The sequence below is a fragment of the Astatotilapia calliptera genome, chromosome 18 (genome assembly GCF_964374335.1).
Source record: "Astatotilapia calliptera chromosome 18, fAstCal68.1, whole genome shotgun sequence".
Classification (NCBI taxonomy): domain Eukaryota; kingdom Metazoa; phylum Chordata; class Actinopteri; order Cichliformes; family Cichlidae; genus Astatotilapia; species Astatotilapia calliptera.
The window spans coordinates 9,489,519-9,742,461 of record NC_137439.1 but is presented as its reverse complement, the minus strand read 5'-3'; the positions used below and the strand labels follow the sequence as shown (position 1 = coordinate 9,742,461).

Below are 252,943 nucleotides of genomic sequence, written 5' to 3'. Positions count from 1 at the left end.
TGGTTGTGCTTACTGACCTCGAACCGATTTCTGCGTGCAGAAATCTGTTAAAAAATGTTTTAGTACAACGTTGGTAATCCGCACTGCTTGATGGATTGTCAGAGCATTACGGCTGCCGTAGTGAGGAGCTTCACGGAGTAATCTGGGTCCAAAACTCCGTTCATATCAGGTCCCAAAGTCAAACGAACACTAAGAGTTAAAAACGGTCTAAATTCTTTCATCTTTAATTAAATCACCTGCGTTGCTGATTTATCAGGTGTTACAATTAAGTTTAACATCCATGAAAACAGAATTTATTAAATTTAACAGAGTTAGAAGTTAACAGGAAGTTAGCTCGCTAGTTTACACCTAAACATTTCATACCATGTTCTGACAGAGACTTTCATCCAGAGGCTTCCTCATTGAGATCAGATTTACGGTTTTCTCACAAATGCCATCAAAGCGCAGCCTCCTCCCTCTCTGTCCCCCATAGATAACCATTCTAAAACTGCTCTCAATTTTCAGCTCAAATTTAACATCGAAGGGTGTCTTTACACTGTCACCACATCAGTATAATACACTCTACAGGCATGAAAATTTAATATGTTGTAGTCTGGAAGTTCCTGCCACTCACAGTTTTCTCTTGGGAAGCATTTGTTTCAGAGCCTAATTCCTGTTTGCCTTTCTCTGTGTCTGACCCCAACTGTGGTGTGTGTGCGTCCCATCCCCTCCTGCCACTCACAGAAGTTACTATAGCAACCAGCCCTGTCAGCTGAGTACTGATGACTCTCTAATTAAACCTAAAAAAAAACCCCAAAAAAAACAAACATCCCCATTCTGTCATGTGACAATCTGATTGATCTGATTGGCTTACGGAGTGATGATGTCACAAGCACATCTTTAATGTGCTTGTGACATCATCACTTTTGAAGTTCTGAAGTCCATAAATAGGGAACAGCAGCAATTCTAAAGCAGTTTGTTCGCAGCCTTCAAACGTTCGACAACAGATACATTTGGAAATATTTCTAAGCCTTTTCAGAGTCACTGTGCACAGGCTCCAATATGCGTCCACGAAAACGCAGACAAAGAAAAAAAGATAATGCTGCCTCTCCTTCGTGGTCTGGCCAGCCAATCTCTCCAGGAGAAATGACCATGGATGCTGTCTTATCAGTCCAAAGGGCATTACAGGAAAGTCAGAAGGAAAACTCTGACCTCCATTACAAAGTTAAACAAATTGAAGAAGAGAAGCTTCAACTAGAGGAGAAGTGCAGACAATTGGAAGCACGAAATAAAGACCTGGAAGGAAAACAGCAACGCCAGCCTGATATAAAAATGATAAATGAGGGCTGGGGAATGAAGTTTGCTCAAGGACGAAAGAAGTTTTTCTCCCGTTTTCTTTCGTCGGGACAGAGTGCTGAATTAAAAGAAACATCTGCCCAGCTTCAAGGAAAGAAAGCTACTATTGAGGAGATACAATGGGATCTCCAAAACATGGAGCAAAAGAATCAGGTGCTTCAAGGAAAACTCAATGAAGCTGAGAAAACAATTGAAAAAATCCGCCAACAGGAAGAAGAAAAACGTATTCTCCAGGACTTAGAGAGAAGGAATCTAGAACTGCGAGAACTTTGTAATGAAATGAAGGACAAAAAATCTGAACTGGAAAGAGAAAAGGAAATACAAATGCAGCACAAACTCAAAGCCATGAGGGAAATGTACGTAGATCTGACAGTGAGGTTTGATGAAACAGAGTGCAAAAATAAAGAGCTTCTTGAAGAAAAAAAGCAACAGGAAGAAGAAAAACGTATTCTCCGGAAGTTTGAGAGAAGGCATCTAAAACTGCAAGAATTTTGTAATGAAATGAAGGACAAAACACCTGAACTGGAAAGAGAAAAAGAAACACCAATGGAGCACAAACTCAAAGCCATGAGGGAAATGTATGTAGATCTGAAAGTCAGGTTTGATGAAACAGAGTGCAAAAATAAAGAGCTTCTTGAAGAAAAAAAGCAACAGGAAGAGGAAAAACGTATTCTCCAGGACTTTGAGAAAAGGAATCTAGAACTACGAGAATTTTGTAATGAAATGAAGGACAAAACACCTGAACTGGAAAGAGAAAAGGAAATACTGGAAAAGCAATGTTCAGAGATGCAGTGTACGATCGATGGAATAAGGAAAAAACACTCAGAGCTCATGAATGTGATGTTGTTGAGGGTCACTGACTTGAGGAGCCAAATAACTGAAATGGAGGCACAAAAGCAACAACAAGAGAAAAAATGGGAACACCTGCTGCGTATGCATGAAGAATTCAAGAGAAAAATTGACCTGAAAGAAGAGATGTACAACAAAAAACAAGAGAGAAATACAGACATGCGCAAGGCAAATCGAATGGAGAAGGCAACATACAAAGACCCGAAAGAAAAGCCTAGAAAAGAACAAGCAGGATTAAAAGAAATGGAGCAAAGATGCAAGCAACTCGAGAAGCAAAATGCAGAAACAAACGATCAGTTGAGAACCCTTATCCTGGAGAAAAAAGCGCTCATGGAAAAATACCTGGAAACGAAGAAAAGAGGCTTCTGCTGGTTATTCAGATGATTTAGCCTCGTCTTCCTCCACCTGTGAGCCATCTTAATTGTCACCTCTCCTGTCCCCCCTCTCCCTTTCTCTCCTAACACCTATTCCCTACCTTCTTAATCTTTTTTCTTTTTTTCACCCTCACCCCCCAACCAGTCCCAGCAGTTGACTGCCCCCTCCTGAGCCTGGTTCTGCTGGAGGTTTCTGCCCGTTAAAAGGCAGTTTTTCCTCCCCACTGTCGCCTAGTGCTTGCTCAGAGGGGATTGTTGGGGTTTTCTCTCCTCCCCCCCCCCCCCATTTACTTATTTGATTGTTTAAATTTTCTTTTGTTGTTTCTGTAGTTACTTGTTTTACTTTTTTCAACTTATGTAATAAAATAATAAACCAATTGAATTTATCCTTTGAGTATTTTTCATCTAATCTTTACAGAATTAAGCTCTGTCTTTTATTTGCTTCTTAAAACTCCATAAATGGTGAAGTAAAAACCCTGGGATATGGTTTAAAACATTGAAATAGACTAACCAACTAGTCTAAAACTAAGAAACACTTAAATATTACGTTAAATTGAAAACAGTTAAAAAGAAATATCCCTGTTCAAAAATGTCATGTGATAATCTCATTGGCTTATGGAGTGACTCCTGGAGGGGAAAAGGTGCACAAATGTGGCAGGCAGACGAAGAAAAAACAGCATAATGATACTTTTACGTTTTGAAATCTACAAAGGTTTGCACTGTGAGAATCAACTTGTGAGAACTGTGACTAATCTTCATGTGTGTGTTTAAAAAAAAAAAATTAAAAAATAAAGTGTATAAAGTGTGTGGCGAGGGGCTAGTTATTCTGAGAAACCCTGCTGCAATAAATGAGGGACCACTGTATATACTTTCTCTTTGAGTCTCCAGGTGAAGGCACATCCATGAAGTCGTCCACTAGACAGTCCCAGATGGCCGTCGCTACCTGGGGGATGATCTGGCTCACCGTGGACACCCCGACTCTGTAACTGAACACGATGGTCCTGAAGGAGTCCCTGGTGGCAAGGAACCTGGACAAAATTGTTCAAAATTAGTATTATGTGTACTGCAGTTACAAAATACATTATTCAACCTCCAAAATACTTTTGTGATGTCAGATTTAAATTACAAAACATAAATCTTACTTAAAACATTTTGTAATTATAAGGATAATTACATAATATATATTAGATATAATATAAAACAGTCAGTTGTGTTTTGTTTTAACTTTACCATATCATAATTTGATTGGTAGCAACTTTTACCACTACAGTGAGCCAATCACTCATAATTCCTAAACATGTCAATCAGGTAGGAATGAAGTAAGACATTAATAGAAATAAAGAGTTGTACGTAGCCCTTTCTTTGCATAAATCATTGCTAATATTTTTGAAAAATTAACCTGTGATAAGACAGCATATCAAGATAGAATATGCTGGATAGAACCATATAACTAAAGATGAACCAAACTGTTCACAGTTTTATCTAACTCTCAGTTTTAAGAAAGGCTGGTGACCCCTGTTATAGAGTCTGACAGCTGCAGGGATTATATACAAATATTCAACTATACCAGAATTAAACTAGGTCTAAAGAAAAAAAAAAGGAGTGAGTATCACTACAAAGATTAACCCACAGTGGTCCTCATACCACAGTTTGATATCAGCAAACACCGAGAGCATACACTGATATGACACCACAGCCATGCTATCAATGCAAACACTGATAACATAGCGTAAATCGAATTAAATCGGAACTTGATGAGACCTTTTGAGTAGGGCTGGGCGATATGGCCTAAAATCCATATCGCGATATAATTTGAAGCATGTGCAGTAACGATATATATCACGATATATATTCTTTTCCTCTGTATAACGTATTTCCACACAAAAAATCCTTTAATTTTCTCCAAAATCGAGAGTGTGCCGTATGTATGAATTCTGGTTGTGCTTACTGACCTCGAACCGATTTCTGCGTGCAGAAATCTGTTAAAAAATGTTTTAGTACAATGTTGGTAATCCGCACTGCTTGATGGATTGTCAGAGCATTACGGCTGCCGTAGTGAGGAGCTTCACGGAGTAATCTGGGTCCAAAACTCCGTTCATATCAGGTCCCAAAGTCAAACGAACACTAAGAGTTAAAAACGGTCTAAATTCTTTCATCTTTAATTAAATCACCTGCGTTGCTGATTTATCAGGTGTTACAATTAAGTTTAACATCCATGAAAACAGAATTTATTAAATTTAACAGAGTTAGAAGTTAACAGGAAGTTAGCTCGCTAGTTTACACCTAAACATTTCATACCATGTTCTGACAGAGACTTTCATCCAGTGGCTTCCTCATTGAGATCAGATTTACGGTTTTCTCACAAATGCCATCAAAGCGCAGCCTCCTCCCTCTCTGTCCCCCATAGATAACCATTCTAAAACTGCTCTCAATTTTCAGCTCAAATTTAACATCGAAGGGTGTCTTTACACTGTCACCACATCAGTATAATACACTCTACAGGCATGAAAATTTAATATGTTGTAGTCTGGAAGTTCCTGCCACTCACAGTTTTCTCTTGGGAAGCATTTGTTTTTTGGCATCTAACTCCTTCAAAACCGTTCAGCTTAGAAAAACCATTCAAACACCGTTAGATTCCTCTTCTTTTGGACATGACTGCTTCTACTTTTCTCATTTTTAACATTTATATTTTTAAAATTATTCAACTTTTTTCAACAAAAATTTCCCATGTATTTCAATGGGGAGACCCTTCAAATTCTCATTCAACTTCCTCCTCTTTAAACTGTATCTACTTCCACATACATTGTCATAGAGCCACCATTCAAACTTTAAAACGAAGACAAGACATTCAACTATTCAACTTGTATTTATCTTTTCAATATCTATTATACTTTTTCTTCAGTTCCAGTTTAAGTTTCATGATGTTTTTTCACCCGTTTCAGAGTTTATAATGGGTGTGTATGGGACGGAATGTTGGGGCTAGAGTGAGACAGCTCAACTGCTAGAGTGAGAGGAGCAAAAAAATTAATCTTAAAATCTTTTTTAAAACTGCTGCTGTGTCCGCAGCGTTTGCTCTACAGGTATGATTTTACCCTCAAAACGTAGCCATGGCTGTCCTCTTTCATCCAATGTGTTTACAATTGTACTAGGTGTTATGGTTCTTTCATAAATGTCACCAATGCACAGCCTCCTCCCTCCAACTCTTCCATAGACTCTAATGTTAAAATCGCTCAGAAGGTTGGTTTGAAAATCAGAAGAGCATGGTGTCTTTCCACTGTCACCACGTCCATATAATAAACTCCACAGGCATGAAAACTGAGAATTCAGTAGACTAGAAGCTGCTGTCGCTCACGGTGAAAGAATTTCGTCAATACGACTTTTACTTTTCATTTGGGAACGATTTGTTTCGGCCTGACTTTTCTGTTCATTTTAAGGAGCAAAAGTGAGGTGCATGTCTGTGTCGTGTGTATGGAGCCACTGGGTGCAGTCACTATAGCAACCAGGCTCACACCTGCCTGCTTAACGAGCTCTCTCTCTCACTCTGCCAAGATTCATCTTAAACACTTCTCTTTCAACTGCTGCTGTGTCCACAGTGTTACAGCCATCATTTTACCCTCAAAACGTCGCCATCGTTGTTCTCTTTCCAACACCGTGTCTTTCAAAGCTCAGACTTTTAAATTTTTTAAACTGTGTGGATCCAAGCGGAGGGATCACATTTTAGTCATTCAGTGATTCAAAGAATATTAACTTTTAATATTTTTTCAGATGTTTTCTTACTAAATTTTATTTGCTCATTTCTTAGGTTTTTCTAATTTACATTTAAAACATTTTCAGCTATTTTCAAACTTCCTCTCTGTGAATGTCAGCTTTTAGCACTTCAGCACTTTGGTTTTCAGGTGAAAATTTCTGTATTTTTCATCTCGTTCAACATTTTTAACTTAAATTCAGCAATTAATTCATTTCAGTGCATACATTCAGATTCAAGCATTCACACTGCAGTTTCTTCAGAAAATGCACTTTCTAGTTCCTGTTTGCCTTTCTCTGTGTCTGACCCCAACTGTGGTGTGTGTGCGTCCCATCCCCTCCTGCCACTCACAGGAGTTACTATAGCAACCAGCCCTGTCAGCTGAGTACTGATGACTCTCTAATTAAACCTAAAAAAAACCCCCAAAAAAAACAAACATCCCCATTCTGTCATGTGACAATCTGATTGATCTGATTGGCTTACGGAGTGATGATGTCACAAGCACATCTTTAATGTGCTTGTGACATCATCACTTTTGAAGTTCTGAAGTCCATAAATAGGGAACAGCAGCAATTCTAAAGCAGTTTGTTCGCAGCCTTCAAACGTTCGACAACAGATACATTTGGAAATATTTCTAAGCCTTTTCAGAGTCACTGTGCACAGGCTCCAATATGCGTCCACGAAAACGCAGACAAAGAAAAAAAGATAATGCTGCCTCTCCTTCGTGGTCTGGCCAGCCAATCTCTCCAGGAGAAATGACCATGGATGCTGTCTTATCAGTCCAAAGGGCATTACAGGAAAGTCAGAAGGAAAACTCTGACCTCCATTACAAAGTTAAACAAATTGAAGAAGAGAAGCTTCAACTAGAGGAGAAGTGCAGACAATTGGAAGCACGAAATAAAGACCTGGAAGGAAAACAGCAACGCCAGCCTGATATAAAAATGATAAATGAGGGCTGGGGAATGAAGTTTGGTCAAGGACGAAAGAAGTTTTTCTCCCGTTTTCTTTCGTCGGGACAGAGTGCTGAATTAAAAGAAACATCTGCCCAGCTTCAAGGAAAGAAAGCTACTATTGAGGAGATACAATGGGATCTCCAAAACATGGAGCAAAAGAATCAGGTGCTTCAAGGAAAACTCAATGAAGCTGAGAAAACAATTGAAAAAATCCGCCAACAGGAAGAAGAAAAACGTATTCTCCAGGACTTAGAGAGAAGGAATCTAGAACTGCGAGAACTTTGTAATGAAATGAAGGACAAAAAATCTGAACTGGAAAGAGAAAAGGAAATACAAATGCAGCACAAACTCAAAGCCATGAGGGAAATGTACGTAGATCTGACAGTGAGGTTTGATGAAACAGAGTGCAAAAATAAAGAGCTTCTTGAAGAAAAAAAGCAACAGGAAGAAGAAAAACGTATTCTCCGGAAGTTTGAGAGAAGGCATCTAAAACTGCAAGAATTTTGTAATGAAATGAAGGACAAAACACCTGAACTGGAAAGAGAAAAAGAAACACCAATGGAGCACAAACTCAAAGCCATGAGGGAAATGTACGTAGATCTGAAAGTCAGGTTTGATGAAACAGAGTGCAAAAATAAAGAGCTTCTTGAAGAAAAAAAGCAACAGGAAGAGGAAAAACGTATTCTCCAGGACTTTGAGAAAAGGAATCTAGAACTACGAGAATTTTGTAATGAAATGAAGGACAAAACACCTGAACTGGAAAGAGAAAAGGAAATACTGGAAAAGCAATGTTCAGAGATGCAGTGTACGATCGATGGAATAAGGAAAAAACACTCAGAGCTCATGAATGTGATGTTGTTGAGGGTCACTGACTTGAGGAGCCAAATAACTGAAATGGAGGCACAAAAGCAACAACAAGAGAAAAAATGGGAACACCTGCTGCGTATGCATGAAGAATTCAAGAGAAAAATTGACCTGAAAGAAGAGATGTACAACAAAAAACAAGAGAGAAATACAGACATGCGCAAGGCAAATCGAATGGAGAAGGCAACATACAAAGACCCGAAAGAAAAGCCTAGAAAAGAACAAGCAGGATTAAAAGAAATGGAGCAAAGATGCAAGCAACTCGAGAAGCAAAATGCAGAAACAAACGATCAGTTGAGAACCCTTATCCTGGAGAAAAAAGCGCTCATGGAAAAATACCTGGAAACGAAGAAAAGAGGCTTCTGCTGGTTATTCAGATGATTTAGCCTCGTCTTCCTCCACCTGTGAGCCATCTTAATTGTCACCTCTCCTGTCCCCCCTCTCCCTTTCTCTCCTAACACCTATTCCCTACCTTCTTAATCTTTTTTCTTTTTTTCACCCTCACCCCCCAACCAGTCCCAGCAGTTGACTGCCCCCTCCTGAGCCTGGTTCTGCTGGAGGTTTCTGCCCGTTAAAAGGCAGTTTTTCCTCCCCACTGTCGCCTAGTGCTTGCTCAGAGGGGATTGTTGGGGTTTTCTCTCCTCCTCCCTTCCCCCCCCCCCCTTTCATTTACTTATTTGATTGTTTAAATTTTCTTTTGTTGTTTCTGTAGTTACTTGTTTTACTTTTTTCAACTTGTGTAATAAAATAATAAACCAATTGAATTTATCCTTTGAGTATTTTTCATCTAATCTTTACAGAATTAAGCTCTGTCTTTTATTTGCTTCTTAAAACTCCATAAATGGTGAAGTAAAAACCCTGGGATATGGTTTAAAACATTGAAATAGACTAACCAACTAGTCTAAAACTAAGAAACACTTAAATATTACGTTAAATTGAAAACAGTTAAAAAGAAATATCCCTGTTCAAAAATGTCATGTGATAATCTCATTGGCTTATGGAGTGACTCCTGGAGGGGAAAAGGCGCACAAATGTGGCAGGCAGACGAAGAAAAAACAGCATAATGATACTTTTACGTTTTGAAATCTACAAAGGTTTGCACTGTGAGAATCAACTTGTGAGAACTGTGACTAATCTTCATGTGTGTGTTTAAAAAAAAAAAATTAAAAAATAAAGTGTATAAAGTGTGTGGCGAGGGGCTAGTTATTCTGAGAAACCCTGCTGCAATAAATGAGGGACCACTGTATATACTTTCTCTTTGAGTCTCCAGGTGAAGGCACATCCATGAAGTCGTCCACTAGACAGTCCCAGATGGCCGTCGCTACCTGGGGGATGATCTGGCTCACCGTGGACACCCCGACTCTGTAACTGAACACGATGGTCCTGAAGGAGTCCCTGGTGGCAAGGAACCTGGACAAAATTGTTCAAAATTAGTATTATGTGTACTGCAGTTACAAAATACATTATTCAACCTCCAAAATACTTTTGTGATGTCAGATTTAAATTACAAAACATAAATCTTACTTAAAACATTTTGTAATTATAAGGATAATTACATAATATATATTAGATATAATATAAAACAGTCAGTTGTGTTTTGTTTTAACTTTACCATATCATAATTTGATTGGTAGCAACTTTTACCACTACAGTGAGCCAATCACTCATAATTCCTAAACATGTCAATCAGGTAGGAATGAAGTAAGACATTAATAGAAATAAAGAGTTGTACGTAGCCCTTTCTTTGCATAAATCATTGCTAATATTTTTGAAAAATTAACCTGTGATAAGACAGCATATCAAGATAGAATATGCTGGATAGAACCATATAACTAAAGATGAACCAAACTGTTCACAGTTTTATCTAACTCTCAGTTTTAAGAAAGGCTGGTGACCCCTGTTATAGAGTCTGACAGCTGCAGGGATTATATACAAATATTCAACTATACCAGAATTAAACTAGGTCTAAAGAAAAAAAAAAGGAGTGAGTATCACTACAAAGATTAACCCACAGTGGTCCTCATACCACAGTTTGATATCAGCAAACACCGAGAGCATACACTGATATGACACCACAGCCATGCTATCAATGCAAACACTGATAACATAGCGTAAATTGAATTAAATCGGAACTTGATGAGACCTTTTGAGTAGGGCTGGGCGATATGGCCTAAAATCCATATCGCGATATAATTTGAAGCATGTGCAGTAACGATATATATCACGATATATATTCTTTTCCTCTGTATAACGTATTTCCACACAAAAAATCCTTTAATTTTCTCCAAAATCAAGAGTGTGCCGTATGTATGAATTCTGGTTGTGCTTACTGACCTCGAACCGATTTCTGCGTGCAGAAATCTGTTAAAAAATGTTTTAGTACAACGTTGGTAATCCGCACTGCTTGATGGATTGTCAGAGCATTACGGCTGCCGTAGTGAGGAGCTTCACGGAGTAATCTGGGTCCAAAACTCCGTTCATATCAGGTCCCAAAGTCAAACGAACACTAAGAGTTAAAAACGGTCTAAATTCTTTCATCTTTAATTAAATCACCTGCGTTGCTGATTTATCAGGTGTTACAATTAAGTTTAACATCCATGAAAACAGAATTTATTAAATTTAACAGAGTTAGAAGTTAACAGGAAGTTAGCTCGCTAGTTTACACCTAAACATTTCATACCATGTTCTGACAGAGACTTTCATCCAGTGGCTTCCTCATTGAAATCAGATTTACGGTTTTCTCACAAATGCCATCAAAGCGCAGCCTCCTCCCTCTCTGTCCCCCATAGATAACCATTCTAAAACTGCTCTCAATTTTCAGCTCAAATTTAACATCGAAGGGTGTCTTTACACTGTCACCACATCAGTATAATACACTCTACAGGCATGAAAATTTAATATGTTGTAGTCTGGAAGTTCCTGCCACTCACAGTTTTCTCTTGGGAAGCATTTGTTTTTTGGCATCTAACTCCTTCAAAACCGTTCAACTTAGAAAAACCATTCAAACACCGTTAGATTCCTCTTCTTTTGGACATGACTGCTTCTACTTTTCTCATTTTTAACATTTATATTTTTAAAATTATTCAACTTTTTTCAACAAAAATTTCCCATGTATTTCAATGGGGAGACCCTTCAAATTCTCATTCAACTTCCTCCTCTTTAAACTGTATCTACTTCCACATACATTGTCATAGAGCCACCATTCAAACTTTAAAACGAAGACAAGACATTCAACTATTCAACTTGTATTTATCTTTTCAATATCTATTATACTTTTTCTTCAGTTCCAGTTTAAGTTTCATGATGTTTTTTCACCCGTTTCAGAGTTTATAATGGGTGTGTATGGGACGGAATGTTGGGGCTAGAGTGAGACAGCTCAACTGCTAGAGTGAGAGGAGCAAAAAAATTAATCTTAAAATCTTTTTTAAAACTGCTGCTGTGTCCGCAGCGTTTGCTCTACAGGTATGATTTTACCCTCAAAACGTAGCCATCGCTGTCCTCTTTCATCCAATGTGTTTACTATTGTACTAGGTGTTATGGTTCTTTCATAAATGTCACCAATGCACAGCCTCCTCCCTCCAACTCTTCCATAGACTCTAATGTTAAAATCGCTCAGAAGGTTGGTTTGAAAATCAGAAGAGCATGGTGTCTTTCCACTGTCACCACGTCCATATAATAAACTCCACAGGCATGAAAACTGAGAATTCAGTAGACTAGAAGCTGCTGTCGCTCACGGTGAAAGAATTTCGTCAATACGACTTTTACTTTTCATTTGGGAACGATTTGTTTCGGCCTGACTTTTCTGTTCATTTTAAGGAGCAAAAGTGAGGTGCATGTCTGTGTCGTGTGTATGGAGCCACTGGGTGCAGTCACTATAGCAACCAGGCTCACACCTGCCTGCTTAACGAGCTCTCTCTCTCACTCTGCCAAGATTCATCTTAAACACTTCTCTTTCAACTGCTGCTGTGTCCACAGTGTTACAGCCATCATTTTACCCTCAAAACGTCGCCATCGTTGTTCTCTTTCCAACACCGTGTCTTTCAAAGCTCAGACTTTTAAATTTTTTAAACTGTGTGGATCCAAGCGGAGGGATCACATTTTAGTCATTCAGTGATTCAAAGAATATTAACTTTTAATATTTTTTCAGATGTTTTCTTACTAAATTTTATTTGCTCATTTCTTAGGTTTTTCTAATTTACATTTAAAACATTTTCAGCTATTTTCAAACTTCCTCTCTGTGAATGTCAGCTTTTAGCACTTCAGCACTTTGGTTTTCAGGTGAAAATTTCTGTATTTTTCATCTCGTTCAACATTTTTAACTTAAATTCAGCAATTAATTCATTTCAGTGCATACATTCAGATTCAAGCATTCACACTGCAGTTTCTTCAGAAAATGCACTTTCTAGTTCCTGTTTGCCTTTCTCTGTGTCTGACCCCAACTGTGGTGTGTGTGCGTTCCATCCCCTCCTGCCACTCACAGGAGTTACTATAGCAACCAGCCCTGTCAGCTGAGTACTGATGACTCTCTAATTAAACCTAAAAAAAACCCCCAAAAAAAACAAACATCCCCATTCTGTCATGTGACAATCTGATTGATCTGATTGGCTTACGGAGTGATGATGTCACAAGCACATCTTTAATGTGCTTGTGACATCATCACTTTTGAAGTTCTGAAGTCCATAAATAGGGAACAGCAGCAATTCTAAAGCAGTTTGTTCGCAGCCTTCAAACGTTCGACAACAGATACATTTGGAAATATTTCTAAGCCTTTTCAGAGTCACTGTGCACAGGCTCCAATATGCGTCCACGAAAACGCAGACAAAGAAAAAAAGATAATGCTGCCTCTCCTTCGTGGTCTGGCCAGCCAATCTCTCCAGGAGAAATGACCATGGATGCTGTCTTATCAGTCCAAAGGGCATTACAGGAAAGTCAGAAGGAAAACTCTGACCTCCATTACAAAGTTAAACAAATTGAAGAAGAGAAGCTTCAACTAGAGGAGAAGTGCAGACAATTGGAAGCACGAAATAAAGACCTGGAAGGAAAACAGCAACGCCAGCCTGATATAAAAATGATAAATGAGGGCTGGGGAATGAAGTTTGGTCAAGGACGAAAGAAGTTTTTCTCCCGTTTTCTTTCGTCGGGACAGAGTGCTGAATTAAAAGAAACATCTGCCCAGCTTCAAGGAAAGAAAGCTACTATTGAGGAGATACAATGGGATCTCCAAAACATGGAGCAAAAGAATCAGGTGCTTCAAGGAAAACTCAATGAAGCTGAGAAAACAATTGAAAAAATCCGCCAACAGGAAGAAGAAAAACGTATTCTCCAGGACTTAGAGAGAAGGAATCTAGAACTGCGAGAACTTTGTAATGAAATGAAGGACAAAAAATCTGAACTGGAAAGAGAAAAGGAAATACAAATGCAGCACAAACTCAAAGCCATGAGGGAAATGTACGTAGATCTGACAGTGAGGTTTGATGAAACAGAGTGCAAAAATAAAGAGCTTCTTGAAGAAAAAAAGCAACAGGAAGAAGAAAAACGTATTCTCCGGAAGTTTGAGAGAAGGCATCTAAAACTGCAAGAATTTTGTAATGAAATGAAGGACAAAACACCTGAACTGGAAAGAGAAAAAGAAACACCAATGGAGCACAAACTCAAAGCCATGAGGGAAATGTACGTAGATCTGAAAGTCAGGTTTGATGAAACAGAGTGCAAAAATAAAGAGCTTCTTGAAGAAAAAAAGCAACAGGAAGAGGAAAAACGTATTCTCCAGGACTTTGAGAAAAGGAATCTAGAACTACGAGAATTTTGTAATGAAATGAAGGACAAAACACCTGAACTGGAAAGAGAAAAGGAAATACTGGAAAAGCAATGTTCAGAGATGCAGTGTACGATCGATGGAATAAGGAAAAAACACTCAGAGCTCATGAATGTGATGTTGTTGAGGGTCACTGACTTGAGGAGCCAAATAACTGAAATGGAGGCACAAAAGCAACAACAAGAGAAAAAATGGGAACACCTGCTGCGTATGCATGAAGAATTCAAGAGAAAAATTGACCTGAAAGAAGAGATGTACAACAAAAAACAAGAGAGAAATACAGACATGCGCAAGGCAAATCGAATGGAGAAGGCAACATACAAAGACCCGAAAGAAAAGCCTAGAAAAGAACAAGCAGGATTAAAAGAAATGGAGCAAAGATGCAAGCAACTCGAGAAGCAAAATGCAGAAACAAACGATCAGTTGAGAACCCTTATCCTGGAGAAAAAAGCGCTCATGGAAAAATACCTGGAAACGAAGAAAAGAGGCTTCTGCTGGTTATTCAGATGATTTAGCCTCGTCTTCCTCCACCTGTGAGCCATCTTAATTGTCACCTCTCCTGTCCCCCCTCTCCCTTTCTCTCCTAACACCTATTCCCTACCTTCTTAATCTTTTTTCTTTTTTTCACCCTCACCCCCCAACCAGTCCCAGCAGTTGACTGCCCCCTCCTGAGCCTGGTTCTGCTGGAGGTTTCTGCCCGTTAAAAGGCAGTTTTTCCTCCCCACTGTCGCCTAGTGCTTGCTCAGAGGGGATTGTTGGGGTTTTCTCTCCTCCTCCCTTCCCCCCCCCCCCCCCCCTTTCATTTACTTATTTGATTGTTTAAATTTTCTTTTGTTGTTTCTGTAGTTACTTGTTTTACTTTTTTCAACTTGTGTAATAAAATAATAAACCAATTGAATTTATCCTTTGAGTATTTTTCATCTAATCTTTACAGAATTAAGCTCTGTCTTTTATTTGCTTCTTAAAACTCCATAAATGGTGAAGTAAAAACCCTGGGATATGGTTTAAAACATTGAAATAGACTAACCAACTAGTCTAAAACTAAGAAACACTTAAATATTACGTTAAATTGAAAACAGTTAAAAAGAAATATCCCTGTTCAAAAATGTCATGTGATAATCTCATTGGCTTATGGAGTGACTCCTGGAGGGGAAAAGGCGCACAAATGTGGCAGGCAGACGAAGAAAAAACAGCATAATGATACTTTTACGTTTTGAAATCTACAAAGGTTTGCACTGTGAGAATCAACTTGTGAGAACTGTGACTAATCTTCATGTGTGTGTTTAAAAAAAAAAAATTAAAAAATAAAGTGTATAAAGTGTGTGGCGAGGGGCTAGTTATTCTGAGAAACCCTGCTGCAATAAATGAGGGACCACTGTATATACTTTCTCTTTGAGTCTCCAGGTGAAGGCACATCCATGAAGTCGTCCACTAGACAGTCCCAGATGGCCGTCGCTACCTGGGGGATGATCTGGCTCACCGTGGACACCCCGACTCTGTAACTGAACACGATGGTCCTGAAGGAGTCCCTGGTGGCAAGGAACCTGGACAAAATTGTTCAAAATTAGTATTATGTGTACTGCAGTTACAAAATACATTATTCAACCTCCAAAATACTTTTGTGATGTCAGATTTAAATTACAAAACATAAATCTTACTTAAAACATTTTGTAATTATAAGGATAATTACATAATATATATTAGATATAATATAAAACAGTCAGTTGTGTTTTGTTTTAACTTTACCATATCATAATTTGATTGGTAGCAACTTTTACCACTACAGTGAGCCAATCACTCATAATTCCTAAACATGTCAATCAGGTAGGAATGAAGTAAGACATTAATAGAAATAAAGAGTTGTACGTAGCCCTTTCTTTGCATAAATCATTGCTAATATTTTTGAAAAATTAACCTGTGATAAGACAGCATATCAAGATAGAATATGCTGGATAGAACCATATAACTAAAGATGAACCAAACTGTTCACAGTTTTATCTAACTCTCAGTTTTAATTACCCTTGTGTTGCCACATTAGGAAGCTAAGTTATAAAGTAAGTAAAATGGAAATTTTTAACCTATATCATCTAATTTGACAATTTCTTCAGTTCAGGGGTCAGACCACCAAAAGTTTTGTTTTCAAGATGAAATCTTCTGTAATATTATTAGCATGAGCAACAAGCATTTTATTTACAAAGTGATACAGATTCCTTGTGTGCTATTTGAGAATTTTTAATGTTTGCAAACACCCAAAATGTGTTAACCTGTGTAGTTATCTACCACTGGTATCTATAACCTCAACATTTTCTAAAACCATATAAGTTATATGTGTAAGTGGAAAGCCTCTTCTTTATTTTTGCTTCTTAATCTTCTCCATAATGTGGACACTGATCACAGCAATCACCATGATGATCAGACCAACAGAAAACACGACTGTCTTCACCACACAGATGGAGATACCTGCAGACATGAGCAGAAATAATGAAACACACTAAATAAATTGGAAGTACAGTTTCTTTTATCTGACTCAAGAAATCTTTTACATTTCAGAAATACAGTTAATTTATTTCTGAATGTATCCCAACTGTATTCAGCATTCCAGAGGAAAAAGCAAGTGACTATTGTGATTATTTGACTAAATTAGATTTAGGGATTGAGGGAGGACTGAGGTTTATATACAGTTAGGTCCATATATATTTGGACACTTTATTGAAACATATTCTAATTACAGTTATATAATGGACATGGAACTTAATGTGTCCCACAGTCTTTTTAAAGGGGCCAAACATAATTGGACAATTGACTCGAAGGTCATTTCATGGGCAGGTGTGAGCAATTCCTTTGTATGTTTTTATCAATTAAGCAGATAAAAGGCCTGGAGCTGATCTAAGGTGTGGTGCTTGTGTTTGGAACATTTTGCTGTCAACAGACAACATGCAGTCAAAGGAGCTCTCCATGCAGGTGAAACAACATCCTTAAGCTGCAAAAACAGAAAAATCCCATTTGAGAAACGGCTTTAAGATTAGGAGTGGCAAAATCTACAATTTCGTACATCCTGAGAAAGAAAGAAAGCACTGATGAACTCAGCAATAAAGAGAAGACGGGCCCACAAACAAACAGCAACTGAAAGCCTCTGTAGTAAAGACCTGGCAGAGCATAAAAAAGGAGAAAACCCAAAATCTGATGATGTCCATGAGTTCAAGACTTCATGGTGTCATTTCCAGCAAAGTATTAGAAATTAACATTTTATTTTCAGTTATTCAACTTTTCCAATTAATCTTGAGCTCCTGAAATGAATTCATTGTAAGGAGCTAAAGAATTTTCGTTCCTCACATTTTATACAGTCTTTTTGTTCAACCGGCTGAATTAAAGCTTAAAGTCTGCACTTCAACTACATCTGAGTTGTTTCTAATTTAATTGTGACCTGGTTGCTATAGTTACAAATGACTTATTTATTTAATAAATAGGCACAAATAAAAGCATTAGAGATTGTGATGGGCAGCTTTTGTTGTCATCCTTAAAAATCTAATGCTGTGGAGTGAAGGGTCAGACAACACAGGAGGTTTAGCCTTTTCCTCCAACTTTATTGACCACCAAACATGAACTGAACACATTGCGCGCAAAACCCAGCAAAACCCCTCACCTGGGTGTGACCCCTCTGGTGGGGGTTTTTGCCATCGACCTTACACTCTAGTATTCAGAATATTTTAGATTTTCTCATCAAAAGAAAGATAATAACTGTCAAATTTGGTGATATACATATGGAATACTTCTCATGCCAACTATTGTTAACCAGAATTATTCTTCAAGCAGTCAACTACTACTAAAGGTATTTAACACAGGTTTTGAGATTTTAACTGAAATTGTGTTCCAGATCAATAGAAGCAGACACAAGCTTGAAAATTTCTGGTAACTTCTGAGTGGATGTGCTCATTATAGGACAGCTGATTGGTTACAACTGCCCCAACAAAGGGTCAAGACATGATTTTGCAGAATGTACAAATGAATGTGATGTCTTTGAATCTTACCTGGTTTTTCCTTGCAATAACGTTTAATGTCCTTCTTAGTCTGTTCCACGCTCACTTGGTTGTGGTGATTACAGACGATTAAGTCTTGCTGCAAATTGACAGTGAGATTGGAAGAATAGGTTTGGGCTTTAAAGCTTCCTTTGTCTACCAGAGAGCAGTTTTGGGCATCACATGTGAAAATGCTGCTGATTTGAGAATCCACTGTGCTGCAGGTCACAGTGAGGTTACAGGACTCTGAACTGCCAGACACAGAGTCCACTGTCAGGTCAACTGGAGAAACTGCATCTGAAGAGTAACAGGCATAAAGAGATTTAAAACAGGTCTATGTTGTATCACCATTTCAAAAAGATAATGAAAACAGAAACCTACCTTGGACTATGATCTTGTATTCAGCTACCTTTTGGTCTTCATAGCCAACCATGAATGCAGTATAATCTCCACTGTCACTGTGTTGCACATTCTTTAATAACAACCCATAATTTTGCCTGAAGAGCTCAGCCCTTTCTTCATATTTGTCAAACACAACTGGATCATTATTAAAACCACATTTAGCTACATTGTTAGTTTTATTAAATTTCCAGATCAATTCAGTTTTTTTGTCTAGTACAACAGATTTCTTTATATCCAGGTGTAAGTCCTTTCCACGGAGGAGAAACACATGTTGGAGCCCTAAAAGAAAAGAAAAACAACAAACCTGATATCAGAATCATCTTATTAACATGCAACTGGAAGTCTCTCAAATTAAATACAGTATTTTTTTTAGTATTTTTATTATTGTTTTGTCAACATTTTTATATAATCTGTTTATATGTTGATAAATAAACACATTTATTAGTGCAAATATCTTTAATTGTTATTCAGCTGTAATAAAAACCCTTACACCAATCAGACATCTCTAAACTTAATATAGATTTGTGTGTAACTTGCCCCACATCGTCCTTCAGTTACTGTTTGTTGAGATAATTTCCAACAATAAAATGTGGACTTCACAGATAAACCTTCTCGTGAAAATCAGTTCCTATTAGAAGTTATGACTTCCACACAACTTTGGATGGTGCACCTCTAATATCTAGAGTTGCCCAAATTCATTAAACTATCTCTGCTTCCCTCCATGACAGAAATAGGGAAGCTACAACCCCAAACCTTACAGAATGGGTCTGCTCCCAGACCACGTCAAAGAACCAAACCACAAATCGGCCATGAAGGATTCAACAATGAAAAATGAAATGAAGACTGAGATAAAGTTATAAAACATTTGAAATCCTTACTCTTAGTATTTCAGACCCTAACTGTCTGCTTGAACATTACACAGTATTTCCTGTTTATCTTTTTTTTTAGGTTAAAAGCAAAGACAAATTTTGTCTAAATAACTCAGACTGTCCTTCACATGTGTCAAACATGATTGCATCTTTATAATAATAGTTACCAACATTGTTAGTGGTAGTAAATTAAGTTTATTTTTGTCTACTACAACAGGTTTCTTTATGTCCACATGTAAGTTCTATTAAGTACAAACATGTTCTCAGACCCTATAAAGACATAAAAATCATGTATTCACACGTTGTTTGATTTATTATATTTATATTGTTTTTTTATTATCATTGGAAATTATTGGACAATTAGTTGTTTTACAATAAATTATTAGGCAGCTCTAATAGCTTTCATAGCAGGGTAAGATTTTACAGTTTTTCTCATGTGGTGTTGAATGGTCAAAGTATGAAAAGATGGCAGCAGTTACTCCTCATCTGTGTCTGAAATCATCCTGGAACTGCAGTGTTCAATGCTTCTAAAGTTCTGTATTGAAAGCTTTGGTTGTGCTGGTTTTATTTTCTCTCAGAACCAGGAAACCTTCTAGCACACAAACCGAGTCACTGCGAGAAAGAGGAAGTGACTATTTTAGATGGACTAACTTGTCAAAGCTTATTCCGCCTGTCAAAGACACAGCTCCGATTAAACTGTGATGTACTTTGAGACATTAATCAAGTCTTTCATCCGCTGCAATAAAATAACAGATATCTTTTGTAGTGAACACTAATAAAAGAAAACATTTGCACTTTCCATCTTTGTTAGTTCTGTCCCTGTTGAATTAAGGAAGCGGTTGCAATATACTTCTACTATATGTGTGCTAATATCTAGACATTTTTTTCCTGCCTTCAGCCTCAGTGCAGGACAGCAACACAAGAATCACAAAGAAAAACATTCTAGAGTCTCGAGGTTTCTCTGAAACGCAACAACATGGAAGTGTTTTATACCACTGACAGCAAAACAGGGTCAGCCCCTCATACCCTTCTAACGATTGCGTTGTTCCTCTAGACTTGACACAGACCAACAGTGCACAAGTGAACTATCTTTGAGCTGTGCCAGTTGTCGATCTGACATAGCCATGGTTTCACAGCACACTGCCTTTGACTCCATGGCTACTAATGCTCAATTTTTACCAGAGTCAGTGGAGTAGTCAGCTGGGAGAGAGCAGTGGTTAGAACACCCATCAGGCTCTAACTAGTAAAGCGCTATATAAATACAGGCCATTTACCATTTACCATTTACCATCTAAGCTTTGCATTGTCTACTGGGTAAGACCCATCAGGGATAAGTGACTTTTAAAGCAGAGGGCCCATCCAGACTACCTGTATTGGGGTACTGGTCCCACAAAACCGACAAACATTAAAATAGCACAAAAACACTATTAATCTGTATATTTTCTGCTCGGCAATGTAGCCTACCTCCAAAGTCATCCACTACCCTATGTGGGTGATATCAAAGAAGTCCATATTCCAAAGTCAAAAACCTGCTTAGCCTCCCAAATACTTTTTCCCCGACATAAAAGCCTCAACAACATTTTTAACACCAGCAAAAAGCATTTTTATTCACAAATTAGGCATTTGGTGGAATTTGTTAATGGGTAATAAAAATGAAAATGTATTATTGTTATTGGTCAGTGTCTTAACTTTCCCCATGAACTACAGAAAGGACAACAATATAAACATGATGATTGAAATTGTTTCAGGGTATCTGATTTTTTACGTTTAATATTGAAGTTTAATCTACTTTAATCAGCTGGAAAACTGCATTCGAGTGTGAGTTAATAAAGATGCTAAAAAGCATTGAAGTGTGGTCAGGTCCGCCATTTGTGCTACAAGCTGCATTTGCAGTGATACCAAATTCCTCTTTAGGCTGTAACATCCTTTAGGTTTTGCATGTTAAGCAAAAATGCTTGCACAAAAAAACAAAACAAAAAAAAAAACAGACGTCTAATACAAGAAAAAGGAAGTTGCATCTTTTCACAGATTGAGAACAAGAAAGAGAAATAAAAGTAGCAGAACAAGAGAGAAGTTTGCTTTTGCCATACTTCAGTTTGCACCCCAGTCTCGTAACATATTCCAGTAGATCTGAATTTCAGCTGAATTCAGCTGTTAAAACAAAATTTACATGGTTTTGTGTTTTTTTCCCATATTTTTATTACAAAATAATGTTAAAAATATGACTGTATTTCAACAAAAGCACTTGCAAAATTATTCTCTTAAAAGAATCTTTATGATATAATGACTGTAGTTCAATATACAGACAGTATATAATAAAAATATAGTTTTAGTTCGTAGGTGTTTTCAGTCATAGAATAGGATACAATTAAAGGTTTGCTCTTTGCATGTTTGCGATTTTTGTCTTAGTGTTCAGTTTGAGATAAACTGAACTGACAAAAAGAAGCATCAATAATTTCTATAGGTTTTAACAGTTAATCATTCATCATTTCATCTAAAAGAAAAATGTTGAAGCCATGAAGTGTTTTTCACAGAGCTACAGGGCCACGCTCCGTCTCAAAGCTGTGTTGTTTAAGAACTTTGAAACTTGACAACAATTTTGTATGTGAATTTAAACATGAGACATGATTTTTTGGGACACTTGAAAAATTGTCAGCATATTGAATATGTAACTTGCTGCATTTGGAAAGATACCCAATTTTCATCTCAGATATATTTTTGAACCCTTTTTTCATTCTTAGGTTACTTTGAATGTTAAATGATGGTGTCAGTGTCTCATTAACATTTAGAATAATACAAAGAAGACACCAATCAAAGCAGAATCGGTAACTTCTAAAATATCAGAGATTGATAGGTTGGTCTTTGATGATTTTAAATGAGCTTTGAAGCTGAAATCATTTCTTTTTTTATTCTTGGGTTTACAACTTAGTAGTAGTTATCAGTTGATTCCCTCACACTGAAGAAACATCTTAATGCTGCTTTCTGGAATAGGAATCAGAAATGCTTCTTTTGTGTTTGCTATCATTATAAAATCTCAGAAAACAGCTTTATAAGGATCAACAAGTATTTTATTCACAAAATGATGCAGTCTTGAGTTTTGACTATTTCATCAAAAATAATTGGTAACGCTATCATAGATGGTTTGAGGAGTTCTTTTCAAGCAAGTTTGCATTGACATCTATGTGCAGTGGGTAAGCACAGCAAAATTTATTTTTCTTTCTTAAATTTCTCTGCAGTGATGACAGTGATTTAACATGTTTGCCATGCATGTCTTGTGGAGCGTTTGTTATGTTTACATTCAACATTCAGAAAATTAACGGAATTAAATGTGCAAATGTCTATACTTACAAAACATTTGCAATGCCTAATTTTGTGCTATATAACAAAAAACGGTATCTGCATAAAAATTAGCAAACCCCCAAAATGTGTTAACCTGTGTAGTTATCTACCACTGGTATCTATAACTTCAACATTTTCTAAAAGTGTATTAGCTATGTGTGTACGTGGAAAGCCTCTTCTTTATTTTCACTTCTTAATCTTCTTCATAATGTGGACACTGATCACAGCAATCACCATGATGATCAGACCAACAGAGAACACGACTGTCTTCACCACACAGATGGAGATACCTGCAGACATGAGCAGAAATAATGAAACACACTAAGTAAATTCAAAGTACAGTTTCTTTTGTCTGACTCAAGAAATCTTTTACATTTCAGAAATACAGTTAATTTATTTCTGAATGTATCCCAACTGTATTTAGCATTCCAGAGTGTAAATGACCACGGCAGACCCAGGTGCACGTTCATGCTTTGCAGCATACTTTATTAATACTTTCATGGTTGCTGTACATTCGCACCCAGAGCTGCAGCTCTCCCGCTGCCAGCTCAACATAGCAACAAAAACCCCAACCACAGGACCCAGTATAATATTTAAGTCGGCGGGGCGTGATTGCAGATGCCGTGCAGGTGCGTCCGCCTTCCCTGCATGGCACCGCAGGCCACGCCCCGCCACACAGAGAAAAAGCGAGCCTTTATTGTGACTAAATTAGATTCCAAAAAATATTCAAAACCAAAAGGCAGCATCACTAGGACATTCACAGGACTGACAGCAAACAACACGGAGTGCAGCAAGTGACACCATGACAGAGGACACATTGAGGACTGAAGTGTATCTACAGTTAGGTCCATATATATTTGGACACTGACACATTTTTTTTTACATGTTTACTGAAACATATTCCAATTGTAGTTACATGATGGACATGGACATAATATGTAGACTCAGCTTGCATGAAGGGTTTAGGAGTTTTAGCTCCTTAACATGTCCCACACTCTTTTTAAAGAGACCAAACATAATTGGACAATTGACTCGAAGGCTATTTCATGGACAGGTGTGAGCAATTCCTTCGTATATCAATTAAGCAGATAAAAGGCCTGGAGCTGATCTAAGGTGTGGTGCTTGTGTTTGGAACATTTTGCTGTCAACAGACAACATGCAGTCAAAGGAGCTCTCCATGCAGGTGAAACAACATCCTTAAGCTGCAAAAACAGAAAAATCCCATTTGAGAAAATACTACAATATTAGGAGGAGTGGCAAAATCAACAATTTGGTTCATCCTGAGAAATAACGAAAGAAAGCACTAGTCAACTCAGCAATACAAAACAACCTGGATGTCCACGGAAGACAACAGTGGTGGCTAATCACAGAATCGTTTTTACAGCCAACAAAGTGAACAACAAACTCCAGGAGGTAGAAGTATCTAGGTCTACCATAAAGAGAAGAAAGGCCCACAAACAAACAGCAACTGAAAGCCTCTGCAGTAAAAACCTGGCAGAGCAACAAAAGGAGAAAACCCAGCATCTGGTGATGTCCATGAGTTGAAGACTTCATGGTGTCACTGCCAGCAAAGTATTAGAAATTAACATTTTCTTTTCAGTTATTTTTCAATTCATTGTGAGGAACTAAAAAAAATTTAGTTCCTCACAATGAATTTCTATTGTTACAACGCCGTTACCGTTACGAACAAGAAAATGCGGTCACGTTACTATTTTTCAACAAACAGACGGTTGAAGCTTCATTCATCTTACCGCACGTAATATCAGTTGCATGGAAGTAGCTGACTACATAAGTAATCTGGGCGCTACAGCTTTAAGCAGCTGCGCGTGCTCCCGCGGACGGCAATCACTTTCTGCCCAACGATCAATTTTTGCCACAACACCTGGAGCTAGGGGGCAAAACAATCGCATGATTGCTGCTGTTTGACTGAGGAAGAATAAAGTAGTCGTGGTAAGCCAATCACATGACCACTTTAAGATGACAAAGCAACAAGGTGATATTTGCCAGTTTTTAAATTGTGTTGATAGGCCACGTAAAACCAGAGTCATGATAAACAATATATACACGTGTTTTTTCCTGAATAGTTTCGTCACGTTTACTGTCTAAGGACAGCGCTAGCGAGCATTCTCTGCTTATGAGCAAAAAATAAAAAAACTAAAAACAGCCCTTTCGTGTTGGTGGAAAAATGTACAATGTTGACCAATGAAAAAGTGCTATGGCAACATGACATTTGGTTGTTTAGAAAGAGGAGGAAGTTTTAGGAGTGATGGAGAGAGAGAGAGTTTGGAGATGTGAGAGATTTTAGTTTAGCGTGTTTGGAGTGTGTAGTTAAAATGCTGTTTTGTGTAGTTAGAGTGTTGTGTTGTGGATAGTTTGGTGTTGTGTGTCAGAACAATGAGGTGACAATTCAAGTATTTGGACTGGATTGTGGGTGCTTTCTATCACAATCCAAAGATATGTAATTAGACATGGGGACAACATGCAAACATCACACAGCAAGTCCTTTAAAAATCTGGTTATTTCAGTTTTTCATTCATTATTATGAACTTTATTCTCACCTGTCTCTGTTTCACAGTAAGATTTGAGCACCTTCATGGTCTGATTCCAGCTCACTTGGTTGCTGTGATTACAGTAAATGGTGTCTTGCTGCAGGTAAACACTTAAAGAGGAAAATTCTTTTGTGGCTTTCAAATCCTTTTCTTCTGCATGAGAGCAGATTTTACCATCACATCTAAAACTACTGCTGATGTTAAAGTCCACTGTGCTGCAGGTCACAGTCAGGTTACAGGAGTCTGAGCTTTTGGACACTGACTCTACTGTCAGTTTGGCAGCAGTCACTGGATCTGGGGAACAAGAGGTGTGAAAGTATTAAAAATAGGCCTATGATTTGTGAACATTTCAAAGTAATAATGAAAATAGAAACCTACCTTGAACTATGACCTTGTATTCAGCTACCCTTTGCTCTTGTTCGCTGACCACAACTGCTTTATAATCTCCACTGTCACTGTGTTGAACATTCTTTAATTTCAAAGAGTAATTTTGTCCAAACACCTCAACCTTTCCTGCATATTTGATATACACGACTGGATCTTTATTAAAAACACATTTAGCTATATTGTTATTGGAATTAAATCTCCAGAACAAATCTGTCTGTTCCTCAAGTTTAAAAGGTTTCTCTGTATCCAAGTGTAAGTCGTTTCCATGCAGCACAAACACATGTTGGAGACCTAAAAGAAAAGGAAAAACAAAAAATATCAGTCACGAACATCCAGCTGCAATTATGTTAAATCAAAATCAAACACAAATGCAACACAAAAAGGACCTGACACAGCGTTGCAGTGTTGTGAAGATTTTGGTTCTTTTGTTATATTTTTTTCACCGCAGCTTTTCACCTGCCTTCTGCTGCTCTGCACACCTTTGGTCAGGTCCTGGTAGCCTACTCACACAGGGGGAGGGATGAGTTTGTGATGGACACCATCTTTGTTGGTCAACCTCCCCTGACACCACCTGCTGCTCTTCCCTATTGTTTGATTATTTTCATTATTGTTTAGTCACAGCTAACTGCTTGGGTTTTTAGCATCCACCAAACAATAATCAGTTTCACATTTCAGATAAAGCTGTTGTGGAAAACCTGAACTTGTTATGAGATACAGCTTCCATCTCACTTCGGACAGCCCACCTCTCATATCTTGAGATATGACCAAATATATCAAGTCTTATTACCAGTTTTGGGTAAGTTACTTTAAATTAGTAACTTAGTTACATTACTAGTTACTTCTATCAAAAGTAACTCAGTTATTTCAAGTTACTCGTTACTTTCAAAGTAACTAGTTACTAGGGAAGGTAATTTTGGTTATTCTCAGAATTCTCTTGTTAATGTGTTGCTTCCGTAACTGGATACCCAGCAAGACTGCCAGTCTTCTAGCTTGCTTACTTGCCACAAGTGCACTGTGCCACCTACCAATAGAAAGGAAAAAATAATGTGCTTATTTCCACGAGAGAAATCCCATGCCTGGACCATCGCCATGATTCTAGCCTACGTCACAGCATCATGTGCGCTTTTTACATCCAACACGAAAACTGCAGTCGTGGTGCTTTCGATTGTACTCAGAACTTGGAAATTCTGCCTTCCAAATAGAAAGATGTAAGCAACACTAGACTGAAGGTGAGCTGCATACAGGGCTGGACTGGGACAAAAAATTGGCCTGGGCATTTTGACTAGAGACCAGCCCACCATTATAGGAAAAATCATACAGTCTTTGAATGAAAACAAACGCTGTTGTGACAGTGATGTACACTGTTTTGATTGTATATATGCATCAATCTATCAATCGTTTCTTGTAAGATTCAGATAATTATTTAATAAAAGCTAGATATTTTAAATGAGAATAAGAAAGAAAAGTATTTCTTTGTTCCCTGTTAATGCCCTACCTGCCCCCCTGGCAAAACTGGGGGTTTACAAGTACAAGTAACGCGTTACTGCCCATCTCTGGTCCCTACACTGCTTATTACTAAATTAACAGCTGTGAAAGAGTTCCAGCAATCTTTCATTCTAGTTTATACGTCAACCAAAGGTCAGGACAGTTAGGATTACTTTGAAAGTTGCATTCTTGGCCTCCCACACATTTAAAAAAACATATTTGTCATTTTTTTGTCCACCCCCACCTTTCAACTTTCTGATTCTCTGATTTAGTGCTCAGTGAGATAAAATTATTATAGTGGGTAACTGTTTTTTTCATTAGTGTTGATGTTGTAAGTGTTGTCACCAAATTTAACCAAAAATCATCAATGAAGGAATCAACCATGAAAAATTAAAAGAAGACTGAGATAAAGTTATACAACATTTGAAAGCCTTAATGTTAGACCCAAACTGTCTGTTTCCAGTCTGCAACTCCTCCTATCCTTCACCACTGTCAAACACTATTGCATCTTGATAATAACTGTTTTTTGGTAGTAAATTAAGTTTCTATTTCACTACTACAACAGATGGCGGATGAAGTCTGTTCCATGAAGTACAAGCACATTTTCAGACCCTATAAAGACCTAAAGAGACACGTAAGACGTAAAGTCTTCTACTCACACCTGATTTGTTTTAATTATTTTTATAGTGTTTGTTTTTATCATGATTGGAAATTAATGGGGAATTTGTTGCTTTACAATGAATTATTAAACAGCTCTAATACCTCTTTTATAGCAGGGTAAGATTTTACACAGTTCAGTGTTTTTAAGAGGTCAAAATATGAAAAGTTGTTAGCAGTTGCTCCTCATCTGTGCCTGAAATCAGCCTTAAACTGCGATGTTGTTTTGAACTTTTCAGATAAATGTATCTTATACTCTTTGCTTGAAATAGCAAACATATAACTCATATAACAGGACAGTGCTTAATAATTCTCAAAATTCTCCATTTAAACTACTTCTCTTTTATCAATTCAATAGCACATCTTCACCCAGGACAGAGAACTATTTTGAAAAACATTATCTGAGACACAGTGACATTTCTTCCATAATGTTTTCTTCCTCCCCTCTCACCTAAAACAAAATTGGCCTGTTAGGACACACTGGTTTACCAGGGTACATAAGCTCATTGGATGTCCTTTCGATGTGTTGGTTTTATTTTCTTTCAGAACCAGGAAGCAGAGTGACTGCAAGAAAGAGGAAGTGACTATTTTTAGATGGACTAACTTGTCAGAGCTTATTCAGCCTGTCAAAGACACAGCTCTGATTAAACTCTTGACTAATGTAGTTTGAGACATTAATCAAGTCTTTTACCTTCTGCAATAAATTGAAAGATACGTTTTGTAGTGAACACGTTCATCGTTGTCAGTTCTGTCCCTGTTGAATTAAAGAAGCAGTTGTTATATACTGCTACTATATGTGTGCTAATATTTAGACATTTTTTTCCTACCTTCAGCCTCAGTGCAGGACAGCAACACAAGAATCACAAAGAAAAACATTCTAGAGTCTCGAGGTTTCTCTGAAATGTAACAACGTGGAAGTGTTTTACACCACTGACAGCAGAACAGGGTCAGCCCCTTCTCACAGCTGCATTCTTCCTCTATACAGACCAACAGTGCAAAAGTGAACTATCTGTGAGCTGTGCTAGTTTTAGCTAGCCATGAGATAGCCATGGTTTCACAGTAACACTACCTTTGAGCAGAAAGAGACAACAAAACAGAAGCCATGACTCAGTCTGACCCGTATCAGCCTGCACGAACAAACTTTTATTATTCTTCCTGCAGATTTTTGGGGTAATGTGTGAGAGTTGGTGAGCTAAGGTGCGAGTCCCGTGCACTGCAAGTCACGATGAGATTACAGGAGTTTTAAAGACAGAGTCCAATCAGGCCGATCAAAGCAGAAGAGGTAATATGATGATCTGAATGCATTTAAGCTGCAGGAATTGACTTCATGAAATATCAGATATCTGTGGGTTTTTGATTGATAATGTAAAATTCTGGATTGAGTTCTTGCTGGAATTGTCCTATACAGTAGTTATGAATGTCACCAAAATCCCCCCAACCAAACATAAATGAGAAACGTTTATATGAGTGCTGAGTATTTGTATATGTGTGCATGAGGGTGGGAATGCCTGTTTGTCTGTGTTTATATGTCAGGTCGGGTCTTACACTCCACCTCTCTGGGAACTCCCAGGCCCTCCAAAGGCCTATCTCCCCTCACCACACTCCCTGCCGGTGACTGATGCCCTCAGGGGTCGGTGCGTTGGTGGTTCTTGGTGTCCGGGGCTGGGCGCTCAGGTATGTACTAGCTCACTCCCGGTGACTACTTGCCTGGTGCCCGTTGCTCGGTCAGGCCTCTTCCGGGGCAAAGGGGGCCCTCGGGCCTCCGGCCTCTGGGCCTGCGGCTCGCTTCACTCTGGCACGCCACTGCAACCCCCTCAGGCTTCTGCTTCATGGCAACTGGGTGACCCCTCATCTGGGGCTCTCCTCAGCTCTTCCCAGGAGGGTGGCACGGATGCCCCTCCGGTGGTCCTCCTTGGGCTCTCGCACTCTGGGGCCTCTGGATGTCTGGAGCCTGGATCTCCTCCATGCGTGCTTCATGCCCTGGGGGATGGGGCTATGGCTCTCTACATCCTCTAGCAGACCATTACATGGGGAAACCTTTTGAATACAAGCGCGCTGATCCACACAGGTGTGCACACGGGTGTTCACTGTTCATAGACATAAACTACACCTCTATTGACTGCTATTTCCAAGCACATTGTGGGCTGTCGGTCCTGCTTGCTACACAATAATATTCAATATTTAGTATTTACTGCTGTGTACACTTAGCTACAGTGGGGCAAAAAAGTATTTAGTCAGCCACCGATTGTGCAAGTTCCCCCACTTAAAATGATGACAGAGGTCAGTAATTTGCACCAGAGGTACACTTCAACTGTGAGAGACAGAATGTGAAAAAAAAATCCATGAATCCACATGGTAGGATTTGTAAAGAATTTATTCGTAAATTAGGGTGGAAAATAAGTATTTGGTCACCTCAAACATGGAAAATCTCTGGCTCTCACAGACCTGTAACGTCTTCTGTAAGAAGCTTTTCTGTCCCCCACTCGTTACCTGTATGAATGGCACCTGTTTGAACTCATCATCTGTATAAAAGACACCTGTCCACAGCCTCAAACAGTCAGACTCCAAACTCCGCCATGGCCAAGACCAAAGAGCTTTCGAAGGACACCAGGAAAAGTATTGTAGACCTGCACCAGACTGGGAAGAGTGAATCTACAATAGGCAAGCAGCTTGGTGTGAAAAAATCAACTGTGGGAGCAATCATCAGAAAATGGAAGACATACAAGACCACTGATAATCTCCCTCGATCTGGGGCTCCACGCAAGATCTCATCCCGTGGGGTCAAAATGATCATGAGAACGGTGAGCAAAGATCCCAGAACCACACGGGGGGACCTGGTGAATGACCTGCAGAGAGCTGGGACCAAAGTAACAAAGGTCACCATCAGTAACACACTACAACGGCAGGGAATCAAATCCCGCAGTGCCAGACGTGTTCCGCTGCTGAAGCCAGTGCATGTCCAGGCCCGTCTGAAGTTTGCCAGAGAGCACATGGATGATACAGCAGAGGATTGGGAGAATGTCATGTGGTCAGATGAAACCAAAGTAGAACTTTTTGGTATAAACTCAACTCGTCGTGTTTGGAGGACGAAGAATACTGAGTTGCATCCCAAGAACACCATACCTACTGTGAAGCATGGGGGTGGAAACATCATGCTATGGGGCTGTTTTTCTGCCAAGGAGACAGGACGACTGATCCGTGTTAAGGACAGAATGAATGGGGCCATGTATCGTGAGATTTTGAGCCAAAACCTCCTTCCATCAGTGAGAACTTTGAAGATGAAACGAGGCTGGGTCTTCCAACATGACAATGATCCAAAACACACCGCCCGGGCAACAAAGGAGTGGCTCCGTAAGAAGCATTTGAAAGTCCTGGAGTGGCCTAGCCAGTCTCCAGACCTCAACCCCATAGAAAATCTGTGGCGGGAGTTGAAAGTCCGTGTTGCTCGGCGACAGCCCCAAAACATCACTGCTCTCGAGAAGATCTGCATGGAGGAATGGGCCAAAATACCAGCTACTGTGTGTGCAAACCTGGTAAAGACCTATAGTAAACGTTTGACCTCTGTTATTGCCAACAAAGGTTATGTTACAAAGTATTGAGTTGTATTTTTGTTATTGACCAAATACTTATTTTCCACCCTGATTTACGAATCAATTCTTTACAAATCCTACCATGTGGATTCATGGATTTTTTTTTCACATTCTGTCTCTCACAGTTGAAATGTACCTCTGGTGCAAATTACTGACCTCTGTCATCATTTTAGGTGGGGGAACTTGCACAATCGGTGGCTGACTAAATACTTTTTTGCCCCACTGTAGATTAACATGATGGTGTTGTGTTTAGTATGTTGCTCTGTTGGTTTTTTTTTGCTTGTTTTCTCTTCTTTTTCTCTCAACAGGTGATCCAGGAGATTTTTTTTTCTCTTCTTTCTCTTTTTAAGCACCCTTTCTCACTGTCCCTCTTCCCTTCTGTTTTTCTTTTCCTCCATCTTTCTTTCTCCCTTTCCTATCCCTCAGTCATGTCTGTCCCGTCTGTAACAACTGAAAATAAAATAAAATAAATAATAACAACAAAGGTTGATCAAATGGACCAATACGGCAAGGCCGTGATGATCCATTTCATAAAGTAAATCCATTGGGTATCCTTGTTGGTCTTCAGACAACAATTCTGACAGCTAAAGAACCAAATGGGACAGACAAAAAAAAAAAGAGAGAAACGTTTATATATTAACAGCTGAAAATAAAATTTCTAAACTTATGATCTCCCTGCAGCCCACATCACAAGTCACTCGCTGCCCTCTTCTGGTTACATTGAAGAAAGTTCAGGGTTTGGCAAATCTGATCACGCCGCCATCTTCCTCATGCCAAAATACAAACAAAGGCTGAAACAGGAAGTTCCGGTTCAGAGGAAGGTCGCGCGCTGGACGGATCAATCGGTGGCCGCGTTACAGGACGCACTCGATGACGCAGACTGGGGCATGTTCAGAAACAGCTCCGACGATGACGTCAACGTGTTTACGGAAGCGGTTGTGGGATTCATCGGGAAACTAGCGGATGATACCGTGGAGACAAAGACTATCACAACGTTTCCCAACCAGAAGCCGTGGGTGGATAAAACCATCCGCGACGCTCTGAGATCCCGCACCGCTGCCTACAACACGGGACTCATGACGGGGGACATGGACCCGTACAAAGCCGCGTCATATAATGTGCGGAGGGCGGTGAAAGAGGCGAAGCAGCGCTACGGGAGGAAACTAGAGTCACAACTCCAACAGAGTGACTCTAGGAGCCTGTGGCAGGGACTAAGGACAATAACGGACTATAAAGCACCAACAACCGGTATGACGAACGCGGCCGTGACTCTGGCAGACGAGCTGAACACTTTCTATGCTCGCTTCGAGGCTGCAGCTAAGGTCTCCAACAATGCTAGTGTTAGCGGCGCTAACGGCTGCAGACAGGAAGATACTGCCAGCACCGGAAACGTGCTCGTCATCTCCGAGCATGAAGTAAGGAGAGCCTTCAAAAGAGTGAACACCAGGAAAGCAGCAGGACCAGACGGCATCCCAGGTCGTATCCTAAGAGACTGCGCATACCAGCTAGCTCCTGTGTTCACTGAGATATTCAACATCTCTTTATCTCAGTCGGTGATCCCCACATGCTTCAAAGAGTCCATCATTGTTCCTGTCCCGAAGAAACCCCATCCTGCTTCTCTCAATGACTATCGCCCTGTAGCCCTCACCTCAGTAGTGATGAAGTGCTTTGAACGCCTGGTCAGAGACTTCATCATTTCTTCACTACCAGACACACTGGACCCACTACAGTTCGCTTACCGTCCAAATCGTTCCACAGACGATGCCATCTCTCATCTCCTCCACACATCGCTCACTCACTTGGACACTAGAAGGGGGAATTATGTTAAAATGCTCTTCATAGACTACAGCTCTGCATTTAACACCATAATTCCCTCCACACTCACCACCAAGCTGGAGCATCTAGGACTCAGCTCATCTATGTGTCAGTGGATCTCCAACTTCCTAACTGGCAGACCACAGGCAGTAAGGATGGGCGGACATGTCTCAACTTTGGATGGTGCACCTCTAATATCTAGAGTTGCCCAAATTCATTAAACTATCTCTGCTTCCCTCCATGACAGAAATAGGGAAGCTACAACCCCAAACCTTACAGAATGGGTCTGCTCCCAGACCACGTCAAAGAACCAAACCACAAATCGGCCATGAAGGAGTCAACAATGAAAAATGAAATGAAGACTGAGATAAAGTTATAAAACATTTGAAATCCTTACTCTTAGTATTTCAGACCCTAACTGTCTGCTTGAACATTACACAGTATTTCCTGTTTATCTTTTTTTTTAAGTTAAAAGCAAAGACTAATTTTGTCTAAATAACTCAGACTGTCCTTCACATGTGTCAAACATGATTGCATCTTTATAATAATAGTTACCAACATTGTTAGTGGTAGTAAATTAAGTTTATTTTTGTCTACTACAACAGGTTTCTTTATGTCCACATGTAAGTTCTATTAAGTACAAACATGTTCTCAGACCCTATAAAGACATAAAAATCATGTATTCACACGTTGTTTGATTTATTATATTTATATTGTTTTTTTATTATCATTGGAAATTATTGGACAATTAGTTGTTTTACAATAAATTATTAGGCAGCTCTAATAGCTTTCATAGCAGGGTAAGATTTTACAGTTTTTCTCATGTGGTGTTGAATGGTCAAAGTATGAAAAGATGGCAGCAGTTACTCCTCATCTGTGTCTGAAATCATCCTGGAACTGCAGTGTTCAATGCTTCTAAAGTTCTGTATTGAAAGCTTTGGTTGTGCTGGTTTTATTTTCTCTCAGAACCAGGAAACCTTCTAGCACACAAACCGAGTCACTGCGAGAAAGAGGAAGTGACTATTTTAGATGGACTAACTTGTCAAAGCTTATTCCGCCTGTCAAAGACACAGCTCCGATTAAACTGTGATGTACTTTGAGACATTAATCAAGTCTTTCATCCGCTGCAATAAAATAACAGATATCTTTTGTAGTGAACACTACTATAAAAGAAAACATTTGCACTTTCCATCTTTGTTAGTTCTGTCCCTGTTGAATTAAGGAAGCGGTTGCAATATACTTCTACTATATGTGTGCTAATATCTAGACATTTTTTTCCTACCTTCAGCCTCAGTGCAGGACAGCAACACAAGAATCACAAAGAAAAACATTCTAGAGTCTCGAGGTTTCTCTGAAACGCAACAACATGGAAGTGTTTTATACCACTGACAGCAAAACAGGGTCAGCCCCTCATACCCTTCTAACGATTGCGTTGTTCCTCTAGACTTGACACAGACCAACAGTGCACAAGTGAACTATCTTTGAGCTGTGCCAGTTGTCGATCTGACATAGCCATGGTTTCACAGCACACTGCCTTTGACTCCATGGCTACTAATGCTCAATTTTTACCAGAGTCAGTGGAGTAGTCAGCTGGGAGAGAGCGGTGGTTAGAACACCCATCAGGCTCTATCTAAGCCTTGCATTGTCTACTGGATAAGTGACTTTTTAAGCAGAGGGCCCATCCAGACTACTTGTATTGGGGTACTGGTCCCACAAAACCGACAAACATTAAAATAGCACAAAAACACTATTAATCTGTATATTTTCTGCTCGGCAATCAAATTCAAAATTCAAATTTTATTTGTCACATACACAGTCATACATAGTACGATATGTAGTGAAATGCTTGGACAACTGCTCGTGACCTAAAGAAAACAAAAAGGAAAAGGCTATGAATAAGATAGGAAATAAATATGAAAAATTAAAAAGGGTAAATTTAACTAGGAAGGAATAAAATATAAATTAAGGTTAAAAATGAAATAACTGTACTAGAGATGGCACGATACCACTTTTTTATGTCCGATACCGATACCGATATCATAAATTTGGATATCTGCCGATACCGATATGAATCCGATATAGTGTTTTTTAATCAACAAAACTGTTTTTTAAAATATCTTGCTGCATTTTGCAAGTCTGCAAGTTCATACTCAAGTTTAAAACAACAACTACACTAAAGCTATTCTGTTATACCTGTATACAAAAAAAATATTTCATAGTTCAGCAATACTGATCAATCTAATAAACTTAGACCTACACCATCCTCCCTATTCTGGTATTTTAAAGAGTACTTAGCGTAAATATTAAGCAACCTAACTAATAGGGTTCCAACTCCCAGCAACAACAAAAATAAATAAATAAAAAATAGGGAACCACCCCTCACGCGCCACCTCATGATGCTTAATCGATGTAATCAACCTTAATTTGATGCAGTGTGAAAAAAAAATGCACAGAAATCAATTATTTTTCAAGAAATATTAAATAGATTCAACATCTTTCTTCAACAAAATTGCAGACTGCACAGATGGTACCTTCCCAAAGGAAAAAGTACTATAGCTTACTAGGGTATATATATTAGACTTAATAGTCACTATATACAGTAATTGACTTCTATTCATTTTACATCAAATTAAAACTTTGTGTGTCAGATAATTATTTATTAAAAGCTAGACATTTTAAATGAGAATAAGAAAGAAAAGTATGTCTTTGTGCCCCCTTTTCCCTGTTCATGCCCTATCGGCCCCCCTGGCTAAACTTTGCTAGATCCGCCCCTGCACAGTTACCAGCGTCAGCTACGTAGAAAAAGATCCTCGAGTAGAAAGTAATATTAAATACATTCTAACAACAGCTGATCAAGCTTAAACGTGCTGCTGTTGTTCAGCCGCTGGTTTCCTCTTTCTGGTGCAAAGTGGGCCAAAAACAAAGACGGACTCGCGACAGAAAAGCCGATCAGCTGATCATTTAAGCAGTTTCACGATTGAAGTAGCAGCCGGAGAGCGAGAGGCAGTCGCTCGTTAAGCTTAACGCAGGAATGCTTTACAAACATTCAGAGGTGGACTTACACACTTGCTTTACTTCTCTCGGGGATAACTTTGTCGGAGATGAAATGCCAGGTTACTAGCGAAGCTCCAAATGCTATCCAGACCACCGACAGGTCCCGCATGCCACAGCCGCTCTATCACGTGATGCATACTGCTCCGACTGCTAACGTTCTGAGGTGAGTTACGCGTGTTGCAAGTTTTGTGAGATGCTTTCGTGATATTTAATGGATCGGATTACATTTTTTATTTTTCTCCGATATCCGATCCAGTCATTTAGGTCAGTATCGGACCGATACCGATACGTAATATCGGATCGGTCCATCTCTAAACTGTACAACACACTGGGAAAGAATAAGATAAAATATATAAATTAAATTGAAAATAAAATAACTGTACAACAAAATACACAATATAGAACTATATAAGAATGTATGAACAAAATACCCAAGAAGTATAAATAAATATATACACAATAACAGCAGCAGTGATTTAAGTGATGAAGTGAAAACAATGTCCAGAATGTCCAGTGTGTGTGTAAGAACTATATGTGTGGGTCAGTACTGTGTGGTGGTGTGATTGAGAGACCGTATCGCCTGCGGGAAGAAGCTCCTCCTCAGTCTCTCTGTGTTGGTCTTCAGGGAGCGGAATCGCTTTCCTGACCTCAGCAGAGAGAACAGTCTGTTGTTGGGATGGCTGAGGTCCTTCACGATCTTCCTGGCCTTGGTCCAGCACCGCCTGCTGTAGATTGAGTGCAGGTCAGGGAGCTCGGAGCGGATGGTGCGCTCAGCTGATCGCACAACCCTCTGTAGAGCTCGTCTGTCCTGCATGGTGCTGTTCCCGAACCAGGTTAAGATGTTTCCCGCCAGGATGCTCTCTATGGTGCACGAGTAAAAGTTCCTGAGCACCTTGGAGGGCAGTTGGAAGTCTCTCAAGCGTCTGAGGTGGTAGAGACGCTGACAGGCCTTTTTCACCACGGTGTTGATGTGACAGGACCATGACAGGTCCTGCGTGATGTGAACTCCGAGGTATTTGAAGCTGTCCACTCTCTCCACTGGGCACTCGTTGATGACAGGGGTCTGGTTTTTCCTCTCCTGCTTAGTGCTGAAGTCCACTATCAGCTCCTTTGTCTTACTGACGTTTAGAAGGAGGTTGTTCCTGCCTTTGTAGCCTGCCTCCAAAGTCACCCTCTACCCTATGTGGGTGATATCAAAGAAGTCCATATTCCAAAGTCAAAAACCTGCTTAGCCTCCCAAATACTTTTTCCCTGAGATAAAAGCCTCAACAACATTTTTAACACCAGCAAAAAGCATTTTTACTCACAAATTAGGCATTTGGCGGAATTTGTTAATGGGTAATAAAAATGAAAATGTATTATTGTTATTGGTCAGTGTCTTAACTTTCCCCATGAACTACAGAAAGGACAACAATATAAACATGATGATTGAAATTGTTTCAGGGTATCTGATTTTTTACGTTTAATATTGTCTTTTTAGACAATTTTAGACACAAACCCATCCACACTAATATCACAATTATCACAGTTTTTACTTACAGTGATATTTTTAAAAGCAGTTTAGGATTTTTTTTTAAAAAAATCCTAAACTTATTTCTGGTTATTTAGACGTAACATTTCTTACCTGGTGTCTCGGTGCAGAACAACAGTGTCAGTATGATAAAGGAGGGCAACGTAAACTCTCTGGCTTTCATAGCTCCAATGTACAACATGAAATGTTTTACACCAACAACAGCAGCACATTGTTAAACCTGGAACACTGTCACGTTTGTCCTATTGAAACCGCACATTCTTTCATTGCCAAAGTGAACACATGAATGTACTTCATTGCCCTTTTTACACTTATTTAAATATGTTGATAAAGTCTGATAATAAAGTTCAACCTTTTCCCAAAAAAAAGGTTTTGAATGCATATGTACATGAAAAATTATTAAACAAAACAAATTTCATTTTTTTGAGCTTTTTGAATGCCATTTTTAGCTCACTTTAATTTCAGCAAAAACAAATTACTTTCTTTTAGTTCTGTGTCCAGCCTTTTAGATTTCTCTGAATGTTGCTCGTGATTTGCCCCTTTTGAAAGTGTGGAATGTGGACAAAAAATGTGGACATTCCCTTCCAGTAAACGTAGAAACAGTAAAGGTAGAAATCTGAGTATTAATCCATTTTATTGTAAATAGCTCTAATAGGTTAGGTCTTATAGGGCTTACTGTTTAGGCCACTAAACTAAACCCAGTCATATGACAAATGCACTAATCTAGAGAGGGGCCAGTTGAAACTGGGCGAGTCTTTGCATTGCTTACTAGGTAAGACCCATAGGAACAGAGATTAAGATTTTTTAAACACAGAGCCGATCCGGCCTTCCTGTATGGTCCCACAAGATTAACAAACATTAAAATAACACAAAAATACAGGTCATCCACTGCCCTCTGCTGGTGATATCAAAGACACATGTAGAATAGAATAGAATAGAATAGCGCTTTATTGTCATTGTACACATACAACTAAATTAAGGGGCTGTGCTGGAATAAAATAGAAATAGTAGACAGCAGGAATAAATAGCAAACAGGAGAAATGTCTGCAATCAAAAGTGATATATACCAAACATTCAAAAGTCAAAAACCTGCTTAGCCTCCCAGACACTTTTTCCTCAGATTAAATCCTAAAAAACACATCAGCAAGTTCTATTTATAAATTAAGCATTTGGTGGACTTCATTCACAGCTAATAATACATGCCCTGTGAAGTTCTTGTAAAGGTACATGAACAGTTTCATGGGTAGATGTGCGTCCCTTTTTTTTCTTTAGTTTTGCTTCTGAAGTTTCTCTATGAGGTGAACAGTGATGACAGCAAAGACCATGATGATCAGACCAACAGAGAACACGGCTGTCTTCACCATACAGAAGGAGACACCGTCAGAGAAACTCTCAGAACCTGAAACACAGAGCAAAACCAGACTTTGCCTTTACAGCACATTAGGAAAGGATAAAACCAGTAATACCTCTCACTGGATGTGGAGATCATTTGATTCACAATGTAATTTTTGATGTATGTATTTTAGAGCCTGTAATAAAACAACATATGTTGAAAGTACTAAAGCTGTACCAAAAAAACAGGTTACCATTCACTAAATATTCAGTTATAATGATATTGATTAATTACTTACTAGTTCTTTTGTTTGTTTTTCACACATGCAGACAATAACATAATGCATGTTTGCATGTTATCCAAATGTTTTTAGGCTTACAGTGAATTTCCAGGCTGGAAAATGTTATCAGAAAAAAAAAATCTGCTTATCTGACTTACCGACATTTCGAGGACAAAACTGTCCAATCTCTATCATATCCTTGGTCCAGTTTACTTCATTGCTGTAGTTACATATGATGGATCCATCTGACATGTAGACATGAAGAGCAATGTTGGCCCACCACCAGGTCTCTCTTTGCTCTCCTCCCTCTTGATGGCAAGTTTTGTTATTACATTTAAAAATGCTGTTGATGTCAAAGTTATATGTACTGCAGGTCACAGTAAGGTTGCAGGAGTATGAGCTGTTGAACATGGAGTCCACTATCAGGTTAACTGGAGACAATGGATCTGGAGGCAGATATACGACATCCAAAATTTTAGTAATATAGCAGCAGCCCAGCACTGGTTTTGATTGTTAACATACCTACAATAAAATAATTCATCCACTTCCATGGGAATGTCTTCTTCCATGTCCTCTTCATACTCGTAATCATAATAAGGACAAAGGACTCCACTAGGCAAGTCTTTCACTTCCATTAAGTCTAATTCAGTCCAGTTACTAATATCAAAGTCAGATTCCACAACATCATGAGTTATATTATCCTCCTCTCCAAACACAGGATGTGACCCTTTAAAACATTAAATGTGACAGTACCAAACAAATCAAACACAATAGGTATATAGTCAATGAATCTTCTAAAATTTCTTAACTTCAGAATTCATACAAAGAATTTAACAGTATTTTAAGAACTTCCATCTTCATTGTCATGTAGTTTAGGAAAACAACACATTGCTTTTAAATTTCTTTATTTAAGACTCCATTTATAACAAATTTGGTAAATGTACTGACTAGTTATTGAATAGATCTTGTCAGTGTTTATGGCCCACTTACAGTACTTGAGTGAACTTTCATGTTAGATTTACAACCTGAGTTATTAAATCAGATTTTAGTCAACATCGTGTATCTTGACAAATCTTCTTTTAGACTTCAAACAATGAAGTAAACAATTATAAAAACAATATATCTTCTTCCATACTACTTTGATCAAATTGCACATTCATATAGGTTAACCATATGTATACTCAGTTCTACTCCAAGTCTGTATTAAATGATCAAGTCATAAATCACACATGATATTTACATTTAATTAGAAAGTTTCCTACCGAGTATCTCAGAACAGAACAGCAGTGCCACCATCACAACAAAAGACATGGTTGAATCTCTAACTTCTTTGACTCCAAAATGTGGAACTGTGAACAAATGAAACTGAACTGAACTGTCTCACTTTTTTTCTTTTTCACAACTACTGGCTGCAGTCTTATAGGGCAAAAGTAAGCACAAACCCTGTTTTATTACTTGATTTTGTGCATTCATTTACCTAACTTCATTAAAGAATGCACATGAATTAACATTTTGCTTTAATGCACAAACAATGCATTAATTAAAGCTTCAACATTTGAGGCATTTTTGTTGAAAATCACAATCAAAGATATCAGGCACATCTTGTAATGAGTAAAAAACTAAAAACAAACAAAAACATCTCCCAGATCCACTCACAGGTTTAGCCACAAAGTTTCCTTTGTCACAGTTAAAAGGAACAGGTCCCCATTTTATCTGAAGGGCCAAACATATGATGAAAGACATTAGAATTTATTCTTAGTTAACTATTAGTAAAACATTTAGAATTCAATAGAATGAAAATGTAATGCATTTTAACTTTCCCCATGAACTATAGAAATGAAAAAGATATAAACATTATGGTTGAAATTGTTTCAGACTATCTGCTTTTTAACATATAATATTGAAGTTTAGTCCTCACAGGTGATGTAAGAGTGCATTCACTGTTAAATAGCTTCATTTGCAGTGACTTCTTTGGGATTTTTAGAATGTAACACCCTTTACATTTTACACGTTAAGCAAAAATACTTGCACGAAAAAACAGAAATGTAATACAAGTAAAAGGAAGTGGCATCTTTTCACAGATCGAGAACAAGAACGAGAAATAAAATGAGCAGAACAGCAGACAAGCTTGCTTTTGCCATACTTCAGTTTGCACCCCCGAACCTCACTACACACTCAAATAGATGTGTTTTTTCCATAATTTTCTCACAAAATAATGTCAAAACATATGACTGTCTTTCAACAAAAGCAAAATTATTCTTTCTTAAAGGATTCTTTATGATACAATGATTGTAGTTCAATATACAGATAGTACGTAATAACACATTTTTAGTATATATGTGTTTCCAGTCATAGAATAAGATACAATGAAGGTTTGCTCTTTCCATGTTTGTGAGTTTTGCCTTAATGTTCAGTTTGAGAAAAACTGAACTGACAAAAAAGAAGCACCAATTATTTCTATAAGTGTTAACATTTACTCATTTATCATTCATCATTTAATCAAAAAGAAAAATGATGTTGAGTCTCAAGCTTTCTATATTCAAGAAGTGAAACCATGAAGTGTTTCCAGAGAGACACAGGACCAGGCCCATCTCACAGCTGTGCTATTTATGAACTTCCCGTCAATGCCTTGTTTCACTGCTTCAGTTCTGTCAGTAGCTACTAAAACACTTTATTGACAAAACAGTTTTGTATCTGAATTTCAATGAGACATTATTTTTAGGACACTACAAAAATTGGTAGCATATTATATTGACTATTCTTTTACATGTTTTTGTCAGGGTCCTGGGACTGGGCGACCCAGGATCCCTGGGCAGTCATGGACCTGTGTATTATTATTATGTATTTTTGGTGTCGTTTCTCTTTCTCTGTGCGTGTACATATGTGTGTTTCTCTGTGCTGTGCTAGTCTGTGTCCCACTCATATGTTTAGGCGAGGTATGGGTGTGTATGTCTGCGGGTGTGCCTGGAGGATGGAGCTCGGCCACCTGCAGGCCTGAGGGGTGTGGCCCTGCGGAGGGACTGGCCACACCCGAAGCCACACACCTGCCGCTGATCAGGGCTCGTCGGGGGAGCTACTTAGGAGAGTCTTGGAGCTCCCACCGACGCGGGATCATTGAGTTATCTTACCAAGTCAGTGTGTGTTAGCGTAGGTCTGTGCTGTGCGTATATGCCCGCCGAGGGTTAGTGTTGACGGCTGCGTCTCTGGTTTCCCTACAGGAGGAGGAGTGGTCCGGAGAGGCAGCACGCACGGGGGTGCGGAAACACAACAGCGGGGAGCACGAGCACAGATATCGGAGGGAAGCACGCACACGGGGTTCGAGGGAGCAACGGGGAGTTATTGTTTTTACAGCCTTTTCACTGTAAATAAAGAGCACTGTTTGCATCGCAGAGTCTGCGTTTTGGGTCCTCCTTTCCCCACATCCCCACGGTCTGCCAGCCAGACCGTGACAGTTTTATATATTTGGTTACTTTTTAATTCACCCAAACTTTATCAGCTTGCTGCATTTGGAAAGATAACCAATTCTCATTTGAGGTATATATTTCTGTACTCTTTCCCCATTCTTAGGTTACTTTGAATGTTAAATGAACTTAACCCCTGATATCCAGAAATCCTACCAGTGGCTGGACAAAGCTGGACTGAAAGACAGCACAGAGGCACTAATCATGGCAGCACAAGAACAAGCCCGCAGGGGCGTGCTGGGTGTTTTTATATTTATAAAAAACACCCAGCACGCCCCTGCGGGCGGTTTATCCTTCAAGCTCGGGTCCTCTACCAGAGGCCTGGGAGCTTGAGGGTCCTGCGCAGTATCTTAGCTGTTCCCAGGACTGCGCTCTTCTGGACAGAGATCTCCGATGTTATTCCCGGGATCTGCTGGAGCCACTCGCCTAGCTTGGGAGTCACCGCACCTAGTGCTCCGATTACCACGGGGACCACCGTTACCTTCACCCTCCACATCCTCTCGAGCTCTTCTCTGAGCCCTTGGTATTTCTCCAGCTTCTCGTGTTCCTTCTTCCTGATATTGCTGTCATTCGGAACCGCTACATCGATCACTACGGCCGTCTTCTTCTGTTTGTCTACCACCACTATGTCCGGTTGGTTAGCCACCACCATTTTGTCTGTCTGTATCTGGAAGTCCCACAGGATCTTAGCTCGGTCATTCTCCACCACCCTTGGGGGCATCTCCCATTTTGACCTTGGAACTTCCAGGCCATATTCGGCACAGATGTTTCTGTATACTATAACGGCCACTTGGTTATGGCGTTCCATGTATGTCTTGCCTGCTAGCATCTTGCACCCTGCTGTTATGTGCTGGATTGTCTCTGGGGCATCTTTACACAGCCTGCACCTGGGGTTTTGCCTGGTGTGATAGACCCCAGCCTCTATGGATCTTGTACTCAGAGCTTGTTCTTGTGCTGCCATGATTAGTGCCTCTGTGCTGTCTTTCAGTCCAGCTTTGTCCAGCCACTGGTAGGATTTCTGGATATCAGCCACCTCCTCTATCTGCCGGTGGTACATACCGTGCAGGGGCCTGTCCTTCCATGATGGTTCCTCGTCTCCCTCCTCTTTCTTGGGTTTCTGCTGCCTGAGGTATTCACTGAGCACTCGGTCAGTTGGGGCCATCTTCCCAATGTATTCTTGGATGTTCCTTGTCTCATCCTGGACTGTGGTGCTGACACTCACCAGTCCCCGGCCCCCTTCCTTCCGCTTAGCGTACAGCCTCAGGGTGCTGGACTTGGGGTGAAACCCTCCATGCATGGTCAGGAGCTTTCTTGTCTTTATGTCAGTGGCTTCTATCTCCTCCTTTGGCCAGCCTATTACCCCAGCAGGGTACCTGATCACGGGCAGGGCGTATGTGTTGATGGCCCGGATCTTGTTCTTACCATTCAGCTGACTCCTCAGGACTTGCCTGACCCTCTGCAGGTACTTGGTGGTTGCAGCCTTTCTAGCGGCCTCTTCATGGTTCCCATTTGCCTGCGGGATCCCCAGGTACTTGTAACTGTCCTCTATGTCTGCAATGTTGCCTTCTGGTAGTTCAATCCCCTCAGTTCTGACTACCTTCCCTCTCTTTGTTACCATCCGACTACACTTCTCCAGTCCGAACGACATTCCAATGTCATTGCTGTATAGCCTGGTAGTGTGGATCAGTGAATCGATGTCTCGTTCACTCTTGGCATACAGCTTGATGTCATCCATGTACAGGAGGTGGCTGACAACTGCTCCGTTCCGTAGTCGGTATCCGTAGCCAGTCTTGTTAATGATCTCACTGAGGGGGTTCAGGCCTATGCAGAACAGCAGTGGGGACAGAGCATCTCCTTGGTAGATCCCGCACTTGATGGTAACTTGTGCTATGGGCTTGGAGTTGGCCTCTAGTGTTGTACGCCACATCCCCATTGAGTTCCTGATGAAGGCTCTTAGGGTCCCATTGATCTTGTACAATTCTAGGCATTCCAGTATCCAGCTGTGGGGCATTGAGTCATAGGCCTTCTTGTAATCAATCCAGGCAGTGCACAGGTTGGTCAGTCTGGTCTTGCAGTCTCGGCTGATTGTTCTGTCTACCAGTAGCTGGTGTTTTGCACCTCTGGTATTCTTGCCAATTCCTTTCTGTGTCCCGCTCATGTATTGACCCATGTGCCTGTTCATCTTAGCCGATATGATGCCTGACAGGAGCTTCCATGTAGTACTGAGGCAGGTTATTGGTCGGTAGTTGGAGGGGACCGGTCCCTTCTTGGGGTCCTTGGGGATCAGGACCGTCCGGCCTTCAGTTAGCCATTCCGGGTGTCTCTCGTTAACTAGCAGCTGGTTCATTTGTGCTGCCAGACGCTCGTGGAGTGCAGTCAGCTTCTTCAGCCAGTAGGCGTGAACCATGTCGGGCCCTGGTGCTGTCCAACTCTTCATACTGGAGACCCTTTCTTGGATATCTGCCACTGTGATGGTTACTGGACCCTGTTCAGGGAGGTCGCTGTGGTCTGCCCTCAGATCCACTAGCCACTGAGCATTGCCGTTATGGGTTGCATCCTTCTCCCATATGCTCTTCCAGTATTGCTCCGTCTCCAGCCTTGGTGGTGCTGTTCTCTTATTGTTCCCTTGCCACTGAGAGTACACCTTTGCTGGTTCTGTGGAGAACAGCTGGTTTATTCTCCTGCCTTCTATCTCTCTGGTGTACCTCCTCAAGCGGCTGGCCAAGGCTGTGAGTCTTTGCTTGGCAGTTTCCAAGGCCTCAGGTATGGACAGCTTGCTGTATTTCTTAGGCACCTTATTTGTCACACCTTTCTGCAACTCTGTTAGTTGGCTAACCTCCCTCCGTGCTACTTTGATCTTGCCCTCTAGCCTCCTTCTCCATGGAGGGTACTGCCCCTTGTGGCTGTTCAACTTGTAGCCAAGCATCTCACTGATCACTGCTGCCGTATTGTAGATCAGCTTGTTAGTGTCGGTAATCGTGGTTGTAGGTATTGCCCGTAGTGCTGCATTAACATCATCTAGCAGACCTTCTGAGGGTACTTCACGTAATCTTGGTAACCGGCTACGGGGGATCCAGGTTTCAAGCTTGGCCATGATCCTATTTTTCAGGTCAGTTCCTCTCGCACTCAACGATCCTTCTCCTATCGCACTTGGGGCTATGTACCCAATCTCGGGTGGGGGTGATGATATCTCCCCCCTGACCTGGCGTCCTGACTCCTCCTTGCCGTAGCATTTGTGTTGTACCTCGTCAATCTCTAGCTGTGAGAGCAGTCCCTTCTTTCGAATGTTGGAACACTGAGCTACTAGTTGTTTCGCCGTCATTGTGGATGTTGGGTATCGAAGAATCCATAGGTCCCTCATCCTATTCATGTAGCCCCTTCCGCCGGGGTTACTTGCGTAGTAGCATTCCAACAACGCCCTGTTTTCGTCCCTTGCCCACCGATGCCTTCTTGTTCCAGTAGCCCACTTTTCGTCAGGGTGCCCTGGTTCCTCAACACCTGACGCGGACCTTGTTGATCCGGGCGACGTCCGAGCCGGCATGCCTTCATATTTATCTGTCTCGCTCATGTCTGCGGTAGGCTTGCTTAGCATAGGGGGTCTAGCCTTAGGACCCTTACTGGATACAGACGCCCCAGGCAGGAATCGAACTTGCGATCCTCTGTTCCAAAGGCGTGTAGTTTAACCACTACGCTATCCAGCTGTTTTATATATATATATATATATATATATATATTAGGGGTGCAACGATATTCATATTGATATTGAACCGTTCGATACAGTGCTTCCGGTTCGGTATGCATATGTATCGAACAATACAAAATTTGTAATTTATTTTATCAACTTTCCTTCTGACGATGCTGTCTGTGTTGAGTGTTCAGTGAATCTGCGTTCGACTACTCCGCCTAGGCTGCACTGTCGAGCGCAGATCCGCTGAGCGCTCAACACAGACAGCATCATCAGAAGGAAGAGCGGAGTGCAAGCTAGCGAGACAGAAGTTAAGCTCTCCTTGCAACATGGCAAATTGAACCTCCCCGACCCTCATTCAGATCTGGCGTTTGGAATTATTTTGGTTTTCATGTGACGTATGACCCTGAAGGTAAGCGCGTCATGGACTAAAGTAAAACAGTATGTTGGATGTGCCATGCAATGCTCAATTACATGGGTGGGAGCTAGTGTGTTAGCGCAGTTAGCTTGTTAACGTGTTGGCCGTCCAGCCCCATGCACGGGGCGCTCGTTAACGGAGATTTGCCGTGTTGTGGCGTTAACGTCATTTCAACGAGATTTACGCTGACAGCACTAGTGGGAACACAACGAATATGACTGCACATTTACGCCGACATCATCCTAGTGCAAAGACAAGTGGAAGCAGACAATAACAACAAGCATGCATGCTACAAACTTTACCCGAGTCATTTAGACAGCCGTTAGCACATGATTCTCCTTATGGGGACCTGACATGTTTAATATGCTGCTGAGAATATAGCCCAGAAGAAGCGTATAGTATAGCTTTTATTTTGGAAAGAGTCATTTCTCTGTAATAAACTCTCTTTTCCAAAGATGAGTGATTCCTCAATCAGATACAGGGCTCGCAAAATCGCTAGCCCCAGTCGGGCTACCAAAATCTATCTCTGCCCTGCCTGTCGGGCTATCGTAGGAAGGAAAAATATATGTCAATGCTTTTGCATTCTTTCGGAAATGTAGCTGGGTAATTATGTCATTGGCATCGGTGAGCCACTGTCAATATGTGACATATTGAAATCGCGTTTGAATTTGCGCTTGTTTTTTGCTTTCACTTTGCAATTGCGCGAACTGTGTATAGAGAGCGACAGCACTGATTGGTGAGTGATGATAATTTGCACACCAATTCGTCTGACACCGTCTTATCAATCGTTAGCTTACTATGCAAACATGACAAGTGAAATCTCCCGCAGCAAGCTTAAACATGTGAGAGGTTGATCGCTGAGCGTTATGTGAGTGCGCGTGTAAAAGCAACAGGATATATATTTTAGTTCTGCTGAGCCAAATAAGACAGGTCAGGGTAGGGCTGCTCGATTATGGCAAAAATGATAATCACGATTATTTTCACTGAAATTGAGATCACGATTATTTGACGATATTTATTTAACCCTTTAAGACCTACTATAGAACCAAGTCCACCAGAGCTTATATTATTTTTTTTACATGCTGTAGTGCCATTTGTGGGAGCATTTCAAGTTGCTATACATCAATACAACTGTTATAGCCCATATTTTAATAATATGTATGCATTAAGTCCATAGTAATTACATAAATTGCAAAAAAGTGCAATAAACTACAAAAAAAATTGAAAATCGCTTTTGTTTTGTTTACATATATTTCTACTTGGAGAAATTTAAGAGGTTTATCCCTCAAAACTTTAAATACAATAAAGTTGCAAAAAAATAGTTTCCCACCACAGGAAATTTATTTTGAGTGTCTTCATAGTTTTATTTTGGAGATACAGCAATTTTTATATACTGCAGGAAAAACAAAAAACAATCCTATGATGCAAATTTGCAAAGAAAACAGCATGTGCATCATTTCACTGTGGGAAGTGTTATGAACAGCTGATAGGAACGGCAAAGCGTGTTTCTGGAATATTATGTTTTTGTTCCTGCAAGCGCTTTTTATGCAATTTTTGCAAAGCTATATGTGGAACGAAACCATGACCGAGGACAAGCTGATGGCATCAGATGTAAGTACAACTCCTCCGGTTTCATATGCAAAACAAATTATTGCGCTAGCTTACACGGTTCAGGTTCTACAGTGATTTAAAAATAGTTACGCAAAACGGAGCGTGCTGCTCTGACCGGCTTTAAAGGGTTAACAATGACTTTAAAAAAATAATATAAAATAGTGTGCAACACCACTGAAGTTTTTTTTTTTTAAACTCTCTTTTCAACCAACGGCAGTCACTCTCCAAATAACTTCTGCTTAGCTTTCCGAGCTTCCCTCGGGTCCTCTTAATCAGCGGTCTCCAACCTTTTTTGCGCCACGGACGGTTTATGCCCGACAATATTTTCACGGACCGGCCTTTAAGGTGTCGCGGATAAATTAGGGAGGGGCTAATAATCGGCTCAGTCATTTTTAATGATCGTTGAAAGCCCAGATCGTAATCGTGATTAAAATTCGATTAATTGAGCAGCCCTAGGTCAGGGTGAAGAAGTGACAGCCAAAGAAAAGCTTACCACAAAACGGAAAAGTTATGACAAATCAGACTATAAGGCAAAAAGAAAAAGTGCAGCTTTATGGTTTCATGGACAAAAGAATTTCTGTGGCTGCAATATGACGAGCTATAACCAGGGCTGCACATAAGTGGTCCGCAGGTGTGCATTCGCTGTCAAAATAAAAAAGATAAACAAGATAAGAAGTTGCAACGCGTGTTTGCATACATATGATTTTCAGGAGGAGGACAGACATTTGTTTAGAACTCTTAAAGATGTCGAAGAAGCAAGCTCCTTTAAGCAATTACTTTGGTGTTCCTCCACCTCCAAAGAAATGTCAGAAGGAGTCCGAACCACAAAAGAAGCACATATTCTCAGAAAAGTAGTTGCAGGAGGTGAGCTGGCTTCAAACAAATGATGAACGCACAGAGATGTGGTGCGGAATGTGCCGTGAAAATTTAATAAATGACAAATTAAAAAGGCATGAACATTTTTTTTGTATCGAAAAAATATCGAACCGTGACACCAAAGTATCGAACCAAACCGAACCGTGAATTTTGTGTATCGTTGCACCCCTAATATATATATATATAATTTTTCTATGGTGATACAATTATACAGGCTACGAATAAGCTTAAAGGTCTGCTGTGCACCGGCCCTAAAAGCACAGACAGCAGCTTCATTACTGACCCTGGATTGCCACAGCAGATCTTAATGCAAACAGCCCCTCCACTACTCTCCCTGTGCCTATTCACTTGTACAGCAGAGTTTAATGTAAAAGAACTGAAAAGCTAAGAGAAAAAACTAAACTAGAAGTAGATTCAGCAAAATGTGTCAAATTAATCAACATGTTAACTGTTAGAGCTGCTGCAGCAGTAAACAGTGGTACTAGCAACAGCTACTAAAAAACCCTGGCACACAACTGTTGCTAGCACTAGCTATGGAGGAGTCAGCACAGCAGGTCAGTTTGCTAAAGTATAACTTTTAATTGTCTCATGCTTCACTGCTGTGCAACTCAGATCTCCTAACTTAACAAAAACTATACCAACCTGATTAGAAAGAAAAACTCTTTCATTATCGATTCTCTAACAAAGTGAAATATATGTGTGTGTGTGTGTGTGTGCATATATTATTTATATGTTTCAGTTTGTATAAAATATATTAATTCTTTTGCATGTACCTTTTTGTCCAGGCCAGACCTGTGCAGAGGCGCAAGGACCCTCTCATCACTGTTGGTGATATAATCCCATTCAGAACTTATTTACTTTCACATATAAAGTTTTGCATGCTATAGAAATTTAGTTCTACAGTGTATTTCCAAGCTGGGGGGATGGTGTCAGTAAATTGCTTATCTGTCAGACTTACTGTCATTCTGAGAGACAAAATGTCCAATCTGTCAGATCCAGCTGACATGACTGACCAGACTTATTGTACGAAAGCACAAGACACTTTCTTGTCACGTTTCTGAACCCTGTTTTACTGCTTGGTGTTGTGCATCAACTAGGATTCATTTATGTAAAACTTCAAAGAATGTACATGAATTAAAATTATGTTTTAACAATATGGGACAATACTGAACAATAGAATAATACAGCTAAGGTATCTGAGTCATTGTTGGAAATAAAAATTAAATTAAGCACATCTAGGTATATGAAGCAAGTTTAAAAAAACAAAAAACAAAACAAAAAACAAACTCCCAGTTCTTTTATTGTCCTTGAGAAAACAACCGGTGCCGCTGTTAAGGACAAAAAAATAAAATAATACAGTGGAACTGTTGCAGGGGTTTTCTTCTGCTCACAGTTTTAGGCACCTGCAAGCTTACTTTGTCATCCGTCACAGTTTGAAAGGAACAGGACACCATTTTATCCTAGTTATTTATTAGTACAACAACTGGAATTTAACAGAATGCAAATTTAGTGCATCCACTGTTCTTTTTTTTTTTTTTTAACCCCTTCGCATGACATACAGACATGACAATGGCATGTACTGTATATATGTATACATAAATGGTTGTTGCTCATTATGCATGTTTTTGAGCACGCTACTTCCTACTTTTCCTTTCTAAATAGACAACAGTTATATACAAAGGAATAGACCAGCTCCTCTTTAATGGTTTAATATTCTATATGCTGAGTAATTTACTTGTTTATTTTCTTTGGTCACACAATTTCGGAAAGAGTTATTTAAATTTAAAGGAGATTAGAAATGAATGACACAACAACAATAACTTTATTTTATGGTAATATCAGTTTTAATCATTTTATTCATTGGATTTTGAGTTGCTCCACCAGGTACCCAAATACATTATTCTAAAACTATAAATATGATCCTATCCCCCTAAAATGGAAAAGTATGATGCACATAAGTATTACACTACTTCATTATAATTCTAACAACAATCATTACACTAATACTACTACTATTAATAATACTAAATAGCCTAAACTTAAATGCAAACTTTTAATTTTAAGACAGAGAATGTATCTGTGTGTACATACATACGTAATTTTGTTTTTGTTTCTTGTTGCTAATATCTGTACAAAGATGTGGCTTCCCTTTTCTTGTGCCTGTTTTTAAGTGCAACCATTTGGTATTTGGTAAGGAAGAATTTGGTGTCATTAGATAGTTGTGTTTAAGTGAATGTAATCCTAAGGCTAATACATAAACTGCGTAGTCATCTCATTTATAAATGACAAACTCAACATGAAAAATTGAAACAACCATGGTCTTTTGTCATGACTGATGAGCTCATTACGTACAGTGGGGCAAAAAAGTATTTAGTCAGCCACCGATTGTGCAAGTTCCCCCACTTAAAATGATGACAGAGGTCAGTAATTTGCACCAGAGGTACACGTCAACTGTGAGAGACAGAATGTGAAAAAAAATCCATGAATTCACATGGTAGGATTTGTAAAGAATTTATTCGTAAATCAGGGTGGAAAACAAGTATTTGGTCACCTCAAACATGGAAAATCTCTGGCTCTCACAGACCTGTAACGTCTTCTGTAAGAAGCTTTTCTGTCCCCCACTTGTTACCTGTATGAATGGCACCTGTTTGAACTCATCATCTGTATAAAAGACACCTGTCCACAGCCTCAAACAGTCAGACTCCAAACGCCGCCATGGCCAAGACCAAAGAGCTCTCGAAGGACACCAGGAAAAGTATTGTAGACCTGCACCAGACTGGGAAGAGTGAATCTACAATAGGCAAGCAGCTTGGTGTGAAGAAATCAACTGTGGGAGCAATCATCAGAAAATGGAAGACATACAAGACCACTGATAATCTCCCTCGATCTGGGGCTCCACGCAAGATCTCATCCCGTGGGGTCAAAATGATCATGAGAACGGTGAGCAAAGATCCCAGAACCACACGGGGGGACCTGGTGAATGACCTGCAGAGAGCTGGGACCAAAGTAACAAAGGTCCCCATCAGTAACACACTACAACGGCAGGGAATCAAATCCCGCAGTGCCAGACGTGTTCCGCTGCTGAAGCCAGTGCATGTCCAGGCCCGTCTGAAGTTTGCCAGAGAGCACATGGATGATACAGCAGAGGATTGGGAGAATGTCATGTGGTCAGATGAAACCAAAGTAGAACTTTTTGGTATAAACTCAACTCGTCGTGTTTGGAGGAAGAAGAATACTGAGTTGCATCCCAAGAACACCATACCTACTGTGAAGCATGGGGGTGGAAACATCATGCTATGGGGCTGTTTTTCTGCCAAGGGGACAGGACGACTGATCCGTGTTAAGGACAGAATGAATGGGGCCATGTATCGTGAGATTTTGAGCCAAAACCTCCTTCCATCAGTGAGAACTTTGAAGATGAAACGAGGCTGGGTCTTCCAACATGACAATGATCCAAAACACACCGCCCGGGCAACAAAGGAGTGGCTCCGTAAGAAGCATTTGAAAGTCCTGGAGTGGCCTAGCCAGTCTCCAGACCTCAACCCCATAGAAAATCTGTGGCGGGAGTTGAAAGTCCGTGTTGCTCGGCGACAGCCCCAAAACATCACTGCTCTCGAGAAGATCTGCATGGAGGAATGGGCCAAAATACCAGCTACTGTGTGTGCAAACCTGGTAAAGACCTATAGTAAACGTTTGACCTCTGTTATTGCCAACAAAGGTTATGTTACAAAGTATTGAGTTGTATTTTTGTTATTGACCAAATACTTATTTTCCACCCTGATTTACGAATAAATTCTTTACAAATCCTACCATGTGGATTCATGGATTTTTTTTCACATTCTGTCTCTCACAGTTGAAGTGTACCTCTGGTGCAAATTACTGACCTCTGTCATCATTTTAAGTGGGGGAACTTGCACAATCAGTGGCTGACTAAATACTTTTTTGCCCCACTGTAAATAAGAAATTGACAGGAATCCTGCTGTTTAAGTCTCATTTTTAGTTCTCATGTAACACAATCATGTAACATCGACCTGGCAATCATCACACCTCTGTTTTAAGTGACACCTTCCTCCTCCTCAAAGTAAATTCTACACTGTCATTAGTAGAGTAATCCTCAGCCACTTCTATGAAAACAATTTACTCAAGAATTCAGCTTTTTTAAAACAATATTTAAGTAGTTTTAAGCCCCGTTCTATATTATAATTCCATAATATTTCTCTAAATTCATGTGAAGCAGATTAAAAAGCTGCCTTGGTTTAATGTTAGCTCTGGTTTCTCATTTTATGTACTTTCGGATATCATAGCATCTGACAGTGTTTACAGTGCATAAAGGCTTTCCTTTGAGAACTCCACTGTGAATCTCTTTGCTCTGATTAACAATGAGAACTGACTGAAAAGAAACCAGTGCTATCAAACAAACAATCACAGCTTTTGTTGTGATGCATCATCTGCATTTTGATGACTTACGAGCCAGTCATAATTTTTCCCAATCCTCAATCCACAGACCTCATACCCACGAAGCCTAAGAACAAATCTCTTGATTCATCATTGCAGGTAGCAATGCCAGCATGAAGCTTTCCATCGAAAAGAAGAGCAGTGTTTGGATCTGCCGAGTTTAAATGTTTTACACGTGTAAAGTGGTTTTCTGTCTTTTCATATGATTTTTAAGGAAGTAGTTCAGATAAAGGCCTAATAAAACTGAAATCAATGGAAAATCAAATCCAGGCTTTGGCGTAGTGGTCAGTTTATAGCTTGATTCGATGCATCTCTGCATTTTTAAATGCTCTGTGAAAGAGGAGGCTTTAGCATAATTTGCAGAGAGGAAGGAGAGACTGCCATCAGTTTTCACTAATGAGCCAGGGATTGTTAGACCAAGACTGAAATAATCCATATTCAAACAGGGAGACGATGCAGCTTGGATCATTATCTAAATCCTGATAAATTATGTTGTTATGTTATGTACAGTATATATCTGCTTCTGCAACACAACAGCGATTTATATGAAGATACAAGTCTTCATTTTGATCCACTTAATATATTTGTGTCTGATTTACTCCATATTTTAATTATTTGATATTGTATTTCACCTTGTAATGCTAATAATATTCTTCACTGAGAGGGAGCATCAGCTAAATGCAGTGATTGAAGATCCTTTTTTTATGTGTGCTTGTCCTGCTCTTTTTTACTTACCTTTTTTCTTACTTTTCTTGCTAATTCTTACTTTATTTTACTTGAGATTAGGTGGTAAACAACCTGTGGAGAGTAATTTTATTCCAAAAAGGATTATCTTTTTTTAACTCAGAAAAGAAATCGATATAAATTTGTTCCACCTCTGCATTATGTAGATGGTAGCAAAACAGCATACATAAAAATTTAAACAAGGTCATTGGAGTGAAATAAAATTGCCTGAGCTTCACCCACTGCTCTTTGCATGCATCGTGCACCTTCATCCACGCGTTAATAATTCAGAGCCAGGTGACAAAACTCAGGATTTACTGCTTAATGAGTAAAAGCTGGTGCAGAACAGTTTTGACATAACACGGGACGGATGCAGTGTTGGGATTACGTCAAGGCTGAATTAACAAAGGAGCAAATTGGGCAACAGCCCTTAGCTGTCCAATGCTCCAGGCTTACTGACTGTGGAGCAGATTTTATTTATTTATTTATTTATCTATTTTGTGTTAAATTAATGAACCATTTGCATTTATTTGGGAATATTCACAAATGAACCACTATACCAGCTTGTAAAGCCAAGGGCAACGAGGTGAGTCCTTGATCTTAAAACTTTGTCTCGAGCCCAGTTTAAAATCTTTTAACCTGAAGCAAAATTCTGAAAAATAGAACAAAGCCATCAGATTAAGCATCCCTTTACTCTTTATTCTAACATGTTGCATGTTGTTTAATGAACCTTTTAAATCAAATTACCACAAAATACGTTTAAATTTGGGAAATGTTTCACCAAAGGGGAAAAAAAAAGAATACAGGCTGAAAGAATGAAATTTGAAGCCTTGATATTTTCGTCATTCTGGCCCTTCAGTGGTTCCTTGAAACCAAATATGACAATGGATAGATATGCTGGGGATATATAAGACACTCCGTGCTCACACAGTAAGGATTTATCAGTCACATAAGTAGCCACAAATGTAAGCATAGCCTTCTTTAATGTTTAATTTACTCTAAATGGGACCATAATTTACAAAATGAACATAATGCTCTCTTACATAGAACTCAGCCCAGTAAACTCATTAGGAACGTTTTAACTGAGACTATAAATCAAGGTTGCGTTAGGGTCAGTTTCTCATAGACTTCTTTATGTAGTGGGAAATGCTATGTATACATTGTTTTGGTTTAAATTGAAAACCAAATATATTTTTTATATATGGAAATGAATTTAAAACATCTTGATTATTGGACTAACATGTGTGTCATTGGCAGGAGGCTCCAAAACCAGTCGGTCAAACTCTAATTTGTAATCAACTCACATCCAAAGTGTCTGTCTCTTCCCTTCTGTCCCTGGCCCAACAGACCACATTAGTACAGTCACACCAAGGACATCCATTATGAGTCACATTATCCTCTGCTTCAGTAATAAATAATTGCCCACATCCTAATTTACTCCCCATGCCTTCCTCTTCACTCACCACCGCAATCGGCTCTAGTGCCACTAGATGGCGACAGCACCAAGCGAAAACCCAGAGTGCACTTGACAACTTCTCTGCCTCCAGACACAAAGCCCGTGACATCATCTGCGAAGGGACAGAGGGTGTGCGAAGGACAAATGTCTTGAAATGCATTACATCATTCGCCACTAATATGATAATATATCTCAAGCAGTGAGTGCGGTGCCAAGCATGAGAGGGGCCATAATCCATACAACGGTCGCTTCGAATGGGAACAAGAGGATAAAATGGAAGTGCTGGTGAGGGAGGAGTGAAGGGGGGTCCACACTGGAGTCGGGAGTGCAATGCTGAAGGTTATTCCAGACATTATTCCTCAATGAAAACGGTAGAGGAGAGCAGGCAATAATCATAGTACATACTAAGCAAAGGAGAGCTTTAATGCTCTGTCTGTCTCCTGTCCTTGTCTGCCTTTACCCTGACAGAGCTTTGCTTTTTTTCTCTGCCAACACTTCACTCATTTTTCTTGTCATTAGTGGAAAAAATAGTGAAGATGCCGCTGAAGAGAAAAAATGAGACATAGGTGGATGAGAAAGGAGATTTGAAGAAGGACTGATAAGTATAAGACGAGATGTAAGAGTTGAAAAACTGATAAAGACTAGACTTGTGAGACTTAGAGGAAAATTAAGAAGTAATTAAGAGAGATGGCAGATAAGGATAAAGAGGATAAAACAGCAGTTATGAAAGGAGAACTGAAGCTATAGCAACATCTGAAAAAGAGGCAGGGCGATGGCATAGTGGTAGGATGAAAATGAAAGAGGACAGGTGAAAGAGCAGGAGATCAAAGGATGCTAGAGAGATGAGAAAGGGACAAGATGGTTTGAGGAGAGAGAAAGAGGAGAGCAGAGGAGGACTAATGTCAGGTGAAAGGAAAGGTGTTGAGAGAAAATTAGAAGAATATTATCTGTGAGAAGGAGTGACAAGTCGAAGCAAATGGAGAGAAAAACAGACACTGAAAGGAATGGAGGGAGATCTAAACTGCAAGAGGGAGAGAGAAGATTTAAAACGATAATGAGAATCAGGGAGAGGAGATACACAGAATGACAAAATGAAGCAAGGGAAGAGGAAGGGAAGACTCATTTCAGGAGACACCCCGAAATGAGTTTTAAATGAGAGGAGTGACTAAGACTCAGCAGATGTTTGTTTTGGCTTTGTGCACTGTGCTCCACTGTCTCCCTCGCACTCAGGTAAACACTATCACTCTTGCTTGTGTGCTATACATAGACACACTTACTTACTTTTCACTCCAGTCTGCTTGACATGAGAAACTGTCAAAACAACTGTTTGAGTGCTGTATACTGCCAGTGTGAGTATGACCTAAATAAACAACAGCACACAAGGTGCACAAACTACATTTAAAGTATTTTTAGCCCCATCCCGGAGTCTCATTTACAAAATGAACAAAATATAATTTTATAAAATAAGCTCTCTGAAAATTGGGTTTTGGTAGCATAAATAAAAGGAGCTTTTACCAATGTTCTTATGAAACCGTGTCTTCTTTTATTTATTTTTTTTAATACTGTGAAAAAATAATTACATAGAATTTGAAAGAAAAACTGAAATAAACAAAAACCATGAAAATAAAAGAACATTTCAATAATATCTTGTATGTTTTGCTTACATGTTTACAGTTTCTTTTTCTTGACAAAAGGATAAACAAAGAACCCAACAAGAACATAATACACATGTGAACAATATATAGGGATATTTAAAAAAACAAAAAAGAGGATTATGGAGAATATATGCTTACTTAAGCACACAGGCTGTCCCTCTTTTGTCGCGGTGTACACCTTCATTTCACTGTACCGATCATTGTCATCATATGCTTTAAGATATCAAGCAGAACATCAGTTAATCTTGTTCGCTCGTGCAGCTGTTTCGGAGAACAGACAAGCTCAGCAGCTGGATGAGGGACAAGTGGACCAGTTCAGCTTCTTCCTCGTTTCCATAGGCTATATGCCACGTCTCCTTCAATCTGTTTTACCAGCTGTTCAGCTTTTCACTAGGGTTTGACTGATATATTGTTTGAAAGGTCACAAAGAGCACTGTTCATTTTTCCCAAAGTGCCACATATACATTGTTTACATGGAACTTTGTAAGTATTAAGAAGATCAAAATACACATTTTGAAGCGTTTTAGAATACTTAAAAATTTAGCACCAATCGAAGCGCCTGAAAATGAACCCTTCCTATTCTAACAGGGCACATTATGTAACGTTAAATGATGATGTTGTTCGCTCAAGGCCACTCAGAATTCTCGGCCATTCAATTCAGTTACAGGAGTTTACACTTTTTAAAATTTAATGTAAGCAACCAAATGTAACAAAGTTGTGTGCCTTTCTGTTTTGACTTAACAATACTTTGAAAGTGTGTTGCAATAATAGGATTTCCTGTTTCAAATCGTTATTTGGCCAATCAACATCCATTAACAGAGTTTTATTTGTGTTTCACGTTAATTCTGAATGATACTGTGTGAGTGAACACTAGAATAAAATGTGGTCTTTTTTTGTCCAGAAGCAGATGTTGACAATTATTTTTGCTGATGAGCTCCATTCACTGCTCTTCATTAAATATTGCATATGGGAAATGGTTTTATCAACTGTGACTTGCTTTGACAGCTTTGAGTGTTTTCTCAGTCAACTTCTTGGGGTCCCGACGTCATGAGCAGAAGTGAATCTGGCAGCAAAATCAAAGGATGCTGCAGCTTGAAAGTCAGGAAGGCCTGCCTTAGAAAACATACTCTACTCTGAGACCATAACTTATAAAGTGAACATCATGTTGTGTTAGTAAGAGTTGGAATGATTGACAGAGCCGATAAAGTCATCAGCAAAGTGTTAATTGAAGTCATAGATAATGTGTTGGGGCTATTTCTCCATAGACTTCTACACAAACTGACTTCTTCCTTCACCCAAAGTTATTTGCTGTGTACTGTACTGCTCTGTGTCCCTTTGTGTCATTGGCATTTAACACAGAAGGTTTATTTCTCATAGGATTAGCTTTCATTTGAACTTTGCGCATGGACTGAAAATTTTTAATCTGCCATCGGTGATTAAATTATGACACTATTACGGGTTAATGAAACAATTAAAGCACATCACCTTGGAATACCAGTACCATTTTGATCTCAGATGAGGTTGGATGTAAACTAGATTACAGAGTATACACAGTAATATGCAGTAGTAAGGTTGCAAAAAATATTTTCAAATATTCATTTAACTGTTAAATATTACATTTTCTTTGTGTAGCCTAGCTGTGGTCAGGAGTGATCTCCATCATGCCAGCAGGTGACAACACAACTGTTTGATCGCTATTATATTTGCTGAAAATATCAGTCAAACCCTAATTTTTAAAGCTCAGTGGTTCCCACATATTTCAGATGATATGAAAACACACTTGGGTTACATGTAGCCAAAACACACGCACTCCCACAAACACTCACAATCACATATGAGCTTAAATAAACACAATAAACACAAATGGCTGTTGCATTTGTTTTTCTGCTCAGTTCATTTTTTGCACAGTCTTCTGGCACTCACTGGAAACTCCAAAAGGTAAAAATGGACACCGAGCCACTTCAGTCACTGTTGGCCGGGCCTGTCACAGCACAGCACAGCATGGAACGGAGCAGTTAGCTGTTGGTCTGGCCTGAATATAGCCTGCGTTGGCCTAGTTGAGGCAGAATTTTGGCTATTTGTGGCCTGGCTGGGCAGTCGTTTTGGCCACGGATGCACAAAACCCTTCTCACTTTTCACTGGGTTGATTAATTAGAACCCGTCTATCTGATGGATACAACATAAAATAAAGTACTGTCTTTAAAAGTTAAATCACACGCTTTCAACTACAGTGGTGATGAATCACTATAAAGTAATAGAAAAAAATAAAATACTGATTTTCTTGAAAAGAAACATGATTATGGAATAATTTAACAATGGATGAATGTCATGAGCTCATGAAGCTATATAGTCTCTAAAAAAGACACCCGACATACAAACATTTATGCAAGCAAGATAGATATATCGACCCCATATGTTGTAATCTTGGAAGAAAGCTATGCTGCGATGATTTTTTTTTTTTCCATGAAAAGGCAGGTTCATCCTCTAAATTTGGAAGCTTGTAGGTGGCAATTAATATGACATGGGGGAGAGAGTAGAGTACTCCTTCTACATAAGAGCATCAGTACACATTGCAGTGACAGGTACATATGGAAAAGGGGGGAAAAGGACATAAAATAACAACCCAGTGGGGTAAACACCTCTTCTCTTCCAAATCACACATCTTTTCGTTGCTGAACCAAATCTAAACACATGGTCTGCATTTTTGGCATCTGTGGTGTCTTTTACATATTCATATGTCCCCACTGTCAACAAACCGTAAACAGTAAAGAGGTAAAAACTAAGTACCTGGATGGCCTGGCCATGTATTTGTTGGCCTCAGTACCTCCTCTGTGTCAAATGTACTCCTTCTACACAAGGTCATAACGACATTGTATGTCAGATGCAAAATACTGCGCAGCTACAACTCTGTAAAAGGGTTGTAAAGAGGTAATAGTATGCAATACCAAGGCTGTGATAACCATATAAATTTAAAAGGCTGCTCCACCTGCCATTCTTTTCTCTGAAAAGGTTTATATAGTGACCTTGGAGCTACAAGGTTCAATCTGATGTTCTAATCAGAAACGGTGTGTCTGTGGTTTCATTTCTCTGTGTTTATTCAAAACAGAGGCAATAAATACATTTTTTACAGCCCCTTAGCACACAATTACCATAATATACCGAGAGGGGTTGATAGGGCGGCTGATACACTCAATGATTACCTCTGGAGGTGCTGAGATTTCAGGCTTCCCTTTGCAGCCTGGGGTCTTATTTTAAAACACCACTATTATCTGTTCTCAGATTTTAACTGCTGTAGAATAAAGGTACAAGTGGGTGAAACTTTATTGCTTCTGCTCTCTCGTAACTGTGTCTGTCCAGTAAAGTATACACAGTACAGTATGTGCTCTTAGGAAAAGGTACAATTCCCAAGAGTTGCTAAAAATGTGAACTGTCTTAATCTTTTGTGAGCAATAAAACTGGAGATCAGCTGATGAACCTTATAAGCTAAAGGTCAGTATATAGTGAAGACTGATGCTGCTGCATCTAATCAACAAACACGTCACCAGAAGGTGAAGTTTTGAAGTTATACGGTGAAGCAATCCAACCAAATCTCAGTAACAAAGTGTGCAAATTGTAACAACATTAGTGTGATAATCATTGCAAATGGCCAAACAGCTATTCAGTGACATTACTTTAGAGGAGCAACGTTTTAAATGCTGATCATAGGGGTTAAAGGTCAATCACATGCATCAAAAGCTGACACAACATAATGGGAAAAATCTCGGACATAACATACCACCAAATTCCTGCTGCAGTGAGGAAACCAGCATACTTACACATACTTCAAAATGTACAAAGTACCATATGAGCTAGATAGAATCCTCTGTACTTTCACTTTGATATGTTTGAACCTTCTCTTTGCTTGCAAAGTTTACAGCACAGCTCAACCTGAGCAGCTGCTGCTTCTCCATCCATTTCAATTGAATGTCGTCAACATTTGAAAAAGGCAGTCCAGTCAGAAGACTGGAAGTCAAAGAAAGAGCTTCACACCAAACAGAGATATCCATTAAAGACATTTGCCTTTGCTGGATATTCATCATTCTGAAGTGAAGCTCTTCATGTTTTTTCTAATTTAAGTCTACAGCATCCACTTTAAAAACACCATCCATCTCTTTGTAAAGGAACGTTTCCAATACGATGCCACATACGCATTAAAAAGTGAGTGTCACCCAAAACGCTGAACCTTTGGTCCACAACTCCTTATAAAAATACTATAAAATGTTTCTGAATGCCGTTTTTTTTTGTTTTTTTTCAATACCGTTCCGTATAAATATGGAAAAAAAATCTATTCTACTGTGCAAGTGATAGAAACACATACGTTTTTGACACTGAGGACAGGGGAGGTATCTTTTTGTACAAATTGCAGAAATTCATTTAATGAAAAAGCACTCCCACCTCGTTTCACAAAAACCATTTATAGCATTGACCTTGAGTGAAATGTATAGAAATGCATCATGATGATAAAAATGAAAGATGGGGTGAAGGAGCATAGAAACGCTTGCTACCGCTCCGGTCATCTTAGATGTGGCATGTACAAAATCTCATCATCCAGAGCACCTCATTGTCCACGCTTTACAAAAAGAAGACACGTCTTAATAGTTCGTATGTGTTGGCACATAAGCACTGGCACTCTGGTCACTCACCTTAAGAAGCTTTGTCCCATTTAAATCAAGGTAGATCTTGTAAGGAATGGCAATTGGGTGAGTTTTAGTGAGGAAAGGGGAGTCAAAAAGTGCCACATATACTATTAGTCCAAGCTGCCCCATTGATGCAATACATAGAAACAAATAGGCTTGTAGAGATCTGTGTGTGTGTGTCTGCACATGTGTGTTCTGCAATTTGTTAGAGTCACTAAATGTAAAACGTGTGACTAGCAGAGGGGTTTGCTGTAGGTCAATGTACTGCATCACAATGTATAGTTTTGTACAAGGAAACATCTTTAAAATGACCCTAATCTCCATGTGTGGTTATTTACAGAGATGGGGTGGCAGGACCATGTGATAGAAGAAAACGGTCCAAGAGCAAGATGAGAATTGCTGGAAGAGAAAGGATCACTCGGCATCCCCTAAGCTCCTCTTCTTCATCGTGTCTTCAAAGTGCTCTTCTTGTCTTTTTGTCTGTTTTCTCTTGATTGTGGCTCTCGCTGTTGTTTTTATTGGAGCATAAACATTGCAGACAGAAGATCTTCTTAGATGTGTATGAATATCGCTGTGCATGTGTTGCATGTATTGCTGTGAACCGTACAATATGCGATGCTGCTAACTGCTGGGTGTTTTATCAACTCAGAAAATTAGCCGAATACCATGCAGTGGTTAGGATGAAAACAGAAAACAGATTCTTAGGTGTTTATGTATAGATATGAGGGCATTTTTTGAAAATTTCAAAGATTTTTTTTATGTTTCTGTGTAATAAGTACTGCTCCTGTAAAAAGCAAATCCAAAAAGCTTGTATACCACTTTCTCACACATGAGTCTGCATTCGTTGTGTGTGTCTCTGCGAATAGTCAGAAGGTGGAGATGAGTATGAGAAGCGAGTGGAGCTTCCATACTTTCCCAGCCCTGTTTCAGGACTTTGTGGTCCTGGTCCTGGTCCAGGTCCTGGTCCTGGTCCTGGTCCTGGCCCCGGTCCTGGACCTGGCCCTGTCCCTTGTCCCGTTGGGTACATCTCATAGGCTGGCCCTTCCTCTATGGGTGGAGCAAAGCCCATGCGGTAGCTGGGATACTGGGAAGGGTATCCGTAGTTGTCATAAGCCAGTTGGGTGGTGCTGTCCAGCAGGCCACAGTCTCCAGGGTATTCTCCGGGTGACTGAAGAGCTGGATTAGCAGGGGCTTGCTGGCTTTGTGCTGCCCTGGAGAATGTGTTGAATTGGGCATAAGTAGAATGGGACATCCTGGATGGTGGACGGGGGTCGTAGCAGCCAGCTCTTGAGCCCGGCACCGCACTGGGGGGAACTGCACCGCTGGCAGACGCAGAGGGTCCGCTGGAAGTCGCTCCTGCTGGTCCGCTGCTTGGGTTTGGAGAGCGAAACTCTCCCTGGTAGTGGACGACCCGGGACTGGGGGCGCGCCTCGTCATGGGTTGTAGCACGGACATTGTAGTAGCCATTGGTTGGATCCTGTGATCAGAAAAAGAATATAGATTTTTCAGTAAATCCTAATATTTCTCTCTCTTCATATACGATCTGTTCTGTGCTTGTGTTAGCTTAGTTTACACTTTGTTTCTATTACAAAAACTGTCTCTTTTGTATAGAGTGTATAAAAAAGCCAGCTTAGATTTTTCTTTGAATCCATTGGAGTCGCCCTACCCCCAACCCCCACCCCTCATCTGCTGGCCAATGGTATATAATCCAGGTTTAAGACATGTATGCGTCTTTTAAATATAATCTATTCTTAGTAAGGCATTAATGTTTTTTATAGACTACTAAAGGGTTAGTATGCCAAGCAAGTGGTGAATATTTTTACCACTTGTTTGGGATAGGCCTATGTATTTTATATTACACTGTTGCTACAAAACAAATCAAAAGAAAAAAAGTATAATAATCTAAAAATAAAAGTTATATTAGAGTTCTACAAATCTTGCATTATGTTGTCTTATATTGCTGAAATTGTAGAATGTCACAAGATATGCATGGTGATAATGGTGGTGTGCTGTTGTTTCATGCATACACACAAAATGTAATGATATGAGTAATGCAGCACTGTGTATGTGTAATAGAAATTCATTATTAAATACCAAAATATTACCAAAGACAGATATGTACTCTAATTACATTTACATATAAAGGGTTACGTCCAAATATTTAATATTTTTTATTTCTTGACAAAACTGCTGGGAAAGACCAAAACCACCAAGGCCAGGACTATTTACAAAGAGTTGTTTCTACACAGGCTCTTTGCATTTGGTAGTATGGACTAAAATTCAAAGCAGTGTTTTTGACTTTGACTCTTCTTTGAACTTGCACCTCCTCATCTAGGATTGAAATCAATATGAATTCCTCCAAGCAACCACTGTCTGCCATGCCCACAACAAGCCGAATATGCCAAAAAAGGCTCTAACTTACAGTACGGTGTAAAGATTGTATAGAAACAATGAAAAACTCTGCTAACACTGAAACGCTCGATATCAAACCTGAAACTTCAGCATCCTGTGGGGTTTCTATGCCAGGACACTCACACTCAAAAAAAAGGCACTACAGAAAAAGTTGCTTTAACTGTGATGTAAAGCCAGGACCTGAAGAACATGATCACAAATCTCATGCACCACGCCAAATGTCCAGCGATGCTCTAGATAAGTGTTTTTTTATTTATTTTAATCCAGCGCGAGCATGCCAACATATCTTCGCTGACTCATCTCACCTTGAGCTCGTACTCCTCCCGGGTGTCACTCTCGCTTCTGACGTCCTGCTTCAGGTCCATGTCATCTTTGAATGGCTGAGTGGAGGGAGAGAGGGAAACAGAGGGCAGAAACTAAACCATCAAACAACGAAACACACACACGGAAAGAGGGAGGGTGAAAAAGGAAAGGAGGAAGAAGAGAGGGAGGGGAGAGGAAAACAGAGTTTCAGGTTTTGAATCCCAAGAGACCGGAAGACGAGAAACGGTTAGTTGTTGGAGAAAAAGGTGTTTTTGCCCGAGCTTTAAAACCGCGTCAGAGGAGCTGCGTCGATTAGATTCTCCAGGACTTCCGGGGTTGAATTCTCCTCTAAAAGGAACAAAATGTTAAAATGAGTGTGTGTCTGTATATTTGTTTATTATTTCTGTGTTTTTTGTGTGCACAAATATGTGTGCATTGAGGAAAAACGGTGTATTTTTCCCCCAGTTAGTTTTTCTCCTGTATCTATGCGTGAATGTCTTGTCCTTGTTTCTCCTCATATGTGTGTGTACACATGCTTCATTGTGCTTTATTGATTTTGAGTCGAGTGTGCGCGCGCATATATTTTGACATCTTTTTTATGGATTTGTGTTTTTAGTGTGTCTTTAGTGAGGCCTTGTGCGTGTGTCTTTGTTCCCATTGTGTGATTGTGAGAATGTCTGTGTGTGCCTCTCCTGCCAAGTCGCCTTTAGTGTCAGTGTATCTGTACATTTAAGGCCATTGACCCATACGCCTCCTCTCCACGGCCCCCGGTGACTCAGATGGGAGTTTACTCACAGAGTACATAGCCTTGACCATCCGGGTTGCTGTGGAGACGTTGGCCGCCTCCTCCTCCAGGCTGTGGGTTTCTTTGTTCACCGTTTCTACCTTGATGTCTGGTTTACCGAGGGTGACACCCCTTCGACCTGGAAGAAAAACACAACCGCCGGTTATAATGTGTGGTAATGTTAAGATAAATGATTGACTTCTTTTTCAGTCTAGCTAGAAAAGTAGCAAGAAAAGAAAACTTCAGCATTATTTTTTGTTTTAAATTTGTTCAGCTTGCCTGGTTCATTATTTGCCTTGGCATGCTGACAGCCTTAAAAGAAATGAAAAATATCACAACATGAACTCTAAAGATATGACAGTGAAAGAATATGCTAAAATATCTCCACTCTACTTGGGCAATAATTTCTTTATCAGGGGTTGTTTTGATTAAAATTTATAAGAAAGATAAATATCGTTTCAGCAGATGTCTCTGTCTGCAAATCCAAGGATGATTCATTATTTGCTTTGTTGTCTTTTATAGACAAACTTCTCAGTTTTAACCACCTTTGTCCTTTCCTTGTAGGTGCGATATTAGTTTTTTCTTATTTGTTTATGTGGTTATCATTTTGTATTCTGTGTCTATATGTATTCTTTCATAGTTTGTGTATCTTGGTATACTGTCGTTTTTAATACATCTGCTTGGCTGGACTTTGTATTTTGGGTCGGCTACTGTTTTGTACGGTGGCCCTGAGAGGCCAAACGGACTGCAACTTAAGAAAACACCAGCAATAAGAAAAACGCTGCAAAAGCACACAAAACACAACGGAAATAGGACAAACGACGACGGGAATAGGAAAAAAACTGATTTCCAAAATCACAAGGGAAGTGTTTCTGGGGAGACAATAACCTGATGGACCAGTTGCAGGAACCCAAAACGATTCATATAATACTTATGACGGATTTTTAGGCTAATAGTTAGGCTAACACACTTACCTCTCATCTTTTCTTTCCTCACAAAACCGATAGATCGTCCACTTCTTTTAAGTGTCTCCCAGCGCAATTAGCATATTTTGGCTCCTGCAACTGGTCCGTCGGGTTATTGTCTCCCCAGAAACACTTCCCTTGAGCTTTTGGAAATCTGTTTTTTCCTATTTCCGTTTTGTTTTGTGTGCTTTTGCAGTGTTTTTCTTATTGCTGGTGTTTTCTTAAGTTGCAGTCCGTTTGGCCTCTCAGGGCCACCGTAGTTTCGTGTTTCTGACTTCAGCAGCTTAGTTTTCTAAAAGTAGACGCTGTGGAAGTGTCTGCAATTTTTATTTTAAAAAAGCCTTCAGAACAAATAGCATACCATGTGAAAGAATCTAATTTTTTTTAGCCAGTTTTCTCAAAAACAAGCAGCTCCACAAGTGGATTTGAAATAAAAACAAAATGATGACGTCCTTTACCTGTAGACTTTCAGCTTCACTGTAGGAATGACAGTCATTTATTAAATATTTTTCCATTTATATGGCTCAAAAGTAATTGGACAAACTGTCATAATTTTAAATGTTGGGAAAGTTTTTAATACTTGGATGAGATTCTTTTGCAGTCAATGAATGCCTGAAGTCTCAGCCCTGAGTTATGTTTCCTTCCTGCAGCCGTTTCAGTCTCAGTTGCTGCTCATTTTTGGGTCATTCTGCATTCCTTTTTTACAGTTTTAATAAATGAGAAGCTGCTCTGTTGAGTTGAGATCAGGTGACTGTCTTGGCCACTCCACAATATCAATTTTTTTTACTTTGAGAAACTCTTTTGCAGCATGCTTTGGCTCAGTATCCATTTGCACAGGCCCGTGCTATAACATTACTATAATATTATTATAACATCCGTGTGCTCTTTCTCTCCTCCATACGTTTCTATTAAACCCTTCAAATTAAAGCTGGAAAACCTAAACCCCACCTTTCCAACACATTTTGTGAATTTAAACTTGGTAAAAGTCAACCTAAAATGTTGATATTAAATATACTTACTGTGTGCAAATGGCTTTATTGAGCTAGGATAAGGCAGTCTTGTCTATAACTGCAAACATGTAAATATTAGGGCAATAAAAGAAGTGTATTTCTATACTGTCTCGTGCAACTTAAAATGCTCAACTCAACATGCTTCAGTCGCAAAGCAGTCAACATTTGTCAGCACAAACAACTCACTTCCACAGCCAGAAACCTTAAAAGTAGAGATTTAAATCTGTGAAGTGTCGCGCTGCATCGTAGACGACAAATGAAAGACTGTTTATCTGGAGCCACAAAGATGTTTGTTTGAGTTTCTATTTCCAAACGGTGTCTTTTCTGTAGAGGTGTTATCAGCTCTGAACCAGAAAAAAATACACTCTTATCCACAGAAAATCCCTCTGGGGACTCTGCCAGTCACCTTCACTGTCTTTCCCACTTCTTTATTTGAGATGGAGCAGCTCAAAATTAAACAACTAAGAGACGCCGCTTGTTTTCAGCTCCCCGTTTAACAGAAGCGTGATTTGTGTTCATAAATACTAATTGGATTGCTGCAGGCTGTAGAAATAACATATAGGAATTCATAATTTAAATACTATTCACCTCTGAATGCTCTTGTTTTCTGCTCTGTTGTTTATGTACTTTATCTAGCATAGAAGCAGCTTATAAATATAAGTCAAAAGAATTAAAAGGGAAATGTACAGTAGGCGTTTTAAGGCAGTTTGCCATATTATATGAATATTCATTAATATCGCTTGCTATATGGCTGGCAAGTGTCCCTTTTTTCCAGGAAAAGCAGAATGACAGTTGTAGAGAGTGGATAAAAGAAAGACTGATAGACACACACACACACAATATAAGTGTGGGCATGCCCCTACACAAACACATTAGAGAGCGACTGTGTGCACTCACTGCCTTTGCGTTGGCGGTACAGGAAGAAGGCGAGCGCCAGTAGAAAAATAAGCAGCAGAAACGAGGAGCCCACCGTGCCACCAGCGATAATTCCCACTGGAACAATATCTGAAACAAACACATGCAGAAAAAGGGTATGGGGTTGAGGGACAGCTGCTGCCTCATTGTTACAGAAACCTGCGCGGATGCAGCGTCGTTTAAGCACAAATCCACTGGTGTTCTAGCTTAATATTGAATCTCTGAGGGCTGCTTCTGTTGATAAGGCGCAGAAGCAGCACCAGTCAGACAAGGAATGAAATGCTTTAAGTGAACATGTGAGGGGAAAATCCAGGCTCCGTCTCTTTTTCTCGCTTTCAAAGATGTTTGGGAGATTTTCTGAAGCCGGCGAAATCTGACAGTTGAAACAATAACAGTTTGACAGAGCATGGAGAAGCCATTTTCTCAATGTAATGTGGCATACCAAGCTCTGGCAATAAAATATGTAACCATCCAGAATGGACTAACAACACTATCTATCTGTTCTCTGGCTGAGGCCACAGCTTAATAATCTTGTTCAAGGGCATTTGAGCTTGTAAGGAAGAGAAGAACATCTTGTTCGGGGACATTAAGTTCCCCGTCTGATTTTTTTTTTCTGTAAACAAATTCAGCGCTTAAAAACTCAGCTGTTTGCCTTCATCACAAAACAAACGACAAAGCACACAACCAACCGTCATCAAATTTGGAATTAAGTTTCTTAATTCTTATGATGAAGATTACGTGATATTGCCTTTCTTCAGTTGAGCCACACACATAGATGAGTGAGGAGCATCTAGAAATGAAGAGATATAGAGATTTTTAATATGAAACATCCAGTTGATATTTCATTCTTTATATTAATATTTTGTTGATGTAAATTCCTGTTGCGCATCACAAAAAGCTCACCCAGAAAAAAATTTTCTTCATGGTATTTAAAGCCCAACAAATTAATTTAACACCTTCCTAATAAATTATTTCCAAAGCCAATTTTTTTGAAAAATTGGAAAGCTGGAGTATTTCTCACAAAGTTTGCCACATCCGAATGATTTATACAGAAACGCCACACCTGGAACCCAACAATGAGAACTTTGCAACTCATAAATTTAACTACAGTTAAAGCGTTTTGCATTCACAAAAGGCTTCCCTCAGAAAAGTCCAGTGTAATGTTAACATCCATGGTTGCTACATATAATCTTTGTCTTCTTCTATGCTTTTGCTTTATGTATGTAAACTTCCACAATGCAGTAGCCAAACAGAAAACATAATTCTAGCATTAAACTAGGAAGGCAAGAGGGGTTTTGTGCTTCTGCCAGTGGAGTAGTTGTGTATCTATGTGTTTGAAAAGGCAAGAACAGCAGCTCATGAAAATTAGATACACATTTATGATATATTTGATAAATATTTTAATTCTGTTTACTAACATATTTACTACTACTTACTGCAATCTGCATTGATCACGCTCAAAATTGATCAAGCTTCATCTGTGCTTTAAAGTTGAACAAGTTATAAAAAAAACAACCTACAACCCTAACTTCAACACAGTCTCTCCATAATGATGCATTATAATTCCATTATGCTAATATTTGAATTGATAATAGCAAGTAAAGATGACTGTAGTTTATTTTCTGTAATGTGTACATGTGAGGAGTACTCAGCATGACCACCATGTTCAACATATGTTTCCCTTCCCCCCCCTTCATACCCTTCTCCTCCAGTGTGATAATCATGGTGCCAGGTCCGAAGGAGTTCCAGGCAGTGCAGTTGTACGGGGAGTGGAAGTCTGACTCCATGACATTGTTGATGGTCAGGGTGGAGAGAACAGCCCCGCCTTGAGATGGAGGTTTACTCTGCTCCACTGTGTACCTCTCCATTAGTGTGCCTTTCTCTTTTTCCCAGACGTTTTCCTTCCACGCCCAAACCTGTAACAAAGATACCAAAGGCCTGACTTCTAAACCTGACAGAGAAGAGGCCAAGGCTATCACACACAGCTGGTAAAATAAATTTTAAGATGTCAGTAAAACATTTTGTAGTTTGCATTTGTTCTGTTTCTTCAAAGCCTCTAAAAAAGCTGCCCAAGTGTACTTCAGTTTTAGATTAAGTTAAGAATAAAGACTTGATATATCTGTAAATATATAAATATGTGCCTAATCAACACATCTCCTCCAAGCTGTATTAATGTGATGCTGATCTAATCGCCAGCATCTGTAATTTGTTTGATTTTTATCTAAACTCCAACATTTTCTGCTGCAATCATCCACTTTAACCTCAGGGATCAATAATGCTGATTTCACTTTTTCACGATAGCCTCACATCAAGGGACGCACACACACACACACACACACACACACACACACACACACACACACACACACACACACACACACACACACACGCACACACACGAGCAACAGATGGGCTGTTGTTAAGACGTGTTAAAAGAGACAAAAGCGAGGAAATACATTTTAAGATCGAAAGATTATATTTTCACACCTTGGTAACTGGTACACTATTCCCCAATTAAAATGTGTGCGCAGAGTTTTCTGAGTGGGTGAGAAAACAGTTCTGCTTAAAAAGAAGAGACACACACAGTGCAGCAAGTGTACACGAGAGGTAAAAACTCGAGCAGGTTTTTCTACTTAAAATCTGCTGAGGTGGAATTCCCAGGGTATTAAATATAGAGCATGACAATATCAAATATACATACACCCAAATGTTGGGCTAATGTACCTCTTAACCTGGCTTGAAAAAATAAAAAGGCGAATGTCTTTAAAGACTCAACCAGGGACGTTTTTTGCAGAACGCTTCGTTTTCTTCACTCTCTCTCTTTAATCGCACTTCCTCACAATAATTATGTTGCACCACCTTTGTCTGCATCTCTGTCCCTCTTTCTCCGTACACACACACACTGCCCACACTTTTTCATACACACACACACACACACACACACACACACACACACACACACACACACACACACAGAGCATCATACTTCATATTTTATGAGTCCCTGTGTCTCTGCATTAAGCCTAGACTATAATGTCATATCACATTATACGCTCTGAGCTCTCTGCCAATGCAGCAGGGGGCTGAAGCTTTCTAAAAGCTCTGATTTCTGTCATGTCGGCGCTGCACAATTGGATAATTGACGCTGAAAGGTACAAAATTTTACTCTCCCTCCATCTCTCTCCTTCTCATTTCGATCTACTTCACCCCCACTCTCTCTGACTCATTCTAGCCTTCAAACTCAAATGGTGTAAGTGGCTTTATTTCAGTTCTTTTTGCTTCTTTTTGTGATATGAGTGCATACTGGTCATCGTATTCTTTTTGAAATTTTATATAAAATGCCAAACCACTTATATTTTAACTTATATAAACCTCACTTTAAATTAAATTTGAGTTTGGTCAGGCATTGCTCTCAGTTACCTTAGGAGAAAAACAGCACACACAGCTGGTATGGCAAATTCAGGCAGATACTCAATTATAGTTTTCTGGAAAGGCAATCTGAGAGAAAGCTTTCTTTAAAAGAAATGATGGTGCTTACTTTGAAAAGGACTTAACTGAGCTTCGGGTGCACAGCCTGATTCTGGATGCTGATTGTCTTTATGTGAGGGTTTGAAATTTATGTGATTATGGTATTTCTAAGTCATACTGATGGTATTTCGTAAGAAAACTGAGTCAGTCTTTAGGAAAAATAGCCTGAAAGTGTTCATTTCACGAATCGCAGTCCTACATCTTTACAAAGTCACACCTGAGCTCAAAGGAAGACCTTTAACCCACACACAGCACTGGAGGAGGTGTGGGTTGTGTAATGCCTTACTCAAGGGTAACTGTATAAAAGCTGATACAAGATTCAAATCTTTCAGCAACACATTTCTGTAACCTTCCAATCAGGTGATAACCAGCTCTGAGTAATGATACATATGAGGGGGTCACAATATAATATCTGCATAATGTAGAATCTGTAGGAAAGGAGCACAGCATATGGTGACAGGTGGTGACTGGTTTCTATCTGTAGTCCACTTGAAGTACATGTGTTATTAACCAGTCATGTTTACGTTTAAATAAATGCACCATTTTATTTATATATTTACAATTTTGCTCTGAATTCACAAATAATGAATATCTCGATAGCTGTTATCAGGTTACTAGAGCCATCGGTCGGATATCCTGAAAACACTCACAGGCTCAAACTTTTAGCTGGTTAAGGCTAAGTAGGTAAACTACCATATGAATACTTCAAGGTGAATATATCATAAATAAATTAAATTTTTGCCAAAAGAAATCTATACCTACTTTTGTTTTTTTTTCCCTTAATTGCAGATCACTTTTTACTCCTGTGTTGAAAAATGAGTCTTACATCATAAGAAGAGGAAGGGATGATCAATACTTTGATTGATCCTGATATAACTAAACTACACCAAAGGTTGTAGACAGTGAAATAAATCTGAAACCAACACTTGGCTGTCTTTGTAATGTGATTGATTCCATCACTGTGAAACTTGTCATGTTTACAGTCGATTCCCAAAATAGAGGTACAAGCATCACTGCATCCCTGAAAGATGGTGGAGGATTCGGAGGAGATGATTCATTTAAAGACACTTCAACATTTCTTTTATAATTTCATTTTTTTTCTCCACATATTTGACTTTAAGAGAGCAGTAAACATGCATGTATGGTAGATATTGCAGGATTACACATTGATGTGAGCTTGGTCTTTTATTTGTAACAGCTAAAGACTTCCTGAAAGTTGACATATACACGTGCATCCACTGACTGAATGTATTTTTTCACTGGTGAAATAGTGGTAATTTGAGTGTCCTACAAAACCCGTGTGGTGACATTTAAAGGCTTGTAGAAACAGCTTTGTCAATAATAGAAAAATATGTCGTAGCTATTTTGTGATGGTGTGAGAGTTACAGCCAATTTCATACCTGCCTGTCATACACCAGTTTGTTGTAAATTGTAAAAACTGCAGGCACGTTTAGCTGTGATTTATTACTTGGATCGTTTAATATGTTTTTGAACATTAAAGTCACAGTGATTTCCACTTTTTAATCACTTTTACTTTTCAATAAAAAGACTTAAAATGTGCAACTCACCGCAAGCCATTCAAACACAAAACCTTTACAAATACTTTAGTAACATGTAACGTGTGGCGTCAATCGAAGCTGAATCTAATCTACTGCACTCCAACATCTCACTGGATCACGCTGCACAGTTTAGTGTGTGTGTGTCCTCTTTCTTTTCAGCCAAACACTACAGCAGCTGTTTTTGATGAGTCACACCTTCCACCACAGAGGAGGAACAGATTGTTCTCCCGTAATCATTGGAGAACAGTCGCTTATGTCGGTCTGTGTGACACAGGCTGGTGAGAGAAAGTAAAAATCATTTTGTTTTCGGGGTGGACGAGGCGTTGCGATCACGATTCTGTGTGAGGCAGATGCAATCTGAAAAGGTCAAGCACCTCTGCAGAAGATTACAACTTCCAAGGATGGACTTACAATCTTATCAGGTGGAGGGGTGCTGGCGATGTAACATTTGATCTCCCCTCTCTCCCCTCTGACAGCGTACTGAACCGGATCACTGGAGATGATAGGGGGGCCTGAACGGGTGAGATAGCACAAGGCAGAGAGAGAGAGGGATACATGCACAGAGAGGAGGATTACTACAATGAAGAAAAACTGTCATTCATTAAAAAAAAATCATATTCATTTGTAGAATTAAGAGAGAACCCCAAAAAGCAAATGAGAATTTTTTTTTCTTATATAGTGTCTGCTATTAGAGGACATTGTTTGGCACAAATAATTGCTTTATTAAGGAAAGAAGAGGTGTATTCTCTAGTATTAATACATCCCATAGACAGTTCTTCAACCTCTATAACTCTATATTTCAGACTGCATTGATAATAGTGTTTCCTAACTCTGGCTATGTGCTCGAAGATTGTACACAAAGAGTTTTAAAAAAGGCCAAGAAAAGCTGAAAGATGCATTCAGAGCTTGGTCATGCAGAAAATCTGTGAAATGTCTGTTGCAGGTGGGTAATTTTAATGGTAACAACAACTCTGAGCAAGTTGCAGAAAGATTTTGCTGTTATCTACTGCTTTTCACAAAAACACTCTGAGCAAAGTCACTGAAAACCTGCTCGCTGCAATACTGTCACTCTCTATCACAGTGAATGAAAGACTGTTAACACAGCAACCGCACTGCAGTGCTCTCCTTTTCAGTAATGAAACCGGGCTAATAAAAGTAACACGCATGTAACGGCGCTTGCATAGCCCACCATCACTCTGTATGAGAAATAAAAATAAATCAGAGTGGAAAATAAAGTTAATGTGAGGAAAATATTTAAAGCTGCTTTTAGCACTGACCTCTGTATTGATTCACAAGTTGAAAATAACATCCAGTCATCTTATTTTCAATTGTCATGCATGGATTTAATTACTGTGTTTCTGGACTTGACTGCAGTGGTTTTAATCATCAGTTCGAGCTCTCGCAACTGAATCCAGCCGAGAAAAAATCTCTGCTGATCTGGTATTTAAAAAAATGATCACATTACTCCAGTGCTGGCAAATTTGCGCTGACTGCCTGTTAAATTCTCTATTGATTTTAAAATTTTATTAATTTCTTTAAAGAATTAAACGGCCTTGCTCTGAAGTATATCAAAGACCTATTAACACCATATATGTCTCTAAATTTCTGTAGATTGGAGAAAGAGGCTCTGCTGTTTTGTAAAAGGAGCGTTTGCCATTCGAGCTGCCCGTGGATGATAACTTTTTAGTGTCTTTCATCTCTCTCTGTTCTTTGTTATTTCTCTTTTCTGCCATTTTGTTGCTATTTTGAACTCATTTAGGTTATTTTTATGTAAATATTATATTTGTATTATAAAGCATATTTAAGTTGATTAAATGTATGACACATGCAATCGTCAGATAAAGTGTGATGCTGAACTATGAAACCAAAGCTGGTGTGCTATACAGTAACCGTGCTCTGCAGAAGTATAAATAGCTCCACTAAAACAATGCATCATGCTTTGCAGTGAGTCATGGGAACGAGGTGGATGGTACAAATACTTTACTGTGTTCACACTAAGTGTCTGATTAGTGAATGAGTGCCAAAATAATCACCAGATCATTAATAAAATGAAAAAAGCTTTTAGCTTTTCATTTGCAAGGACATGCCAGTGATTTTCTTTGCTTGTTTGATCAGGAACTTGGCTATTTAGTGAAGATTTAAGGGGCATTTGTGAACTCTCTTTTTATCACTGTGTTCTTGGTGAATCAGTTTTGATTTATTAAGTACCTGCTGGCCGCTCTGTGAGATTTTGAAATATTGGGTTTTGGCCTGTTCATGACTGAAAAATTAGCTGATTAGATCATTTGGGTCAGGCCGGAATAAATCAGGTCGGGTCGACAGGCCCATACAGTACTGTGCTCCATTCACTCAGTCTCTTCAGCTGTCAGAGCGATTCAGATAGATGCATGCTTACATTTAACACTAGATCAAATAAACACATCCTGCAGGTCTGTGTGGTTTCATTATGCCTTGTTTATTAAGAATTAGGGCTTTGCTTTGTGTAGGGAGATCTCTTTACAAATGTTGAGAGTTTTGCTAATATCGACACTTTAATTGATAATGCAGAGTAAGTGAAGATTAACTGACCGTTGACAGTGAGCGTAACCTCGGTCTCTCCCACGCCAATTCGGGGCACGATGGCCTTGCAGACATACTGGCCTGCATCAGCCTGGCTCACTGACTTCAGATGCAGTTGGTTGTTGTTGCTTAGCACCTGGACGTACACACACAGGTAGGGAAAAAAAACAGGCTGATGAAGAGGAAAAGAACAGAGATAAGCAGACTGGAGAGATGTTAAAAAAGGAGGTTGGAGGGAGGATTATCTATTTTTAATTCATATAGCATGTTGATTTACTTGGAGGGCACCATTAGTTTTTTTTCCCCTCAAGCTCTTTTTAACTTGTTAGCTAAAAATTAAAAATTTAAGATATGAAGATGGCTTTACAACTGAGCAAACATTAACAAAATCTAGGTCCTTAATATAGATGTGCTTATATATTATATGATTAGGACTACAATTACATTAGCTGTTCTCACTTTATAGTCTATATATTTCAGTAATTAATAAGTATTTATAGAAATAATACTTTAATCCATCATGAATGGGTGATCTTAGATTTAAGTTCAAAGGTAACAATGTCTTTTTACCATGCTGGAACCCTTTTTAGTCCAGGTGAGAGTGAGAGGAGGGTTTCCAGACCACTTGCAGTTCAGAGTGACGTCTGCGTCCACATCCACTGTAACCGGCCTGGGCTCCACTACCAGTATGGGGCCAACTGAAAGAAAATAGCAATCCGATCACCAAATGAGCAACAAAAGGGTTCCTACCAAAGTCAAAGTCAAATTTATTTACCGGTATATAGCTCCTTTCATACAAAGCAATTCAATGTGCTTTACAAAGACAAAAAGCAAAAAGCATTAGGGCAAAACAAAAATACAATAATTACACTTATATTTTATGTAAAAGGTACAAAAACAAAATAGTTTTTAATCCGAATTTCAAAAAACTAATAGATTCTGCACACCGAAGACCAGAAAAGCACTTTAAAGCCTATTTACACTGCTTTGGTAGTTTTTGCACAAATTTTAAAATTCCCTTTTTAGTCTTTAAGGTTTACAAGTCTACATGCCCTTGCATCAGACGGCCTCTGAAAATGCTATTGTTTTATGAACTGGGAATGCCCCGCAGAGTCTCCGGTTCTTCTCTTTTATCTGTTCCTCAAAGCAAAACAACAAACATGTAGTGATGCTTTCAGCCATTACACTTCAAGCCACAGCATTACAGGAAGGGCAGAAGGAGCCCATTAGTACTATTATTAATGGCAGTAGTAAAATTAGTAGTAGGAGGAGGAGTATTCACTTTTGCTGTTTTAATAGAATAAAGATTTTTATGTAAATGTATCGAAAATTTTAATTATTACATTTTTTTTGTCAAACTTATTATTTTAGCTATTTTTATGATTTTCAGCAGTCGTCTACACTTTATATTGTATAGAACACATTATATACAATATACAGTACTACAACAATATAAAGTTTATTATTGTGTTTCTCTTTATCATAAAGCATCTTGAGGTGGCTGTTGAGTTGATCTGGTGCTACATAAATAAAATTGAGTTGATTTTCATTTGATTCGTTTAAAAAAAACATGCGATTACAAAGAAGTTTTATTACAGCAGAATTCAGAATTCTGTTCATTTCACTATCATAAAGGAAGACATTTTTGTGCAACATTTTTCTCTTTTTCTCCTTTTTCACTGCAATCTTTTTATGAATATGTCCTTAACTATGAAGAACACATTGCTTCTTTCATATTTTGATTATTTACCTAATTCATTTAACTGTCTTGTTAAACTCAGTTTAAACCGAGAGAAAACGCAATAACAGCCTATTGGGAATTTACTCATTGCGCAATACACGAATGGTGTATGGTAACAATATAAATGCAGCATGTTTTTTTAGACAAATAAAGAGCACAAAGCGCATTCATGTCATCAGAATCCCACTCAGCTAAGAAGTGTTTGCACTCTACTCACAGTGCACGTCCACAAGGATGCTGACGTTAGTGCTTCCCACGGCATTAAACACCTGACAGGACACGGGCTCGGTGAAGAATGAGTGATCTGCGGTGGTGACAAACACGCTTTCTCTGGCTCCCTCCAGCAGCACGCCACCTTTAGCCCACCTGACAGTGAGACACACAGCACAACACACAGTTCAACATGTTTCTAAGCGTTGTAAATCATTGTTATGTAGACCTCCCAGCGGGATATTTCAAAAGCATAATGGGTTTTTGAGGTTATCTAAATGTTAGATTTTCACCATAAGACAATGATTCTTTTTGTATTATCAATTAAGCTAACATTTACACGACTTTAATACGAAAACCTGAGGGAACGATTGCAAGAAATTTCTCTTCATTTCTGTTATCCGTGCTGTATCTTGCCAGATACCTGACTCAAAATCAAATAACCATATTGCACATCGTCCATTAGATGACATTTAATGTTCACTCAGTAGGCCTAGTGCCTAAGTACCTGGCAGTGTTCCCACACAGGGACCCTCTGTTGGAGTCTCAAACCTCAAATTACAACCATCGTGTTAAACTCCAGCATTTTGCAGTTTTAGTGCTTCAGTGCTGTCACTTACGATAAAAGTCAGCGTTTAGCTGTACAAATGTTCAGTACTTTTATCAATTCTGTTCTCTAAGCAGAAATTGCTATTCAGGAGCAACAGCAGGGAGAGGGTATGAGCGCACTCACACAGATGAAAGAAAACATATTGGCTTTAAACATCTTATCTGCACTGCAGGACGAGCATCAAAAAGTTTCTCATAGCCTGAAGTGAACAAAAACCTATAAACACATATTAAAAAAAAACCCATCCAGACCTGTAGCCCATGATAGGAGGGTTGGCAGTGGCCTGGCAGGTAAAGGTAACCCTCTCTCCCTCAAGGACAGAGCGAGGCTCGATGGACAGGGTCACGGTGGGAGGGTCTACACAGGGAGAGATACACGTTTGATATATATTCTAAATGAACTTAACAATAATGTGAACATAAATTGTATTTATAAAATATGCATATAGCAGATGGCAATCCAGAAGTACCTTGAACCTTCATTCTTTTAAATGTTCAACGAGGGACACCTCCTATGGTTGCAAAAGGAACTCTGGTAGTAAAGAAAACTCTGGGTTCCCTTATTCCGAAACCTCAGTGAACACGTTCTGATGAGTTTTTTGTTCTCATTTGAAAGTTTCGGTCCTTAGTGAATATAAAAGCGTGTTCATTTTATATATTACAGTCCCCATTAATATCCAGAAGAACAATAAAGCAGATTATGACTTAGGGTGGGCCTAGCATGTGAAAGACAAGCAGCTACTGAAAGAGCAAGTTTCCCAGATCTGCCCTCTGCTTGAAATTTCTAAAATGCTGATGGAGAAAATGCTTAAAAAGCCAAAGCTTAAAAACACTGGACTCTGCAAATCAGAATTCACAGCGGTGCCTTTATCTTTTATATAGAGATCATGAGTGTGAATAATATAATGACTGCATACTATATGAACAAAAGTACTGGGCCACCTACATATTACAGCCTTGGAAATCTATGCTGTGAAGCGCACGGTGCACAGTTTTTGTGCTGATGTTGCATGAATGCCAGAGGAGGTTTGGAAACCTGCAGTTATTAAGTCAGCAGAGTTTTGGGAATGTGTCTGAGTTTCTATAGTTTCTAAATGCTTTGGAATAACTCATCTCACAGCTGATTTTGGAATATTTAGGACGAACAGTGGCATCCTATTACAGTGCTACACTTAATCTCAGTGAGCTCTTTAGAACAATCCATTCCTTCACAAATGTTTGTGAAAGGCAGGCTGCATGCCTAGGTGTTTGATTTTATACATCTGTGGATATGGGACTTTGATTCATATAACGTCGTTCAAGGAGAAACTTTGGTTACCTATAGACTTCTGCACTGATCCTATATCTTAAGTAAAACAGTTATTAAAGCTGCTTTTTCCTTCTTGACAATAACTCCTATGTTCATCACCATAAAAACTTTCTGGCTCACCGGGTGATAAAGTACAGTAGATTCCTGAACTGCTTCGGGCCTCCAAATATGTGCTAAAACAACACAAATCAAGCTAAATCCATTTGGAAGACATCCAGATTTGAGAATGTATTGAACATTACTGACATGTATATTATTTTTTGCTGGTAATTACTTCAAGTTGGTGAGTGCTGGCACAGCTAATTAAAAATATTTACTGATTTTGCAGTCTGTCTGCAAAAAATACTCTCTGCTTCATCACCAGAGCATCTATGTGTGTTTAAAAGTCTTGCAGACAGGAAGAGTAACATACGGTGAACATTGAGGGTTAGGGTGGTTCGTTTCCCCATAGGTACAGCTGGATTGCTGGCCACACAGGTGAAATTGCTGCCACTGTCTGTGTCGACTGGTGTGATGGGCAGGTAGCTCCTGGTCGTAACCCTTTTCCTGTCTGGCAGCACTTCCTGTTTGACAAAGAAAAAGGCAGAGACAGGGCAAGCATTAGCAGGGGAGACGACAGGATAAGAGGAATTTAGGGAGAAGAGCCCACAGAGTAAGATCAAAGAAAAGATACACAGAGGAGAGGAAGGATGAAAAAAGGAGAAATAAAGGTAGAAAGTCAGGTGGGGGAAGGAAAGAGACACTGGTGAGTTACTAATGGAGCCATGAGAGATGAGAAATAATTGAACATAAATAGAAATCCATGGACAAAAATAGAAAAAAAAATATTAAGTATGTGAAGTTAAGAAGGAAAAGAAAGATGTAGGAGAAAAGAATTGATAGATGAATCAATAATGTAAACAGTCCTTAGTGGCAGTCATAAAAGAGACTCCATAAATCTTCTTCTGGCAAACATGAACATAAAATCCAGCTTTCTTGGAATGAGGAGGTGGCATTTTTTAAAACGCAGCCACCAAATCTGTCAAGAAACTGTGTACAGCTTTCAATGTAGTTTAAATGCGTGGTCAGTAACAGGGTAATATAAGAGCAGCATGTAATATGTATGAGCATGTGTGGGGGGCATAAAGCTGGCTGTGATGAGATGTAAAAACATCTGTGTTTGAGTGCGTGAGTCAGTGTTTGCTGCTGCATCTCTGTGCATATAAAAGCGCAAGTGTGCATATGCGAGCGAGTGTCTATGCGTGCGTGCACTTGCAGACCTGCTTTCATGTGTACAGGAGAATATGCGGGATGGCGAGGAATCTGAACATGGAAGAAATGTAACACTGCGACTGTGTGCAAGGTGTCACCAAATACATTTCCTGCCTGTATGTGTGTACAAAAGAAAATCTCTGGCAGTGGGTTAATAAAACATGTCTTGGATCTTTGTGTCTTTTAAGTTGTGTCACGACTGAAAAGCGAGGAATGCAAGAGATGTCTGGAAAGCATGTGTTCTGCTTCCGGGTAGAAGGCATGGCTGACACTCGCAATATAAAGTCTACTGAAGTAAGAGTGTAATTAAACACATGTGTTGAGTAGGTGTGCAAGTGCGACAGTATTTTTTTTTCTAATACAAAAATTACGAAATACCACAAGTACATCTACTTAACCACTAATTTTAATTAGCTGCCCCTGCAGACTCGCTTTAGTGCATCAACTGAATTGTTAAAACACATAAAAATAGAGTCTGTGATATTTTCTAAGACTCACTATGGATGAATGAAGCAATGCATAGCAGCCCAAAGAGGGAAATGCGATGTGCTCTTAGTTTGTTTGTTCTAGTATTAGTTGTTTTTTTACCAATTAACAATTTCATCTGCTCAGCAGCAACATGCTGTGTTAACACTGCACATTTTGATGTCTCTCTACAGCTGACAAAGAGCAGGAAATTTAAGACTGAAAGTTTGTCGTGTCCTCTTTTAGCGAGTTTCATGGTTTAATTTTCATTTCAAAATGTAAGAACTTTGCTCTAACTGTGGCTTTCTCAGTGTGAGGGGAAACAGACTTACTGAAATGTCTTTGATTTAGCAAAGACATTTCAGTAATGTTTCTGCACCTTTATTGCTGCTACTATAGCCAAAAAAGCCCATTGAAAGTTTCTGTCTGTTGATTTGTAGGTTAAAATCCGTAACCATTAATCATTTCTTAATAAATATGGTGAGTGTATTGTTGACTAAATAGTAAGGAGCGCTTTGTGTGAAATACTAATGATCGGCACACTATTTCTTGACTGGAGGACTTCTGGGAAGCCGCCTGGCCCGAGGTGTGCATACTGTATTTACCCGTCATAACAAGCCTCCAGCAAAAAAAAAAAGCATAAAAACAAATAAACAGACAGAGTGGATTATATTACAAAGATTGCATTGTTCTACAGTTTGTATTACATAGTCTTACAGCGACAAGTGAACTCATGATCATCAAAATCATCATTATGTGAGCTTTACAAACTCCCCTTGGAAAAAAACACACACACACACACACGTGTGGCTGCTATTATCTGCATGTGTGCATGGGTGTGTATGAGTCACCGTGGAGTGGTAGGCCCCCTCCGCAGGAAGGCCATTCTTGGTCCACTGGATGTGTGCCGCAGGCTTGGCCCCACGAGTCACACAGGTCAGGTTGTGTGAAGTACCAGCCATCAGCAAGAGCTCAGGGGATCCCTCGACCACTGGGTCCTCAGGTGGGACTGAAGGGGTGATATGCAAATTCATATTTTAAAATGACACATTTATGTAAGTGTGAACACATAAATAAAGAAAAAAACTTTACATATACATATAGTAAACCATAAAAACACATAATACTGTAAAAAAAACTTTCATACATATCAAAAGACTAGAGGCATGATTTTCATGTGTTTCTTTTTTAGGTATTAATGTCCTATTTAACACAATTAGCTTCTTGGTTAAGCTAACCGTTTAAAGGAGTTGTTCACCCTCAACTAAATGTACATATTTTCCTCATGCATTTCCTCTCCTGTTTAATCTACTGCTTTTTTATGGTTTGAGTTGCCCAGTTCTGGAGATACTAGCTTCACCCAAGTGCCAAAAACAAGCAAACAAACTAAAAATCAGCAGCGATGTCTCTCTCCAGAAAGCATGACCCAGTTACTCATAAAAAAATTCCACAATTTTGTTGTGAGCTGTTTCATAGGAGCTATTTTCTTACCTCTGTCTGCATCCGCCCACCAAAGGAAGGATGCAGCTAGCTAGCTCAGCTAAGGAGGTCGTCTTTAATGTTTACACCCTGTCACACTGTCACTAGAATGAGTTTCTCATCACGAGTAGATGCACGCTACCTTCTGCACAGAGGTATGGTCATTGCATGTAGTTTGGTAGAATAAAATTAGACCTGCATAAAACTTCTAACTGGTTTGTCGCCTTGCTTGGTTATATTTAAGGGAAAGCAACTTCTAGCCAATATCTCTAAAAACGGGCAATTTACCCCAAAACTATCTAAATGGACTAACAGCACAGCACAATGTGAAAATACATACACATTGGGTGAAGTATTTGGCAAAGGTTAAGATGTCCCAGGTTATCAATCAGATTGGCAGCACTATGTGATTGTAAGTAACACCTATTTTCTTAATTATTTACTTTATCATTTACCAAACCTTCTAAATCTTGGTAAGCAAAAAATAGAAATGCTGGTTGCCTAACCTGCAAGTATACAGCTGCAAAAGTCTTTCTTAGTTTGAATTCTTGTGCGTTTATAAAACCAGCACACTGCAGGGACATTTTGAAGCTAATAGGTGAGACCTATGCGTTGGTTAATTTGTTTTCATGCAATATTTTGTGTATTAGTGCAAGCTGAACTGAGAATTTTTTTCTGTCAGACATCTTCCTGAAAGGGTTTGGGTAGTGGCAGCTCAGTTGTTTTTAAAGCTACAAAATCTCAAACAGCACATTTGGGATTATAACAAAAGCAAGCTGGCACAGAGGCTTTGTAGAAAGAACAATTTCTGCAATTTCCACTTAAATGTTAAGGATGTGGGAGATTTATATCCTTATGACAAGGTTGGTTTAATGAAAGCAAAAAGGAAACCCAGTACTGAGAGGATTCAATGCATAATTACTTAACTAGTTTGAGGAAAATCAGAAAAATGCACCAGGAGAAGACCCCTGTATCAGTAGCAGCAGGGTACTTACTGAGTACATTGAGCTTAGCCCTCCTGGAGCGCAAGGCGGCCTCTGTGGCCTGACACTCATAGAGAGAGTCATCAGAAAGCTCGGCGTTGGAGATCTCCAAGTTGTACTGGCCGATGTCGAGAGAACGCAGGATACGATACCTGGGCCACGCTGTTGAACAAACCAAGAAAACTTTCAGTTAGAGAGCATATAACTCACACTGTGACTCATTTACTTCGGTCTGTTTTTATTACAGTCACATACTTTTTCATACATAGTGAGCCAACTTCAAGGGAAGACTGATTGTTCTGAAATGATTGTTGGAGTGCAGGAAGAGACATTAAACGCTTCAATTACAGACATGAGTCATCACAGCAATACTGGATTCACTGAATGATGTGTATCTGCTGTTTCTGAGGAGGAAAGTATATATATTTTTAGAAATACTCTGTGATGATTTCCTGTTGTGAAATATTTTGTTTCCACGTCACTTAGAAGAAAACAAGCTGGTATTCGTCACATTTACCCTTTCTTGTGAAATTGTATGTTAAAAGTTGTTGTTAAGCTATCCAAAATCTGAAATTACTAAAAAAGTTTAGTCTGTGCTACAAGTAATAAAATAATAAAAAGAAATGTTGCTAATTTAAAGGTGGCATTCATCTGAATTCAGTAATATTCCTAGATAGATAGTAGGCCTTTCTATCTAGTCTCTTATTTTCTGAAAAGACATGTCACTCTTGAATTTTTTAGGTGATGTTTTGTAGACTGTAGACAAATGTCATTCACCTGTTTTGTCGGGGGGTTGCAGTCAAAAGCTTAAACGTTATGACTATAAATTAAAACTCTGTGTGTGTCTGTAACAGAACATGTGTCACAAAAAACACAGTTTCTCAGTAATATTGGTGAATTAACCATTTAAACTGTAGTTCCTTGAGGTACTTGTCATGCCTTTTATATAAAGACCAGAAACGAAAACCCAAAAACCTCTTCTCCATCTTCTCTCATTCAGTTTTTAATATTATTTCTGTCCTTTGTGTAACTGTGCAACAGAGGACTCAGACCTGATTTGTTCACAGGATAAAGCAAATGTAAAAGCTCTTTTGAAATGGATAAATGCTGAACCCCGATTGTTTTACATCCATCACAGGCAGAGAACAGAGAGCAAGGCGACACGTATTTATGGGAAAGTGTCAAAGCTTTTTATCATAATACACAGATGACATGATTTATTGAAGACCTTTTTTCATTAACCACAGCATCTGGAAATCACAATGATATGATATGCCCTCTACACAAACAACACAAGGGGGGTAATGAATGCACGAGGACACACGCATAACGGCAGTATAGTAACACAGTTAGCGATAAACAGCTAAATGGTTTTTGTACTAACACTGATCAAACGTGGCCACATATTCAATAACGCCACATCAATTCCTGCAGAATTACGGACTGAGCTGTTCCAATTACAGCACCCTCTTTTTCTCTCTTTGAACCCTCAACTCGCAGACAAAGACATAATTGAGCGTGACATCCCACTAGGGGGCACTCATTGATCCTCCGTGCCCAATCCTAACATGACATCATGGATTCAGATGGCAAAGGCAGGCAAGCAGGCAGGCAGTTGGGGTGCAAGGAGGAAGAAGGAGGTTGGGTGGAGGGGGACAAAAGTATTAGTGGAGATTACATCATCCACTCCAGCACCTCGCAGCATAGCAACCACAGAGGTGAAAGCACCCTGGGGAGAAGGAGAAGAAGGAGGAGGAGGAGGAGAGGAGGAGGAGGTCTAGGATGAACAATAAACTGCCACCACTTATGCCTGCAGGTAGTGAGAAGATGCATGTGTGTTTTGGGTATTTACGTAAACATGATCCACACATGTAGGTGGCTTTACACTGATCATATATTAACTGGATTTAAATTTTATTTATCTGACATTTTACAGGCGCAGCCAGGTGATGTCTAGAAGCTGTTTTGGTCTGTGAATGAACGCAGATCTCCTGCGTATGTGTGGGTGAGCTAACTGCAGGTGAGAATTGCACTGCACAATCTGTACGCCTACACTGTCATCCACAGCTGTATGTAATCATACAGGGCGCATAATAACAACCACTTATACATCATACAGCCAACATCTGCACCTTAATGGATCACCAATGAATTAATAATCTTTGTTGGTGCAAGTGTTTGCAACTTGCAGACTTCATGACATGGCTTCAAGTTCAGGTTATGAGATGAGCAAAAGGCTGAGTGACCGTATGTCATGGCGGGAAGAATGGCAGCCGACGACTAAGCATAAAAGATGGACAGAAGGCGATGATAGATGGTTGAGAAGCAGGAAAAGAGACAAAGAGGACAACATGTTTATCAAATGTGTTTGTCAGCAGGTCCACGCTGTAAAAGGCTACGAGGACAAAGGGAGCATTACCAACAACAAAATGAGAGCGGGAGGAGGAAGGGACGGCGATGGGACCGACAGAGAGGAGAGTGAAGAAATAAAAAGCAATAGAGGGGATCTGGGAAGCCAGCAAGTGATGGTGAAGCTGTAGTTTTAAAGATGAAGGAGCAGGAAATAAAAACAGTGTGAGGGAGAAAGAGAGAGCGAGAGGAGGCGAGAGAGAAGTGCAGACCTTTACTGAACCTGTGAATTAAATTGAGTTGAACACAAGATTCGCATCACATGTCAGATTATCACTTGTGTGACTGTGTGTATGTGTGTGTTTTGTGTCAGTGTGTGTGGGCGGTGTGTGCGTGTCTGTGTGGGTGGATGGGTATGTGGTGTTTTTTGCGTGCTATACAGCATGTAGCGTTCTTTGTAGATGAATTTACAGTGTTATGAGAAATGTGATGGGTGGTTTAGAGCTGAAAGTCTGTGAGTGCTAATGTGATATTTGTAAGTGCTAATACAGAAGTTTTTCTCTTACATTTTGTGAGAAGATGAAATTGCACATTACAGCCAAAAAAAGGCAACATTTTCATGTATAAATAAAAGCTTTCCTAACTATTTATCAATAAATTGTTTAAAATAGCTTGAATGGCAGAATGAATGAAAGCTGTGTAGTTAGTTTTTCTTCCATCTATCCTTTTTCTGTGGATTATGCAGAGTTGGATCAAGGTGGTTGTAGGCTTAGCAGGTAAATTCTAATGTTTCTCTCCTTAAAAACATTTTTCAACCCCTACTGAAGGATTCGGATGTGTCCACAGGTCAGATGAGTTGTATCTTCTGTCTTGGGTCTACCCTTTGTATCACAGGGTCACATACCAGATGGAAAATCAGCTGTGAAAGCATCAGCTGTGAAAGCATCCAGTCAGAGTTGCTAGAATGGTATTAAAATCCTGGGACCGGCTCAACTCGATCCCTTCGCAAAGGAGAACCAAGTCCTCTCAGAGACCCCTCGGTATTTTCAAATATTTCACATTGCATCTAAGAACCTCAGCAGCCTATATTCTTTCAGTCACTACCCAAAACTTGACCCTAGGTGAGGAGACTGACTGGTTAATAGAAAGCTTCACCTTCCAGTTCAACCCCCTTTCCACCAAAGTGCTCTGGTACCATTTTTGTGAAATACTGATCCCTTGATACTTCAGTTGACACATGTATAAAACACATGTAAACTGGAAGAACAATTTTTCCATCACACCTCAGTAACTCTTCCAGCATGAAGAGTTAGTCTAATGTGGTATGGCAGGAGTGAAGCAGGATTAATCCTTAGTCCAGAGTTCAACAGCCAATCAGAACCTCCCTTTGAGCACCATATATGAGCTTAGCCATGGGATGCTGAGCAATTACCTTACAAATTATAGCAGACTCCCTTATTCTGGTATCCTGTTGTACAGACGCTGTCCCCGAGCTCCACACGACATGAAAATGCATCTTCGCCTAGACGGTTTAACAAAGTCCGGAGCTTTCAGACTCTTGTGGAGAATTTAAGAGCTCCTTCACTACTTCTGAAGTTTTGCCTCCTCCACAGAGGATGTGTTAGTGGGATTCAAGAGTTTCTGAAAGTGCTCTTTCCACAGCAAAACAATATCCTCAGCGTGGATTACTGCTAAGCATAGCCTGGGCTAAGACTTGCTTTCCTTTTGCTGAGTAGTCTGAAGGTTTGTCAGAACTTCCCTGGATCAGCTGAAAGTTCTTCTCCACAGACTCCTTCACTCGTCCTGCATTTAAATTTTGGATACACAATCACCACAGCTACAGCACTTTAGACCTGCTGGTATGGTCTGATACATCTTCCAGGCTAACTAGTAGAAATCAGTAATACTACAGACTGCTTAGACCTTATATTTTACACTGCAAGGGTATATTTGCAATACTCCCAAAAGTCTATTCATTTAACATAACATGTGAGTTTGAGAAACTCAAAAATCATAATCACAGAATATTTTTTTTAAACTTATGAAAGTGTCAAAGGTATTTCTTAATTTTTGACACTTGAAAGTTGTCTTACTGCTGAAGCTAACGCATTTCAGTAGGTGCAACTTTACCTTGAAGACACCTTTCGCAATTTCATTATGGCTAAGTGAGCAGTTGGCGAGGTTTCGCAGTCAGCGTTTTCCATAAAAAACTATCTGTGATCACAGCAATCTGCTATAGCGGCAAAAGCAACAAGGATTTTTGTGCAGCACCAAACACGTGTTTATCAGGTATGTTTTTCCATCGACAGCAAAACAACTTTCCACAACGACCAGCTGATTGGGAATACACGTTTTTCCGAAGCTGCCTGTGTTTACCAAGGAGTCTCTGATTGGTCTGTAGTCTGGGGACTGGGGATTTTAGTGATCAATTTCACCGTAACTGCTAGCAAATGACCAGGGAAAAATCATTTTTCACGAGTAGCTAGTGATTTCAAGCCAGTTACCAATTGGTTTGTAGGGATGTATAACTGCAGCCTTAAACAATAAACAATTGATTTCCAATAACTTGAATTGGGTAAGCAGTTAAGAATATGGGTGGATGGAGAAGAGCTTTCATGGACTGTTAGTTAGAATGGAGGTTTTTTAGAAATCATCAGTTTCTTTTTTCTACATGCTGTTTTTTTTCTATACTTCTCAAAAAAGTAATCATCTTATTTGCATTTTTATTTATGTGTTTGTATATTATGTATAATTGTATAGTTCTCTTTCTTTCCAACACTTTCATTTGTATAAATCAATAATGCACAGCCGATGAAGGTGAAAAGATATGGTAGTTACCTGATTATTGTGTTATATGGATGTTAAATCTGAATACTTGATATGCTGCGCATTCTTAATTCTATTTCAGTGAGCCTATCAGCTCATTTTCTTCCCTTTTATTTTACCTGAAAGTTATCCTGGACAGAGGTCTATAAGCAGCCTTATTCATAAGCAATGCGAGCATTCAGTAAGCCACAGTGGTCAAAAGCTTGTTTGCATATTTTGAAGAAAATCAAGATGAGGTTAGCTGAGAATGACATTTTTTGCTTTTCTTATTCTTCTCCTGGCCTCTCATTCTTTGATTTTGCATTTCTGAGTTTCGTCTGATTATTCCACGTATACAGAAAAAAAAACTGGGTGTCTGTTGTGGCTTTGACCCTTTGACTCTCACTTTTCACTGCTTGTGATGTTTCCTCATCTTTAAAATGAAGTATATTCTACTGTTGCACTCATAGTAAGTCATTCTGGATGTGTGTGTCGGCTTAAAATGTAAATGTGAATGTGCGTCTGCTTTTGTCAGCAGTGTGAGGGATTTTCTCTAATTCAGCATGATATACAGGACTCCTTTTTGCCCAGATTGTCACTCACACACTCTTAACTCTCTCTCGCATGGTACAGTGTTCATTTCCTTAATGTTAAAAAACCCCTACACTTTTCAACCATAATAGCTTTTGTCAGGGTTCTTACACTCCAAACTGAACCAAAACCGTAGCTGAGTTATTCCCCTTCTTCACTTCACTTTGATCTCTGCAGCTGGGTGAAGCTGCATTTTTTTTTACCTCGAAGACCCTCTCCAATGCCGAGTGCCAGGCCGTCCTTGGTCCACTGGACGATGCCGCTGTAGTTGAAGACGACACAGGACAGCACCACCCGTTCTCCCAGCACCACCGACTGGTCCGCAGGCTCTTGGGAGAAACGAACGCACCACACTGCAACAGAAGGACAGAGAGGGGGATCAATTTTTTAGTTCCTTTCACTGTGACCTGGCCATGAGCTGGCATTTTTATTGCACTGTATCGAGCTACACAGTCCCTCTCTGGTCTTATTGACTTCTGTTTGTCCATATGGAGGTTGCTGGGTAATTTGTTGTGTGCTTTTATTGAATATAGGGTGTTTTTATTGTTTCTTTTATTATGTGTTTTTACTATGAGTGTATTTTAATATGAACCCGGTTTGAGTGAAATTTCTCTTACAGGAATAAACATGAACTCCATGCATATATAGTGTTCATTATTATTATTGTCTTTTTAGCTGGTCAAGAGTCCATTGCTTGAATTCTGTATATTTTTCATTCCTCCGTGTCTTTTCTCTCTGTTTTGTCTCTTTGCCTCCTTTTTAAGGTTTTCCCTGGTCTGAACTGAGGCTTCTGTGCAAAAGTGTGTGTGTACATGCATGGATGTGTAAGCGAACACTTGTGTAGCAAGAACATCATTGCAAGCTGTTATACAGCCTGCTCTTTTTCATCACACACAGTACAAAGGATTTTGCTTACACACACACACATTTCCTGCAGCAAAATAAGCCTTTTGGCTATCGCAGTGCCACTAAAATACACAGATAGAAAACTACAAGTGTAGCGCAGGCATACATTAACGCACTCGCTTAAAGAGAGAGTGTCAGGTGAGGAGGCGAGGCACTCACCCGGCGCTATTTTCAGCCGTTTGCATCATCAGGTAAAATTGTTTCATATTCTGGAGAAAGTCTTGCAAGAAGGCACGTTAATTAAGGCAGAGAGAGAGAGGGAGACTGCGCTGCCTTAGATGACACATGCACACGAACGTGCACGAGCACACATATACAAACACACTGAAACTTACAGAGACAGAAGCTTTTTCACACATGCAACAACCAATTTATGCAGTTGTGCACAAACGCACTATATCACTAACACAAATGCAGTTGCATACTCAGTCTGTGGAAGTGTGTATATGTGTGCACTTGCACACATATACACACTTCCACAGAGTTTGCGTCTGTCTTCCCGTGGGCTATTCTGTTCTTGGATCATGGTTAAAACAATCCTATTAGCTAATTAAGGCAAAACTGGTTAATAAAGCGAGCCCTGGCTCTGAGGGACACATCTCAGTGGGATTCAACCACAAAGGTGCAAACAACAGGGCGATTTACTGATTTGTCAGGAGGATTACATGACTTGTCATGTTATTTGTGTGGAAGGCTTGTCTAATGAAGGCAGGACATTTTAAAACTTCACAAGAAGAGCTTTGATGTTTCGTCAACTTTCCTTTTGAATGCTGATTCAAGAAGACAACTGTGGCGACTGTGAGCTGATAGCTGTGTAATTTATTTTGAAGTTTAAGGGAAAAACTGCCTTAACACACTTCACCGTTCTTAGTGGCTGTTGCTTGGTTGTGCTTTTTGTTGAGATATTATTTCCAGAAGGGACAGTTTTTCCACTTAGTTCAAATGTTTAAACAACCTGTTAGGTTTTGTGTTCACTCTTATTTTGCTTCAAGTTATAGAAACCCCAAGGGAGGTCAGGTTATTAATTTTCATCAGAGTTTAAAATCTCATCCTCAGACTTTTTAATTCTCCTTTAAGCTTTTGGCTCTTATGACATGTTTAAATAGCAAACATTTAACAGCGTGTATCACCTTTTTAGTTTGTTTTGTCTCTTTTTTCCTGTATACTGTATTTCTTCTTAATTAATGTAAAACATTTTGTAATCATAGTTGTAGAGTGCTGCGAGTCATGTACTTCTGTATTCAGTAGTTTCAAATAAAGGCAAACTGTTCATAAAACGCTGGCATTTTTAGGCAGAATGTGGAAAAAAAACCTTTAATTAGTTCAGTCATTAGTTAAAATCCAAGCAGCTTTCGACTTTCAGCCCCTAAAATTCTCATTAATCTACTGGGGAAGATACAATGACGCCCTTAGATTTCTGCACAATCAATCAAAATGCAACACACAGAATATGGAAGCTGTGCTGCATTTTCAGTGCATGGTACAACTCGACCACTCTCTTGTTATCACTCACTGTGCACACATGGATCACTCAGAGTTCAACACAAGTTCAGCACATCTTGTAAGGTTGCCAAAAGGGATAGTAAAAAAGAACATACAGGAAAGCAGTCGCTCCAGCACAAAGAAAAGAAAAAATATATATGTGTGTGCGTGCAAGGAGTCATGCAGTATCACATACACTACATAATAGAAGATTAAGAGTTTGTTTAAAAGTTTGTTTACTTTTACTGCATATTATTAGAACGGTGAGATAAAACAATATTTTAGCACACGGGTCAATAAAATAATTAAATCATATCTACTTTTATATACAGTATGATTTATTACATTAATATAGAATGTTAATGGATTTTATTTCTTCTGATATGTTAAACAACCCTGGCACAGAGGCAAAAATATCCATTCTAATGTTAGTTCTTGCAAGCCATATGTAAATATTCTTAAACAACTGCTGCAAGCCACCCAGAGACCCACCTTGACTCCATCTCCTAATTTTCATGTTATAGCTAATCTAATCCATGTTGCTCTTGCCTTTTTCTGTACTTGGGGTCTTATCGCTGCTCTCTCTCTGTCTTTTTCCTTTTTCCTTGTGTGAAGATGTATTCCACCAAGTAAAAATGAATGAAAAGGAAAACAGCAATCTTCTTTGTCTATAGTTCTCCTGATTGAAACACATTTTTTCACACCTGGTCTTTGAAAAACAGGTGATAATGTTCCCCGGCTGTAAAAATGTGCATTCTTAGGTCTTTAATCTTAAAAAGTGAAAGTCAAACAGAATACCTTAAAATAAAACTACGAACGTGGGAGCTGCTTCTCTTTCTGAGTGGAAAAAGAAGGAGCTGCTGGGTTGTGCCTGCTAACTTGAGTGATTTACATGTGGGTCATGTTATGCATGATTTATGCAAAATTAACAGCTATTATGAGCAAAGGCCCTCATCTTCGTGTATAACTCTGTACAGAACAACACATGTTCTCACGGGACTGGCTGTGATGTGTTTAATCTGTGTGTAACTGTGTAGGAGAGCGAAAGAGAGAAGTAGTGACAAAGATATGAAGGAGGAGACAAACATTTCTGTTTGTGTGCTGTGAAATGCATGAATGTGTGGGTATGACTGCGTGGGTATACACTGATCAGCCACAACATTAAAACCACCTGTATGATGTTGTGCAGTCTGTTACCAGCACAGTTCTGATCAGTCAGGGCAATAACTTAAGACCTCAAGGACTGTCAGTGTCTATAGCGGAAAGTTAGCAGTGGATCCTGCAGCGTTTGAATTGCAGTGTGCATTTGTGGTTTTTGTTTTGGAGGCTTGGTTAATACCTTTAATATCTGTGCTCCAGAGCAGCATTTGCATTGAGGCTGGGCACAACGTTGTGTTGGAAGAGGCCAGAACCACTGGCCAGTGCAATCACAGGAAGGGTTTTTGCTCGCAACAATGCCAGTGGTAGGTAACACATGTCAGTATTTTATCCAATTGTATTCAAGGAATCTCACAGTTTAATGCCGAACATTAGATTTTAACTTCACCCGTCAGTGGGTTTAAAGTTGTGGCTGCCTGGAGTAGATTTGTGTGCATATTTGGGATTGAATACGTGTGTCTGCAGTTTGTCAGCTTGAAGCAGGGATTCAGATCAGAGAAGTGAGAGCTGTACAGACAGAGAACAGAGATGTAATTAACCCTACGGGATACCCCACCAACCCGCTGCCTCCACCAGCATACACACACCTCTGTCTCTCTCCCCTTTAACATTTTCTCCATTTTCAAACTCCCCGTGTATTCCTTTTCACATGTGGTCAGTTTCTCTACATTTATATTTGCTTTGTGTGTTGCTCTTTTTTTTAGCCTCTCTACATTTTCCTCAAATCACTTTTTCTTTTTTCTTGTTAGGGTTTCCAAGTTCATCCTGTTTAACTTTGACTAGCCCACCTCTTTTAATACAGTCTGACTCTTTCCGTCCTCGTTTCCTCTCCTTCTTTGTGTATTTTTTTCAATGCAGCAATGCACAATTTTTATAGCTTCTTCAATCCCGCTCTCTTTTGTTCTTTGGACCCAGCTCGTTGTTTCTCCACCTCCCTCCATCTTCTCTCTTTCCTCTCCCGCTTCACTTCACTACCCCTCTAGTACTCCAGTATTTCCCTCATTATCTCTCTGTATCTATGAACATTTTTTCCATGTTTTTTATATATTTCTCACTTTTCTTCGCCCTCTCTCCTATCCACTGTTTTCTGCTGCAATTGTCTCTTTCTGTCTCAGCCTCCTCCTCACTCTCCTTCTCATCTTTACATCCCTGCATCATTACCCTTGGGGATAATCTTGGGCATATCTTCTCTTCCTCTTTTTTATTCTCATTGCATAATGACCCAGCTTCACAATAAAAGCCACAGTGCCCTTGCATATTATCCGTAATACCTTTAATATATTTTATTCACTTTGGTCTTTTTTTCCCTTCAGGCTGAGCTTTGTTAAACATCAATACAAGCACTATCTAACTAGCCCTATCAATTTCTACTTGAAGCGTACAAGTCTTTCTGTATTATAAAGAAATTCTACATTTTGCATTAATGCTGAAGTATTAACATTCAGTGGCTGACTTGGAATAGAGGAGCTGCACTAGAATCTCACACAGAAGTGTAGGCTGAAGGGGGAAGCTGAGCAGCAAGGACGATTTTTGCCAGTGAATTTGTACTGTAAAATAATTCATAGACTTTCATAATGAGTAACCTAGGACATCGGTTCATGTGAACATTTATGCAGGTGATTAACCATATAAGAAATGTTTGCCTTCACTTGACACTTGACTTGATAAGTAGTTGTATGCCATCCATACATACATACATTCATACATCCATAACTGCTAGTTCAGGCTCACAGTGGTATGGAGGCTGTCCCAGGTATGGTAGGGAAAAATGGTCTATACCTTGGTGTCTATTGTGACTGCTCCCACAAAGCTGATGTATGTTTCAGAGCATATTTAATGTTGTATTGTGGTCTGCATCAGCCCTTTCACAGCTGTCATTGTATAACACTGAATTCATTGTCTTTTTCACTTCAAAACTCATCTTTTCTCCAAATGAAAAGCCACTTGCAAAGAAACAACACAATACGAATACACATGGCTCTTGTTTTGTCAGGGGTGCCGGGTACAGGAAAGACTTAGCACCTTGCTTACTGCAACCAAAGACTTTAACAAAGGATTAGAAAGAAGTTTAAAAAGTGTGCTGTTTGGGTTGAAATGACCACTTCCAAAAGGTTAGGGAATGATTACTTTAGCGGTTAAAAAAGGTTTAAGAAATGGACAGTAGTCTCCTTTGTGAAAGTCATAAATTTCGTCCGCCCATTGATTTACTTTAGGAAGGAGTGCGGCCAAAAGTTTGCTCTGCACAGACAATCACAGTCGTAATCTACACAACCACCAAACGATGAATGCAGTGTTCCTTAGAAAAAGACGTTTACTATTAAAAAAAAAATCAAGAAACCGTAGTACCTGTAATAAAACTGCAACTCTTCTGCAGTTTTGACAGCTGGCAGTGAAATAAGTAACCTGACTTGGTGTCAGCGCTGCTGCACAGTACAGGTGTGTGTCCCCATATAATATTTGCCACTATCCCTTTTTGCTCAGTTGTCTTTGCTGTGATAAGCACAAATGAATCTATCACATAACTTCTTATTCCGAGTGCAGTTCACAGGTTTTTGATTAGCTCAAGGATAAAAAAAGAAATAGGCTGAGTGCAGCTGACAAGAATGTATAAAACTGGAATTTCAGGCAGCAATCAACTTTTCAGCGCTCTCTCTTCTCCTGTGAGCTAAACAATAACACTGCTCACTCATATCAAATCATAACTTTCATGCAGCGCTCTTCTTTTTGGAATTTGAGTTAATATGAAAAAGAAGGAAGTCTTTGTAACAAGAAGAAATCGGCTGACATTTTAACTGCCTTGACTTTAAAGTGGGATGTCTTGTCATCTTATTAGACATGGTCACAGTACTCCCTGAGGAATGCAGCTGCTGATTCCAAACAGCGAAGACCTCCAAGGTGGCCATCAGAGGCCAAATGCAATTTCCTACAAGCAAATGTAGAAATGAAAAGGCAGTTTGTGAGGTTTGTAACCCTAAACTGCACATCTCCACACCCTGAAGCATTCATGCTTCTAACCCCCACCCCAAAAACTGCCACGCTGACCCTTTCCTTGTATTCATGGCCCAGCTCTGCCTCTGGGCTATGGCTCGCTCCCATTTCAACTACCACACACCACTCTCACTCAGGAGAGAGAGCACGCTGTGTCTACGTGTGTATGCGAAAGCATTGTTCGTGTTTACACGCATGCCTGCATGCGTAGCTGTCATTGTTGTGTTGTGTACACCGCACGCATATATTTGCCATTTCCGAAAAAGGCAGCAAAGGGCAAAGTGTGGCTGGAAGAGTCAAAAAAAGGTGTTCACCTCAAAGAGAGAAAAGGAAAAAGAAAGTGTTTGTGTGCATGTGTGCGAAGTAACAAAAAGAAATTAAACAGCATATAGATGGCTAACATCCAGTACTCGGAGAAAAATTATGACTCGTAATATACTCTCCAGGCATTTATGTGATATTAGTAGCTTATAAGACTAATATATAAAATCATAACACTGAGAGAAGAAGAAAACGTGTAATAATTTTCTGAGTAGTTACTGGGGTAGGTGCTCTGCCTCTGTCATCTATGACAGTGAGACATCACATAAGCGTATTTAAGCTATCATGACAGTTAGTAAGTTAGTTGGTGCATTACACTTTTTAAATGGTCTAAAAGACATCATTGTCATGTCTGAAATACATTTTTTATGCTTCCATAGTTTTAGAAATAATTCATCTACACTGCCGTATATTTTAATTTACCACTCAAAATGCTTTTGGGCCTTAACAAGCAAAGTGCTGTATTACTTTGCCAAATATTTGATGTCTGACAAAATTATGGCTCTATTATTGACCTGTAGAGTCCAGAAATTCACAACCTTCAAGCTACAGGCTGAAACCTAGAATAACTTCCTTTCATGTGAACATTTGAATGTTTCAGTTATCAAAACTAATCAAATACCTACAACACAGACGTGGTAATTGAACTATTACCTGAAAAATTCCTCTGATAATGTATGAGAGAGATATTACACAGCCACAGTTAGAGACGAATCTCTGTTTTAGCTATAGTTATATTCTTTATAGAAATGCTGTGCATCTATAGTACATTTAGCCTGCAGTATATAGGAAGGCTTGGCACACAAAGCAACTACAGAAAAGATTTTTCTGTCACATTACAAAGCCATGTCTCCCTCCAGTCATTTACAAACAAAGGTCATGAATACAGCGACCTGTTTGTTTCTGATTGGCCGTGAGGGGCGACTGCATCATTCCTGTGGGTTGATATGCTTACTGCATCCTTGTTTATTTGATGTTTTGGAAATATAATTTATGTAACATTTATGCCCCCAAAGCACACAGCATTTAACTGACAGAGACGTACACGAGAGCGGACAGAGAGAGACAGAAAAGGACTTGGCGAGACAGACACAGCGGGACAGACACGGAGATCATAACTTTGCCGCTGTGTGTCTCGGTTTTTGCTGTGTGTTTGCTGTAAACAGTAGCTCCGTGATTTCCCAGTGCCCCCCACCACCAAATGCTGCTTTTATTTCTCCTCACAAACACCTCCAGCAGAACAGAGAAGCAGCGTGAAACCAACCGTAGAGGTGATGCTGAGCAAACCCAGCAGTTATTGGAAATCACACGCGCACTCACAGGGGCAGTTACCGATGCGTAGATATAGAAACGCACACTCTAACACACACAAGGGCACTCCAAAAAAGTAATGCGCGCAAGATTCATGAGCACATGAGCGTACTTACAAAAGCACAGGCACCAATCACACGCACACAAATATACACAATTACACTGCCAAAAACACTTGCACATGCACATACGCACACAGACACACGCATCTTTCTTCCCCAGTTATTGGCTTACATTCATAAAACAATTGACTTATCTGTTTACTTGAAAATCACTTTAAGGATCTTTCTTGAGCTTCTAGATTTTAGGGATCACCCAATAACATGATCCTCCTCTGGCTCCCGCTCCCTTTAAATTCCATTGTTTGTTTTTCTTTTCATTTTTGGCACCGTACTAGTCTACATTTACGCTGCCAAAGAATATACAGACAGAACATCTGAATGAATAAAGGGATAGGAACATTACAGGGGAACTGTTTATCATAGCACAATGTGGTTGTTTCAAGAATAGTTTTAAAAGGCAATTGAATCTATTAGAATTCTGGTCTATCATTTGTAGTTTGGCTATGATTTATGATTGCTTATAATAAGAAACTCAGTGTTAATAAGCTTGAAGAGGATTCTAAAACCACTGATAGAAACTGCATACTTACAACTACAACAGGTCATGAGCCTTCTCAACAGAGCAGTTTCTGGGCATTTTTTGCTCTTTTTACATTTTCATTCACTTTGTTTGTTCTTAAAGAAATCTGAGTGCGAATGGTCGTCTGTCTCTCTGGGTTAGCTCTGTGTCAGGCTGGCGATCTGTCCAGGGTGTCCCCACCTCTCGCCCTGTGGTAGCTGGGATAGGGGTCTAGTACCCACATGACCCTGACAAGGATAAGTAGAATATAGTGGATGGATGAATAGATAGAAACAGCACATCACACCAATCAGCCTACTCAAGTTGCACTTTCCATCCATGTCTGTCTAGACTGGTATGACACGCGTAGTGAACACTCTGAAGGAACAGGGAGACACTAAAGATGAGTGTCACTATCCAATCAAATGTCAAATTACAGTTGAGTTTGCAGGTCTTTCCTGTGACTCTGTGGGTTCACTCCAGGTGCTCTGGCTTCATCACACAGCTCAGAGCCATGGATGTTAGGTTAAGTGGTGATTCTACAGTCAATTTGACCATAGGTGTGAATGTGAGCATGAATAGTTGTTTTTCTCTGTGTTAGTCCTGTAACAAGCTGGCAACCTGTTTTATTACACACCTTACACCAATGGTAAGCATGCATGTCCACACCCATGATTTGTTGCTCATTTCTGATGCTTGGTCACCACAGTCACATGTTCAAATACATCATTCAACTACAGCTGATGACTAAATGTTACACTGGCATCATGGAAAAGATCAGAAAATCATCTGACTCATCATCATGGGGCGATCGTGGCTCAAGACTTGGCAGTTCGTCTTGTAATCGGAAGGTTGCCGGTTCAAGCCCTGGCTCGGACAGTCTCGGTCGTGGTGTCCTTGGGCAAGACACTTCACCCGTTGCCTACTGATGGTGGTCAGAGGGCCCGGTGACGCCAGTGTCCGGCAGCCTTGCCTCTGTCAGTGCGCCCCAGGGTGGCTGTGGCTACAACGTAGCTTGCCATCACTAGTGTGTGTGAATGTGTGTGTGGATGACTGAACGTGTAAAGCGCTTTGGAGTCCTTAGGGACTATGTAAAGCACTATACAAATGCAGGCCATTTACCATCATGAACTCTTTCTTTCTGACCAACTTTATCAACCAATACAGAATTCTCGCTGTTGTCCATAGATATGTTTATGTGTGTGTTTTTCTTAGTAGGTCGGTTACTTTTCCCTACTTTTCCTTACTGTACTTTTTCTCTGGTAAATGCCCAACGCCTATCAACTATAAAAATCAGTTTCGGTTTTCATTTCGTGCAAATGTTTCAGAATAAAACTTTTTAAGGAAATGAAGTGTTTGTATTTACTGAAATCCTGCTGTAGATGACTTTAAATCTGAATACAGCATACAGAAAATGTTAAATTTGTATAAACCGCAAAATGCAGTTACAGAGTTATCATAAAGTACTAAAATGGAACCAGTTATACTCCAAACAGAATAAATAAGAAAAGGCCCATTATCTTCAGCAGTCGGGATAAATAAAGATCAGAAACTGCATGGTTTAAAAACAATATTCATTTGATTAGATGATTCACTACTCTTAGTATTAGTTAATGGTAGCCCTTTTTAGTTGTTCCAACAATAAATTGACATTTTCCTTTTTGATATTTTTTTATTTTAACTAGTTTAGTACAGAGAAGAGAAAAATATTGCATTTGCAGTGCCCTTGAAAGTAACTGACAGCTACCAGCAGCTTTTATGGCGGAACATTTTCATGCGTATTTGTCATTACTGGTCTCATATAAGGGCTCATATATGGCGTTTACAGTGCTAACTCCACTATCAACTCCACTACCTGACCTTTCTGTGTGCACTTTACATGTTCTTCCTTCCTCACATAGTTCAAAGACATGAAATTAGTGAGGTTAGGTTAACTGGTTGTCTGTCTCTATGTGTAAACCCTGGTGACCTGTCCAAGATGTACCCTGCCTCTCGCCGCGTGACAGCTGAAATAGCCTCCAGGCCCCTGCGATCCTGATAAGTGGAGAATGGATGGAGTCATATAACACACCTTTGGCCTTAATTAATTTATGACTTATTGCATACTGGCCAAGAATGTGTTTTGTGAGGTCATTGTGACCTTGACCTGGCATAGAATGTCATGGCATAGATGCAACAAAGTGCTGGGAAAGAATTTGTTCCATATTGACATGATAGTATCACGCAGTTCCTGCAGATTTGCAAAAACTCGCAGATGCAAATTTGCCATTCCACCATATCTGAAAGGTGCTCTATTGAATTGAGATCTGGTGACTGTGGAGGCCATTTGAATAGAGTGAACTCATGTTCAAGAAAACAGGTTGAGATTATTTAACCTTTGTGACAACCAATGACAGCCCAGAAATGAGACCTTCTATTTCTACATATTTTCTACTATCAAATTTTGGTGAACTGCAGGCTCAGTTTACTGTTCTTAGCTGACAGAAGTGGCACACAGTGTGGTCTTCTCCTGCTCGAGCCCATTTACTTTAAGGTTCAAAGTGTTGGTGTTCAGAGATGCTCTTCTGCATACCTTGGTTGTAATCAGTGGTATTTGAGTAACTGTTGCCTTCCTATCAGCTCAAAACAGACTGGCCATTCTCCTCTGACCTCTGACATCAACAAGAATATTCATCCAGAGAAATGCTACTGACTGCATGCTTTCTTTTTTTTATAGATGATTCTCTAGAGCTGATTGTGTGGGAAAATCCCAGAAGCTCAGCAGATTCTTAAATACTCAGACCAGCCTATGTCTGTCTGTGTGACAGTTATGCCATGGTCAAAGTCACTTAAATCAGTTGGAATTTTGCTCATTCTGATGTTCGGTTTGAACTTCAAATGGTTACCTTGACCATGACTACATGACTAAATGCATAGAGTCGCTACCATGTGATTGGCTGATTAGATATTTCTACTAACAGGCAGTTAATACAAATATTTTTAACTAACAAATGTGCACCACTGTGTATCTTTACCCTTTTTTCTTTTAAAATATGAACATTTTATGTATTTATAGTCAACTAGTACAAATATAGTCAGATAAAAACATTTAACCTCACTACTCAAATGAAATGCAATCTAAAACTATTTCAGTTTATTGTTTTTCAGGTAAAAGTTTTTTAGCTTTTAATTCATTTACCTTCAATCAGACAACTGTAGAGAACACCACAGGAGACAAAGCTTAGCTGCTCAGTACATGCTGGTTTCTTCTCATCACAGATGTGTCAAGATTTTAAAAGAAACAAATACTTCTTCCTCCCCTCTCTTCAGTTTAATAAAAGAGAATTCAAATTCATCTGCAATTTCTTTGAACGATAACCATTTGAGAAATGTGACTGCAGCAGCATTTATGATCTGTGTCTCAGCAGTGTTGACAAATCTCTTTTGGTAAACTGGCGCCGGGTTCACAGGTTGTTCTCTCACTCTCGTGCACGTAAAATGACCTACACACATACATAGAAGCACATGTAGCATGCACAGTGGTGACAGAGTTTTACTGAAATTTAGCTTAGTCAAAAAAGTACTAGGCTAATCATGACTGTACTGCAACCAGCTTGGTTAAGCTGCTGTTGACTTCAAACAACTGTGTTGTATTAGTCTGACTCTTTTGCAGAAAGCAGGCTGCAAACCCACACTTACATGCACACACACAAGTACACACATATATAAAAACACTTGTACATATGCAAAAGTACATACACACACACTGGCAGCAATCCCTCCCCTGTCTTCCTATCTGCCTCTCCCCGCAGCTCTCTCTCAGTCTCTATAATTGACTTCTGCTTTCTTACATTTCATTTCATCTCTTGTTTCAGTTTTATTTCCCACTTTTTTATGATCCCCTGTCTTCAATTATTCATCCCTCTCTCTTTCTCTCTCTGATTTCTTTCCATCTGGTCTTGGTGATGTTTAATTCACCTCTTCATTTGGAGGAGGGGGGTGTCTGCTGCTGTGCGCCGTTAATTGGTTTTTAAGAGAGGTAAGTACACACAAACGTACACACACTGACATACGCACATGCTCGAACACACACAAGCGGACACACACACCCTCCCCTCCCTCTGCTGTTAGAGCACACTGTACATGTCTGCTAGCATTAACATCACCAAATGAGCACGGAGTGAAAAAGCATGTGAGAAGAGGAGGGCAATTGTGTGTGTGTGTGTGTGTGTGTGTGTGTGTGTGTGTGTGTGTGTGTGAGTGAGTCAGTGTATGAGTGGAGGGGGAAATTATATTTGTGTGTATGTGTCTGTGAGTGTGAGTGCATTTGAGTGAGCAGGTCAATGCTGTGAATGTTGCATTCGATACAAATTAGACCGAGCGCATGGATGAATATGAGCGTGTGTGTGTGTGTGTGTGTGTGTGTGTGTGTGTGTGTGTGTGTGTGTGTGTGTGTGTGTGTGTGTGTGTGTGTGTGCGCGCGCGCTCTGGCACTTCTAGAGTTGTGAGGACCCACTGGAGACTTTATGATTTAGGACATTTTTTGAAAGTGAGAACATTTTAGTCATTCTTCACCTTTTTTGAAAGGCTGTGTGAGGGTTAAGACTTTATGTTGGGGTTCAGAGTAACAGCATGAGGACTGAGTAAACCATAATCATCTTGTGAGGTTTTAGGTCCTTATAGGTATACAAAGACAAACAGGAGTGTATTCTCCAGCCTGACTGTTCAACCAAATCTGATTGGTCAGAGAATCATCCAGTGTTAATTTGTGAGGAATGTGCAACATGAGTGGACTTTCCGGTTTTGGTTTATTATTTTTGCCACAGGAAGGTAAAGCACTTCCTGTGCATTTTCACTTGACCACTTGAAACGGCGACTAACAGATCTAAAGCTTGTCCATGAAATTTCTGTGAGGCCTTTTATTGAAGAAATTTAAATCATGTCATTGAGGTTGTTGGTCAGGTTGGATTTTATCATATCACAGTACAAGAATGAACATGGCAAAGCATGTAAAAATAGTAAACTACCTCTGAATTAAGATGATTTTAAACTTGAGGCTTTCAGTGTGAAGCTAAGCTTTTTGTAGCTGCTACTAATTGAGCCTTCAGAGACTAAGCTGGATGTGAAGCGCTCTCTATCTTCAAAACAGAAAAAGGAATTGTCAAATTTATTGTTCAAGTCATGAGCCCTGTTAGCTTTGTTCATGAGTAGTTCTTTGGCTGTGGTTACTAGTTGATCTAATTCTGGTTTTCATAGGGGAAAATGGAATAACCAATAACTACTTTGAGCTCACAATAGTATAAATGTTAGTTTTTAGGTTTATTCGAGGTTCATTTAAGCTACTAAAGTTAGCAGGTAGAGTGCACAGTGTATTGTCTCTAACATGTGGTCCGCCTAGTCCCTCTGTCAATTCAGATGGTTGGAGTTCTCAAAAGCAAATGAACAAACTTGGAAATGAATAATACTCTACTGCAACTTTAAACAAAGTTGAGAAAGTCTGGAATCACACCAAATCAGTCTAAAATTCAAAATTCTAAGCTATATGTGTGTAAAAAGATCTGCAGACTTATAGAGTTGAGAAAAACAAATTCTGAGGGTTCATTAATGGAAGCAACTTCCACATTATATGTCATTCGTGTCAGTATGTTTAAGGCTAATGCTGTCTTTAGTATTGCCACAGCCATAAAAATAGTTTACTTAAAGCACTGAAGCACTTGAAAATAATGTGACATTGCGAGATAATGGGTTTTTACTGAGTTTCTTTATGGGAGGAATTGCATGGGAAAAATGTTTATGGGCCTAATGCCAAATAAGTGTGTCAGTGCATGACATTAAAGAGAAGTCATTCACATAAGTGCTTACTGTACGAAGGCTAGTCAGTGACTGCAAAACTGTGTGTATTCCCAGACAACACTGCCGCCACATCATTAGCCACATCCTCTGACTCCAACCTGGACGTCGGATCAGAGGAATGGAATTAAGTCGGGGCCAGATTAGTCATTATCCAAATAACAAGCTCGCTCAGCAACGGCTGTGTGATTTACCCTTCAATAAGAATTGGTAAAGTGAACTCCACTGAGGCAGAGGAGATGAGGTTCTGCTGTGAAGTGTAACGGCTAGGAAAGAAATAACCTCGTTGTAGCCCTGAGAACAAGACGACAAAAAGCTCAGCTGCAAACAAGGACAGAGAATACTTTCATTTTAATGATGATGAAAAATGGTTGGAGGAAAAATTGGAGCTACCTTTGCCAAACAGAGAAGATGTTCACGCAGTTTCTATTCTAATTGTCAGTAAGTACAGTTTCATGGCGTTCCTGCAATAATGCAGAAAGAACAAGAACCGCGCTGCCTTCTAAGCACTTCTTGGAAAAGCCCAAAGTAAATGTCAACTTTTATGCTCACTGGAGGTAAAAAAAGAAAGTTCTGCAGGTTAAGAAAATCTCTGTGAGATGTTCTGAGTAAACCGTGACCTCTCAGTGAAAAAGAAACATATATGCTGTCTCTTCCATGTATAATGCTTCAGAGGAGCTTGCAGTATGCAAAATGCATTCCTTGGTTTGCATGTTGAAAATAAAAGCATGAAATACAGCTCACTCACGCTGGCACAAAAGCACAATGCCATTCTTGCAAAAAGAACTCACTTCTTTAAAGTCTGTTTGTGAATTCAATTTATTTATTTTTTTAGCGCGGCTGATAGAAAGACGTGTAATTAGAATTTTGATCCCCTGCATTTCAAAAATTCCTTTTCCCACGGCGACTGCCTGACATTTTACTTGCAGTTCCTTCATTTCTTAATGCAAAGATATAATAGAGCTGCATAGCGAGAGTCTGAAAGCTTGCCATTGCTGTTGCGTTGGAGGCCCTTTTTTGTCAGAACTTCACAGCCCAGCAGCATTCAACATTCATCATTTTTTTTCTCTGATGTAAGTGCAAGATACCTCTGCTACTACAGACTTTGAAGATCTGATCTCGGTATTGCAAAGAATGTAAAATATGAAAAGGCTCTTTCAGGTCTGTGGGTGCTAATTTCGACTGTGTCACTATATGTTTTATATCTGAAATGTGGAGTTAGAGTTGACTGAATCTCTGCTTTCACTGTCTAATGCTTTATTTAGGAACAATGTTGAGGCAGTATTGAGAATTTGGGTTCAGTAATCGATTTTCTTTTTTTGATAGCCTGCATCACTATCAGGCTATCATTGCCACTGTCAGGCAAAGAGATGTAATTATAAATAAGAACATTAAACTTTAATGTTTCTGTATTTTTTGAATATTTAGTGAGATCAACGCTTCTGACAACTTGGTACTCCTCCATTACTGGGCTACGTTTCTCAGGGATCATCTGTCAGTCAAACAGTGATGCGGTAAAGTGACCAGGCAGCTCAACTCCATCAGGGGACTCCCGATTTTCAAGAATTTGTCTCGAGGGCACCGGGAAGCTCATGGCCTTAATAATAAGGCTGAATGAGGTTTGTCTTTGGAAAGATACATTTTTAAAAGTGATCTTTGTGAAATTTGCTGCCAGGGCAGAATTAAGGTAATAGGATTTTACCACTGCTCTAGCTGGTCTTGCTCTCTCTCACTATCACAGCATTAGCGAAGGACAAGCACAGCTGTAGCCTCTCAGAGCAAAGACGGTGACAGAATCGCAGAGCTCAGACTGCTGCACAGCTTTCCTGTAGATGGAGTTTTATTTTCTGCTGATGAAACTTGAGAGGAACTTTTGTTTTGAGGTTTTTTTCTGCAAAACCGATGAGCCTGATATCAGACTTGCTGGCAATTTTCAGTGTACAAAAAATGTAGAAATACCATTACTGCCATCATCTTGCTAGTTTTAGGGGCCGGAACAGTTCAGGTATCACCTTCAGACTGACAGTCTGTATGTCTGACAATAATTCTGTGTATGTCTGTCATATTGTATTTAGAAATATTTTAAAAAGTATACCTAATTTTACTACATCTAGTTGATTCTGCTGTGTTTATACAAGGTGTTTTGGGGTATAGTTTATGGTGCATTTACTGTAGGGACTGTACATAGTCCAAAGCACTCTTAATCCCTGTCATTTGGATTTGATTTCATAGGTGACAAAGACACTGGTCCAAATTGAAAATAACTGAATTAAAAATTCAGAAGCAGGACCGAACTTCATCCTTCCTTCTCATACACCTAAAAATTGTCTAATTGGCCAATGCAACAATGTGTTCTGGTTTCCATGCCACCAGTTGTCCTCCTTTGTTCACTTTTGCTGTCTATCATCCTTTTCATAGGTACCAGGGGATCTCTCGATAGCTGGGAGCTTATCCTCAGCTGAGTCAACTGGTCTTCATTTATCCGTTATCATAGCCATCTTCACTATGAATAAACATTGTATTTGCATGTTTGATTTCTGCGTTCCTTCCTCATGAACCCCACATAAAAACAAGCATGTGAAATTGGGCAGACCTTGGTGACTTCTCAGGACATTATCAGTGAAGAAATGCTGACTTTGAAGGATGTGCCCCTGAAATCTGCAGCAGAAATTAGGCAATTTTCCGTTTTTCATTTTAAAGCATTTCTACTTTGGCTCATGAGACCGGGGTGGCTGCCTCTTGCGTTCTCCCACATATTCAGAAACAAATAAACAGAAAATTGTTCATTTCTTGTGCTCCAGATGATTTCCCTGAAAAAGGCATTACCCAACACTGAAAGTTTTATAACAGCAAATGTGGCAGCTCTCGTGAAATGGGCTTTCACATGAATCATTGCTGTTGAGGCACACTGTAGGCAAAACTGACACTACAGTTACCATCCAAATGTTTCAGGTCATTACTTAAACCAAACCAGTTGGTCACAACACGTTTAACCGAGCAGCCGAGGACGCGAACGGACAAACAGAGCCAGTGATTGTCGCTCGGTCCATCTGTCTGTCTTTCTTTTTGTTTGTCTCTTCGCTGTCTGCTTCAATTTGTATCTGGCTGTGGATCACTGCGTCTCTCTCTGTCTTTCCCTTTCCCTCTGTCACTCTCTTTCCGCTCATCCTTTTTTCAGTCTGTAGGCGTGTCTGTCGGTCTCTGTCAATCAATCGGCACTGCTGTTGTGTGTGCGTGGGGGTGTGTGTGCACATCTGTGAGCAAGTATGATTTTTCTAAACTCATCTCCCACTGTCTTCTTCTCTCTAACTCTGTGCCCTCTCCTCTCTCTTATCTTTCCCCATCTTGCTGTCAGTCTGTCTATTTCAATCCATCTGTTTATCTGTTTATCTTGATCTGTTTTGGCTCATTTTTTTTTCCCCCTCTTTGAGCTTGTGTTGCTGTGTTTGACACGCACATAAACATCAACACACACGAACACACATACATCATCCTGCTTTCCTTCTCTGAGCTCCATGGGGACATGTATGTGGGACAAGGGGGGAGAGAACAAACATATCAAACTTCAATCTAGGCTTTTCACTCTTTCCTCCTCCTTCTACAAACCCCAACCCCTGAACACACGCACTCACACATGTGCGCTCGCCTCCTCCTCATTCTCCTCCCCTCCTTCTTCCTCTCCTCCTCTTCCTCAAGACACGCTCTCCCCTTTGCCCAGACCCGGCAGGCTGTTTAGCAGGGCAGATACACAACAACCGGTGCACATGTGCCTCCACAGACACACACCCACACCCACAGACACGCACACATATAAATATATGGGGAAATACTTGAAAAACATACAAACAAGCACACGCAGCCATAGAGACACATTAAAAAGTGCAAACACACACATACACACACTTCCTTTTTAAACTGCTAATTGGCTTGTTGACAGTGAAATATTTAAAATGAACCATGAATAATATAAAGAGACATCGATTGTATATTTGCTGTGTGAATAAAACATGAATGCCCCGTGTTTTTTCTCTCTCTCCCCGCTCTCACCCCACTTCTCGTATCTAAATTAAATTCAGTTCAATAAAGCTTTACCGGCATTAGGTTTGTTTGAACAAAACATAAAGTAAAGTGAATACAACAAACTATGGAGACGCTCTCAAAAAACTTTCAAAATTCACAGCAATCTACTTTGTTTTCTCGCTCACTTCCCACCTCTACTCCACCCATCCAGGTGGCTCAGTCTGTTCGCACTCCTCTCTCTCCACCTCTCTCTTTCTTTCTACAATCTGCTGTACGGTGCTGAAAAATAAAGGTGACGAAGAAGCGTCAAAGTAAGTAAAGTCAGTAAATCCCCATTTTTTAATGCAGCACATTACAACGTAATGCATTTCTGTATTCAGGTTGCTTTTTTAAAGATAAATAACTACTACACTAAACTCACTAATCCCATTAGAGTTAAAATCATGTCACATGCTTGCATTGTAAACGTTCTTCAAGCATCTGTACAATAGGCTGATAGTAAGAGAGAAAAAAACATAAAACCTGTTTTTCCTGTTGCACTTGTGCTACAATCAGCTGATTTCAGATAAGCAGAAAAAAATGATGGAGCAGTCTACAACTTTTGAGGAGTAGAGAAATGGAGATTAGCAAGAGCCGGATGGTAAAGTGCAAACTGCTGCTGCTGGTGCTTAAACAATAAGCATCTGCATAAACAACATGCTAACACAAAGCTAGTGGAAAAACCCAGAGTGATGTTAAAAATCAGTTTATACCGACTCCAGCCAGCAGTCACAACAGTATAGCAGAATCACTGTGGTGATCACTTTGAGCTGGTTTTCCCATTTGCTTTGTGATGTTGGCTTAGGATAAGGTTTTGTGTCAGTGTGTGGGACTGTAGCCTAAAGTTTATATTGTTGTAATTGTAACTGTAATTATGTGACAATACATTTCAGGCCATGTTACGGAGTAATGCAATAGTCAAAAGAAGTGAAATGGGAAGAAGAACAAATTACTTTCCCCAGGGAGTAATTAAGTAGCGTAATGCATTTCTTTGTTTTTTTGTTTTTTTAAAGTAACGTAATTCTTTTTTGAGTAACAATGTGTATTTTGAGCAGAAATATGCATGCTTATAAAGTTGTAAGGTTAACCAAGTAGCCTTTGGTACCTAAACTTTACCACATAGCTTTTGCTGGCTAAAACTAATTAAGCAGCTACTAGTTAGAAAAAGTGAGTGGAAACAAAACCAATTATTGAATGAAAAGAGAGTAAAACACAAAGCTCCCAAATGAGCTACAAAGTGAATCTCTTTGCTGACAAACTTGTGACTTCATACCAAATAGAGGACTGTTATCACTGCCTTACTGCAACTAGCGTGACAGCCAGTGCACCAGTGTCAAAGCACACTTTGTGCACATCTTCTGACAGAATGACTACATTTGACATCCTGTGGCATTTACACCAACCAAGTCATATTTCTGTGTCTAATTTCAACAATACTGTTTAATGTTTCTATAAATTAACAAACAAATTATTCATCTGTGAGTCAAATTAGTGTGTCAGAGTTTATGTAGCACAGAATCACAAGTTTTGTCTCAAAGGTTTTTCCATAAACCACACAACAACCTCTCTTCTTCCTCAAGTCAGAACTCCACCAAAAACTGAAAAAAAACCTCAGAAAGCCCTCTCTCCCTCTCCCTCCTGGTCTTTTTCCTCTCATCTCTTCCTCCTTCTTCCCCGTGTCTCGTTCTTTTCAATCTCTTTTCTAACTACTCCTCTTTCTCTGTGTTTTCCTTCTCTCCTCTCTTTTTTTCTCTCCCTCCCTTATTTCTCTGGAACAGTTTTAATTAGCTGGTAGCCTGAGGTCAACCTCTGCTCCTCCGCATTAGCACACACACATGCACACACACACACATGCACGCGCATTCACTTTTTATATATGTGTTAGTATCTATGTGAGTGTGGGTTATGACAAGCCAAATTGATTTCCGTCACTTTACTTTAACAGCAGATAAATGTACTGCTTCCTGCTTTCATGTTCAGAGTAGAAGAGCCGGAACTCCCATGATGCTGAGCAGGAATATGACAGAAAGGGTGCACATGCACGAGTGTGTGTGTGTGTGCAATACGAGTGGGCATGTGTAGCGTGTATCCGTTAGTGTGTACTACATGTATAATAATATGTGAGTATGTCTAGTCTTGTATGATGTTTATGAATGCATGTTGGTGTGTGTGTGTGTGTGTGTGTGTGTGTGTGTGTGTGTGTGTGTGTGTGTGTGTGTGTGTGTGTGTGTGTGTGTGTGTGTATAGACTGCAGCCCTCTGGAGGTTCTTGCAACATGCGACATTAGCAGTGACACAGAAAAGGTGCATTACTCCCATTTCATGTTGCACACACTAATATACACACACACACACACACACACACACACACACACACACACACACACACACACACACACACACCTTCCTCTTCGATAAAAAAAAAGAAAGGAAAAGAAAAAAATCGTGGACTTCTCTTCCAATTTGATGAATTTTTCATTTGGGGTTTTTTACTCTAAAATCATCAGTGAGAAAAATCGTGTTTTTGTGACCGACTGCTGCAGGGAGAAGGGAAATGAAATCTCTGTGGAGATGGACCAGAGGACTGGCTTTTTAAAGACGTCTCTTTGCTCCCAGACGTGGAGTCGTGGGACTAGTGTGTGTATGTGCACTTTATGCAAGTATATGTTTTTTGTTAGCAGGATTTCTGAGCGTCTTATCCATGTGTGTTCATGTGCTTTGTGTGTGTGGGTGTGTGTGCACCAAGAGCTTGTGTCTGCAAATATATCTCTGTCAATGTGGGTGCAGGGTTCTGTGTGTTTACATGATTATGTGTCTGTGTGTGTGTGTGTGTGTGTGTGTGTGTGTGTGTGTGTGTGTGTGTGTGTGTGTGTGTGTGTGTGTGTGTGTGTGTGTAAGGGAGACAGGGACACACAAAGCAGAAGGTTTTTCATTAGACAAAGTATGAAGGAGGTCAAGGAAGATGCGAAGGAGGCTGGCAAGGAGCAGAGCCGAGTCACAGGACTATCAGCAGGGAAACTGAACTTCAGACATACATACACACAGATACACTATACTCTATATTCAGTATACGCACTCAGTAAGCTGATGAAAAAACTGAAGGGCTTGAAGAGGAGCTCTGCAGCAGTACGCAGGTCCATGTGAGCCAACAAAAACAAGTAAAAATGTCCCTAATTACGAACAGATTACTGTTTGTGTGTAACGAGTTAAAGCGCTTCCTTTAGTTCAATTTTCAAATGAGCAACTTATCATAGTTAATTTTTTACTGTTGCTCCTTTTAACCTTTTATTGTCAAGAAAAGAGAAAAACCTGACACATACATTTCTATTTCTCTCCCTCTACATGTCCAGTAGCTGAACAGGCTGCTATCATAGCCCACGTGCAACTTACATTTACGTTTAGGAATTATTTGCATTATTTTGAATGCACGTTTTTGAGGAAAAAACAATAACAACAGCCATAAAGCCCTGAAAGCTAGTAGGTCCAAGTAACTTGAGCTGGACTGCATCAAAATCACATCAAAAACTGACATGTTAGTGCTGCAGCTGCCCTCAACCCCTCCACCAACCCAGCATCCACCTGCAGGCTCTGGGAGGATATTTATTTATCACTCCCCACTTTTCCATGTAACACGTTTAGAGCCTAGCTACCGAACTCTAATTATATTCTGCTGGTGAAATAAATGAGTCGCATGTAAGTCGACTGACTGAAATGCAAATCGTTCCTGGGTGATAAGTGTCTGTTGGAGCTCTACTTCAAATCTGAAGAAGCACCTCTTCACTGGTGGCTCATTGAGAAGGATAATAATGCAAGTGCAACAGCTCCTCAGCACCAACACCAGCTAGTTTTTAATTTAGCGAAAGCTGTCACTGCAAGGCAAATTAATGAGCTTGTTGATGGTTATGTGATAACAAAAAAAAGGTACAACCAATATCAACTCAATCTGAAACGAGTTAAAGGTAAATTGAAATGAGGATAAACCTACTTTAGACAATACAACTAGCGTGGTTTGCAGAGGAGTTGCATCTTGAGCACAACCTTATAATATAAAAAGATTCTTGTCTTTGTCTCTTTTTATTTTGTTCCTCAATACTACTTATAAACTCTTGTCTGTGCTTAAGTGCAGTTTACCTCAACTTTCTGCTCTGTTTTCAACAAATAAACTGCCCCATCCACTGCAGAGACAACAATATGCTATCATTTAGTTTTATAGCACCTCTATCCATTTTGTTCACGTCTACCGGCTGGTGCTAAGTAACAGGGTTAGCTGCATATTTCAAACCGTACTTTTCTAAAGCTTTTTAACTCTGCCTGGAGGTGGATTTAAGAACATTAAACATTTTAATGCTCGACATTAGCCATAACTTTCTTCAAATTATGAAAGTACGCTCTCCACACTGTGGATTTATTATATGTATGTTTGGTCTGATGCTCTGTGTTGTTCATACTGAGAGAAATGTTAAAAGTCAAGCTGTTTATTCACAATATTTTTATGGCGGCACGGTTACATCAGATGCACAAATTTTTGCTGCCTTGTGCATCCTCTTATATATGTTTCTACCAAATTTAAGCTGACACATTTGGTAGTCTTGGAAACTTTGAGAGCTTCACTAGAATTTAAAGTAATTATGGGTCTACATACTGTGCATGTAAAGGCAGTAAACATGTGTCCACAAGGGAAATTTAACTGTAAGAAGACTGAATCAAAATTAAATAAAAAGACAGCAAAAAAGGCGGTTAGAGCTTCTGAACTTTTAAAAACTAGACAATGTACAAAATACAGCATGGCAATATGTAATAATAATTTTGGCTTTGACCAGATATTTATGAATGTAAAAATCTGTTACTACCAGGTTCACTGTGCATCCATGGCATTTGTTCAAAGCTTACCCAAGCCTCAAACTGACTCATCTTGGCCTGAATCCTACTAGGAAATTGTTACTGGGCTAGAGCGGTGAAAAAAACATCCACTTTCTCCTGTCTTCCTCAGCAGGAACAACTCTAATATCAATGCAGCTACAAGGGAATGGAATGGGTTTGCTGAAAAACTGCATTTTGATTCAAGGTTATAACACTGGCTGACAAAGGTAAGTGTATGAGAAAGTACAGTATTTTCAGTCTGAAAAGGTGAAAGAGAAAAGAACTAAAACTAGCTACCGAACTAGAGTCAAAGTTATCTCAAACACAGGACCACTGACTTAGGAAAAAGATACTTATTTACTTGCCTGATGCAGTAAATGATCCACTGTGTCGATTCCTTTCGTTGAACAAAGGTGTTTTCACTTTGCGCAATCAGTCATTAGCAAGAATCTATTGTTTGGTGTAAAGGGGAAATTTAATTTCGCAAGCAAACTCTTAAATCTAAATGCATTATGGCTACAGCATTTTGGGATCATTTAGACCAGGGGTGGGCAACTCGAGGGCCGGTGTCCCTGCAGGTTTTAGATGTGTCCTCGAACCAACACAGCTGATTTAAATGGCTAAATTAGCTCCTCAACATGTCCTGCAGTTCTCCAGAGGTCTGGTAACGAACTAATCATGTGATTCAAGGTGAGATCTAAAACCTGCAGGACACCGGCCCTCGAGGCCTGGAATTGCCCACCCCTGATTTAGACTGATTCAGAGTGTACAGAAAACATGTCAATGGCCTGTGGTCTGAATGGTGAAGCTACGTGTAGGTGCCTTATGTAAAGTAACATAGATGATAAAGCAGCTTCAGGGCGTGGGTATAGTTGACTGTCTGTTCACAGTGGCTACATCCACTTCTTCTACAGACTACGTTAGGAATGCACACTTCTAATCTGTTTCATTGTTGTCAGCGCTAACAATGACCTGATGTAGCAGAATGGGTACGCGTAATTACTCCATAGTTTCATGCTGATCATTTGAAGCACTGAGTTTCAACGCTAATAGCCAGCACTGATCCTTTGATTTCTACTTGTTCAGGTTTGGTGCCTTTTGTGGGTTACAATAACAGAAACACAAGGTTATACAAAAATGAGTTAAAAGAAATCACCATTTGCCAACAGTAGGAGATCCTCCTTTATACTCAGATTTTCATTTTTGAAGATCATTTGAGAGACAGCTTTGGTCTCCTAAACATTTGGTAACAAGGTAATAAAATTAAGTCATTTCTGAGATTATGTACCTGATTATTTGTATTTGTATTTTTTATATTGTTTGTTTGTAAAATTGTGCAATTTGTTGCTCGAATGTGTCTGGAACCTCAGGAAAACGCTCTGTTAAAGGCTTATACTTGTGAGGTCTGTGTTGCTCTTCTCTAACACATAGAGTAAGGGGTTAGGGCTGAAGTCGGGTTCACTGTGATCATGGATTGGGAGCATGTTTAGATAGGAACTTAAAACTTGGTACACAATATAAAGTTAGATTGAAGACATTAAAGACACACAGTCGTGAACTTGTGTCTTGTAGCAAGGTTTAAAACTCACAAAAGTTGGAAATAGTCTGTAATTTCTTTATATAAAAGGAAACCCATTAAAAGTCTGGGACCCCGCTTTGCCCTACTCTCCTCCTCTGCCATACCCCGCATGGCACTGAGAAATAAATCTGCTATAATGGTCCACAAAAAAATGTGGGGGAAAAACAGAATGATTTCTTTAAACACTCCCTCACCCGCTTTGAATGTACTCTAACAGGAGTGAATAGTAAAATTTGCAGGGACTATTTTCAACTGTGGATCAATACACATTTGGTGCTCTAGTGGAATTGATTCAAAATAAACTACAGCAGCCATCATGGTAATAAAGGAACATGTCATTCAGTTTAATGTGTTTTCAATAGTTTTAGAACTACTGCAAAGGTCTGAGGCATGGAGGAATGAGCTTCATCAGAGCCCGACTATATTCAGAAGAATCAATTTAGTGTAAGTTTTCGGGATTTCTTAACAATTAGAAACATTTGGATGATTGCTAACCGTAAGAATGCAAAACAATGCTGAGTCAACTTGTCATCACAAAGCAAGCAAGAGGTAAAGCCTGGCAATTTTGAGATCAACAAATCTGAGGCGCCGCCTTGACAACTTCAGAACAAACATGGAGGCTACCAGAATGTTAAGTGCTGCCTTGTCTAACATTAAACTCCATTTTCAAAGGTCAGGACCGCAGTTGAGGCGGTGATGAATCAAGCACTTCATTCCTTTGCTTATAAACCTCCCCTTTCTGTTGCTATCTGTCTAATCCCTGTACCCCCACCCCCAACCCCCCTTGTACTTCTTCTCCTCCTCCCCCTCCACTGTTTCCTGTATTTCTCTCTCATTTCTGCCATTTCCTCCCCTCCCCTCTTTCTGAGGTTTTCTCTGGCCACTTAATGGAATGCATGGCATTTCCTCCTTTTCTCCCTCCCCCTGGTTCTTCTTCTCCTTCTGTCCTCCTCTTTTTCCCATCTCTCTCCAGCCCCCGCTTTCTGTAATGAAATGTAAACTTTGACATTTGTCAACTTAGTCCTCCTATCAACAATTTGCAGTGTCCGGAGGTTGTGGGTTTATTGGAGCAGCTAAAGCACCACATGCGGCGAGCCCTGACCCCTCACCCCGTTCCTTCACTCGTTTGTTTATTTGATTTTTCCTCTAATCTCATCATGTTTCTCCTCTCCCTCCTGTTTTCTTTGTGCCTGTTCTTTCTTTCCTTTAGTTTTGTTGTACTTTGTCTCTTTCATTCCCCTTCTGTGTTGCTTCATAATCTCCTTTTCTTTCTTCACCCACTCTCTCCTTCTGTCTCACTTTAATTCAATTCTCTGCTGACTGATAATCTGTTTTTCCTTCTTTTCCCCCTCTCCGCTGAGCACTCTCATTCTCTTATACTCTCTCTTTCATTCTCCAAGTTCATTGATAAGGTCTTTTGCCCTTTTTCTTCCCCCCTTGTGTTTCATATTCCAGTCCTCACAGCTTGAATCAATAGCAGTTTCGCAGCTAATTCCACAGCTCTGCATCAATACCCAAAGGCTCCAGTCTCCTCCATCACCCCCTGCCTTCCTACTATGAATATTCAAATGCGTGTTATAATAAAGTGGTTTTTCTAAATGCATTAGCACGCAGAAGGGAGAGGAGGGGTCCGTCCAAAATGAGGTTTTCACCATTTTGAGAGAAGTGAGTAGAGGGAAGCCCATTTGCAACATGACTTACAGAAACCAAGAAGAGGATGCTTTATAAGAGATGATAGGTTACTTCTGCTCCATTTAGAGTCTCTAGATCTTCTCGCCTTGTTTATGATGATGTTTTTCAACAGTTTTTTTTGTTAAATCTGCAGAACGGGCAGAAGAAGGAAAGGCCAGAGAGTACCACTGAGAGCTTAATGAAGTGGTTTTTCACACACATTACCGAGCAAAGATTTAACTGGTACAAACAAAATGATTGACAGAGCAGCGCTGTAACAAGTGATGCTGGTTCGGAGCCAGAAAATTCCACTTTGATAACACTTACATCCAGTGTTACCAACCTTTCAGTGTTTTTCCTATCTGTATTCTGAAGGTTTTTACTAAAGAATGTGTTCATGCATAATTCAGGAACTAATTAGAACATAATATTCCTAAAAACATGGTGATTTTTTCTTTTTGGCTGTGAATAGTATTTAGTGATAGCATAGTATTGTTTTAAAGAAAGAATTCTAAAATCCCCCCCAGGGGAAAAGTGTGAAAAATACAAACTTGATGAAGAATCAGTTTGTAGATTTTCTCATACAGTTTTTGTTTTTCATACACAGTGTTGGGGCCAATACTCAGAAAAGTAATGTATTACACATTACTTATTAATTTAAAAAAATAATGCAGTACATTACTTTATTACTCCCTGGAAACAGAAATTTTTTACACTAGTCATTAGATTATTTGCGCATTACTTTGTACACACTGACACATATCCCTATCCTAATGTTGACAAACATACAATCACATACAAGCATTTCTTTCTCTTGCTTTCATGCTATTAAAATAAAAGTAATGTCCATATTGCAATGCCTCAAAAGTTTTAGATGCACTAATATTTCCTTTCTCCCCTGCAGAACAACTGAAACAGGTGATTATAGCAAAAAATGGTATGGGGGTTTGTTCTAGATGCCCTTTGGGCAGACAGCTGAGAATCTTTGCAAAGAAACCAATTGTTACAGTAACGTGATTACTGAATTTAATTGCACTTGGGGTTACTGTGTCATTGCAACGTGTTAGACCCAGCACTACTCACCCCTAGCACACAGCAGGTAACGGTCCACTTCAGGACCATTCACACCACTAGAAATAGAGTTTAAGGGCTGGGCTAATTGTGGACGCAGCAAGTAGCACACACGATGCTCGCTAATGATGAACATATGGATAGTTATCTGCGCAACGTCAGTGCACTATTACAGATTTTGTTGTAGTTAGCAGATTAAACTCTGGATAATGTCTTAGCCAGCTGTGTCAGACATCATTATGTCATTCTCTATTAATTAAAATCTACAAAAGTTCAGGGCTTCACAGTCGAAATAACAAAAACGAAACAAGTGTTTCAGATTTGTTCTCTGCAAAAGCCTGGCTTGCATATTTAAACATTTTCCAAACACAGTTAAACATGTGATTTTGTATTGATTTTCAGAAAGTTTCATGGTAATATAATTGTAGCCTAGTCACATGTTGTGTTTCAACCTTGCGGAGTTTAGAGTTTCTTCTCAGGTAATGCTTCTTCCCTCTTTGTCCTTATTTTGCTTTTAAACTTACCCTGTTTAAAAGGACCAACCACAGCCAGCATGTGCTACCATAGCCAAAGACTTCCTTTCTGTTTCTTTCTTTATTTCTCTCTTTCTTTCACCTCCTCATTTTCTTTCATCACACATTTTCTCTCCCTCCTTCCATCCCTCTATTCATCTCTCCCCAGCAAATCCAAAAGTTGTGTCGCCATAGCAACAGCTGCCGTCTGCGAAAATTACCTAAATCCCTCCCTTTTTTCTCTCTCTCTCGCTCTCTTTTTTATACTGTGTGTTCCCAGTGACATTCAATGGATACTGTTTTGATGTGGGAACAAACAAATGAGTTGGGGGTGAAAAGGAGAGGGGAGAGAGGTTGATGTTAGGGGGAACGTTGGAGCAGAGCAGCAGAGCAGAAAGAGGAGAGGAGGGATTAGAGGTGGAAAAGCCTGGTGGCCAGACAGGCAGCCAGTGAGCCGGAGAGAAAAAGAGAAAAAAGAATGAGACAGAAAGCAAACACAGGCAGGGACAGACACAGAAAAACAGCCAGTCAGACGGTCGTGCAGATACATAAAACAGAAAACAAATAAACAAAGAGCAAGCAAAGAAAGGCAAGCCAAGGGCACACAGACAAACAGAGAATGAGACAGACAGACACACAGAGAGACTGACCCAGTGAAACAGGGCAGCACGTGAAACAGGTAACACAAGAGAGGAGACAGACATGTGTCGCCATGGTAACACTGAAACCAGGAAAGGGGAGAGAGAGAGAAAGAGGTAGTGGTGTTGGTGATGGTTGGTGGTGGCTGTGAGGAGGGTGAGTGGGGGTTCAGAGGGGGAGATATAGGAAGCATGCCGTCCCCATGGTAACACAAACGGAGGGATCCTGAAAGAGGGGAAGCGAGGCCGGCACATGCTCACACACAAACATCACAAAAGAGACAAAAGACACATGATTCCACATTCATTTAATTCTCATTATGCAACACAGTGAAATTTGAGCTGCAGTCCCTTTATGCTACCAACAAAAAATATGAACGAATAATAAATCATTTCGTCATAAAAAATAATCATGAACAAAGCTAATTTTTTTGGTGAAATGAGTAGGAACTGTATGTGTCTGTAATTTCTGAGAAACTTTAACTTGCTGATGCTCAATAGATGAGTGCCGGTGATGTTCTGGGAGGGCTTTATTCACTTTATGATTTTTTTTAGGATCCTTTAGTCTTTTCATGGTTCCTTAAGAAGCACAGATGTTTCTAGCTTTCTTCACCAGGGTACAGATGTGTGATGACTATGACAGGTACGCTCGATGCTGTTCACCTGCTCCGCTTCAGCCCCACTGAAGTAAACAGGGGTGTCTCTTTGGCTCAGTGTCTCTAAAATCAACACTTATCTTCTTAGTGTTGTTGATGTTCAGTAGTGGGTTGTTCTCTGTGCACCAAAATGAAAGATCAGCGATTCTCTCCTGATATGAACTCTCGTCACTGTTTGTAATCTGGCTGATGTTCATGATGTCGTTCACAATTTCACAATAATTCTCCCTGTGTCTGGGAATCCAGTCATGGATATACAGCATGAACAGGAGGGGGGTGAGCACACAGCCCTTAGGAGAGTTCCTTTGCTTAGCACTACAGTGCAGATTGTGTGACTCCCCCATCTGAAGTGTCTGTGGTCTGTTTGTGAAGAAGTCCTAAGCGAGAAACCTTATTCTTCATATTTCAGCATCCTTCCTGTCATCCCTGAGCAGAGTTTCAGCTTGATTTGCATCGCTGTCTTTATGTTGTATGATATGTTTGTGCAAAAGCTGAAAGCGCTTCTCTGAATGTGGCCAATTAGTGTCTCCAACATGCCACTTCGTGATTCTCAGAGTTTGCCAGTGAGAAGCAGTTTTATCTCTGTGATGAAGAATGCATGTAGTTGTGAAGAAACCCTGATGGATGGTGTAAATCATTACAGCTTGCGGCATTATTCTTGGTTGGACAGCATACAAGGCAATCTGTTGTCTTATCATGTCTGTGAGACAAGGCCAGTTTCCAGGATCATGGCTGAGCCAATTCTGCAAAGACAATCACATTCAATTGAGATAAAGTCTCAGTGGAAATCATGTAGTTGGGAAACTTCCCCAGAACGCTTATCAGACGCTAGTAATTACTCTTCAGCAAACACGCCAGCACATTTGCAACTATTGTAGCACTTAATCAGAGCATTGTGAAGGCAAAAAGGCTTGTGGCAGAATGTGACGAAATGAGTCAAGTTGCTTGACCTGAATGCACTGCTGACTACAGCAACTGTCATTGCCAGGAAAAGACTCACCAAACACAGCCTGAGGATTTACACAGAGAGCTAGTAGCAGCAGCAGGGTCTCAATGAGCCCACTGTCACTGAACAGAACTGAGCCCAACATGCGAAACACCACAGAGAGCAGAAGCTAACAGCTAACAAGCTACTTCTGTTGGCGCCTTCTGTTTTTAAAGCTTGTCAGGAGCTGCAACAGCTGAGCTCACACGATCTAAAAGTAACTTTGTGTGCATATTTGCTTTTGGACAATACTGTTAAAAGTGTCAGAAAAGCTGTTTAAAAAACACACACATAGATACACACACATCCTGACAAACCATCAGTATTCACACTGCCTCCACGCTCTTCACAGCATAGAGTGTTACTGCAGGTATCGTTGAAATTTCCCCCTTTCCAAGGCATATTTACCATTGTGTCGGGTCATTAATGCACTCTCAACTCATAATTACTATATTTCCAACAGCATTTTAAGGCAGCATAATTGCAGCGTGCCGCAGATGGCTGTTGGTTAACTGGCTTGCAGTTACGCCTAATGGCTATTTGCTATCGGTGTAAAACAGGCTAATGGTTCACTGGCCAGCAGCTATAGCTTAAAATAGACAGCTGTCCTGTGTAGGCAAAGCCAGAATTGAAAAGACTATGTACTCCTCATTATCTGCTTCTGTGAATTTGCCACACAACAATGGACCACAAAAGCAAAAGAAGAAAATGATCTTTTTCCCCCCTTTTTTCCTGTTCGATGTCTGAGTGCACTGAGGCTCAATCCAAAAAGCTTCATTCATGCAACAAAACTGGACTGTGTTTATGTTTAATTATAATGGCCATGCCTCCTGAAACAAATAATTATCCTTGTGCAGCTCTCTATAACAAATGTAAATTGATAAAGACAAAGCGGAACTGTTGTTCAAAGCCAAAACTGTGTGGATGTTTATATGCAGTGAGCTCCATGAAATAACATTTGTGCTGTTTTTGAGCAATTTTATCTTCCAACTCAACAGGGAAAAAGATGGAGACAGAGAATGTATATTCCCTTTCAAACAAGGAGACTAATTACAAGGGATTAAGTAACTGCGTGGGGAATAGTCAGGAAATCTTGCTCAAAAACCTTTTGTTCCAAACCCCATTAATTTCATCCTGCTCGGTCTAGTGTATAATGGGTCAAATCTGCAAGATATTTTCTGTGCTGTTAAGAATAACATCCGTTTATGAAGGCAGAAGCATAGAAAGCCTCAGTGTGAAAGGCTCAGGTTGAGTGAGGCTGAAAAGTCGTGCACCCACACTCTAACTTTGCAGAGGAAGGATTTCATGTTAGAGAAAGTTTGATAAAAGTAGACTACCTTTTTAATAATTCAAAACGAAATAATTCTTAGGCTGCTAGTGTGCTTTGCAAAAAAAAAAGTATAAAAAGTGTGAGCTTGTATCACTTTTTAAAAGACAGAATCTTGTCTTGAGGTTTGGAAAATATAGTGAAGATTGTCTCTGTTTCAGAGACAAGTTATGCAGTGTACTGACTGCATCCTTACTACATTTGAAGTAGAAAATGACACATATGAAAACTGAAACAATACTGACTGTTTGCACAACTTTAAACCTGATGTACAAATATCTCTGTTTCCTGATGTTTTTGGAAACCTTTGTTTTGATCAATTAAACAAAGCTCCTGGTGCACAGATCAGTGATGTGAGTGAGGACTTAAGTGACTTTTGTGTTGATAAAGCCCATTTAGGATTGTTCGAGCACGGACCTTCGTTCCAACCAGATGGAGGTGGTTGTTTTACAGTTGATTCTTTTACTGAACTCATCATAAGCGACCTCTCTTTCAGTACCCTTCAGCATCCCATTAAAATACACTAGCCATCTTTAAGGGCCTTTTTAACATGCAGTGTGAAGAGACAGTGACCAGGCTTCAAAAGTGTAAGAGGTGAGTAAAAATGATTGTTAAAAGTAGGTAATAAGATCAAATGGAAAGCTCACAAGCACAGCACGATCCTTCATGATCCACAAACTTCATTTTTGCCACCTCTGCCCCTCTTGCCTTCTCTGTCATTTATTTGGTTCCAACACTACCACAGCTAGTACATCATGTGCCTATCTCTTTGTGACACCAGCAACTTCTGGCACTACAATAGTATTTGTCACCTTGGGATAAAAACACCCATAAATAAGTGCATTAGAGGATAATGAATACCATCTATGACTCATGGATGACATGTAGCAGCGAAAGTAGTCGAAAGTACAGTCGACCCCCGGTATAGGCGGGGGTTAGGGACCACAACGGCACACGATTAGCTGAGACCACCTCTAAAAACACTTATAAATGCCTATTATACTATTTCAACACCAAATATACCTTAAACTATCATCCTAAAACACTTCAATATCATTTCAAAGCCATCTGGCTCAGAACATTTTACTGACACTTCCGTGTCTGTCGATGCTATCTCCCCATGTAGAGAAACACAACTTTTTTTAAATCATGAAAAATGTATTTAGACATGAAAATGACATGTAAATAATTAATAAATATTTTAGATATGCTCGACGAAAAAAATCAGCAAATAGGCGAATTTTCCACAAATAACTTTAAAATCCACAAATCCGCAAATACTGAATTGCAAATAGGCAGGGGTCGACTGTACATGACCCCTGCCTATTTGTAGCAGAAGCACACCTGCTGTTGCTTTTCAACACCCACATCATCATTGTGTCATGGTCATAGGCCTTTGACCAGAGAGTTTTTTCGTGATTGGTGATGGTTTGATGACTGCAGTGAATTCAGTTGACTCGTCTATGGACTTTCGTGTTTTGGTGTTTATGCTATATATAATAAAAATAAAACATTTGCATTGTGTTGCTTCCTCCTGATTTTGCAGGACCTGCATTTGTTGCCATGATGCCATATAAATGCATAGAGCTCATAGTTTTCAACACTGATGGTGCACTGGCACTGTATGTGCAACAAGCATCGAATAGCACTATCCTAATGCACCCCATGTCACTTTACTTCCCTTTTGATCACCATTGTGCCCAAAACAATATTCTTGATTGCCACACATTATCCATGCCCAAACCATAAGGTCATTCATAGTGCTAAATGAAAATCGTTCTTGTCACAAAACCATTAAATTAGTCTTCTTTCTGTTCGCTTGTTTAGGCAATTAGCTTTAAATTCTTATATGTTTCGTATATTAAATTTGCCACTTATATTGACAGCACTAAAGTTTCCAGCAGGATAATGAATTCTGACCCTCTCTCCCCACACGACCCTTGTCGGTTCCTATTTTGGATCACCATGTAGCTTCGGCGCTTTCAGGGAAACAGTTCGAGGCCTCTGTGGTCAGAGCTGTCTGAACTCTGGGACTCCCAATCAATCCTCTCCCCCTCTCTCTGTCTCCCTGTCTGTGTTTCTCTCTGCTCACTCACACAATGATGGAGGTCATGTGTGGTCAAGAGTTGAGAATGGACAATCAGGCAGCAGCCATATACCCACTGTTATCACTACAGCTCATATCACTGTCTCCCTCTCTCTATACAGTGCAGTCATACCACTCTACTTACTATTTTTTTATTTCACTTTTATAGTTTTGAGCAGTAAGGCAACAAAACCTTTTTTACTTTTACACGTCTCAGTCAACTGATTTGATACTGTTGAGAATAAAATAAGAAATTGTTTGTCCAGCCTTGAACATGACTTTTGGAGGCTACGAACACTCATCGGAATTGTTTGCTGACTGCTTGTTTTGCCCTTTTTAAATATGAAGAATGTCCCATGGTTGTAGAGGATTTGGACAGAAGGACTGGAAGCTGCTCTTATCCATCCATCCATTTTCTTGACTCCTTATGTGAAACCTATCGCAGCTCTGATAGGATGAGAGGCAGGTTTCATACTGGGCTAACATCAAGACAGACAACCATTTAGAATGACCAGTTAAGCTAACATACACGTCTTTGGACTGTGGAAAGATGTTGGAGAACCTGACAAAACCCATGTACAGGTAGAACATGCAAACTTCCACAAAGAAAGTGGAAGTTTGTTTCAAAAATAGTGTCCTGAAAAAACACATTTATAAATTTATTTTAATTTCTTTCTGATGAATTTCATTTTAAAACAATTTGTATCATATTAAAAATTATTAAAGCGGAACAAAACTTACCAGACTCATGTTTAAAAAAATACATTTTTTAAAACAGCTACTCATAATAATTTTATTATGATCAGCTAGATTTTGCAGCAAGGCTGATGTGTCGCAAACCTGCATTCTTTCTGATGGCCAGCAGGGGGAGACTCCACTTGGTCCCAAAAAGAAGTCTGGCTGTCGAGAAGTCAAGATCTCTGTCTAAATAAATAAATAAATCTGGGTAAATTCCCAGATGATTAAACATGCAACTATTTTGCTGGTAATAACTGAAATGAGTAAAGAAAATCAACAGCCTATTTATGCAAGATAATTCATAATTTTATTAGGGGGGTTACATTGGTTGGGTTTGATTATTGCGGGGGTCATAACCCCCCTAAACCCCCTTGGAAATTACGCCCCTGGGTGCATGCTCACTCAGTTTCATTTGTCACATCTAGTTTTAGAAATGCTAAGACAGAAGTGGCAATTCACTACCACTGGATAACGTCACTTAATTTTTGTTTTTTGTACACTTCACAGTCTTCAGTATTTCGACAAATATCCTGGTTGGACGTGATTAATTGCTACAGAAGTGTTGGCATGGTGGCCAATTGCAAGTTAAGCAGGAAGTCCTGAACCCACTTCATTTAAACTAACTCCTATTTCCATAAGTAAAGTGATATATCCCCCTTTTCACAGAGTAATTCATTGCCTTTTTAATTAATTTACCCAGCACTATCTGCTGTAAATTCACTCTTCCTTTGCATATCTCTCCTTCTACCTTTTCTCCCAACATGTTTTTTTAAAGTTTCTTCAAGTTCTTTTTCTCCCTCTTCCTCCGTTGCTATGGTAACTCTCTCTCTCTTTCTATCCTTCCCTCTATCTCTCCGGTGCACCCCCTCTTCCCCCACCCCCCTCTCTCTCTCTCTCTCTCTCTCGCTCTCCCTCCTTTTCGCTCTCCCTCTTGCTCTCTCTCCAGTGGCTGGTTGGATGGTTGCTATAGAAACAGACTTATTTAAAAGAAGAGCTAAGAAATTATCATTTTCTCTAGCTCTCCCCAACACGCTCACTTTTGCTCCCTCACTTCCTCTCTCTTTCACCCACCTCCCTCCCCCTCTCTCCCTCTCTCATTTCCTTGCTTTGCCTCAATCACAAGCGAGCAGACCTACTCTTTTATTCCCATTTGGCCCTCTCTGTATGATGTTGGTTTTCATTTTCGCACAAGAACATACACATAAACCAACAACTTGCAATCTCTTTCTTTCTTCACCTTCCCCCCACCTCCACCTGCCGCATCCACCCTATACACGCACGCACACACAGCCGCTTTCAACGGTCCTACTGTTGCACACACACGCACACTTAATATGAATATACAAAATCTGTCCTGAAAGTGCCTTTTCTTAATGAACATGCATAATACAAACTTCTCTTTCAGCGTGACAAAACTGCCTTCTGTCTTTTGCGCTGGAGACATTATGAAAGAGAAACGGGGCACTCAAACAACCCAGAACTGAATCCATCAGAATCTAATTCTGCAAAAAGCAAACACAGTGGTAGACGTAAAACATCCACAATAATAAAAAGAAAAGAAAAAGAAAGAAAGGCTAAGAGCTTTTGATTTGAGATTTGACAGTGATTGTGTGCACAGTGGTTTTATGTTCAAGTCACCACTGAAATTAAAGGTAATGGTTAACATAATGTTTAACATACAGAAGTTTAACTTAATGCTTCAAAATAACTGTTCAGAGGCATTTCATGTTGGGTCCTGAATAAAGAGGCTTCAAGAACAACATTGTTTTCTCACTAGTATAAAAACGGTAACTCTAAATTTAACTGTTTACCTTTGGAAAATCTGATTTTAGTCCACAAAAAGGGACTTAGGTCCCTAAAATGTTTATTTAAGCACTTTAATAGTGTGTCTCAGTTTAGTTACTTTTGTGTAGTAGGCCTAGACTATACAGACTAATATTATCTCAAATCAAACATGATTCATTGGGCACTTACCAGAAATTATGTTTGCACTCTTACACTGGCTATTGCCTACATTTGCAACTTGTTGTGCATCTGACAGCACATCATAAAAAATTCTTGTACAGTGAAGCCAGTTTTACACAAAAATACTTAAAAGTGCTGATAATGCAAGGTTTACCTGTAATGCCTGAAAAGCTTCATCAAAGCTGGCGTTGTATCCTCCCTGATGGCTGAAAACTGTTGGTGGTGGTCTCCCACCTTGTCACTGTATAGCCAAAGTGGCAACCACTGAGGGCAAGGAGTGTACAGCATTCCATCTGAACTTTATGACCATCATTAGTACACCATCTTTGTACTCATAGAGCACTTCATGTAGCTGCACTTGGTAGTGTGAGCACATTTATGCTCCCAGAATAGAGAGCACAAGTACAGGAGGACACAATCTGAGACAGAGCATAAAGTGTTTTTCATAAAATACATTATGACATTTCACAGAAGGAAAAGCACAGGTATAAATAATGAAATTCACAGTGACTGGATTTAATTCAATTCAATTAGCTACCTTGGTTGCAGGCACCTTCACAGCTGAATGATTATATTGTATCATGAGTAACACCTGTTTACTTTTCCTGCAAGTTTCCTGCAAAAACACCCAGTTACAAACAAACATCACGACAACCAGTGCAAACGTGCAGCTCTTCCAAAAGTATAAAGTCACAACGATTCAGTCAAATTTCCTTTCCTGAACAATAGCAAATCTTCCACTGACATAATCTCCACCTGTGACGCCATCACTTCTTCCAGCGCCACAGGGAACAAGAGACAAGCAGCGTGACGTCACCGTCCCCCTTCGCTGCCACCGCTGAGAGCTGCTCGCTTATCTCTCCTGCACTGGAGCGTATCAGGCTTCACCGAGGGGAGATAGTGTCACCACCCTCCCCACCCACACCAACACCTCAGCCAACCCGGCTCTCGCCTTCTCCTCGCTCTCTTTGCCTCATCTAGCCTTGCCAAGTGAAGTGGAGCCCGGGGTGTTATCAGTTCCTGATGGCTATCGACTTACATTAAAACATAAGAGGGGAGAGAGGAGGAACACGCAGATAGACAGACATAGGCTGGATGGAAACACACACAGAGTGGGTGGTGATGGATACCGGCTTTCATCATCTGTAATCATGTTGTCCATCTCCATCTTTAAATTGCTGCTGCTTCTTTTATCACCATTTAAAATCCACCAAAGGAAAAGAAATAAAAGAGATACTTTGAGCCATCAAAAAAAAAAAATGTCTTGGTGGTGGTGCCTACGCAATAAAATCATTTGGTTACACAAGTTCTGATAAGGGAAATAAGTTTGAAAAAGTCTCAGTGGAAAAGATTGGAAGGCGCTAAATTTTAAATTAAGTGAAAATGGTGCCAGTGGATACTCGGTCTGTAGGGTGTGAAAAATTGGAATTATGTTCACTACACACTGGATATGTGAAAAAGAAATTATTAAAAATGGCAAACTTTTCCTTTGGCAAATGCTTTAGTTTAAGTACGATATGTGGTCTTCGTAGACTTTAGTAACTTAGTCAAGAAATAACTTGAAATGCAAAGACCTGGTGTTATATATTCAGTGTATGTAGTTGGTGTAGTGTAGAACTTGTTGCACTGAGGAGCATTTCTACAACGGCAATAAAGAGTTGGCTCTACTGCCGTCCATCCATCTTTTCAGCCGCTCATCTAATTCAGAGAGACGAAGCCTGTTCCTGCTACGACCATGCAAAAAGAGGTACATCACTGCATCATTGTACCACCTGCTTTTCATAGATCCAATGTATGCTGAATTACATATTGAAACACACAGTCAGACCTTTTGCAATAACTGAACATGAGATTTGTTTCTGTTTTTCTTTTTATTCATAGCTTTCTGGTTGGATCGAGATCAAGTAGCTAAGACAACAAAAATCTCAGGAATGACAGTTGATTTGAAGGTTTCCTTTTCGACTGGAAGGAAATATTATCTCAACTGTTTCTGTTGTGGTTGGGATTCAGTAAGGTGTGTAAAACCGATATTGGCAAAGTCCTTTTAAGAGCAAGTCTTGTCACTCAGCAGTCTTCTTAGAAACAGCAGCTACTTCAGTCTAGTCCAAGCATTGAATTAGTGGTATGAGAACCACAACTTTTACTTCAGTCATCACTGGGATGTAAAAATAAACACTGCATCTATAGATAGAATCACTGCTCAGTGAGTAGATATACCCACAATTGAAACATCTGTGCATCCGTCCAGCAACATGATTGGTTCACATTTCCCTTTTTGGCTTTTTGAGAACAGAGACAAGACAAATATTCTCATTGATTTCAGGATCCATGTCTCTACCTGATAATGTTTCTGATAAGGGTAAGGGTTAGGAAATTCACAACTGGAAAGTTTTATTTTTCTTTGAAATAGATATGTAATCCTGAGACAATTTAAAGTTTAAACCATGATAAACTCTTACCACTTACATACCATTCAGCGCAAAAAAGATTTTGCTACTTTTTAAAAATTTTATTCCACAGTTTTTGCATGATTTTCTGTTTTCGGAGACCCTTTGGCCACCTTTTAGTCAAAGCATTAAGCCTAATACCCAGCAAGCATAGTCAATTATCAAAAATGTAAATGTGACAAGTCAATAATCCTTTTGCTACGACCTCGTTTAATTGAGTAATTGTTTCATTGATTACGAGGAATGCTGTAATACGGTGTTGCATAAGGTACAAACACACACATTTATCCAGCAGCATGCATAATCCAGGGCAAAGACAAAAGGGAAAACCTTGTGATAGTGATCTTGTAATGGATCAGATTGATTTAATTCACTGCGCCGGACAATTTCTCATTCTTATTCCTCAAGATGTCTCTGAATGGATTTTATGTGGGAGGCCCATTCAATTGTTCTCTCTCACCTCCACACGAGTCTCTCAGACAGCCAGCGAGCGAGAGAAAACACAGGCAGACAAAGAAACGGAGGGGGAGAGAGAGAGAGGCAGAAACATAAACTACCTCCACACTGAGCTTATTTGATCTCACAGCCCTTTTTCGTTGACATTCTTCCTCATATAAAAGGAAGCACTTTTATGCTTTTGGTGCTTTTATGCTTGATGTCTGCATTTCTTTGAAAGCCTCTCCTTGGAGAGGGTGGCCAGTTTGGTTTCTCACTTTTCCATCCAAAAAAGCTAAGAAGGGTTACTTCCAGCCTTTTATCACTTTTATTGAATACTCATGCAGAGAAAGGAGACCCACTTTATTTATCCTTGGAGGGCTGAGGACTGTGGTCGAAGGCGGCGCTTTGTGCATTGCAGCGTGCTGCTTGGAACAGCGGTGAAATATGCTGGAAATGCCTGGAAAACTCCAGGCCCTGCTCTCCCAGGAGAGCCCCATCTATAATAGGCCTGGCTGTTTCCCTGTGCTCCCGAGCAGCAACCCTCTCCACACATAAATCTCTGCTCCCCAAACCTGCTCTCCCCCTCTTTCACTCCCGTTAACTCCCACTCCTCCTCTGCATTTCATTCCTGCCTTCATCAACACTACTGCATCTTCCTTCTTCCTCCGTTTTTTCTTCTTCTTCTATTAGTGCCCTTTTTTAGGTTCCACATCCTTTCTCTCTCCTTCGTTGCAAATTTCTCTCCAGTCTCACCCACTTTTCTTCTCATGCCTGATGTACTTCTCCATTTTCTTGCTCCTTTGCTCCAATCCATATATTGCATTGGCCTCTCCAACCCTGCTGCCTTTTCTCTTTCTGCCATCTTTTTAGAATTTCCTTCATCCTCCTCTTAGTCTTTCCTACCAAAATGTATATCCTTCCCTAATCTATAATCCTGCTGTCCTCTTATGTCCAAACTCCCCTCTTAATGCTTCTTTCTCCCTCTATTCAGCATTTTCTCCGTCTCTCTGCTTCCTTTAACTATTCATCTCCTGTTTGTCGCCCCCTATACTACTAATCTACCCACTCCTTCTCTTCTGTTCTGCGCCTCTATTTTATCGTCTTCCTCATTTCTTCCCCTCCATTGCTCCAACAGCCCTTCTCTTCTCCTCTTTCACCCTTAATCTCCACTTCCCCTTTATAGTCTCCTACTCTGCTATATTCAGTCAGTCTTTTTTACTCTTCTAAGCCAAATTCACCTCATACTACGCATCTCGGCTACACTTCAGAATCTCATTTCTTCCTTTTCCTTGTGCTCTCCTTCTGTTCATGTTTCTTTCATATATCTTCCTGCCTCCTCTAATCATAGATAGAAGACTGTTGCTCTTCTGTCTTCCAGATTTATGTCTCGCAATCATCCATTCCTCCTCTATTTTCTTCTCCTCTATCTCCACACAAATGGCTCACATCATTTCTATGGCTCTTTCACCTTTCTACCCTGGTTCTCCCACCAAAAATCCTTTCCTATTTTGCCCTCATATAGTTCATTTTCCTCCTCTTCATTTTTTCATTCCCGCAAAGCTTCCTTTCCTTTCCTTTCCTTTCCTTTCTTTATTTTACCAGTTTCCTTCACTCCTTATCTGTCCTCTTCCTCCAATTCTATCTCTCTAACCCAGATCCCCTTCTCTTGTTCTCGTGTTCTCTCATCTTATCCCACCACTTTCCCCCTCTGATCTCTCAATCCAGCTCACACTACTCTTTTTCCAGTTTGAATTACTCTCCTGCCATCATCCTCTTTTCTTCTCTCTTCTCCTTCTCATCTCTTGTCCCTTATTTTATCTTCTCATGTATATGTATTCTTCTCTTCATTCCCCTTTCTCTCTCAGTTTATGACCCCTTCCTCATCTAGGATGACATATCTATAGACAGATTGATGGGTGTCAGCCCTAATACCAGCAGAAGCCCTCTGTTAGCCTCTGCAGACTCTTTCCGTCTTTCACTCCAACAAACACATCAGCCTGTGCAGAGGAGGGAAGGGGGAATTTGCCGCCATCATTTTAGATCACTGGATTATTGGGGCATCGTAGTGAATTAAGCGGCAACTAATTGTGGCGGTTATTTTATTTATTTATTTTAATTGCTGCTCCTTGTCACCTCAGATTATGCTTCTCCAACCATAAGGATATCAGATCTGTCAGGTACTGCAGGGCTTTGGGAAGAGGCCCACACACACACACATATACAGAGAAGCTCCACTTGCCATCATGTTGTCTGAACCTCTGCTCTTAAACAAGGTTTCTCATGCTATTTTTAATTATTTTCATTGGCAAGTACAGAGTTTTCTTCAGTGATGTGTTTTTTTTACAACCCAATTAGAACAACAGAGTCAGCCAACCTTGTATACTTGTTTTTATGGTACGATCAGTACACTATGGCACTAATGGCCAAGGTTGATTCATCCTGAAGCCGCTCATGCAAGAAACGCTCATCAGTTGTGCTTTAGATGATAAAAGTCATTAAAGTGAAGTGCATGTGCAGTAGCTGTGTATAGTGAATAGAAGCACCGGTGCAAATAAATATTGCTCGCGCATGTATCTAATATCTGTTCAGAAGTTTTGATATTTACAACGGTGCACAAGAAGCCATTTGTTTGGATTTGGTGCTGACAAAAGCTCTTTTGTAATCTGTTGTAAAGTGAGGTGCTGCTCTGAGGCCCCAGACCTTTGAAGGCTGAAATTCAAAGTGTGCTTTGTTTTTGTAATTTCATTGTAGACTGTAGATTTGTTTGTATAAAAGTACTGGGTCTAAAAACAAAAAACACAAGGCGATGCAGTGGTAGGAACAAGTTGAGGCAATCAAATATAATTGATGTCATGATTAACTAATTTCAAACGCTTATCATGCCATGCAGATATGTGACTTGCATTTAACAGGATAAGGTAAGCAGGCTCAACTTCTTTGCAGATGACCTTGACTTATTAATTTATTAATTTTGCACAGTGGCATCCCAAATGCAATAACAAGAGTTCTGAATGTCTGTGAAGGTTCTCAGTCATCCAGGTCATCATAGTCTAAGGAGCTTGGAAAGAAAGATGTTTTACCTCTCATCCAAGAAAGAACTGTAAATGAAAAATGAACTGAAGAGGCTTCTCGGATAAGAGGTGAAATGTCTTCAAGCAACTTAACAAAGTCCAGACGCTTTTCTTTCCAAGCTCCTTAGAAGAGTTCTGAATGAATTCTACTGATATAAATAGGGGAACTACTTATTTCAGTAGTGATAATATGAAACCTCAATTTTTATTTAAAACACTGTTTAACGCTCAGGTTTATTGTGTCATGTAAAAATGAGTATCCCATCCATACAATAAGGAAAAGTTTGGCCAAAAATACTAAAACAAAATTAGGTCAAATCAGCCTAAAATTTCTTTTTTTGTTGTTTTAGTTTTTTAGTTTTGGTATTTTGCCTTTGTAATGACAGTGAGAATTGAGGGAAAATTGAAATATAGGGAAAGAGAAGAGGGAAACAACGAGCATCAAAGGTCCAGCCCGCCTTGGCTGCCATGTTACACCCATCAACATGACCCTCTTCACTCATACTGATGTCAGAACTTTCCGGACACACCTACTTGAAACACTGTAATAAAATCACAGATCGAGTGTAACAGTTGTTACTGTTAGGTAGTAGTGGTAGAAGAAATCCATTAGTATTTATCTTTGAGACGTGAAACTTAATTTTTAAATAGATAGTTTCATTACATATAAATGTTCCCGTTAACTACACGGGCTATAACTGTGTTGTTGTGCAGTTTTCCAAATCTTTACATGCTGTAAATGCCAAAAAAGATTTATGTCTTCACCCATAAACCCCCATCAGAGAGTATTTTTGTTATCTTGATGATTCAGAGAGGAATTATACAACTGTTTGAGGGCGTTACAGTAGAGAGCTTGAAACTAATCATTTGCCTCACAGAGTCTATTACTGTACGAAGTCATAGCGAGTCAAATCAACAATTCGAGGGATTGTAAAGATTTGCCGTTATCCAGGTCATCTTAAAGTTTACATTTTTTGAAGATGATTTGAATGAAAGTGTTTTCGGTTGAAGGTAAAAAGGAAGTCCGGTTGCTTTTGACTGAACATTTCTAAATACATCTTGAGAAGCCTTTCTGAGGATCCTTGGGTGCCCCTGGAGCCCAGTTTGGGTGTAAATCTTTGCTGATGTAAACCATCAAACATTGATGGTCCAGCTGGGTTGCTGTGGAAGCAGAGACTGAAGCCAGTAGGGCTCTTTTCTCTTTCTCTCCCTCTCTGCTTCCTGAGCACTCCTGCTCTGCCTCTGTTTATCCTCAAGCATCCCCTCTTGTCAACAGATTAGGACTGAACCCCGCTGTCTCTTCCTTTCGTCGTCTCTCTCTGCCTCCATCTCTCTGTCTTTTGGCCTGTCTCTTTACATCTGCGCTTCTGCTCTATTCTTGTGATGAGCGAAAAGAGTGGAAGGAAGAGGAGGGGGAGATATAGGAGAAAAAGAAAGTGTATATATGTGTGTCTATGCGTGTGTGTGTGTGTGTGTGTGTGTGTGTGAAAGAGAGAGACGAGAGATGGGACAGGTGCTTGCAGTGCAAGAATTGCTTTCCTTGCCTTGCTTGCATGATCAGGCTGCAAAAATGTTCAACTCAAGCAAAAAGGTCTGTTCAAGAATCGACTCTGAGAATCAGGATTCCTCGCCTGTGGCCAGACCAGCGCTGGCAGCGCAGCAGCAGTTCACGGTGGCAACACGCTACATCAGACCCACACACACATACAGAGCCCAATCGTAATTGCAGGGGCCCACAGATGCGCGGTCAACCACACAGAGATGTAGCTGGTCTGTGTTAGGAAGCCAGACACGCCACTGAACTGAACAGTAAATCAGGCTGAGAGACCGTCTGAGGTGTCAGCGGCAGAGTCCAGGCAGCAGACACCTGGAAGAGTCCAAACAGGCTAAACACACATTAAGCTGCAGATGCTGCATGTAGGGGACGGATTCCCTCTGATCACATTTACAGGCTTACACCAGCTCAGCAGGAAACACTGATCTGCTTCTCTGCTCCGTTCTCGTCTGTTCGCTGCTGTTCTCTTTATGTTTTTGTTCTGCTCTGTTCTCTGCTCTCAGGTTCTGTGCCTGTGTTGTCAAAATCACCTTGGTTCATCGGCCACAAGCGTCCCAGTGGGCCAGACCAGTAGAATCTCCTAAAAAGTCTACAAAATGTTCTCTTTCTTTTAGCATAAAGAAATACAAGTGAGCTTTTCTAAAAGTTCACATGTAATAAACCATGAATTTCCAGGCAGTTCATTTTGTAAACAGATGGTGATGACTTAAGAAAGATATGTCTAAATTTTCCTTCTAAGTCATTCTAGTGTCATGACAAAGAAATGCTTCTGTCATCAACAACATGTTTAGGATTGACTCCTTCACTTAACAACTTTGCTTTGACGTAGTATGGTAATGTTTTTGCCACGAAGAAGGTGACTTGCAGCACAGCATTTCAAAATACAGCAAAAAGCCCAAAAACCTTGCAAAGACATCCACTGCACTGGATTATGGTGATTTTGGCCAGCAGGTATCATGTCTGAAACCCCTGATGTACACTTTTTCTAACCTCCTCTGCTGGTTCTGTTGTTTTGTTCGTCCTTTCTCTCATTTCTTCTGTTCTGCTCCTTCTTATATTCTTTTCTAATTTGTCGTGATCCATTTTGCTTCTGTTCTATCCCGTGTTTTTACTTCATTATGTTTCTTCTTGTTCTCCTCCATCTGACATAACTCAGTTCTGGTCACCTTTCCTCTGAGCTGAGAGCTTCTCTGCTGTTTTGCTGTTCTGTTATTTTCTTTGGTGACCCTGCTCTGTTTGGTTTGCTTTATTCTCTCTTTATTCTACAAAAAAACAAACTTTAATATACTTCACCCATGTCTCTCCTTCTCTTCAATTAAGCTTATTACCAGTGCTCCTTGTAGCCATGACACCAGTTAATCAGATCTCTTTTCTAATCTTCAATTTCAGATATTCTGACTTTGACATATTATTCTGTAACATCTTTAACCTTCTTGCGTGAAGCACGAATGTCCTGCTCTGTTATAATCCTATGGGGTGGTCGGCTCAGCTCCATTCTGGGAGCTCCTCTGACTGTCTAGGTAGATCATTGTCTGTGGTTCATCACACCCTCGGCCTGCAGCACCAGGGACCCAGGTGCTGAAGCAGGTACACACACACACTCTCTCACACACGGTTGAACTGTTCACATCAGGCCACCTCAATTAATCACCTCTGTCTTTGGAGCAGTGACTGCCCTCAAACACAAACGCACACTCATCTGCTCATTCACTGAGGTGTGTGTGTGTGTGTGTGTGTCGCTGTGTGTGTGAGAGAGGGCAATCTATCAAGGTGATCGATAAATAGGAACATTAATATTAGTAATGGGACTCTCTTTCAGTCCACTGAATATGTCTCCGTCTTTAAGGTAAAATATGAATTTTTCTTGGCACCTGAACGTTTGCAGCAGGACCGCGCACACGGACACGAGCACGCAAGACTCTACCTGCATGCTAAGAAGGAGTACTAACACACACAGAGAGACAGACACACACGCACGCACGCACACATCGACTTTCTCTCTCGAGGGACAGTTGTCTGCGCTGGTCTTTACACTACTCTCACTGCACACAGGCTCGATACAGAGACTGAGGGCACGATCGCGCCAAGCGCGTGCATGCTGCATGTGTGTGCGCGCGTACGTGTTGGAAATTGATTCAGTGTGACTTATGTTAAAACCCAGCGACCAGACTGTGCATTGGATCCTCGCCTCATCAATCATCCCCCGGCTGGCAGGTTATGCGCAATGTGTGTTTGCATGGGCAAGCGCGCATGTGTGACCCACACTGCGTTTTCGTATGTGTCAACCAATTCTATCCATGCGTTTTAAAGGTCACGTCAACGAAATGTCGTTTGCAGATGCTCCACATCTCTCCCACAAACGTGTAACTGAAGAAAAATGAATGCAGCCACTCTGGGCCGTTTGTGTCTGCACTCTAAAATCTAATTTTCCCCAACAGGGCAAAGACCCCGAAAACCCCACGACTCTTTCCCTTCAGCTTCTGCGGGCTGAGGGGCTGATGATGATGTCCAGGGCGGCACAAATCTGTAACAACACGCGCACAGAGAACCATGCGCACGGACTCATCGCCAGACATAAATCCAAAATATACAAGCACTGCCAGCGCAGACCGAAAGAGACCCACAAAGCTCACAGACGCCCGCACAAACAGTGGGAACAATAAAAGGGTGGAAAATCGGGTATTTATCAGAAACTTTCAGTTTCTCGTGTCTTAGTCAGGTCAAACTGAGCGTCTTTAAACATCACTCACCTTGGTTTAAAGTGATCGCCAAAGTTATGATCCACAAAGCTGGCATGGTTCAGCCGAGCGCATTCAGATTCCTCCCCTCGGCTCTGCCTCCCCAACAAGACACCATCAATTCCTCCCGATCGGGTGAATTTAACCGGAATCCTCTTTGAGTCATGAGAGTGCAAAAACACACATTTAGAAAAAAAAAATCCAATGCTTCTTTAATTCTATTGCCCTTGTCTTTCTTAAACTATGTCTCAGTTTTTTCCGTGCGTAAATTAAACCTGACTCCACTTTTTTTTGTTTCTCACTCTTGGTCCCTTTTCCTCTGTGCGCTTTTGATTCCCATTTAAATAGGACTGAATTCCTCTCTCCCTCTCTTCTCTTACTCTCTCTCTCTCTCTTCCTATGTGCCCCCCCCCCCTTTCATACAATCAGTAGCACACACCCCCTCCCTCCTTCACTACCACCACCTCCACCTCTTCCACCCCTCCCGCTCCAAATCTCGGTTTTAGAGAGAACAGAGAGGAGGGCGCTGCTGCGGCCACAACAAGAACTGCGTTTAAAACATAAAAAGAAACCCAAAAGTCAGGTGTTAAACTTTACAAATGAATGCTGCTTTAAGGATGAAAACACAGATTATGCAGATTATGGATGTGAATAGTTTGTAACCTTTAAATTAAAGTAGCAAAGCAGTGTAGATAGTGTAGATAGTTAAATGTTTAAGTCAGATATTCTGGACATTAATTCGATTCACATAAAAAACGATCAGAAATTTGCATTGTTCAAAGCTTTAGGCGTCTTGATCATTTCATACCAGATTGTGTATATCTGGCTATGGATGACAGGACTACAGATTTTCATGTGCCGATCATAGTTTTAAAATACTAGAGTAAATTCTTTGCTCATCAAATCACAGCAAAAGAGTTTTTGAATAGCTTTTGAGAGCTAAACCATAAAAAATCATGAATGTTGAATATTTATACATGTTGCTATTACTGTTACTATTAGGACTAGTGCAATAACAGTGGCCCGATCGTATCCAGTGTGCTAATGGGAATATCTGCTTATAGAGGGAATTCGTATTCATTTGTATTTATTTATTTTTAAAGCGTAAAAGCCACCAGAACACCTGTTTAATTGCAGCTAAGAAGTTTCATTGCCTGCAAATACAGCAACATGTAAATTGCGTTAAAATTGCATAATTCACCACCCAAATGAGGTCAGCTTTGGCAGTGCACGCATTTGTTGGCACCTACATCAATGCATTTTTGTTCAGTTTGAGCGGGATCACATTTCTGAGGGTGAAAACTAATTAATTTATTATAACGGCATTCTGTTTATTCATCCCAACTGCGCTTTTATATGTAGAACAACTTCCGCAAAAAAATAGTTCTTTATCTTTAAATGAATGGAGAGCACGCATCATCCATCTGTTTTGATGCGACTACATACTGTGCAATTAACCAGTAGCATGTGCACAATATAAGGCTGATTATTAACCTCCAGTACCAACATGTGCTAACAATTTTCCCCAAACCGCAGAGCAAACTAAATGAGAGGACGCAAGGGAAAGATAAGAGCAATGAAAGGAAACCACACAGAAGAAAGAAAGACTTAATAATCGGTTTCAGACATAATAAGATGAATTTTGTTGCCAGTGTCCAATGTAAGTTAATAGAATTAAGTGAGAACATCAGTCAGTAGCTTTCTTAGTTTTATAACCAAAGATCATTTCTGTTTAAACAAGAGTGTTCAGTTTACTATGTTGCACTGCCATCTGTTGGACCTTCTTTTTAGCTGCGTGCTAGAAACAAAATATGCAGTGTGGCTCATCTGGACCTGTTGATAACTTCATTCTGTGGCTTTTAGATTTATGAGCCATTTTATCACATCAATTACTTTCTGGGGGGGAAAGTGTTTTTCAAGCACAGAGACTGATGAAAAGTAAGATGTTTAATCACTGGAAAGAAAGAAAAAAAAACAGGAAAAAAAAAAACCAGAATCCGCTGACAAAGAAAAGAAAGCTCATAAATCTCATAAGCCTGTTTAAAGTCCTAATCAAATCACTACAGATCTAGCATATAATATTCTTTTAAATATATATATATGTATATATTTCTTATATTTTAGCTGAAGAGTATTTCCATAGGCGCAATGCTTCGATTCAAATTGAGTCTAGAATCAGAAACTGTCCAGTCCATCTAGTTCAGAGAGAGATAGGAAGCTATTCTCAACAAATATTTCTCTGATATGATGAATATGAAGGCATTTAAAATCTTAAATAACAGAGAGCGCCTTAGAGGTCTTTGATCTTGAAAAGTCTCAGTTTTTTAAGAAAATGTTGCATTTTTCAATGATGCAGTAAACTGCCGGGACCACAAAATTTTACAGCGTGAAACAGTAAACACAGGTACTAATAACATTAAAGACGAGTCTGTGCTGAGTTATTAAATGTGATTAGCAAAATATGCGTTTAACCACACTTTCATATTAAAAAAAAGTTTCATAAGAAAGCTCTAATGGGCATTTCAGACCTGGAATTTTTACTGTTTCCCAGCATAAAGAACAAATGATAAGACACGTGAAATTAACCCAAATGCATGTTTATTGAAGTCAACAACTGAACTGTTATTTTAACAAAAGTAACCCCGAAAAACAAATACTTTATGAACGTAACAGCCAACAGATGCAAAACCCACCACTGCATGCGGTTGGGCCTCACCTTGATGACATCATCAGCCATAGTACAAATTAACATACATGACAGCACTACTCCCATGTGATATGGATATTTATTCAAAAGGAAGACTTGTCATTCAAAATAATAATGATAAGAACAAAGACATTGTCTGAGTTACTGAAATAAGAACATTTTTGTGAATGCAACACACATGAGAGTAAATCTGAAGTTTGTCTGGGTCAATTATTACACGCTTCACACTCATACACAAACACACACACACACACACACACACACACACATATGTACAAATACACCATAGTAACAGACATCAAGCCTGCTGTGCATATCCAAATGTGTGTGTGGATGTGTTTGTATCCAAAGTGTATGTGCAAAGTATGTAGCTCGTAAGAGTATCTGGTAAAAGGCAACACTATATACATGAAATTAATTAAAAATCGTTGTTGAAACAATAACATATGCAAAAAACTAAATGTCTAACCTTCAAGTTTTGGAACATCTAAATTCAAGGAAAGAAAAAAAGATATCAATTGAAATGAAAACAATGAGATTATGCACAACTTTAATGAAACATAATTTAAAAATTAATTGGCTTATTCTACAAAATGAAAAGAGATGGGCGGCAGCTAGTGTGCGGCTGCCTGAAGAGGAGGTGGCGCGTCTGGTGGAAGGGCAGGACAGCTCGTACCGACCGAGGAGGGAGAAGAAAAGCTGTTGTTTGCTGGCATCTGGTGACAGTCAATCATTACTGCACTGATGCACTGAAATGCAATTAGACGTGAGTGCAAATCTCAGTCCAACACTATACCCCTACGTGGTTTTGATAAGGGCATAACGAGTCCTTTGCCAGTTGCTTCACTGCTTTTCTGCTGTGTTGAGGCGGTGCAGACGGATTTCACTGGGACATGTTTGCAGATCAGAGAAAAGCAGGGAGGTCAGCCGGTTAGGCCGCCGCTTCTCGTCTCAGGAGACGAACTTGTCATCGCTGCTCATCTGCAACACTATCTACACTTTCCAACCATTTCTCATGCAAGCTACATGCTAGCAGACTAACTAAGACAAAGGACAGGACAATAAATTACAGGCAAATACAGGTCCATTAGTTTTTAAAAGACACTACACTTTGGTGAGTATGAGTCAGATATTCCTTTCTCCATTCACAGAGCAGAACTAGACTGAGGTTAAATACAAATCAATGGTAACATCTTCAAAGTGGACAACAATCTCTGTGAGACAGAGCCAATCCTCTGATCTGCAGGCATGATAGCAGTGAAATGATAGCAGAAGAGTGTTGTAGAGCAAACATCAGATAAACAGTGCAAGCTCAAACACACAGAATCCAAGCACTGTTTAACCCGGGTTCGCTACTACATCACCAGTCACTAAATAGTCTCACCAAGAGCTCTCGGCAGAAAAAAAGAACAACAGCTGACCCTGCTTCAGGTCGCATTACCCTTTGTAGAATAGCTAGCTTATAGACATACTACTTGCTCACAAAGAAGAAAGCTAGGTAGCGGTTAACAACAACACGGGGAAAGGAATGCAAAATCACATTCCCTGAACATTCCCATAAAATGTGTACAAAAACTATCAAAGACATAACTGTCTATAGGTAGACTGACAACAACAGCAAGCGGATTCCTCTCCAAACACTCCCAAACAGTGCTTCGAAGAGCCATCAGCACACGCCAGCAAAGCTATAGACGCTACTTCTACTGTACGTCTATGTGAACTCGTGGATGAGAGACCAGGAAAGAGAATCAGACATCAATCAGAGATGGAGTGGGGGAGACGAGTGATGAGAGGAGGGGACATGGGGTGAAGGTGGATCAGGACGCAGACGGGATGATTGATTAAAGAATGCAAGAAATGGACGGGCAGAGCAGAGGGGGAAAAAAAGAGAAGAGGACATTTAAGTTACTAAATGACTTTCTTCAGGGTTAGTGCCGCCCAGACTCGGCACCCTGCCCACCAAACCAAAGCTTGGCATGTGTACAGTCTAGAGCCCAGAGCCTCTTAGTTAGATTGCAATCAATTTCAATGACCGGGCCAAGTGGAGCTTTCAGTGCTAAGGCGAACTTCCAACCTTAATAAAACACTGTGCATTTATGGGAACCTTTTGCTAAGCTGGTAAATGATTCCTGCTTGCAATAACACACATACACACACACACACACACACACACACACACAAAAAAAACAAACAGTAACAGAAAGGTTTTTTGCCAGGAAGTTTGTCATAATGCATGTAGCCTGTAGTGGAAAAGCAAGCAAGCATTTTCACCTCTGAAAGCAGCAAATGTGCCAACCTCTTAGAGGAAGTCATGATGTCACTACTCAATGAATTTAGCGCCAGGTGGCCTCGCCAAGACAAGCAGTCTGCTGCAGAGAGAAAAACGGCGAAGGTGAACCGTGGGATCAGCGGGGCCAGCTGGAAGGAAAGCCACAGTGGTCCACAAGTACAAACACTGGGCAGCAGAATTCAAGATAAACTCCACCACCAACTTGTCGCCGTTCAAAGCTCTCGACCGAAGGTGTGCTGCTGATTAGCATTTAGGAGCAGAGAGCCGACAAAGCAGGGAGAAACTCCATTCATCAGCGAAAAAAGGAACTAAGTACATAAACATTGTTGAAAACCTGAACATCAAAATCAAAATACAAGTTAGGAATTCGATTCATGGACTCCTGGGCTGACAGACTGACAAACACTGTAAAAATGTTAACACTGACAGTAACATACTGAGACACTGACGAGAGAAAATCCCTCACGAGTCCCCAAGAGATCAAAGAAAAAAAGAAAAAAAGATCAAAGAAAATCAGAATATACAAATATTTGCAGTTAATGTTAGTCTTCATCGCAACATCATTGTTGTTATGTTTCTATTTTTTACCCAGATATTGATATTTCGACTCTGCATTTCCACGCATGTAATAAAAACAGGCAGGCTTTTTTTTGAGTATATAAGTTACTGTAATGCAGTAACAGACTGTATGAGTTACAGGAGAGGGGGGGTGGAGAGAGAAAGAGAAGGGGGATAGAAGGAGAGACAGAAGGCAGAAACAGGACAGAGAGAGTGTATTTACAGCACACCAAACATTTTCTGTCAAGTAAAAAGAATGCTATATAATTCTATATATATATATATTTATATATGTATACTGGAGCCCCTGGGCTTTGTAGCACAAGGTGGGAATGCTGTTTTTGCATGGGTGTTGCATGTTTTTGTGGCGTTGCATTGTGGAAAACTCGATGGCTCGTACCGGGGTTTGCGAGGACGTAGGAAGAGGTTTGATGGCATAAAAAGATTAAACCGTGAGAGAGGGAGATTATGTTTGTCAGTAATAATTTGCTTTAGATGGATTTCTCTGTCACGAGGAGGCTTATAGAGGGATTCTGCCTTGTTAGATGTAGAGAATGAGGAGAAAAAAAAAGTGAATAGACAGACCTGGTTTGGATTAAATGTTGAGAAGACAGGTTTGAGAAGTGGAATATCAGCTCGACATGTTGGAATGTGACTTACAATTTTGATTTTTCACGGCGCTGACAGTTCAAAATAGGCTACGATGCTTGTGTGACAATGTGTTAATGTGTCAGAATTCGGATGCGTGTTAGTAGGAGGCTCCCGTTTGTTATTCTGAGCATCTATGAGCATTCACGTCTGTGTGAAAACAGATTCACCCCTTAACTGACACAAGTATGTTGCATGTTCGTGTGTGTGTTTGAGTGTAACATTAGTTCATCCATATGTCAGTGCAAAATCTCACTTCCCTGTATCAATGCAAAGAGGGTAGTACCAGCTGAAGCTCAACTCAGCCCAGAGTCCTTTCCCCCCATTCCCATCCCAATCATCCCTCCAACAGAGTGAAGAACTGAAGCATCGTGAAAAAAAATCGAAGTTTCCTTTCCTTCACTCTTCCCCTCTCCTCCAATCCACGTCCTCCAACTTTTTCTCCGCCTCCTCCCGCTTCTTTCCTCCACCACTCTGTTCTCTATCTAGATAAAGTACTCTTTCTTGTCCTCTGCTCCGGAGTGACCTCCTTCTGCGTTGATGATGGCTGTGTCGGCATCCGGGGCATCATCTGAGCCCTTGGCCTCGTGGGTCAGATACGTTCCTGTGGCAGGAGAGAGAAAAATTTGGAGAAGTAAGATTAAATAAGGCAGCGAAAGTGCAACATTGTAACTGTAAAAATTAACCAGACAAAGACCAGCAGAAAATAAACCATTGCAGTTTGCTACACAGTGTGTTGCTAGCTAAAGGTCCAGCTGCTTTATTTAAACCTTACATGCAAGTTCTCGTGTTTTTAAATCATCCATCCATCCATCCATCCATTCACTTCCGCTTATCCTTTTCAGGGTCGCGGGGGGCGCTGGAGCCTATCCCAGCTGTCATAGGGCGAGAGGCGGGGTACACCCTGGACAGGTCGCCAGTCTGTCGCAGGGCCAACACACAGAGACAGACAACCATTCGCACTCACTTTCACATTCACACCTAGTGGCAATTTGGATTATCCAATTAACCTATCCCCACAAGTTGCATGTCTTTGGACAGTGGGAGGAAGCCGGAGTACCAGGAGGGAACCCACGCAAACACGGGGAGAACATGCAAACTCCACACAGAAAGACCCCGGCCTGATGGTGGAATTGAACTCAGGACCTTCTTGCTGTGTGGCAACAGTGCTAACCACCGTGCCACCGTGCTGCCGTTTTTAAATCAGATCATGAAATTATGTTTTTTCATATTGTGAAATGGGCTGCTAAACAAACTGAGGCAGACTAACTGTGCTATTATAAGGCTGCATGAAAATACTCTGCAGGTTAGTGCAGGATAAACAGGTGAGCTTGCTGTACTGTGATGGATTAAAGTAAAGTGTGTGACTGGTGCACAGTGGCTGTGGTTTCATGGCCAGAGTTAGGTTACATCAAGTGTAGCAGAGATTAATATGGATTTTTGCTGATGATGCTGAGATCCATTGACTGAACTCTATCTTCATACCAACTTTATACCATCTAGAAAAAAGAGTGTACTGACAGTGTAGATGGAAATCAGCCAGAACAACTCATGAAACATCTGCTGACACCTGGTTCAATTCAGGTGTGCAAATGACAAAGAGCAGCAGGTCAGCTGATCACAGCCTGCACACTAAGAAAATCTACGAGAGCTCTCGATAGAAATTATTGTGAGTTATATTCTTTTCCCCACAGTGAGCCATTGCAACCAATTTTAGGTTTCCCCACCTGCTGAATTCCACTTTAACCCCTGACTGTACACATTTTTCTGTTTAGAGGCAGACACCCTCTGCAATGTAGGCAACAGAAAATAGATATGTATTTTTTTTATCTTCCTTCTTTTTCTTCAGATTCAAGCTGAGTATAATTAGAATAACAAAAAGTATGCATTCCCATCTAGCCATTCATTTTATCATTATGTTAATATAGCACAAGGTTCAGTTAACTTTGCACAAAAATAGAAACATCCTTGTTACTTTCTTACTTTGAGTACATTTCAGAGCCTGCTATTTTGCTTTTACATTAGTAAAGAAGTTAAATCAGTACTTCAACTTTTACTGGAGTAATTATTAACAGCAGTATTTCTACTTAAGTACAGAACGTCTTCATGCCAAATATCTCTAGGGAAGAGACAAACCCCAAGTTGCTCTCTGATGCCTCCATCGCAGCATGAATGTGTATAAATGTTAGCTAGAAAGCAGAGAAAAAGTGATTGTGTGAATGGGTAAGAATGGGTGAATGCTCAGGTAGAGCAGAGAAGCGCTATTTAAGAACCAGTTTATTACTATTACCGTTTTAATATGATGTTGGTGCCTGTTTTAAAATAATGTTAGGTCATCATAAGTCTGTTGAATCAAAGGTAGTTAGGTAAATAACCCCATCACCTATAAGGCTTTTACTTCTTACACAAATTTAAATGTAAAGGTCTGAGTGTTATTAGCTTTTTATTGCATGTACTGGTAGTTTACGTCTAATGAATAGCATAACTAGCATTGTGCCCACTATACTCATCACAAATTAGAAACCATATCCATTTGCTGACAAACAATTGCCTGAAACAGTCAGAGGTAATTGGTAGTGAAGGGAAACGGACATCATTCCTAGTAGATCTGGCACTTGTAAACAACAGCCAGCAGGCAGTCGCTTTCAATATTCTACCAGCTTGAAGCACCTAAGTCAGGGATTGAATCTGGTTGAGTGGTGGTGGAGTTTGTTTTAATCAACCACCCCACCTGGGTACTGAAACAGGTCTTTATTGCCTCTGAACTTTGCATTACAGTATTTACTGTTTCCGTCCTAAAATTGGACTGAACGCATTATTTTAAATTCCAAATAAAAGTTGGTGATGTAACGAAAAGAAAAGGCTGGTGACACATCGCCGATGACAGGCAGTCTAATTTAAAAAGGGGGGTTATGTGAACCAAAATGTTTTAAAAAGAAATAAACATTCTCTTTGTGTGAGTCATTCATCTTCTTATTCTGATTTGAGCATAAATAAATTCATTAATTCCAAGTTTTAAGCTTATAACTCACATATACTGTAGGTGTAACTGCATTTGCATTTCTTTGTGTTCCTTCATTTGTATGCATATTTGCAGGTGCGAGATCCAGTCTTGGAGCTCATGTATCCATATTTATGCAAGTGTATCTCTGTGTATACTCGTGCACGCATGAATGAGTGTGCGTCCGTGTGTTCATGAGTCCGTGTTTGTGGGAGGCAGTGACCTTTGTGTCTGATGAGGTATCTGCCGAGGACGATGAGGAGGCAAAGCAAGATAAAGACGATGACAGCCACTACCCCTCCGATCACGGCGTGGTCCACCCCCGAAGTCGTCGACATGGCTGTGGGGTCTTAAGAAAAGGTCGAGCAGTGTGGAAGAAAGAAGAAGAAAGGGGGGAAGGGGAAAAAAAGAGAAGGCATGATAAAGAAAAAGAGAAAAAAAAGCAAGAGAAAATGAGGTAGAAGCAGCGAGAAATAAGGGGAGAGCATGACAGAGAGACAGAGATTGAGAACAGAGGGGGAGACGAGGGGGTGGAGGAATATTGGTGGAAACGGATGATGAAAGGCGGTAGAAATAAAGAGAGTGAGAGAGAGAATAATGGGGAGAGTGACAGAGAGAATACAGAGCGAAATGACAAGAACAGGGGAGCAGAGAAGACTTGTCAATATATAAAACCCACTGAGGCAAAGTTTCAGAAGACAAAGACAGGGATGTGAAAAAGCCAGGCGAAAGAAAGAAGGCCACTGAGTCACCTTAAAAATTGTTTGCAGTCTACAAACCAAGTACCAATCACTTCGTGGGAACCTTGCGGGAACACACACAGACTCTTGATGTTGGCTGAAATCCTGACCCCTTCAGCCGTGGTGATTTCACTGTGACTGATTGATTTTATGCTCCTCTTTGAATTAAAATGTTCGGTCTTGAGAAATCCAAGGCAATGCACCAAACTGTACCAGAGTCCCAAACCTCCAGGGGCTCCCAACGCCCCAGATTCTGCTTTTAGGATGATTTGATTAAGTATACATTTATCTAGCAGATTCATTCAATCACGGAGGATTTAGAATGAATATGTTTCATATACTCTAGCACATTTCAGAACTTCTTGTTGTTAATTTTAAATCATTGACATTCCATCAAACAAGTAATGAGTAAGAGTTCTTCATAACTTACTACAGTTTAAAATGATTGTCATGTATTGCAGGATAGTAACACTTAGCTTTTTAATGATTTAAAAGCTGTATTATGAATATATGTTTAAAAAAATATATACAAGTTGAAATTGCAGTGCAACCAGAAAATGCAGCAGATAATTTATTTGTTGCATCTTTTGAAGTTTATGATTCTTCAGTTTAGTTTTAATCCAGTACTTTGTGCAGTATTTGCCTCTGTATTTCCTTTTTTTCCCTCCTGTGTCAAGTTTATTCTTATGTCTGTGTTTCCCTGTTTAGTTGTTTTTACCCATTTAGTGTTTTGCTCTGCTAGCTAGTTGTGTCTTGTATTTAGTTTTATTCCCTCCGTGAGTGTTTTATATTGTCTGCACCCGCGTCTTGTTTCTGTCCAGCTGTGTCTAATCCCCATCAGCCCTCATTGTGAGCTAATATAATCCTATCATTCCTTTGTCCAGTGTCACAGAGTCCGTTTACCCTCCCAGTCTGTTTTCTGCCAGTCTGTTATTCCTGCTTCCTTCTGGATTTCTGTTACTTTGATCATGAACTTTATTGCTGGACTGCGTATTTTCATTTTACTTTTTCTGTGTCTACATATCGGTATCTGAATCCTGAGTTTCCTTCTCTCCACAGGAGTTTGCAAGCTCTGCAGACTCATTACACATAAATAGATTTCCCTAACCATTATGTGTAGTTATCTATGAGTCCTTACTAAGATAATATGACACAACAGTTTAAAAATAATCTTGTTTTTTATTGATTGCTTATGCTCTACACGACTCTGCTTGGATCAGCTTGTTGTTGTGTTTGTGGTGTTCCAAACAAATGCTGCCACCAGGGAAGTTGCAGGCCACCTTCAGATAGACAAACTATGCAACATCAACACCTAGAGATGAAGGCTGCTTCTCACGTCTCTTCTTTATTTTGTTAATCTTCATTTATTGGCCGTTATAACAGCTGACACCATCAAATCAGCAAATAGCTCAGCCAAGTCACGCTGTACATGACATAAAAGAAGTGTCATAAAAATACAGGAAAGACCTAACGGTAGCACTTTAGGATAATGTCACACTATTAAGCATTTGCAAGATATTATAAAGGTATTAGCAAGTGCTTAATTCATCATTCATATAACATTACTCCTCGTTAGTATGCCATTTATAAACACAAATATGTTTGTCCATCTGTTACACCAGTAACACCTATCATTGCTACTACATAACAGCTAGTAACAATGATAATCATGATCATAGTCATAAGTATTTATCTGTATTTTTTAAACGTCAAACTAAGGAGGAGTAATGCTATATAAATGATGGATTAAGCGCGTGCTAACGCCATAATAATGTTCATAATTATAAAAGTGCTAACAACTTAACAAAAATTTCATTTATGTAGCGTCTACACTTCAACACAATTATTTCAGAACAGTTTTTCATTTTTCTTTTTTTCTTGACTTGGGTAAGTTTCTGAATAATGTTCAGTTGACTTTAAGAGAAGACATCCTTTTCTCTTCTTTAAAGTGTTTTTTTTTCTGTTTGTTTGTTTGTTATGTTTTGAAGAGATGAAGGTTTTTCAGCCAACAACAGAAAATTTTGAGTTCCTCTTGTTGCCTCAAATCAGCCACTTAATCAACTTACTCTTCAGAAGAGAAAGCGATCTAAGTGGAAATAACACAATACATCAATCATTTCGCCTGGCTTTTTAGAACTGATCAGACACTGGGTGTTCATTATTTGAAAGTCACTTAGGCAGGAACAACTGAAATGCAGCGTGTTTTATACCAAAAAACACAAAAAACACACCTTAAAAAGATATTAGAGGAATAAAAAGGAACGATTTTGGAGAGGCTGTTTTTTTACCTGGCAATCAGCAAGTTAAAACAATGTGGAGGACAAGCTATTTTTCTTTACACTCAATTGGATTGCAGAACAGAGACACTAAAGCACAGCAATAGCTACTGTCAACCAGAAATAAAACTGAAAGTGAACATGGAAGAAAAGAACATTTTACAACCAGCTGGGTCACCAAAGGATGTAGTGAAGGGCCTTTTTGTAGGAGAAATATATTTCAGCCAATTGGAGACGTGAAGGGCCTGACAGTGGTGAACCAGAGGCCAGCTCTAGACAAGAGAATGGGAGAAAAGAGGAAAAGGGGAAAGCGGAGGGTAGGACTCTGTACGTCGATCAGAATAACACACAAACACAGAGAGTCGGGCACACACTCTGGTTGGCCAGCGTGGAGGTGAGAGAGGGGCATGCTGACGAGGCGAGACTGAGAATGAGCCCATAAATCCTGCTGTCAGCATCAAAGGAAAGCAGACAAGACCCAAGAACACCTCGAAGCCTGACCCCCCTCCCTCCTTGGTACGCGCACATACACACACACACAGAGAGAAACACACACAGAGGAAGTGGAACACTGTGTAAATGACTTGTACCACTTAAGGGGTCATGCTAGTCTGTGTGTCTTTGGGAGATAGAAGTGAGTGTGGATGTGAGTGTGTGCAGCACGTGGGAATGGTGGGTACTTGTGTCTGGAGCCAGTCTGTGTATGTATGGGCAACAACAAAGCATTATGTGGGCAGAGTATAAAATATTCATCCCTCTACTCACAAGTTCAAAGTGTCGCCAGACTACTTTTTCCCCCCAGAATCACAGACAGTCAAAAACAAAACTACAAAGAGTCAGGCGGACAGACAGGTGGACGAAAAGTTGGAACGACAGAAAACAAAAAGACCACAGGTGACTGGTGGAAAAGTTATACCTGTAATGTTGCGTGCTTCATCTTCAGAAGTGGATGGGTGGATGGATTGTTGAATGTATGGATGGAGGGAGGGATGGTTGGTGGTTAGGTAAGTGGAGGAATGTTTGTTAAGGAAGAGATTTGGGGTTCAGGATAATCAACGGGAGGAAAGAGGAAGACAAGAAAAAAATGTGAAACAGCTGTGACACAGCCAAACAAATGCCATTTTTTCCTTTATGGAGTGCTCCGTCATTTCCTTTGTTGCCACGCTTTTTTCTGTGTTTGCGTGTGTGCGCGCATGTAACACAAGGTCAGAATATTTTTGACTGCTACACAATTCAAGATCAATTTTTGGTACAGCGGGAAAACATAAGAAAGCTTCAAACGTTTTGGATTTTCTCGGTTATATTAAGATTCTCGCATCTCTTTGCTTACAGGTGTGTGTGCGTAAGTGTGTAACTGGTTTTACCTGTGAAAGTGTTAACTCCATTCAGCTGGACTGAAACTGGGGGCGTAAGGGAGGAGGCAGGGGATGAGTAGGCGGGAGTGGCAGTGATGCTAGAAGAGCTGGTGGAAGGAGGAGTTGGGGATGAAGTGGGGTGGGGGGAAGAGGAGTCTGGAGAGAATGGCAGGTTGGGGAAGAGAGCGTTGGAGAGGGTCATGGTGGAGGATTCAGAGATGGTGGTTGACACATCAGTTGATGAAGGGGAGGAGTTTGAGGAAGAGGAGGTGGTGAAGGGGTCAGTAGTGGAAAAGGGGTCAGAGTAAATGGAATCAGAGCCAGAGCCGAAGAAGCTGTCGGTAGGAGAGGAAGATGGGAGGGAGGAAGAGGGGGTGAAAGATGAAGAACCAAGTGAGGGAACTGTGACTTTTGGGGAGTCTGGGTCCATGGGATCTTTGAGGAGGTCGAGAAAAAAAATGAAGCGCAGCAGGAGAAAAAAACGGGTGAGCAAAGCGCAAAAACGACCACGAATTGAATGAACGGGTCACATAAAAGCAAAGGGAGAGAAGCGCAAGAAATGAACGAAAGCGGTTGGATGGTTGTGGTCAGGCGCGGTTGGATGAGAAAAAAACAAAAAGAAAAAACAAAGAGAGGAGGAAAGAAACAAAAGAAAATCAGAAGAGAAAAAAGATGGAAGTACAAGCAAAGCCACAACAAACAAAAGAAGGAATAAAAAAACGTGATGAAGAAAGAAAACATCCCAGAGTCCCTCTCCTTCCTCTTTCTGTCACCACACATCCCTTTTTTCCCTCTTTTTGCTTTTTCTCCTTACCTTGCACCAAGAGTGTGTACTCCCCCTCGCTGCTTCCAATGCCGTTGTCAGCGTGGCACACGTAGACGCCATTATCTGATTTGTTGAGCATCGAGAAATGCAGGACAGCACCATCAGGTTTGGCCTGTAAGGGGAGCCCTCCATCTTTCTTGTCCCATGTGTAGATAGTGGGCCTGGCAGACAGAGAGAATGAGAGACCTCAGCTGAAACATATACAGTCTGAACAATCAAAAGATTCTACAGTGATGAGAGAGGGGAGCTGTGACAAGTGCTTCAGGAGAAAGAAAAAAAGGTTGAGCGAGACAGGCGAAAAGAAGGAAGGGTCAAAGGAGCGGGGAAACTGGGAGGAATAAAGACAGAAAAAGAAAAGATAAAAGCAGGAGAGCAGAGCAGAGGAGACACGAGGAGAAACAGGAGGAGAAAAAAGGAGGGATAGGGAAGTTGTTGCAGGAGACAGCAAAGTAGATGAATAAAAAAGAAAGATGGAAAAAATAATGGCACGGCTTGAAGAAGAAAGGCGCTTAAAAGCGACAGAAAGAGAAGAAGACAACAGAGTGAAGATCAGCATTTCAAATCAGGCTGCGCTAAAAAATCCATTCTGCATAACAGATTGTGAACGAGAGAGATAGCGAGACGAGCTTTGATAAAAGAATCAATTATGTAAATGTGCAAGTCCTTAAGCACTGTACAGTAATTAGGATGACGGGGAGTCTGAATCGGGCACAGACCTGAATATACTGGACTGATTAATCACTCTTGGAAATGTGAAAAAACTCCTAGCGACACCTAAAGGTGCGATCCGTAACTTCACGGCTTTGGCCAGGTTGGCATTCGTACGCTAACTGTAAATGGCAGGAATAATGAGCCTCTTTGAATAAGCTACTTCAAACCAGTATTTAAAACCTAGCTGGATGAGTCGCAGCTGTAAAGGAGTAACTCTGTTGGTCTTTGCTGCTGGGTAAAATTCTCCAAATGGCTGAAAGCTAATGAAAAACACAATCTGCTCCCTTGACACTTCCTGCGGAGATAACGCTTGGAAAGACCAAGTGTCAAAGTTTCGAGTATGCTTCATTTTAGGCAAAGAAATCCTAACAACCCTGAAGGGAAAGCCTTTCAGTGCCCCGAGGCAAATAAAAGATGATTATTCAACCATAAAATGTTTAAAAATCAGCATGTCGTTTCAGTGCATTGTGTGGTTACCTGCAATAAAATGTAATCTTCTGTTGTTTTACACCGCTTCCAAATGCTTGATAATGTGCAATTAACCGAACAATTAACTCCACATTTACAGGCTGTGACTCGTGTAGTAATATTAAACATAATGCTCGATATACGTTTACGTACAGCGGGGCAGCTTAAGTGGAGAAAGCGGATTGGTGAGATCACGATAATGATCTGATAATTCCCAGCATGCAGGTCTAAACTCTGCGCTTTATTCTTGGCTGTGAGCCCCGCTTAGGTGGAAAGTTTTCAATTAGCACACATGCATTAGTAAACACTGTACAAAAGTCATGATACGCTTGAAGACATTCCTTATTGCAATTATGGGTACTTTGGAGCTGCATACGCCTCCCTCTCCCAGTTGTAATCATTATCACTGAGAAGAATGAGCTTTTGGGTATTTCTGCTAAATTATTAATATAAGATTTGTTAAATTAAGCTAATTTATAAAATCTTTGTAATTCAAGAGTTATTTCAACCGAACATATCATGTCAACAGATAATGGTATTTTTACAATTAGAGATTATAAATGGATAAGCCTTGTGATTTTTTTTATGTTGTTTTTATTTTTGATTAAATCCCAGAGACTACACTGTTACTCTCGCTCTTTCCAACCCACTCTGTGGCGCTCAGTCCCAAGGTCACTGTTTCCTGCAGAATATAGACAGCCTTGAAGCTGCTCTAATTACCTTTTTTGTATTAACAATGGGTGAAATGATTATGCTACTAATTTTTTTTTTCTGTTTTCATCAGACAGACAAATTCAGCAGTTGAAGCTTGCAAAGATTTGGAGGATTTAGATGCTAAAGAGCCACAGCCGACCCTTTGGGAGTTTTTAGAGACTAAATCAGCAAAGGTAAAAGAACATCGCTCAGCAGACGGGGCATACAGACTCAACTTACAAATGAATGGCAATGTTGCTCTGTGTGTGCATGTGTATAAATAAACTTCTGTTTGACAACCTGTTTGCTGTAGAAACACAACAGCGGTATTTAACTTACAGCCAGTGGGCCAAACTGGGCCCACCACAGGCTGCCGGCTGGTGCACTTATTCATTAAATCAAATTTACTAAAGAGGCTCCAGCTACGTTTAATGTTGTTTGAACTCCTTCAGTTGTAACCAAAGCATTTGTAACTAATTCAGATAATAAATAAAGTAAAATATGTGCTTTATCCGTATCCACAGGCATCATATCTATGCTTCCATGAAATTAATGCAGTTTAAAAGTCACTAAATCTGAAAATAAAATTGATGACTTGGAGGCCTTTTAATCATTATTCACTCTTTATTTATTTAGTGCTGTTAGGATAATTAACTGGACCCTGATTTCCTGTCATTTAAAAAAAATTACCCCCAGGCAAAGAAGTGTATGGAAAGGTCCTCAAGGCTGAGTATACCTGCCAGCAATGTGGCTGTATGTTAGTGACAAACAGTGCGCTGCAAATGCTACACCTCATGTCTTTATACTTTCCTTCCAAGCAGACTTTCTTGTATTTTTTAAAGTGGTCTTAGGCAATAGCTCTCGAGGCATTTTGATCTTTTACGGTTTTTCTGCTTTTTCTACTCACTCTCAACTCAGTTGTTGTACCTGATCTTTTTCAGAGGAATTTTGGGAATTACAAATCTGTTAATGTAGAATTTCCAGATTATCTGTACTTTACTTGAGTATTTTTTTTTACGTTTACTAAATTTTTTAAACAAATATCGGTACTTTCTACTCTTTAGATTTTCAAAACAGACTTGTTACTTTCGGTTTAACACATTTGAAGGGAGTTTTTATTTCATGTCACTGCGGGCCTTCAAACATTAAACACATAAAAGACAATCCTAATAGCATATCAATCACCAGGGGTTATTGCATTAAAAAAAAGATGAAAGAGGCAAAACCATACAAGCTATGCATAATTTATATTGCCAGTCAAGGTGGGCCGGCGTTTGTTTTTTTCTTTGAACAAGTGGAGATGTTTTTAAGTTGTGTTCGCAGTACTTCAGTACTTCTAGCTAACCCTACAGAAGAAGAGCAAGTACAAAGGCAGTAACATTTTTTGAGTGGCAGGTAATTTCAAATGTAACGTTATTATCAGCTCAACAAATATCAGCAAGCGCACAAAGTGTGCAGTTTGTCGCACAGTGTGTCTGCCTGCTAAGGGTCCAGCTGCTGTTCTTCACAGGGAGAGAAAAGAGTGCAAAATAACTTCACTCAAACAAACAGAGTTATACTAACTGTGTGTTATTGGCAGGTTGCATAGTGGATGTGGTGTTCCTGGTTATAGTTAGGTTACATGAAGGATAGCAGAGATTAATATGAATTTTAGCTGATGACACTTAATTCACTGAATTCCACCTTCATACCAACTTTATACTGGTATAAAGACAGAATAAACAATGTCGGTGTAGAGGATAGGACTGCTTGCATCTTTTTGAATACAGTTGTGTAACTCCACAAAGGTCAGCAGGAGCACAGATCAGCTCATCACAGCCTATATACTAAAAGAATCTACTGGAGCCCACAATATAAATTATTGTAAGCTATTATTCTTTTCCCCACTGTGAGCCACTACACCTGAATAAAATTTAGACTAAAGTAAAGTTTATATTCCTGTTTGCTAACATTATTTTATTACATTAATATAGCACAAGGTTCAGTTGCACAAAAATAGCTGATAGAGAGGTCCTAAAAATGACTTTTTACTTTCTTGCTCTGAGTACATTTCAGAGCCTGTACTTTTTCACCTTTACTTGAGTAAATAATTTAAATCAGTATAGAATATCTGTACTTTTGCCACTTCTGATGAACCGGTGTCTACGCATAGCAAACAACAAAAGAAACTATTTTCAATCTTCATGCATTTAACTACTAGCAGCCTGTTGCACAAACAGCAGGCTGCCTCATTTAATATAAAATAAAATGCCAATGATAACACATTGTGATTACCATGAAATAGTACTTTTGCAACAGTAAGGTGATTTTCAAAGAGTTCCATCCATCCATCCATCCATCCATTCGCTTGCACTTATCCTTTTCAGGGTCGCGGGGGGCGCTGGAGCCTATCCCAGCTGTCATAGGGCGAAAGGCGGGGTACACCCTGGACAGGTCGCCAGTCTGTCGCAGGGCTAACACACAGGGACAGACAACCATTCACACTCACATTCACTCGCACATTCACACCTAGTGACAATTTGGATTAATCAATTAACCTATCCCCACAAGCTGCATGTCTTTGGACGGTGGGAGGAAGCCGGAGTACCCGGAGGGAACCCACGCAAACACGGGGAGAACATGCAAACTCCACACAGAAAGACCCCGGCCTGATGGAGGAATTGAACTCAGGACCTTCTTGCTGTGCGGCAACAGTGCTTAACTTAAAACCTGGCACATCTCTGCAGCGTGTCCTTTAAAAATTTTGAGAAACTGCACAAGTATAGGACAAATGAAGAGGTCGCAGTGCAAAAAGATACCTGCAGCAGATGAACATTATGTAAAAGTCACATCTTTAAAAAATAGGAAAAAATCCAGCGAAGACCTGACACAGGACCAGAAAGATGCATCTAGTCCTTAAGCTGATTCCTGTTTGCCGAAGCCACGTCAAAAATGTTCTCGAAATGATATTGGCAAATGAATGTGCTAAGTTACACAAAAAACTGGACTGAAAATCTGTGAAAAACATGCCTGGATTTGGATCCAAATGAGAAATTTTTAGTTGAAATTTTTGTCATGATGCACAGTCATGAAATGTCAGGAAAGAGGTACAACAGTGAGTCCCCACAGCCATCTGTAAAAAACACTGTCGTAGTTTGGAGCTGCACTTCAGACTGTGGTGTTGGGGATCTTGTCAAAATTGATGGAATTATGAAAGCAGAAAAGATTTTGATCCACCATGCAATACCATCTGGAAAGCATCTGATTGGCAACAACCTCATTTTTCAGCATGACAATGATCCCAAACACACTGCCAACATAGTAAAAGCAAACCTGGATAAAAACAAACAAACAATGGAACAGTATCAGTCATGGATTGAGTCTCCCAAGGGCTCAGCATTATTGAAGCAGTGTGGGATCATCTTGACAGAGTATCGAACAAAACACAGCCAACATCCAAATAAGAGCTCTGAATGTCCTTCCAGAAGCCTGGAGAAACTATTTCTTGAGACTACTTGAATAAATTACAAGAAAGTGTGCCTGAGAGAGTCTATGTAGAAGAATAGAGGTGGTCATACCAAATATTGACTTTCAAGCTGATTAGAATTATAGTATGAGCTTTGTTTTTGCCTTGCTTACTGCATTTCCATCTATGTTTGCATGTCTAAATAAACTGCTGCACCTATTTCCCATTTTCCTAGCAACATATAAAGAAATAAGATGTGGATCAAGACTTTTGCACAGTACTGTAAGCTATATTACGCTTTGGCTACAAATATTTGGTCTTTTTAAGAAAACTGAACTACAGGACATGGACGGCCTTGTCCGTTAACAAGCCACAGGTTAGTAATCTTGTAACGTGTCACCTGCTGTTTTCTAAACATAGCCACAACCTTGCAGACTTAAGGAAGCTTGCAAGCATTAGGTCAAGGTTATGTCAGGCTTTTAAGCTGTAAACATGTTAAGTGAAAAGTCTGGGGAGAGATTAACTCAGTTATGTGACTTGAAGAATAGAAATGTAAAGCGATTGTGAGCACTACCCCGTGTTCCTGATCAAATAAATGGGAACTATAATAGAATGTAGCGCACAAATCCTTTTCTCTTCTATTAGAAAGTTCTTGCCGCTGGGCGTCAAGGAAACACAGTATAGAATTTGATACGCTGTTATTCTTTTGAACCTGACAGGATGTGACCACAGAGAGAAAAGTGTGTATCCTGGAATAGAGTGTGACATTCATTGAGTTTGATTGGGGCGGGCGGTTAAAAAGGAGGACAGGGAGCTGAGTGGCTGGGTGTGTCGGAGGAAAGGTGTTGTTGCAGTGATTGGGTTTTGACTGACAGCTGCAGGGGCAACCTGTATCTGACTCGATTGGACACTAGCTCATCCACAAGCAGCGGTGCACATAACTGAGCACACTCCCCTCTCTCTCCCTCACACACACACACTCTTGTTTGCGCTCCCCCTTTCTGTCTTAGTCATTCTCTGCTTGTCACCATATCTTTCTGTCTCCCCTCTGCCCACGCTTTTCTCCGCTTACCTCTCCCCTCCTGTCAGTTTGTTTTCCTTTCCTCTCTACCTTTATTTTCTTTGCCTCTTTTTTTCTCTCTTCACTTCTTCTGTGTGTGTTTTTTCCACTGCCACTCAGCAGTCATTCTTATCTAAAGCCTCTCCATGTACTCCATGTAAATTTTTACAGTGGGTGATCCCAATAGGAGCACCCTGAACATTTGCCCTGTCAAAGCCATTTCAAAGTAGACACTGCAGATCCATTTATTATAACAGAACAAGACTGTTCCTTATGCAGAACAAACATGATTCAGTGGACGGTTGAAATGTTTCCCAAACAAATGGATTTCTAGCATTGGTGGTCCCCAGACTGTGGCACACTCTCCATGCCTTGCTTCCATGCTGCCTATAATTTATCCACAACCATGCTGCCTGTTACAGCACGTACATGCAATGACAGTCACCTCCTCCTCCCCCGCCCCCTGTGCATTCCACCTGCCAATCAAACTTACCAGCTAGTCTTCTTCCTAGCCACTCCTGTGATGAGCTGACAGGGAAAGAGAATGAGTAGGGAAGGGATGACAGCAGAGTAGAGCGGGAGGGAGAGTGAGGAGGGGAGGGATGGGGGGTTTAGAGGGAAAAGGTGTGAGGAGAGATAGATGAGAGTTATAGGAAAGGACGAAGTTAGGAGGAGGAGGTGGAGGAGGAGGAGGAGACCAAAGGGTGGAGGCATGACAAGGCGGAGAGGCGCGAACGAGCTATGAGTGACAAGGCGGCAGAGAGATACGTGATGATGGAAGGATGGAAGGAGGAAGAAGAGGGAGAAGAACTACAGATCGATGGAGAGTCATCTATAATGCAGAAAGGCCAGGGGAAAGTGCATTTGTGTGGGCAGGATTTAAGACGCGGCTTGCAGTTTGTTTCTGTGTGCATGCGGGTATCAGAAAAAACATGTACACGCTGTATCAGTGAACACACCAGAGCTTGTTTGAGCAGATTTTTGTTTTTGTCCGTGTGTGCTCGCACACAAGTCCTGTTTGAACAAGAGACCATTTGCACAAGAAGGCATCAGAAACCGAACATGTTAATTTTTGATTGCTTACAAGTGTTTCTGTGTGTGTGTGTACTTACTGTGACTGCTGTTACCCGCATAATTAGTGTGAGTGTGCGTGTGCTTTTTTTATTATACGATTGTGTACCTATGCTGTGTGACCTGACACCTTTACAGTGAGAAAATGTGACAGTATTTACACGCGTGTCTGTTTCATTGTATGTTGCTCTAAAATGCCTCAAAATTCGATTGAGGTCCTCCACACAACCAGGGTGAGAGCTTCGATTACAGTAAAGCCAGCCTGAACTGTTCATTACAGGCAGGGCTCCCATCCATATATCTTACAGTAAAACAGGCCAAAGTGCTATATAAGAGGCAGCATTTATCTGAATGTGGTCATGAACTCGGGTTTACTAGACAGGAATCATGTCAAGCAATTGCACTTACTTCAGAAAAGCTACAGGCACTCCACAAAAGGCATATAAACCCTGAATTAACTGTCAAGAAAAAAAAATGGTAGCACATGTTGAAATTTTAGAAAATATTTCTGCTTTAATGATCATTGCAAGCAGGAAGAGGTGCAAGGAATGCGACTTAAAAAGTATTTTTTGACATCAAATACAATGACATCTCGCACCAAGAGTAAAAGCTGATGTCTCTTAACCATGACCACTAATGATTCTATAACCAATCGTAGCACTGTTACGTCTTTATTTAGTCCATTTTAGCCTGCCTTTTTTATTAATCCTTTATTTATCCAGGCAAAAAAATCTCATTGAGATTAAAAATCTCATTTCCAAGAGAGACCTGGCATCATGGCAACAGAGACCTGGCATCATGGCTTTTAAAGCCCACAAAGTAGAGATCAGAGTAACACTTACGCAACTTTAATACCAGGGTGGAAGTGTGAAGCTAAGTGGTTGCAACACCTTTAACTTTGGGTTTTTGTTTGTCAGCGACTGATCATATTAGTTTTAAAAGCTTTTCGGTAACTACAACAATAGGTGAATCCATTAGTGTCGACATTCAGCGGTGATCCTGCTGTCTTCAGTTCAGTAAGAGTGAATTCAGCCTGTTGCTCGGTCTAACCTGTCAGGATCAGTTGAGCACAAAACTAGCAATTATTAGCGTTGCATAGAGAGATGGTAGTTCAGCATCCTGTTATGTTGAACTGAATTATTAGTTACTGATAGTTAAACCTTGAAAAAAAAAGGTGCAACTTGATTGCTTTACCGCTCATTCAGCGGGATTCTTCGGTTCTAAAAGAGTCACTGTGATTGTCGTTTTTGTGATGTTTTTGTGTCTTTCACAATCATTTTTTTCTTTGTTCTGTGACACACTGTGAATCACAGCTCAGCATACAAGAGCGCCATCAGTCACAAGTGGGAGGAGCTTTACTGCCAATTCAGTCAATGACAAGGTTCACTCACTCCAGTCATTTAAAAATATTTCAGCTGTGAATCATTGAGTTTGGGCAAAGAGGAGAGCCTTGGTTTTCTCGCAAGCTGCTGGAAAATGCTGAAACATGACCATGACATTATGTGCTACATAGTTAAACCAGATATAGGATATTGTTTGGGATAGTATCTTTTTTATTCACTTTTTAAAATATTGTTGTTCTGACTAATAATTGTGCCTCGAACGGGGTACGTGTGACTGGGTGCAAGTGGTGTCTAGACTCCGGCTAAATCAGAGAGCACTGTATGTGTTTAAGCACTGAGGAATCTGTTTGTCTTACTCGGGGTTGCCGTTGCCGACACACCGAAGAGAAAACTTCTCCCCCTCTCTAGGCAGAGTGCTCTCAGGGTGTATCATCACGTTCGGGGAATCTGTAAGTGTACGACAGACACACCCACAAATATACACAGAGACACAAATTAAAGTTATATAACAGAAGACTTGTAACCGTGCGAATATGCACAATCCCATTCATCCCCATCTCCATCTCCTCCCATCTGCATCCTGTAGGCGTCACCATCTCTCTGCCTCCCACTATGACATAACCCCTTACACAACATCACTTTCCACCGGCGATGCAGTACTGTCATATTTCCCACAGGGTGGCAGCAGTGACACAGACTCCATAACTCCAATTATAGTTTCATTTTAGATGATAACCCTCTCTCCTTATTCACTGTGACTCAACTCTGGCTAAGTGCACCAGCAGAGGAAGGTGAATTTCCTGTGTGGTCATGATTACAGGCAGCTAATGTGGAATTATTGGAGCAAAGATCAAACCGAAAAAGGGGAAAATGGGCTTATACTGCCCAATAAAAGAAAAGGTCAGGATAGAAATAAAGAAACAGAGCAGTCTGAGGTTTTCCACTGCTTCTCACCCATCCCCGAGTAGCTTCTGTACCTGCCTTCCTTCCCCCCAATTTCCCAGTTGACTTACACAACACCCGCAGAGCCTGCTCGCTCCTCTTGTCCCCCGGAGAAAGAGAGGGGTGGTTGACGGCGCAGGTGATGAGCGTGTTGTCATCGCTGGCGCTCACCTCCAGGGTGAGCTCGCTGCTCACGTTGTACGTGGGGTTGCCATCAACAGTCTCCACCACCTGTGGACCGCCTGAGGTGAAGAGAACAAGAAGAATACGGTTAGGAGGAGAGCGCCTGCATCTCAACCTGGCACTGGTACAGTAGTCTTGAACAAAAAATTCACACAACTCACAAGCTATGACACAGAAAAGGACTTTGCACTGTAATTAGGATGTGGCGGTTTCATGTGCAGAACGACAATGACCCCCATTTGTTCCCATTAAATGAAAAATGCTTTTGCAGTTACCTTGTGCCCTCGGGTGTTTTGTTCTGCGATGTATCATTTTGTTCCGCATACACTGTATGTCTGACAATCCATTTCAAACCATATTTTAGCAATGTGAGAAAATATCATTGTTTTCTCTCGTCATCATCATTTCTTTTCCCTGCTGACTCATTCAGCAATGCATAAATCATTCTGTCCAATAAGACTTCACATCACAGAGAATCTTTGTGTTCAAAATAATTAGCTTATGGTACCTTAACCAGAGCAGGCATTAGTGAGTCGACAGAAAATTACTCAACAACACTTATAATTGATCCATATTTTAAGTGATTAATCAAGCCAAATCATTGCACATGTTCTTCTTTGTCAATAATAGGATGTCAATCGAAGACATCTTCTTTCCACTGTTTGAAAATAGTCTTATAATTGTTAACTGCAGCACCACATTTGTTCCAGTTTGCAATCAACTACTGTGGTTGTGGTTGAATTCTCATCCATTGACAGTTGAACACATGGAAACTGTTTCTTCTGGCAACACTTCCTTTAAATTCTCATGTAATCAAAACACATCTCAAAGCTTTGTATCTATCTTCACATGTGTTTTCTGTAAGGGTAAAACTTGCACAATGGCAGCTCCAAATTTCAGCTCTCTTCAGCACCCACAGCCACTGCAATGTAACATCAGTAAACTGCACACAGCACTCTCATGTTTACTAACCAGGCCAGTCTGTGATGTTTCATGCTGAAGGACACCAAAGGGACAAGAGAGGCTAAAGATCTAATGCTGCTAAGTCCAGCTTTCTTTGGACTCGCTTGCTCGCTGTTGCTTAGGAGACGGATTGCATTGCATATGATTTGATCCATCACTGTAGACAGACAAGCAACTGTACTGAAGCAAAGAATTTATCCTGGCAAATAAAGAGCATCTGCAACATCTTCCACACAATCTGTTGAAGCTCTATTTCTCAATTTAAAATGATGAAACAGGTCAAATATTATAGAAAAACTTTTAAGTAACAATATGCTCCGATTTGCATATACTGTAGAAACATTTCAAAAGCTGTTATACTTCTTTCCTTTAAATTCATGGAAGCTGCCACGAAAAACTGTGCTGAAGAAGAACTGGGCAGACGTGCCTGCGCCTGAGCGAGCAACAGCAGCATCGCTGCAGTCATAGTATGAAAGCATAAACACAGTTGAGTTGTTGTCAGCCAGAAATCGCATTCTATTGTAAGAAGAGATATCAAACTGGGTGGTCAGACCGTGAAAGTGGTTGGTGAATCTGGGAAAGTGGACCAGAACCTTATCATTTACTCCTGCATGGGTTGACGCACACACTCACACATGCACGCACAAGCATGGGCACATGTAGGTCAAGCTCATGAATAACATATACACAGCGGAGACAGATAGTGGCAGGAAAGAGGATTGAAAAACACACACCTGTTTTTTTTTTGTTTTGTTTTTTTCCCCCACTGTCTCACACTTTCTCTCAAAACCTCAGATATTATAGACACCTCCCTCTCTTCTCCTTCCTCCCCCAGAGAACTCTTCAAATACCACTGAATCTAATGACATCTCTCTTTTTATTACCATGACCAGTCCTCTGACCCACAGAGAAAATTAGTTTACTTTCCAGGTGCATTTCAATAATCGTATGCCACTCTAAGGAGTCACTTTCTGTCTCTCTCACTATCTTCTCTCTCTCTCAATCCACACACAAATACAGGCAGTATATTGCCTTTATTAAAGACCACAGATCTCCAAAACCAGACTTGGGAATGGTGAAGCCCTATTTGTTTACTCCTTGACTCTTGTGTACAGTATTTTTGAATTTGTGCAATTGAGTTTTAATACGGTTTTTGTGCCCAAGGGGTCATGGTACCGATTCAACATATTCATTAAGGAAAAAACAAGATGCAGTCAGTTTAAGTGCTTTTTCCCTAGACAGCTGTGATGCACATTTGCCCATAATTCACATTTCCTCAGTTCATTATTAGATAATCAGTGCAGATTTGCATGTCAGCTGCTGCAAGCAGAGCAATAACCAAATCAGACTGGAAAATAGCAAAATATTTTGCTACATTGGATTATGCATCAGCTAGCATATTCTAAAGGGTCAGTTTACCAAAAACCTGAAAATGGCTATAATTATTTAATAGTTAAAACACTTTGTTCATCCCTTTGAATTCAAGTCTTGGTTGTTTTATTTCAGAGTGATTGTAGCAACATACAGAGACACTCTGAAGTCTTTTTAACTGTAACACATAAGCATATCCATGCAGATCAATTTGTTTTGTCCCCTTGGTCTGTGATATTCATCTTGAGGACTCCTGTCTCCATCCATATAATGTGAACTTTAATAGAATCTGGTGCACACAGCATTAGAGAGCGAATCTAAAAAGAACAAAAAATTCTCCGCAGAAACAAGGTCCTCGTTACTGTTTCTCCAATTAAAGTGGTTCATACTGGAATAACTAGGATGTTATTTCTGGAAACATAGGTCATTGTTAAATTTTTTAAATATTTTACTTCTGACTGCTGTGGGCATGAAACTCTATTCATCATCACCGAACTGAAGATGAGACAGAAATCTTCAGACAAACTCAAAACCTGAACAAGATAATGGATATAATATGTACTGAAAGCTGCTATAATGAGTACTTTTTCTATTAACAATGGCCTACATGACTCTGTGATTGGGGTGGATTCTAGCAGGGAAGTCTCTCCCACAATCTGGGAAGCATTCAAAGCTTATCTGGGGTGGGGTGCCTGTAACTCAGGCTGTAGCCAAATATCATCAGGAAACGTACCCAACTCCAAGTTGCACTCCAATGTATTCACTGGAGTGTGAATGTTAGATAGAAAGCACTTAAGCATAGAAAAAAAAAGTAGTTGTATGAATGGGTGTGAATGGATGAATGACGCAAGTTGTAGAAAGTAGAGTAGAAAAGCACTGTATAAGAACCAGTCCATCTATCTTGGAGAGCAACTGGTCAACATGGGAGAGTAATCTGTTGCTATAGTTTACCTGAGCATTATGGCTATTGTGAGTACCAGTGTTGGTCAAGTTACCTGAAAAAAGTAATCAGTAACTAATTACTGATTACTTCCCCAAAAAAGTAATCCGGTTACTTTACTGATTACTTATTTTCAAAAGTAATTAATTACTTAGTTACTTGGTTACTTTTTAAACACACGATTTACAACCAGAATAGATACTAAAGCGATAGCTCTATCAGCCCAATTCTACTTTTTCTGCATAATCCATCATACAAAATGTAATCAAATGGAAAAGTCTCTTTTTTTTAAACTTGTTTTATCAGTTTTAATCTTTTAACTTTATGCATCAAGCAAAAATTTAATTATATGCACCATTCTCTGACTTGAAGAAATTAGTTTAACATTTAAACCTATTTTCTGCACATTCCAGCACATAAAATAAAATATTTTTTGTGTTTACACTCAGTCTTTCAAATAGATGCAAGTAAAACACAGCAGAAAATAAATAAAATCAAAGACTAGCGGTCCTGTTGCTCTATTTTCACCTGTAAAGCAGGAGTGGGGTAGGCGGAGATGTGCTCTGGTGCAGGTGTGCCGCAGCGGTAGGGATGGGTATCGTTTAGGTTTTATCCGATACCGGTGCCAAACCGGTACTTTTGAAACAGTGCCGGTGCTTAAACAGTGCTCGAACCGGTACTTAAACAATGGAAAACACAAACTTTGTCCTGAAACCTCTCATGTTTAGCTGTTTTTTTGTAAAAAGATAACAATGTTAGTCTTCTTTGCAGCTATAGGGCATATATAGTATCACTCTTGGCTGGAAGCAGTGCTTAAACAATGGACAAACACAAACTTTGTCCAAAAACCTCTCATGTTTACCTCTTTTCCACTTTTCCTTTGGTCATTTTAGCCTTTTTTGGCCAGGGTGAAGGGAGTATCTGCGCATTTCTCGGCTTTTAACAAAATGCTATATGTCGCCAGGTGTTTCATCAGATTCGAGGTGTTACCTCGTGTTACCTCCTTTGCACAGCATCACAGTATCAGCTTAAAGCACTTGTTGCAGGCTGCTGAGTTTGCATCTTTTCCTGTGAAGTACAGCCAGACTTTGACCGCTTCGCCTTGGCACCAGAAACCGGTACCCATTCCTACGCAGCGGTCAGTTGAAGAATCCGCAAGTTTCTCTGTGAATTTCCCATTACGTCGTTGCGCACTCGGAGCATGTTTAGGGTTTTTTTTTTCGGTGTAAAAAGAAGTTTTCTTCCCACGCACAACGGACACTAATGTTTTTGTCACTTTTTATGGAATCAAACTCAAAGTAAGGTCAGTACTTCCACGCTTTAAACGCTGCATGCTCATACTCTCTCCCGCACTCGATATATGATCCATTGTTGATCTGCACACAGCTGTTGTCACAAACTGTTAGTTGTAGGCCTGAGAGTGTGTGTAATTGTTTAGAGAGAAAGGAATTTATGGACACTGGGGGTCTGCCTGCCATAGAAGGCGACAGGAAGCTACAGTTGGGGGTTGCTGATGCTGATGCTTGTACCTTTAATAAAACTCATAATTGTTATAAACTTAGAAGTAGGTTTGTAGGAGACTCTCCACCTTATCTGTAAATGTAAGACAACAAGAGGCCAATGGCCCAGTGGATGCAGAGTGGGAGTCTCAGTGTTTGTAATATGTTAACTCTGTTTTCTATGTTGTGTAGAGGAATTTGGTGTAGCTTGGGTGAGGAGATTACATTTATGACCGGCAGGAAGTCACGTACACAGAGACACACACACAGTGCTTTGACTGTTATGACGCACCCACACCCACATGCACACTCACTCACGTGCACTCACATAGACATACGGGTACGCGCACACACAGGCACTCACGTGCTCGTGCATACACACAGAGACACAGAGTTTGGAGCACACCGTGGGGGTTTTATGACGGGGTCGCGTCTATAAAGCTGACTGTAACAAACAAAGGAGTGGAAGATTTGCAGAGGGACACCGGCCTTGCACATCTCCCCTTCTAGAAGATGCATGCTTAAATGAAGATGAATGAAGATGAATAAAGGTTTTGTGAAAAAGGACTACTGAGTTCCGGTGCCGTCCCGGAATAAAAGAACCGGGGTGAAACTGATTTCGTAACACTATGAAAGCGAATCCAGGTTTGCTATTTCTTTTGGCTCCATCAACCAACATCAACTTTCTTCAGAGTTCGTTCTTCTTTTCCCCTCACTGTTATGGTGGTTTCAGACAGTGTTCTCAATCTTTGGGTTTGTATAACATCAATGAGAGGAGATGTCCTTAATATGGTCACACCAAGCACAGCAAATCTGCTGTTAATGATGGGCGACCAATGAGCAGACATTTGGCTTAATGAAAGTGGCAAAGAGAGCTAAAACAGCTTGGTTCAGACAGAAAGGCAGCACAAGTGTCTGGTATACAGTAAGAGCTAGCTCTAATTTCTTTATATTTTGCCAGGAAAGTGATAAATAAGAGCAGCAATTCATTAAAACATGTGCAAACTTAAGTGGAAATACATTATATAAGGCAAAAATAGAGTACGTATAATCTCAACAAGCCTGAAAGTAAATATTTGGTATAACCACCATCATTCTTTAACACTGCCTGAACTCTATTAAGCAAGCTTTCTTGCAATTTCTTTAAGTAGCCTTCATAATAATGAAGTAAATGATGAAGCTCTTGCCAATTAGGTGCTTTCCAGATGGCATTGCATGGTGGATCAAAATCTTTTCTGGCTTCATAATTCAATCAGTTTTGGCACGATCCCAAACACGACTGGCTGAAAAGCAGCTCCAAACCATGAACTTGACAGTGCTTTACGCTCACTTTTGCATCTCTCTCCTGACCAATACTGATGAACATTAAGACAAAACAACTTCAAATTTGGATTAATTACATCATTAGAACTGTTGCCACTGATTTAGAGTTCAGTTCTTGAGTAATTTGACCTACCTCAGCCTGTTCTCCACATTCCCTTCCATGAGAATGGCATCCTGTGAGTCACCCTGCTGCTAGCATTTATGCCCGTTATATATTACATGATTCATTATAATTAACAACAGTTTAAAAGTTAATGTCACAAAATACTTCACAAAAACACAAAATAATTACAAAAACATCTCATACGATCAAAGTAATGCCTTTAATGACTGCTAAATCTTTAAACTAAATCTTAATATTCAGTGTTAGGAAAAGTGTGTGCAGCATTCTGCTTCATTAATATTTAAGCTCAACGATACTCCAGCACCTGCTAAAAATTTCATGGGATACCGACACTTTTCTATAGAACTCGTATTCCTCGATTAAAAAAAAGGTGGCCAATCGGCACATCCTTGAAACTAACTTCCCCCAAGGTGGTGATGCCATGCAGATGAGGTGGTGGAGCTGCTGATGCATCAACCCTCAAGCGTCCAATCTGCTATAAAATAATCATATTATGAAAATCAAACAACTGGATGCAGCAATTACTGTGACCAGCGTGTTTGGGACTTCATGGCTAAAGAAGCGTGTTTGTGACCAGAAGGTCCAGATTAGAGCGGAAAAAATTATTAAATGAATCCATTAGTTCATGGACCAAATGTCCCAAAATCGCTGCTTTCGTAATCAAAGAAATTAAGCTGCCAGTGAGATTAAATTGTTTTGTTTGTGCTAAAGACAGACTCGACTGTGTGGTGTCCTTTAATTATTGCGCTGGGAAAATGTGATATTATCAAATCAAACTGTGACTTTTTTTGTTTGAAAAAAAATTCCACTGATAATAAATAAACTGATAATTTAACATTTGAAAACATTAACGGAGGAAAAACGATCATCATTTTGCCAGTGCTTTCACTTTTAAACCTAATTTTTTACAATATGACTTTACAATATCTTAATGCGTATCTTGAATCATAAGGATGATATTTTATTTTCAATATGCTACGAGTATTTAGTGACTCTTTTTAGACAAAGGTGCGAGCAAAATTAATCCATTACTAAAAAAAGAAGAAAAACAGCTCAGTTCAGTGTGGGGAGCTAAATGAAATTAGTGAATAAGTTCTCTTTAAAATTCACTATTATGCCAGCTGGTACTTTACCCCCCACCACGACCAGTTGAGCTGATTATAAGACTCCAGTTTCTCAAAGGTGTGAAAATACATGACTATGAATAGGAAGAAACAAATGCTCAGCAAAAAGCCTTCCTGTGAAAGAGTAGAAGGTTTTAAAATAATCGAAACAGTCATCAGATTTAATCTTTAAGTGGATTAGGTCCAGAGAAAGCACTGAAGTCTGATTTAAGTGTTCATATGAGGTCATCTAATTTGGAAAGAAAGTTAATTAGTCTTGTTACTGAATTACTGAGTGAAGCTGATGGGATGCATCTGTCTTGCTGTGTCCATGTGTGTCCATATTCAGTGGTTCAGATGACAAAGTGCTATACTCAGGTTTAAGATATAGTATTTCCATTTTCTTCCACTTACTAGTTTAACTTCACTTCAATTAAGTTTTTACTCAGAACCACTACATTGAAAAGGACACTATTTTTTCCCATCTGCAGTAATTTACAGGGAGTGCAGAATTATTAGGTAAATGAGTATTTTGTCCACATCATCCTCTTCATGCATGTTGTCTTACTCCAAGCTGTATAGGCTCGAAAGCCTACTACCAATTAAGCATATTAGGTCATGTGCATCTCTGTAATGAGAAGGGGTGTGGTCTAATGACATCAACACCCTATATCAGGTGTGCATAATTATTAGGCAACTTCCTTTCCTTTGGCAAAATGGGTCAAAAGAAGGACTTGACAGGCTCAGAAAAGTCAAAAATAGTGAGATATCTTGCAGAGGGATGCAGCAGTCTCAAAATTGCAAAGCTTCTGAAGCGTGATCATCGAACAATCAAGCGTTTCATTCAAAATAGTCAACAGGGTCGCAAGAAGCGTGTGGAAAAACCAAGGCGCAAAATAACTGCCCATGAACTGAGAAAAGTCAAGCGTGCAGCTGCCAAGATGCCACTTGCCACCAGTTTGGCCATATTTCAGAGCTGCAACATCACTGGAGTGCCCAAAAGCACAAGGTGTGCAATACTCAGAGACATGGCCAAGGTAAGAAAGGCTGAAAGACGACCACCACTGAACAAGACACACAAGCTGAAACGTCAAGACTGGGCCAAGAAATATCTCATCTGCATCCTTCAAGAAAAACATGATTTTCATGCAGGACAATGCTCCATCACACGCGTCCAAGTACTCCACAGCGTGGCTGGCAAGAAAGGGTATAAAAGAAGAAAAACTAATGACATGGCCTCCTTGTTCACCTGATCTGAACCCCATTGAGAACCTGTGGTCCATCATCAAATGTGAGATTTACAAGGAGGGAAAACAGTACACCTCTCTGAACAGTGTCTGGGAGGCTGTGGTTGCTGCTGCACGCAATGTTGATGGTGAACAGATCAAAACACTGACAGAATCCATGGATGGCAGGCTTTTGAGTGTCCTTGCAAAGAAAGGTGGCTATATTGGTCGCTGATTTGTTTTTGTTTTGTTTTTGAATGTCAGAAATGTATATTTGTGAATGTGGAGATGTTATATTGGTTTCACCGGTAAAAATAAATAATTGAAATGGGTATATATTTGTTTTTTGTTAAGTTGCCTAATAATTATGCACAGTAATAGTCACCTGCACACACAGATATCCCCCTAAAATAGCTAAAACTAGAAACAAACTAAAAACTACTTCCAAAAACATTCAGCTTTGATATTAATGAGTTTTTTGGGTTCATTGAGAACATGGTTGTTGTTCAATAATAAAATTATTCCTCAAAAATACAACTTGCCTAATAATTCTGCACTCCCTGTATATTTGCAGTTCGGGCTCTTTTCTAAGACCTCTCAGACTTAAACATGTATTTAGTTTTGGACAGTGACACGATTTTTGTGATTTTGCTTCTCTACATTATCGCAGTTGATTTTAAATCAAACAAAGTAGTTGAAGTTCAGACCATCAACTTTAATTCACAGGTTTAATTCAACAAGTTTCACATGAACTGTTTGGGAATTAGAGCCATTTTGATGCATAGTTTTCTGAGGCTTAAAAGTAGTTTCATGACCAGGCAAACTCTGCTCATTAATGATCATTATTAATCATTACCTACAGTCCACTTTTCTCCAAGTGCTGTGATTTTTACACTTTAAGAAACTGAAAAACTTTTTCCATCACTGTTTCTCTACCTTTCCTTTCTCGTCCATTATGTTGCTACACACAGACACACGCCCATGTACCCTTCACCATCCGCCCTACGTTCTGCATTATGACAATTTAGGTTGGAATTCAACCGGTATGGCATTAAGTGCCGCCATAAATCCCCATTATCCCCAATCCAATACATCGATGTCACTAAATGATCCATAGCCCTTTCACACAGTACAACTAATACAGTCTTCAAAGCTCTTAGACTTTCATTCTTCTCAATTACCACTCCCTTACCCGCATTCTCTCTTGCTCTCTCGACTCACTGCTAAATCCTCTTTCTGGATTTCTCTCTCCATTTCGTCAGCCTTCCCTTCTTTTCTACTTCCCTCTCCTGTTGCGCTCCCTAGTCCCCTCTTCTTTAAAACTGGTCCCCCTTTGCTTCATCCTTGCCCCCCCCCAATCTACTCCCACTCAGACATAAAGCTGCCTCACTTCTTCTGCAGTTTTCTTAATTCCCCTTCAGCTCTCTCTTCTTCCTTCTGTCTCTCTCAACATCGGCTTTTGCAGCTTCCATCACTCTCTCAGAATACTTGCAGTCACTCTGTCTATTTTTATGCACGCACACGCACGTGCTCCCGTTCATTCATTCACCTCTCTCTCTGTTCACTGTTTTCTCAGCAGCCCCTCGCTGTCACTTACTTGATACAAAGAGTCTTTCTCGTCTTTCTCACACACACTTTACTGTGCTGCCCTCATTCCCTTCTCTTCATCTCTCTCCATCTTTCCTTTTACTGTCAGTGAAGCTGTCACAGACATTGGTGAGAAACAGTCTATTGGCTCATCTTTCCAACATCCACACGCTTGGACTCGCACACAAACAAACACCGCAGCTGCATGAATGAGAACCTGTAATAATAGCACACTGACCCGTGGTGCTCTTCTGTGATATAGCCGGAGATGAGCACTTTGTGTGTGTATGATTATTATCTGTCCATTACTAATGTTTGTGTATTGAACCGAATGGGTTTGTGTTTCTGTGTGTGTGTGTGGGTTTGTCTTTGTGTTTGTGACAGAGTGTGTGTCATTCCAGCAATGACTGATTGGTGTTGCGCAGTGTCAGGATGGCTGAGCGAGGCCTCAAACACAACATCATTCATATGGAGTTGATCTCCTTCAAATCTCTCTTGGTGTGTCTCTATTACTCTCTGTGCTCACTCCATTTCAAAAGCTGGGTTCATCCAAATTCTACAAAATAAACTATGTCTGTATACTTTACATGCAACCCTTTCACCAAGCCAGATCAGTGATTCAGCAAAACCTCGAGGAACACTTAATGTTTTACAAATTCATTAATTTTTGCGATATCTGTACAAGGCAGGGGCACGGACCCGGTAATTTTGTACATGGTGTTTAATATCCTAATTATGACAAGGTGAATGATGTCATCTGGGCTATTTCAGTGGGAGGAAATGAAGCTGCTAAATGAAGAGGGCAAAGTTCAAAAGAAAAGGACTGGAGTCAAAAAGTCAAAAAATTTACCGCCTATGTGTTTTTACTCATGAGTTTTCCTTGACCTTAGTGGGAAACGTGATGAAGGTTGAGAGATAAGGAGTTTGACAAAGATAAATTTACATCCTGGCTGCTTGCTGACATGAATCTGTTATGTTAAAACTACAACATCCTGAAAATGAACTGTAATTACACCTCATGCTTTTTTACTATGTTGGTTTACAAAATATCAGCAACAACGGTGAAATTAAATGGTTGTGTTAGGAAATGCTGCTCACCCGCTGTCCACTCCTATTTTGTTCTCCTGCTGAAGACATTATCTACATTGAAAATTGCCTTTTTAAGGCTTCTGGCATCTCTGAAGTAAAATTAATTATCGATTATCCTAAAAGCTGGCAAAACAGCAAATTACGGCACGAGGGAGACAGCAGTAAATTATATGATGATCTCTAGCTTGTCAATTATGTTGATTGTTTCTGTTCCTGCGCCGTCTGATAGTGTGTCACTTTGAATTCTAGGACAGCATTATCTGCTCACCTTTTATAAAGGATGGCCCAGTATCCAGTGCTACAGGAGATAACAGAGGCTCAAAAACACCTTACCATAACATCAGGAGAATGTTATGGAACATGTTATTCTGTCTGACACTTCTGGGTCACTCAGCTGAGAACCTTCCTAAGAAAATTTGACTATTTAACCACAACCATGTGGCTTTAGCAGGAATAAGAAAGTCTGAACAACACCTTTATATTGCATTATGGGAACTATAGGATGAAGTATTTCAGAATTTAGCCCATAAATGGAACAAATTGTGAATGCATCAGTTTTGAGTCACGTAACATTCTGTTTTTCCACTAGAAGTCTGCTAGAGTGGCCATTTAAGATGTGCATATAGCTAAGACACACACACACAAGAATTGGGAAAGGTTCTGATGACAGTGAAATGAGCAAATCACAGAATACAAACTTTCTTTCTATCAAGTCTCAGAACTTCCACACCTTTAATTTCCGTCTTGCTGTGTAAAAGCCTCCCTACTCTGTGGAATGACATTAAACACTATGTATGTAAATCATGCAGTGTGGCTATGTGCAATGCAAATACATAACTCCCGGGGATACGACTGTTTCTTTAGCATATGAAATCGCCACCATGTCTGTGGAAAGACATGCTGCTGTTGAATTTCTAAATGAAACATATACGCTAGGGCTGGGCTATATCATACCGTTCACGGTAATACCGGTGTAATTCCGGGCAACGATAGGAAAATGAAATCGCGATAGAATATGGGTAAAACGCGCATGCGAAGTGCCTTTGTTTACATACGCACATGGCGGTGACGCAGAATGAGAAGAGCAAAAGTGGATCGTTGAATGAAACGGATGAACCAGAATTGGTTTGTAAAAATGCTGCAACTTCAGTGGTGTGGAACTGGTTTAGCTTTCGTCCATCAGATACACAACAAAGTACTATTTTTGGTAGAGCATGCTAGCGGGCCGTCGTTATTACTGTGTTGTTTGGAAAATACGACACACTTAAAATCAATCCTTTGATTTTTCTGAAAATCGACAGTGCCCCTTATAATCCCGTGTGCCTTATGTATGAGTTCTGGTTGTGTTTACTGACCTCAAAACGATTTCATGTACACGACGCTTGAAAATCTGTCAAATGTTTTAGTACGACTTTGCTAAGCTACGAACCCGCACCGCTTGATGGATTGTCGGAGCATTACGGCTATCGTAGGCAGGAGCCTCGCGGAGTGATACATACTGTGCTTCAACATAATATTACCATGTTGTGTGTGTATAACCTCTTTTTAAGTTTTGTGGATATTATACATGGTTATGCTGAGGATATGTCGGCCAGTTTCCACTGGAAATGCCTTTTGGTTAAACTGTCAGCGAGGAATTTGCACTGTTATATTTTTATATAACTTTAATGCACATAAAAAACAGCTGCTTGTTTAAGTGAAAATACACTGATGGGGTTTTTGCACTAATAAAGTTGTGGAGTTGTAAAGTATTTTGTCTAGTGTCAATTATATCGTCAGTTATATCGTTATCGCAAATTTTCAAATGTATATCGTGATAAATATTTTTGGTCATATCACCCTGCTCTAATATACGCAATAGAGCGCTACAAACAAAATAACATTCACTTACAGTGTTTATCTCAAAAACTGGGCAAATAAGACCAAAATTATTGGTGTAGCTAGCCTGTTCTCATTGCCGTTGCATTTAAAAGCAATGGATAAGCATCATTAGATGATATGCAGGACTTATGTTGAGAAAGGGACATATTTAAACCTTACCGCAACCTTTTATTTAAGAAAAAAAAAAGGCAAAGATTTATTACTAATGATAATTATGAAGTAAAAGCAAAATTAAAATGCAAGAGGAAGACAATCCAATAAGCAATTGACATTAAAGTTAAAAATAAAGTCCCAAGCCTGGCCGGCAAACTTGTGACCACCACTCCAGCCTCTAAATGGAAATGTTGCCACTTTGCAAAAAAGGAGTGCTATCTCTCTGTATACAATGGCACTAGTGACAAGGACAATATTGTGTGTATCTCTGTGATGGCAGTGGCATCAAACAGAACGGCAGTATTTGGGCTGTGAATGCTTTGAAGTGGCATTACAGGTACATACAGGAAAAAAGCATCTATTTGTATTTTGGGTGAAGTGAGCCTTTAAACAGAAATCCAGTTTCTAAAAAGCAACAATCTCCTTCCTTTCTGTCTCCTGCTTTTAGTTCAGCTGTAACAAAAGGACCAGATAATCTGTCCTCAGGCGGGCAGCTCTCCCATTACTCCTTCACTTTGTAGCTTTAGTCCATTCTTTTGAGTCCTTTCAATCCATAATTATAGCAAACACTAACACAGTGCCAAAGCATCAGGGCAAATGATGGGCATTTTTGCATTACAAAGCCTGAGCGTCCATTTTTACATCAATAAATCTTTATCTTATTATATTAATGTAATTACTGGAAAAAAGTCTCCTAAAGACGATTCACCAGTGTAAACACTGCAGCGTACTGTATATAAAGTAGGATTTGCGGCATCTGTTGGAGAGCTGTGACGACAGACAGAGAGCGCTGTTCTTCCAGGACAATGAGAGCTTAAAGCTTACAGAGTTTTTTTTTTTTTTTCGTGTGAGGGCAGATGGTGGAAGGAGCGAAAGGGCGACAGAAACAACACTTCAAACATGTTTGTTCTGCTCGGTAAAGCAAAACAGAAAACCTCTGACTGATTTAGAAACAAGAAGCAGGGGGGGTTATGGGAAAGATGGTTGCAATTTGGAGAAACGAAAGCACGGCCAATACCACTGTGAGTCAGAAGCTGCCAATCGTCTCCTTGATTTTCAGCTTATCTGTTTGGAAGAAGCCAGTTAATTTGTCCTCTCATGACATCCTCTCTGTCTTTGCTGTGCCTCTTCCTCTTTCTTCCCTTCTCATTTCTCCCGTTTATCTGTAACAAAAGACTAGTCAGCCTGACCTCATGCAAAGCTCTCCCTACCTCAGTTTCTCTGTTCAACCTCATCCCTTCATCCTCTCCTCCGCCCTGCCTTTTATTGCTGGATTCTTTCGTTATCCCTAGCTAGATCCGACCCACGCTATCTCTTGCTCTCTGTTGTGTCACTCCCAGTTGCAGATATGCTGCGGCTCAACATACACGTGCACTTGTGCAAATAAGCTATGGAACAACACACACAAAATATAATAAAAGCCACCACATGTGTGAACGAATGATGGGAAAGAAGGGCACACACGCAGCACGTTTCTGGACTCGGGCTCACAAGCAGCTTGCTCTCGCACATGCACACACACATATGCACACACAGGTTCAGGGCACACAGAGAGACAGCAGGCAATATGGCAAGGACGCAATACACACGCAGCATGATCTTGCAAATGCTCAAACGTGAGGCATATGCGCACCAATGTCGCATACGCGCTTGCAAATACCCATACACAGCGTACAATCAAGGATGACAGTCACCCATAAACACTTGTGACCACAGAAACCTCACACAAACACACCACAAGTAAAAAACACATCCTTGCATTCCTTCAGAGTATCCTTCCAGCTGCATAATGACACACAAGCTTTCCTAAACAAACACACAGCCACACCCATACAATCCTCACCAGGAGTACAAGCTAGAGTACAAAAACTAACATGTGCAACACACATTTTTCTTGACCTCACAACATCCTCGTGCACATAACACAAAATTATAAAGAGAGACACAAAGCATTGCACGCACTGTCCGTATCTCTCACCTTTCAGCAGCTGGTCTCCTTTGTACCAGTGCAACGTGGCGGGGGGTTTGCTGCCAGTGCTGGTGCAGGTCAGGGTGACTTTTTCCCCCTCCTTCACTGCATGCTCAAAGCCTGAGATCTGAGGCTTGCCGGGCACACCTAAAGAGTAAAGAGTTTTAGAGTTAGAAAGAGAGAAGGAGAAGACTTTTATGCAGCAGGGCTAACCTTGTAAAATTAAGGCCAGTTGCTGAGTTTCTAACAAGTACTGCATGTGTCTGCAAAGTTGTGGCCTATCAGCAAAATGTGCAGCAGCATCCACAATATCGCAGACAAGCTTGAATCTATTTGGGCAACTTGGAAAGCTCTGATAGAATCCAGCTGGGAGAAAAATAATGATGCAGGCTTGCTATGATTTGCACCCAATATGGTTCGTAACCATTTCACAGCAGCTCTGACCTTCCAGAAGAATCAGAACATGCTGTCTCTATTATAAGTATCTGCCATGACTGGTGCACTAGACATTTTTTCCCCCCAGTTTTGCTAACAGGCGGCCAATTAGGATGTGCAGATAATGACTGTTTCAGTCTCAGAAGGAAGTGACTTGCTTCTGTTAGCTAAACACAGCACAGTTACAACTCTTTGGGCTGAATGGGCATCCGAGTTTAATGTTTGCAGCCCAGAGGCAAAACACTCCCCCAGTTCCAGCTTCCCAGAGCAAATATCTCAGTTTTTTGTTTTGTCTTTTAAAATAAAATGAGAAAACAAGAAATCTGCATGCCTGTCTGAAAAGCAGTAAGATGGCATAACTTGCAGAAGCATTTAAGCTCAGTTGGTGAACTGCTGTGACTAAACAGCTCATTCTCATTACTAGGCTGTCAAATACTGACGTTTTCGTCAAAGCTGCTGGTGTCTCACATCTTTCACTCCCAACCCGTCACTTAGGGATGCTTGTGTCATATTTAAATGACCAGTGTAATTGTTCAACTTGCAGGGTTGATGTTGTGAAGGGGTATACTTTAACACAATCCATCCATCCATTCTCTTGCGCTTATCCGGGGCAGAGTCGCAGAGGCAGCAGCCTAGCCATGTACTTTAACACATGTTACAATATTTTCCTGAACCCAACTGAACCAAGGCCAGCAGTTTTAAGTATCTAAACTAGTGGATATGAGTCAGATGATAACAAATCGGTGAGGGAAAATAAAGGAAAAAATGCAAAGCACAGCATTCCAAATGGGACACAAACTGCAGTCTCCTGGCTAAGAAACCTGCGAAAACCTCCAACTTTGCAGCTTCCTAAAGCAGACATTATCACTTTTTAAAACATGGCCGTGATCCATCAGTGTCCAATATCGCCGAGAGGGACACGATCAGCATCTGACAGAAGGCCAGTATTTGATGCAGTGAGGGGAAAATACTTCGGATGAAATAGATGTTGGTGTTAGCACAAACAATACATTTTAGAACATTCGGAAAGAAACTCGTCTCTATAAAACTGCCAAAGGACCCACCTCATGCATGGGGCTGTAAGGAAATTTATAGCAATGCCTTTTATTGCAAAAAAGTGTACAGTAAATCAATTACAAGAACAAAAGTGTTTTGTTTTTTAAATTTATGTTTGAATTAACTGCAAAACACATTTCACTGGGTAATTACACAAAAAACATACAACAAACCCTTAACTCTGTCTAATTTTTCTCTTTATCCACAAAAAAAGGTCATATTCTCCTGCGCATTTCACAGTCTCATGAAAAATTTGAAACGCTCACCACATTTTTAACAAGACTTCAAAACACGACGGTAGCTTACAGAAACCAAATATAGAAGAAAATATTCCCAAAGGAAAACGATTAAATCCTTCATTAACTTAACATTACAACAGTACTTGTGGCACACATATTAAGTATTCCAACAGTCGCAGTGAAGCCCCAAATGGCACGACGGCTGTCTACTGATGATCATGGAAAAGCAATTAATTCAGTGAGAATAATAATAACGCATTATCCCTTCAAAATCAGCAGCAAGGGTTCTGCATGTATGTATTTCTACAGTTTCAGTCAGCATTGCATTCATTCTCAGGTCAGCTCATAATGTCAAGTAGATCATATTTTGCATACAATATTAATTGCAACTTCCAGGATTCATTATCTAAAAGACAAGGTGAACGCAATTTGTGCAAGAATACTGGTGGCCTGGATGACCATTTACAGGAGTGAAAGAGAGGGACAGAAACACAGCATGAGCCAAAGGTCAGGTGAAAAAAAAAAAAAAAACTTTAGCCAAGTGAAACACCAGATGCCCTGCTGCCAAACCAAAATTTCATGCTACTCTCCCAGAGGGTGTTCTTCCAGATTCTGGCACAGTTGGTTAAACACATTTTTTGCTTAACTGCTATTTTAACTTGGAGCACAAGTGAAAACAATGCAAGCAGAAAAAAGACTAAACATCCATTCTGCCAAATATTTCAGTATCCACTTTTCTTCACCACCATGGCTGAAGGTAAGAGGAGAAAAATTTCTAAACTTGCAATACACCATCTGCAGCTTTTGCGAGCGGCACATTTCTCTAAATGTTGGCGGCGCTTACTGTCATTCTGCTTTTGCAAATAATAAACATTCGGTTTGACTGCAAACTGCCTTCTTATGCATTAAGGCAGGAAAGACAGAGTTGCTTATATAGCAGGAGAGAAAGCGGAGATGGTTAAGCCAACAGTTTAGATGGATTTAGGACCAGGCCATAAAGGAAAGAAAGAAAATTTATATTTTATTACTTTTTGTTCCAAAATATTTATAAAATTCAGGAAACAGCAAATGACAGAAAACAGATTAACAGAATGTATTTATAGTATTTTGTCCAAACCACTGCAAAAAGACGAACAGAAGTGTCAAAAAAAGTGCTGTGAACTAGCCATGGTATACATTAAAAAAAAATGTGGTCAATTTTTAATGTAGCGGTATTTGATGTAGTGCACTGTGTGCAGAAGCTCTCTGGCAGTAAAGTAGCATTGAATATTAATAAGGGAATAATACTGGATATATAGAATTGGCTGGAGAAGTCCTGTTGAGACCCTTTCCTCTACAAGTAGAATAAAAGAGAATAAAGCCATTATAAATTATTCTATGGTTAGCTCAAGAGCGGAGGCATGCCACACGTTTCCTTCTCACAGACACATGCAAACTGGCCACGCTCACCAGTTATGTGCTGATGTGTGATTGTGCACGATGGTCAGAACAAGTCAAAACAAGGATGAAACATGCACACACAAATGCTGCTCTGCCAAAACTCGATATCTTTGCTTGATTTTCCCATAGGGGGTCCATGCGTTTTTTTAGACATTTTACCATACATTTTTAATGGGTTTGCTCCCTCTCAGGAGCCATGAAATATTTATTGAACGCAGAATACAGTGTCACAGCCGTCAATTACAGAGAATAAAAGATGCTTGAAACACAATTACTGCAAAATTTAAGTAAATACTGAGAAATGATTCTCGTGTTAATTTGGCTCTTAAGAGCTCAAGTGGACCCGCCCTCATGCTTGCTTCAAAGTATACCTCCCCCCCCCCCCAATATGAATTTAAAAAAATCATTATTGAGCACACTGCTTATGTTGTCCAGGGGAACTAGGTTTTATTATTTTCAATATTGTAGCACTGACAAAACATTTGGGATACGTTTCAACAATAGTGATTGAATCCATCATTTTGGTGTTGTTGATTGACTAATTTCAAATATGGGGGAAAAGCCTTTGCCCGCTGAGCCACAGAACAATCACAGAGCAATCATGCCCCACCCTAAATGTAAATCTCTTGTTTCCACTAAGTGCATTCTCCAAGAGAATTAGGCCGAAACCCTCTGCAGCTTGGTTTTTCAGCCAGGAATTTGCTGGCAAATTATAAAGTGCTGAATCAAAAGCGAGAGGAAATTGCATCTCATCAATATCACAAATTAACTTACAGTAAATATTAATTCTATCTCCATGTTAGAAGGAAATGCAAAATGAAATAATGGAAGTCCACTTTATTGAATACATACTAATGTGAGAGTTTTCAGCACAAATAATGAATTAAATTCATTACACACCAATTTAGAAGTGGCACTAGATGCCCTTAAGTGTTGGCTGTGAATTTGTCCATCATTGCCTCCCAGAAATATCCCGCCAGTTGCTTTTTCCATGTATAAAATAATTATCTTTTGTTTATGCGTTGGTGCATTCCACTATTGCCAAGCATGCAAAGTAAAATCATTAAATATAGACAGAATAAGCTGACACAGAGAGCCAGTAAAAACTCAGCTAATAAAAGTCAATACCTGAAAGAGCGTCCAAAGCCAATTACGCCAATATCCAATCAATAAAACAGCCTACTCTCCACTGACGGGATGATGGCAATTTATTCAAGGCTGCAGGCATTCATTACACTTGCATTACCCTTCAGATTGCACCAATGTATTTTTATTTTGACTTTTTTTTGGGGGGGGGGGGGCTAATATGTGCAGTTTAATTCCAATGTAAAAATACCAAAATGTAGAAAAGTAAGGTAAAGAAGTTTTAAAAGCTCAATTTCCGATTAAACACACTTCTTTCACTGATTACAAACCTATTCATCTAATGCTTTGTAGCTGTGGAACTAAATTAACAGTTCTTATAGATGCCCCAGCTTACTTACCTAAACCTGTGTCCATATGAGGGCAATGTTGAAAGAAACTGTTATGACACCCACTGGTGTATTTTTAGTACTGTATACTGCTGTCCAAATGGTGGGAAAAAGGCAGCGGAAGACACATTGGTTTATCCGGGGCTCATTCTACAACAAGGTAATGACCCAAAACATTAGGAGAAAAGAACTAGATGGTAGTCTTTAAATGATGGAAGACCAGACTTAAAAGTCATTGAGCTGGTTTGAGATGAAGTGGACAGAAGCAAAAACAAAGCAGCAAACACTGGGACACCTGTAGGAACTGGAAGATAACACATTTATCATTGTGCAAACTGTTCTGTTAAACTTGCATAACTTTTCACTTTTTGGTGACCTAAACTTTATTTCAATTTTGGAAAATCTGGATGTTTTTAATTCTTTGATTTATTGGCAATAATATCTCTCAATAATATCTCCACAACCTTATGCACAGATTTAAGCAACAGTATGAAACCATTACATGGAAGACTATTGAGTACTAGCATTCAGATGTTCTGTTAAATATTTAAACATGTTTTCTTGTTTTATTTAGTGGCACAGAAGATTGGCAGAGTAGACCTTTTGATTTGAAGTTGGGTAGCTTAATGGGAAATGGTTGTTTTAGGTGCTTTTCCAACTTCATCTATACTCTGAACTAAAGGTGGGGATCTCTCTGTCTTTTACTGCACAAATTAAACACATTCTATTTGATTCAATCATTCACCAAACTTTGTGAAGATTCAGCATTAAAATGCTAGCGTACCAGTGCAAGCAAGTTTGACATTAACAAAGGAAAATTTCATTTAGCATGGGGGTAAACTCTGCGAGTAGGTCGCACTAGCAAAATACCATGGCGATGTATCAAGATGAATTGAAGCCAGTTGTTTACAGCTCGACAAGTCAAGTTGGACTTTTCTGCAATTTAAAACACCTGCGTTTACTTTCTGAATGTGCACTCTGAATGCAGCTTGGAATAATTGTAGTAGTATTTCCCATGAAAGTGGGAATAAACAACTTGAAAACTGAGTGGGGTGATAATAGCATATGTCAGAAGCTTTGAATAATCCATTTTAATTTGTCACAAATTAAGACAGACTGCAGTCAAGCTGATTTGTACAAATGTCAATCAGCCTCAAAAGAGGCAAGCTGAGGGTGAACAATGGAGACAAGAATGCCATTGTGGACCATTAGCCCTGAGTGTGAACAAAGAGATATTTTAGAAAAGCCTACAAGAGACAGAGAAATATGAAAAATATGAAAACCTAGGGATCCTTCAAGGACATACAGGAGACAGGAAGGTTAGACTTATAGCAAATAAGGTTTTATTGAAATCAAAAAATGAGCAAAGCGTCTTTCTTTTATACTTTTGTCCTTTTATCTCTTTACCAAGTTAAGACATGAAAAATCCACAGGTTTCTTTCTGGATAAGTTCATATAAAAATATGTTTGACAGTATCAAAGGTAAAGCAGTTTCTATACAAAATGACAGATTTCTCCCACAATATGAAGAGTGACTGACAGTGTGTGCTTTATACATATTTTTGTGACCCACCTAGCACTGTGACGGTGGCGCGGGCGGTGCGGACTGGCATGGTGAAGATGGAGCAGGTGTACTCTCCCTCGTCAGACAGCTGCACCTCCGAGATGGTGATGGAAAGCTCGGTGGATGTCGAGCGATACAGCTGGATGCGGTTGTCTCTCAGCGCTGAGGAAGAGAATATCAATTATTAGAAATGTACTTTATGAAGTGTTTGAGGAGATTTAGCTTGTATTAGCTGTGTTTGTTTGATTTATCAGTTATTTTTGCCTTTAAACTTTAGTTAGAGAGCGAAATAGTGTTTTTTTTTTCCAATGACTGCTATATATGGGTTTCTTTTTTTAATGAAATAAAAGAGAAAGAAATTTTTTTTAAAAAAGAAAGAAGACAGAAGAGAGTGGAGCATGATCAAACACAGCAGAGAAAAGGAAAGAGGCAAGAATGGAAAGGAAAAAGGATGCGATAAAAGAAATTATGAAAAAAGGAGGGAGGTGACAGAGGTATGGGAAGAAAGAATACCGTCACAGACAGTTAAAAAAAATAAAGTGAAGCAGGGAGGATGGTGATAGAGAGGAGGGTGTGCAAGAGGTGAGACAGTAGGGAGAAAGACTGAAAGAACAAGAAAATGGGAGTTAGAAGGAGGGGAATGAGTTAGAAAGGAAGGTACATAGGGAGAGAAGAGAAATGAATAGTTAAGAAGGTAATGGTGAAGATGAAGGAAAGAAAAGGCTGATAAATGTTTGTAAGGAATATATGAGGGGGAACAGCAAATGCACAAGTTCGAAAAAAGTACGAAAAGAAACAATAATGAAAGGGGTGGTGGAGCTGAAGTGAGGAAAACAGGAGGTGGGAAGAGAGAAAGAAAGTGCGCTAAGGAGGATGAGCAAGGAGGGGAAGGGCAGAGTGAGAAGCAAAGAGGAAAGTAAGAAAGATGATCCGCAGAATTTAAATCATGGGAAAGAGAAAGGTAAAATGAGAAGAAGGAGGAGGGAGGGGGAGAGGTGTTTAGAGAAAGAAAAAATGATGTAAGGCGGAGAGGAGAAGGACGAGTGACGAAGATGAGGTGCGAGAGGAGTAAAAAATAGAGATGCAAGTGCAAACGAGGCAAAGGAAGACAAAGAGCAAAGAGAGAATGGAAAGGAGACGCAAATTGAGAATGAGAGACGAGGAAAAGTGCAAGAGGGAAAAAAAAGCTGAAAAATAAAACAGAGGAAGCATAAATAGCGAGGAGAGTTAGAGAGAGACCAGGAGGAACAGAAGGGAGAGGAAAGGGAATGGGGGGGATAAAGAGGAGGGAGGCGAGAAGGGGGAATAAGAGAGACATAAATGGCTTTGTCATCAATGAGAAATCCAGCCATGAAAGAGGGAGAGAGCGCAAGCGACCGAGATAGATGATGATGATGAAATGCTACGAAATAACCGCTCGTTTCCGTGATAGCATTGACCTCTGCAGTGTTTGTGCTCTGTGATTGCTGCCGGTCTCCCTGCCTTCCTATCTGTCTGTCTATCTAGATGTATATCTGTCTATCTCTCTGTCTCAAGAAAAACTTTTCAGCTTTGTTCTCTGTGCAGAGCTGGCTCTCTGCAAATAATGGCTAAACGCAAAACAAGCAGGCTGTGATAAAGCAGACACCTGGAAAAAGCCATCATGCTTAAGTACAGTGAATAGTCAGATTTGTTTTCACATTCAAAGTTTTTGTTTTTTTAGCAAGTTCTTCTTTGTGTTTTCTCCCAGTTTCAAACTAGGACAGCTATGTTAGCTTAACTACAATAAAATGGAAAGTCAGTGCAGACAGAATAATTATAAGAGAGGAGGAGCGCGAGATAAGGATCTCAATCCTTAGAAGGATCCATCCATTCTTCCAACCATCATATACTGCTTCTACGAGTTCTAGCTGTGAGGGCCTCAGTCTACCCTCTTCCCAGTCACCTCCTTCAGCTCTTCTGGTGAGACACTGAGCTATCTAAGCTATTCTATCCATTTGTCCTGGGTCTACCCCAGAGCCTACTCCAGGCTAGCCATGCCCAAAACGTCCCACTTTGAAGTCAACTGGTGGTTGAAGTGGTTTGGGAATGAATGACTGAGATTTTGGTCACTAACCACAACTAGTTGCCTTAGATGAAGATGGAAATGTAAATCAGCTCAGCTTTCACGCTCAGCTGTTTCGTCATCGCAAAAGACCAATCCAGCACCATTATGTCTACCAGTACCACACGCCCTCCTTCGCTCTCTTGTGAATGAGAGATACTACTCCACTTGGGCAGCAACTCAATTCCAACGCAAAGTCGGAGCTGAGAACCAGACTAGGAGGTTGTTACGGCCCTAGCTGGGCCTCCTGAAACCGCCCTTCTGTGGGTGTGGTGTTTTCTCTCCGCCTCTTCCTCTCTTGCTCCACCCCTCTGTCTCTCTCTTGCTCTTCTCTCTTCCCAGGACACAGCGTCTGCTCATTGGCCTCATTTACCACCTGGGCCCAGTTAGCAAACACCTCTCTGAGGTCATAGAAACTGGGGATGAACTGGATGTGAGAGGGTGGTTTTTCTCTGGTGTTCCCACATTGTGTGTCGAAGGTGATCCTATAGTGTGGAGTTTTGGAAGCAGTGTAGCTGCTTCACGTGAGTAGTGTGGCTGTTATGTTCTTTGTTGCTGCGACCTTTTTCTTTTTCTAGTGTTATTGGTAAAACGGCATTGCCGGCTCTTTATGTTAAGTTTATCTATAATAAAAACTATTTTATTTACTAAACACCTCTGTCTGTTTTCCTTTCATTCTGTACCAATTTGTTACCAGTCCCCACACACACCCCTGGACCTTCATTGTGGGGACGTAACAATGTGGGGGCTCGTCCGGGATATGAATGGAAGGAAGAGCAATTGAGTATTAGTGAGTTGTTTGCCAGTGGCTTATTTGGTTGTATTGTATCTGCTGCGCTCTCTCTCCGGTTAGCACAGTGTCTAGCTGAGCGTCAGCTCCTCCTTCAGGCACTCATTTTTTATTTTGCCTTTTTCATTTTTGGAGTAATCGCGGGTGATGTTTAGTTCCCTGTCGGGGGTAGGCTTGTCGATGCTTTGTGCACTTGATGCTTAGCCTTTAAAGTTGCCTCGAGCCTGGTACACTCCAGAAGCTAACTAGGCTAAGATTTTAGTAGGTAGGTCTGGGGAGAGGGTCGGTGGTATTTTTATTTATTGGTTAACCTGTGGCCACACATATTTCCCACCTGTTTTTGATTTGCGTGTTGGAGATGGTTCTTCTTTGTTGTTATTGTTAGCCTCAGGTAGTTTTTTGTTGTGGTTTTGAATGGCTACCTACCTTTTTACAGGCGTCCAGCTGGACGCCTGTAAGAAGAGGGATTTGCATGAGGTGGCAGCATTTTATGGCATTTGTGTCTCCACAGCTCTGCGTAAGGCTGAGCTGAAAGCTGCTCTTGTGTCTGGATTGGTGGAGAAAGGAATAGTGGCCTTGCCAGTGTCTGCCAGTCCACCTGAGCATGGTGTATCGTCTCAGCCTGTTCCGCAGGTGCTACTTCACGCTCGGCCGGAAACTGCCCTGTATGAGGTCATTTGATGAGGGTAACAAGCACCTTGAGGCAACAGTTGTTGTGATTTGGTGCTACATGAATAAAATGGAATTGAACAGAACCACATCATCTGCAAAAGCAGAGATGACATTCTGAGACCAAGGCAGCTAACACCCTCCACAGCTCCATCTATAAATTCTGGTCATGAAAAAATCATGAATAGAATCAGTGACAATGGGCTACCCTGGCTGAGTCCAAGATCCAGCAATAGAAAGAGTAGTGGATGTGTGCTTTCACATGAAAAGACATTCAATAAAATACAAATTTGGACAGCAGAGGTTCAACAGCCTCAAATGGGTGTCGAGAGAGATATCTACTTGTTATCATAGTAAAGATGTAAGTGTGCCTAATTAGTATTTTCTCTTGATTTTCTCTACCCAAAATGAATCTTTAAATCTCATTTTGAGACAAACTTTTTAAGCAGTGTTTACTATTACTGCTAATTATGTGCGAGTTTTTAATATTCTAGAGACCATTAAAATTCATGTTACTGCACCCACCCCACTCATTTATAAAGCGTAGTCAAAATAACTGACCATATAATCACACTGCTCTCCGACCAAGATGTTTGCTAAGAGTCAAGGCTTGCTTTGGAGGGACCTCCTGGCAGGTCACACGACTGCCTGCAGAAGAACTTTTCGTGGCTGATTCAGGTCAAAAATTCAAGTTAGCTAGCTTTAGCTTAAGTTATTATAATTTTATAAAGTGTTTTAATTGCTTCAGATTATTCACCTGTAACTTAAAAAAATATATATATTTGAGCTGTCGTGGAAGAGTCATGGAAGAATCCAAAAACAGTTTACCCACTCTGCTAAAATGTGTTCTTTGAGAAAGAATAATTGAATTTAAATGGTCAAGCTAAAGTTCAAAATGAAAAACTTGTGGACAGGAGGTAGGTACACGTACAGCTTATTTACACATCTGTCTGGCTCTTTGGTTGACCACCTTATTTTAAAAAATATAGTTCTCCTCTCCTCAAATACCAGCCCAAGTAGAATACTTTTGTCACTATAACTTGTTCACAAAAGAGCAAAGGTATTGAAAGTCACAATCTAGGAAGAAAACAGCTAACTTGGCAACACTCTTCACCTCTTCCTGTTGATCTTGCACCTCTAACAAATCACACTTATCAGTGATTTCAGTGTATTAGGTGAAACCCTGCAGAAACTACAAGTGGTCAGCAAAAACAAGAGTTCCAGGGGGTAAGAAGCTATTTGATCTTGGAAATCTTGAAGAGAGAGCATTAGGTAGGTCAGTCCAAACATATGTGTCATGTTTCATATTGTCTTGCCTCTGTTTTCTTTTCTTATTGTTTATCTGGCGTTCTCGGTATTGAGCCACATCTGTGGCTGCTTGTCTCATCACCCTTTTGTCATTCTTTCTGTCTCACTATTGTCACCCTTTCTCTTCATCACTCCATCTGTCTATTCTCCCATCTTTGTCTTGCACACTCCCACAAACATGCACACATGCGCACACACAGACACACACACACCTTTGTTTCTCTTGGCATTTTTTTCCCGTTATTTCATCCAACACTACTTTATCTCCATGCCTTATCACTAAGCAAGGTCACTACATTTGTCTTCATGAGCTACCCTCTCTGTGTGGGTGTGTGTGTGTAGGTGTGTGTGAGGCATACGGTCACTCACTCTCGCACACACAGACACACACAAACACTTATCCATGCCCCCTGGACCTTGTGCTCAACTATCAGTCTCCTTAATTCTCTTCCCCCTCATCTCTACTCATCCCCCCCACCCCCACATCTTGTTCTTCGTCTTTCTCTCTTACATCTCACCCATTTCTAATCATTCCAGGCTCTTACTCTCTCTCTCTCTCTTTTGGGGGGTTATTTCTTCTTTCATTATAAACGATGTATATTTCTTGCCAGTACAGGTGTGATGGATTTTCGAAAACGATATGATATCTAGTTACGGGGACGTATCGATCCAGAAGCACCTGAAAATTGTACATGTGCTGTGCCTTGCTGATGTGGGCAACATAAATAGTCTGTCAATAGGTCACACACTGATGTTTGGTTTTTGTTCCTTCGATATAATGAATTTCTTAGTTTTGAGATAAACTGGATTGGCGCAAACGTTATATATGAGTGTGGCTGCTTTATGGTAGAGGAATATAGCTCAGAAGTGAAGGCCTGCTCATTTTCTCACAGAACTTGTTAGGTGGCTGACATTTGGAACACATCCAAAGCTTGGACAGACATGAAACTCTGAACATCTAAGATTAGACTTCACAACTTTAAACACACACAGACATTTTTCAAACTTTCTGAACCAAAGGAAGGCAGTGCTCTAGTCTCCTCTGCTGAATCCGAATGTTTAGAAAGCAGAATATCCAAAACTCTGCACTATTTGCAAAGATTAAGATGTTAACGTTCTCAGTGGTATGGATATATGACAGAAACATAGCCTGGCATTAGCAGCCTGTCAGGAGGCCAAAAGGGCAAAAAAAAAATACACTGCATATCAATGATGGACGTAGCCTCTCGGTCTGAAAAATGAAGCTAATTTAGAAGTGCCTCAAACCTACATTCTGATAAATGGTCAGAAGGTGGCAAATCCACTGCCTGCAAAAAATGCTTAATTCTATTTTAAAAAAGGCCATCACTTGATTTAGGGCCACAGTAAAAGCTTCCCTTATCAGTTTATGAAGTCAATCATTAGCCTTATTGAAAACACCAGCTTCATTTTAAAAACGTATTGTTCAATTTGAAGTAAAACAGATGATAAAACAGTGTTTGATTTAGGAAGAAGCTTCTTTGTGATGGGCAAGCCACTACCATGTTAGGGTCCTCGGTTTCTCACTCACACGTTGCGTCAGGATTTTAAAAATGCAAAAGAGGGACAGTCAAGCTAAGGCTTCAAAACAGGGTTTCATAAACCAATAGGTCCTGGAAGCAATGTCCATCTTTCTATATAGTCTATTGTAAAATAAAATAATCAACAAGCCCAGCTGGTATTTCTTTTGTGCATCTTTGGCTTCAGTTGCCACCAAATGAATAAAGTATTCCCTTTATTATCTATGTCTCCCAGGAGCATGCAGTCTTCAAGCTTAACATTTTGCTGCATGCACCAGTATTCGGAAGCTAAAGTTAAAGATGCATTTTTAGAAGTGACGGAATATACAGCTGTTGATTTCCCTTTTAATTCTGGTTGAATTCAGAGACTGTTGCGCAGTATTTTGTTCCAATTTGTAACAAAGGCTCCTTTTGAATTTGTTACAGTTGCTTTTTGTGCCTCTGACTGGGTTCTTCAGCATAGCAGCTTCAGCTGCAGCTCACAGGTTTCACAGCACAGAGAGCCATCTGCTAACCAGACAATAACCATGAATTCTCAGTAATAAAGCTGAAATAATTAAGTGTTTCAGAAGGAGAACATGCTACCATGTAGAAGTCTGTTCTTGCCAGCCTCTTTTCCATTCCTGGGTAGAATCATTTAACATTTTTGTATTAAAATCTCATATTGAAAACATGACAGCACGTAACATTTATGATTAATACACAGTATATTCTGATCCTGTGCAGATGCACTTTACTTGTTTAACACTGCATACTGTGTCACTTTTTGTTCTGCGCTCCATCAGGTATTTCACCTTTCATTCTAAAGCTTCACAAATCTCAGGGAGGAAACACAATATGATAAACAGGAACAAAAATCAATAACCAAAGTGCATAATTAAATCTTAATTCTGTATCAGTTACTAACAGCTACAGACAATTACAAGCATTCACAAAGGGATTTCATGCTTTAGCCACACTTTGTCCAGAGGTGCAATGGAAACACACACACATTGGCACTAAAGAGTAAGAAATTTCCACATTAATCACAGTGCAGGACTCACACCAAGTATTATTACAGTAGAACTACCGCCATCTCTAATAAAAGCACTTCAGCGATTAAAATCTAGCAAGCAAGTATCATATTATCTGCTTTTTAGTTGCAACTATATTGTTGTTTTAGTTTTTCTACTGCAAACTCCATAAACAGTTTACTACCGGAAAGTATCGTTTGTGTCCTTGCCAAGGTGTCACTGTGAACAACGGTGACACGATATCAGCTCTGTCCCAATTACCCTGCTCCTTGCACCATACAGTTATAGTAATGCTCTTGAATGAAACGGCGGCCTGATGGGATTTATCACTAAATCGCTCGCAGTAATAGTGACTAATCAACAATGTTTAAAGCCTAAATGCAATCAGTAGCAATCAATTCTAGATTATTCACTTGAATTTAAAAATTTCTGTCTGTTTGATTCTTTAGTCAAAGAAAAGAGAGGCTGCATACTGTAAAAGTATGTTGTTCTACTTTTTCCTCACATGTGTCTGTAGCATTCGTAGTATTTGACTGTATTCACAAGGAAATGCACATTACTGTGTAAAACTTCCTCACAATTTATTACTGAATAGCTATATACAGGATCAAGAAACCCTTGTGCTACCAGCCTAAACAAGTGGTTGGGAAGTGTAAGTGGTTTCTAAATGGTATCGGGCGGATAGATTTAGCCTTTGTGCGCTCTTACATACCAACTACAAGATGTGTTTATCAGTGTACACATATTTTTTACATCCGTGCTGATGGTGTCTTTTCATCTTGTGCTTATGTGTGTGTGTTTGTAGTTCTTTGGCCAGACGTTGGTTCTTGTCTGCCGCTCAAACTCGAGAGTTGATACTCCCCAAAGGTCTAACTGTTGATCTGGTCACAGTAGCTATTTTCGCCTACTCATCTTCCTCCTGCACCTCCTCCTCTTCCTCCTCCCTCAATCTTCCTCATGCTCTTTCAACTTCAAACATTCAGGTGGGGTGGGCTGGTAGTGGGGTTTCTCTCGCAACACATACCGAGTGCAAATCCATGTATTTTTTTTTTCTTCATCTGCCTCTTTATGCCTTTCCAGCCAAGTTTCCACTATGCTGAGAACTCTTTCATATTCAAATTTGCTTTATTGGCACAACAGGAGAGAAACCCGTGTTGTTGAAAAAAAGTATGTAAGTTACAGACTAATATTTTTTTTCATATATAGTTTTTATATGTCTGCGTCTGTCTTCCACCCGGCTTCTCCGTGTCCTTATCCTCCTCTTCGGTTCAAACCGAATCAGCATTTCACCCCTCCCTCCTACGTCTGTCACAATTGTTCTTGTCATCAATCCATTCTTTCTCCAACCCTGCCTTGTTCTTCTCTTTCCACTTCTCCTGTCCATCCCCCATCTTCCTCTCCATCACTCTCTCATTTTCCCATTTTGTTTTACATTTCAGGCATTTAGCTCACACTCTCATCCAAAGAGACAGCCTCCATTCTTTCTTCTCTCTCTGTCTTTCTCCCACACGTCTCACCCATCCTACCATCTGTTTCTGAATATTCTTTCCAGCTCCCTAATTATCCATCCTAACAACAGCTGATCTGGGTTCAGTGACCACAGGCTTCCCTTGATCAAGCCGTCCCCACTGATCTGAGAGCGTCAATTGATCCTGGATCAGTGCGCCAACTACGAAACGCTTGATAAACGCACACCCCTGTCTGTTTTATCTACTTTTCCATCCTTCCCACTGCCTTTTGCTGCCTCTAAATTCACTTGTCCTTCTCACCCTACTTTCAGATTTCAAAAATAGTAATTTAGAGGCAGCGGCATGAATGTATGCAAAATCAATGGAAAGAAGCAAGCTGAGGCAGATGAACTAAACTTTGCCCAAGGTGGTGCAAACTGAAGCAAGGAGGCATTAGTTCCAGTTGAAACTTGAGAGAGAAATGTTCCCAACGGTGTAGCAGCTTCAAGCAACATGCCAACGAAATCCTCCCATGTAGTTTTTACAGAAGTGAAAAATGTCCACTGGGGATTTCTTGCAAATAACACTGACCGATGACACATCCTAAGACCCTAGCGAAGCCATGGCTTCAGCTGGGAGCCCGGTCCAAAAGGATTAAAAAGGAAGCACATCAGAATGAAGTATAACAATAAAGCACAGAATATTTTCTCAACTTTCTTCACCTTTATAGAAAAAAAAAAGTCAAGACGATCATTATCATAATAGCTGTCACTGTCAGCCTGCTGCTTTTGAATGTCTGCATGCTATCATTAACTTGCTCAATTTTCTAAGTCAAAAGATCAGATTCATGCAAAGTAAAGTGAGATTATTTTCCCCTGATGTCCATTTATGTCCCACAGTGTTTTGACTGGACAGCTAGTTGATACAGTTTTTTCTTTTTATCTTCTTTTTATAAGGGTGAGAATTCCTCACATGGTTTGTTATTACTAAGGAAAAGGTTTTGGATACAGGCTTTTTTGCATGCCTTCAAAAACATCAATACCATAGATTTACCCTTGACGAGGTTTCCTGTGAAGTGAAGTTGTCAAAGTCTATGGGGAAACCAACTGTAATGCTCACGTGTTCTCTGACCTCAGTAAACTCTTTCCTGCAGGGATTAAGGTTTCATTTGCTATATTCACAACCAACTACAACAACAACGCACCATGTTAATTTGTAAATAATGGTCCCAAACTAATGTCTCACTGATGTATTTGAATCTGCAGCCTGTAAAGAGACAACATTTCACCACTGGACAAACCTGTTACAAGTTTTGTCCAAAGATGAACAATGCTACAGTCACACTAGGGAAAACAGAGTTTGCAGATCGTGAAACAACTAAAATTACTACAACTGTGCACAATGAACTTGCAGTCTCATTGATTTTGAAAAGTGTTGCTTCAAAAATGGGTGACCATGTCAGCGACAACTTGCACTCTGTTGACGTCCTCAAAGTCACTTTGGTGCATTAAGTGATAAAATGGCAACTAGATGGAGTCTGTCAGTCTGCTGTAATTCATAAAAATGTATATTCGAAGAAGAAATTCTGAAATTCCTGCACAAATAATAACATCAACGCTGCAGAAAAGCAATCTAACTGCAAAATACAGAACTGCTCAGCAGCCCTGCCTTTACAAAAGACTATAACCAGAATAAAGCCTGTTGGCAAACACTTAGATCTACAAGAGAAGTTGTGCTGATTGGTGCAGACTCAAATTGACTGCAACATCTTGGCAATGTGTCTGCATTTATAAATTAGTTTGCAGTTATTTGCAAACCCTCGGCAATCTGTCTGCGAGCGATGACGGTCAGTCTGGGTGAGACCACGGCTGCTTGGATACAGGCTGCTCGACCCGTGCAATCACCTTGTGATTAAAAGTTGTTGCCTAGAGGCAGACGATGCTGCACGCTCAACCTCTGGGCAACCAGGCAGTCACTACAGCTACTTGCAAGAAAAGTTCAATATAATTACCAGACAGCCAACACTTTTTCCGAGTTATAAGGTTCTATTTTTACTCTGGTATGACTAAGACAATGACTTCAGAGTGATTTTGAGAATGACAAGAACATAATATAAAACAATTTTTATATGAGGTTTTAGAGGCATTATTTCTTTTACTTTGAGCAAAGCAAAGTCTGAAGTGATTGTCTTTTTTCTACGCTACAATAACCAGCTGCTGGCTTCATTTTTAGTATTCTAGAACAGATCCTCTAATCATCAAATAAGTGAGGACCCTATTTACATAAATGCCAAACAATTCCTTAAAGGGGGGCTCTGCTCTTTTATAGTGAAGGTAGGCATTAAACTGTAGAAGAACAAAAGGAAAAACACACTTGCACTAATGATGTGTTGGTGAAATATTACATTATAAAGATGAGATGTTCACAGTCACAACTCTCAGTTTCAGCTTTTTATTTATAATTCTATGAATCAGGGTTCAGTGCAAGCTGAGGAAGGTCGTAAGTGGCAAAATGTCACTTTATTGATTTAAAAATAAGGGAGAAAAAAAATAATCCAAGGAAAAGAAAAGATAAAAAATAAACAAATACAGTAGCAGCATATGTATGCCTGCACTGCTTTATGTGTGATTTATTCAACTTAATTTTATTTCTGAGGGTGAGTGGCAAAAGGCCAATTTTCGAATCACACAGTGAATTTCTTCATATATTTACTTCATTAACCTGAAAAATATGACTGTATATTTGACTTTGAATTCCCTGTGTGCCTTTCTCTTTCTTCTCCTCGTGCTTATCTGCCAGTATAGCTGATTATTTTAAGGACACGCGGAAAAATAAGAGTTCAAATAATACAGAGAGAAACTGTATAAAAAGCCATCTTTCAAGTGCTGGATTTCAAAAGCATCTCCTGCAGTCTTTCGGTCCTGTGATGGTTGTTGTTAATACATTCTCGAGAGAGCCTTCCAAGACACCAGGAAAACTCTGACTGATGTGATGTGGATCAATAGTTTTTCAGAAAATGTCAAAAAAACATCTCATGCGCTGCATTTGGAGTACCGCCTCGCGCTGTGTTGTGAGCACTCATTGTCAGTTTGTCTCCATCTGTGAGAGGCTGAGTGGGGAGCTCATGCAATCAATTTCAATAATTCTGTGCTCGTTTCACTTAAGATTGCTTAACACTGTAAACTTTAAAAGTGCTTAGTATGCGTTTATAATTAAATGATGTACAAGTTACAGTCAAATTCACCACAGTTAAAGTCTTCCTACTACACACCCTCCCAAAAGGCACAAGCCCTTCCTGTCCACTATGGTTTGTAAATCACCAGAGAGCCATTACCTTGTTAAATTGCACCGAGGCAGATGATAGCTGTCTGATGTCTGCTCATATGCTTTTATGGAAAGGAAGGAAGGAAGCCACATCACAAATAAATAAATTTATAGATGGACTGAGAGCGTATACACAACTTTCAGGTAAGGAAATGTGCCTGCAAAATCTTAAACTGAGTATTTATGCTGCAGGCCTCTTTTTATTATTCTACGCTGTAAAGCATATGAGGGCTAACTACGCTGCAAACATGGTGCCGTAAAGCTGAATGGAATAAAGACATCTTAAAATATCATAGCCATCCTCTCTATTTTAAAAATAGAGCAAGTAGTAAGTGTGCGATGCGGTGGAGACGCGGCTGGAAAGACCTGACCTAGTTCCACATACCTGTTAGTCTACGCAGTTTTAACACTTTTGTCAATCATACAACACAGTTTAGTATGACTCGGCTGTTTTTTCTCCTTACAGAGTTTATTTTTTTAATCGCAACCAACCAAACAAACTACCCCTATTAATCCTTCTTTCATAGGCTGAAGGTTAATCATTGTGTAGCACGTAAATATAAAGTGTCTAATTTGTTCTGTTGTCATATAATCCTTTCAAGATGGAGGGAACCAATCTTCATATTTTTGGAGACGTCACGCAATATGCATTTCAGAGTTTGTGCTTAATGTTTGAAGTCGTTCTGAGATGCTATTTAATTTTACTTCTGTGGGAATGTACTGCTCTGTCCTACTGCTATTTAGTCTGTTAAGACATTTCTGAAGCACAATGTGTATAACACTGTTTTTTTTGTTACAAGAGAAAGTCATGGGCAAATGTAGAAATGCATTAAGATCATTTCACATTTTAAGCTTGTGCTTAATATAACTGTCTAGCTAGTTAAACGCTAATTGGCGCATAACATAATTGAATTTCTCTCATAAAAATACAACTTATGGTGAAACAAAGTGGAAAAGTGCCTCAAGTGAAATGTAGAAGCAGCACATTCCCGTTTCTGTTTTTCTCTGCTTGACAGTATAGACAGTGAAAATTGTTGCTTTTGGACTGCAGTTTAAATAAAGCAATGAATGAAAAGATGTTTATGTGATTAAATCCGTGTCATGATAATTCAATGAAATCCCACAAGAACTGAACAAAAAGAAATAAATTAAAAGTCAATCTAAAAAAAAAAAAAGTGAATGGCAAGATGAGCTCAAAGGCAGAGCGTTCAATCACATTATGCAAGAGTGATGTTTGATTACGCTCTTGCCTGCTTTTAATGAGGGGATTTCTTCATGTGGGCACTTTCTTCTGTTTCGCTGGATCATTTCTGCAGTTTCAGTTCCAACACTGATTAATACAGCACTACATTCCCACTGGACTATGGAGGTCAATGGGTCAGCAGTGCAACAAGTTATAATGCTTAATGCCTTTTCCTTCGCAACTTCTTCCATAGCTTGGAACTGGATATCATATCACATTTTATTTTATTAGCAGTAATGTTAGGGTCCTTCTAACCTAAGACAAATAAGGAAGAAGAGTCTGTTCTTATATTATGACTGCTAGTTACAAAACCTAGGGGGAAATGCAAAATAAATTTGACTCCTTTATATTGCATTTCCTGTCTATTAAACTGTCTATCCTATTGCATTGGGGCAACTGAGACATAGACTTGTCACACCTGCTCCTGTTAGGTGTTTGCATCAGAAGTAAAACTGGAAGAAAAAATGAACCAAAACCACAAAACTGAGCCGACAAACCGGAGAAAGTCACCGCAGGAGAGAAGTCTGTATCAGGGGAAACAAGGAGGCAATATTATAATCAAACTCTCACTCTTGTATAATTTTATTGAAAGTTCTGCCTCTGAGCTCATTTTTATTCACTTTAAAATTATTTTTTTCTGAATTTGGGGGGATTTTGCTCATTTACTGCAACATTTATTTAATCCCAAGGATGTCACAGTGTACTGTGGGAAAACGATGCCAGGTCCCCCAGAGGTTAGGGTTTCACAATAAAGTATGAAAAATTATTATCAGGATGCTCACAGGTTTGTCTCTTTTCTGACAGAATACACAAGTCACTCAGCCTCATCTTGCCTTCCGGTGGTCTTGCTAACTATATTGTAGCAAGCTCACCCACAGCTGGGAGTTCAGACAACCAAACAACTATGTCAAGCACGCTAAAACAAAGTTTCACAACTATTTTTTTTAAACTTAGTGACTCTATCTAAAGCTACTGTAAGAAATGACTAAGAGACCTTTCACAGATGTACTGAAATGATTCTACTTAAGGGTTGTTTTTGATAAAATAACAAACTGAAAGTTCTCATACAGAAGCAACTTTCTGTGAATATTTAACTCCCTCATGTCCATCATTTGGTCTCAGTATCTCTGCCCCCCTCCTTTCCCCTGGCTTGTCTCCTGACAGTTCAGCATTAATGTATGAACCCATCTGTTTTCATGCCTTCCTAGCTGGCTAATCTCTTCTATTAGCAGCAAAAGGTCTTTTTTTCACTCATCCATCCATCCATTCACTTGCACATGTTCCTTAAAAGGGTCTTAAAATAAATGATCTCAAATTAAAGCCTTAAATGTATCAAAATATCCTGTGTTGGCTACAGTTATCAGATCATTTATTTATGCCATGCAGTGACAGGCTCCTTTGCACTAAATGTGCACGCTTGGATTAATGCAGGACAGGATTAGCTGTAAAAAGCATTTTTTTTGTAATTGTATCTGCTTTAATAAACACAACTGGGCTTTATGTCCCTCAACAATTAATTTCCTGTTTTGCTTCATCTTTATCTGGTCTGTTATAGCTGCAGAACTCTCATTAGCTCTGCTCCACTGGAACCAGACTGGTTTCCTCAGTTTTGTTCTTTTACTCTATTTTTTAACGTGTTCTCTTTCAATTCACTTCCATGAAGCTTTAAAAAGGATTTGTATTTCTTTTTTTTTTTAAATGTGCCCCTTTTCTCTGTTCCCTTCTCTGTGTCACTGCCTCTCTGTATCACCTCTCATCTGTGAAAGCAGGATCAAATTTAACTGATATCAATGGTTTTGGCTAAGTGATTAATGATAAAAGTCAGCTTGAGCTTTCAATCTACCATGGAGAATTGGATTGAATTGATGTGACCCTGTGATAATGCCAACAACGTCAACATTTCATATATCACAGCATGGGCTTAGATGTTTCATTTTTCATATTACTTGTGAATAAAAATGTATTTATAAATTGAATTCCAGGTCTCTTTCCAAGTTACTTTCCCTGTATCATTTTTATAAACCCAATTCTGCTCTCTCTATAGTGTCACATCTACCACTCTGCCCTCATACCCTCCGTTCATTTTTGCATCACATCTCTCTTTATCTCCTCCCCTCCTGTTCTTCTCCTTGCTTTAATGATGGTGAAACTGTCATGTATGCATCAACGGCAAGGTTTTCATTTTAATAGGGATACCTGTTTAAAGAAAAACAAGCATCTGTCATTCCATCTTTGATTATTCCCTTTTCTCCTTTGCCATCTCAGATTTTTGTCACAGAACAGTTTCGTCAGTTCCACAGTCTGCTGTGTGGTGGCTATCTCTGTAAGGAGTTGTCACTCATCATTTGCTTCGTCCTTTCTTGTGCGTCTTCTTTTATCGCTCACCATGCTGTTCGCTCATCCCTCACTCCCTCCCGCTACAAAGCCTGCTGCATGCTGTGCTATGTTGAAACATGATGGTGAGAAGTTCTGATTCCTCTCATTCCCCGTTCTCGTCTCCTTTTCTTTTCTCCCCCTCTGATTTTTTTTTCAATCGTATCTCTAATTTTTTCCGCTTTTTTATTCCTGTTCTGATATGCCCTTCTTTTTTCTCCTCACTCTCATCCATCTATGTCTTGCTGTCTCAGTTCTGAAGTGCACTGCCTGCGCTTTACTGTCTGGGCCAACCGCAGAGATGACTTGCTGCCTCATTTCTATCTATCATGTCCAAACTGGACAACTGAGGAATTTTAAGTCACTCTTTTCCCGCTCTCATACTGCACTTTTTTAGAGCCAAGCATCCTTTCATTTAACCTTTTTAATCTGACTTTGACTTTTTTCTTTCTTGGCTCGACAATTACAGTGAACTACCAAGACAATTTGGGGTGGGAATGGTAATGTGTGGAGGGCGTTAACTGAAAGAGGAAGAACATTTTCACAAATTACTGTTATAACTAAACACTGAAAGCTTTTGACACTTTTTTTGAAATATATATGGTTCTGTACAAAAGTGTTGAGCAAGGCTTTCTTGTCATTTTGGAGGAATGGGACTAGGAATGAGTATAATCAGAGGGCAGCTCAGGTTAGTGGCTGTCAAGGAGTCGTTGATAAGGAAGAGGAGCAGGGAGAAAATGCTGCGGTATGCTCAGTTACACAAAAACTGGCCTGAAAATGATTTCTATTATTCTATTATTCAGTGATGAATCCCAATTTGAAATTTCTGGTTTGAATCATACTATGGAAGAGGGCAGATGCTCATTGTTTTTATTTTCCACTATACTACATCACTGTTTCACTTAAATCTCATAAGCTTTGTTTCCAGCTGTTTCCAGTAAAAGCTTTACTGCTACCTGCTTAAAACTAATGACAGAAAACGGCAGGTGATACCACATAAAACAGTGCAAGCATTTATCCTAAGCATACTAAAATGGCGTTATAAGAAATTCAAATGACTAGACATGGGAGGTGAAATCATACATTTCAACAACTACCGAAAAAAAAAAAGTCTCCTCTCATTTGAATTCTTGCAATCCGTCCTTCAAGGCCATTTCCTTGTGCATCTTGGACATGCTTTTCTGCTTTTCAATGCTTCCATCACAGTAATAGCATCTGCTTAAAGTCAAAATGCTCTCTCATCTTCTTTCTCTTTCCTCTTAGACAACCGTTGTCTTCTATTTACTATCCAGTCTCCCTTCAGCCTCGTCATTATCGTCATTATCTGTAATCTTACTCTGTCAATACCTCCGTAGCTTTATCTTTTTATATCATTACTGTAAAAAAGACAAGAACCTGACGTTACCTTCCTTCTTCCCCCCATCTGCTTCACTTTAAAGAAAAGACATGGTCGAAGATTTCTCAACTCCCGTCACACCTTCCACCCCTCCAGCACCACCATTCACCCAGATCTGGTTCTTAACTCAGCTTTTTAACCCACTACAATGGGTTGCTTCTCCCCTTCCACCACCACCTCCTTCTCCAATACTCGTCTCAATTCCCTACCAAGTAGGGGTTCGATCTGTAAGTGTTGTATCACTGCAGAGAAGAGCCTCACTTTCTGTCTTCAATCTCTACACTGTGGTTGAAGCTCCGTCTGTAGTAAAGACTCGCTGCGCTCTCAATTTGCCCTTCCCCACCTCTGTTCCCCATTCTCTCGCGCCTCTCTCTGTTTTCCAAATTGTTTGTTTCAAAAAGTCTGGCCCTTTGCAGTGAAAACTTCTCAGCCTGTAGCCATCTATACTCTCGCAATTCTCAACTCCATCTCTCAATTACTTGACTTCCACTGTTAAGCGTGTATTACTGCATATGGGAGGCTTTCTAGCACTCTCGTCTGGCTCGTTTGTAATTCCCCAACTATCCTATCACTCCTTCCATCTGTACCACTCTCTCCTTTTTTCACTCCCAAGTGCCAAGCCTGCTCTGTGATGCTGGACTACAGAAAATGGACAAACTACAAGAAAGTTTCAGAGATTTTTTTTTTTAATGTATTTGTCTTTAACCACCACTTTGGCAGTATTTTTTGTCATAATGTCAAATAAAGAAAAAGCAATTTTTTTTCTCACAATCATAGCCTATTAATGTCACTCCAACTAGCTGCTGGGCATGCTCCTTTTCACTCCTCATGATGTTTTGAGCCATGGGTTTGAGCACAGTCAACAGGCATGATTAGAGCCAAAAATCCATATTTAATGTCAGTCCTTATTTACAGTGTCATTTTTTTAACCCCACCAGCAGCACCTCTTTTTTTTTTCCCTTTTCAAATGTGAGGTCTGTTGTGTGATATTTTTTTTTTGACCACTGTATCATTGAGTGGGAAGTCTCTCTTTTCAAAATGTCAATAAAAGCCAGCCTGGCACAAAAGCTAGTTCGCCCATCAAGTTGCACAAAATGGGTTATTAAAAAACTGTGACAGATTTTCTTAAAAACAGTTTGAATTTTTCGCTAAGATGCACTTTAGCCCCCCAGAAGTTTGTTTATGTCGTCAGTTTTCATTTGTTGCACTAACTGAGCGCTTTTGGCACTGTGCAATATTAGAAAAATATGTTGCTTGCCATCTCGGTCTCCTAATGTCGTTGAGGCTTTTCTCAAACAAAGCACTTGACCCTGTTTATATGAAGTAATTATGGTGCCTCATTCAACAACATTGCAGCAGGAGACATCTTTATTGCACACCCATCCTCCAAAAATTCCATTCAAACAGAATTAATATTCTTCAGAAAATATATTGGAAGCATATACCTTTAAAAAAATCTAAATAGACTCTATTTACATCTAGTTATGATACTTCATGCATCCTTGATACATGAGATAGTGTGCAATATGCAAATGCATCCAAGACATATTCAAGAGGGAGTGAAATCCTATTGTTTAATTCACTTTTAGGGGTCATTTTAGTGAAGCAAGCTGCTGAAAAATCATAAGTGCAGCCATCTGTCCAAGGCATATCCATAATTTTTACGCCTTCCAATTGTTACTATAGCTGGGGTGTTTTTTTTTCAACATGCTAGGTTGTGACTTTGCCTGCAGTTGTCTTTTCTCAAATGTACAGCAGCCAGTCAGTTTCACAGCCATCCTCACTCTCTCTCCATCCGTTTGCTTTAGGTGAGGGAGCTGCCTGAGTAGAGCGAGCCGGAGGCAGGACACATGACGCCCACTCATTTGCTGTGAATTCACCAGAGAATTAACTGTGCTATTCTCACATGAGCACAATCAGACATCACATTGTACTACAGAGTGGGAAGGTTAAAGACCGTTTAATGTCTGTTCTCACGTACATCTCTGATGGGTAATACAGAGAAAAGTGCAGAACTGAACTTCTTGACATCACTCTGTGTTAGAAAGCATCATTAAAGTAGCCTTTACATGGGTTCCCTTGCAATAACACACATCACAGCTAAAGTGAAAATAGCCATTGTTTTTCCAAGTTTTTTGATCCTTTAACAGTTCAGGGGCTTAATGATCTGTGTGTGCGTGTGCGTGAGACAACTTGTGTATGTGTGTCTTCGTCTTTAAGCATTTACTTTGCTTGAGGGACAGAATGAGTAGCGCGAGGAAAAGCTGGAGCCACGATGACTACTCAAGCTCAAAACTAGTAATCTAAGCCTTGGAGCAACGTGGCGGATGACATTACTTCACCATTTATATCCTTATAGTTCACAAATACAATTCATTTGTGACACTAGCAGTTTGTGAGCAGTTGTTAGCTGTTAATTCTGTTTGCTTGTCTGCTATAGCGACAATCAGAAAGTGCACAAATTCTTCTTTTTTCCTTTTCTCAATTACACCTACTTGTGACACAAACAGGGGTGCACTGAGCTTTTAAACCCCATCCATTCATTTTCTTATCTCCTTATCCAGGTTTGGATAAGAAGCTAAGGATCCTCCTGTGGGGAGCTGGAGCCTATCCCAGCTGTCATTGGGTTAAAGGCAGGGTACAGCCAGGACATGAGCTTTAAAATGCTTCACCAAACTGTGACTTTTGTTTTAGGGTTGTGGTCTCACACTAAAACAAAATTTATGTCACAGCTGTGTAAGCCCTGTGCATTCCATCAGTCCCCATAACAAATCATCAAATAGGAATGGACTGGGGTGAGAAGTGGCCTCAAATAGTGTCCTGGATGTCTTACAGGAGTGGTTAATACAAGAAAGAAGAAAAAGAATACATACATATATATATTTAGTTTTATCTAAGGTGTTTTTTCATCTGACCCAGAAGTCTGACTCGATCTCAGTTTTACAGCCTTCTTTCTAACAATGACATTAAAAAATGGAAAACTGATACAGGATGTTGAAAGTTCACGTTTTTTTGTTTTGTTTTGTTTTTTTTCAGATTGTACCTAGGAAGGGAACATTTTATGTGTTTTTGTTTTTTATATGTTATTATGCAATGGGTCTTTACTGGGCCAACATAGATATATATATGTGTGGCTGATGTACTAACATCAATTTGACACCCATGATCCCCATATAGGTTCCACTGGGGTAAGTCCAGGTGTCCAACATATGTTATTATCACAATATATTATTGCCAACCCCGTATCACAGAAAAATGTGTAATAGACATGCCGGTCCACCGTGTCCATTCCACACTTTGCTTCTTCTAAGTGTGAAATGGACACGCATGTAGAAGTTGCAGTAAGCTGGAGTACCAGCAGAGGGAGATGTTTTATTTTAAGCCAACAAGAATACGAGCGTTTAAACAGACATTTTTAGCACATTTACATGTATATACATATTAACCACCTAGCTTCATGATTTCTGGTGATTAAGGACCCTGAAACCTACTTCATACCTTCCTTGGTCACTGGCGACTTTTTGGCTTTAAATATATTATCTCCCCTTGCTGTTACGGCAACTTCTGCATGCCAAACGGCGTGTCTATTGCACGCTTTGCCATGATTTCAGGTTTGAATTGCACAAAAAGCTATGGATAAACTAATAGGTTGTTTAGTACTTTTTACATACTAATTTTCTCTAAATAACCATCAGTGCAAAAAATCTGCTGCCTTATGGGAGGGAAAAAAAACCGCTTCTTTTGGCTTCGACAGCTGGACAGGGGATGTTAACAGCCCTCAGCCTGAAAGTCATCTGTCAGGAAAAGCTGGCTAAAGCTAACACGGTGCAAGCTAAAGAGGAACTTAGAAACTAAACATCCTTCTGAGAGAACCTTGGCTTTTTTAAAAAGAGCACTGGATAGAAACCAGAGGCAGCAAGACTTTTATATGAAAGTATCTGAAATTCAGGTGTCAGGCTGAGACCAGATGCTGCAAGTGAGGTGACAAAAATCAAACCAAATAAGAACTGGTGACTATTTTGTGTCACATTTTGAGGATTAAGGTGCGCACTGAAATGTTGGTCTGCCCTTTGGTGTGACTTGAGCACAAGTGGTTTGAAAAGCACTGATCCAAAGCACATTTGGCAAAGTAAATTAGCAGAATTTGTACATATTCTGTAATTAGCTCCTAATGATACTCCATCCCTGACTTCCTCTCACCTCTCTTCTCTCCAAAGTACAGGGTCTGCTGTGCAGTGTTGGACCACTGCAGTGAGGAATTGTCGCTCTCTGCCACCCGACAGGTCAATGTCACCGTACCCCCCACGGGCACCGTCTCATCGGAGGTCATTGGCTGCAAGGGGTCGTCTTCTAGGTAACAGGAGAGAGGGAAGAAAAAAATCACGAGACTGAGTGATATAAATGCATCATAAGTCAGTGAGATGCAGTGCTCATATGAAAACACAGGCAAAAATAGTAGCACACACAAACACACAAATCAGATAAACCCACAAAGTGCATTACCCGCCTCGATCTCACTCTTTCTCTCTATCTCCCCCCGCCCATCTCTTTCTCTGCTTGTCAGATTATCTATATATCTCTATCTGTCTTTCTGAAAGCTCAGACACAATACGCACACACACCGACACACAGACAAGCTGTCAGAGGGACAAAAAAGTAGACAAATGGCTATCTACTTGTATGTCTGCGAGGCCAGTGTAAGAGCAATGAGTCAGTTGCAGCCCTGGCATCCAGGGACCATGCGACCTGAGGGACCAGCAAAGATGAAGCGACTACAGCAGACAGTGGCTCTCGACGGGTCAAAGCAACAACAAGAGCGCTGTCTCATACCTCTAATGGCATTCTAACTCTCCTTTGTCAATATCTGTGTCAGTTTTTAACTCCATGCATATGCATCGGCTGGTCCAGAGGAAGCTCAAACAGGACAGGCATTATGGAAATGAGCAGGTCAGAGGAAAAGGAGAATGAGAATATAAATGACCCGACATAATGAAGGGATTCTAAAGGCTGTAGCTGAAACTGGAACACCGCAAAAATCACTGAAGAGTGAACTGTCTGGGTGTATAACAGTATTCAAATTGGCTCAAATTATGGTATTTAACAGCGCTCCCTTGATAACGGGTGATGAGGCAAGCTAATTCTCCTCTGCATTCAATGAGGGTGACAAATTGTGAATCAGAACCAGAGATCTATACTAAAACATGGAGTCCCTCGTTACGGTAAGTAAAGCCTAACATGGTAGCTGCGGTTTCGTTTGTTTGCCACGTGAAGTTCCACATATCTCGGCCTCGTGTGCACCCTTCGCGCCCTCTCCTCTCCTACTATCTTCCAAATATGCCGGTGCTCACTCATTCAAATCTCAACCAAAAGGAAAATATGACATAATTGACAACAAGACCAAGCCAACGTGGGGGAACATCTTATAAGAAAATATGCCTCAAAGCGGTCTCCTCACCCCTGAAAATACGGCGCATATAAATAGTTTAATTGGAACCAAATTGTCAAGCGGGAGACAGGTTTATATTCGGTGTGGAGCGTTATCGCATCCTTGCACCGGCGGTGGAATGGATTTTTTTTTTTTTCTGCAGGAAGAACATCTGCTTAAGTGCGCTTCAGCGGAACTCCCATCAAGACACGCAAAGGAGGGGCACACAAAGAAAGGTTGCAGAAGAGGAGGAGAGCAAACTAACTGAATGTAGCATCAAAAACACACGTTTGCGGTACATGAGCCAAGAGCACCTGGGAGAAACTATAGGCATCTTTTTTTTTTTTCATTTTAAAACTGGCCAGCAAGTCCAGCATCACAGAAAACATCAGGCAAAAAAAAAAGGCTTCAGGTTTGCCTCTGGGCTATAAGGTTTCAGAGCGATAATAAAGGTACAGCTGCTCTTTGCCAGCGGGATTCAAAAGACACTCAGAGACTTCCAGAGCCCTTCATGTCAGGAAGTCGCTCACTTGCTCTCTCTCCTGTTTTACTGCAGCTCTGACCTTGTGGTTAGTTTATCTAAGCACCATGATGGCTGAGGGCTGAATGTGTGGTCAAGTGTACCACGGATTAGTGTCTCCTTTAATAGCATCTTGGGCTAATTCTTGTGGCTGATCGCACAAGCTCCTCCACTTGGCATGAACACTTTGGGTAAATTGGCTGTCCCACTGCACTACCCATCAAGCCAACCGCAATGAACGCTGACAAGTTAGCCAATCTTGCGTTGTCTAGCTGCCACAGAGTGCTGGCATTTTCTGATCAAGGACAACCTGAGTTTGAGGCTCAGTGTGACATTTGTGCTGGTAAAACAATATCAGTAGCCAATTAGTGACTTTTCAGCGAGGAGACATGCTTTTAAAGTGGACATATTTTAAGGATCCTTTACATAATGTTGAATATTTATCACCAGAAAAAACCCAGAAATGTCGCTTTTTATCAGTGGAACACTAAATGCCAGACAAAGCTTTTCCTTTAGTCAAGGTAATATCAACCAGTTAATCATTTCATCAAATTTGTGTGGGAGTAAAGTTTTCAAAGCCATCACGTCACATTTTTTGCATAAATTACACTTTATCTCCCAGATGTTTCTCCAAACTTCAATCTGAAATAAAAACTCAAAAGCGCAACAATTAAATGTCTCAAGGTTTCAAACTAAGCACGCCCCTGTAATAAAGAACGACCCAGAGCCAAGGAGGTTAACTTCCAGAAAGGTAGCGGCCTTTGTTATTATACCTGTTTGTTTGTCTCGTGGTTATTTGTCATATATCGGTCTTTTATTTTCATTTAAAATTATTGATCTGGGGTGCCGGTTTGTTAAAGGTTAGAGAAGTGAAAGGGTCTGAGGAAGATTGCAGATTCGATCCATGAACTGGCATGGTAAATGTGAAAGCTGCACTTGTAGCTCGTTCATTAACACTGCTGGAGTGTCTTGGAGCAAAACATAATTTTCAGCTACTCCAGTACGCCCAATACATCAGACTCCGGTTGTTGTTAGCTACAAAAACATTGTGTGTAAATTAATGAAAGCTAACAAATAAAGGTTAATCTCACTCTTATGGACCATAAGGCCTAAAATGCTTTAATCATGATTAACAGGCATTCTACATCTTAAATTTAAAGCTCCACTAATGTATACAAATTATTTGAATTGTACAGTATACGAGCATGCTGACGTTTTTAGCACAGTTGGTCAAATATTAATCAAAGAAAAGTTTGGCTTAATTAAGTTGAAGGACCATGTGTGTAGAATTTAACTGCAAGAGCATAATTTATCAATCTTTTAGCAATATCTCAAATCGACTTAAACCGTTATTATATGGTCAGAGGGGTGCGGTTAGAAGCAGTGGGTATTAAGATGGATGCTAGAGATATTACAGTATTTGAAATGAGTTATTAAAAAGTTTGTGGTTAACATATTTTATGATACAGTCCAGTGTGGCGCACCCAAACCATCTGCTGTTTGAAACTGGTTCATACAAGTGCTAAAGAGTCACTCGCCACTAGAATCTGGCTCCAATAATCCTGGGATTCAGATACGGCTGTGCTTTTTACCTTTGAATCTCCTTAGCAGCAAAGTTAAAGGAGGGAAATGAAGTTCATCCAGAGTTTAAACTGTTAAGTCAGGTTAAACACTCAAGCTGCAAAAATAAAAGGAGAGACCTATCTATCCTTAGCAGACGTTAAGTTAAACTCTGTGGTTTGCTGCTTTCTTTCCCTCCTCACATCCACGCCTTCCCTCACCAAGCTTAGAGCCAGAGTAAGACACGGGTATTTAAAGCAACACAATTTACACTTTCCCTAGCCAGAAACAAGGTGAGAGAACGCAAGGGGAGAAGGCTGACTGGGATATCAAGTCAATGGAATGAGGGAGGGAGGGAGGAAGGAGGACACAGAGAGAAAGATGGATGGATAAGAGTATGCAGGGTGGGTGATAAAACGAGGTGGGAAACTGTGCGCGTGTGTGAAAAAAAATGAGAGGGAGGGGAAAGAAGGAGCTAGTGAGACAACAGAGGAAGTGAGAAGCGCTCGAGAGATCTCCAGTGACAAAAAAAGAAAAACAGAGAGAGAGAGGGAACAACCTGAAAGAATAATTCCACATTTTTTTAAACATATGGTTTATTTGTTTTCTGTCAGAGAGTTAGATGAGAAGATCGCTATCAATCTCATGTGTGTGCATTACATATAGAGCTGCACTGCAAACTTGTTCAGTTTATCCAAAGAGAGACAATATACCAACTAAAACCTCTCTTCTGTTACAGTTAGCTGCATTTCATATCACATTTAATTACGTTTTGGGCGGTTTATTGTGAAAATGTATTCATGTGCACTGAGTTTGGATATCATTTTCAGCTTGTGGTTAACTTCAAAAATTCAAAGTCAATCTGTGAAGATGTCTAGACAGAAGGTACTTATTCAGTCAAACACAAATTGTTCACACAGTGCTGAAGAAGAGTGTTGCCATAATGTTTTGAATGTTGACAATGAACCGTACTCTCCAGGCTTTACGTTAGAATGAAATTAAGCAAACGTGTTTTTTCTTTGCCTTTACAAACTTCTGCAAACAAGCAGCTTTAATGATAAAATACAATACTGTGAGGCTTAAGTTCATCCTGTATGGCCCAATGTTAGCCTGGTATCTATGTATTTAAGCTAAACTACATAAATATGTATGAATAAGAACAGGTGAAACTAGTTTAACCAGGTCCTGACTTCAGCTCGGTACCACACACAGACTCACACACACACACACACTGGATTAATTTTAGTCACCTTATTTCACTCTCTGGAAGTGTGTTTCCCAAAAAGTTTGAACTACTGCCTTAATAAGAAAAAAAGTTCCCTCTTTATTCCTCCAATTTCTCTCCTTACAAAGAACAGACAGTGAAAAATTCAAACCACCTTGCACATCTCCATGTTCACCCTCTTTTTCCTTCTTACTCCATCTGTCTCCCTCTAGCTTCTCCCCCCTCCTTCTCTCCATCTGCCCTGATGTCCTCCCTGCTTTCCTATCGTGCCCCCTCACCTCCTCGCCCTTCTGTCAAGCCTCCTTCCCCTCCTCCTCTATTACTGATCAACTCGCTTAATTCTCCCCATCCTTAATTCCTTGTTTTCCTCAGTTTTTTGGTCCCCCAGGGTGGATTTACGATGTTGTTGCTAATTAACTCAGGTTAATAAACTTTATTTACTGTTAAACAACTGTGTGCGGGTGTGTGCGTATGCGTGTGAGAGTACCTTCACATGTAGGTCTGGTCTAAGTGCGCATTTGTGTTTATGTGATAAGATTTTTATCCTCATATTTGCGCACGTGTGGTTTATATTTGTAAGCAGAGCGTATTTGTTGCTTTGCAGGGAGGTAATTATCTGACTGTGTCTCAGTATGTGCACGTCTGCGCGTGTGTGTGCGAGCCCCGAGAATCTTATTATCGAAGATGTTTGCATGCTAGTGCGTGTTAGCGCTCAAGCACACAGTGGTATTTGGTTGTTTTTTTTTGTGGCTAGGAATATATCTGTTTGTGCACAAATACGTGGGAAGAAGCGTGTGTATCTGTGTGATTTATGAGATGCTTTTTATCTCCATGTGGTTGAGGCGAAGTGCATGTGCAAGTTACCCTGTGCATTCCTGTGCGTGTATCCATATTCCACTGCAGCTGCACTGAGTCCAAGGCTATGGTGTGTGACAGACACAGTCATGTGTCATGGTGCCACTGATGCTGTACACATTTGATGGGAAACTCAGCCAACAATGTGCGGGTTGATACAGCGTGGTATGATACAGGCCATTACACACACACAGAGGCATCCACTTGCGCAGACTACAAGAAAGCTGACCCTCCCCCCAAACACACACACAAACAGCCCTCCTCCATACAGACACACCCTCATGTACTCACCACTCACCCCCAAAACTGTACACAGGGGCATACACACACAAAAAAGAGTTACACATCTCTCAGGCACACACATCAGACACGAGGACATTAATGGATAAAAATGTGCTTAATAAAGAAATGCAGCATTAGATACAGCTGGACTCCAGAAGGGGAACATGCGAAAAACACATGCATGCACACTCTTTCCCCATAATGCACAGAGGACACATTCAGAAAGACATACACACAAACATACACCCACCCTGACAGATACGGAGCAGCCTCCCCCACACCATCCATCTATGCCCAGCTGTCCCAACTACCACCCCCATCCCCCTGGGTAAGTGTGTGCATATCCGGGACTGTAAATATGTGTGTGTGGGTGTGTGTGCCCTTCTGCCCACCTCTACCATCCACAAGTTTACTCCTCCCCAACTATTGCACCCCTCACTCCACCCTTTAACTCTCCACCATTACCGTCCGGCTGTTACGACTCACAAGATGCAGATTGAATCTATTTTCTTTCTTAATTCCTGGTGAATTAAGAAAAATCTGCAAATCATAACAATTTTGTTTTTTTTAAAAGAAGCAGACCCCCCATTCATGTCTGACTTATGAAATGCAGATCATTTGGAGCAAAAAGGCTCTTTACAGCTTTGCAGTCTTTAACAGAACAGCGATTGTTGCAATCCTCATTCTGGTGCCACATTATTTGGGACCGTGAACAAATTACTTAAAATCGTCAAGGGATGTAGATGAGTGTGGAAGTAAAGGGGGGGAGTGCTGGGTGGGACTGGATGTTGGGATTTAAGGACCCCCTATCTGCCACCTTAGGACAAACAACCTCCTTAGCCCTTAGTTTTTACCCCAGCCCGCCTTTTTTCTTAATCAGTCCTACTTGTGGGGGATTCTCTGAGCCCACAAAAGGCCCCACCACCTCCCATAAAGTACCCCTCCACTACCCTACCAACCCACCCTCCCTATGTTCCCTGTCAAACATAGTTAGCTCAGAAATCGGGCAATCCCCTCCTTACCCGCATCCTCCACGAGCTAGATCCCCCCCATTCACACGCACTCACACACCACCACCATCATAGCCCAGCAGTGTCTGCAGCAGTAGTCAGGCGCCAAGCCGGCCGCCCCACCCTGCCACTGAAACAGCACTATGAGAATGAAAAGGGAGCGCAAGCAGGGAGAGAGGGAGGAAGGGGGGATTCATTTTGCAGAAAAGGGCTTCACTGCTGACAAAAGAAAAAGAATAATGATTTGCAAGGAAGAGAAAGACAGAGAGAGTTGGGATGGCGAGAGAGCAAGACAAAGATAGAGAAAAGCACAGGGGAAAAACAGGGAGAAAGCAAATGAAAGAGGGAAAGGGAGAGTGAGAGGTGAGCGAAGGACATGGCAGAAATAAGCATATATAGATTGATGAGAGCAATGAGGAGAGATGACAGGGTGACTTAGAAAGGGGGCAAAAAGACCGAAAGAGTGGGAAAAAAGAAACAATGAGAGCAAGATGGAGGGAAGTAGAGCAAAGACAAAAGAAAAATGAGAAAGCTCACATACAGTATGGATGAAAAAAATGAAGAGGTGCTGACATAAGTGGTGAGGTGGGGAGAAAGAGCAGCAATAAACGGAGATAACTGTTAATATAGGATAGGATATTTTCAAATGCGTGACCACAAGAATATTCACACTTCTTGTTATCATTCCTTGTCTCGCTACTGGTTTGAACTTATCTCTTTCTAAGGTCACTTTACTAGTGCTTAAATTTGTTTCATCCCTACAAAATCAGAGTGAAATAAAACTTCAGTAGTCTGAGGGAGTCAAATCAAGTGGGTATCTTCCAAAGCTATGGCCTTTTAAGCATTAAATTCCTTCTCCATGTTTCCTAGGATAGTATTCCTATGATGGGAGCAATATTTTTTGGTTGTCACCAAAGTGAGCAATTGCTTGAGTGTTGTAGACCCAAAGAAGTCTCACACTCTCTGAATGTCACTAGTTTTACAGATATTTTAACAGGTCATAAATTTGCACCGGTTCAGCTAAGATTAGGTTCAGCACAGGAAAGTTCTGTACCCTATGATTTTAAAAAAACAAAACCCTACGCTTAACATCCAGATTATCAGATATTAACCGTACCCATCATCTTTCCCTTTAGGCACCTTACAATTTTAGTTGCCTAAACCCATCTGCACTTTAATCACTTATTTGAATGTTTCTCATCCTCCATCATCATACTTGGAATGCACAGCTGTCTGTGAAAGAAAGTGCATCATTTTCTGTCCTTCTCTTTGTATAAAAAATGTACAGGCATAAAAAACTGTGGCTAGCTTTGAGTAAAAGCTGTTCATTTCCTGCAGCTCTCTGAGCCACACAGGTTTGTGGTTGGGCTCAGCCAGCAACATCAAACTGTAAGGCTGAAGAAACCAACCTCAGAATGTAAACACTTCATACTAATTTAAAATGGTGAAAGAACAATTTGACCCTATTTTTTGATGCAGTGGAGTAAAACTGAGTATTGCTTCAGAACCAGTATGCCTACTGTACATACAGATAAAATGTGCGACTTGAATCTGAACCTATACTTTAATGGCATATATGCTTTATTGAGTTGCTAATCAGGCTGAAACCCATTATTCAGCTGCTGTTTGTTACATCATAATTACCTCTATAATTATCTCTGCAGAGTTTCAATACAGCTTTGTCAGCTAAGCTTCTTTAAAAATAAATCGGACACAGTCGGGTTGGGAAGACAGAGGAAGACAGATGCTTTAGATTTTAAAGAGAGAAGCCCTGTCCTGAACCAGTACACCCACGATTTAAAAAAAAATCCTCCACCACAAATCATCGCATGATATCAAAAATGGCAACCAAGCTTTATCTGTCCATCTGCACTTCCGCACACACACGCAGGAAGATAAAGAGAGTTAAATCTTTAATGCTTTGGCAAATGCACCGACTGCCCTTGCCAATAGGCCACTTAAAGAAATGAGTAGTCAATTACCAGAAGTCTGCCCTTTTGACTAAGATCACTGGACCTGCTATGGTGAGACTCAGAATCTGCTTTCTGTCTTTCTCTGTGCTCATCTCTCTGTGAAAGATGGGTGTTGTCTACCCATTTTTCAAAAACAGCAATAACAAGAAGTCTGGAAAAAATGTGTGTACTGTTCTGGAAAACAAAAGCGTGCCGCAATCAGATACTTGGACTGTTAGATAAGCAGGAGAAGGACACACACACACACACACACACACACACACACACACACACACACACACACACACACACACTGGCTGTTCATTTAATATAATTTACGTTTGAGTGAAATTACACCTTGATGATGTCTTAATGATGTCTCTGTAATGATTCTGAACAAACTGATTAAAAACTCGCAAACTTTTTGTTTTTTGTTATGAATGACAGGTTTTGTTTGATGTAAGGCACAACAGCAGAACACAGCCTGCTGTATTAAGCAACGGTTAAACATTACAGTTTGTAATATTATGACAGAGTGTAGCCTCAAAGTATGTGAACAAACTTATTTGTTAAATTAAGTTTAAATTCCAAAATGTCTAAATCTTAATTTCTCAGAAGACGAGAGTGATGCTCCCACATTTTTGGCAACAGTGTCTTGACTTTCAGGTCATATTCTCTGGCTTCAGTCTGTGTCCAACATCAGTGCTTGACCCTTATAAATGCTCTTACAGCTGAAAAGTATTAAGTCCCTGCAGCCAGGCTTTTGTGGACAGCCTCTTAGAAGAACGGAGGCTGGCACAGCTGCCAATTAGTTTCCGTCCATCCATTTTCTTAGCCACTTATTCGAAAACCAAGGCGAATTTAGAATCCCCAATTAAATTTATATGCATATATTTAGACTGTGGGAGGCACTTACAGGCAAAGGAAGAACATGATACAAACCCTTCACAGGAAGGCATTGGAGACGACAGTGCAAGTTTAGATCCTAGATTAGTTTATGAGAAACATGAAAATGTACTCTCTATGGCACAGTACAGAAAGGCAAGTACAGTCAAGCAAAGTCACCACCTTCAAACTCAGCAAACTCACTCTTGTGCTCTCACATAGTCACACACACACCTATCCGCTCGTAAAACCTTCTGATAACAGGAGGGACTTACAGGACAGGGAAAAGAAGGATTGGGCTCTCGATGTCAATGGAAGGGCCAAGATTTAAAAAAGGGGAATTCAGTGAGGAGGGTGAAGGAAAAGACTCAGCAAGCAGTGATGGAGGGACAGAAGGAGGACAAGATCGAGGAAGAGGGGTGAGTCAGTGAGCCAAGGGTGACGAGGGAAGATATGCTTCAAATTAAATCATTTGGAACAAAAGAGGATTGTTGCCAAGCAACCCAGCCAGAACAGGGTTACCAGGGCAACAGAGATGACCCGAAGCTTGACCTAAGAAATGGAGTCGCCCTTGTCGTCCATCAGCATACACACATGGGCACACAAACACACACCTCCGCCTTGCTCTCCGTGCCTGTTGCTTTCAAGGTCCATCTGACAAACACAAACAGACAGAAGGTTTCTCCTGGAAAACGCAGAGCACAACCGAAATGTCAACCCGAGGTACAAACAAAGTGCAGTGCTTTCAATCAAGGCCAGTTTTAAAACTGAGTGGGGCCAGGGTTAGGCAGTTATGATGTTAGGCAAAATCAACAGCTAGTGAAGCACAACACAGAAATTGTCCAATGTCCAAGATGAATAGATGAATAGATAGATAGAATAGATGAACATTGCTGTATGTTTCACAGGGTTTTGGCAGCAATATCAATATACAAACACTATTTAGAGCTAATGGATGGCTCCCAGATTCTTGCTTAGTGAGGGAAACCGCATATAAAGGCTTATTTAAGGACCTATTAAGAAGTTTAATAGAAAGGAGAATTTAGTTTAAAATTATGGTGTTACTTGAAAAAAAAAATGCTAACAAAATACTGCAAAGCAACAAAATCAAAGAAAATGCGGAAAAAATTACTTGAAACAACTATCTGCCAACAGAACAGGACAGTTTCACTTATCAAATAAGGTAAGTCTAAAAAAAAAAATCTTCAAACTCATACAATCAGGCTAAAAAAGTCAATTTGTTTAGTTACAAAGAAAAACATTGGGGAAAGGTTCTCAGAGAAAATTGCATATTGTGTTTAAAAAGTGCAATCCTTATTAAAATGATTATACTGGTACTTGAAATTGTATTGGCTTGGTTAAAGAAAGAAATTATTCTCAATGTTGTGATAAGTGGTGAATCATTATGAACAGGAATTGAGAAAGCTTTGGTTTCTCTTCAAAGGTCTTTTTTTAACATCGAGCAGAGCATCACTTCTGTTTTTGAAGAATACACCTAGAATACATCTGATATCACAAACTCATCAACTCTGCAGCCCATTGCACTCATGGTGTCACAGCTGTGTTACGCTGTTATGAAACGAAGTAGCAAATGCGTATTGAGGCTAACATGTTTAATTGCTATTTCACCAGCTGGGCCGATGTCCTCACTTTAGGTTTGACAGTGTTTTAGTAGGTAAAGGTGAATGCTTGGACATGAATTTAGCTGCGGTTTGGGGAAGGCCTCGAAGGGGATTCGCGACAGCTCCCGGGGGTGGCAGATCTCCATGTACTAAATAGGAGTAAAGAAGTTAAATAATTGAAAAGGTGAGGGAGTGAGGGTGGGGCACGTAAACGAGAATGAACAGCTTACAGAACTGAGGGAACCTATATAGATGAGAACCAGAAGGAGCATGTTTGGAGGCGCGGTCCCGCTCCTGAAATTCTGATACATAATCTCCAATACAGAGCTTCCTTTGACAACGACTTGGGATGCAAAACTACTTTTGTGCACTTCATGCTCATGATTAAGCAGTAATAACTGTAAATTATAAGAAGACCATTTTGGCTATTTATCAAAGTCAGTGGCTGAGATGATAAACACATTACTGCTGTTATTTTCTGTCCTGTGTTTTGTTCATTGGAACATGTGATTGCTGTGTTGTGGTATAAGAATGACAACTGAATATTGAATTCCACTGGATCATTATGTGCTCTTATTACACAGAGGTATATTATGTATAAGAAATGAAAGGGATTGAGTCGTTGAAATAATAAATCCTGCCTTTGACAAAGTAATATCCTACTTATCAGTGCTGAACAGTGCACAAGATTTTTAAGGCTGATTGACCAATTTCATAACCATATATCATCCTGTACAGGGAGTGCAGAATTATTAGGCAAGTTGTATTTTTGAGGAATAATTTTATTATTGAACAACAACCATGTTCTCAATGAAACCAAAAAACTCATTAATATCAAAGCTGAATGTTTTTGGAAGTAGTTTTTAGTTTGTTTTTAGTTTTAGCTATTTTAGGGGGATATCTGTGTGTGCAGGTGACTATTACTGTACATAATTATTAGGCAACTTAACAAAAAACAAATATATACCCATTTCAATTATTTATTTTTACCAGTGAAACCAATATAACATCTCCACATTCACAAATATACATTTCTGACATTCAAAAACAAAACAAAAACAAATCAGCGACCAATATAGCCACCTTTCTTTGCAAGGACACTCAAAAGCCTGCCATCCATGGATTCTGTCAGTGTTTTGATCTGTTCACCATCAACATTGCGTGCAGCAGCAACCACAGCCTCCCAGACACTGTTCAGAGAGGTGTACTGTTTTCCCTCCTTGTAAATCTCACATTTGATGATGGACCACAGGTTCTCAATGGGGTTCAGATCAGGTGAACAAGGTGGCCATGTCATTAGTTTTTCTTCTTTTATACCCTTTCTTGCCAGCCACGCTGTGGAGTACTTGTGTGATGGAGCATTGTCCTGCATGAAAATCATGTTTTTCTTGAAGGATGCAGACTTCTTCCTGTACCACTGCTTGAAGAAGGTGTCTTCCAGAAACTGGCAGTAGGACTGGGAGTTGAGCTTGACTCCATCCTCAACCCGAAAAGGCCCCACAAGCTCATCTTTGATGATACCAGCCCAAACCAGTACTCCACCTCCACCTTGCTGGCGTCTGAGTCGGACTGGAGCTCTCTGCCCTTTACCAATCCAGCCACGGGCCCATCCATCTGGCCCATCAAGACTCACTCTCATTTCATCAGTCCATAAAACCTTGGAAGAATCAGTCTTGAGATATTTCTTGGCCCAGTCTTGACGTTTCAGCTTGTGTGTCTTGTTCAGTGGTGGTCGTCTTTCAGCCTTTCTTACCTTGGCCATGTCTCTGAGTATTGCACACCTTGTGCTTTTGGGCACTCCAGTGATGTTGCAGCTCTGAAATATGGCCAAACTGGTGGCAAGTGGCATCTTGGCAGCTGCACGCTTGACTTTTCTCAGTTCATGGGCAGTTATTTTGCGCCTTGGTTTTTCCACACGCTTCTTGCGACCCTGTTGACTATTTTGAATGAAACGCTTGATTGTTCGATGATCACGCTTCATAAGCTTTGCAATTTTGAGACTGCTGCATCCCTCTGCAAGATATCTCACTATTTTTGACTTTTCTGAGCCTGTCAAGTCCTTCTTTTGACCCATTTTGCCAAAGGAAAGGACGTTGCCTAATAATTATGCACACCTGATATAGGGTGTTGATGTCATTAGACCACACCCCTTCTCATTACAGAGATGCACATCACCTAATATGCTTAATTGGTAGTAGGCTTTCGAGCCTATACAGCTTGGAGTAAGACAACATGCATGAAGAGGATGATGTGGACAAAATACTCATTTGCCTAATAATTCTGCACTCCCTGTATTTATTGGGATATGTGCTTGATGAAAAGTGTTTTGGGCTGTTTTATTATGACACTAGAGTTCCTCATGACTGGAAGAGTTTAGGGCTGAAAAATAAACGTGCGTTGACTTGGCTATTTGATGGACAAACTATATGTAATTGTGACACTGATGCTAGACTACATCAACCACAGCAGAGGATTTCTACCCTGAAATTCAATGTTATTTTATTTGTTTGCTTCTTTACAAAAAAAAAAAAAATCATGTATGAATAGCATGGAAATCATTTGAGAAAGAATTCGGACGAAAAGACGAAGCGTTAAGCTGTCAGTACGCTTCACACAAAGTAAACATTGTGCAGCGTATAAAACATTCTCATCCAAACCTCTTTGACATTGGAAATGGTTTGTTTCCCCAGCGTCATTCAGAAAAAGTATAGCCTAAACATTTTTACCTTTACACATGGTTGCACATTGGTTACAATGTACAAACCACTTTGTTTCAGCCTTCAACATAGTATTTACAAGAGCAGCCTTTATAGTTTCAATCATCCCCCCTTCCAGTACAGACATGATCAAAAATCCACTGAAATTACTTTAGGAAACAGCCTAGTATGGTTTAACACTTCTGTTTTCTTAAATGCACAATTAAAAAAATTATTAGAAACCTGTTCGGATACACTCGTACTACAAATCGTGATACTTGCAGATGCTACTGAAGTTTCTCTGGTATCATGTCAACTCTCCTGTCTGGCTGCTTCCACTTGAAATCACAAATAAACGTGTTCTCTCGTCTCGTCATGTAATTGTTGCTGAAGTACATGAGAATGGGTGTTCGGGCTGGGTGTTTTTTTGTTTCGTTTCAGGCAGACCTTCTTCCTTTCTTCTTTCCACTCCTCTCTTCTCTGACTGCTCAGCAACATGACATGAAAGGACGAAGTGTTTTTGCAAGCGTGCTGATGATGGGGGGGAGTGTATGGGAGTGCGTGCACGATTGAGCGTCTCCCTTGAAATAGCACAGAGAGACAAAGCAGGGTTGAGAGAAGCAGAAATGTTAATGTGGACCAAAGTTTGCAGTCTGTGTAATGTGTATGAGTCTTTGTATTTCATGCAAGGCCTGTCTTCTCTTCGCTGAAAGTATGTGTTTGCAGGTGTACAAGAACTCTTTCTGCTTCGCTATCCCGACATGTTTCTTGTCTCGAGGGACCACTTTGAGAATATGTCTTCGTTGCTGTGTGTGTGTCTCTGTGTGTGTGCGTGTGTGTGTTTGTGTATGAGAGAGAGTGAGAGGAACCATGATCAACGCTCCTCTTCCCCATCATGTCTACTGGAATGCGTGTATGCCTTGTAACAACAAACCTCAACTAACGAACGCAACCCCCACGGTTTGTCACTCCCAATGAAAATAATGGAGATCAATGAAAAAGCAAGACGAGGGATGAAGAAGACAAAAAAGACGGGGAGAGCGGTGGCAGCTTCCAACAATGGCACCACAGACACAAACAGTGAAACAATAGAGCCTGGACAGTGGCGGTTTAATCTGCGTGTGCTATGAGTGGCGGGGTACCTCTACACATTGTCAGGGTGCCCCTTGCGGGGTAACTGACTAATTAGGGTCACTCCAAGTGGTCTTAACTGTAATGACTGCCTAGATTGGTAAATTGGCGCGGTCCTGTGACCATCTGGTGACGCCCTTGACAGAAAATATGAGGGCAGCACCTCACAGTATACGATGCAAATGTACACAGATGCACACACGGCTGAAATGTTCTCTGATTTTTTTTTATTCAATATCAAAAAATGCAAATTCAAATCATAATATACACTCTCATTTATTCTGATTGATGTATTTCTACTGAATTGCATTACACTGAAATTAAATTATCACTTAGCTGGAGACCTTGTGGAATTTTTATCAACAACCCCTGGACCGTAATCATTTTACAAATGCGAGCAAGGCAGCATACAGCGCACACCTACACACTATAAATACATGCCACACAGAGGGCACTAGAAGATGGTGTTATTACAGTAAATATAGCAAATAGGTGGGTAAAGAATCAGGACAAGGCACTACTTATGCAACCAATAATCTTTTATGTATTAAAAAAAAACGTTTTATTCCTTTAATGTCTCAGTGTAACTGACATCCGTTTGACAGTACTTACCATAATGTATTCAAACTGAATTCATCTTTGCACAGCATTTCCATGTAAATTTTATTCTTGTTCTTCAAGGTAAAAAAGGCTCAGAGAGAACACTTAAAGCACCACAGATCACTAAAAGACTTTTCTTGACAATAAAACTCTTACCATCTCCTTAAGATCAATTAACCCATTACACTGATCCCATGGTAGGTTGAGGGCTCAATTATACTTGTTGGTAGAACAGAATAATCAAACTATAAACCCAAAACAAAATCATTTAAAAAAAAATCAGTAGTCTCTCTTTGTGCACATACAGTAGAGAGGAACCATCACTTTAAGCAACAGCCTAACTATCTGACACAACATATAATAAGGTAAATACTGGCTAGATCTATCATCCTGTCCCTAATGGGTGCTATAAATTTATATTATCAAGTTATATGTCAAGCTAAAAACCTGGAAAAACACCCAACACCCCCTGGTACATCGTCGTGCATGCAAGCACAGGTGGCATGATGGATGTACAGTAGACTGTGCAGATGTGTGTGCACTGCACCAATCAGTGTCATTTAAAAGGACCACATCAACAAATCTGCAACTGCCAGAAACTATGAAACAAATGTTGGAAATTTACCACTATGGATTTCATATTCATCCACTTCTTGCACTGCTATCGAGTTCAGGGATGCAGGGCGGCCGGAGCCTGTCCCAGCTGTCGTGGGGTGGGGTACATCCAGTCTATCACAGAGGTAGTTCCCAAGACACAGGGTATAATACAACATTAGCAAAGGTTGGCTGAAAGGTGGGGCGTGTTCTGCTGGTGGAGACTGCCACTGTCATGGTCCTGGGTCGAGCGACCCAGTGTTTGAGTTTTATGTATCTTTTGTATTTATTTGTGCCTTAGCTTAGTTCACCTAGTTAATTTCTAGATTGCTGTTTAGTCTTGTTGTCTCCCCCTGTACTAAGTCTCCCTGGTTCATGCGTCATGTCTGCGTGGTTATGTTTAGTTCATGTCATGTCTAATCTCCATGTTTCCTGTTTTACTTTGAAAGTCTGTATTCAATGTCAGTGTATTTAGTTTCACCTCTCTTGTCCTGTCGTTAGGTTCATGTGTGTCAGCTGTGCTCCCATGTGTGGCCACTTCCCCTGATCATCCCTCATGTGTATTTAGTCTCTGTGTTTCATGTAGTCTGTGTCGCGTCGTCTGTGTTCCCACTCTCCATGTTGTCACAGCCAGTCTTAGTATTCATAGTTATGGTTTCCTGTGTCTTCATAGTTTTTCCTAGTTTTACTTTCCCAGTTTAGTCATAGTTTAGTTTGTCACTGCGTTTCTGCCTTGTCACCAGCCACAATAAAGGCTCGCTTTCAGTTAAGTTTACTCCAGTCTACTCTCGTGTGTTCGCACCTGGGTCCACCACACACACCACCGCACGGTCTGCCTCCTCAGATCGTGACAGCCACGTGCCACTGGGATTTGTACTTGTCATATGTCAAAGTCACATCCCTATAAATGCCACGGTATGACTTCCCGCCAAAACACTGTAATAAAATGAGAAATCTCATTCAGTTTGCCAGTCAGTGGTTTCAATGTTGTCGTGGTTGTCTTAACTGTTTTCACACACCCTACTTGGCTCTTTCCTGAGAGAGTAAAATCTCACAAACTGGTATTTCAAAACAGAAGTAATCCAAGTTAAGCAGTCTGCATGTCTAGAAAATAGTTTCTAGTAAGAATCTATTCTCTTTTTTTTGTTGGATAATCTGACATTTTTCACACTGTACAAAAAAACATTAACATCCAATCCACAGGCTTGCACACTACATTTAATTCCCCCGGCAAAGCTACTGTACAGCAGCACATTACTATGATATACTTGCGCTCTCCATTCATACACTCAGTCCTGAATCTGAATCTTATTTAATGTCACGAGCCACATTTGCCTGGAGTGGAGCCCTACAAGCTCAGCTCTGAGAGGAAAGGACTGAAGTCATCTTTCTTTTCCTGCCGCCTCACTCTGTTTCAGCTTTCTCTGTCTCGCTTGCTCTGCCTCTGTATCTCTCCATCTCTCTCTCTGCTGTGATCACACCCACCCCCCTCTCTCTCTCTTCCTCTGTCTCCCTCTATCTCTGTTTCTCTACCTCTCTCTTTCCCTCTGCAGTCAGTGAATTCCCCCGGGTTCGACAGCAGGAGACTATTACACTCACAGACGGATTCTCTCTCCTCCAATTTCTCTCTGTCCTCTTCCTCCCAGCTCTGCCTCTCTTTCATCATTTCTCTCTTCCTCTCCTTCTCTGTCTCCTCTGTTCCTCCTGTGCTCTAAAGCCTCTATCCCCTTATTCATTCTCTCCATCAGCATGAATGTGTGTTTTTGTGCATGCACAGGTCTTCCCACCCTCCCTCCTCTTAGTCTTCTTTCCCTCTTCATCCTTCCCTTCCTCTTTCTTTTTCTTCAGTCAATATAATTGGCATCGCAGGAGTGCTCCCTGCAGAGTATGCTAAAACAGCAAGCACAAAAACAGAGGGAGAGCAAGAGAAGGAGGCAGAAAGGGAAAGACATAAGGATAAAGGCAAAAAGACAGAGAGAAAGCAATAGGAGAGGACAGAAAAGCAGAGAGCCTGAAAAGAGGGAAGAAGATATGATGAAAACGGGACTTAAAAGTGGTGAGAGGGGAGGAGATATAAACATAGAGAACGGAGGGGAAAATGACATATAAAAACACAAGGAGGCAAAAAGAAAACAATGGCAAGAAGATTTCTGAGAAAAATAAGAAAGGGTTGAAAGAAGGGAAAATGAGGAGAAAGGAGGTGGATAAACAAGAGAGGAAGTAAGATAAGACAAAGCAGATGAGGTAAAAGTAAAAAAAGAAAAAAAATCTGAGAAGCAACAAATAAAGCAGGAAGCGAAAGAGCTGCTGTGACAAAATAAAGAAGAGACAAAAAAAGAATCCTGAAATAAAATTACGGGGTGTTCAGAAAAAGGAAGTAAGACAATGTGGAAATAAGACAAACAAAAAGGAACGTGAAGACAGAATTAAGATGCAGATGTAAGACAAAGGCACCTGCAGAAAAGGAAATGAGGGAGAAAAATAAGGGAGAAAAGTCTCAACCACAGCAATCAGCAACCAGAGAAACCAGAACGCATCCATTCAATTCCATTCAAAACCCAGCCAGCCACTCAAGGCAAACTCAGCCATATATATCCTCCTGACTAGACACACAAGTACCAAACCACATTACACTGCAAGACAACCATCCTGAAATAGCCCAGACCTCAGCTGCAGCAACAGCAGCACTCTCTGCTCTCTCTGTCTCTACCTTTACAAGCTCTCTGCAGGTTTCACAAAGAATAATTTTTTTTTCTTTGAACTTATGGGTAATATTTCAAGGTAAATGACCACGTTTTATCAACGTAACTCACAGATTCCTTACAGGATTCAGGAAAGGAGAGCATCAGACTAATAAGAGCTTCTGCACTGGTCCCAATTAGCAGCACAATGTCAGCAACAGGAAATCTTCTTGGCAAAAAGCACATTCATCAAAACTTCAGGTGACCCATCCTGAAAAAGAGAGCTGACGAAGCTGTCCAGCCCCCCGACTATGTTCTCACTCAATTGGCAGAAACGCAGGTCAGGGCAGTGCAAAGTTTACTGCGAGTATAGTACTTATATTGCCAAAGACTTAAACATCACAAGACTTCTGGCTAATGAGTCTCACACTAATGAGCTAATGAATCTCCTGCTGACACTCAGACTTGCTGAAATGAAATGCTATATTGTGCAGTCTACAATGTAACACACATGTAGGGCTGCGACTAATTTTTGTTTTTGTTATTAATTCGTCATTCATTGTTTCATATATTAATTGATCACCTCAGTGGGGAATGTGTCAAAAGCTAAAACAAATGAGTATCGCAACATCAGAGAGGAGCCTTAAAGATGCTTAAACTGAATGAATGTCGCAAACTCAAATGTGTTGAATTCCCACTCCTCCTTTTCTCATTCTCTCTAATAATAAAGAAAACTGCACTTATGTGAACCTGCATCGCCGTGCCACTTGTGGAACAATCAAAATATGCTATGCACATCCTACTGTTCAGTCCAAAAACAGATTCATCCACACACTAAACCACTCCCCTTAAAAGATTTTTCCAGCTAAACAAACCATCACAAAGCAACCCTTACGTGGTCGTTCTGTGGCCCTTCGCTCGCCGCTCGACCTTTGAACGAAAGCATCTGCCAAATGGATGAATGTAAACACCAAGTAGCGTTTCACACGCTGTTATTTCAACGTATCTTATCACAATTTAACTATATGACAATTACGAAATTACAGAGAAACACTGCGGGTTATCTCAGCTTTACACTTTTATTCTGCTTTGCAGCTCACAACTTTATGGTTTTGGCTCAGGCCAGAAAATGTTATTTTCATTCCTTCATTTATTTATTTATTTATCTTTTAAAATTGGCTCTAGAAACTCACTGTAGCTACTCAGCAATAAAAAGCAAACAGACACATACTTTCCCCATTCAGGCTTTTCCCTCAGGAGTTGGTGGAGGCCAAAAATAGAGCTAAAAGGGGTAAATATTGGCCTAGCAGTCACCAGATGGCCAAACAAGCACTAACTGAATGATAATGGTTGTTTATTTGCATATATAAGTAAGAGGATAATGTCAATCCATATTAAGTTATTGTTTTGGTTTAGTGTCTAGTTTAGCTTCATATACTTTACAAAGAAACAAAGTAACACCTTCATTTAAAAAAGAAGAATATGAAGAGGAGAAAAGAATATTGTTAGAAGAATACATGAGATTAATACTCTTAAAGAAAAAAGTGGACCAAATGCTGGACGAATAAATCCATGTATATATAAAAAACCTGACATATCTAACATCAGAAAGATTGTATTTCATTTCTTTCACTTAAAAAGAAATCCAGATGACAAATATTTGCCATTACTGTTAATGAAAATGTGCCACAAGCTTTAATACTGTAATGTAAATTCTTGTTAACAACGTACAAGATTTCCCAGATTTCCTCTGAAATCTGACACTCTCTAAAATGCAGCACAGAAGCCCTCCGAGGCTGACAATCTCCCTTGTAATAGTGTCATTTGTTTATGGTAATTACTTTATTGTCAAAATCTGGCTAGGGTTTACAGATCTTACAGTGCAACAAATAGAACACGATAAAACTGCCAAAATGAACTTATTTGAGATTCAGTACAGCTTATAAAAATTCTGATATTATGAACGGGCAGTGTAATAAAAAGGACAACATGAAATTATCTGTTAAGGAACATGAAGTCCAATTTTGTTTGCTAAAGCAGAAATGATGAATAAAACATTACACAGCCTATTGTACTGCTAACCGTGCTCTGCTCTGAAATAATCTAAGACGGGACGTGCAGGACAAAGAAACTTATCATAGAGTGGTGGAAAAATAAGACCCTTAATACAGACGTTTCACACATTTTCACACTTCTCAAGGCCTTAAATTTAGATTTCTTTTAAGGCTCTTGCAATTTTAAAAATCCGTGGACGCTCTCGCTTGCTCTGTATTTCTTATTATCCCTCTGTCTCCTTTGACTCTGCTTCTCTCCCTCGCCATATGTGTCTCTTTCCCGCTCTACCTCTATCTAATCTTGCTTTCTGAAGCCAGGGAAGCCAAAAAAAAAAAAGAAGGGCCGATTCTATTCTATTCAAATCCAAAGCCGGGAGAGCAAACTCAAATCCAGCTGAATCGCATTTAAAGCCGGGTTCCACTCTAAATGGAACTTTGTCGACTGACTGTTGGTTTGGGCACAGGGGCTACTGTGATTGACACTCTGTCTACAGCACAGCTGAGGTGACATGTTGCAATGATGACTTCAAGTTTTTATTTTCCATGTTTGTAAAGTATTTCTATGAATATAACCAGAATGCCAGTTATTGCTAGTAATGCACAGATTAAACTTTTGAGTTACGAGCTTTTCTTCTGGAGTACACCACCATCTTGCTGAAACATGTCAACAACTAGTAGATAGATTGCCATGCAACTTTGTTCACATCTTAATCTTCTCTAGAGGGTGAATCCTAATGACCAGCACTCTCCATCATATTCAAATTGAAGGTTATCAGTTAAATATTGGATCAATTGTGATGAAATTTGGTACAGACATTCACGTTCCATTCACGATTCTTCTTTCCGCTGGTCCCACAGCAGATCATCTCCCTCCATCTCAGCATCATCTTCTTTTACACTAACCCTCTGCATGTCCTCCTTGACAACATCCATGAACCTTCTCTACATTGGTCCTCTTTTCCACCTGGCATCTTTAACATCCACTGTCCTTCCTCTGCAAATCTGCACATTCACCAAACGCACGATCTGATATCACCGTGTTGGTGTTGTTCCCAGCTCATCATACTAAATGTTGTTCCAGGATCAACATTGCAAGTGACCAATCAGAATGTTGTGACGTCATACTTTTGCGACTTCAGGAAAAACCGCTGTAAAACAAAAAACTGTACTTAAGCTGCGCGAAACCGCCTCTGTCCGCCGATCAACAGACCCTGACCCAAACCCTAACCCTAATCCTTTAATAAACGGTAAGCGGAACTGATATTGTCCTTGCAACATTGGAATTTCATAAATGCACGAATGGCTTGGTGCGCAAAAGAATAACGTCACAACAATGTGATTGGTCACTTGCAATGTTGAACCTGGAACAACATTTTCATGATGATCTGGGGGACAACACCAACACGACGATATCAGATCATCCTCCACCAACTCCATCTCAACTCTGACTCTCTTATTTTTTCTTCACCCAAACACTGAATTTCAAGTTGACTTTTTCATGCCCCATCATCTATAAATAAATTTAGTCTGTCCACTTCTTTGGGTTATGACAAAAAAAAAGCCTTACCTGAACTTTTTGTTGTACATATTAGGATGCCAACAAGGAACAATTTCATTACTGTTAAGATTTTTATTTGATGCATTTTCTCCAGAGCTAAAGAATTAAAAAAAAACAAAAAAAAAAAAACAGGAGATGAGAATTTTCCCTCCAAAAATCATGCTTAATTCAGCTTAGACTTGCTATTTAGCATCCACTGTGTGGTAGGCTCACTGCATCATCAGCACTTCCACTGACCTCAGGTAGCCACAGATAGCTGATGGCAGCAACACTGCAGCAGGTGGCTGATGTGTGAAAGTGCCAAGCAGCATGCCATTCAGTATAAAGCGATCATTGTTACCCTATTGTGTGTAAGAAGAGGTCAAAGAGGTCAAAACAGAAACCCAGTACTGAAAAATGTTAAATACGTCTTCTCTGGCCGTGATGAAGGCTTGGCTTTCACATTAAGCCCACAGGCAACACAATTTATTAAAAGGCAGCTTACAGATTCAGCTTACACAGGCAAGGTATCAATCTGATAGTTGGCCATAAAGCATTCCTAAACTTAAACTGGAAATGTGTATAAGAACATTAGCTTACCTCACTATTTTACAAGTATTGGCCCTTGTTATAAACTGACATCATCAGCATGTCTTTGTAGGCATGTTGTGAGGATAATTTTAGCACTTTGCTAACCTTAATACTATCCACAGTAAGCACAGCCTCAAAGAACTGCAGACTCTTTCATGTTTTAACATGAAATTCAGTTGTCTGCGCTTGCCATAGGCTTAAAAGGTAAAAGCTCAGTGATAACGAATCATTGTTAATGAAATTCTCCTTCAAATTAAGTGAGTGATGTAGGATGTTAAGGTCAGGAAAAAAACTTTATCACAGATAGAAGTCAATTTCTGTCTGTGACAGTTTCAAATATCAGCAACACAGAAGTGCCAATGAAAGACAATTAGATTTCCTGTTGTATCGGAGCTAAAGGGCCTTGTATACGGCAGGTGGAAGATTTCAAACACCATGGCTAATCAACTCCTGGATATAAATTATTGTCATTCCAGTGAGCAACAAAGTACATTTCCCAAAACATTGTCATCCTCTGTTGGTCTTTACAACTTAAATCTTGCATAAAATCTGCTGCATTGGTATATGTCTCTGCAGACAAATCTATGCACTAACACTGTCATGGTTAGGGATTCCCCCTCGGGCCACTGGCGCTCGAAAATGTATGCAGTCATAGCGGCACAGTGGGAGAAATCATCCGACAAATGGCAGGTGTTGTATCACTTTTATATTTCTTGTTTTTAATGGATTTACTTTCCTAACAGAGCAGATATCTGTGACTTCACTTGAAACTGTTATATAAATAGTTATTTTATCAGACTGTCTATCATGTCTGGCACTCTGAATTATTCATACTTATCTTAGTAGTATTAAAGTAGAGCTTTAAAGGTCCCGTTTCAGTGCTTTTTTTTAAAACAGAGAGAATAATATGCATGATGATTTGTGTTGAAGCAGTGCATGTGTTTTTAGTCCTCCCAACAGTGAGGTGCTTTTCAAATTACATGAGCCACTGTGGCTTTGTTAGTATTGGTGTATGACTATTTGTATGTCTCAGCATGTGTTTCCCTATACCAGGGGTCAGCAACCTTCAACACCCAAAGAGCCACTTGGACCCGGTTTCCACGCAAAAGAAAACACTGGGAGCCGCAAATACTTTTTGACATCTAAAATGAAGATAACACTGTATATATTGGGTTTTTTTTTTACCTTTATGCTTTGTGTGAACAGCTAAAGTAAGTAAGTAAAGTTTATTTATTAAGCGCTTTTAACAGACAGGCAGTCACAAAGCACTGTACACAAAGATTAAAATACACAATACAATCAATAGACATTATACACAATGTAAAAGATCAAATGTAAATAATGTAAAGAATCTAAAATACGTAGATCAACAAAAGGCTTGTTTGAACAGAAAAGTTTTTAACTGCTTTTTAAAAAAATCCACAGAGCAACTACGGTGTGTTGCTTATGAAATCCATGAAGTGCTACAGAGAAAATTCCATTTTATTTATGTAATTAACACATTTTGAACTCTTAAAGAAATATAACAAAAGGAAAGACACCCAGCTGAACTAAAATGATCCAATAGCAAACAAAAACTGTTGTGAGCCGCCACCCTTATATCGCCTTTGGGCTTTTGGAGCCTTGACCTGACTTTTAAAAAAATAATTGGAAAAAAAGCACTATGCTGCTAAAAAAAAAAAAATTTGCTAAATTCTGCCTAAATATGTATTTTACCTGGTTAATGTGTGTGGCGGGGCGTGGTCTGCAGTGCCGCTGCAGGGGAATCGGGCGCACCCGCGGCACCCGCAAACACGCCTTTCCGCCTTAAAGTCTGTGCTCTCTCTGCTGTTGTGTTGGTATGTGTCGGGCTGTGAGCTGAAAAGCTACAGCCGGCTGTATGCGTATAGCAACCGTGTGTGAAAAGTGGTCAATAAAGAGATGTTGAAAAGCGTCCGGTCTGCCGTGGTATGTTTACAATGGAACTTCTGCTCCTAAACCTCTGCGCACAGCGTCTGCAAACCGGGGCTGTACGAAGTTCCTTTCATCTTTACGCAGGACTGTAAGCTGTCATCTGTGAGGCGTGAGTGGTGTTTGTTTTTAACATAGTTCACGGTGGAGAACAGCTGCTGACATAATGTGGATCCGAAGATCCATAATTGGCCTACCTGGGGTTGAAAGTCTCGATAAATGCACGGCATTTCGGCATGTGCTTATTTTGAGCGATGAAAAATAATAAAATATAATTTTATTTTTATATTTCAAAATCACAATAATCTCAATAAAGTCCCAGAGTAAAGTGCTCCTGTAAATGTTTGAGAGTGGCTCACAAAATGTGCTCCTTTATCAGGTGTTTTTTTTTCCCCTTCAAATTGAAGATGTCAGATTTGATTCAGGTGGAGCTTTCATTTTTCATTTCAAACAGTGCAATATCAGTTGATTGGAGGGAGTTAAGAGATTCAACTCTGACAGTAAATTTGATAGCAGTACTTGAAAGACAATTAATCAAGACACCAAGATCGCCGGATCCTTCATTCGGTTCTCAATTCACTGTGCTAGCATGTGCCCCCTGAAACAACTCCTATTTGCATGTATATGCATGCAGTGCAGGATATCTATTGTTTAGAGGATATGTGCCAGTCAATTTACGGCATACTAGCTGAGGCTAATCTGAAACTGCCAGTGAAAATGATTGAATTTTTGTAATTACTTCACATCTTAACATGTCCGCAATTTAGCCGATACTCTAAACCAGAACCAAACGCAATGCCTGAGCAGATGCTGCAGGAGTTATGTGATTTTTACCAAGGCCATATTTCCAGGCCACATTATTACAGTGGGGCTTCAGTATGTGACATTTCACTTAGTGTTTTCTTAGTCAGGGCTGAGATCTGAAATGTGTTTTCTCACTCAGAGCAAAGTGTGAAAGTTTAGTTTGACACAAGCCCTAAAAATAAAAAATGAGGACGTTTGATTTGACTTGATGTGACACTTGAAAGCAAAAACATAATCAAGTTTTTAGTTTTGACCTGGTAAAATGCAAAACAGTAATAGCAAAAGACAGTAAATAATTGTTTAAGGTTAAAAGAAATGATTATTTATTCTGGATTGTGAAAATATCTTTTACTATTTAAAAATTTTTTATTAAAATGCTTCTTTTGGTGAATTCAGCACTCCAAACACGTCATCTCATAGGACAGAAAGCAGCAAATTTTTACTTAAATTGTTACACGATTATCAAAGTTGCAGAATGATTTCCTGTTTATGTACTTTGGACACTGCAATTAGTTAAGCAAAGCCTGGCAGGCTGTGGATTTCCAGTCAATTCTCATGCCAGGGTTTCAAATAATATTATTCAGATGGTAGCACCTGTATGTATCTATGTCTGCACGTACCTTTAACGGGTGGGCCAATCTGAACGAAGCATTGCATGAACGTGTTTTTTAAAAAAGATTGGTTATAAATCCCAATTCTTTTGATTTTCATATAAATGATCTTCATCTCATCATCCTCCTGCAAATGCAATGTTACATTCTAAGTTTGTGTTTCTTTCATGTGTCACGTTCAACATGCGGCACCCATAACGTTCACCAAAATTTGTATCCACAACAGAATTTTGTGTGAATCACCATTTAAATTATTTATAAAATAAATCAATATTTGTATTATGTCACTATTTAAAAATGACAGGTTAATTATTACCAGCCAACATGACAGTACTCTATATAAGTATCAGACCCAAGGTTTACAATTTAGGGGTTTTTGTCTTTTAACTTGAACTCATTTCTATGGAGCTCGACTACATTGATACCTATCCTTTAGCGCTTGAGCACTGACACATTGGTTGTGGTATTACCTGTCACAGAGTGATCAGTCTTCTTTTGCAGAGCAACAAAGTCCACATTTGCATGTTGTAGGGATGGAGGATACAATGATTTATGTCCCATTTGATATCTTACAGATTTTTAGTTTATTTTAATCGTTCACTTGCTGGTTAGGTCTTAGGCACCAAAAACAACTTGCTTAAATTTACCACATTAACCCTAAATATTAAAAACTTAAACTTCATTGCAAAGCAATCCTTTCAGATTCCATATCTGTCAAGTTCATCTCACGACTGCATTAACCTGGTGTGTCACTGCACCAGCAGCGACTATTATGAGAAGTCTAATAAAGGTAGTTGGTTGTTGAAAGTTTAGCCTTCAAACTTTGAAAACTTCTTAAATGAACACGTCCAGCCTGATACAATGCAAACTCACAAAATGGCCTTGAATGTAAAGTATACAGTAAAACTGACAATGGCGATTACACATTACACATAAACTCAATGTGCTTAACATAAATGATAAAAACTGAATGCCCAAGGGGAATAAAAACATAATAACAGGCCTCACAAGCAAATAAAATACTAGCATTAATATTTCTAACCAAGATACTGTATCTTATATTAGATTAAATGGTAAACTTATGTCCAGATAGAAGCATTTTTCTAAGCTACACACACACAAAAAATAATTACGCAAAGGATATTGAAACTTTTGAGATATATTCTTAAAATGCCTTCAATTGCATGAGGGCTTGGAGTGGTTTAACACTATTGAATGGCAGCTGATTCCACAGACTTGCAATACACAGCAGCATGAAGAAAAGCCAACATGTAGCCACCCTTCCTCTGGCAGCTGACCCTATGACGTCCTGAGTAAAATGCACTGGGTGGTTGATGAAACCAGGCCAGCTGTGAATCTTACAGCCCTGAGGGGAAGAGCCAGAAAATGTCACCAAACTCTTCAAACAACAACAAAAAGATGCTCTCGGAGGCACGCTGCTGAGCGCTGTCACAAACTCAAGCATGACACCTCCCATGTACAAGTCTATATACCTCCCCACCCTCCTGCCTGTGAAGATATCAACCTGAAAATAGCTCAGTGAAGCTGAACACCGAGCCGCCATAAATAAATCACAATAATATTTAAATATTCATTGTAGAATAAGAGAATAAGGGGGGGAAAAGCAGAGGATAAACTCCTTCTTTGGTTCACACATCAAAACAGTTTGCCTTGAGGAAGTTTGACTGCATTATCAAATTCTCCCTTCAAGGTACTCATCAAACATACAGTAGCTTGTGTAAGAGGCTGATAGTCGTCACGCCTCGGGCTGCCCGTGTGAATGAACAGCAGATAAGGGCGTGTAGCTCATTAGCTCAATTATATTATTCACTTCTGCCGTCTGTCGATGCACTACAAAAATAGGATCGAATGTGCCGGTAGATATGAAGACATCTTCATTGACACACAGGCCAAGGTAGAGTGATCATACTGTAAATATAAAGAGATGGGGGTTTCCATTCAGAAAATACATCAGCGTGGGGTTGTAGAGCCTCGCAGCAGGAGCTTGGTCAATAAATCTGTTCTTTAAAAAAAAAAAAGCCTATCCTTTTGTCACACAGAAGCAGGAAAAAATCTGAAACAATCAAAATAGCACTCGACATGCTGCGGCATTCTCAGCGTGGAAAACGGGAGGTCTGGCATGCACTCCTCAATCCTGCCCCGCTGTTTGCTTTTGATAGCAAAAGTCATAATGACATTCAAGTACTCACCAGGCTGAGAAATGAAGCTCTGACAGAAGGAGAGAGAGATAGAGACAGAAGGAAGAGGAGAGCACGGAAGTGTGTGTTACTCACATAACACTCAGATGAGTGTGTGAGTGCATGTGTGACCCACTGTACGTGTTAGGGTGAATGTGCTCAGGGTCGGGTGAGACATAAGTTGGTTTTGTGCCAAGTGGTGCAACTCGCTGCGGTGGAGACAGCAATGTTCCGCTGAAACCTAAGTCTGTTAATAAAGTGCGTGATTAATTTGCTCTGTGTCATTTTCCCAGTGTCCTCCTACAACACTACTTCAGAGATGACTTGAAGAGCCATTTAATTACTCAGCACTTTGCTCACTCGGAATTGAAGAATTGCCGGTTGGACAACACCTTATGGGGAAAAAACATATGCATAAGCAATTTGGGAACTGTTACATATCAAACGCCTACACTGTGTGTATACAAGAGGAACACAGTGCGGGGAGTATATATATGTATGCTGTATGCGCGCTCCCCGGCTAAACACAATTTTTCATCTGGCAGTCAACAGCCTGGCTCACAGGGGTATTTTTGTTTAAGTAAAGAACAGAGTGCCTTCAAAGCTCCATTTGAATATATGTTTGTGTGTGTCTTATTCATGTCTTTATGCATAAATGTACACGTGCATTTTCCTGGAAGTGTTTTTGTGTGGTCACAAGCATCTGCTTGTGGGTTTGCATTGCTGCCTCTAAGACCCTGTTTATAATTGGTTTGAGCTGGTGTCTTCGGCCATCACATTACAAGTAAATATCACCATATGCGCTTGTCTTTATCATGTTTCTTTAAAGTGTTGAGCTGACGACTAGTGTTCAGATTTCATTAATGTTTATGTAACCCGTTTTAGGTCAAGAGTTCGTTTACACAGATATCTTGTCACTCGCACAATCAGATATCATCCGATATTATCCCACATCAGGGAAGGACATGCACATGAGAGAGGGCTTTCTGGCAGAAAGCCAATCAGAAACAGTTTTAATACAGCGTTAATACTGCAAAAGGCTCTGTTTTAACAGAAACTACTATCTTTTCCTCAACTTAGCCATGTAGGTACTTTATCAAAAGAAGAAAAATGCATAAAAAATGAAAATATAATGTAAGTCTAATATAATTTGGGTTTCTCGAGGGTAAAATCCTGTGTTTGACCCTCATCTTCAAATTGACTTTATTGTGCTACACGTCTTCCACTACAGGACGCGTTGTGATTTAATATTTGTTCCTGAGTTATATACATAATTTGTCAGTTGTAATGATGGTCATGGAGCATCATTAACATGATTATGTAGGAGCAACACTAGCACGCTACAGCACTGTTAGGAATACATGAAGGTTGCATTTGTGTTTGCATAACAAAAACACCAAAAGCTAAGCTAAAGTGGTTTAAGAGATTAGAGCGATGTGTCTTGGTCATCTAAGAATCTCACTGAAACTGTCCACAACCTAATTTCTAAAACTAAAAACAATGACTTGCAAATCATTTTCAATACAATCTCAACTTTTTTTCTCCAGAAACTCAGTTGTTTATTCATGTCTATGTGTGTGAATGGCAACGTACAGTCAAGAACTTCATGTTCACTGAGCAAGGAGCATGTTTAAGTCTGCGTGAGAGGAAAGCTGGCTGAAAGACAGATAGATAGACTGCGTGTTTGTGTGTGCGTGCGTGCGTGCGTGCGTGCTAGCATACTGGGGTTTCTTAACAGTCTGCCTAGCAGAGGGTGAGAAAGCGAAGTGAAGGAGAGTGAATCAAAATGAAGTGTGTGTATCTTAGAGAACTGGCAAAGGTGAGTGTGTGTGTGTGTGTGTGTGTGTGTGTGTGTGTGTGTGTGTGTGTGTGTGTGTGTGTGTGTGTGTGTGTGTGTGTGTGTGTCAGTGTGTGTAGCCGATTCCCATGCAGGGATAAGCAGCTTAGAGAAGAAGCATATTCTTTTCTAAGTAAATCTCATTAATTTTAATTAGCTGTATATTTAGCCTGTACACCTGGATTGGGTGTAATTCCGTTTGTATATATAGCGACAGGTGAAATGAGTCAGGTTGCAATTATATTGCTGAGCAGTCTCGCATTAGCATAATGTCCTGTTTTTTGATTGTGTCGCATGGCTAAGAAGGATATCAGAGGCAAATATGCATTCCCTTCATTTTCCTATTGCATGCTCTGTGTAGCGCGCCAGGGCTCGTCCTTTTAAGCGTTCACCTTTTTTTCTCTTGTGAGTTCTTTCTCCCTCCCTCGCTCCCTACACTGTTTCTTTTCATTTTCTCTCCGGTCTGTTCACCCCATCATTAGAGTGCGCTCACTTTTTTTTCCTCCTCCCTCCCAACCCCTCCTCCTCCATTTCCCTGCCGTCATGCACCCTTACTGTATGGTTTTCTCTTGTTCACGTGAATGCCTCTGTCTTTCTCCCTCTGTCTCCCTCGCCCTCCCTCCTTTCCTGGGTAATCAGCTTATCCTATGTGTGTCCAAGCTTCTATGTCTGCGTTCCTCCTCTCTTTGTTTCGGATTCATTCAGCAGGGAGATTAGAGATGCCTATTTGGTGCTTTTGTCTTCAACCGGCACAGTAATGCTGAGTTACACGGTGTGGCGATGGCCCCATCGTCAAAAGTCGCATCTACTCATCACGAGTTCATCGTACCTTGATCGGTGCAAAGGGTCAGGTCCAGATTAAAAGCCGAGCCTGGACCTCTCGACTGGTCACCGTGAGTTTAAAGTCTGCACTTGCATTACAATGACTCACTGATCATAAGACCTTATCTACCGCTTAAAACGAGGCATTATATTCCTTTCGTGAGTTCCTAATAGAAAACATAGATGTGGCACTTTTTAAAAGCTCAAGGATGACAGAATAAAGCAAACAAGATTTTTTCATGCTCATCAGCAGACTGCTGCTTTTTTTTTTCCTTTAAAGTGATGACTTCAGTTCCTCCACTTAAGACAAGAATAGACGGGAGCAGCAAATCTCATAAAAGTGTAATGATACTAATTTAGGTCATATCGCTGTGTACAATGAAAATGTTCCAACAATGAAAATATTCACTGTATCAGGCGGGTACCTGTCTAGGTTGTGACATTGAAGGAGAAGAACAATAACAATAAACCAAAAACACTTTAAAAGAACTTGAAATGAGGTGCATGAACACAGAGGAAACTAAACAAAAAGACAATTTACTTCCTCTTTCTTTTAAAACATTTAGCACTCTTGCATAATTTACACCTTGTATTAAAATTCAATTTCTTTGGATCTCTGTAACTCAGAAAAAAACATGGCTTTACAGAGAGTAAATACATGGCACGATCTTAACGCTATCAGGTCCTCCACACCACCCACAGAGATGATCAAACCTCAGCCAGGAGTAAATAAAGTGTATATTCGCATCCTGCAACCACTGCAGAAAAGTCTAAACTTCTCCAGAGTTTGCCGTTCCTTCAGCCTCTCCAAAGACACCTACAGTGGTACAATACAGCACCACACTCAGATCCCATCAGTTTCTCACTCCTATCCCCTTTTTCCCCTAGCCTTTACAGTAGTTGCAAACTGCAGTAAAAATCCCTCGTCATCATTTTTGTTGCCTTCCAGGAAAGACTCGTAAAAGACGACCTTTTCCACTTCAATGAAAAGTAAATCCAGGCTCTATAGTATCATGTCTAATGATCCTATGCCCGTCATGGCTGTTCTTGTTGACAAAGCAACCTCCCCAAATGACACCCCCGCTTTGCATTGGCTGCATTAAAATATTTGATCCGATTACAATGCAGCCATAAATGATGAAAACACATACACTAAATGCCAGGTAGTGCATTAATTCAAAGGGCATTTAAATAATACAGAATGAATTTCAATAGCAGATCTGCAGTATATATAGAAGCTATGAGCATTCAAGCAGGGTGGTACAATATGATTGGGAGGCATAAGGAGTGCAGCAGTGCAGTGGAACCATAAATGAATTCCACTGAGCAGTGGCTGTGTTACAATGCAAAAACTTTAATAATGATACTGTCCAATAGTTTCAATGCAGAAAACATATCTCTGTAAACAATAAACTTGCAACTAAAACAATAAATAAATATGCTGTGTATAGGAGGCAATATTCAACTCTGCTCCGGCACAATAATATACCACTAAAAAGTAATTGTATCCGATTTTAGGATCCAACTGGCACTCAGTTGAACTGATAATCAGCCAGTCGATGGTAAAGCTATTAAAAAAAAACTTTGCCGCATGTGCTGATGAAGGACACAGATTCAAAGACCTTGTCACTCTGTCTGCTGATTCACTTTAATAGCGCTAAAGAAAAAGTGTCAGACATCAGATTTATTCTCCTTATTCTCGTGAGACTTTATACTACATTAAGTACTAATCTGGAGAACTGCTTCACAGTCCTTTTCCTAAACTGGTTCTATATTTGACAGTTATATTAGAGGCTCAATAAGACTCACCATCCAGTCAATGGACAGTGATATCCTCAGCAGAACTAGGTAGAGTTCCCTACACAACACACAGGTGAATTGAAATGGCTTTATGGTTGTGGTATCAGTGATAAGATCCCCCCACAGACACACTCTCTACCACAAGCTGAAGTGATGGCATCATCAAAAAGAGGCAATATATAAGAGCAACCTCCGCTCTTTCATTGGTGGAGCTCCTGCGCTCAGGGGGAACCCTCAGCACTCAGAGTCAATCAATACAAATGCTTCGCTTTACAGCCATGCACTCGAATCTTCCAGCACCCGGTCATAGTTGGAGTTTACACACAGCACAGTGATGTGCTTCAACAAACAGATACACCTTTCCAGGAAGCCCTTGGTCTGACCACCCATGCGCTAATGACACCATTGGTGATTTCCACCCCTGCAGCAATCAATTAAAATGCCCGCCAGAGAATTCCAGCAGATAACATGAGAAAAGCAGGCAGGTAGGAATGGGGGAATGAGCGCGAGGGCCTTGATCAAAGGAAAAGCCAGATGAGTGCTGAACACAATACGGGCTCTTGTTGGTGGAAACATGGTAAATTAATTTATTTCAAGGCTGACGCTGTTGTTGTTGTTGTTAGGTTTGTTTAATCTGTAGTGTGTTTGTGAGGTGATGGTTTTGAAGCTGGCTGCTCTGTAAATGCGGGACCCCTATTTTTCACAACCCTGAGTTGCTGCAAGGTGATGTGTCTTCTGCGAAGCACCAGAGAGGGCGACGAATGCGTTGCCGCTCATCAAAATCTCAAGAGCACTTCTTTCTTTTGGTTTCTTAATGGCATTTGCTGTTATTATGATGGCAGCATGCAAGACTGATCTGTTCTGATGTAATCTCACTTTGCCTGAGAGAGCCTGGGTGGATGAGATCTGCTTCAGATTGATGAGGTCTAATAGAGTCTTGTTTGGGTGCAGTTGATACTTCTAACATCCGAAGATACTGGCGCGCCACTGCATTTTAATTCTGCTTAATTTAGCTACAAATGACTTATCAACACTTTTGCCTTGTTGAACTGTGACCTTCTCTTCCTGCCGCTTACGCATGTGTAATGTTTCAGCATGTCGAGAGATGTATGAGCATAACATGAAGAAACAGCAATGTGTACAATGTGTGATGCAAATCATTCCCGGGGGCTCTAGTGCTCATGGTTAGAGCTTTGTTGGAAGTTTAATCAATCAGCCACAGCACACTAATTAATCGGCATGATGAACAGGAGAAATAATTGGTTTTCTGCCAGATGTGAATCTGTTTCAAACTAATGCCAGCCAATCAGAATCCAATTTATAATCAGAAAACTGATCTGGACAAGAAAACACTTAAAGGATCAGAGAAGAATAAACACACAAGACAATAGAAGTAATATGGCTTTAGATTTAAAATTCCGATAGCAGACAGTCTCCTGGAGCTTTACTACATGTTTTAGCATGTGTATTTTAGATGCTTAATTGGATCCATGTAGTGTCACAATCTCCTTCAGTTTCACAGATTCAAATCTAGGATATGTGCTAGATTATGTCATTGTCGTTTTTCTCTTAGTTAACAATATGTTTGTCTTTTAACTGGCATGATTAGTATAAGAATAATTAATTGGGCTCCTCCCCAGATGTTTCTGAATGAATCTGCAGAAAACTAATGAGGGCTGTCTGGTTTTTCTATTGAAGCGGCAGATGTCATTAGCTACAGCCCACATTGACAATACTGATCAGCCCACACTCCAATCAGACCAGGTAACCAGTGGCTGAAAGTAATAGAAGAGCACTGGAGGAAATAAATAGCCAGCACTGAGATTGGAAACCACTGGTTTAGCCCCATGCCAGTGGAGCCAAATGGAAAAATAGCTTAGGCCTCTTATTAATGTCACAGTGGCTAGGCGGTAATTCCCCCAGGCTCTGTGTACCTCGGCTTGTTAATGAGTCACTGCTTATCAGTCAGCCTTGTTAACAGGCAGAGGCCTCCCATCCAAACCGCCTACTGCTATTGTGTGCTAGCCGTACTGTGTATTAGCCAAATGTTCCCCCATCTTGGCACACAGGAAGTCAACACCAAACAACAGCAACACACACAGGAAGTGGGCTTTTAGCCAATGAGAAAGAGCTGCTCCTGGGGGAAAGGAACCCATTCTGTAGCAGTATAAAGTGAACCACTGGCAGAGACACACACACGCAGAGCCCTCCCGCCTATAAATCTTACCACACTAACAACTGGTCCACACTGCTCCCGTCCTTTAATCCTTATCCATTACTAGCCTCAGCTGGAAGCATCGGGATTCATTCAGTGTTTCTGACTAGCAGAACTCGCTGAAGTAAATAAACTATTAGGCATGTTTCCTGCCATGAATGCAAACACTCTACTGGAGTCTGAGATCAGACTGCCATCAGGCTGCCATAGCGTTGAGGGCCAGGTGGTTGATTGGAGGTCGCAGCACACTGTTCTACGTGCTGTCAACTGAGTGCTTCAGCAGACGGACCCTCACACTACACAGCAGTCCTGTGGCAACTGGGTCAGCGGTACAGAACCAGGGCACAGCCGGCCAATTGCATGCCTAATCTGTGCCCTTCTGAGAGGCACTTTCCATCTACAGCGCATGGCTGCACATCCAGCTGTGGAAATGGATATGTCAAATGGCATGCAATTAGTGTCTCCCTGATTCGTTCACATGCTCCAAGGATGCCTGGCCACAGATAAATCCAGAGCAGAGTTAGTGCTGTCCTTTCCATGACTTTGACATACATCAAATGGAAGTCCAGGATTGATCAAGAGTTTAAACTATCATGAACGCTATCATAATACATGATCAACCCCATATGTCCTGGGAAAGTATTTCTTTTTTCTTAATTGTACCTCTCTGACCGATGATAAGAGACAAACAGTCAACATATTTTTAATCCACTGTGGACTCTGAGTATAACAATAATAGACGGTCCTACTCTGATGGCTCATCTGCTTTAACGTTGACTTGCTGAGCTAATCGTTTTCCTCTCTGATACATAACACTGAATTATTTAAGCTAAGTAGACCCTTCTCTTGCAAGGCCACTTAGCATGGAGATCTCCATTATGACGGCATGACCCACCCTACTCCACCTTCTACTAACAGCTCTGCTGCTGTGTCACAACATTCAGACAGATCGGAGCGGATGTGAGTGATGGGCTGGTGCTTTGCGGCTTATGCACTACATTTCCCTCTATAACTGCAACACCATTGCTTACCACATTACTCAAATGTCAAGAACAAAGCAGCAAACACAAGATTTATTCATGAATATATCTATTTTTCTGTATCTTGAATTTTTTGGCATTGTTCCTTGGTGTTGTATGTGTTGAATAAAAGCTGGGTTCCTTGTTTGCCAGTGGGAAAATCTACAACTTTTCATTATTTCTTGCATCAAGGCCACTAAGACAAATTTCAATACTACTGATAAAAAAGTATCCGGTCTTCTTCTGATTAATGCATTTCTATATGGTGCAAAAAATATATTTTCAAACATTTTTGACAAGTGATTCTGACTGATTTCACTGCAGTGATATTATTAATTTGGTTTCTGTGGAATTAATACAAGTACTTGATCATTATTTGATGACACATATTACTGACAAAAAGACATGGATGCCAAAATTGTTAACTCAGCACTCCACGGTTGCTTCCCATCTCTCAGCTGTGCTCTTTGACGTGTTTTCTCATCTCCTAAATGCTGTCAGACGTCCCAGGCTTAATTACTCTCCTTGACTGACATGATAATGTAAAACAGCACTTAGGTGAGACCAAAGCAAGAATTGGTCACGCATGGTCAGGCCTCCCTCCAGGCACACCTTAATCAAATGTGACATGCGTGTGAATGCGAGCCAAAATCATTTTCGGACCCAAATAACGAACCAGCGCCTGGGTTTCAATGACGAACTACACAGTTGGGGTCAGCATCCTGACAGGAGATTGATGTTTCATCATCAGTGCCTCAGTCTGAGGTGATTGTTTGTGCATTTCTCATCTTCAGCAACTCTAAAGGTTTTGACATGCTTCCATTTGCATTTGTATTACAGCGGCCTGATCCCAACTTCTAGACATACCCATATTGTTTCTCACTTTCTACCGCACTGACCAATGTGAGCTCACACCGACAATCCTTCGCTCCCCCAAATTGAATTCATAAATGCACGGAAACTCAAGTATACCTATTTCAACAGAAAATAAAAACAGCTGATGTGGATAAACAAATTCAAAGTACAGTAAATGTAGTCTGTGTGCGTGCATATCTATGGGCGTATACTGTGTATTTCTCCATGCATATGCATGCAGTGTGTATTCACAGGTGCATTCAGATTTGTGAAATAGTGTGGGTGTGCATAAGTGAATACAAGGGGCCTCTGAGAATATATATTGGAAATGCAAATCAGGGAACATCTATTAGGAGCCTTATTACCTGCTATATTGTCTTACAGTTCTTTGTCAAACTCTGTGCAAAAAAATACCAAGTGTAATGAGAAACATGCCGACAGGATTCTACCTATGTCAATCAATTTTCTGTGGATTGAGGGCCAGTGGTGACGCACCATTTTACCACTGGCAAAACTCGTCCTCTAAAGGTTGTATTACCAGCAGTCAGTCACTTGAGTGTTATGTAATTGGAAAGCACATCGGTCTGTATATTCTCGCCACTCACAGCAAGGATGATATCATTACAAAGTGCTTCTCTCATCAAATCCTCTCTTACCATCCGCTTTGAGCCGCACCCAGCTCATCGCAGTTTGAGCTTCAGCCATAAGGACTGTCATATGTCTGTATAAGAGTTTGCACGCTGCTTTGCCCCTACCTGAGAAAGCACAAGACAATCGCTCTTTATCTCCAAGTGTATACTCATGAGAAAGACAGAGAGATGCTAAGCAGGTAAACATCCAAGACTGCTAATGATGAGTGTTTGCCTGTGTTTTTGCATCTTAAGCGACCTTATGCAAGTCATTTAAGATGTCACTGAGAGAGAAAAAGAAGAGGAAGTTACTGGGCAGTGTGCTACTCTGGCAAAGGACCTGCAATGCACTGCTGAGCCCTACACCCACGTGCGAGTCACACACATTCCTAAAAAACAACAGCAGAAATCCCACTGGGGTCTGGGGAGGTGGGAGTGTCCCATGTGCTTATTAACGCTGCTCTGATTCCCTTGTCATAATACAGGAAACAACGAAAAAGCCTCAAGTAAACAGATAAGGGCCACCACAAGAGACAGAGAGAGAGGGTCAGGGAGGTCAGGGGCCCAGGGAGAGACAGTAAGAGGCAGACAGATACAGAGGGAGAGAGATGTGCTTACCAAAGCTAGTATTGCTGTGAACCGCAGCTGTGAAGAGTACTGTCAATAAGCTGACACTCCATAATGCAAAGGGGGCTGATGGGAAGGCCATGTTCGGGCACACAGATCCGCCTGTCTCACTGAATCCTCAGGAGGGCAGAGGAGCTCTGGAGTGTCACCTGCAGGGAAAGCAATGGTGAGATAAAGAAAACAAGCAGGCAAGGCCAACTGGCCACTAATTGCATCCCCTGCCACTGGTTGGCTGCAGCTGAATAAACGCTTGGCCCACCCGTTACTCACGCGTTGCTCCATGGGTATTCATCGATCTGGTTGTGTCATACTATACCGACGACTGATTGAGGGAGGTGGGAGTAAGGAGAGAGTGGGCGGTGATAGAGCCAAACAGAGGAGTAGACGGAGATGGTGGCGATGTTTAAGTGTTAATGAGGGGAGACGAGACGAATGGGGGTGGTGGGGGGGGGGTGTTCATATTACTGTCAATTTATTCCACTTTAACAAGCTGTGCGCATGTGGAAAGAAGGAAAACGAATGTTTCTGGGGCCATTTTCGAGCTCCAACTAACTCACTCTAATTAAAAATAACGCTAAGCAACATTCCCACAATTGGCAGTGAAAGAAAAAAGGAGAAGAGGAAAGACAATGAAAGACACAGCAGCAGCGGAGAGATACACCTGCCGCCCGCTGAGAATACACGGTGCGCTTTGCACTAGACCGGAGACGGACCGTCGTGCTTAATAGCTTCTCTGGCACTCGCTCTCACTCTCTCTCTCTCTCGCACTCCTTCTCTTCCTCTTTCTCTCACGCAGATTCCTTAAAATAGCAGTAGCTTGCGCAGAGGTGAGCCCTCGGTCCATCTGTGGACGGCTCCCTCATTGTCATCGCCGAGAGGGAACCGGGGCTGTAACGTTGGCTGCGGGACGGACGCACGAGCGGGCGGTTAGGGCGGGGACAAGGGGTGGGATGGAGTAATGGAGCGGAGGGGGGACGTGGAGGAGGGGGGGCATGTCATGGGAAAGGGATGTTGGGGACTAGAGACGGGGTGGGGGGTGTCTATGTTTATTGTTGCTCCAGCCCTTTCTGTTGAGTGATGGCGAGAAGCGAAAACAAAACTGGACCAAGTGTATCCATGGGAAATAACGCGGAAACTGAGCGCGAAGAACAGAAGTTCTTTGCTTACGCTTAACGTGGAGAGTGAAACCAATAAAGATGACGACAATAAAAATAATAACAACAATAATGAAAACAACAACAGCTCGCGCATGGCTACCTGCATTGCTGCGACGGACCGCGAGAGCACCAGAGGACTGGTTCTCAGGTCGGAAAACCAGTCCTTCTCCCGCGCTTGCAGAAAAATCTGGTGCTCTTGAGAATTTGGGAGACTCTTGAAAAGGCTGGAGAGAGGTGGCTGCTGCACACCCCGCGAGTTACGATCTTTTTTTCTGCAAAAGAGCGCGGAAAGAAAAAAAAGGAGGAGAGGAGAGGAGTCGGGAACAGCGCAGACAGCCCGACAACAAAACGTACATTTAGAGTAAATTATGAAACACTCAGGGATTATACACTTCTCTCCCTGGGCAGGCATAACGGATTACAGAGAGAGAGAGAGAGAGAGAGAGAGAAGGGAGACTCGCAGTGCGCACACGGACACATTCCTGGAGACGGAAAAGCGTCACCACTGACAGGTGTCTCCTGTCCGCCCTACAGGCTACATCCTAACCCTGTACATTAATACAAACTGTGAAACATTGCACGGCAATAACCACACGCTCACACACCGGTATAGTCCGCCTCCGGAGTCGGGTTTTGTTGATGCTGGTCTCCAATAAGGTCCCCAGTAAGGTCCCTCCTTTGATGCGCAGCAGTCGCTTGTTCAGAGCCTTCTTTCAATCTGCTTTTATCGACTTTTTTCTCTCTCCTTGTTCCTTCTCCCGACTCCTTGTTTTTCTTGCTTTTTCCCCCTCCGCTCACTCTCTCACTCTGTCTTTGTATCTCTATCTCTCTCTAGCTCGCTCTCCACGGCTACCGTTCACTGCAGCAAAAACAGACTGTCTGAAAGACGAGCGGGAGGGGAGGGGACACGGGAGGGAGGGATGGAGGGAGGGAGGGGATTTTAATACGATTTGGCCCGTACCACCGGGATAACAGGGCCAGAGCAGGGGCCTACTGACTGAGAGCAGCATGAAGGAGATGGAGCGGATAGTAAGATCTTACCATAGCGAAAAATCATCGTAATGTTGCTATAATATCCCACAGTGAGTCATCTGACCTTATCTGCCTTTATGGAATTTCATTATCCCCTGTTGTACATAAGCTCGCTTTATCTAAAGTTTCCATAGCCTACAGAGTAGGTACAAAATTCTTCTCCTGAATTCAGACCTACATATCTCATATCGGGTCATCTGAAGCTGATTGTCACGTTTCTCAGTGGAGTATAATGTTTCTTATCATTGATGCTTTGGAGCTATTACTTATATCTTGCAGATAGGCCCACTACTATTTCCCATCGGTTAGATAATTTCCATGGTTGCCTAATGATTTAACCGAGTCCTTGGCCTTGTGGAGTTGTGGGACTTCCGTTTCCTCCCTATTTTCCCAGAATACTGTAAGTCCTACTTTGCTGAGACGTTGTCGTTTCACAGTTTGTGCAGTAGTCCATTAATGTTTCTACATCATAATGGCTACACCCTTGGGAGTTTTGCATATGCTTGCAACGTTAAAGGGGAGAGTCCTTGTAGTTTTGACGTTTTTGACGTCAGTCCCGTTTGGGAATCAGGATCCAAGGGTGGAAGGGAGAGAGGGAGGAGGGGGAGGGGTTGTTCAACTTGCCAGAGAGGATTAAGGATTAGTTTGCGGGCGGATTAGGTCTGTGTGTGGGGAGGCATGATGGGGTTAAACATGGATGTCACGACAGCCCAATCAGTGGTGGTGGCAACAAACTGAAACCGAGGAGGTGGGGTTGAATGAAAAAATTAATAAATAAATAAAAAATTATAAAAACCATGGGGAGCGCGGGGGGAGTGGGGAGTGGTAGGGGAGTCGTGGCGTTTGAGAGATCTTCAAGCAAGCAGCTGCTTTCCCACACTGAAAGCAAATAACAATATCAGCTCTGGGCTCCCAGATTTGGGGGGTTTTAAAGATGGAAATAGTCCACCTTCGGGGATCCTTGAAAGGATTCAAGGTCCCCACCCTGATTTCCCTTAATTTAAAAATACACAATGACTTCCACCAACTCTTCTTCTCCACTCGCACTGTACAATGTAGTTATGGTCTTTAATTCAATACAGAATCTGCATACAAAAAAAAAATTCTAGCACTATGAGTCATTTATGTTCAAAGTAAACCGGAGCCTTTATCTCTCCCTCTGTCTCTGAACCGAATGGGAGGATGGAAACGCGGCATCTGGCATCATTAAACACTTGTTACGAGGACGGCAAAAGGCTTTAAACGTTTAGCTGCTGCCGCTGCTTCAGGAAAGCTTTTTGCTCTGGTTTAAATGAGCGAACAGCCCCAGGTGCCGAAACCGTGAGCGTGCGCGCGTGTCCGCTGGTGAGACTGTGCAGTAATGTGCTCGCGTGATAACTTAGCGCGCAGCCTGGGCAGTAAAGCTGGGAAGGAAGCCCCGTGAAGTTCTGCTATGGTTTCACGCCTTTTCCCTATTTCAAATCTGCATAGATGAGATGACCTTTGCGCGGTGACTTGGCTCCTGTGAAATTACCAGGCCAGATGCACTGTTTTTGAGCTTCTGCAAAATAAACACGACTATGAATCATCTTCTTTCCACCAATCCACCCTTGTCGTCGACAGTACAGAGCAGCTCTGTTATGCACATCTTATCTGCAAAGAACATTTAAAAAAAAGTAAGCTTTATTCCGAACCCTTCTCATTAAAGGAAAAAAATTACAGCCGGATCCTTACATCCACATCTCTGCCGGGACTCGAACCCGGAGCCTCTGGATTAGAAGTCCAGCGCGCTATTCCATTGCGCCACAGAGACTGAGGCACCGTTTTTTCTATCAAAACCGGGTTTATACTCCCCCTCCCAGCCGTGCGCAGCATCCTCACCACCCCTCAGCATCAGGACCGCAGCTCTGTGGTGTAATAATTTGCCAAACGGTAGGGGGTGCTGCCGCCGCATAATCATCAGTGACTTAATGTCTCATAGAAACAGTGGGAACTCCCGCTTTTCATCCCCCATTTGTTTCGTGCAAGTTATCTCGTCAAAATATCATTATGGTGATGTTATCAGAGCAAAACTAAAAGATGGAACATTGTGCATTGGAAATGCATCAACAACTATGAGCCAGAGTGCTTGTTGTTTGTAGGGGAATGAAACAGCCAATACTTCTATTACCCCCCCCATTTCTTTTTTTTACTCCCAAAAATGAGAAGAAATTCCGCAGGGTTTAGTGCAAACAGTCTATAAACAAATTCAGTCTTGGATCCTGCAGAGCCTGAGCAATTTTCCCATCCATCACAATAGAAAATTGCAGACCAATGGATGTGCAGCTCAGGTGGAAATGTGCCTGTTGTGTGGATAGGACTTTGTGTGGGGAATCCTGCGTATGCCAAATTAACAGCAATCAGACAAAAAACTCGTGTACAGAGAGGCATTTTGCAAGAGTTGATGTAACATTGAGCTGGCAGTGGTTAGGTATAGCAATGCCTGTCCAGCAACAGAGCTGATATGACTCTGTGGACATTACAACACCATCAAAAGCACTGAATTAACTCTTGACTTTTACAAATACTGGAAAAAACAGTTTGATGTGTCCTTTAGAAACAGACTGACAAAACGCATGACACAACACCCGAGAAAAAAAATAAAAATAAAATTATATATATATATATTCATCAATAAACCAAAAAGACATTCTGCCTAACAGGCATTTCCCCTCCAGGCATCGGTTACAAATTAATGAGCCAATTTTGTTACAGCTAACCTCAGAACCTGTTTTTTGTTGATCAGTATGCACTTGTTACTGTACGCAGCACAAGCGGGAGTTGGATCTGACTTTACATCACAGCTTGCCTTTATTCACACTGCAGGACAAAAGCAGGTGAGATGCAGTGTGTAACTCCTGTGCGGCTCAGTTGGAGGTAAGGCCCGAGGCAGGCTGCCGGTGAGGAGCCTGTTCACATGCACAGCTTCCCCCACTGAGCTGCCTCTACATTTCAGCCTCTCCCTTCCCTGCCGTTAAAAATGTATCTGAGCATCTGCAGCCTGGATAAGTTAAAATATAAATGACAGCCTACAGTTTAAAAAAACAACAACACACAAACACACCTTTCTGTGCACAAACAACATCAGCAGACACACTGGTTGAACTGGCAGTGACTGAGCACTCAGGGCAAAGAAAAGTGATTAATGATTTTGACGTCACAGCACAATTAGGCAAATTACATAAGGCATGTAGGACATGTCTAATTTTGGCTGCTGGTTGTTGTTCACGCTGAGAACAAGTGTGAAATAAACTGGGTCACATTTGCATGCACCTTGCACTCTGCTGCTGCATTTGCTGACCCCAAAGACTCTCCAAGTGTAATTAATTCAAAGGAAGAAACATCAAAACATAATTTCTAAATTTAGAATAACATAATCCTTTATTGAACACTTTGATGACATAAGTCTGCATTAGGCCACGGTACATATACACAAAACAAAACTCCCACAGTGAAATCCAGTTCACGTTCACTTTAACTCGCTCTGTTCATCACGTCTGGTCCTGAGCTCAGATCATGAGCAGAGCTATTGACGTGATGACGGACAGACCAATGACTGTGTAGCCGGTGCGGTAGACCTCTGGAATTTTGAAGCCTTTGCCCATATCCCAGCCCTGATTAGATAATAATAAACAGAAGAAGATCATAAAAAGAACATTAAGCACACAAAAACAACCTCAGTTTATAAATGTTGGCAAATGTAATTAGTAAAATTAGTAAACATGACAAAAGCAAAACAAAAATCTGTATCCTCTTAAAAGCTTAAGCTAAGCAGTCCAGACACCTCATAAAACATGCAAATGGAAAAACTACCAAAGAATTTCAAACAGACTCTAGTGTGAGGAAGAAAAAGGTAAGCAGTTCCTCGGTTAAATCATTAGGCAATTTTAAAATTATTAAATCATTAAATCTTACCAAGTGGCGAATGCCGTTATAGGTGTGGTAAGATACTGGGAAGGCAATCCCGAATTTGGCCAGCCCAGTGAGAAATGGACCAACGGACAGTGAGTGGATTAAATCCAGGTAGTAGGGGTAGCTCCCTGGCAAAACCAGCGCTGCCACCGCAAATGCTGAGATAGCTAAACACAGACAGAAATCCTGAGACCACCACACCTTTCATAATCAGTAAGAAATTAAGACATGCAAAAAGAAGCTCCACATGCTTCTAACATTTTCTCTCCATAAGCCACTTTACCACATGATCCAGCTCACCAGTAATTTTGCAACATGTGAAAGCCTCAGTTATGTAAATACTTTTTTGTTGTTTTTTGCTCTTGCTGGAGTGACAGCCAAATAATGGATCTGGATCAAACAAGTGCTTCTTGGGCTGCCTGCTACAATGCACTGAACACAATGGCTTATTTAAAGCTTCTATTTCTGTATTGCCTGGATGATAAAGAATATAAACTAAACAACTCCGTGTGAGAAAAGACATTCTTTAAAATATTTATATACATACAGAAAGTTGCATTGAAAACTAAATGTTAAATACTGACTGTTATGTTTAGATGAACTGATATGGCTTCCTGTCAGTTGGTGATAGATTTACTTCCCTCACTGTGAATCGAAGTTGATTTCAGGCACGTGATTACTCATGTGATTCTAATAGAAAGCTGAGAGACAGTAAGTGGCACTTAATGTCCGAGAGGTAGCCAGCCTGGCTGTTGAGTTTGGCCCTTATCGAGCCAATTAACACATAAACAAAGCTGATTCAGCTTTTACAGCATGTTCCATGAAGGTCAGCAGCACTGATATACAATACCACAATGACACGTGTTTTTACTCCAGGCGAATGACTGAAAGCTGTTAGCCATCTAGTGTTAATTTTCACATGTTAGGTTTAATTGTATTGAACAACTTGTGTTTTGTAATTCCAGTAAATGCTCTTAGTAAAAATCAATAGTGACAGACTACAATGCCCTGAAGACATTTCCAAGGTCACTTAAAAGCTGACAGTGGCTGTATAGCTTCTTTCACAACTGGTACTTCAAGGGCAAAACTAAATCATTTACTTGCTTTAACTTTAATTTTGGATGGAAAAAACAGATGTGTTACCTCCACTGAGCCCAATTCCAGTTCCTCTGTGCGTGATGGACATCATCATGGGGACAGACCACCTGAGACGCAAAACCCCCCCCCAAAAACCAGAGCACATTTAGCTTTCACACATACAGGCCTCAACTAATGATTATTTTAAATCTTTAAAACAGTTTTATGATGAATGAGGCTTTGATTTACAAGTAACAACACTGCAATTCTACATTTTAATCATGGAACTTTGATTTTGTGCCAGTGATGGATGCACATGCAAAGTTTGCATGCATAAATATGAATAAGCTAATGCTCTAGTACAGAACAGGCTAAACCCAGTGAAAGAGTATGACTTAAATCACTGGATTACAGATTGGAGAAGCTGAAGATTGTTGACAGTGTTAAAAAAAAAAAAGGTGCCCTGAGTCATCACAATGATCCCAAATGACAGAAAAATATTAAAGTTAAAAAAAAGGCAGCTGAACCAGGAGGGTAGCCTAGTGAGAAATTACATATACCGACATATACTGAACAAAAAAGGGGTTCTTTGCTGCAGGCGTTAGGATTGCAATAACTTGGTGACAGTACATTATAAGGTGCTTATTGCACTAAATCTCAGGTATTTGTGGGTTGCCCTGCTGTTTTATTAGCTTCAAAAGAATGAAAAACCTGCACAATCAGAAAAAATGATTTTAAAAGTAACAATATTTGCAGCTCAGAAAACGTGTTGCTGCAGATTTGAGGTGTCTCTGAAAACATAAAACAAATGGAGCAAATGACTTTTACTTTAACTGAGTCACATCTGAACAACACTGAGTAGACACCAGAAGGTATGCAGTACATACTTGTAGATGGTGACATGGGGAGACATGGGTCGGTTTAATCTCGAATTTTTGTCCCAAAACTTGTTCATCTCCTCCTTGGCTGTGGATCCCATTGGAGCCACACTGAAGAGGAGAGAAAATGGGGTGGTTACAGAAAACAAGTTTGCAGTAGCATCTATGTGTGCATTTATAAGCACTAACAAACAAGCACAGAACTCACTGTCTGTACAAGACACTGTACTGGGGTTTGGAGAGACAGACACTCTGACGTCCCAACGTCCTAAAGACATAAAAAACAAAAACAGGTTTAGATTTGAATCCTGGTTTACTTCAGAGTAAACCAGCAGCACCATGAGAAAGATATGTTGTAATGATGAAGATTTTTCAATAAGTAAACAGAGCTAAATAGGAACAAGGGGCAACAAGTCAACAAATTAACATAAAAAAGAACAATAACACATACAAAAAAAATAGGACACAAAAGAAGGTTTGAGCGTCGCTATTATTCATACTGTAAAATTGTTAATACTGTCAATAAAAAATGCTTAAGAGAGAATGATTTGTAGTTCGTTGTTGTATTTTTATAGTTCTATAAACAGTTATGGTCATAAATTTTGCATATTCGTTGGGAAAACCCAGCAATAAGTAAAGCCAAGTCTTAACTCCAGCTCTAGCGAGAAGGAACAAGTGAGAAGTGTCTGTTAAACAAACTCTAAAGGGTAATAGGTTCACTTCTACTAAACAAAGATCTGTTTCACATTTAAGGTAATTTAGACAACGCCAATCATTTGACAATCATTTGACCTGGGTAGAGTTACGACACTGTAACGGTGTAGTTCGATTATCACTTAACACAAACCTAAATCAAACAAATTCAGATTATCAACAGCGAATCAAGCATTCGTCAAGCGGTCATATGAAGGTTAAGGCGCCAAATAACCGCTTACGTCTGTCATTATTAACACTACTTGTCAAAGTCCACTCTCAGATAACCAAGAACATCTGACGCTAGCACGATAGCTACAGTAAGCTAGCGGCTTTCCACCACACTTGCGGTAAACAAGGATAATAAACGGAGACTACAAGTTACACCGAGGCGCGTCGACCTCAAACGTGCATTTAGTTTATTATACTTTTTCTCTACGCGCCTCAATATCCCAAAGAACAAGGAGTAAAAGCTTCCCAGAGCCCGAAAGTAATGCACTAAAGATAAACTGACCTTAGAAGCAGCGCCATGTTTGACGGACAGTGAGCGGAAGTGACGTTACGGATGTTGTTGTTCCGCGGCGTTCTGAAAAACCTTGAAGAGATTCAAGCTTGAAAAGGAGTTTGAACTGTCTGAGTGCTGTAAGGCATGGCGTAATGTTGAAGGTGACGTGTAATAATTCGGTTATTTTACAGAAAATGTCTGTTTTACTGTTGAAAATTTTTTTTTATCTGGAACCTCTTTGCAGCAAAATGCATCCAACTTTAAACGAAATCCCACATTTATTCACCATTTTAAGGCTGAAATCAATTTGTACTTTAAAATACTAAAATAACAAAAAAAATGTCTGTTTCCTTCACTTTTATGAACTTCATGTTAAACACAAGAAATTTAGACAAAAATAAAATACTCACTGACACTTTATTTTATTTTATTAAAACATAGGTAAATCAGTATGCTAATGGAAATCAAATCAATATAAAAATGTAATGAAAAGGAAATGTGACTGTCTAAGTAAACTGTAAAATTAGGTTACATTTTTTAGAGTTTACTTCTTGATTTACAAGTGATTTCCTCTGGGTGCTCCGACTACCTCCCACTGTCCAAAGACAGTTATCAGCATCTGTAAGTGAATGTGAGCGTTGTTGTCTGCCTCTTTGGTACCCTTGTACACAACCTGTCACCTGCCATAACCTGTGTCCTACCTCTCAATCTCACCCGATGTCAGTTAGTATAGGCACAGTCCACTTGACAAAATGGACTGATGGAAGTATTTGTACATAGCTCTGTGGTTTTTAGTTTAAAATAATTGCAGCAACCCAGATGCCCTTCCTGACACAGTCCCAAAGGGATTTATGTTTTCTCCTGAGGCTGAACTTGGGAGCTTTTGCTTTTTAGGCAAATGCATAACCTACTACACTAAGGAGCTACTCTTTTATAACACTTCCTTGTTAGGATTTGGTTGTTTTTCTTTCTGTAACATGACAGCAACATGCAAACACTGAGTCTTTGTTTTCAGAAAAATTCCGACATATTTTTTTTATTCCTTTCAATCC

At 40.2% G+C, this 252,943-nt stretch overlaps 6 protein-coding genes, 2 long non-coding RNA genes and 1 other non-coding gene across 17 annotated transcripts; 2 read left to right on the top strand and 7 right to left on the bottom strand.

Moving 5' to 3' along the window:
• Nucleotides 1–16,149: 16,149 nt before the first annotated feature.
• LOC113010786 (uncharacterized) lies at nt 16,150–18,626 on the bottom strand. The gene is made up of 3 exons (XM_026149994.2): nt 18,333–18,626; nt 17,964–18,248; nt 16,150–16,395 (listed from the first exon to the last, which is right to left on the bottom strand). The coding sequence occupies exons 1-3, from the start codon at nt 18,382–18,384 to the stop codon at nt 16,286–16,288; spliced, it is 447 nt and encodes a 148-aa protein (XP_026005779.2). The 5' UTR covers nt 18,385–18,626; the 3' UTR covers nt 16,150–16,285.
• A 3,654-nt stretch (nt 18,627–22,280) lies between these two features.
• Nucleotides 22,281–28,557, bottom strand: LOC113010454 (uncharacterized). Its single transcript, XM_080292920.1, has 4 exons — nt 28,467–28,557; nt 25,489–25,788; nt 25,120–25,404; nt 22,281–22,851 (listed from the first exon to the last, which is right to left on the bottom strand). The coding sequence occupies exons 1-4, from the start codon at nt 28,513–28,515 to the stop codon at nt 22,748–22,750; spliced, it is 738 nt and encodes a 245-aa protein (XP_080149046.1). The 5' UTR covers nt 28,516–28,557; the 3' UTR covers nt 22,281–22,747.
• A 10,002-nt stretch (nt 28,558–38,559) lies between these two features.
• On the bottom strand, nt 38,560–41,056 carry LOC113011301 (uncharacterized). The gene is made up of 4 exons (XM_026150780.2): nt 40,505–41,056; nt 39,769–39,969; nt 39,401–39,688; nt 38,560–39,028 (listed from the first exon to the last, which is right to left on the bottom strand). Exons 1-4 carry the CDS (start codon nt 40,551–40,553, stop codon nt 38,898–38,900), a joined length of 669 nt encoding a protein of 222 aa, XP_026006565.1. The 5' UTR covers nt 40,554–41,056; the 3' UTR covers nt 38,560–38,897.
• A 1,099-nt stretch (nt 41,057–42,155) lies between these two features.
• LOC145421767 (uncharacterized) lies at nt 42,156–42,631 on the top strand. The gene is made up of 2 exons (XR_013903132.1): nt 42,156–42,373; nt 42,461–42,631. It is a non-coding gene; the product is annotated as an uncharacterized LOC145421767 (long non-coding RNA).
• A 14,816-nt stretch (nt 42,632–57,447) lies between these two features.
• On the bottom strand, nt 57,448–137,487 carry kirrel1b (kirre like nephrin family adhesion molecule 1b). Of its 2 annotated transcripts, none has more exons than XM_026148658.2 (15): nt 137,109–137,487; nt 90,289–90,438; nt 84,353–84,502; nt 82,730–82,887; nt 80,575–80,725; nt 79,106–79,211; nt 78,252–78,400; nt 76,864–76,991; nt 76,303–76,429; nt 74,146–74,246; nt 70,347–70,563; nt 68,630–68,737; nt 65,769–65,896; nt 64,976–65,086; nt 57,448–63,735 (listed from the first exon to the last, which is right to left on the bottom strand). In XM_026148658.2, exons 1-15 carry the CDS (start codon nt 137,152–137,154, stop codon nt 63,082–63,084), a joined length of 2,484 nt encoding a protein of 827 aa, XP_026004443.2. In that variant the 5' UTR covers nt 137,155–137,487; the 3' UTR covers nt 57,448–63,081. The 2 variants fall into 2 exon arrangements, with proteins under 2 accessions (XP_026004443.2, XP_026004444.2); XM_026148659.2 differs by having other exon boundaries at nt 64,976–65,050.
• On the top strand, nt 86,082–86,999 carry LOC145421672 (uncharacterized). Its single transcript, XR_013903023.1, has 2 exons — nt 86,082–86,360; nt 86,719–86,999. It is a non-coding gene; the product is annotated as an uncharacterized LOC145421672 (long non-coding RNA).
• Nucleotides 137,488–139,677: 2,190 nt separating the features above from the next.
• On the bottom strand, nt 139,678–244,664 carry cadm3 (cell adhesion molecule 3). Of its 7 annotated transcripts, XM_026150967.2 has the most exons (12): nt 244,382–244,663; nt 242,611–242,768; nt 204,233–204,382; nt 182,857–183,009; nt 176,651–176,788; nt 161,302–161,472; nt 160,645–160,735; nt 151,486–151,658; nt 150,681–151,106; nt 150,233–150,253; nt 146,524–146,649; nt 139,678–143,903 (listed from the first exon to the last, which is right to left on the bottom strand). In XM_026150967.2, the coding sequence occupies exons 2-12, from the start codon at nt 242,699–242,701 to the stop codon at nt 143,785–143,787; spliced, it is 1,659 nt and encodes a 552-aa protein (XP_026006752.1). In that variant the 5' UTR covers nt 242,702–242,768; nt 244,382–244,663; the 3' UTR covers nt 139,678–143,784. The 7 variants fall into 7 exon arrangements, with proteins under 7 accessions (XP_026006752.1, XP_080148657.1, XP_026006757.1 ...); XM_080292531.1 differs by lacking the exon at nt 150,233–150,253; XM_080292527.1 differs by lacking the exon at nt 139,678–143,903 and having other exon boundaries at nt 144,106–146,649; nt 244,382–244,664.
• Nucleotides 244,665–246,526: 1,862 nt separating this feature from the next.
• trnar-ucu (transfer RNA arginine (anticodon UCU)) lies at nt 246,527–246,600 on the bottom strand. Its single transcript has one exon. It is a non-coding gene; the product is annotated as a tRNA-Arg (tRNA).
• A 1,580-nt stretch (nt 246,601–248,180) lies between these two features.
• On the bottom strand, nt 248,181–252,052 carry sdhc (succinate dehydrogenase complex, subunit C, integral membrane protein). 2 transcript variants are annotated; one of them, XM_026150781.2, is made up of 6 exons: nt 251,901–252,052; nt 250,902–250,961; nt 250,703–250,804; nt 249,882–249,943; nt 248,742–248,905; nt 248,181–248,440 (listed from the first exon to the last, which is right to left on the bottom strand). In XM_026150781.2, the coding sequence occupies exons 1-6, from the start codon at nt 251,915–251,917 to the stop codon at nt 248,336–248,338; spliced, it is 510 nt and encodes a 169-aa protein (XP_026006566.1). In that variant the 5' UTR covers nt 251,918–252,052; the 3' UTR covers nt 248,181–248,335. The 2 variants fall into 2 exon arrangements, with proteins under 2 accessions (XP_026006566.1, XP_080148652.1); XM_080292526.1 differs by having other exon boundaries at nt 251,830–251,925.
• Nucleotides 252,053–252,943: the final 891 nt, after the last annotated feature.

Excerpts from the sequence above, each read along its gene's own strand:
- LOC113010454 (XM_080292920.1), bottom strand. The coding sequence starts at position 28,515 with ATGTTTTTCTTTGTGATTCTTGTGTTGCTGTCCTGCACTGAGGCTGAA. Across the intron at positions 25,789-28,466 it reads GTCCTGCACTGAGGCTGAAG|GTCTCCAACATGTGTTTGTG; the intron begins GTAGGAAAAAAA and ends CTTTTCTTTTAG. Across the intron at positions 22,852-25,119 it reads TTACTGTGAAACAGAGACAG|GTATCTCCATCTGTGTGGTG; the intron begins GTGAGAATAAAG and ends TCATGTCTGCAG.
- kirrel1b (XM_026148658.2), bottom strand. The coding sequence starts at position 137,154 with ATGCCAGCTTTGTGGATCATAACTTTGGCGATCACTTTAAACCAAG. Across the intron at positions 84,503-90,288 it reads CATTGGAGAGGGTCTTCGAG|CGTGGCCCAGGTATCGTATC; the intron begins GTAAAAAAAAAT and ends TTTGTTCAACAG. Across the intron at positions 65,897-68,629 it reads GTACCGCCAACGCAAAGGCA|GTCGAAGGGGTGTCACCCTC; the intron begins GTGAGTGCACAC and ends TTTTTCTTCCAG.
- LOC113010786 (XM_026149994.2), bottom strand. The coding sequence starts at position 18,384 with ATGGTTGGCTATGAAGACCAAAAGGTAGCTGAATACAAGATCATAGTC. Across the intron at positions 18,249-18,332 it reads ATACAAGATCATAGTCCAAG|ATGCAGTTTCTCCAGTTGAC; the intron begins GTAGGTTTCTGT and ends GTTACTCTTCAG. Across the intron at positions 16,396-17,963 it reads TTATTGCAAGGAAAAACCAG|GTATCTCCATCTGTGTGGTG; the intron begins GTAAGATTCAAA and ends TCATGTCTGCAG.
- sdhc (XM_026150781.2), bottom strand. Across the intron at positions 249,944-250,702 it reads CCCCATGTCACCATCTACAA|GTGGTCTGTCCCCATGATGA; the intron begins GTATGTACTGCA and ends TTTGCGTCTCAG. Across the intron at positions 248,441-248,741 it reads ATAACGGCATTCGCCACTTG|GGCTGGGATATGGGCAAAGG; the intron begins GTAAGATTTAAT and ends TTATCTAATCAG.
- cadm3 (XM_080292527.1), bottom strand. The coding sequence starts at position 242,701 with ATGGCCTTCCCATCAGCCCCCTTTGCATTATGGAGTGTCAGCTTATTG. Across the intron at positions 176,789-182,856 it reads CGCCACCGTCACAGTGCTAG|GTGTGCCCGGCAAGCCTCAG; the intron begins GTGGGTCACAAA and ends TTTACTCTTTAG. Across the intron at positions 146,650-150,232 it reads TGAAGCACGCAACATTACAG|ACCCCACAGCCATGTCGACG; the intron begins GTATAACTTTTC and ends CCTTTTCTTAAG.
- LOC113011301 (XM_026150780.2), bottom strand. The coding sequence starts at position 40,553 with ATGTCTTTTGTTGTGATGGTGGCACTGCTGTTCTGTTCTGAGATACTC. Across the intron at positions 39,970-40,504 it reads GTTCTGTTCTGAGATACTCG|GGTCACATCCTGTGTTTGGA; the intron begins GTAGGAAACTTT and ends AATGTTTTAAAG. Across the intron at positions 39,029-39,400 it reads GTTTTGTCCTCGAAATGTCG|GTTCTGAGAGTTTCTCTGAC; the intron begins GTAAGTCAGATA and ends TCTGTGTTTCAG.